We start from the raw sequence: 216,354 nt of genomic DNA, 5'->3' as shown, positions 1-216,354 counted from the left end.
TTGGTGGGCAAAGTGGGGCACACCTGTAGTCCCAGCAACACAGGAGGGCAGCAAATTCGAGGCCAACCTCAGCAACATAGCGAGACCCTGTTTCAAAATAAAAAGTACTCAGTGGCAGAGTACTTGCCAAGCATGGTGAGGCACTGGGTTTGATCCTTAGCACCACATAAAAATAAGCAAAATAAAGGCATGCTGTCCATCTACAGCTACAAAAAAGAATTTAAAATAAAATAAAATAAAAAGGACTGGGGGTATAGTTCAGTGGTAAAGTTCCCCTAAGTTCCATCCCCAGTACCAAAATAATAATAGTAATAAATTTTTAAAAACCCATTTCTTTTCTCTCTCTCTGAAAACCTCTTTCTTTTTTCAGTACTAAGGATTGAACCCAGAGGCACTCTCCCACTGGGTTACTCCCCATTCCTTTTTATTTTTGATTTATTTTATTTTACTTTATTATTATTATTATTAGTAGTAGTAGTAGTAGTAGTATAAAGTACAGGGTATTGAACCCAGGAGCACTCTACCACTGAACTATATGTCCAGCCCTTTTTATATTATTTTGAGACCAGGACTTGCTAAATTGCCCAGGCTGTCCTCAAACTTGCAATCTCCTGTCTCAGCCTCCTGAGTAGCTGGGATTATAGGAGTGTGTCATCACATCAGGCTGTAACTCCCAACACAACACACTGCTCTACCCCTTCTTGTCCTGTCTTTGCTGGCAGTAAATTATAGACCTCATTATACCCTAGAATATGATCAAAGAGGTTGGCATGTCTAAAGAAGCAATATGACCATCAAAAGACAGAAAATCTAGAAACTTAAGGAGAAACACTCTAGGGAGGCCAGGCTGCCAGAGTCCATCCAAGCATTGTTTGGAAAATAGATAACATTGGTCAAAAAGAGAACATCCAGAAATAATGGCCTCATTTACAAGACTATTCCTAGTGTGGGAGTGAGGGTTCTGGTTATACTAACCTAAAGCCTTTGATCAGTAAATTTTTTTTGATTTCATACTTATCAATCTTTGCATTGTCATCAGGCTCCCTGTGTGGATTTGACCATAGAGAGAGAATGTAGAGATGGATGTGTTTATTTTGTGAGACACTTATGTTGCTCATTTGTTTGTTTGTTTGTTCTTGTTGTTTTGGTACTAGGGATTGAACTCAGGGGCACTTAACCACTGAGCCACATCCCCAGCCCTTTTTATTTGTTATTTTGAGACCGGGTTACTAAGTTGTGTAGTACCTCACTAAGTTGCTGAGGCTGGCCTTGAACTTTTGATCCTCCTACCTCAGCCCCCCAAGTCACTGGGATGCTGCGATTACAGGTGTGCACTGGCTACATTGCTGGTTGTTAATAAAGGGACATTTTGACTTTATATTTCAGATCTGAATGCTTGGGTAATGAACACCTGCCTCTGGGAGAAAGTATAACCTGAATTTCTCCCCCAAGAAGCCCCACAGGCCTCTAAAGTACCCTAGGTTATGCATACTGAGCATACTGTACTTCTTGTGCCGGACTAGTCCCACTCTTCAATGCAGTGGCTTGTCTAATTGACTCTATCCCCAGCCATGTGGTAAAGAAAATGAGGGCTGGAACACCAGTGCTTAGTAAAATGCCAGGCACAGAGAAAGCTCTGTGAAAGAGGAAAGATCCTCCAAAGAGATAAAATGCACTGGTAATCTGTTTTCTGAGTCTGCTCAGATGAGGGCCAAGCCCTCAATTCCCCAAGGTGATATCCCTTCCTGTGACCTCTTGAAGAACCTCCTGGAAGTGAAGTGGAGAGCAGGCTGTGCCCTGCCCTGAGTTACTCCATGATGAATAGAACAGTAGTTTTCAGACTGTGCCTAGCTGTGAGTTATTTCATTTTGAGAAGCAGTAGCTTGCCATGAGTTACTCTATTTTGAATACAAGTGCCAAGGTTGAATGACCCTACGCTTTGTTTGTACAAGTAAACAACCACCATCTGTACAGCACAAGCATAAAGCACACATTGATAAATTAATTGTGCTAATAAAAATGACCACCTGTGAACTTATCAAATTAAATCAGAGACACGTGGACGCATGGGTGTGTTAATCCATGTCAGAGAAACCAGGCTGGTGGTGGGTTTAGCAACATCACCAGATGTTACCCCCTCACCTGAAACCCATAGAGCAGAAGCACCCCAAGACTTTACAGAGACACATCAACCTGTCATCAGACCATCCTGTGAAGGAGGTCATCAGACCATCTGGTGAAGGGGGTTGACAGGGGATGAACCTCTGACCTCTCCACTCTCTGCCCGCCCCCCCTATTCTGACAGCTCCCCATCCTGAGCAAGTTCTTTGACTGGCTCTTATTTTCTATGTGTGGTACTGGGGACTGACTACAGGGGCGGGCGCTCTACCTTTCAGCTACAGCCCCAGCCCTTCTTATTTTCAATTTTGAGATAGGGTCTCCCTAAGTTGCCCAGGCTGGCCTGCAACTTTCTGTGCTCCAGCCTCAGCCCCCAGAGGCACTGGGATTACAGACCTGCTCCACTGCACCAGCACTTGGCAGGTTCTTAACCTTATCTGACCACCTGCAGCGACTCTTTTGCATTTCTATCTGCTCTCTGCGGGGGCTCTCCATTCAACCTCCAGAATCCCTCTGGCTGCCTTAACCCTTTCTTAGCCCTTCTGTAAAATATATACATACATGTATACTACAAATAATGAATATATTATTTATAAATAATGTAAATGTATTATTTATAAATATGCAAATATTCCTTTATATATAATAAATATGTAAATATAAATACATATATATTACAGAAAGGCTAAGAAAGAGTTAATATATAATATGTACAGATAGATACGTAAATATAAACTTGTGTAAAGCGGGACATGTGACTTAAGTATTATAGTACTAGAATTAGTAGGTAAGACTGGAATAAAAGAATGTGTGATTGCCCAGTTTATGATCCACCAGTACTCAAATGATTTGCAACTGATGAAAATGATATGGTTTGTGAATTTATTGTTAATTAATAAATTCTGACATTGTAGAAAGACAAGTGTTTGGTCTATGTTAATGACATAGCTTTCTCAGGACAGATGTTCCTCTGCAACACTATGAAGACTTCAGGAAGCCACTGGACCAAGAATCCTCCCGGACAAACTTGGTGGAAACAGAGTTTCCGTTCATCGATTAAACTTTTACTGAGCACTGGGGATGTGGCTCACCAGTCTAGCATGCACAAGGTCCTCAGGACCATAAAAGCAGAACATTTACTGAGCACCTACTATAGTCTGAGCACTTTATTAAAAACTGGGCATATAACCATGTGTGATAACACATGCCTATAATCCCAGCTACATGGGAGACTGAAGCAGGAGGAATGAAAATTCCTCAAAGCCAATCTCAGCAACTTGGCAAGACTCTGTCTCAAAATAAAAAATTGAAAAATGAAAACGGGATGAAGATGTGACTTTCATCCCCAGTACCAAAAAAAAAAGAAAAAGAAAAAAGAAAAAAAAAAAGAAAGAGAGAAAGAGTTGAATTTTATGTTTCTTGTGTTAGTATTATTGGGGTTATAGATAGTGATAGGACTATTTGCCTTTTCATAGAACAAAGAACTTATTGTTTGATTACCCAATATTATCTTTCTGAGCTAATCCTGTTTTTACTCCTTATAGGAATTTGGCCAATTGCTGTAGATGTCCACCTTTCTGGCAGACACTGGAAGATTTAGAAAATGATTATACTTTATGCCCAGATTACTCAGGCATATTGACGGCAGGCTGTGGAATACAATCCTAGATTGACATACACTGGAGTACAGCCCTAACAGGAAGAAGACACCTACAAACTCTTTTTAGGTACAAATACTGGTAGAAAAAAGGTGCACTGTGGTACTGGGGTTGTGTCTTAGTGGTAGAGCCCTTGCCTAGAGTACATGTGAGGCTCTGGGTTTGTTTCTCAGTACAGCATATAAATAAAATAAAAATAAAGTTCATCCACAACTAAATATATATAAAAATAAAATATGCATTGCAAAAATCCAAATATTGCACATATACAGGGCTGGGGATGTACCTCACTGATACTTGCATAGCACACACAAGGCCCTGCGTTTGATTCCCAGCACTGAAAAAAATAAAAAGAGGCCAGGTGTGGTGGTGAATTCCTGTAATCCCAGCCTTTCAGGAGGCTGAGGCAGAAGGATCACAAGTTCAAGGCCAGCCTCAGCAACTTAGTGAGGCAATTTAGTGAGACTCTGTCTCAAAATTTTAAAAAATATATAAAGGGCTGGGTCAGTGGTCACTCAGGGTTAAGCATGCCTGGGTTCAGTCCCTGGTACAAACAACAAAAAAAGCAAAAAGTAAAAATACTGCACATATATTGTGTATTTCAGAGTGTTGCCATTGATTAATTTTGTTCTGATTTATTCCCCCAAGTCTTGGCTGTAATTCCCAACATTCAAGGAAATGGAAACTATATTTGTATATAAAGACGATGGCATGGTGGCACAAATTTCAGTGACTTGGGAGGCTGAAGCAGGAAGATCACAATTTTTTAGAAATTTTTTCTTTGGTTGCAGATGGACAGAATACCTTTATTTTATTTACTTATTTTAATGTCGTGCTAAGGATTGAACCCAGAGCCTCACAGATGCTAGGCAAGCAACTCCACCACTAAATAACAGCCTTAATCCAGGAGGATCACAATTTTGAGTCCAGCCCTGACAATTTAGTGAAGCCTGTCTCAAAAATAAAATATAAAAAGAGCAGGAGGGGCTGGGGATATAGCTCAGTTGGTAGAGTGCTTGCCTTGTAAGCACAAGGCCCTGGGTTCGATCCCAAGCACTGCTAAGAAAAAAAAAAGAGCAGGAGATATAATTCACTGGTGGAGCACCACTGAGTTCAGTCCCCAATACTGTATAATAATAATTTAAAAATAGTAAAGATGTGGGAAAGGAAAAATGCAAAATAATCACATCTTTAGGCTTTATCGAAAATCATGATAAAGAACATCAAGTTTTCCTTGACAAAATATTTCTGACTTGAAATATTATCCTTCTTCAGCTTTTTTCTACAATTATTCTGAGAACACAATTTCAAATTATCCTGAGATAAGAAAATACAGATTCCAGGACCTTCCAGGTACAGTAGAGCACACCTATAACCCCAGCAACTCTGGAGGCTGAGGCAGGAGAAACCCAAGTTCAAGTTTGAGGCCAGCCTCACCAGTTTAGTGAGTCCTTGCCTCAAAATTTAAAAAAGGGCTGGGGATGTAGCTCAGTGATAAAGTGCTTCTGGGTTCAATCCCCTATACCAAAAGACAAAACAAAACAAAAAAGCAGATTCCAGGGCCTTCTCCAAGACCTCATTTGGAAAGAACTGGCATCTTGGGGATATTTTTGTCTTCTCATCAATGAATACAATATAAATCTTACCATTTATTTTGCTCTTTAATGTCCCTTACATTGTGTGTATATCTTTTGTCAGATTTATTCCTAGAAATACATGCATAAATCTAAAGCATTTTTATATATAAGTGATGAAACATCTGAAAGGGAAATGAGGAAAACAACTCCATTCACAATAACCTCAAAAAAATAAAATACTTGGGAATCAATTTAACCAAAGAGGTGAAAGATCTCTACAATGAAAACTACAGAACATTAAAGAAAGAAATTGAAGAAGATCTTAGAAGATGGAAAGATCTACCATGCTCTTGGGTAGACAGAATTAATATTGTCAAAATGGCCATACTTCCAAAGGCACTATACAGATTTAATGCAATTCCAATTAAAATCCCATTGATGTTCCTCATAAAAATAGAGAAAGCAATCATAAAATTCATCTGGAAGAACAAAAGACCCAGAATAGCCAAAGCAATCCTGGGCATGAAGAGTGATGCAGGAGGTATCACTATGCCAGACCTTAGACTCTACTATAGAGCAAGAGTAACAAAAACGGCATGGTATTGGCACCAAAATAGGTAGACCAATGAATGGCACAGAATAGAAGACACAGAGACAAACCCACATAAGTACAGTTATCTCATACTAGACAAAGGTGCCAAAAACATACAATGGAGAAAAGATAAGCCTCTTCAACATAGGGTGCTGGCAAAACTGGAAATTCATATGCAGTAAATGAAATTAAACTCCTATCTCTCACCCTGTACAAAACTCAACTCAAAATGGATCAAGGATCGAGGAATTAGACCTGAGACCCTTCACCATATAGAAGACAAAGTAGGCCCAAATCTCCATCACGTTGGCTTAGGACCAGACTTCCTTAACAAGACCCCCATAGCATAAGAAATAAAAGCAAGAATCAATAAAGGGGATAGACTCAAACTAAAAAGTTTTTTCTCAGCAAAGGAAACAATCAATAATGTGAAAAGTGAGCCTACAGAGTGGGAGGAAATCTTTTTCCACACACACTTCAGACACAGCACTCATCTCCAAAGTTCATAAAGAACTTAACTACACCAAAAACACAAAGAACCCAATCAATAAATGGGATAAGGAACTGGGCAGACACTTCACAGAAGAAGATATACAGGTGATCAACAAATATATGAAAAAGTGCTCCTCATGTCTAGTAATTAGAGAAATGCAAATTAAAACCACCCTAAGATTTCATCTAACTCCAATTAGAATGGCTATTATCAAGAACACAAGCAATAATAATTGTTGGCATGAATGTGGGGGAAAAGGCACACTCATACATTGCTGATGGAGTTGCAAATTGGTGCAGCCACTCTGGAAAGCAGTATGGAGAGTCCTTAGAAAACTTGGAATACACCCACCATTTGACCCAGCTATCCCACTCCTCGGTTTATACCCAAAGGACTTAAGATCAGCGTATTACAGTGATACAGCCACATCCCTGTTCGTAGCAGCTCAATTCACAATAGCTAGATCGTGGAACCAACTGAGATGCCCTTCAATTGATGAATGGATAAGGAAACTGTGTTATATATACACAATGGAATATTACTCAGCCATAAAGAAGAATAAAATTATGACATTTGCTGGTAAATGGATGAAGTTGGAGAATATTGTGTTGAGTGAGATAGGCCAAGCCCAAAAAAACCAAAGGCCGAATGTTTTCTCTGATAAGTGGATGAGGATACATAATGAGGTGGGGTGCCAGGGAAGAGAAGAATGAAGGAACTTTGGATGGTGTAGAGGAAAATGGGGTGGGAGGGTGTGGGGGAAGGAAAGATAGTAAACTGAGACAGACACTATTACCCTGTGTATATATATATGATTACATGAATGGTGTGAATCTACATTGTATCCAACCATAAAAATGAAAAGTTGTACCCCATTTGTGTACAATGAATCAAAATGCAGTCTGTAAAAATAAAAAAAATTATAAAAAAGAAATACATTTTTATTGGTAATTAAAATGATAGAGGCAGAAGTGGTGCTGCATTCCTGTAATCCCAGTGACTCAGGAGGCTGAGGCAGGAGGATTGCAAGTTCAAAGCCAGCCTCAGCAATTTAGCAGTCCCTAAGCAATTTAGCAAGACCTGCTCTCAAAAATAAAAATAAAGGGCTCAGTGGTTAAGCACCCCTGGTTCAATCCCTGGTACCATTAAACAAACAAACAAACAAATAAATAAATAAAATGATAAAGTGAGGGCTAGGGATGTAGCTCAATGTTAGAGCACTTGCCTGGCATGTGAAAGGCCCTGGGTTCAATTCGGAGCACCAAAAAAAAAAAAAAAAAAAAAAAAAAGTGAATATATTAGAATGAAATACTTAAGACATACAAAGGGCATACAAAAATCTCTAAAGCAAATATAATGAACAACTGTCTATAGGGTATGCATCAGTCAAGAACCTGTCAAAAGACAATGAGTTTTTTTTTAACAGATAATATTTAGTACAAAAAATTGCACATGCCTATACTCCCAGGGACTCAGGAGGCTGAGCCAGGGGAATCACAAGTTTGACACCAGTTTCAGCAACTTAGAAAGACTGTAACTTAGTGAGACCCTGACTAAAATAAAAAATAAAAAATAAAAGGACTGGGGATGTAGCTCAGTAGTAAAAGCACCCCTGCGTTCAATCCCTAGTACCAAAGCGAAGAAAGGGCTGGGGATTAAGTTCAGGGTAGAGTGCCCCTGGGTTTAAATCCCCAGTGGTGGAAAAAAAATTAACTCATATATGGAGAAGGCAAAAAGGAACACTAAAATAACAATTGCTAGAAACAATTATCACCTTTAGAACTGGAGGAAAAATGAAGAGAGGTTGAAGTGATTCAGACTGACAGCTTGAAGAGAGACTTGCTGTCTAGGACCCAGACCTGTGAGACCAAGGCACTGTCAACCCTGGGGTCTCTGAGGGCTCTGGGAGCTTGGGGGAAGCTGCACATGAGATCCACTGCATCCACCAACTATGGGTTGCTGGAGACAGTTACTGAGTTTTGCCCTCAAAACCCAGAAACAAGTTCCATGTCCCTTCTCCTGCCTTCCTGTCTCTCTCTGTAGTGTCTCATAATAGCGGAACCTAAATTGGTAACCGTTAACAAAGAAAATAAGGCAGAGTTCCAGTCCTGGAATCACAGAACAGAGCCTGGAGAACAGCCAGCGTTGAGACTGAGACAGAAGCTTCCTGACCAGCACAGGTGGTCGCCTTCTAGCCTTAGGGGGTCCTGGAATCTCTCAGTCCAGGCCAGGCTTCAGCGTCAGTGACTGGATCATGAAGTAATTAGGGGAAAGTCCCAGAGGGGGTTTCTTTCTTTCTTTTTTAAAAAAATGTCTTCTAGTTGTTGGTGAATTTTTATTTTATTTTGTGTCTTAATTTTTATGTGGTGCTGAGGATCAAACCCAGTGACTCACAAATGCTAGGTAAGCGCTCTAGCACTGAGCTATAGCGTCAGCCCTCCAGAGGTGGTTTCTGAATGGTTCAAATGAGACAAATAACATCACCAATGCTATTTTGTGTGTGTGTGTGTGTGTGTGTGTGTGTGTGTGTGTGGTGCTGGGGATTGAACCCAGGGCCTTGTGCATATGTGGCAAGCACTCCACCAACTGAGCTATGTCCCCAGTTTTCCTTTTCCTTTTTTGTGCTGAGGATGGAACCCAGGGTCTTATGTATTTTCTGTCACTGGGCAAACACCACCATTCCACCATTCCAATGTTATTTCTTTTTTTAGAATAAAAAAAATGTTTTTTAGATGTTGATAGACCTTTATTTTATTCATTTATTTATATGTGGTGCTGAGAATTGAACCCAGTGCCTCACACATGCTAGGCAAGTGCTCTACCACTGAGCTACAGCTCAGCACCCCCCACCAATGTTATTTCTAAAAATAATACATAATATTACCCAATATCCAGTGCATTTTAAAATTTACCCAATTATCTCAAGAATATCTAGAGTATACAAATATACATATATATGTATTTATTATTGTAGATGAATACTTATGTATGAAATCATATCCATTTTTAAATTTATTGAGTTGAAATTCACATAGCACAAAATTAACCATTTTACAGTGAACAATTCAGTGGCATTTAGTACATTCAGAATGTGTCACTACCACCTCTGTCTAGTTCCAAAACATTTCCATCATTCCAAAATAAAACTCATTAAGCAGTTTCTTCCTATTCCCCTTCCCCCAGTCCTTGGCAACCACCAATCATCATTCTGTCTCTATGGATTTACCTATTCTGAATATTTCATATAAATGGAATCATGCAATATGTGACCTTTTGTGTCTGGCTTCTTTCACTCAGCATAATGTTATGGAGATATACAGAGATAATATCATTAATATTGGAAAGGCAGTCAGTAGTAACAGTGACATTTATTATTCCCAATATTATTAAACCTTCTTTCTCTTCTTTCTTGATCACTCCCTCCTTGAGTCACTGAGGCTAATTTTGGCTTCTGTTCATTAATTAATTTCTGCCATCATTATTTTTTTCTTTCTACTTGTTTTTATCTGTCATACATGCCTATAATCCCAGGGACACATGGAGTCTGAGGCAGTAGGATCACAAATTCGAGGCCAGCCCTCAGCAATTTGGCCAGGTCCTCAGCAATTTAGTGAAACTCTGCCTCAAAAAATAAAAGGGGTTGGGGATGTGGCTCAGTGGTAATTCACCCCTGCATTCAATCCTCAGTGCCAGAAAAAAAACAAAATCAACCAAACAAAAAAATAACCGCCTTACTGATGTTTCATACTATAAAAACAATCTATTCTGAATGAAAACCTTTCAGATAGATATAAAAAGTCAAAAATGATCACCTAACCCACCAAGCCGGTCATTATTAACACTTCCTGGTATTACCTTGCAGTTTTGTTTTCTATATATACCAATGGATAGCATGTGTGCATAAATATGCATTTTTTATTTTTTCTGGTGGTAAAATTTACCATTTCATTTTATTTAAAAACAACAACAATTTTTTTGGGGGACTGGAAATTGAACCCATAGGGACTTAATGACTGAGCTACATCCCTAGCCCTTTTTAATTTTCAAGACAGGGTCTGGTTAAATTGATTAGTTTCTGATGCTGGCCTCAAATTTGCAATCCTCCTGCCTCAGCTTCTCGAATGACTGGGATTATAGTCATGCACAATCTCTCCCAGAAAATTTATCATTTTAAGCATTTAGAATTAGAATATCACAATGTGACCTTCCCTGTAATTCCAGATATTTGAGAGGTTGAGGCAGGAGTATCACAAGTTCGAAGCCAACCTCAGCATTTATTGAGACCCTCAGCCACTTAGTGAAATCCTGGCTCAAAATAAAAAGCAAAAGGGACTGGAGATGTTGGTCAGTGGTAAAGCACCCTTGGGTTCAATCTTCAGTACCAATAAAAAAAAATAAAAGCAAAAAGGATTGGGGATACAGCTCAGTGCCCCCGGGGTTCAATACCAAAATAAATAACTGGGCAGAGTGGCCAGTCCTGTAATCCCAGTTACTCAGGAGGCTGAGGCAGGAGGATCAAAAGTTCCAGACCAGTCTCAGCAATTTAGTGAGGCCCTAAACAAGACCCTATCTCAAAATAAAAAATAAAAAGGGAGGGGGCTGGGGTTGTAGCTCAGTGGTAGAGCACTTGCCTAGCATATGTGAGGCATCTGGCTTTGATCCTCAGCACCACATAAAAATAAGTAAATAAATAAATAAATAAATAAATAAATAAATAAATAAATAAAATAAAGGTATTGTGTCCATCTACAACTATAAAATAAATAAAAAATAAAAAGGGTTGTGGGTGTAGCTCAGTGTTAAAGTACCCCTGGGTTCAATCCCCAGTACCAAAAAAAAATTTGTTTAAATAAATATAGTAAAAAGGGTTGGTTGTGTAGCTCAGTGGTACAGTGCTTGCCTGGCATGTACAAGACTAGGTTCAATTCCCAGTACTGCCCAAAAATCAGATTATCGCAATCTTCCAACCCTCAAACCCTATGAATGAGTGAATATGGAGCTGAGCAACAAAGGACCCCTGGAATCCAACTGCCATTTTATGTCTACACAAAGACATAAACTATCACTTACCTGTGCTTGTGCAGAAGCAATCAAAACTTAGTTGGGGCGGGCACAGTGGCCCACACCTATAATCCCAGCAGCTCTGGAGGCTGAGGTAGGAGGATTATGAGTTCAAATCCAGCCTCAACAATTTAGTGTGGTACTAAGCAACTTAGCAAGATCCTTTGTCTAAATAAAATAAAGAAAAGTGCTGCAGATGTGGCTCAATAGTCGAACACCACTGGGTTCAATTTCTGGTACTTTCCCCACAAAAAAAAAAAAAGAAAGAGAAAAGGAAAACACAAAGAAGTGAGACTGTATAAATCAGGGTAGCCTTTGTGGGGAGGAAGGGAGCTGTGATTGGGACAGTCAGTGCAAGTGTGGGAGATTCTGGAGCTAACTGACAAAGTTCTGTTTTTCAGTGCTGGGGCTAAAACTCAGTTGGGCTCTACCACTGAACCACATTTCCACATTTTCACTTTATTTTTTTGGCTGTGTTGGAATTGAACCCAGGGCCTTGCACTTGAAAGCATATTTCCAATTTTTATTACTTTGGTACTGGGAAATGAACCCAGGGCGCTTTACCACTGAGCCATATCCCCGGTCCTATTTATTTATTTGAGTCAAGGTGTCTCCTAAATTGCTAAGGGTTCCATTAAATTGTAAATTGTAGAGGTTGGCCTTGAACTTTTGATCCTCTTGCCCCAGCCTGAGTTGCTGAGATACCCAGACTTGGTTTTATTTTGAGACTCGGTTTCACTTTGTTGCCCAGACTGGCTTCGAATCTGCAATCCTCCTGCCTCCTGAGTATCTGGGATTACAAGTGTGCACCACTGCACCTACCCTACTAGGCTTTTTAAAAATCTGTTTTGTGCTAGGTGCGGTGGTGCGCACCTGTAATCCCAGGGACTCAAGGCTAAGGCAGGTGGAATGAGTTCAAAGCCGCCTTAGCAATAAACCTAAAAAGGGCTGGGGATGTTGTTCAGTGGTTAAGTGCCTCTGGGTTCAATCCCCAGTACTCCCTCCCCGCCAAAAAAAGCTTGGCTTATTTCACTTTTAGATCATGGTAGAGACTTCTAGGTTTTTTTTTCGTTTGTTTGAACCCAGGGGCACTCAATCATTGAGCCAGATCCACAGCCCTTTTTTATATTTTATTTTGAGAAATGGTCTGGCTCAGTTACTGAGGCTGGCTTTGAACTTGTGATCTTCCTGCCTCAGCCCCTGAGCTGCTGGGATTACAGGTGTGCACCAACACGCCAGGTAGAGACTTCTAGTTTTCAACTCTGAGATCAGTTCTTCCCTCTTACTTAGCAAAACACTCCCAAAGTATTATTTGGACACATGGATGTCCAGAATAAGACTATATTTCCCATCCTTCCCTGACTGGAACTGTATTAGCTAAGTGGCAAAGTCCTGGGCAAGGGAAGGCAAGTGAAGTATAGTAACTGCTTCCTCCTTATAGGACAGCAGATGGTGCCATTTGCCTCTGGGGCCTTTCCTCCATTTTGCTGCTGGGTAGGCAGATAAATAGCATCCTTAGGGAGCTGAGGACTGGAAGGCACCAGCATCCCTAGCTACTTCTTGGAGCAGCCCAACCAACCCTGCTTCACCTTCCTCTGGATTTTATTGATGTTAGATAGAAATAAGCCTCCACTTTGGACCACTGTAATGTTGGATTTTCTGTCACATACCATCAAACTTATTCTGAAATCATAGAAAATTATTCATATAGCCAGGCACCTTGGCACATGCCTATAATCCCAGCAATGTGGGAGACTGAGGCAGGAGGATTCCAAATTTGAGGCCAGCCTCAGCAATGTACCAGACCCTGACTGAAAATAAAAACAAACTAAAAAGCAAAAACAAAAAGAGAAAGGAAGAAAAGAATGGGGAAAAGCTCTGGTGCTTTTATGCTGACCCTCTCACACCACACCCATGTGTATACACACACACACACACACACACACACTTCACCCAGAACCATCTTGCTCTGATTTTCATTTTTTTAATTCTTTTTATTTGATGCTGGGATTGAACCCAGGGTCATTCACATGCAATCTACCAATGAGTTACACCCCCAGCCCCCATCGTTTTGCTAATTTAAGGTGTCTTACATTATTTCCGTGTGAATATTATGCACAACTTAGTCATATAGTGTCTTATGTATACATTCTTTTTCTTATTTAACTAGTGTATGTATGTGTGGTGCTCTAGATGGAAACTAGGGCCTCATGCATTCTAGGCAACTGCTCTGCCACTGAGCTACATCCCCAGTCAAAGAACATACAGTTTGAAAAAAGGTATATACAGTATAATAAAAAGGTATAACTGGTTGGGCATGGTGGTACATGCCTGTAATCTCAGCAATTTAGGAAACTGATCACAAGTTCCAGGCCAGTCTCAGCAATTTAGTAAGGCCCCAAGCAACTTGGCAAAACCCTGTCTCAAAATAAAAAATCAAAAGGGATGGGGATGTGCATCATGTGGATCAGTGGTTAAGTACCCCTGGGTTCAATCCCCAGTCCCCCCCCCCAATAAAAAGATATAACTGCTATTAACATTTTGGTGTAAGTCTTCCACATCTATTTTTCTATGCATATACATGCCCAGCACATACATACATCTGCATATTTGGAGGAAATAATATAATCAAGTATAATTGTATAATCATATTAAATATATTTTTGTATCTTGCCTTTTATATTTAAATCCACATTGTATTATGAATCTTCTCAAATGAAGAGCATCATCTTTTCTTCTTCTTATTATTTTTTTAGGTTGTAGGTATTGAACCAGTGGTCCTGTGCATGTTAAGCACATGCCCTGCCATTTAACTACATTCCTAGTCCCAGAGCTCCATCATTTTAAGTGCTCAACAAAATCCCTTATTCAAAAGAAATCACAAGCAGTTCTCTACAATGAAACAAATCCTCAGTTTCCCAGACTCAGAACTAGGCCTTTCCCCTTCCTGTAGGCCTCAAGCTTGCTCCGGGAGCTACAGCTCCCCTTAATCTGAAGGGCAATGACTCAGCTTCTCATTTGCATAACCATGGAGCACTGCAGGGAATTGATTTTCAAGTTAAAAGCTGTAGGTTTCTTTTAATGTATGATTTTGAAGAATGAGACCATTTTTTACACATGTACCTGAAAGAACTGCTGCAAGCATTTGAGCTAGGATTCACCCACAGTGTACCATGAGTAGCCATTACCTGGCAATTGTCTTTCCAGACCTATAACACTTTTTTCTGTTTTTTTTTTTTTCTTTTCTTCTGTTACCAGTTACTGCAGGTTTATTGTGGAAATGAATAAATTAGACACTTATCTGGAAATTTGAGAGATTTTTTTTGGGGGAGAGGGTTTATGTGTCCTTGTTAGTTTTTTTTTTTCTTTTCGTTTTCATGGGTTTCTGATATAGTTTCTCCTATTTTTTTCCTAGCTATATGGTATCACAGGTTGATGGTAATTATCTCTCTGTGGGTTAAATTTTTCACATAGCTTAGTTTATCCTGTATTTGAATTTTATGTATGTGGGGCATTCTGTCTTACTTTTTCTGCTCAGCGTTTTATTTGTGAGTCCTAGGTTCATTCACATCACTATGTGTAGTTGGTTTTTTTTTCTTCTTCTTCTTCTTGTTGTTTTGTTTGTTTGTTTTTTGGTACCAGGGATCGAAGCCAGGGGCATTCGACCTCTGAGCCACATCCCCAGCCCTATTTTGTATTTTATTTAGAGACAGAGTCTCACTGAGTTGCTTAGGGCCTTGCTAAATTGCTGAGGCTGGCTTTGAACTCAAAATCTTCCTGCCTCAGCCTCCTGAGCTGCTGGGATTACAGGTATTCACCATTGCACCTTATTTTTTCATGCTCTTGTTTTTTATTCTCTCTGTAGTATCATTATAATTCCAGTCTATTGTTGATGGACATTTGGATTGGGTGCAGTCTGAAGTCATTAGAACACCAGTATTATGGATATTATTGCACAGTTTACCTAATGGCACATGCCTTAGGATACATTTCTCTTCCTCTTTCCTAAGTAATGGTAATTATTTTCAAAAGTGGTTATACTATTTTGTGCTCCCTAGGACAGGTCAGAGAGAGGGACATATTCAACTTTTCATTTAAGTAATGTCAGTTTTGACTTTTCCCAAAGACACTATGTCACTCTACACTTTCTCCAACTTGCCTGCTATTTCACATACTTAACTTTTTGCTAGTTTCAGATTTTAATTATATTTTTGATCATTGGTGGGTGTGAAATCCATTACTTAAAATATTTGTATACAATTTCATTATATGGGTAAGTCATCATTTGTTCAAATCAAGTTTATGGGAACCAGTCGAGGTGGCGCACACCTGTAATCCCAGCGGCTTGGGAGATTGAGGCAGGAGCATCACAAGTTCAAAGTCAGCTTCAGCAACTTATTGAGGCCCTAACCAACTTAGTGAGACCCTGTCTCTAAATTAAAAATTAAAAGGGCTGGGGATGTGATTCAGTGGTTAAGTGCCCCTGGGTTTAATCCCCTGTACCATAAAAAAAAGATTATGGCATAAGACATGTGCTTAGTTCCCAATTTTTTTACTTTACCATCAAAGCAGTGTTTGTTCAATTACTTCCTTTGAATAAATTCCAAAAGTAAAACTGATGGATTAAATGTTCTGTATATTTAACATTTTGATCCAAATTACCCAACTTCCATTTGGAAATATTTAACAATTTTACATCCCCATCTAGAATGTTTTTATGCCATTTCCCCCATACCCCTGTCAAAAGTAGGTATTTCTTCTTATGTGTGGTAGCACACTCCTGTAATCCTAGCAATTCAGGAGGCTGAGACAGGAGAATCAGAAGTTTAGGATAGCTTGGGCAACTGAGTGAGACCCTGTTTCAAAATAAAGAATGAAAATGGTCTGGGGTGTAGCTCAGTGGTAGAGGAGCTCTGGTTTCAATCTTTAGTACTGCCAAAAAAAAAAAAAAGGTGGTGTTTCTTTAAAAAAAATCTGAATGATGCATGTATTTAGAAGTCAAATTACAAAATTGGAGAATTCTAGCTAGACATGGTGGCTCAGACTTGTAATCCCAGCAGCTCAGGAGGCTGAGGCAGGAGGATTGAGAGTTCAAAGCCAACCTCAGCAATTTAGCCGAAGCCCTCAGTAACTTAGTGAGTCTCTAAATAAAGTACAAAAAAGGGCTGGATATGTGGTTCACTGGTTAAGTACCCCTGAGTTCAATACCAGGACCAAAAAAAAAAAAAAAAAAAAAGAAGAAGTCAAATTACAGAAAGCTTTTAAAACAACAGATATCCTATAACCTTCCCTTCCCTGGACTTCCTATACTTCCCTGGAATCACCATTTAAAACTCTTTGTCAGTTTCATCTATTTGCTTCCATATCTTATAATAATATGCTTATACCACTCAATCTTAATTTTCAGTTTTAGACTGTGGCAGAAACTGCAAGTTGCTTACTATGATACCAGTTTTTCCTTAGACTTCAGAAGTAGCTGCCTGTAGAATTCCCAAGCCTTTCCTGGCTTCTGAAGCATGAAAATGTTCTTGTCATCACTTGGCTGCTGTTGCCAGCTTTTCTATTTTTGTCATTTATGAATTTATACCTTTTCCTCTTCCTCTTTCCTCCCTCCCCCTTGTATACTGGGGATTGAATGCAGATGTGCTTTACCAATACTGCAGGAAAAAAAAATGCAGAGTGACTTGGTCATTTTGCTGTATCCAGATTTTTGCATTGTCTAAGTGTAGCAATGGTACAGAGTATTATGTGCTTAATGATTATTATCAGGATTATAGTGTATTACTATAATAGGAGTCAACAAAATCTTCTATTTTGGTGAATTGATCTATTCTCTCTATATAAACATCATAGAAGCTGGTCAACTTCATAGTTTTAGCTCTTGCTAGCAGAAAACACAGTTACCCGTAGCTCATCAAGGTCGTCAGGAAAGACCAAGACAGAGAACTGCGCATTATGGGAGAGAAATCCCACAATAACTTTTCAGTACAAGATCCATGGACTCTCTGGGGTGAAATGATTTTTTTGGTGGGGAGGGGTGATATTGGGTATTGAACCCATGAGAACTTTAGCACTGAGCTACATCCCCAGTCCTTTTTTTTTTCCCCAAAATTATTTTTAGCTGTAGACGGACACAATACCTTTATTTTATTTATTTATTTTTGTGTGGTGCTGAGGATCGAACCCAGTGCCTCACATGTGCTAGGCAAGTGCTCTCTCACTGAGTCACAACCGTAGCCCATCCCCAGTCCTTTTTATTTTTTATTTTGAGATAAGGTCTTGCTAAGTTGCTGAGGGTGTTGTTGAATTGCTGAGGCTGGCCACAAACTTGGGATCCTCCTGCCTCTGCCTCCTGAACCACCGGGATTGCAGGTGTGCGCCAGATGTCTGTGTGTGTTTATGCGCATGACAGCACTGGGGATGTAACCCCAGGGCCTCAAGCATGCTAGGCAGGTGATCTACCACTGAGCTACATCCTCAGCCCAAGGATGCTGTTTTATTATGAAGGACAATTCATTGGACTGGAGTAGAAGGCTACATTGAAAATAAAATGTGTTATTAAAACTCAATATTGGGCTGGGAGTGTAGCTCAGTGGTAGAGCACTTGCCTAGCACATGTGAGGACCTGGGTTCTATCCTCAGTACCACATGAAAAAATTAATAATATATAAAGGTATCGTGTCCATCCAGAACAAAAAAATATTTTGAAAAGACTCAATATTATCTCAAATCTAACATTGGGGCCTACTGTGGAGATCTGGCTGTGGCCCTGCCCTGAGTTACTCCGTGATGAATAGAACAGCAGTTATCAGACTGTGCCTAGCTGAGTTATTTCATTTTCTGAAGCAGTGGTATACCATGAGTTACTCTTGGCCTAGGCTCTTAGTGTGGCCTCCAAATCCTGTGACTGACTTAACCCTTTCTTAGCCTTTCTGTGTAAAACACACACACACACACACACACACACACACGTATATATAAAATTTGTGTAAAGTATGATGTATGACTTGAGTGTTATACATATTAGTAGTTAAGATTGGAATAAAAGAAACTGTGATCACTGCCTTATGATTATCAGGTGACCCATGAATATTTGCTGAGCTGCCACTGCAGATGTAGCCTATGAATTTATTGTTAGTAAATTCTGATAATGTGGAAAGACACTAATGTGTTTGGTCTGTTAATCGAATAGCTCACTCATCACACCTACATACTAGATACCTTTGAAATATTTACAGGTTCTCTCTTCCAAAATAGAATTTTTAGTTATTCAGGAACAACCATTATAACTTATATTTTGCCACTAAAAGCAATGTTTGCTCGAACTGGCAGAGTGCTTGCCTAGCATGTGTGAGGCCCTTTCCATCCTCAGCACCACACTAAAAAAAAAAAATAAAGACACGCTGTCCATCTACAACTACAAAAAAATTTTTTTTTAAAAGCAATGTTTGCTTATTCAGGACAAAGTGGAACATAAGTTTTCATTTTGGAAATAAATCAGGATTGGACAAATGCTGTAAAAAATCATAATTTAATCACTGAAATTATAGATGGCTTAATTCCTTAATGTGAAAACCAGATAAATAATTTGGTGTGAGGCAGACAGTGGCTGAGGATTGGGCTTGGAAAAAAGTTTTGATGATTTGTGAGAACTACATAACAACATGTGATTAAAGTTTCATGTATGTTTGTCATCACTCCTTAGTTTTCTTTTTTCAGTAATGGGGATTGAACCCAGGGATGCTTTATACTGAGCTCTATTCTAAGCCTTATTTTACATGTTTCTGTGGTGCTGGGGTATTGAACTCTGGGTAATTGCTCTACCACTGAGCAATAACGACCAGCCTACCCCCATTATTGTTTTTTTTTTTTTTTTTTGGTGGTGTGGGGTATTGAACCCAGAGTCTTGTGCATGCTAAGTAAGCACTCTACCAACTGAGCTATGCTCCCAGTCCCCTTTGCTTGTGAGAGGTTAAATTGTAAAGGGTTTTGCTAAATTGCTGAGGCTGTCCTCTAATTTGTGATGCTCCTGAGTTGTTGGGATTACAGGTGTGTGCCAAGGCTCCCAGCTACCTCCTGAGTTTTCTCAGCACCATCATTTGGTGGTACTATAACATATATTTTGTAATTTTCTATTTTGTTTTGTGGTTTGGGAATGGAATCTAGGATCTCAACATGCTAGGCTATACCACTAAGCCATGCCTCCAGTCCTTATTTTCTTTTTATAAAGTTTGTGGAAGTAATTATTCACTAAAATGGCCCATCTTTCCCTTAATAAAACTGAGTGTAAACTGTAAGTCATATCAGAATTTCTTTTATATTATACAGTTTTTGGTCCTGGGGATTTAACTTCTGGCTTTGGAACATGCTAGGCGAGTCTTCTACCATTGAGCTATACCCCCACCCTCTTTGTTTTTGAGACAGGATCTTGCTAAATTGAGGACACTGGCCTGGAACTTGTAATCCTTTTGCTTCAGTCTTCAGAGTAGCTGGGATAACAGGCCTGTGCCACCATGTCTGCCAGACTTCAGTTGTATTTTAAAAAGCTTAAAAGTAAATTTGCTAAGATTGAATATGCCTCATTTTCATAACTGAAAAATGTTTCTTTACTTAAGAATGGGTGGGGAATCTCATTAACAGAAAGAACAACCACATCCAATTTAAATTATAGAAACACACTCAGAGCCCTGGTTTAAAATTTTTTTTTCTTGGTACTGGAGATTGAATACAGGGGCACTTGCCCACTGAGCCACATCCCCAACCCTTTATTTTGAGACAGGGTCTCACTAAGTTGCCTAGGCTGGCCTCGAACTTGTGATCTTCCGGTCTCAGCCTCTGAAGTTACTGGGGTTATATTTTAATATCAAAATCAGTCAAAGGAGGCAAATCAAATATTCCTAATTGGATGTGATCTTTTTTTTTTGATAAGTGTCTTAACATTCATCGGTAAGCATTTTAGTGTATATACTAAGAGCTGGGTACTGTCATGATCGGATGTGCTTATTATCTAGGATTTTTTCAGCTGCTTAAAAACATCTGATATGTTTTTTTTTCTTTGCAGTGAATTATTAAAAAACAGAATTAAAAATTTGCCTTCAATAGGGCTACTTCAGAAGTTGCCAGACATTTGTGAACTCAAACTCAAATAAGCAACCATAGCACTATAAGTGGAAATCTTTTGATAATGAGTTTGATGTCTTTATAGCATACATGAGTTTATTGCTGTAACCCAAATGACACTATCTGAAGCATTCTGGCTCATTCACATGTGCCTATCTCAAACTGAACACAAGAGTAATGCTTAAGATCCATTCCCAATTGTCTTATTGATTATACCTTTGCTAGAGGACCAGACTCAATTTGATGGGTCCAAGAACATCAATATGTACATTTTTCTTATAAATGTCTTGATTTTATTCCCTTTTATGAAATAAAAGTTGCCTGAAAAATACAGGTGGTTTGGGACACAAATGCTCAGCAAGTTTTCTAATGTTCAACCACCTTGCTCCTTTAAAAAAATCATATTCTACAAACATGCACCTGCTGGTATAGCAGAATACAAGGTTTAATCAATGAGTTCTAGAGTTGTACTCGAGAACACAATTCCATAAAGACTGACAGTGTAATTAAGACAAAGCTTAGAACATATACATGTAGTGACCATTAGAACAGCAACAGACTTTAAGGTAAATGGGCTTCTGAATGTGATTAATACAAAAGGACAGAAGGCTCCACTGTCTACAAAAACCATGAAGACCATGAAGTGAAATTTGTGGTATATTTTTTTTAAAAAAGAAGAGGCCCAAGGAAAAAACTTTAAACTTTTTTTTTTTTGGTACCAGGGATTGAGCATAGAGCTGCTTCACCAATGAGCCATATTCCTAGCCTTTTTTCTTTTGAGACAGGGTCTCGCTAAGTTGTTGAGGCTGGTTTTGAATTCGTGATCCTCCTGTCTCAGCCTCCCAAGGCACTGGGATTACAGGTGTGTACCACAGTGCCCACTGAAAAAACAAATGTTTGACAAATATATTTGCCCAGTTTTTTGTTTTGGTCCTGGGAATTGAATCCCGGAACTCACACATGCTAGGCAATCTACCACTCCAGTCCTTTTTATTTTGAGAGGTTCTCACTAAGTTGCTCAGGCTGGCCCCAAATTTGCAATCCTACTGTCTCAGTTTCCCAAGTAACTGGAATTACAAGGGCTTCCCACCATGCCGAGATTCTTTTTTTAAAAATTGCTTTGCTGGTGATCAAACCCAGAGCCTAGGCAGTCTATCACTGAGCTACATCTCCAGTCCTTTTTATTTTTTGAGACAGGTCTTGCTACATTGCGCATGCTGGCCTCAAATTTGAGGTTCTTCTGCCTTGGTCTCCTCAGTCACTGGGATTACAGGAGTCCTCTCTGTGCCCCGCTATAGTTTATCTTAATGTCAAATTGTATGATGTATATAATTAAAGTCAAATTCACTATTTTACCTATTGGTTTTCAGATGGAATTTTAAGAAAATACCTAGCAAGGAAATAATCCTGAAAGTGCTTCCTCTTAAGTTCTTTGGTATAATTTGGTCATTTCAATAGTAATCAATCCATTAAGTACTTTAACATCATGTATCAAAAATGCAATGAGGAATATGTTTTGAAAACCATGACTGAAGAATAAATTATATTTCTGACCTCATGGAAAACATAACCCTAAAATTTTACTTGTGTTTCTGTGGCAAAGATATTCCCTACTGCTTATAAGAACATCTCTAATTCAATTTATATTAAAGAAATGCTACATAAAACATCCCTTTTCTTGATTGTTAGAATAACTGTTCTATATACTTTTTTTAAGTAGAAGAGGCAAGTTGCAGCTTGAAAAAAGAATAATTTGGAATTTCATAAAGTTACACTCTTGTGTCTTCTGACTTATTGATCGTTTAAGATTTAGAATTTCATGTCAGTTTGCAGAATGTTAAGGATTATTATTAATTTTTTTTTAATTTCAGGAGGCAGCTAGTTTTCTTCCTGGAGCATCTTCTCTATTTCTTTATCCCAATTTTCATCCCGCTTCTCTGATTCTGTCACCACTTCATATTCTTGAAGCTCCTGTTGTAGTTCCTTCTCCCAGTCAGCAGAATCCTCTATAAAGAACAAAGGAGAAGGAAAAGAAAGATTCTCAATGAACTCAATGCTGGTGGTAACAATTCTGGCAACTTTAATTACCTATGCAAGTCCTAGCCATGGTAATATATTTCTGTGGCTCTGGGGATAGAACCCAAGGGCCTCACAAAAGCTAGGTAAACTCTCTACCACTGGGCTAGCTCCCCAGTCCAGTGTCTCAGACTTTACTCTATGTGCTCAAAAAACAACTTTAACAGTGATCAAAGAACAATATAATTAGAAACATTTATTAATGTGGAAACAAAGATATCAGCTCCTGCCTGCCTCCCTGGAGGCTTCTGCTACTAGTGTCATTACCCATTAAAAGAAGCCATGTGGTTTTCTCTTGCTACTGCCTACAACACATGGGCTCATGCACTCCTTCCTTCTGTGGTGGCTAGCACCCACCCTTCTTTTATCAAAAACCAGACAGGAAGTGGACTGGCTCTGGAGTGCAGGTTTTCACTTGCCCACTTACTTACCTTGGCCATGCCCCCTCTCTCCTCCTTCCTTCTCAATTCTGTCCCCAGAGTTCCTTTGAGAGGGTAAGCAAATAGGGTTCAGGTTCACCGTTCTAGGCCACTTTTCTAGCTGGTGCTCTGAACAACTGTGGGAGCTGCTGGCCTCTTGGATATCTTTTTTTTTTTTGGCGGTGCTGGGGATTGAACCCAGGGTCTTGTGCTTGCAAGGCAAGCACTCTTCCAACTGTCTTGGATATCTTGTAAATCTGAAAAATTTTCAGTAAACTCTTCATTTGCTTTTTTTTTTCTTTTCTCTTTTGGTACTGGAGATTAAACCCAGGGGCACTTTACCACTGACCTACATTCAGTGTCCTTTCAATTTTTTATTTTGAGAAAGTGTCTTGCTAAGTTGCTGAGGCTGCTCTTGAACTTGCCATCCTCCTGTGTCAGCCAGTGACTCAGGATTACAGGTGTATGTCACTGCACCCAGCTAAACTCATTTGATAATGATTAACTCAATCCTTTTTTTTGTTTTTTTGGTGGTACTGGGGATTGACCACAGGAGCACTTTACCACTAAGCTACATCTCCAGCCCTTCTTATTTTTTATTTTGATACAGTCTCTCAAAATAAGTTGGCGAACCTGGCCCTGAACTTGGGGGTTTCACCAGGGGAGCTTTAATATCAAACCAAACTCCCAAATCCTTTGATCTGCTTTTGGGAGTGCTTAAGGGCAGGGGGAAATAAGGTCTGGTCATGTTTGCTAGTATCTGTCTTTTGGTAGGAACAGAGATATATACTTTTTTGCAGTGCTGGGCATTAAACCCAGGGTTTAATTGATGCTAGGCAGGTGCTCTATCACTGAGCTATACCCTGAACCTCTTTTCTGCAGATTTTAATTGGCTTTATTTACAATTCTTGAACTGGAGCAGCAAGTCCTGATGAAAAGGGGTACAGAATGCCACTGAGAATCAAATTTTTCTTTTTCTTTTTTTTTGTGGGGCTGGGAATGGAACCCAGGGCTTTGCACATGCTAGGCAAGTGCTCTACCACTGAGCCACGGCCCCAGTCCTCCAAAAATCAACTTTGATGCCAAATTTACATTATAGTTTTCTCCATTGGCTTTCCCTCTCTCTTTTGGTTTCTGAAGTAGGGTATTTTATTTTATTTTATTTTTTATTTTTGGTACCAAGGATTGAACCCAGAGGCATTTAACCACTGAGCCACATCCCCAAATATATATATATTGAAATCTTTTTTTTTTTTTTTTCGCGGTGCTGGGGATCAAACCCAGAGCCCTGTGCTTGCAGGGCAAGCACTTTACCAACTGAGCTATCTCCCCAGCCCCTATATATATATTGAGATGGGGTATAACTAAATTGCCCAGGCTGGCTTTGAACCAATTCTTCTACCTCAGTTTTCCATGTATCTGGGATTACAAGTGCATGTCGCCATGTCTGGCTGTATAGCAGTTTTAAGATAAGCAGTCAATTTTGGATTTAAGGAAAAGAACAAGGTTTCTTTCTTTTTTATTCATTTATTTTTTTACCTTCCAGTACAGTTGTCTCCTCTTCTTTTTTGTCAAGCACAAGTTGCTCCATTTCTTTCCTTAAATCTTCCTGATTTAAGTTACAGGCATCGAAGGCATCACTGACAAACTCAGAAACGCCTGGACTAGTAGAAATTTCCTCCTCATCCTGAAATGCAACACAAGAGTTCTTGAAATTATTTACTTAGTGACTTTAATGTACTAGAATTCTGGTCTACAGTTGTCTCAGTTGAATACAGCCTGGTTTTTGTTCTCTTCTCTGCTAGCTGGAAGACAGTGATCACTGCTCTCCAACCTTCTAACTTGCACAGTTGCTTGGTAACTAAATGAGTTACCACCCGAGGCTATTATTCCTCCTCACAGTCTGGATCACTCTGACCATTTCCTCTAATCCCTGCTGAGTACATCTAGAATAATTTATGCCAGCAAATCACCTAGTGTTAGCTGTAGGTCCTTGACTATTCTAGTACTGGACTCCTTATCTTAGAAACAGATAAGACCCACACTCCTAAGTAGTTTTAAGTGGTATCAGAGATTGTTAACTTAGTTACTTCATTTTCAGACATCAACTACTAGGTACAACATAAAACTGTATTACCTCTTGAGTTTTAAGCTGAGATTTGATTACGACAGGTGGCGTTTTGGGCCGTACTGCCTCTAAGAAGTGAGAATAAAAGAGACAATAATTGCTTGATTCAGTTCTGAATACATATTACAATAACTGCTAAAATATCCACAAGTATAATGATACTAAAGATTTTTCAGAAATGATATTCTATATTTTCAGCTTTTTGTAAGTTCTTACGAGAAAGAGCCATGAGCAACTATCTCAAAGTCCTGCTTTTGGGGATATTTTAATGTTACCATATTGAATGCCCTTTATATAAAAATTTCCAGTAGGAAATAATTTTGGACTTCAGTGCTAGCAAAATTAATTCTGCTCTTTGAGGATAATGAGAATGAAAGTTGTTTATCAAGTTTCCCTGTTGCCAATATTCAGTCACAGTATTCTCTTTCTCATGGGCCTCATTTCTATCTTAAAACCTTAAAGATAGATAGTCTTTACTGAATACTGTCTTAAGTCCATTTTGTTACACAGGCAGTATTTGGTATTTTCCAGCAAAACTAATATAAAGAAGTGCTGAAAAAATGATAGACCATTGGGATGCATATTAATACATATATGTGAAACAACAAATCACACTGTGTGGAGCAACTTTATTACATTTACCTGACCCTAAATGCGGTTTCAGAGTCTTTCAAATAGTCTGTACAACCCTAACTCTAGGACATGCTGTTTTCCTTAATCATTTAAAATTCCGCAAACTAAATTACCCCACTTCTTGTGGGATGAATGTCCAGGTGCAATTTGTACCTACCATACACAGCAGGTACTCATAAAAAATTTAGAATATTGCAACAAAGTACATTTTTTGCATTACTGGGGATTGAACCCAGGGCCTCATGCATGCTGGGTAAGTGCTCTACCACTGAGCCACATCCTCAGCACCCACATTCCTTTTAATTAGTATAAGAGAACGAACAGTTGCAAATACTTGTTGATATAATAATACCCTTTCTCCCACAACCAGGGCTAACATATCACAAGAAGAAAGCATCGAAAGTTTAATTGACTAGAACCTAGCTTGGAGCAGGACACTTGTAACTTGGGGCACAATGGAGCTTTGCTCCGCTCTACAGATCACACATACTGAGGAAACCAGGTTGAATGACAATCTGAGAAACCAAGAGAAGGAGAGGGACCGAGAGAGTGGAGGTCAGGAAGTAGAACATGGTAAAGGGAAAGAATAGAGATGTGAGGAGGATGATCAGTGTTGGAGAGAGAAATTAAAAAAAAAAGAATGAGGAAGGAGATAGCAAAGTAATGGAAAGCCTGGGGAAGATATGTGTGAGCTGGCTCAGAGAGAGGGCAACAAGAATGAAAATTTCCTCTGGAAAGAAAAAGAATCTTTCTCTACAGTGATGTCAACATTTCTGGTACATAGAAGATGACAAGCTCATTAGCATCTCTAAGAATTTTTTTTTTACAGTAATTCTCTTTTTCTGGAGTGAAGTCTTGTCCCTAGAACATACCTGTCAGAGGCAAATCATTCTCTCGGTTGTTGCTCTTCTCCTCTTTTCCTGAAGCCTGCTGCTGGGCGGCCAAGGCAGTGAGCTGAGCTGACTGCTTAATCAGGGAGACGCGGTAAAAGTAGTTCCTCCAAAACACTTCTTCCTTCACCCTTTTAAAGACAGATAACAATGCAGGTAAGAATGCAGGTGCATGTAGGGGCTATTTGTTGCAGAGAAGACCCAACTAGATGATTCTTTTTTCTTTTCTTTCCGGGGCCTTATGCATGCCAGGCAAGTGCTCTATGGCTGGGTTACACCCCAGACCCTGGAATAGATGAGTTTTGGAGAATTTTTATTTTATTTTAAATTAGTTTTATGTAGTTATACAAAGTAGTTGGGTTCATCCTGCCAAACTCATACACGCATGGAATTCAATGTCAGTTCATGGCCACCCCTTTCCCTCCCCTTACCAGTTCTCCTTCCTCTGCTAGACTTACTTTCACTCATCTATTTATATTTGATTGGTTCTTCCTGCCTATGTGTAGAGGTGAAGTTCCCTGTGCTGTATTTATATATAAACAAAACATGATTTTAAGGCTTCATTCTGCATTGCCTCCCCTTACCCATCCCTCTGCTCTGCCTTGGTCTCCCTCTTCTACATTACTGATCTTCCCTTTATCTTTATGATATCCTAACCTCCCCTCCCCCTCTTTAGGAGCACTTTTAAATCTGAGCATGGTTCAAAGGAAATTCTCATTTGCTTTACAACTCAAAGCTGAACAACAAAATAAACAGAACAGCTATCTCCTCCTTAGTGGCAAAAAACAAGTTATATAACACCAATGAAGCCCAGCATTTTCTTTCTTTTTTTTTTTTTTTAAGGTACTGGGGATGGAGCCTAGGCAGAGTCTAGTGCATGCTAGGTAAGTGCTCTACTACTAAACTACATCATCCATCCATTTCATTTTTAAATTTTATTTTGATACAGGGTCTTACTAAGTTACCAAGGCTGGCCGTAAACTTATGATCCTCCTGCCTCAGCTTCTCAAGCTGCTGGGATTACAGGCGAGCCCTATCATACCTGACTTCTTGGTATTTTAACTCATTCTGTCCCATTGTCCCAGATGTGGAACACCTACAAAAACTTAAATTGAGCAACAAGTATTAACCTATTTTAATGCACCTGTGCTGTTGAAATATTTAGAGTTGAAATCTTGGGACTTAATGGGTTAAGGACACCAGCACTGCCCTTGGTGGAGGGAAACAGAATTGTTGTGAGGCAATGTGACCAAGAACGGGGACTGGAAGCAGAGCCAGGACTCCACCAATCATTAGCTGTTTCCTAGAGGATTAAATGCTTTCAAGCAGTAAGAAAGCATTGTGGGTGTTGTTCCTTATGAAAGAAAGTGGTTGGCAGCTTGCTAATTAACTAGCAACCAGTAAGAGTTAGCAATGTGGTAGGAGAGGATCTCAGAGGTTACTGCAGCCCCCCACCCCAGCTCCAGGTGCTGGGGATCAAACCCATGGCCTCACCCATGTTAGGCAAATGCTCTACTACCGAGCTACACCCCCAGGCCCTATGGGGAGTGGTTGATAAAATGACCTGAGAACTGTCAGTGGCTCTCAAACTTGGCCACATATTAGAACTGCCTGGCATGGGGTGTTGGCTCCCAAGTTGGGTAAGCTAAGTACCTACGGTGAGTGACCTGGAATAGAGTAAGATTCAAGCAGGGAGAGAGAGGTGCCTGAGCAGAGGAGGGGGTGGAGGTGAAAATGGAAGCTTGGTCACATGCAGGATTTAGCTCAGGGACAGAGTGCTTGTTTATCATGTACAAACCCTGGTTCAATCCTGAGCACTGAAAAAAATGCAATGATATTATGGTTATCACAACTGTGAATGGTGGAGCTGGGCCAGGAAACTAGTTTTTTAGTGACAAGGACAAAATGCAGGATAATCTACACAAGGTAGGCCAGGTAACAAGATGGACTCTGCTGCAAGATATGGCCCATCTTTTCTTTTATAAATTCCACCAATAATTATCCAGTGCCACAAGTATCAAGCCTCATATTAGGTGCTGGAAGGATGCAGGGATGCAGGGATGCATAAGACAAGTTGTCTGTCATCAAAGATGGTCACAGGAATAATTCTTGTTAAATTCTTTTTGGTACTGGAGATTGAACCCAGGTGCACTTTACACTGAGTTACAGCCCTAGTCCTTTTCAATTTATTTTAAGACAGGGTCTTGCTAAGTTGCCCAGGCTGGCCTTGAGTTTGCGATCCTCCTGCCTCAGGCTCCTAAGTCACTGGGATTACAAAAGTGAGTGCCACCCTGCCCAGCTTGTGAAGTTCTTACTATGTACCAAGCATTTCCCAAACCCATGTGGCTACACGACTTTTTCTTTCTTTCTTTGCAATTATTTTGCAGTGCTGGTGATTAAACCCAGGGCCTCATGCATGCTAGGCAAGTGCTCCACCACTGAGCTATACCCCTAGTCCTTTCTATTTATTTATTTATCTATTTATTTTTGTTTTGGTTGTAGGTGGACACAATACCTTTATTTTACTTTTATGTGGTGCTGAGGATCAAACCCAGGGCTTCATGCATGCTAGGTGAGTGCTCTACCACTGAGCCATAACCCCAGCCCCTATTTATTTATTTTTAAGAGAGATCAATCTCACCATGTTGCCCAAGCTGACCTCAAACTTCTGAGTTCAAGTCATCATACTGCCTCAGTCTCTTGAGCAGTTAGGATGACAGGCACACACCACAGTGCCTAGCTCACAACTCTCCTTTTCTCATAACATCTTTTGGAAGTAGTTCAGCAAAACAGAGATCTGGTTCAACAGCAGTTTATAATGGGTTATAGCTGACCGAAAGTTTAACTGAGCAAGCAACAGTATGTTGCAGTTGCCATAAGAGCTAATGAAGCCAGGCCCTGTGGTACAGGCAGGCCTATAATCCCAGCAACTCAGGAGACTGAAGCAGGAGGATTCAAGTATGAGGTCAGTCTGGGCAACTGAAAGAGACCCTGTCTGAAAATAAAAAAATAAAAGGGTTGGGTTGTAGCTCAGTGGTAAAGTGTTCCTGGGCTTAATCCTCAGTAACAAAGCAGGAGTAGGGTGGTGGGGAGAGGTAATGAAATCTTGACCTGCATTAAAAAGGGCACAGGGGGCTGGGGAGATAGCTCAGCTGGTAGAGTGCTTGCCTCAAAAGCATAAGGCCCTGAGTTCGATCCCCAGTACCAGAAAAAAAAAAAAAAGGCACAGGATAAGTCTTCTGTAATTAGGTAACATCATATTCTCTCCCAAGGCCTTATTTTAATGTGGACACTGACAATTCAAAGGTATTTAGAGCTGGGTGGGTGTAGTGGTGCACACCTGTAATCTCAGCGACTGGAGAAGCTAAGGCAGGAGGATTGCAAGTTTGAAGCCAGCCTCAGCAACTTAGTGAGGCCCTAAGCAACTTAGCAAGACCCTGTCTCAAAATAAAAACTAAAAAAAAAGTTATTTGGAAGCAAATCACCTGTATGGTGAGGGGGATACAGAGAAATACCCTGGGGAACTAAGCATTGGGTCTGTTTACCCTGACAAGCCCCAGGATCTTAAACCATAGCATCAGAATCATACAAAAGTGAACTGGTCCTTCCCAGGAGGTAGTGGGTTACCTAAATTCCTCTTAATTCTGAGCTCCATGAAATACCCAACATGAACCTTGGGTGTACTATGTCTCCATGGTGACTCATAGGCACTGTTTGCTCTCTAGATTAACAAAAACAACCATTCAGCTGGGCACGTCTTTAATCCCAGCAACTTGGAAGGCTGAGGCATGAGGATCACAAGTTCAAGACAAGCCTGGGCAACTTAGAGACACCCCGTTTCAAAATAAAAACTACAAAGGGGCTGGAGATGTAGCTTAGTGGTAGAGTACTCTTGAGTTCAATCCCTAGTACCACAAAGAAAAAAAAATCTAAAATTACTGTCAGCAGAGAGGATCCAAATAGTCAAGAACCAAAACTGTGGATGCTATATCCCTTCCCGGAGTACCCTGAGCTGTATGTCCCACCAACTCAGTGCTTGATGATACTTGATGAGAATTGAGGCAGGAAGCCCAGCACATGGCCCAGGGTGACTTGAATGGAATGATCTTGAGGTTGATGGACCCTGAAGGTTATGAAGCCCACATGGACTCCACAACCTTGCTACTCTTCCCTCAGAGACAGTTATACAGACTAGGCATGATCTCAGATTATAAGATGAAAAGCTTCAAACAGATATGGGCTCATATACACATGATATATATGAATGGTTTACAAGTCAATGCCTGCTGGGTGCAGTGGCACATGCCTATAATGCCAGCTACTTGGGGGTCTGAGGCAGAACTATTGCAAGTTCAAGGCCAGCCTGGGCAACAAAGCAAGACCTTGTCTCAAAATATAATTAGAGGGGCTGGGGATATAGCTCAGTTGGTAGAGTGCTTGCCTTGAAAGTTCAAGGCCCTGGGTTCAATCCCTAGCACTGCAAAAAAAAAAAATTAGAAAAGGACTGGGCATATGCTTTAGCAATAGAGGCCCTGGATTCAATCCTCAGAACTGCAAAAACAAAAAAGCCCACAAAAAGTGAATTCCTAAGGTTTTGTAAGCATATGCAATAAAACATTAGATGGGGGTGGGGGTTGTGGCTCAGTGGTAGAGCACTTGCCTAGCACATGTGAGGCACTGGGTTCAATTCTCAGCACCACATAAAGATAAATATATGAAATAAAATTACTTCATCCATCTACAACTAAAAATATTTTAAAACACATTATATAGCTCATTTTCTTTATATTAATAACTAAAAGTAGGTATTTTAGACAGATCTATAGATGAGATTTGTAATAAAATTTTAGTCATAAAACATTTTTTTCTTTTGGGAGGGTAGGGTAAAGCTGTAGAAATTCACCGTCAATATGTCAATAATTGTGGAGAGAAGAGTTTCACTATAAAGAAAAAGAAAAAGCAGAAAGAAAGAAAAGATTCTATATAACTGGCTTTTCACGTCTGGAAGAACATTTCCAAAGTGATGTTCTCAGAGACAAAAGACCTGTGCTGCTGTGTGGAGCCAAAGGCTAGGCAATATTTGTCAAAATCCCTATGTGGCCAGCTAAACAGAGCAAGACAAACATGTGCTCGTCTCAACTCCCTTGGAAAATGCCATGGAAATAACAGAAAAGGAATTAAACAGAATAATCCCACAAGGACAACGAGAAGAGGAGAGCGAGGGATGGTGGAAGCTGAAAAGTCAACAGGCAAATAGTAACCTACTTTGTTGACCAGAGAAAGCTGTGCTGTCCTACCCACAGAGGAGGGGGTGCGCAGAAGTGGGCCTGTTTATTGGATGGAAGACACCAGGCCGTTTCTGTTGTCCTGTCTACAGTCAGCCAGGAGGCTGCAGAGGCCTCTAGGGGGAAGCCACTCTTTTACAGCTACTGAGCCACTGTCACCCGTAAGGCCTGTCCAACATGGAGTATGCAAGCACCCTTTCAGGGTGGTGCCATGACTACAGAGGATGGGTAAAAGCAGGGCTGCAACAGAAACAACAGAGCCCAAAACAAGCACAGAGATTCTGAGAATAACTGTGTGGGAGAAAGAGTATATCCAGAAAACCATAATTCATGTCTCAAGGAAGAGGAAGTGCCTGCATCCAAGAACAAGGGTAAGAGTACTACAAGCACCTGTGATCCCACCTACTCAGGAGACTGAGGTATGAAGAATGCAAGTTCAAGGCCAGGCTCAACAACTTAGTAGATCCTGTCTTAAAAAATGAAAAGTACTGGCTAGGGCTGTAGCTCAGTGGTAGAGCATCCCTGGGTTCAATCCCAAGTACTGTCAAATACAAAAAAAAAAAAAAAAAACAAAACAAAACAAGCAAATCTCAGTATTATTAAACACGATAGAAGATGGGTACCACAGTGCACTCCTGAAGTCCCAGTGGCTTGGAAGGCTGAGGTAGGAAGATTGCAAGTTCAAAGTCAGCCTCAATGATTCAGTGAGGCCCTGTCTCAAAATAAAAAATAAAAAAGGGCTGGGCATGTGGTTCAGTGGTTAAGCTGCCCAGGGTTCAATTTCTGATACCAAAAACAAAAACTCAAACAAACAAAACAAAACAAAACAAACAAACCACAACAACAAAAAAAAACCAAATGCAAACGACAGATTCAACACAAGGGAATGAACTAGAAAAGGAAAAGGAAAGGAAAGAAACACAACACAAAAGTGAAAGGAAGCTGCAGAGGAGAAGGGTGCCCCCTGCTGGCAGGGCCTCCAGGGAAGGCCTGAGAACACATGCTGGTTAGTGTTGGAGCTGAAGCAACAGCAGGGATTTTCTGATTAGGGAAAGGCCTTCTGAGGAGGATACACTACAAGAAAGAACAAGAACATAGCTGCTGGAGAACAGAGCCTGAAAAGAAAGCATCCTTGGCTTGAAGGCAGGGGCCTGTACTTCCAAATGGCAAAGGTCCTGATGAGCTTTGTAGACCTGAATTTTATTCGAGGAGACACAGGCATATTTGTAGTTTCTGAAGGAAAATGTGTTCTACCTTCTAATTGGGATAAGAGCACATCCTATCCTCACCACAAACTTCCTGCCAAGTCGGCCCTGGGTTTGGAGTCTATGGCACCCTGCCAGTGGGGAGCTGTGAAGGGCTGCAGGGATCATTTTATGGGCGAATAGTCTTGAGACTGTTCTGGCCCTTTCTTTGATGATTCTTCCCTGTCACTGTGCACATAACTATGGCCATCAGGAAACGGAAGTCAGAGCTGTGTGAGCAGCGCCACTCTAGCTTGAGAACAGTGCTTACAGTTTAGGGACCAGGGCGAATCTCATCTTGCTCAACAGCTCGTCCTCTTGGAGCATGACCAGGGCAACAGGGTACATCTGGTCAAAGTCGAAATTAAACTGCACACCGGCTGGAGGGTCGCGAAGGAAATTCCTCTTGTCCTTTGATGAAAAGGGACAAAAACATGGGGGAAAACCACAAAATGCAATTAATAGGTCACAATGTTCATGGATTAGACAAATATTGAATTCCACCTAGAGCCTTCAGCCACAAAGTCCTCTAAGTTATCACTGACCTGCCCACTTAAGAGAGACTGGAGAACAAGAGATCCTTTCATGGATTTTTTAACACTCACCTGGAGAGAGCCTCTTGGGAGGCCAGGCAATTCGATCATGTGACTGGCTGAAAGCACATATTTTGAAATCATACAGACACACGTTTGTTTTAGTGGGTACCTTTAGATATGTGAAAACGAGTGTAAATCCTCTAACCCAAAGTTGCAGAGTCAGCTAGCCATGTGGTCACGTGAGAAAAGTGAAGTCTACAACCCATCTCATTTTTTTTTTTTAGCTGTGCTGTGGATGAAACCCAGGGCCTCACACATTCCAGATAAGTGTTCTACCACTGAGTTACATGCCAGCCCTTTTTATTTATTTTCTTCTTTAGAAAAGGTTTTTATTTATGTTTTATTCTCAGCCCCCCCCTTTTTTTTTTTGTGGTGCTGGGGATTTGAACCCGGGGCCTTGTGCTTGTGAGGCAAGCACTCTACCAACTGAGCTATCTCCCCAGGCCCTCTCAGCCCTTTTTAACCACTGATAGACACAGTGATTCTTCTTCTCAGAGTACAAATCCTTGCTCAACACTTACACACTTTTTGGGCCTATTTGCTAAGGATTCCAGGAAGCAAGCACCTACGTGAGGAAAAAGGGTTAGGGAAGCAAAAATGGCCTATCCAAAGTCAAGCATATGGTCTACTGAGTGGCACAGCCAGAACTCCAAGTCTGCCACTCCCAGGTAGAGTTCTGCTTCAGCACAGTTTCAAACCCAATGTGCTGTCTACACATGGTGCAGGTTCTGGCCACTTGAATCCAGGAAAATCACTTGACTCTGCAAGATGAACAATGCCATAGGGTGGGACACAACCACACGGATGGTGAGACACCAAGATCCTGCCACCTTAGGATTACTAACTTGAAAGTTTGTGCTTCCAACTTTTCACACAATCCTTTCAACAGATCACACTTGCCTCCTACTAATTTCTTTTATATTTAAAATTTTTTGGTGCTGGGGATCAAACACAGGGTCTTGAGCATGCTAGGTACATGCTCTACCACTTGGCTACACCCCTGGTCCTCCTGCAAGTTTCTGATGCAAAGGCATTGTATTAGGGTGTATGCAGCAGAGAGAGGAGGAAAGGAAAGTAACTGGCTCCCCTCAGCTTTTCCTTGCCCTGCCAGAAACCGATTTTTTTTTTGGTACTGGGGATTGAACCCAGGGGCGCTTAACTAGTGAGCCACATCCCCAGCCCTTGTTATTTTTTTTGTTTTGTTTTGTGGTACTGGGGATTGAACCCAGGGCCTTGTGCTTGCGAGGTAAGCACGCTACCATCTGAGCTATCTCCCCAACCCAGTCCTTGTTATTTTGAGACAGGGTCTCGCTCGCTAAGTTGCTTAGGGCCCTTCTAAATTGCCAAGGCAGGCTTTGAACTTGCGATACTCCTACCTCAGCCTCCCAAGCCGCTAGGATTACAGGCATCCACCATTGCATCTGGTTTAAAAGATTTTTTATTTTGAGATAGGGTCTCATTATGTTCATGAGGCTGGCCTTGAACTTGGGATTCTTCTTCTTCTTCTTTTTTTTGTGGTGCTGGAGATCGAACCCATGGCCTTGTGCATGCAAGGCAAGCACTACTGACTGAGCTATCTCCCCAGCCCCTGAACTTGGAATTCTTCTGCCCCATTCTTCTGGTGAGTCTTCCAAGTCACTGGGATTATAGGCATGTGCCACCACGCTGGGCTAAAAGAATCTTTATAAGACTGAAAGAATTTTCACATAATAGGCCATACTTTTACATTACAGAAAAAAAAAACCTTTAAGGATAAACTAATCAAAAGTTAGTAAAATGGGCTGACGATGTAGTTCAGTGGCAGAGCACTTATCTAGCATGTAGTAGCCCTGGATTCAATCCCAAGCGTGACCCAACAAGTAAAAAGCCAAAATCTAGGAAGTTAATAAAAAGTAATAGCAACAGTTGATGTGTACATTTCTAACATCTCAAAATGTTTAAAAAACTGCAGAAGAAAAAATTCAATTAAGGATAAATCATATCTAAAGAGATGCACCACAACAGAAAGTAAGTACATTATATTCAGGGTATCCCAAGAAACTTACAGCTGACAAGGCCAAGATTTGTTGTTGAATTGTTTCTTCATCATTACTGTCGACCCATGGGGGCACAGCTGCTTCTATATAGTTTTTAATGGCGAAGAAGAAAGGAGAATAAAATAGGTTATAATGGTTCCGCTGTGATCTACAGTTTCAAAGAATGAGTATGTTTCTACGTGACTACTTAAAATAGCAATTTAGCAATAAATTCCAAAACATGAACATTCATTGTAATATCCAGACTTAATTTATGAGTTTTATGCATTTGGTAAAACTTGACAAATTTGGTAAAAAATAATTCTACTTGAATGATACAGTGGAGAAACTGGACAATACCTTAACTTGGTGATCAAAATCAATGTCACCAACAGGGTGGGAGAACAACACTGTAGACCTTCAGATGTGATATCTTGAGAACACACCACCACATATATGATATTCTGGCCAAAAACTCATAATATGAATCTAATGATGAAGACATTATCAGACAAAGCCTGAATGTAAAAGGAGGAGGAGCAGTATTCTTCAAAAACATTAATGTCATAAAGGACAAAGAAAGGCTACTGGAATGTTCCAGTTTAAAAGAAGTTAAGTGACAAGTCAAAGAGGACAATATCTTGTCCTCAATTGGATTCCGGGCTGAGGGGGAAAATGTTATGAAGGCTATTATTGGGTCAACTGACAAAACTAATGGATGAAAAAGCATTGTATGAATGTTAGGAGCTGAAGAAAGGGCTCCTTTGGGAGAGCGCTTGCCTTTCATGCCGAAGGACCCCGGTTCAAATCCCCTGCCGGGAAAATGAGAGGAAAAAAAAACAAAAAAACTATGAATGTTAAATTTCCTAATGCCAATCACTATACTAAAATTACGAAAGAATATCCCTAGTTCTTTGGAAGTGCATACTGAATGGAACAAGAAAAAAAGACACACAAAGCAAGAGCTAGAAGACACTACACAGATGACAAGGCACATAGAATAAAACTTTAAACACTCCTTTTTTTTTGGTGCTGGAGATTGAACCCAGGGTTTTATGCTTAAAACACTCCTGATACTGGCAACTGGGTGTTCTTTGTACTATTTTTATTCTTTCGACTTTTCTGTAAATTGAAATTTTTTTCCAAATACAAAGATTTTTAGAAAGTCACTGTAATTGATTTATGACAAAAGGTGAGGAGGACTGGCTTTAAGTGAGTGCTCAGACTGGGCAGGGTCATGCATGCCTGTTGTCTCAGTTACTTGGGAGACCAAGGCAGGAGGATCCAGGAGTTTGAGGCCAACCTGGGCAACTTAGTAAGACCATGTCTCAAAATCAAAACCAAAAAAAAACAAGATATGTGACTGAGAAGGAGAAAGGGTTTTTGGGAGTGAATATAAATTTAAAAAATGACAAATCAAAGGCAATAAATAATAGGACTGGGATCACATCCTCAATGAGCAGTTAGAAGCTAAATGCCAGGAATACCAAAATGACATACAGGCAGCCCAAGTGTTTCGGGGCCTATGAAATAGAGAGTCCGCTCTGTAAATTCAATGCCAAACAACAAATGGCAACCCCCCTGAAGAGGTGTGTCCTGTCCGGTTTCCTAAGTGTGTTCTGTAAGGTGACCTGGGAGCCCCATCTTAGACTAGGAGGAAGGGGAGGGTCTATAATGGATGGGGGTGAGGGTGTTCAGAGTGGACGCTCATCTGAGGAGCTCTTCCGCCTGAGCAGTGTGCAGCTGGAGAAGGTTGGTATATACCAGAAACAGGTATACACAGGAAGCCAGGAGCAGGCAGAGAGGAAAAGAGGCAATGGTGTTGAATTGGGAGATCAGAATAGAAGGTATACAGGTAGGGGGCCTTTAATGCCCTGCATTCAGCAGCCCCCAATGACAAGATTAGGATGGCAACTGCCCAGGGTACAAACTCCACTTAATCCCCCCTCTGGCCTGGATCAGATTCTAGTACTACCAGTTGCACGACACATGGCAAACCCAGGGAAATCCATTTCAAGGTAGAAAGGCAATCTCGGGCTAGAGCACCTGCCTCTATGCTGCCCTCATTGTGCACTCCAAGGAGGTGACCGTCATGGGGGATTGCTCGAACCCTCACTGAAGGAGCTGGTATAAATGTTGAACCTTTTCAGCCTGGCTTGTTTGCAAAGACTCTGGCCAATGTCAACATCAGGAGCCTCATTTGCATGCAGGATCTGGCAGACCCGCTCCAGCATCTGGTGCCACAATCTCAAGAGACTTCACCCCTCCACCTCTGTTGCCCTACTGGGCAGAAGCAAGCAGAAGTAAAGAAGGAAGAATCTGATCTGACGATCCTCCTTTACTAAAGGAAGGGGCTCTACAAAACACCTACTAAATGGTTCAATACAAAGGTGAACTTTTATTTTAAAAGAGGGGTGTGGGGCCTGGGGATGTAGCTCAGTTGGTAGGGTGCTTGCCTTGCAAGCACAAGGCCCTGGGTTCCATCCCCAGCACTGCAAAAAAAAAAAAAAAAAAAAAAAGGTGGGGGGAGGGCTGGGATGTAGCTCAGTGGTAAAGCATCTGCCTTGCATTTACAAAGCCCTGGGTTCGACCCCTAATTCCCAAAAAAAGACAAAAAGGGTGGGGGAGGGCAAATTTTGCAAAATGCATAGTCAAAAAAGTGACTCTGGAGAAAACTGCCTGTATCACCACAAAGCCACCAACAAGGAGGACCTGGCAGTTAGGGCAGCTACAGCTGAAGGAAACATAAGTTTGGTGACCTAGCAGGTACTTCAAAAAAGGTTCTGAAGACCAAGGGGTGATCAGGACAGGCTCTTGGGAAAATGAATGCTGTCTTGGAATATTTTTGTAGAAATAACATTTTTTACTACAAGAGACAAATGGAAGGCACATCCTATCACGTACCAAGTGGGAGAAAAGTTCTGTGTAAGTGTGGATGGTCACATGGATGGCTGGAGAGATAAACACATGGTTCATTCTTTGGTTGATCCTAAACCAGCAAATGGAGGCAAAAATCACCCACATTCTGTTAATTGTTTTGGTACCAGGGATTGAACCCAGGGGCACTCAACCACTGAGCCACACCCCCAGTCCTTTTCTATTTTTATTTTTATACAGGGTCTTGCTAAGTTGTTTAGGGCCTTGCTAAATTGCTGAGACTGGCTTTGAACTCACAATCCTCCTGCCTCAGTTTCCCGAGCCACTGGGATTACAGGCATGTGCCACCACACATGGCTACATTCTGTTAATTTTAAGATAATATAAACATACTTTCATACTTCAGAGAAAAAAATTAGAGTACAGCACCCAAGACATTTTCCTCACACATTTCTGGAAAATGGTAATGGAAATACTTGGTTGGGTGCCATGACCATGAAAAGAACAAATGCAGGAGAAACATTTCCACAGTTCTTGTTTTTGGTGGTGCTGGGGACAGAACCCAGGGCCTTTCCCAGGCTAGACAAGTGCTCTAACATTGAGCCACACTGCCAGCCCTGCACAGTCCTTCTCTCACGGTCACTGTAACTGGACCTCTCGGCCCATCTCAAACTACTGACTATACTCTCCTGGAAATTCTCCCCCATTATGTGTCTTGCCTAGCGGTCTTTTCTCTTGGGTAAATGGGCACTGGAATTATTATTTTCTGTAGTGCTGGGCAATCAAACCCAGGGCTTTATGCATGCTCAGCATGCATTCTATCACTAAGCTATACCCTTAGCTCCTGGGCTTTTTTCTTGTGAGGCAGGGAATACTAGGGTCTCAAGCAAGCGGTGCTTTGCCACTAAGCTATATCCCTAGCCCTTTTAATTTTGAGATAGGGTATTGCTAAGTTGCTGAGGCTGGCTGTGAACTTGCAATCCTCCTGTCTCAGCCTATTTCAGTTACTGGGATTACAGGTGTACACACCACCGTGTCTGGTTGGGCACTGGTTTTGATGGGAGATTTTAGTTTTGTCATTTACCAGCTGAGTAACCGTCAGCAAATTACTAATTTTGCTGACTGTATCTTTCATTAAATGAGATACTATATACAAAGTGCCTGCTACTTAGCAGGCACTGGATAACTGTCAATTCCTTCCCTTCCTCTCCTCCCTGAATACTGTGGATCTTCTCATCTCCCTTCTTGCTTGACACACTCTTCACTGAGGAGCTCATGTATTTTTAAGTGACTTGACCATTAATCTGCATCGCTAGACTGAATTCTATTCTATACTTCAGACAGCGAATGACTACAGGACCCAGATCATTTAATTTAAAGTTGCACTGATGAGTATGGTTTTCTATAATAATGGAAATGTTCTAAATGTGCAGGGTCCATATAGAAGTCATTAGCTTTCTGCTGGGTCGGGTGGCACATGCTTGTAATCCCAGTGACTTGGGATGCTTGAGGAAGATCTCAAGTTCAAGGCCAGCCTTTGCAACTTAGGGAAGCCCTAAACAACTTAGTGAGACCCTGCCTTCAAATAAAAAAAAGTGCCCCCGGGTAAAACTCTAGCACCAAAAAATAATAATAATAAAGGAAGTCATTAGCCATGTGTGGTTACTGAACACCTGAAACGTGGCTAGTGCAACTAAGGGACCACATTTTCTTCAGATAAACCACTTGCGTTCCCTTCCCTACCTCTGTACTCTATTCTCCCACCAGGATGTCTAATGGGCACCTCAAAACTGAAATCGCCTCCAAACCTTTCAGTCCCATTCCCTCACAGTTCCTACCACAGAGGCACTAGCTCCTACAGCAAGCAGCCTGCCAGAATCAGTTTTTGTTTTTTGTTTTGCGGGGTACTGGGGATTAAACTCAGGGGCACTTGACCACTGAGCCACATCCCCAGACCTATTTTATTTAGAGACAAGGTCTCACTGAGTTGCTTAGTGCCTTACTTTTGCTGAGGCTGGCTTTGAACTCTAAATCCTCCTGCCTCAGCCTCCCGAGCCACTGGGATTACAGGCATGTGCCACCACACTGGCTCAGAATCAGTTTTATTGCTTCCATTTAATCACCAAGTTATGGTAACGTGTAGTTTATTTGTCCAAAAGAGCTGCTTCACACTTTTTTGGGGGGGGTATTGAGGATTGAACCCAAGGGTGCTTAACGACTGAGCCATATCCCCAGTCCTTGTTATGTTTTATTTAGAGACAGAGTCTTTCTAAATTGCTTAGGATCTTGCTAAGTTCCTGAGGGTAGCTTTGAACTTGTGATCCCCCTGCTTCAGCCTCCTAACCCACTGGGATTATAGGCATGTGCCACTATGCCCAGCTGCTTCCCATTTTATTTTTTAACTTTCATAAATATATATTTTTAGTTGTAGATGGACACAATGCCTTTTATTTTATTTATTTATATATGGTGCTGAGAATCGAACCCAGTGCCTCGCATGTGCTAGGCAAGTGCTCTACCACTGAGTTACAGCACCAGCCCCTGCTTCACACTTTTGAATTCACCTAGTGAATACTACCTGGTGGGAACTTATCATAGGTTGAACTGTGGTAAAACTCCAACTGAATTTATGCTACTTTTGCCAGACTCAAATACAGGAGGTTGGTTTGGGGTTTGTACATGGTAAAAGTAGGCACTCTGAGACTTTATAACTGCAAACTGTTCAGCAGGTGTTTGTCAGTAAAGAAACCCCATGACTTCATGGCGTTGTCAGTTGCAGGTGCAGTGGCTCTCCAGAAAGATACTCTTTTTTCTAAAGCCAACATGAATGGCACCAAGACTTGTTAAGTGCCCATTAGGTACACAGCGTTCACTGTGATGGGCAGGTGGTATGCATGAGAAGAGAAAGCTTACTCACCCCTACAGAGCCAACTTCCTAGAGGGGCTGTTACAGGCTGACCTCACATACTGTTCCAGTCACCGGGAACAGTTTACTCCCTTTCTTTAAACCGAAAATGCTTATCAGTTTGTTTCCTTACTAGTCTGTGCATTCCAAAGGATGGAGGCTGTCATATACACCTTTTTTTTTTTTTTTTTTTGAGGCTGGGATGGAACCCAGGGCATTGTGTGCACTGAAAACATATTTTACCCCTGAGCTACATTCCCAGTCTCATACACATTTTTGTAATCTCATAGCCTTGGTGTGGTTCCAGTACATAATAGGTGTTTAATAAAACTTGGCAGGTTAAGTAAGATAAAACTATACCATACCAGATTTCTTTGTATGCTGCTCCTCGACAAATTTTTTCTGTTCCTTCTGAAAATCTCCTATAATTGTCTGTTAAGAAGAATACATAAAGAATCAAATTACTTTTTTTTTGGTACTAGGTATTGAACTCAGAGGAGCTTTACTACTGAACCACAACCCCAGCCATTTTTATTTTAAGAAAGGGTCTCATTAAGTTACTTAGGGCATCTAAGTTGCTGAGGCTGGCCTTCAACTTACTATCCTCCTGCCTCAGCCTCCCAAATTTCTGGGATTACAGGTGTGCACCACTGCATGTGGCTCAAAATACTTTGAAAAGTTTCCTGTTAGATAACAATTTACATTCAAGATTTTGAAGTCTCATGGAGATATTTTGTTCATTTTCTTTGAATAAAAAGGCTAAAAATGTGATACCTTCTCCATTTTCCCAACACGAGTGGATCCTTCAATGTTTTTCAATTTTGAATATAAAACCTCCATTATGACACATTATCTCTTCAAATTCAAAAATGGAACTGAACTTAAAACAACAAAGGACATGTTGAATCTCCTTCTAATAGAGTACATACAACAAAAGTATCTAACAACATACCTAAGTCTTAACTGATGACCTATTTAGTTCAAATCATTACCAACATAAATGAAATTCCCTAGGCTTGCACATTAGCAGTGGAAAAAAATGAACAAACTTGCTCCTTAAGAGTCTTAACAAAGCTGTTCCTAATGGACGTGGACTTTAAAAGAACAACTAAATTATACAAAGGCATAAATAGACCCTGAAGTATTCATAGTTTATAATTAAACTCACGACATGAAAAGTTTACTATAATTCAACAGTATTAATGCATTTTGATTACATTAAAATAAAAACCAAAGCTATTTATAACCAAAGTAATTAATACCTCAGTTACTTACTGTACAAGGAGAAAGAATAAAAACCAAGAATCTCAACAATCAAGATTTTTATTAGAATATGATATCCTGCCTTGGGTTTAAAAAAAAGTTCATAAGAGGGGACCGACTGTCTTAGCTGAAATGAATTTCATACACTTCTACTTCCAAAAGATATTTAAATGTACCTTTTCAATGATGTCATCTATTTTTCCTTCTTCTACAGATCTCTTTATTGTTTGTGCTGTTTCAGCAACTGATTCAGTTATCTTTTTGGTGGCAGCACTTGCAAAATTAAATAGATAGTCTGTAAAGGATAAAAAGAATCTGTTTTATTCAAGTGCAATGGCTACTGTAGAGGTGTCCCTCGGTATCTGGGGGAGGGAGGGATCTGTTTCAGGACCTGCTTGGATATCAATATCTGTGGATACTAAAGTCCCTCTGATCATTATTATTTTTGATACGAAGGATTGAACCCAGGTGCACGAACCACTGAGCAACATCCCCAGCCCTTTTTAACATTTAGAGATAGGGCCTCACTGAGTTGCTTAGGGCCTTGCCAAGTTGCTGAGGTTGGCCTTGAACTCATGATCCTTCTGCCTTAGCCTCCTGAGCTGCTGGGATTATAGATGTACATCACATTGCATTCATATATATCTTATGCACATTCCCATAGAATCCTGTTATATATCTAGATTACTTATAATACCTAATATAATAGAAATGCTTAAATAAAGTTGTTATACTATACTGCTTAGGCAACAATAAGTCTATACATGTTTAGTATAGACACAATTGCAACTATTTTCGATCCATGGTTGGTTTAATCAACAGATGTGGACCCATGGATATTGTATGTTTCTCCCTTAGAGATTTTATAAGAGCCAGGTGCAGTGTGCATGCTTGTAATCCCAGTGGCTCGGGAAGTTAAGGCAGGAAGATCACAAGTTCAAGGTTAGCATTAGCAACTTAGTGAGAATCTAAGCAACTTAGCAATATCCTATCTCAATATAAAAAATAAAAAGGGCTATGGATATAAATTGTAAAGCACCCCAGGTCTCATCCCCAGAAAAGAAAAAAACAGTAGGTGCCCCTGAGATGTGTTCCCTTGGCATCTTTTTTTGGGGGGGACAACAATATCCACAACACTCTATTAATAACTTGGTGAATGTCTTCTTAGTTAAAGGACCATCCTAAACCCTTTCAGGGCAGAGACTGAAGCTGTCTGATTCACCACTGTAATCCCACTGGGTGACCAGTAAGTACTTGTTGAATGGATGGACCTAATAAATGCTGAGCTTTAGGGAGATCATCATTTCTTTGGTTACAACGATCATTTCTTTTTGTTACAAATAGTCTAATACACAAAATGGTATGATAAAATGTGCAGATATAGTCATGCTATTATGTAAAACTATTCTTTGCAGATCAATAAAAGAAAAAAAGTTCTGAAAGAACAGGATTCCTTTTAAGATTTTCTCAGAGCTGGGTGAAGTGGTACGTCCCTGTAATCCCAGCAATTTGGGAGGCTGAAGGAGGAGGATTGCAAGTTCAAGGCCAGCCTCAGAAACTTAGTGAGACCTTGTCTCAGTGTTCAATAAAACTAAGTACAAAGGACTGGGGATGTGGCTCAGTGGAAAAGCACCCTTAAGTTCAATCCCTGGTACCAAAAATTATTTTTCCCTCAGAAATCCATTTTGAATTTAAACTGTCATTTTAATCTAAGGGAGAAATTTCATTTAAAAACTGGTCTTTCAGCATAATAATCTCAATTCTCACATTTTAATGACTACCTGGGCAGTTGACTAATCACACTGAGGCTCACCTTCTAGGAATTTCTCAGCCTAAATAAATAAAGAAAGAAATCAAAGACAACAAGAGGAACAAGATTATTCATTAAACTGCACAGGCCCAAGACCACTGTATTTGGAGAGGCCTTTGTGTGTGTGTGTTTGTGTGTGTGTGTGTACACGCACACGGGTGGTTCTGGGGATCAAACCCAGGGCCATGCACAAGCTCTACCATTGAGTTTTACCTCCATCCCCCAAAAGGCCTGCTTTCAAGGTTGGCTATCAGCTAGTGTTTGGGAACTTGGATTTCGGGAGGGTTTCCACCACTTCCCAAACTTGTAAGAGTAGCTCATTGTACTTTAACTGTTTGTGTGAATATTAGGGTTCACCCATGGTAGACATAGGGTGCCTGTGGGCCAACCCTCCATAAAAACCCTGGGCACTCATTCTCTAACGAGCTTCCCTGGTAGAGAACATTTCACACACAATGTCACAACTCACTGTTGGAGGAATTAAGCTCATCCTGTAACTCCACTGGGCCTGGCTTCCCCTGGACTTTGCCTCATGCACCTTTTCCTTCTGCTGACTTTGCCTTCTTCACTGTGATAAATCAGAGCTATGATCCCTCCTAACTAATCACTGAACTGGGGTGGTTTGGGAGACTTTGAATGGCAGCCAATTATTACTGTTACCCACATGTAATTAGAAAATTCTCATTTCTCATGACATTTTTACCTGTCAGTTTTAGGTCTGACATCTTACAAAATGAAAATCATTTCTAAAGTAATGTCCCTATGATTTTTCTTTTTTGAACTAAAATTCCCAATTCTAAAGGATATTGTGCATAAGCCATGGGATCCAAGCTCATGACGATTTGTACTGTGTATCTAACTCTGTCATCAGAACTGTGGTCACTGGAAATTGATCAGATAGTCTACTTCTACATGAAAACACAAACATACTTTCCAATGTACACACTAACTTGTGGAGCCTTCTTAGTTTGCAAGTCAGGCATTTGGAACTTGAGTGTATTTTCTTTATAGAAAAAAAGAGAGGATACCTTAATCTACAAAGTTTCATTGCAATAGCAATCCTCAAAAGAGCAATCGGAAGAGGTGGCCAGAGACCTCCATTTCTGGGCACAGACTGGTCTTATAGAGACAGTCCTGAAAAAGTCATAGCTTGAAAATATTGGCCACCTTTCCAAGAATATAAAGTGCTTGAATGGGCTGGGATTGTAGCTCAGTGGCAGAGCACTTGATTCGCATGTGTGAGGCACTGAGTTTCATTCTCAGCACTGCATATAAATAAATAAAATATAGGTCCATCAACAACTAAAAAATTTCTCAAAAAAATAAACCATGTAAATGACTCTGATATTTAACACTCCCAGAGATACAGGGTATTTGTTGTTATTTTGCTTTTTAGGAGACCAGATAATCCTCTGATTTGGTTGACTAACGAATATCAACCAACCAATTTGCACTGAAGTTATTTTGGGGCATGGTGCCTTTCAGGGGAAAAAAGGAATTCTTACTATTTTTTTTGGTACCATGGATTGAACCTAGGGGCACTTAACCACTGAACCACATCCCTAGCCCTTTTTTGTATTTTATTTAGAGACAGGTCTCACTGAGTTGCTTAGGGCCTTGCTAAATTGCTCTGAACTTGTGATCCTCCTCGCTCAGCCTCCTGACTCACTGGGATTACAGGCATGAACCACCAGCTGAAAGGAGGAATTCTTAAGTGAGTTGCCCTACTGTTTCCTCTTTTCAAGACAGTGACCATAGGAGGTCATAAACTTATGGGAGGGGGCAAGGATCCAAGGATCAGGTTTGGTTTGGGGTAAGGGAGAGGAGTGTAGCTTGGATGTCTACCACTGGTAACTGGTGAGTAGTCTAAACTTATAAATAGATCACCACAATCAGAAAGCACCAAAGGTCCAGTTTTGGAAGGCAGGCACTAAATAAAATGTGCAGAACAAATGAGGTTCCTAGGAGACGCCGTGTAGATTTCAAAAGACTAAAGAGACTAATCTACTCATGGGGAGTCAGGCTCAGAGATGTTTAATTTCAGTTTTCAAAATACAGATGATCTGCTTAAAGATAATACACCTCTTTAGGATCAATATGTAGAAATAAAAAATATCTGATCATCTATCTTATTTCTTCAACGTTTGTGTATATAGTAGACCCTTTACACCATCCTAGAACCACCTAAATTTTAGAAGCAACAGTTTTCATTTATTCTGAAATTTTCAAATCACAAACAATGTGTGAGTACTTTCATCTAACCTCAGTCTCCTCAAATATCAAGAAAACCTGGTGAGGAAAGAAAGATGGTAACATTAGCTCCAAAGTATTCATCCCTATCAAAAACACATTTCTTCCCCTTTCCTTGTGATGCTGGAGATTGAGCCCATGGCTTCATAAATGCTAGGCAAGGGGCTGGGGAGATACCTCAGTTGGTAGAGTGCTTGCCTTGCAAGCACAAGGCCCTGGGTTTGATCCCCAGCACCTCAAAAAAAAATAAACAAATAAAAATAAATAAATAAATAAATGCTAGGCAAGTGTTCCACCCTGAGCCACACTCCCAGCCCCCCAAAAGACATTTATTAAAAACTGTTCAGAGGTCTTTATTTTAAATAGAAATATGAGGTCTCAAATTGGCAGTAAAGCTGTAAGTTTTAAGAAATCAACTTTGATACTCCCCTTGTGACATGAAAATGGTTCTATTTCCTATAAAATCATTTAATACATATATGCTACAGTTCATAGTTCATAACTTTGTCCCACTCTTATTGATCCCAATCACCTAATAGAACCTCTCTGCTCTAGTCAAGCCTATGCTTCTTGAAGGTTTCTTCAGAATCAGAATCACTACAGCATGCATTTATATTCTTCATGCCTTTTGTTCCCTCCACCCGGCAATTACACTGTAAATGGACCAAAGAGTTCGGGCTTTGAAATTAGGCAGATCTAAAATTCTACCTTTACCACTTACTATCAGCATAACTTCGATCCAGTAGCTCTGGGTTTGTTCCCCCAACTCACCGGCTGTGTTAAAAACATTTTTTTTTTGTGGTGCTGGGATTGAATTAAGGGCCTTGTGCTTGACAGGCAAGCACTCTAGGAACTTAGCTATATCCCCAGCCCCTTTAAAAATATTTGTTCCACCATCCCAGATGTGGAACACCTGTAAAACTTAAACTGAGCAACAAACATATCACTTACAGTAACTTGGAAATAGTATTTGAATATCTGTTTGAAGAATTGAAAAAATGGGGATTAATGGGTTAAGAGATGAAATGAGATATTGTTCATAAAATATCTAGTACTGCAACTTGCATTCAGCAAATAATTGACCTCTCTTTTCTCACCTCAAGAAAAAGGTCCCACTGCACTTAAGATGACTGACCAGGACTGAGGCATTCAGTAACTGTCAATTTACTTGAGATAACACGTCCTACCCTAAGGGCAAAAAAGGATTTTTTTCAACTCCAGTCCGTCAACGTTCCCTGGGGTGGTGGGGTAAAGGTGAAAGGTGACTTGTTGAACAAAACAGATTCTTTGGAAAACCCAAAGACGTAGGACCAGACGGCTTCACTGCCAATGTTTAAAAAACTCTGCAGAGAGCTGGAGTCGCAGCTCAGTGGTAGAGTGCTTGACTAGCTTGCAGAAGGATCGATCTAAGTCCGATGCCAGGTACAACAAAAAAACAAAGTAAAACAAAAGTGTGATTAAAAAAAAAAAAAAAAAAAACAAAACAAACAAAAAAAAAACCTTTGCAGAATGGCATGTCACCAGGAACTTCAGGGACAGGACTTGACTGCTAGATGAATCTGCTTTGCGCAGATTCTCACCAATCTCTCGCATCTCGGAGAGGACAGATCGGCAAATTCACCTTCCTCCAGGCCCCTTTCCCGCCGCCAGCTGGGCCCGCACTCCAGGGACACCTCCCACCCCCTTTTCAGTCCCGGGGTCGCGAGAGACTCACTGCTGAGGCCTCTGGCCTGGTGAAGGAACTCCTGGTCCCCCGCTAACTGCTGCTCTTCCTCCGTGGACTCCGCCACCGTCTCCGAGGGCTGATCGGGCGGAGCGTCTCCCGCGGACTGCCCCTCTGCTTGGGATGGCTCGTCCTCCGCCGCGGGCTGCTGCAAGCCAAACCAACTACTCAGCCCTCGGAACATCCCGCCCGCGGGGCCGCGGCCGCGGTCCCGATCACCCGAGACCCCCGAGGGAACTGCCTGCTAGTGACTGGACCCTGTGAGACACCCTGGGAAATGGCCGGAAGTCGCAGAGACGCTGGTGCCGCCCATCTACTATCATCCCGCTTTGTGACGACGCTACCGGCGGACGCGCATGCCTCATTTCCGTCCAAAGGCTCCGCCCCCTCGCCCCGCGTCGATTGTGACATATTGGTTGCAAGCGTGAAAAAAGGACAAAGGGCTTTCCCCGAGTAGCCCCGCCCCGCTCCGCCCCTTTCCCTCCCTCTCGGCTTTGTAGGTGACCGATCTCTATCTAGTTCATTTGATGATTGCTTCTAAGCAGTTTGGCTGGTGACATGGCTTCGCCTTTTCAGGTCCAGCTGGACCGGGCCCTCGCGGAAATGAATATCTTTAGCCTCCTCTGAACCCAAGTCAAAACTAAGCCAAGGCTGCTGCCGTTTTTATTTTTTTAAAGCTTTTCCAAGATATTTTTATTTTATTTTTATTTGTTCTAATTAGTCATACAAGACAGTAGAATGTATTTTGACATATTATACATATATGGGGTATAACTTCTAATTCTTCTGGTTGTTCAAGACGTAGAATTACATTGGTCGTGTGGGGAATGGGAATAGGAAAGATAGTAAACGACTCAGGCATCACTATCCTAACCCAAGGCTTCTAAATCCAATTTACAGGGAAAGCAGAGGCTACTTGTGCATTTTATTGGGATCCTAATTCAGAAGAAACTTTGAAAAAAGATTATGATAGTCACAATTGCAAATTTGGACACTGGATAATTGATGAAATCAAGGGATTGTGAAATTTTAAAAAGTTTTAGTGGCACACGCCTGTAATCCCAGTGACTACGGAGCCTGGGGGAGGATGGCAAGTTCAAGGCCAGTCCCTCAGCAACTTACACCCTTTCTCAAAGTAAAAAATAAAAGAACTGGGGATGTAGTTCACTGGTAAAATGCCCCGGGTTCAATCCCCAGTACCAAACAAACAAAAGTGGTAATGGTATTATATGTGTATGTTCTTAAAGTTTTCATATTTTAGAGTCATACTGAAAAATTGACCAAAGAAATAATACCATGTATGGAATTTACATCAAACAAATGCAAGATGGGGACAAATGGACAGGACTATAGATTAGACTAGCCTGGCCATGGGTTGGTAATTATTGTCGCTGGATGATTATGTCTACTGTTCTATATGTTAAAAAAAATCTTGCCATAAGAGCATGTAAAACAAAAAACTGGGAGGGCGTTCATGAACACATTTCCCAAGCACAGACTCCAGCAACCTCTTCTGGGTGGATGTGGATGATTCCTTTTCCCTTACCATTTTGACATTAGTAGGACAGTTCTATTGACCCCTGAGATAATCGAGGGGACTAATTGTAATTCTGGTTTTGTTGCTGTTCGGTTTTTCCAAACTGAGCTATATTTACATTTTATTTAGGTCCAGGACTTTAGCTTAACAAGCCCAACCAGGTTTTTCCTCCCTCAAACAGCTTTATTGACATATAATTTATGTGTTTAAAGTGTATCATTCATGGGCTGGGCTGTAGCTCAGTGGTAGAGCACTTGCCTAGCATGTGTGAGGCAGTGGGTTCAATTCTCAGCACCACATATAAATAAATAAAGGAAATAAAGGTCCATCAACAATTAAAAAATATATATGTAAGTGTATCACTCAATGTTATATATTTTTGATATGTTACACTATTAATTGTTAAAATAATGGTAAAATATATATAACATAAAAATTGCCAGGTTTTTGTTTGTTTGGTGGTTTTTGGCCAGGGATTGAACCAGGGCTATTTAACCACTGAGCCATGTCCCCAGCCCAGATGGAGTCTCACTAAATTACTGAGGCTGGCTTTGAACTTACGATCCTCCTGCCTTAGTCTCCCCAACCACTGGGATTATAAGTGTGCACCACTGTGCCCAGCAAAAGGTGCCATTTTAACTTTTTCTTTTTTGGTACCAGGGATTGAAGCAGGGAGCGCATTACCACTGAGCTACATCCCTGTACCTTTTTATTTTTTATTTTGAAACAGGGTCTCTCATTAAATTACTTAGGGCCTCACTAAATTGCTGAGACTAGCCTCAAATTTGCAATCCTCCTGCCTCAGCCTCTGGAATTGCTGGGATTACAGGCGTGTGCCACCACATCCGGCCATTTTAATCATTTTTTTTTCAGTGTTCAGTTCATTCCAACTTGTTTTTAAGGTTTCAGTACCGATTCAGCTTTGAAAGTCAGGAAATGTCTTAGGAACAAGGCCTCTGTAGGCTTTATTAAGGCAATGAAAACCTGAAGTGGTAGACATGTTTCAGAAAAGGATATTTAAGTATGATTGGAAAGTCTGGAATTTGAATTGAAAGCCTAGGATCTCGGGTCTACCTCAGCCATCCAGTGGGTGAATAATGTTGACATTTTACTTGTCTTTTTGACCCCTCAAGATTTCTCCTCTGGGCCTGGCATAGTAGCGCATTCCTGTAATCCCAGTGGTTTGGCGGCCAAGGCAGTAGGATCACAAGTTCAAAGCCAGCTCAGCAATTTAGTGAGGCCCTAAGAAATTTAGGGAGATCTCTCTCAAAATAAAAAATAAAAACGAACTGGGGATGTGGGTCATGTATATATATGACCAGGGGCACTTAACCACTGAGCCATACTCTAGCCTTTTTGTATTTTATTTAGAGACAGGGTCTCTAAATATTTAGGGCCTTTCTGAGATCCTCAATAAATAGCTGAGGCTGGCTTTGAATTCACAATCCTCTTGCCTCAGCCTCCCGAGTCACTGAAATTACAGGTGCACCCACCACGCTGGCTTCTTTTTTTAAAAAATCATCTTGAGAGTCCAGTACAATGTCATGTGGGTAGTAGGCCATGAATAGATACCTATCCAATGAGGAAACACCCTTATCACATACAATTCAGTCAATCTGCCCCCTCCTTCCAGCCTGGGAATTGAACTGAGGGGCACTCTACCATTGAGCTATATCCCCAGCCCTTTTTATTTTTTATTTTGAGACAGAGTTTTGCTAAATTGCCCAGACAGGCCTGGAATTTATGATCCTCCTGCCTCCGCCTCCTGAGTCTTTGGTACTATAGGCATGTGCCACTATATCTGGTCATCTGCGCTCTTTTTTCTGCATCCTAACCAAGGCTTTACCACTGAGCCACATCCCCAGTGCCTCAGTCTGCACCCTTACCAAATGTTTTTCTGTTCATGTTTTTCATGAGAAGAGGCTTGTGCCCCCTTCCCAGTTCATGGTTATAATTTCTAAACTCCAGATGCAATAGTTATCGTAATAGCCCCTTTGTATTTGCAAAGTATCTTTCACCCACTAGCCTCATAGATTAATGTAATAAGATAACTGGATCAGGTCCTGTGTCCTGTGATGAAGACTCTGGCTGTGGGGACAGACATTTGACATTGATGATTTGTCACTTATATTAACTGATATACTTTGGTCAAGACATTTCACATTTCTGAGCCTCAGGTTCCTCATTCCAGAAAGGGTATCATAATATCCATCTTGGTTGTGAACAGGAAGTGAAGTTCTGAAATGTGGAAGGAAACCTCACAAACACCACAGGTATAAGGTATTATTATCCATATCAACCCCTTTCAAAAGCATCCCTTCCACCCTGTGCTCTGTAAGACTTGTTTCATTAACCAGCTCCTCCACGCCTCCAACCTTTTTACAAGGTGATTTCTTTTATTTTACTCACCCCACCCCTGTGGAGACCTGGGGTCTCCCCCAAGGATATCCTGCTAAGTGATGTCTCTGCTTATTTTCCCAGGAGAGGAACTCAGTACCCCAAGGTCCTCCTGTTTCTTCCACAACACTGCTCTTTCATCTGGGGAAGGGGAGAAACACTGTTTAGCTTAGAAATTCATTAGCTTTTGCTATACCACATTCTTTTTTTTTTTTTTTTTTTTTTTTTTTTTACGGTGCTGGGGATTGAACCCAGGGCCTTGTGTATGCAAGGCAAGCACTCTACCAACTGAGCTATCTCCCCAGCCCTATGCCACATTCTTAATTGTAGTCATCTGCCAACTCCAGGGGACCCCCCCACATCCTCCAGAAGTTCCTTGATCTCAATGGAGTAAGCTTGGTTCACCATCCTTTTGCCCCCTTCCCCCTGCTCAGCAAGAGGGCATGGAGGCCCCAGACTTTATTCCTGGCATCCCTGTGTCATCTTCTATTCCATTTCAGCAGCCACCTCTTTATATCTCATCTTCTATATCAGGGATTGAACCCAAGAGCACTTAATCACTGAGCCCTAGCCCATTGGGTATTTTATTTGGAGACAGGGGCTCACTGAGTTGCTTAGGGTCTCTCTATATTGCTGAGGCTGGTTTGGAACTTGCAATCCTCCTGCCTCAGTCTCCTGAATCGCTGGGACTACGGGCATGTGCCACTGCCACTGGCTCCTGGAATTGCTTCCTCTTTGAAGTCTTTGCTTCCAGTACACACTCCTGCCAACTGGCCAGTCCTCCAGTTCTCTCTTTGGGCCTTTCTCCCAGCCCATTAGTTCTCTGCTGGTTTCAGTTGCTGTCCTCTAGGACTAGACCCTTCATCCATTACTACAATTGCATCCTTCCAGTGCTATCTACTTCTGCACCTCCTTCTTGCCCTACTGGACTCTACCAGCGAACTCTGGTCTTATCAGTCATATCTTTATGTTTGGATAGATACAGATATGTTGCAAAATTTTAAGTGGACATCAATACACAATTATTATTATTGTTGTTATTTGTTCCTGTTATGCTTGTCCTGGGGCTTGAACCTAGAGGCTTGTGCACAGGAGGTCAAGCTCTACCACTGAAGTATGTGTCAAGTCCTTTTTAAATTTTATTTCTAGACAGGGTCATGCTGACTTGCTTAGACTGGCCTCGAATTTGATCCTCTTGTCTCAGCCTTCCTAAGGCTTTGACCTCTGAGAGTAGCTGGGATTAGAGAATAGCTGGGATTACTGGCATGTACCCCCACCCCCTGCCCAACTCACAATTATAATGTCTAAACTCCACTAGGTTTTCAATGACAATTGCCTAACTAGTCGCGCTAGTGTCTCATACTGGTTATTAAAAATTTCACGACTTTCCTAAATCTTTGGCTTACTTCAAGCTCTTCCATGTTCAGTTAATCTTTCTCCTTCAGCGGTTTGTTTACGGTTTTTGTGGACACCTCCTTTTCTAGTACCAACCATCCTCTAAATCCTCTAAAAAAAAGTCACTCAGTAAAGTCTTAGTTGTCCCCACCCCGTACCGCCCCCATGCACCGCTTTTCCTTACTACCCAGCAAGTGTTGTTCTATGGAAATTCACTGCTTCCCATAGATAAATGTGTAGACCTCCCACCAGACCGAGAGCTCAACTAGGGCAGAAATCCCCTTTTGTTTTCCTTCTAAATCTTCTTAGGAGGCAAGAAAACTCCCGCGTTCTAGGGATCGTGACGAGTGAAGTTCGCCGGAGGACCCGATCGATGGTCTCGGTTGGCGGAGAAACCGGAGCTCGGCGGGAACCGTGGAGTTCACCCGCACATCTGAAGTGTCCCTGCAAAGTGAGCCGCGGGAGGGAGGGAGGAGCAGGCCCCAGGCTGAGTGAGGCCTGGGGCCAAGGGCGTCCAGAGCAGGGGGTGACGGGAGCTGCCGGTGTCCGGAGGAATCACTTTTTAGGCGCTTGTTTTGGACCATCGCACAAAACACGGCTGCAAACACAAGCTCACTAGCGTGAGTCAGCGGGGCCAGCAGCCAGGCGGAGAGGGGAAGGTGGGCAAGGAGGGCCCCGCGCACCCCGTGGCCCGGTGCGGGCGGCAGGAAGTACCCGGTGGCGACTCCGGACAACCCCAGAGGCGGCCCCCTCCCCAGCTCGACAGGTGAGCGCCAGGCTGGCCGCGGGGCGGAGCCCGCACGAGCCTCCCTGTAAGGCGCCACCACCACTGCGCAGGTAACTTCCCTCCTGGGCCTTTCCCGGACCCCCAGGGCCGGAGCCACCCCGAGCCCCCAGGGCCTCCCTGCCCCCGCCCTACGCCCCCAGTCCCTGCGCACACGAGAACCCGGCGCCTTTGTCCCCTCCCGATGGCGCCCGCGCCTTCCCTGGCGCAGAGTCCGAGTCCGGCTGGCAGCGGAACGCGTCCTGCACTTCGCGCTTGCAGACCTTCGAGGCCGGGCTGGACGCCCACTCGTGCCCCGGGCGATCAGAGACAGTCCTGAGTCCTGGTCCGGGGTCCGGAGCGGCGCGTCCCTGGGCGCACTTTTCCCCACACCCACCCGCATCCCCAGCCCCATTCCTCCCGACCCCCCAGAGCCCCGAGATGGCGTTGGCGGAAGTGAAGCCCCGAGCGGGAATCGGGCGAGGCTGGTGATCAGCTCAAGGAAAAAGGTCTTTCTGTTCCCTCCTGGCCCCACTACCCCGGTTAAACACGACCCTCGAATTCCCGGTGTATTAGCTGGTTACTGCTCACAGTGCCGAACTATGCTAGTGCCACAACATAGCTTTTTTTGTGTGTGGGGGGAAATCGATGCATAGTTTATACACAATAAAATGCCCCGTTTTAAGTCTGCAGATCGATGGGATTGACGAATTGTACATCCATGTAACTACTCCCCAACGTAGACTTAAGACCGTTTATGTCACCCCAGAAAGTTCCCTTGTGCCCCTTTCCAGTAACTCCACCTTCCCACCCCCACACTGTTTTGATTACTGTTCTTGGCTTAGTTTTGCCTGTAAATCCTAAACTTCATAAAATGGGTTCTTTCAGAAAGTACTCTGTTGTGTTTGACTTACATTGATTTGTAAATGGTGGTTATTGAGAAGGTGTACCTTGGTGCCTCTGGGTGCTTTTAGTTAGTTGTTCTGGGCCTTTCTTGTCTAATGTGGGAGCCACTGGCCACATGTGGCTATTGAACACTGGAAAAGTGGCAAATCTAATCGAGATATGCTGTAAGTAAAACGCACCTGATTTCCCAAGGCTTAGTAAAAGGTGGTAACATGCCGGGTGCAGTGGTGTGGGCTTGTACGCCCAGTGACTGGGGAGGCTGAGTCAGGAGATTGCAAGTTCCAGGCCAGACCCGGCAATTTAGTGAAACCCCTCAAAAAATACAAAAGTGCTGGAAATGTAGCTCAGTGATAGAGTACCACTGAGTTGAATCCCCTGTGCCAAAACAAAACAAAAAAGGAACAATCTTATAACTCAATTCTTTTATTGATTATAATTGTGAATATATTGGGTTAAATAAGATATATTGTTAAAATTAACCTCATTTGGCTTTACTTTTTTAAACATGGCTACTGCAAAATTTTAAATTACTGACCCAGCTTACTGTGTAGTATTTTTATTAGACAGTTCTGCTTACTCTATTTCCTATTTTATAAACATTTGATTCTGTTCACCACATTTGAGTAAATGAAAAACTTGATCTTCATACCGGAAATCATCCCGATAAGAGGAAGTGATATAAAACAGCCAACCTTGCAGTTTTCAAACTTTCAAACTTACTTGTTTGTTGAAAAGAAGTAGAATTAGGTCTACCTCTTGGTATTAAGTTACAGTTTTCAAAAAGGACTCTCTAAAGTATTTAATGTGCTTTAAAAAGGAATCTTAAGTTTTTGAAAATACAGAAAACTAGTAATTGCCTAAAACCCAATCATCTAAATATACTAAAATTTAACATGATGTATTTTTTTCTATCACATTAAGATCTTGACAATTAGGACTTTAATCTTAGTTTTATTTATTTATTATTTATTTATTTATACTGGGAATTGTACCCAGGATTATTGTACCACTGAGTTATATCCCCAGTGCTTTTTATTTTTATTTTCTCTTTCTCTTTCTCTCTCTCCTTTTCCTTCCTTTTTGAGGCACTGAGGATTGAACCCAGGCATGCTTTACCACTGAATTACATCCCCAGCCCTTTTCATTTTACTTTGAGATAGGGTCTCACTATGTTTCCTAATCTGACCTGGAACTTGCAATCCTCCTGAGTGGTGGGGCTTACATGCATGTGACATCATTCTTGACTTTTTAATTTGAAAAAGAATATTTGAGATAATAATTTTATTCAATTTTATATTCTGCTTTTTTTCATGTAGCATAAGCATTTTCTTATATGAAAAATTCTCAGACATCCTGTGACTTCACATGAATGTCTTCCAATTTTCTTGACCATTACTTTCATGGCACATTTTGATTTTGCTGACTTTTACAAACAGGAAGTCATTTGAACGGTATGACAGTTTATGTGCCCCTTAATCTCACAAGAGAAATAAACTCCAAGAGGGCAGAACCTTGACTTTTTGTTCATCCCTCATCCCTAGGACCTGGGAACACATCAAGCATGAAATAGGTGTTCAATAAACACTTGTGAGCTCACTGATGGAATCAGTAAATAGGTGGATGTGAAGAATAACCTCTGAACGTAATTTAGTCCTTACATACACTGTAAATTCTTGCACAATTCTCTAAGGTAGCTACTATCATTAGCCCAGAGTATTGCATGAATTGGGGAATGTGAGGTTTTGAAAAGTTAAAGAATTTGTCTAGGATCATAGATGTAAGTGAATCCAGTTTGTCTGACTGTAGATCAATAGTAGGGTAAGTAAGATATGGGGCAACAAGTGGAAAGATATGAATATCAGTTACATTTGGGATCTACAGGAGAATTCCGGCTATAAATATATAGATCAGATTAGTGGGTGGTTAGTTCGATTGCTAGTGGTTTTGAACGTGACCAATTGTGTCATATAGAGTAAGGCAGACCCAGGGTTAGGGAGAACATTTGGGATGGGATATGTATATTTTGGATAGCTTAGTTCACTCACCTGGATCATGGTTCTCTACTACTGAGCTACACTCCCAGTCCCAAATTTTAAGCTTTTACTATATGCCCTCCCCATAACATCAGACATCAGAAAATGTTTTCTATAAAAGACAGGTAATAAATATTTCTGGCTTTGTGGACCAGAATGTCTCTGTTGGCACAAGACTCAACTCTGCCACCTTAGCGTGAAAGCAGCCAGTAACAGTAAGTCAATGGTTCTGAAGTCTGACTCACCAATGAAGAAGAAGACAAAGACTTCAAAGGCACTTACTTAGGGTCCTGGATAAGAGGCTCAGGGGACCAATGATGAATCTGATCCTATCTGAGCCATGGTACCATAACTGTTAAAGAAAAAAATTGTTCAACGACACTTGTTAAAACACTATAAGAAGACTTTATTCAAGGCTGTGGCAATAGGTATAGGAACCACTGCAATGGGGTCTTGCATCTGGGAAGAGAGATTGGGCCCAACTCCAAATATAGAATGGGAAAGGGGGAATTTATACCTGAGGAGCAGGGTGTTGGGGATGGGTGGTCAGTGGATGGAAAAAAGAAAATAACAATAGTAAGAGGAACTCTGGTTAAATCTACCTAATAGCGTTTTTGCTGAAGACAGACCAGGATCAGACATTACATGGGGGATGGTAGGGAATGAGGAATCAGATCAGATATCGAGGATGATCAAATATTGAAGGTGGGGTGTTCTTGCTAAATGGACTTGGCAGGGTCTTTGCTAAAACTGGATTTTACATGAAAGTGTACAGAATATTCAGAAGTTTGGCCAAGCAAAGAATCTTTGTCATGACAAATGTACAGTGACACGTATTCACCATTGGCATATCATACAGATAATAGTGTCGCTGCCTTCAAAAGCCCTCATGTTCTGCCTATTCATCCTTATTTCCCTCTTACTCCCTAGCAACCACTGATCTTTTTTTTTCTCCCTGTAGTCCTGCCTGTTCCAAAATGCCACATAGTTGGAGTCATAGGGTATGTAGCTTTATCTGATTGACTTCTTTCACTTAGTAACATGCATTTAAAATTCCTCCATGTCTTCATGGCTTGATAGCTCGTTTCTTTTTAGCATCAAATAATATTCCAAAAGTTCTGTATTTTTATTTCATTTACCAGATGAAGAAGCAGGCACAGAAAGGATAAATAACTTGCCTATGTACATCTTGTATAGATCTGACTTCAGAGTCTGAACTCGTAAACATTTTACTATGCCTCTGATTCCAGAGAAATTTGGTTTCTCATGATACAGTTGGCCACATGACAGAGTTGGAGGTACAGAACTGGCCACTTTACTTGCAGAAAGTATTTTCAGCTTTCTGTATAGTGACAACAATTAAAAGCCTACTACATTACACAAAAGATTTGGGTATTGGGGCTGAGGCTGTAGCTCAGTGTCGTAGAGCACTTGCCTAGCATGTGTGAGGCCCTGGGTTCAATCCTCAGTACCCTGTAAAAATAAATAGAATAAAGGTATCATGGAAAAAATTCTTTAAAAAAGTTTTGCATATTTAGTTTAAGTAGAAAAATGCTATCTGCTATTGAAATTCTAGTTTAATGCACTCTGTTGCTTTGAGAAACTGTTTCTCTTTCTTGACGATTAATTTTATTGTCTCTCAGATTACATCTGGGTGCTGGCAACCAGCCATTCCTTCGCCAATGAAGTATATCCTGGTTACTGGTGGGGTCATCTCCGGCATTGGTAAAGGAATCATTGCCAGCAGTATTGGGACGATTCTCAAATCATGTGGACTCCGAGTTACGGCCATCAAAATCGACCCCTATATTAACATTGATGCGGGGACTTTTTCACCATACGAACATGGTATGAAAGGATTACTTCCTTCTTTATAAAGCACTGGAATAAATGCATTTCTTTCTTGTATTTTGATCAGTTTCTTTAGGACAGAGTTCCACAAGTAGGCTTGCTGGGTCAGGCCCTATGACTGTGTCAATGCTTACGGTCATTGATACATTCTTTCAGATTGCTGATAACATTCCAAGTTAGTCAACCCTATTGGAAAACATTGTACCTTCTGCTATGGATTATGTTTTGTTTTATTTTATCACAAAGGTCATATATTTCTGTTAACATTTCCTATTGCCTGGGGCAACTATTATTAATGTTGACATTTTGATGTATATATTAATTACTAAAAAAGGTATCAGCCTTTATGTAGTGTTTTTTAATGTTTTCATTAGTGCATTATAGTTATACATAAAAGTGGGGTTTATTTTGACAAAATCATACATGCATGAAACATAAGTAGCTCCATTTCAGTCCCCAGAGGTTCCTCTCTCTCTCCCCTCCTCCCTCCTCTTCCTCTCCTTCCTCTACTCTACTGGTCTTCCTTATATTTATTTACTGGTTTTTAAATTGGTGCTTTATAAATATACATCAGGATGAAATTCACTGTGGTATATTCATCTATATGCATAGCATCATTTGGTCAATTTCATTCTGCAGTTCCTTCCTTTTCCTATCCCTCCTCCTTCACCCTCAATCCCCTTCCTTTACTCCACTGATCTCCCTTATGTTTTTATGGGGTTCCCCCATTTTAGCTCCTTATTTTGCTCTAGTTTCCACATATGAGAGAAATATTTTTTAGAAAAGTTTTTTACATACAGGCAAAAAAGTGCATAATCCTAAATCCTGATTTGATGAATTTTCACTAAATGAACCTGTTGTGTAGCCAGCCCCTGATCAAGGAACAGAAATCTCTTTAGTGTCCTTTGTTCTCTCCTAAACTCCCAAGATAATTGCTATCACATCTTCTGACACTGTGAATTAGTTTTGCTTTTGGGGGGCAGTGGGGACAGGGATAGGCTCTTATTATGTTGCCCACGTTGGCCTTGAACTCCTGGGTTAAAGCAATCCTCCTGCCTCAGCTTCCTAAATAACTGGGACTATAGGTGCATCACCATGCCCAGCTAATTTTACTTGGTTTTGAACTTTCATTTTAATGTTGAATTTAATTGTATTTTACAATTATAATATCTTTTTTGTGTCTTTTTTTTTTTTCTTTTTGCAGTACTGGGGATTGAATCTGGGCCTCATACATGCTAGGCAGTGATCTTCCATTGAGCCACATCCTCAGCCCTTTTTTTTTATTTTGAGACAGGGTCTTGCTAAATTGCCTAGACTGACTTTGAGCTTCTGTTCTTTCTACCTTGGCCTCTCTAGTAGCTGGGATTAAAGGCGGGGGCTGGCCTGGGGATATAGCTCAGTTGGTAGAGTGCTTGCCTTACACGCACATGGCCCTGCGTTCAATTCCCAGCACCACAAAAAAAAAAAAAAAAAAAAGTGTGAGCCACTGTGTCCCACTAGAATACCTTTTAATTTAATTTTAAAAACTTAATGTACTGTGGATATATTCATATATTCTCTACTGCACAGAACCTATATAATAACAGTTAATGATTTCTAATTCATTGACATTATAAACAACACCATGACAGAAATCTTTAATATTTTTAAGCATGCATTTTTCTAGGTGCATAAGTTCTGATTTGAAAAGAAAAGATGTTTTTCAGGCTTTTAATAGATAATGCATATTTTGTTCTTTTTTTCCAGTGCAGGGGATGGAACCCAGGGCCTCGTGCATGCTAGGCAAGTCTCTACCACTGAGTTACAGCCCCAGCCCACAGAATGTATATTGCTAAAAGTTTTTAGGTTCACTGTCCCTTGTCTTCAACTCTGAAGTCTGAAAAGTTCTGAAAATTTAAAATACTTTGTAAATTTATAGCTATTCAGTCTTTTTTATTACTTAAAATTTATTTTTATCTTTATTTTTTGTTACTCAGTATTGAAACCAGGGGCACTTAACCACTGAGCTACATCCCCAGGCCATTTTATTTTTTATTTTGAGACAGGGTCTAAGTTGCTTAGAGCCTCACTAAGTTGTTGAGGCTGACTTTGAACTTGCGATTCTCCTTAGTCTCCCGTGCTGCTGGGATTACAGACGTGCGCCACCATGCCTGGCTTAGTCTTTTTTTTTTTCAAAATTTCTGAAAACTCTGTATGTTTGTGGCTATAACTTTTATTTCACTTTATTCCATTTGGAATGTATTTGATTATGGGGTATTTTTCTTCTTTTTATTTTTTAGTGGTTCTGGGGGTGGAACTCAGGACCTTGTGCATGCTAGGCAAGCACTGGACCTCCGAGCTACACCCTAGTCCATTGGGTATCTTTCTTTCTTTTCTTTTTTTTTTTGGTACTGGGGATTGAATCCAGGGGCACTTGATCACTGAGCCACATCCTCAGCCCTTTTAATTTGTTATTTCGAAACAGGGTCTCACTAAGTTGCTGAAGACCTTGCTAAATTGCTGAGGCTGGCCTTGAACTTGCAATCCTCCTGTCTCAACTTCGCGAGTTGCTGGGATTACAGGCGTGTGCCACCACAGCCAATGACTATGGGGTATTTTCTAATATATGGGATATGTTCTATATTACATTTCTGTAATCCAAAACAGTTCAAATTCCAACTTCCATCTTGTTCCCAAGGATTTTCTGATAAGGACTGTGAATCTGCACCATAGGCAAAACATTATATAGCAGGTCTATTTCTTTATCTCCTTGATGAATATTATTTTTAAACTTTACTAACCTGAAAGTAAAACAAACAAAAATATTTTGTTGTTTTAATTTAGATTTCTTTGATTTTGATCTTGTGAATGACTTATTCAAGTCTAGTAGATTGTATTTTTGTTTGAATAGATTGCCCAACATCCTTCTCTGGAGTATGTTTCCCACCTCTCAACATTGGACTTTGGCCACTTAGGGTGGTTAACTTCTCTTGATTTGTTTGGAACTTTTCAGACTTAAAACTAAAACACCCTTTGTCTGGGCAAATGGAGGAGGTTGGTCATTGTCTTTGATGATGTGATTTATTTTGCCCTATGAGACGTTAGCAAATGTGACATGCCTTGCTGAAGGAGAAATGTTAAATGCAGATGCATGATTTGGTTCAGTCTCTCTTGTGCTTCTGCCATCTGCCATGAGAACAGCTTGCTCTGTGTAGGAATTTCTTATTCATCCTGGGTCCTGGAGCAAGGAGACATAAAGAATAGACTCTCAAGTAACCGACAGCCCTCTATGAGGGAAACATAAATATGTTTTTAAGTCAGGAGACTTTGAGGTTACATGTTTTCTGTTTCTTTATTTTTTAATTAATTAATTAATTAATTAAAAGTTAAGTTAGACCCTTTTTATTTTTTATTTTGAGACAAGGTCTTACTAAATTGCTGAGGGCCTTGCTAAATTACTGAGGCTGGCTTTGAATTTGCGATCCTCTCGCCTCAGCCTCCTGAATTGCTGGGATTACAGGTGTGTGCCACCTTGCCTGATGCTTATTTTTCATTTTGAGACAGGATATCACTAAATGCCCAGGTGGGCCTCAAATGTGCCATCCTCCTGCCTCAGCTTCCTGAGATGCTGGGATTATAGGTGTGTGCCACTTTGCCTGGTCTTACTAGATTCTTTATAGGGCATATTTTTTTTGTTTCGTTTTGGTAATCTCACCTATTTTTCTTCCAAATTAACCTCAGCATCTTTGTCAAGATAAAGTCTATTGGAATTTTTATTATAATGACATATCTAAAACACTGTTTTTGAAGACTTAACATCTATAGTTCATTTTTCTTTTCTAGGAACATAATAGGTGTACACTTTCAACATTTGGTAATTTAGACATTTGAGACTTTTGATGTATACCTGGAGTTTTGCCAACCTGGACTTGACCTGGAATAATTGAAGAAATTTCAGAGATTGTCGCCCCCCCCCCCCCCGCCAATCCCACCCCTCCAAAGAATGTGTTGGAAGTTAAAAACACAGATCACAGGGGATTACTTTTCCATAGATTGGTGATTCTTGATGAATATGAGAAAGTAGAATTTTTTTAAGACTAACTTTTTAAAAATGTTTTTTAGTCATTGATGGACCATTATTTTTTTTTTTTATTTATTTGTATGTGGTGCTGAGAATAGAACCCAGTGCCTCACACATGCTTGGTAAGTGCTCTACCACTGAGCTACAACTCCAGCCCTGAAAATATAATTTGAACTTGAACTGGGATTTGGAAAATATAAATATATTTTAATTTCATCGTGTTCTTTGATCCTTACAGTTCATCTTCCCGATTACACTTAAGTATTTTATGAAGAAGATGTAAATGAGGATATAAAAGGTTTCTGATTAGGTTCATCAACTAGGCAGCCTTCATTTTTTGCTGTGACTATCTAGCAGTAGGAGTAAATGAGTTTCTTGATTAGGGAGAAGTTCAGTTCTTACAAGATGGCTTTAGAACACCTGACTCTCAATTAGTACCCTCAAGTAACAGTGGAGATCCAGAGACTACTCAGTAGTCAAGGTAGTGTGACCAAGTCTACATCTAGATTCTTTGTCACAGTGCTTTTGTGCAGGAGGCTTATTGTACACACCCTGGCCTTTTTTGTAATTTCACCAAGCTTTCCCATGGGCTAGCCATGGACCTGTGGCTTTGTTGTCAACCATCTAATTGTGGCTTTAACCAGATGACAATCAAGTAGAATTTTCTTATGCCAATTCCAGAGTCCAGGATATAGGTGCTTTGAAGTGAATTACTGTTTGTTTTCAAAATTGATATTTTTGGGGGAGGGGCACCAGGGATTGAACTCAGGGGCGCTTGGCCACTGAGCCACATCCCCAGCCCTATTTTGTATTTTTATTTAGAGACAGGGTCTCACTGAGTTGCTTAAAGTCTCACTTTTGCTGAGGCTGGCTTTGAATTTATGATCCTCCTGCCTCAGCCTCCGGAGCTGCTAGGATTATAGGCATGCACCACCAAGCCCAACTCTAATGCATTTTCGTGGATAGAATTGAATTTTTAAATTTCCCCATCAAAATAAGGAGATGATAGTAGAATATGATGTAAATACAGTTTTTATCAGCTTTTAATAAAAATGTGTCCATCTTTGAAAAGTAATCAATTTTTACATTACCTTTTTTCCTAGGTGAAGTATTTGTGTTAAATGATGGTGGAGAAGTTGATTTAGATCTTGGAAATTATGAAAGATTCTTGGATATTAATCTTTATAAAGACAACAACATCACCACTGGGAAGATCTATCAGCATGTGATCAATAAAGAGAGGCGTGGTGATTACTTGGGGAGAACAGTTCAAGGTATTTCACACACGATATGGAACCCTGTGTGCCAAGCACCAGCAGGCTGCTCAAAAATAGAGCAAAAATGTCACCGGCCCCAAGCTCCATAATTCAAATCCTTTTTAAGTTTCTGTGTTTTTTTTCTTTTCCATAAAAATGTAGTTTACTCCTCCTCCCATGTTACTGATTTTATTTTCATCAGCGTTTGTTTCTTTTCTCCTCCTCCTTCTCCTCCTCCTCCTCCTCCTCCTCCTTCTTCTTCTTCTTCTTTTTGGTTCCAGGGAGAACCTAGGGGTGCTTAACCACTGAGTCACATCCCCAGCCCTTTTTATTTTTCATTTTGAGACAGGGTCTCCTAAGTTGCTTAGGGCCTTGCTAAATTCCTGAGATTGACTTTGAACACGCGATCCTCCTGCTTCAGCCTCCCAAGTTGCTGGGATTACAGGCATATGCCACCACACCCATCTCTCTTTAAAAAAAAAATTAATATTGTTCTCCTTAGTCCCTCCCTCCCTCCCTCTCTCTTTCAGCTTTGGTTCAGAAAATCTATGGAGAACCATTTAGTCATTTTTTAATTAGAATGCATATTTTTGTCTTTTATTTAACATATTCATCTTCATTTTTCTTATATGTTTTCATGGATGGTGATCACGCCTGTTTGAAGAAGAGCAGCACTGGGAGGGATGGAAGGATTGAACTGGAGTGCCAGGCAGTAGCATCTGCAGACTCCTGACATTTTTTTCACTAACCCTTTTCCTGGGTGGGATGATTCTATTTTGTCTTAGAAGGAACTCCTTTGGCACCCTGTGGAGTTTTGTATCCTTTGGTTCCTATGAAGGTGAAAACTCCCATCCCCTCTAAATTGTTTTCAAGTTGAAGCCAGTTGAGAAGTAGACAGTTGGAGATCAGATCAGCTTTGATACTGGGCCATGTGCTTAGACCTCAGCTAAATCGTGCTTCTGGGGTGATTTTTTTCCCAAGTGTAGGTCTTGGGAAGACCCATTGGAGGTGGATTTGCTACCTCACACTTGAAATATCCCAAAGATGGGAGAGAGCAAGGCTCCTGACCCGGGTCCTGACCCTGACCTTGGACCCCTGAGCTCTGACTCCTGAGCCAACCAGGTACAGGTGGAGTGCAGCACACCCCATGTGCACATGCGCTGTGGATGGTTCTAAGTTCACCAACAGAGGCCACTTTCTCCCTCCACCGAGGAGCCTAAGGGTTAAGGTGGAGCTCCGTGTTCCTTCATCTCAGCCTCCCAAAGGTCATCGTTTCTACTTCCTGCATCAACTTAGGAGGTTGGGTTGAGTCTCTATGAACCTGTGGACATGTCACCTTTTTGTTCTTTCAAGCTGAGATGAGCAGCTTTCGACCTGTTCACCTCTGGTCGGAACCCTGGGTTTCAAGTGCAGGTGGAGATGTGCCCTTTTGACCTCTTCCACTGACACTAACAGCCATGGGCCTCCTCACCCCTGCAGGGGTTCCTGGTCAGTGGGTAGGCTTAATTCACACCCTTGGAGTGGACCTTGGTGGCCTCCCCCTGGTGCTCCAGTTGGGTCCTTCCCGGTGGTCTAGCATTCGACTTGCTTGGCATAATCCCTCCTTGCACAGTTCTTAGTTGGCATTAGAGGTGTTTTCTAGTTTCATCAAAGATAGCACTTCTACTTCCTGTGTCTTATTCCCTGTGACTTAACATTAGGCCTAACATTTAGGTGACCCAACCTAAATTGCATGAGTACATGCTCATTTCAGTAAAGGAAGATAATAGCATGAGACCTGCAGCTGGTCTAATTTGCCAGGTGACTTTCAGGTCACTTGGGAGATCGAAAGTACTTTCCTTTCTCATGAGTGTGAAATAAGCTATGTTATTACTTCTTTTTGCAGTTGTCCCCCACATTACTGATGCTATCCAGGAATGGGTTATGAATCAAGCCAAGGTGCCTGTGGACGGTAATAAGGAAGAGCCCCAAATATGCGTTATTGAGGCAAGCATGGAAATTTTCTTTATAAACTTATATCCTGCTGGGTCTTTAAGCATCTGATCTTTGTTCATTCAACATATGGGTACAGGTGACCTCCTGGGTCTGGACACTGGGCTATGAGGTGGGGAACAACATAGAGGGTCCCTGCCCTTGTGGTCACAAGTCAGTGCACAAGATTGTCATTAGACAGACAATTGTATGTACTCCTGCGGGGGCTGCACAGTGATCTGCATGTAGAGACAGATCAGTAACTCATCAAGTCAGTGTTACGACCTGGGCCTGGAATGGGCACAGTCTTTTTCTTGAGGAGCTTGCAGACAGCCTGGTTCATGGACCACAGAATGTATCCTAGTACATATTATCTTTTTTTTTTTTTTTCTTGTGGTGCTGGGGATTGAACCCAGGGCCTTGTGCTTGCAAGGCAAGCACTCTACCAACTGAGCTATATCCCCAGCCCTGGAGTGCTTTTGGAGAGACTGAGTTCGGGAAGTCAGATGGTAGAGAAGGGAGTATCAGCTGATGAAAGAAAGGAAGAGAGGTAGAAGAAGGAAAGTAGTATCTGAACTTGGCATTTGTGTATGGCTTTCAACTTCTTCCTTTCCTCTTCACGTGCAGAGTGAGAATTACATTTATGTCCTCTTCATCTGAATGTCATTTAATCTAATTATCAAGCAGGGGAACAGAATGTTGGACAGCTTCATTCCTAGAGTCAGACCGCTCAGGTTCAAATTTCTGCTGTGACCCTGCAAGTGAGGCTTTTTGGTACTGGGGATTAAACCTAGGGGTGCTCTACCTCTGAGCTATATCTCCAGCCCCTTTGTAATTTTATTTTATTTTATTTTATTTATTTTGGTTCTGGGGATTGAACCCAGGGGTGCTTTACCACTGAGCCACATCCCCAACCATTTTTAGTTTTTATTTTGAGACAGGGTCTCACTAAGTTGCTTAGGGCCTCGCTAATTTGCTGAGGCTGGCCTCAAACTTGTGATCCTCTTGTCTCAGCCTCCTGAATAACTGGGATTACAGGTGTGTACCACTACACCAACTGCAAGTGATGTGTTCAGCAGTTTAGAGTCTGGTGCTGGACTGCTTGAGTTAGCCCAAGTGGGTCCTTTGCCAGCTGTATGATGTTGGGCAAGTTTGCTTAACTTCTCTATGCCTCAGTTCACTCATCTGCTAAATGGGCATAATAACATTTAACTCATTGTTTTCAGAATTAAGTCACTATACTTAGTGCTTAGAATAGTATCAGAGATGTAGTAAGTGCTCAAAAATTATTAGCCAGGATTAGGATGCCTATATTAATTTTAGCACATTACTTCTTATCACTCAAAAGTACTCATCAATAATAATATGATAATAATGTAATATTGTAACATCAAGATGATAATGACAGAATCGTTGTGAAGATTAAATGCAATAATATAAAGCACTTGGCCTTGTCTGGCATTTAGGAAGTGCTCAATAAATACACATTAACCAGGCCAGGTGCAATGGCACACACCTGTAATCCCAGCTACTCAGGAGGCTGAGGCAGGAGGATTGCAAGCTTGAGGTCAGCCTGGACAACTTTGCAAGACCCCGTGTCAAAACGAAAAATAAAAAAAGGACTGGGGATGTAACTCAGTGGTATAGCACCCCTTGTTTCAATCCCTAGCAACACACACACACACACACACACACACACACACACACACGCACTATGCTTGCCAGCTGGGTGCATGCCTATAATCCAAGCTGCCTGCAAGATCTGAGGCAGGTTTGTGAGTTCAAGGCCAGCCTTACCAACATAGCGAGACTATTTCAAAAACAAAACATATATGCATACATGAACTGTTATTATCATCATTATAAGCCTTTGCAGATTGATAATATGCTATGTAGAAGATCCATTGTGTTAGTAGTACAACTGATAAACAGTGTAAAGGAATGTAGTATGTCACATGTTACCTATATATTATACTATTGTAATAGTATGACTAATCAACATAATATGAATGCATAATGTAGAGTGTTATACAAAATTTCTTTCATTGCATGTTTCTTTCTTCCTAATTTTCCCTGAGGAAAGATAGAATGCTTCCTTTCTAATTTTATATTATTTATTTTGCAGTCCTGGGGATGGAACCCACAACCTTGTGCATGCTAGGCAAGCATGCTATCACTGAACTATACCCTGAACCCCTGGATATTGTTTTTGAGAATCTTCCTTGAACTAAACTTTTATGTTTCATTCTGGGGCCAATGTACCTCACTTTTTTGGTCTTTTTTTTTTTTTTTTTTGCGGTACTGGGGATCAAACTCAGGGCCTTGTGCTTGCAAGGCAAGCACTCTACCAGCTGAGCTATCTCCCCAGCCCTGTCTTCTTTTTACAAAGAAGTATACTGCAGATTTAGACTTTTAATTGTTGAAATTTCCACTAGCATAATAGAATCAAGGATTGTCAGTGACAGCTGGGTGCAGTGGTGCTCGCCTGTAATCCCAGCGTCTTGGGAGGCTGAGGCAGGAGGATCACAAACTCAAGGCCAGCCTCAGCAATTTATTGAGGCCCTAAGCAACTTAGTGAGATCCTGTCTCTAAATAAAAAATAAAATGACTGGGGATGTGGCTCAGTGGTAGAGTGCCCCTGGGTTTAATCTCTAGTACAAAAATAAAATAAAATAAAAAAAAGAATTCTCAGTGACAAAACTGAGTGTGGTGGCATGTTCCTGTAATCCCAGCTGCTCAGGAGGCTAAGACCAGAGGGTATCTGTGCCCAGTAGTTGGCAACCAGCTTAGGCAATATAGAGAGAACCCCATCCCTGCACCCATGCCAAAAGAATCCTCAGTGACATCTCAAACTGAAGTTTCCATCTCAACAAGCAGCAAATATTTTAGGCCTGTACCTGGCACATTATTCCCTTTTTTGGTCATATCTAGGTTCTTTATTATTTATTTTTTGTTTTATCTTATTTTGCCCTTGAATTTACTTATTCATCTTAACCACCATTCGTTTAGCATATAATATGGACTAGCCTGGTAACAGATGCCAAGGATGCAAGGATAGATGTGACTTCTTCAATAAAGACAAAATCAGCCTTGAAAATCCATATATTTGCTGCTGCTTCATTTTTTTTCTTTTGGTGCCGGGGGTTGAACCCAGGGACTTGTGCTTGTGAGGCAAGCACTCTACCAACTGAGCTATATCCCCAGCCCTGCTGCTTCATTTTTTAATCTCAGAGCAAGGTGTGGTGGCGCATGCCTATAATCCCAGTGACAGGCTGAGGCAGCCTCAGCAATTTAGTAAGGCCCTAAGCAACTTAGTGAGACCCTGTCTCAAAATGAAATATTAAAAGTGCTGGGGATATGGCTCAGGGGTAAAGCACCCCTGGGTTCAATCACAAATACAAAACAAAAACAAAAAAGCCAATTTTTGATCTAGTAATCTCCTCACTTACCTGTGGCAGATATGTCCCAAGACATTACCTTAGATGTATGAAACTCAGATAATATCAAACCCTGTATATACTATGTTTTTTCCTGCACATACATACTTAGAATAAAATTTTAATGTATAAAAGATTAAGAATGACTAATAATAGAAGTATTATAACAATATATTATAATAAAAATTTAAAAAATTATGAATTATTTATTTCTAGAGTTTTCCGTTTAATATTTTTGAACTGTGACTGAATAAAAGTAATAAACTGTGGAAAGTGAAACCCCATAGAAGAGGAACTGGAGGTTTCTGAACAACAGTGGTAACCTTGACCCAGAGGCACAGGAAAGGGAACTTTCCAGTAGATGGAGAAAATGCTGTACCACCAATGGCCACTTGAGGGCAGGCGTGGAGAATGTTTAAAGTTTTAAAGTTTTGGACTCTATTCTCTCCCAGAATACTTGCACCAAAAATCAGAGAAGGGCTGGGAGTGTAGCTTAGTGGTAGAACTCTTGCCTAGCATGTGTGAGGGCCTCAGTGCTTTCCCCAGCACTGTATAAAAAAGAAGAAAGAAGAAAGAAGAAGAAGAATGAAGGAGGAAGAGGAGGAGGAACTTTTTAATTTAAAAAATCTTTTTTTAGTTGTAGATGAACACAATGCCTTTATTTTATTTATTTATTTATTTTATGTGGTGCTGAGGATCGAGCCTAGTGCCTCACATGTGCTAGGCAAGTGCTGTACCACTGAGCTACAACCCCAGCCCAATCCCTAACCCTTTTTAGTTTTTTAATTTTGAGGTAGGGCCTTGCTAAGTTGCTGAGTCTGGCTTCGAACTTGTGATTGATCCTTCTGTCTCAGCCTCCCAAGTTGCTGGGATTAGAGGAGTGTGTCATCTACTCCTGACCATATATTCCTATTCTTTCCATACTTAGGAAGTTTGAACTTTAATTATGTTTTGATATCTGAATTAAAGTTAGTAAGGAATCATCTCTTCCACAGCAGGGTGGTTTTTAGACTTCTTAGTTTGGTTCTGTTGTAGTTTTGGTAACAGTTAACTAGAACACTTACTTAGGACATATGTTGAATCTTGAGACCTTTCTTTCCATTTCAATCACTAATCTAATCCCCAGTGTAGCATGCTGGGTACTGGGCATGTGGCCTTGTGGGGATGCAGGTTGCTTTTGGTGGGTGCTCAAGGTCAACCTTACTGAGGGGACACATCTCCCTTCTGGCTGAAGGGAAAAAGAGAGCGAGCTGTAGATGAAAAAGGACACTGGTTGGGGGGCCTTAAGGGCAGAGAGAGAGTGTGGCTCATTTTGGAGCAGATAGTAGGGCTAGGGAAACAGGTAAGATGAGAGACTCGTGCAAGGGCCAGATCCTGAAAGGTCTTTCCCAGGTGCATAAAGGAGTTGAGATTTTATTTTTAGTGAAGCAACCAGCCACTGAGGTACAATTAAGCTGAGAATGGAACCCAGGACCTTGCACATACTAGGCAAATGCTCGAACTGTGGAGCTACACTCCTAGTCCCAGATTTTAAACATTTAAAAGGCCACTCTCCTGGTGTGAGACAAATGCTTTGGTCGTAGGATGGGAGGTCTGCAAACTTTTTCTGTGAAGCACCTGCTAGTAAATATTTGCAACTTTGCAGGTCAGAGAATCTGTGTCACAACCTCTCAACTCTGACATTTAATGTGAAACAGCCTTAGACAATATGAGAGGGGATGGGCAGGGAGGGGGTGTAGTTGAGTGAAAGAACATTTACCTGGCATTTGTGAGGCCCCAGGCTCAATCTCTAGCACTGCAAAAGCAAAAAGAATGGGCATAGCTGTGTGCAATTAAAACTTTATTTATAAAAGCAGGCACTGAGCCATAGTTTACCATCCCCTGGTTAGATTATTACAATTATCCTGGCAAAAGATGCTGGCTGGGTGTGTCTAGGGTGGTAGCCGTAGAGAGATTCACAGGCGGTTTTGCTGTATGACCCACTAGACTCGATTGGGCGAAGAAAAGACCAAGGGTCAAGGTGACTTCCAGACTTCTACCTTGAACCAGTTAGTGGGGAGAGATGCTGTTAGCTGTATCATGGAAGCACCAAGGGATGCAGGCTTCGAAGTGGTGGTAGGACAAGAGTTTAGTTTGGGAAGCATTCAGCTTGAGTAATTGTTGAGCCACCCAACATATCAAGGACAGGATGGCTCCAAAACTCAGTGCTGGGAAGAGAGGGTAGGGTTAGAAGATTTCAGATCCATCCAGGTAGCTGAAGCCAGAGACAGTAGTGAATTCTGGAACTGGGCTCACTATGATCCCTCCCCCTCCAACATCTGCATCATTCCACTTAGTACTCAAGTTTATTATGATTATTTTTTCTCTTTTGTGGTACTGGGGATTGAACCCAGGGGTGCCCTACCACTGAGCTTCATCCCTAGCCTTTTAAATTTTATTTTGAGACAGGGGCTTGCTCAGCTGCTGAGGCAGGCCTTGAACTTGCCTCAGCCTCCACATCTGGTTTAAGTTTTATTCTCTTTTTATTTTGGTACTAGTGATTGAACTCAGGGGTGCTTAACCACCGAGCCACATCCCCAGCCCATTTTTATATTTTATTTAGAGATAGGGTCTTGCTGAGTTGCTTGGGGCCTCGCTAATCTGCTGAGTCTGGCTTTGAACTTGAGATCCTCCTGCCTCAGCCTCCCAAATTGCTGGGATTACAGGAGTGCACATTGTGCCTGGCTCAAATTTTATTCTTTTTTTTAACCTTTATTTTATTTATTTTTATGTGATGCTGAGGATTGAACCCAGTGCCTCACACATGCTAGGCAAGTGCTCTACCACTGAGTTATAGCCCCAGTCCTCAAGTTTTATTCTTGATAATTGTTCTTGAGCCCTGTCTTGCTTTCCTTGTTAAATTCTGAGCTCCTTAGGAACATGTCTCAAATCCTTCCCAACACCTTGCTTATAGTGTTGAACATGTAGTAGAAGCTCAAATACTAGAGAATAAATTTCAAATCCATGTGATAGTCTTCAAGTATTTAATACAGAGAGGATGAATGAGTTAATGTGAATTTTATCTTAGTCTGAAGTGAAATGCTTTAAGTAACTTTATTGGAACCACATCGTAAATTAAGTTGACATTTATCAAAGGATTACACTGTGAGGAACATTCATAGGGCTTTTGGTACTATTTGTTTCAGAAAGCCAGCATGTTTTAATAAGATGATTTAATTCTAATCGTGGCAACACTGCAAGGAGACTGTTAACATGTGTTTGATGTGTGTGTGTGTGTGTGTGTGTGTGTGTGTGTGTGTGTAGAATGTGGGAGAAAGAGACAGAGGGAATGCTCATTATTTAATTCAGCCAGAGCCAGGTGGTTCTCACTTTTCTCACACTGTCACTGGATTTGAGTTCTCCCTTCTGATTGGGACCACTGGTAGAAAGTAGCTCACCTTGCCCACTCTGTGGTCTATTGCTCTTTCTTTCTTTCAGTACTGGGAATTGAACCTGGGAACTTAACCACCGAGGCACATCCCCAGCCCTTTTTATTTTTATTTTGAGAGACAGGGTCTTGCTAAGTTGCTTAGGGCCTAACTAAGTTGCTGAGGCTGGCCTTGAACTTGTGATCCTCCTGCCTCAGCCTCTTGAGCTGCTGGGATTACAGGCATGCGCCCCCACAGCTGGCATTGTGCTCAGATTATTAGGAATTTTTCGATTAGTTTCTGTACCATGGAGATGTTGGGTCATTTGTGTCTTATTTTTGTTTTCCATTCCCAGCTGGGAGGCACCATTGGAGACATTGAAGGAATGCCCTTTGTGGAAGCGTTCAGACAATTCCAGTTTAAGGCGAAAAGAGAAAATTTCTATAATATCCATGTCAGCCTTGTCCCACAGGTGGGCTTTCCAGATAAGTATGTGGACAGCAACCCTGATCCATATTCCTATGACATTTTATGTGTCCCACGTTTGAAACTGGGGAACCATTAATTGTCCAGAAGAGCTACATGTCCAGTGTACTGACAGACTCTTTCCTTTTTAGCCCAATGCCACTGGAGAACAAAAAACCAAACCCACGCAGAACAGTGTCCGTGCACTGAGGGGATTGGGTCTGTCTCCGGATCTGGTGAGTTAAGCACAGTGGGTAAGCGTATCCCTAAGGTCTCTTGGAGCAGGACCTCCATGTCTTCATGACATTCATCACTGATTTTTTTAAAATTTTTGATGCTGGGGATTGAACCCAGGGCCTTGCTTATGTTCAGCACATGCTCCGTCTCTAAGCTACACTCCTAGCCCTTAATCTATAACATCATTAGTTCTCTGTAGTTCTCAGATGGTTCCTACAACAGTAAGCTTTTTGTATCTGGGAACCAGGAAAGGCTTATCTCCTTATCTTTCTTTATTTCTTCAGGTACCAGGGATTGAACCCAGGGGTACTTAACCACTGAACCACATTCCCCAGCCCTATTTTGTATTTTATTTAGAGACAGGGTCTCACTGAGTTGCTTAGGGTCTTGCTGAGTTATCTTTAAAATGACCATTTATTCTTCTCCAAGCCCTCATTTGATTGGCACTGGGCAAGAGCAGTGGTCTTGCCATTTGTATGGTTCATGGATCCTTTAGAATGAAGGTGGGATCCTGGGATTTCCTGTGACCCTGATACAATGGGCTATCACTGCTGTTATTTTTAATCTGAACAGTGATGTGGCCTTGTAGCATGTAATCTGGTTATCACCAATAATCCAGATCAGGGGTCTGAAAATAACAGTTCTCAATTTAAGCTGCCTATTTTTGTAAATAAAGTTTTTTTTTTTTGTACCAGGGTTTGAACCCAGGTCTACTTAACCACTGAACCACATCCCCAGCCCATTTTATTTTTTATTTTGAGACAGAGTCTAAGTTGCTTAGGGCCTTGCTAAATTGCTGAGGCTGGCTTTGAACTTGCGATCCTCCTGCCTCAGCCTCCCTAGCCACTAGGATTACAGGTGTGTGCTACTGCACCCAGCTTGTAAATAAAGTTTTATTGGCATATACTCATTCGTTTCCATATTGTCTATAGCTGCTTCTGCACTGCAGCAGCACAGCTGAGGCTCAGGACAGTGACTGCCTGACTTGTCAATTTAAAATATTTCTCATCTGGGCCTTTAGAGAAAAGGTTTGTCAACCCTTGATCTAGCTCTTTTTTTGTATTTAATGAAGCAACACTGTGAGCCTTGACTTTGTTCATCAGAGATGTGCTGACATTTTGAGCTCTTACTGGTAGATTTGTGTTGAATTTGATTGTTTCCCTATATTAGTGCTCAACCCAATTTCTCAGTCCAGTGCAATGTCCAAGGTGAGCAATTGCATACCTGGCCAAGTCTCTTATAGTATAAAGAAATGAATACACTGTCATGCTGAAAACCAGTGGCAACATGACCAGCCCAGTCAGTCCCCACTTGCTGACCTGTGCATAATTGGCTTTGACAGATTGTCTGCCGAAGTTCGACACCCATTGAGATGGCCGTGAAGGAGAAGATTTCTATGTTCTGTCACGTAAATCCTGAACAGGTTGGTGTTGCTCTTTAGATTTCTTTGTCTTGCATGTGCTTCTTCTGATGCCAGCACTTTGTACTTGTTCAATATTTTATTGTTTTGGGGGGCATTTGAGGGTCTCTTATTCAACTATGGCTCCCTAGCTCTTAAGTGAACAAACTTGAGTCTCCTGATTCCTTAGATATCACTCCTTAAATTATAGGCACAAAAGTTTTTAATTTGCAAACTTCACATAGTTCTCTCACTAGCTTGAGACAGGGTCTCAGCCTGTAAAGCTGGGAGACTTGCTAAATTACTGAGGCTGACCTCAACTTGCAATCCTCCTGCCTCAGCCTCCTGAGTTGCAAGGGTTGCAGGTGTGCAGCACTGCTCCCAGCTTCTCCTAATTGTCTTTTTTTTAAATCTCTTCTTTCCTTCTGGACACTTACTACTTTCACTTGTTTCTCCTTTGTACCTGTTGCAGCTTCACTCACCCTAAGCCACCCCAGTACACTGAAACTTGTTCTCTCTCTGCTAATCACAACAGTGGCCTCAGTTCATAGCATTGCTACAGAAACTGTACTGTGACTTGGGCTCAGGCCCTCTCTTGTGCAGGACTTTTCACTTGAGTATTGTGACAATTAGTTTTTCTTTCTCCTTCCTTCTTCTATCTCTGTCTCTTGTTCCCAGAAGTCTCTAGCCCAAGGGATGGGAGCTGGCTTCAGTTTATAAAGTGGTATAATGGTGCTCAGGCAAAGGGTGAGGTTTGGTCGAAACCTTTTCTACATGTGTGCCCTGAGTTCTCTGGGGCCTAAAAACCATTTACTGGGGTTTTTATATCTCAGGAGGCAGGCTGATGAGGAGCCCCCTGGTTGACACTTCAGAATTGGAACTGTTTTGAAAAATAAATGATTCTCTGTCTTTGTCTTTTGTCATACCATTTTTATTTTCTTTCAGTTATTTGGAGTACCCATCCTATTGGTAGATAGTACTTTGTGTATATATTTTGAGACAGGGTCTTGCAAAGTTGCTGAGGTTGGCTTCAAACTCGTGATCCTCCTGTCAGCCTCCTGAGGCCACTGAGAATAGAGACATGTGTCACCATGCATAACTAAACTTCCCAGTTCTTAGTTGCAGCCTTTTCATGAGTAGTGATGAATCTGCATTTGAAGTTGTTTTTATCTGGATCTCTGAGGAGGTGATGAAGAGGGCCACAGGTCTCTCTGTGAATGTGGCCCATGACCATATTTGAAAAGTCTCTCTCTCTGGCCTGGAGGAGAAATGAGTAAATAGTTCCACATTCTGTGACTTCCATGGAAGTTGTGGCTGGGCAGAGATTTAATTAGTGATTGGAATGGAGCCCCATATTGGTGATATCTCGTCTCTTGGAATTGCATTGGTGAATGTAGGAGTGAGGCCCCGTAATTTGAGCATCCAGTTGATGCTCTTCAAATAGCTTAAGAACCCTTGACTTTAGAGCCATGGGCTTGGGAAGATGGAACTCAAGAGTTGGCAAAACATTTCTTGGCATTTATTTAGGATGTGGCAGGTCCTTAAATGCCTGCAAGTAGCCCCTTGGATATACTTGAGAGGCTGTTGAAAGCTCATTAGGGTAAATGTGAAAAACAACCACAGCCAGACATCTGCTGCTATTGAAAGGTATTCTTCTCTCCTAACAGGTATAATTAATTTTACTGTGGTCAATGTGCACTAGTAAATTCACCCAAATGAAGGGAGCAGGGGACAAGACTGCAGACAGAAGCAACTACAGTAGCAGTGACAATGAATGAAAGAACAAATAAAGTTTGTATACACACTTAGAAGACAAGGTGCACGTGTTCAATGCTGCTGCTTTAACACGCACTTAGAAGATGGTGGCTTGGACCGTGCATCTTGGATATTGATCTACAAAGCTACTACATTCTAATACCAAGTCTCCGACAGCAGCACAATGTCAATTCTGACACTCATTACCCAGAGTAAGCATCAAACGCCACAGGTTTAAGGACTCAGTCTCTTACAAGACGCCCCCCACTCCATCTGCCACAAGTTTCCATTATTCCCAAGCCACTGAGCTTCTGCCAGCTAACTACAATTTTGGGGCTTCCATGATCCTCTTCTTTTTTTATTTATTTTTTATTTTTACAGACTGCATTTTGATTCATTATACACAAATGGGGTACAAGTTTTTGTTTCTGAGGTTGTGCATGATGTAGATTCATACCATTCATGTAATCATACATGTACATAGGGTAATGATGTCTGTCTCATTCCACCATTGTTCATACCCCCGCCCCCTCCTCCCTCTCATTTCCCTCTACATAATCCAAAGTTCCTCCATTCTTCTCTCACCTCCACCACCATTATATATCATTGTCCACTTATCAGGGAAAGCATTCTGCCTTTGGTTTTTTGGGATTGGCTTATTTCACTTAGCATGATCCCCTTCTTTGATAGTGCTCTAGAATGACTCACAGAACTCAGGAAAGTGCTGTGTTTATAGTTCTTGTTTTATTATATAGGGTGCAAATGAACAGCTAGATGAAAAGATGCAGAGGGCAAGGTCTAGGAAAGTTCTAGGCACAGGAGCTTTGGTCCTTACTGAATCAGGGAGTGTCCCTCTCGGTACCTGTATATTTTCACCCACTGGGAAGTTCCCCCAAGCTTTGCTCTTCCTGAGTTTTTAGTGGGGCATTATTGGGTAAGCATGATTGAATATCTAGCCATGTTTGAACTCTGTCCCCATTCCCTCTTCCCTCCCCAGAGGTTAGGCTGGTGGCTGAAAGTTCCAGTCCTCTAATCACTTGGTTCATTTTTTCTGGTGACCATTCCCATCCTGAAGCTATCTACGGGCACCAGGAGTCAACTCAGTTTCATAATAAAATACTCTATCACTCAGGAAATTCTGAGGGCTTTTCAAGCTCTGTGCCAGGAACTGGGGACAAAGACCAGATAAAGTTGTCTTTCATGATTTGCAGGGGATTGGTTTCAGGACCCCTGTGGATACCAGATTCTGTGGGGCTCAAGTTCTTAATATAAAATGGTGCATATAACTTATACATATCCTCTGGTTTTTTTTTAATTTAATTTAATTTTGTACCAGGGATTGAACCCAGGGGTGCTTAACCACTGAGCTACATCCGCAGCCCTATTTTGTATTTTATTTAGAGATGGGGTCTCACTGAGCTGCTTAGCACCTGACCATTGTTGAAGTTGACTTTGAACTCACGATCCTCCTGCCTCAGCCTCCCTAGATGCTGGGATTACAGGTGTGTGCCACCGCACCCAGCTAAATTTTTGTTTTGAAACAATGTCTTGCTAAGTTGCTGAGACTGCCTTTGAACTTGTGATCCTCCTGCCTCAGCCTCCCAAACTGCTCGGATTATAGGCATGTGCCACCTTTGTGCCTGGCCACATCCTTTTGTATGCTTTATCTCTAAGTTGTTTATAATGTCAAATACAATGCAAATACAATACAGTTTTTACACAATATTGTTTAGGAATACTGACAAGAAAAAAGTCTGTATGTGTTTAATACAGATGCAGTTATTTTTTCTGAATATTTTTGATCCATGGTTGTTTTAATCCATCAGTGTGGAACCCATGGTTATGGCTGTATATTTACCTTTTTTTTTTTTTTTTTTGGTGGTGCTGGGGATTAGAACCCAGGGCCTCGTGCATGCAAAGCAAGCACACTACCAACTGAGTCATATCCCTGGCCCTTTACTTTTAATTTTACCATGATACCAATTGTTGTGGAAGTAGAATAAGGAACTCAAAGAGTTTTGTAATTAAAGCAAACTCACCTTGTGTTAGTTCTGACTCTCATTTAGGTTACTGGATTTTCTTATATCAGTATAAATAAACTGCAGGCTCTTGAGTTTTGTCTCATTCCTGTGGCATATTTGAGACGATCCATCTAAGTGGGGTGTTTTATTATCATTGATCAGGTCATATGTATCCATGATGTTTCTTCTACATACCGAGTGCCCGTGCTTTTGGAGGAACAAGGCATTGTTAAGTACTTCAAAGAGCGATTGGACCTGCCCATTGGTGATTCTTCAAGCAATTTGCTTTTCAAGTGGAAGAATATGGCTGACAGGTATGTGAAAGGAATTACTTCTAGAATCTTTAATAGTTCCTGTACTCTGAAGATTTCTGGAGCCTTTGACATTGCTATACTCAAACCAAAGTGAATTGAAGAAATTTGGATTTTAGAAGGAATATTGTTACTTCTGAAAGGCTTTTATATATTAGTTTCTCTCTCTCTTTCTCTCTTTCCCTCTTTCAGTACTGGGGATTGACCCCAGGAGCACTCTACCACTGAGCTACATCCCCAGCCCTTTTTAAAAATATTGTTCTAATAACAATAGTTCTAATAGTTACACGTGACAGCAGAATGCCTTTTGATTCATTATACATGAGTGGAGCACAACTTTTGAGACAGGATCTTGTTAAATTGCTGAGGCTGGCCTTGAGCTTGTGATCCTTTTGCCTCAGCCTCCCCAGTAGCTGAGATTATAGGCACGCACCACCATGCCTGGCTAGTTCATTCCTTACTTTTTGAAATCTTACACCTTTTAAATATTGCAAGCTCTTTGTTCTGTTTGGTTTGTTTTTAAGATTTGGCTAACATTTCCTAAAGAAAATCCTTTTGCGTGGGAAGTTTCAGCTATTGCCAGTATTGTTCAATCTTGTAGTTATTAACTAGTTAATATCATCATTAAAATTACTGACGTGTTCTAGCTTTAATGTAACTATTTTAATTTAAGCAGGGTTTGCCTAAATTTGAAATCCCATATGGAAGTGAAATCCCATAACCCTGTTTTCTTTTATTCAGGGTAATTGAGGTGTGACAAGTCACAGGCTGCCTGGTTGCTTGTGCAGCTTAGGTCAGAAGCAGTAGGTGCAGCTCCATGTTTTGGTTCTGGATTCAGACTCTGGCTGTCTCTCTCACTAGCTGGGAATTTGCATAGATTACTTAACTTCTCTGGGTGCATCCTACCATCTATACATATCAGAGGCATACCAGTTCCCACCTAATGGAAATTAATGAGAGAAAACACAGGACTTCACATTGAGTCAGGCTCCAAGTATTGGTTGCTGATATTGGCAACCATGATTAAAATGATTTGATGGTGACAAAATCACTGACCTTGGTAGATTGAAGTTCTCTTGCCCTTTTTTTTTTTGTTGTTTTTTTTTTTTTTTTTTTTTTTTCAGGTACTGGGGATCGAACTCAGGGCCTTGTGCTTGCGAGGCAAACACTCTACCAGCTGAGCTATCTCCCCAGCCCTTCTTGCCCTTTCGCTTAATTTTTTTTTTCTTTTTTTGGTTCTGGGGATCGAACCAGGCCTCATTTGTGCTAAGCAGGTGCTCTGCCACTGAGTTATACCCTCACACTCCTTTCACTTAAAATTCAAAAAAAAAACCCAAACTGGTTTGGACTTCTTGGGGGCGAGTAGAATTAAGAAAAATGTGCGTGGCTGGGGATATAGCTCAGTTGGTAGAGTGCTTGCCTTGCAAGCACAAGGCCCTGGGTTCGATCCCCAGCACCACAAAAAAAAAAAAAGAAGAAAAAAAAAGAAAAATGCGCAATTTCTGAATTTCTGAACTTAGGTACTCTAATGAATGATACAATTAAGCCTTTGCCCTCCAGAAAGCTTAAGGAATCAGTCATTTTGTAGGAATTTTCTGAGTAGCTTGGAACTGATCCTCTTTAGCACTAGGATTTTTAGTATTTTACTCTTTGTATTGAAAATAGCTTTATGCTTCATGCTTCTATACTTTCTTTTATTATCATTATTTTTGGTACTGGGGATTGAACTCAGGGGTTCTTTCCCACTGAAGTACATCCCCAGCCCACCACCCCACCCCACTGTCTTAAAATCTTTTATTTTGAGACAGGGTCTAAGTTGCTGAGCCTGGCCTCAAACTTGTGATCCTCTTGCCTCAGCCTCCTGAGTCGCTGGGATTACAGTGTGTACCACCATGCCTGGATGCTTTTATGCTTTCTAAAGCCAAATGTTTGGTCTTTGTATTAGATTCTTGTGGCTGCTGTAATAAAGTACCCTAACTTGTGTGACTTAAAACAACAGAAATATATTCTCTCATAGTCCTGGAGACCAGAAGTCCAAAATCGAGACATCCATAGTGTTGGTTCCTTCTGGAAGCTCTGAAGGAGTATCTGTCCCATGTCCCTCTTCTACTTTCTAGTGGCTTCCTGTAATCCTTGGTGTCCCTTGGCTTATGGCCACACCACTCCAATCTCTGCCTGTGTGCTTACATCGCCTTTCCCTTGTGTCTTCTCCCATTCTCTTCTTTTGTAAGTATGCTTGTCATTGGTTATAGGGCCCACCCTAATCCAAGATGATCTCATCTGGAGATCCCTAACTTAATTGTATCAACAAAGATCCTTTTCCCACGTAAGGTCATATGCATAGGTTCTGAGGGACATTTCTTTAGGTGGGTGCCATTAGCTTTACTGTAGTCTTTACTCAAAGAAGATATTGACAGTTCCACATGGGCTGTGATATTGGTTGATTGATAATGGTGATGTTGAATGAAATTTTTTTGTTGTTCTGGAGATGGAACCCAGGTCCTCACACATGCTAGGCCAGTGCTCTACCACTGAGCTATACCACCATTCCCTATTCTTTCTTTCTTTTTTCTTTTTCTTTTTGGCACCAGGGAATGAACTCAGGGGCACTCAACCACTGAGTCACACACATCCCCAGCCCTATTTTTAATTTTATCTAGAGACAGGGTCTCGTTGAGTTGCTTAGGGCCTCGCTAAGTTGCTGAGGCTGGCTTTGAACTTGCAATCCTCCTGCCTCATCCTCCTGAATTGCTGGGATTACAGGTGTGCCCCAAGGCGCTCGGCATGTTGTTCCTTTTTTTTTGAGAGATGGGTCTTACTATGTTGCCAGGCTGAACTTGAACTCCTGGGCTCAAGTGATCCTCCTGCCTCAGCCTCCCAAGTACCTGGGACTGTAGGCATGAGCCAGTGCACCTGACTAGAGTGTCCATTCTTTAGCTACTGCCCCCTGACTATAGCCTATAGAGGGATACAGGGAGGCAGCAGAGGTGAAAGGAGCAGCTTCAATGATGGAAGCCCAGTGCTGCTTTTAGCCAGGGATCACTGCTTAAACTGGATTGGAAAACTCGCCTGGGGCCCAAGGCCAATGTGGAACAGTCTTCTGGGTCTGGGGACCTGCCTGTGGGGGTAGGCCTGCAAAGTGGATTCCCTCTCCTGTTCCTGCAGAAGCTCACAGTTGTACCAGAAGCTTGCCTATACACTGTGGTGTTGACTCTATGGAGCACATGAAGGTGATGCTTGGCTGTTCTGGAAAGGGCAAGTCGAGGGAAAGAGAGCATGAGGGATTGCCTGCACAGCAGCCCTCTACCTGGGAGGTATGACCCGTGGACTCACCTGTTCCAGCCACTACTAAGTGACTCCTCCTTCTCTGGGAAGCCCAGACGTGAGTGAGTCAAAGGAGGAGTTGGCTGTTGTCTCCAGAGCAGCTTCCTTCCCAGGACAGAGCTGATGTCCCTCCTCCAAAGAGAAGGAGTGAGGCCCAGTCATCCTGCTGTGCAGAGGCTGCTGTGATTGCCAGGACCCAGGTGCCTCTGAAGTCATCAGTATTGCTGATACTTGGCTCCCTGTCACCTTGCTTTCTGTTATCTGAATCCCCTAGGGAGAGGTGGCATGAGGTGTGTGTTGCTGTGGAATCTCCAGAGCAACATAAACTTTAGCAGGGAGGTCAAGGTTTAACAGTTTTCCAGGTACTTCAGTCACCTTCCTAGAAAGTACTTTTCTAAACCAGGCGCCGTGGTGCAGGCCTGTAATTCCAGCAACTTGGGAGGCTGAGGCAGGAGGATCACGAGTTCAAAGCCAACCTCAGCAACTTAGCAAGACCCTAAGCAACATAATGAGACTGGCCACATCACTTTTGCACGCTTTGTGGATGTGTTATGGAAAAGGAATATTTCCCATCATGGAATTTTGCAAGGTATTTGGGGAAGGGCCACATCAAAGCCCCCAAATATCTTCAACCCCAAGATGACATTTCTACCTACTTAATACCAGGTCACATGCTTTTCTTGTTCTTTGGACAGATTTCTTTAAAAAGCCACACGAAGGATTATGTTTTTAATGTTGAACTGTGATTAAGCATCATCTATAGAATGGAATTTTCTCATAAAAATGATCTAAATGGTCTGTAATATTTTAAATAGTTCTCTTAGTACCATTCTTCAGGCATGCCATGAATAGGCAGACTTTTGTGGACCAGCTGGGAATGCAAGAATTTAAAATGGAGACATTTGGAATGTACTTTCTTATACAATGTCACCTTACAAAATTAATATTAGAATGTTCTCTATTGACAAGCAGAATGCTTTTTCTTATACAATGTCACCTTATAAACTAATTTATGAACAGCTCTTATTTATGGGATAGCTTTTTAAATTTTTTGTTTTGAATGTTTTAAAATTTCCTCTGATATGTTTTCTTAGATTTATGTCTGCACCTGCTTATTTATATAAGCCAACATTGGCATTTCTTATGAGTTTGAAATTTGGTGAAGAGATTTTGGTGCTTTGGAGGGGAGATTTGACTCAGGTTCATCGAGAATGAGCCTTATCTGCTCCTAAGATTTTATTAAGTGCCTTTGAATGTTTTCTCTGATAAGTGGATGATGATACATAATGAGGGGGTGTGGCAGGGGGTGGAGAGAAGAATGAAGGAACTTTGGATGGTGTAGAGGAAAATGGGGCACGAGGGGGTGGGGGAAGGAAAGATAGTAGAATGAGACAGACAGTATTACCCTATGTATATGTATGATTACATGAATGGTGTGAATCTACATTGTATCCGACCATAGAAATGAAAAGTTGTACCCCATTTGTGTACAATGAATCAAAATGCAGTCTGTAAAAATAAAAATTTAAATTAAAAAACATGAAGACAAAAGATTTTATTAAGTGTCTTGAAATTGGAGCAGTGTCTGTTTTTTGTGATGTTCCATGACATGCTTTTATATAAACTTTGAGCTTATCTTTCTTCTCAGGTATGAAAGATTACAGAAAACATGCTCCATAGCCCTGGTTGGTAAATATACCAAACTCAGGGACTGCTACGCCTCTGTGTTCAAGGCCCTGGAGCACTCAGCCTTGGCCATCAACCACAAGTTGAATCTGATGGTGAGTCCAGGCCAGGTCTCCCACATATTTCAGACCTTCAGTTCAATATCTTGTGTTCCGAAGGGGGAGGTTGTGTTGAAGGGTCCCTATGACCACCTCAGGCTTGATGCTTCACCAGAACTCACAGGACTGGGTATATAGTCATACTCATGGTTCAGATGGACAGCCAAAGAATACAAAGCAAAATCAACGAAGGGGAGAGGTCTTGGTAAATCAGGTACAAGCCTCCCCAAGTGGAGTCTCACAGAGTGAGCCAGTGATGACTTGGGACAATACGTGTGGAATGTTCTCTACCAGAGATGCTCATCAGAGACTCAGTGCCCAGGTTTTTTCTTTTTCCTGGGGTGCTGGGAGTTGAACCCATGGTCTCTTGTATGCTAGGTAAGTGCTTTACCCCTGAGCTAGCACACCCAGCCTGTGCCCAGGGTTTTCACTGAGGGTTGGTCCTGTAGGCACCCTCTGCCTACTACATACCTGAATTCCAGCCCTGTGGGAGGGAACCATAATACATGTTGTTGTTTGTACAAACATGTTAGGTACAAAGAATCACTCTTATTAGTTCTTGGAATGATGGGAACCCTTCTGAAATCCAGGCTTCCAGATGCCAGCCCAGGGTCAATCTTTTAAGTAGTCTTCTCCAACGACAGTGGTCAGGTCTTCTCTGCTAGCTTTTTTCTGCACATAGGTTTAAGGCACGTTTCTGAAATTAGACTTTGCATAACCAGTTAAATATATACTTTGTGCTCATTTAAGCACATTGTATTTGCCTACCAAGAAAATAATAGAATATTCTAAAATAATAGAATATTCTTTTCCCTTTAGCATTGGAATAGAATCCAGATTTTAAAAAAATTTTTTTAGTTGTACATGGATACAATACCTTTGTTTTATTTATTTATTTATTTATTTTATGTGGTGCTGAGGATTGAACCCAGTGCCTCACATGTGCAAGGCAAGTGCTCTACCACTGAACCACAACGCCAGTCCAAGAATCCAGATTCTTAAAATGCCGTTTCCCTCTTTTTCCTTTTTTGTACTGGGGATTGAACCCAGGGACACTTTGCCACTGAGCTACATCCCCAGCTCTTCTTATTTTATTTTACTTTGAGACAGAGTCTTGCTAAGTTGCTGAAGGGCCTCACTACATTACTGAGGTTGTCCTTAAACTTGCAATCCTCCTGCCTCAGCCTCCTGAGTTGCTGGGATTACAGGTGTGCACCACCGTGCCTGGCCTGTATTGCTCTTTCTACTTAAATCATGAGTATTTGTTTTTAAAAATAAATCAATAAAAATCATCTTTCTACCAATAAATCATGATTATTTGTTTTTAAAAATCATTATTATGGAATTGCAGAAGTGTAGTCATTATATATAACCTGAATATATTCTTTGTCTTTCTTAGATGTAGAAGTAATACATGTTCACTGTAAAACATTTAAACAAAACATAAATATAAATTACAGAAAGCAGAAGATTCCATCTCCCTGGAATTCCACTTCTCTGTTGTTCCTTGATACCAATTTGATGCCTATCTTTCTCTATAGAGAATATGCAATGTGGGAATATCATGATTTAAGCAATTATCATCTTATTTTTTTTAATTTATTGCTGTGCTGGGGAGTGAACCCTGGACTTCATTCATGCCAGGCAAACACTTGAGTGCTGAGCTACATTCCCAGCCCTACCATCTTGCTTAAAATGATAAAACCATTGTATAATGAATAATATATTATATATTTTGAGAAATTTAAGAACTTCTATTAAGGTCCCAGCTTATGACCCAGCTGACTTTTCTCTCTCTCTTTTTTTTTTTTTTGTGGTGCTGAGGATTGAACTCAGGGCCTTGTGCATTTGAGGCAAGCACTCTACCAACTGAGCTATATCCCCAGCCCCTTCTCCCTTCTTTTTAGCCTCAAACTCAGGTCCTTGTGCTTGCTTAGCATGGGCTCTACCATTAAGCTACACCCCTAATGCCTACTCTAATCACTTTTTATTTTTGACTTTCCAAGGAATATTTCACATCCCACTCCTCAAGTCTCCTAGCGCATGAAGAAAAAAGAAAAAATTGCCATGACACAAATTTTATAAAGCCTCTAAATTGGTTTTTTATCTTAAGATGTATTCAGATAGTAACTTTTATAAAGGGAATACAGAGATAATACAGATATATAGCGACTATTATGCACATAGGTGTTGGTACACAGGATTGTCCATTTAATAGAGCCCACGGCCTGACCTGCTGTAGCATCTTCCTCACTGGCTTCTAACCACCAGTCTTCCCTCTATTTTTCATGCTGTACCAGTGAGTTTTCTAAATTCTCTGTTCTCTTTGTTCTGTCATCCTCTGACTTAAGACTGTTCAGTGGTGTCTGAGTCTGTTTGAGCTGCTCTAAAAAATACTGGGAGGCTTATGAAAACCAGAAATATATTTCTGGAGGCTGAGAGTCGACCTCAGGATGCCAGCAGGTCAGGTTCTGGTGAGGGGCCTCTTCTAGGTTGCAGATGGCTGTGTTCTGGTAACATCCTCATTTGGTGGAAGGGGTGAGGAAGCTCTCTAGGGCCTCTCTTATATGGGTGCTAATTAACGAGGGCACCACTCTCCTGACCTAGTTACTTTACAATAGCCCTACCTCCTAACACCATGATATTGGGAGTTAGGATTTCAACATATGAATTTGGCCCTTTTTTGGTACTGGGGATTGAACCCAGGGGCCTTAGCCACTGAGCCACATCCCCAGCCCTATTTATTTTTCATTTTGAGACAGTGTCTTGCTAAGTTGCTTAGGGCCTCACTAAGTTGCTAAGGCTGCCCTGGAATTTGTGATTCTCCTGCCTCAGCCTCCCAAGTTGTTGAGATTACAGGCATGTGCCATCGTACCGGGCTCAACATGAATTTTGGGGACACAAATATTCAGTCCATTGCAAGTGATTTCAAGTGTAAACTCTGTGTCATGGCTTCTCAGCTTCGTCCTTTACTTCCCTCTGACCAATCAGATCTTTCCTCTGCAGAGGTAGAGCCTCTTTTTGAGAGTCTCAGAGTGATCACTACTTTTTCTTTTCTCTGAGATTTCATATCCTTCTCCCTTCCTCCCTTCATCTCCTGCACACCTTGGTCATCTCCCAACACACACATACACAAACATACACACACACACACACACACACACACACACACACGCTCATTCTTGGTGCTTAGATTTTTAGATATCATCTCTCCAGAGATTTTTTTTTTGTACTGGGGACTCAGATTGAACCCAGGGGCCTTAATCACTGAGCCACATCCCCAATCCTTTTTTTTTTTTTTGCGGTGCTGGGGATTGAACCTAGGGCCTTGTGCTTGCAAGGCAAGCACTCTATCAACTGAGCTATCTCCCCAGCCCCGATCCCCAATCCTTTTTATTTTTTATTTTGAGACAGGGTCTGTCTAACTTGCTTAGACCTTTACTAAGTTGCTGAGCCTGGCCTCGAACTCAAGATCCTTCTGCCTCAGTCTCTGGAGTCACTGGGATTGTAGGCATGCACCTCTGGGCCTGGATTCCCCAGAGATCTTCTATGACGTCACTTCTTTACTTTTTTCCTACAGTGTCCCCATCTAGTTTAGGTGTGGCTCCTATTTGAAGCTTTTTCTTCTTCGCCCATCATAGCCATGATCCCACCATAGTGCAGATGTCTGTTTATTGGCTTTGTCATTTTTGCAAAGATTATGAGCCACACAACAGTGAGCTTGTTTTTCTATCCCCAGGGCCCAGTGCAGTGGTCGCATAATTTGTACTCAGTCTCTGACTTGTGATGGTTCCGCTTATAATTTTTCAACTTTTTGACGGGGTGAAAGCACACCCACAGGACTACCCTGTTTTTCATTTTCAGTATAGTTTTCGATAAATTACACAAACTATTCAACACTTTATTATAAAATGGCTTTGTGTTGGATGATTTTGCCTAACTATAGACTAATGTAAATGTTCTGAGCATGTTTAAGGAAGGCTGGGCTGAGCTGTGCTGTTTGTTAGATTAGGTACAGTTGATGCATTTTCTTTTCGGGGGTGGGTACTGGGGATTGAACTCAGGGGCACTGAACCACTGAGCCACATCCCCAGCCCTTTTTTTGTATTTTATTTAGAGACAGGGTGTCGCTAAGTTGCTGAGGCTGGCTTTGAAATTGCCATTCTGCTGCCTCAGCCTCCTGAGCCACTGGGATTACAGGAATGTGCCACTGGACCCAGCAGTTCACGCATTTTCGACTTATGATATTTTCAATTTACGATGGGTTTATCACCATCAAAAGTCGAGCAGCATTTGAAATTATTGAATAATTGTGTCATAACGTTAGATAGTTCTAGTATTTTTGAGTGCTTATTTTTCTTAAAGCTTCCTTTCATCTGTTGGATGTTTTTTTTAGTACATAGACTCCATCGATTTGGAGCAGATCACCAAAATTGAGGACCCTGTGAAGTTCCACGAAGCTTGGCAAAAGCTATGCAAAGCTGAGTGAGTACCCAGGACCTTCTGCACAATGACTTTTCCCTTAATTATTCCATTTACTCCAATTACTAATTTTTGTACATTTTTAAAGATAATTGAAAATACTTGTGGTCTTTGCAAGTGGTTGTGCTGCATCCGGCATTTCTTTGAAACGTGCCAGATTAATGCTGGCTGCATGTGTGGCTGAAATGGTTTTATTGGGGGGATGGGGAGACTGTATTAGAGGGAAAGTATGTTGATTCTACCAAAAGATACAGAGATGAATAGTACATACACAAAGCTAAAGGACAAGAATGACAACCTTTTTTTCCGCATGTTTTGGTTCTAGGTTTTATTTCACAAGTGATGAACAGAACTCTTGGGGGCAGCATTGTATCATGAGGTAGCAGGATCTTCCTGGTTTTTCTCTTGAATGCTTCATCTTTTCATTTAAGGGTTTAACTACAAGGTTTCCATCCAGGACTTTTTCATTATTACTATTTAATTAGCAATTGAAATCTGATTTACCAGTTTAGCTCTTTCTGGCTATGCAAGAGAGCTAAACATTTTTACAACAGGCTTTGAGAAGAACCTGACCTGTTTTTGTTCATATTCTCCCAGTGACATTCTTTTGTCTTTTTTTTTTTTTTTTTTTTTTTTTTTGCAGTACTTAGCACTAAAATCTGGGCTTCCTTTGTGCTAGGGTAGGGCTCAGAGTGCCAACCCTCCTGGCCCTCAGTTGCATTCTTAATTGAATCAAGTTTCCTAGTTACTATGTTCAGATACCACAAAGAGCTATTAGAAAATATATATCAAGGTCAGTGATGTGAAATTGCCATAACTTCTTCATAGCATTGAGAGGATTTCAAGAAGAAAGTTCAGGATATGAAATCATGTAATCGATTCTGAAAATAGATCTTGAGTATATATATTCACTAGTGATTTAAAAAAATTTTTAAGATATTGATAGACCTTTATTTTATTCATTTATGTGTGGTGCTGAGACTCAAACCCAGTGCCTCACACATGCTAGGCAAGCACTTTGCCACTGAGCCACAACCCCAGCCCCACAGTGACTTTTGAATTTGTTATCAGTAAGTATGAATGGCTGAAAACACAAGTTTTAAAAATAAAAATAATGGATGGTCAAATTTACGCTCATCTTATATTGATTTCAGTGGTATTCTTGTGCCTGGAGGCTTTGGAATCAGAGGAACACTGGGAAAACTCCAAGCAATTTCTTGGGCAAGGACAAAGAAGATTCCCTTTCTAGGTAAAACTCATATTTATTGATACCAACTATGACTTTATTACATTTTTGACACCTAGTAGGAGTAACACTTAATAAATTTTGCTATTATGAAGATGCGAACTTAGATTTGAATATTCAGACACCAAATACTCTGCTATAGGGGTTGGCAAACTCTTACCTTGCAGGCCACAGCTGTCTCATGGCCTGTTTTTGTTTGTTTTGTTGTTTTTGGTACTGGGGATTGAACTCAGGGGTGCTTTACCATTGAGCTATATCCCTAGTCCTTTTTATTTTTATTTTGAGACAGGGTCTAAGTTGCTGGAGTCTCCCTAAATTGCTGAGGATGGCCTTGAACTTGCGATCCTCCTCCTTCAGCCTCCTGAATCGCTAGGATTATATGGGAGTGGGCCACCACACTTGGCTCTAATTTTTTTTTTTTTTTTTTTTTGCTGATTGTGAAAGGAAACTTAAAAAAATTATTTATTCGGCTCTATTTTTGTAAATAAAATTATATTGGAACACTGCTGTACCAGTTTGTTTTACATATTGTCCATGGCTGCTTTTGTGGTAGAATGACAGTTTGAGACTCTGTGGCTTGCAAAACCCAGAATCTTTCTGTCTGATACTTTACAGAAAGAGTTTGTCCCCCTAGGAGAACTTGCCACACTGTTCTGGCAAGTTCTGGGTAGTAAGAGACTGGGAGAAGTCTGTCTATACTGCTCTTACCTTCTCTGACTCCCACCTCACCGGTTCTCTTGCCACGTCAAGCAAAAAGCCATTCAACGGAACTCCATAGTAATCTTTCTGTTAAGAAGTGTTTCAGTTGAAATGTGTATGCTCATTTCTAGAAAAGATAATATGGAAAGAACAACCAATGTCATAGGAACAACTCTTAAAAAATTCGATTGTCAGGTTCTTTTTTTTTTTTTTTTTTTTAGTGCTGGGGATTGAACCCAGGGCTTAGCACATGCTAGGCAAGCACTCTACCACCGACCTACACCTCTGGCCTTATATTTATTTATTTGTTTGGTACCGGGGTTTGAACCCAGGGGTGCTTAACCACTGAGCCACATACCCAACCCTTTTTTATTTTTTATTTTGAGACAAATTCCAAGGCTCAAGCAATCTGCCTTGTCCTCCCAAGTAGCTGGGACTAGAGACAGTAGACGCCATGCCCAGCATAGAGTTGGGTGTTTTTAATGCTCTTGTTCAAATTACAAAGCATGGCTCTGTACCAGGAAAGCAGATGAAATGGTATGTGATGTGCTAAAGGCAGCCCTGCAGCTGCGGATCCTGGTGGAGGGTGGGGGTGGGATGGGGGGTGGGGGTTAGGAGCATGAAGAAACCCAGTTTCCCACTGTACTTTGGATGTTCTGACAGGTTTATGAACCGATTGAACAGATTTTGCTGCCTTTACTATCAGCAGACTATTTTTCCCATTGCAATTCTGTGATTAACTTCCTAGACTCTCTCCTCTTGGGATCCCTTTCACAAGAGAAGACAGGATTAGTTATCTTGATACCTGTTTCGTTTTACCTTGGTCTAAGCTGATCTGGGCCATTGTTTTCTTTTGAGGTTTCTATTTAAGCTTGGTTTCCATCTAAACATGATTAATATTTCTAAGATAATTTTCACTGTACAGAATGGTTTATGAGTCTTTAGGTTTCTCTTGAACACAGCAGCTCTTTACGTTCCAGCCATATGGAACTTTCTGGAGTCCCCCAAGCACTCAACTGTTTCCTGCCTATCTACTTTTGTTCCGGAGTCCCCCAGGCACTCAGCTGTTTCCTGCTTATCGACTTTTGTTCTGGCATGCCCCTTGTATTGATTTCTTCCTGCTTTGCATTCCCTGGATACCTTGTATATGTCTATAACAGCATCTGCAATGCTTCTTGGCATTTTATTTATTTTATTTTTATTATTTATTTATTTTTGCTGCTGGGGATGCAACCCAGGCCTCACCCATGCTAGGCGAGAGTATTCTACCACTGAGCCACATCCCAAGCCTTTGGGATGTGTTCATTTTCTCTATATATGTGCTTTTCAAATAGGAGTTTGGTGTTTGTTAATGGAGAGAATTGGTGGGTTATAGTAAATGTGGAGATGGATTTGGGAGCATCCATTGGCAACAGGCCTTGGGTGACACAGGTCTCAGCCTTATGCCATTGAGTCCCCTGTTCAGTTCCATTTTGTGTCTCCTTCCCTGCTGTCTGCCATGCTCACACCCACTGTGCAGGAGCCAGTCCCCACAACTGCGCTGCAGATCAGCAGCCTGAGGCTCCTTAGATCCTAGTCCTCAGGCCACGCCTGTGTTTTGGTTGTGAAATCTTAAGAGGGAGGTGAAGTCCCAGCCCAGGGAGCCTTCCTTTTAAATTGCTGTTGTTAAATATTCTCTGAAGAAATCAGGCCCTCTGAGATGGCCCTGCAGCCCACACATCTACCTCGATTTAGGCAGAGATGTGGAAAGCTTCTAGACCTTTGCCCTCTCCTCTTCTGCCCTCCAGTGCCTTCTTGCTCAACTCTGGGCCTTTGGAAGATCCTTGGTAGTTTAATCCCCCTCCTCACTCTGCTAGGGACTGTTCTGAGCACTGAGGGGACAGCAGGGAACAAAGCAGGCAGTCTTGCTCTCTTGGAGTCTGTGTTCTGGATGGAGGAGACAGGCAGCATACTAGTGAACAGAAAAATGTGAATAAATACAAAATGTGTTCATTTTCTGTATATGTGTTCTTTTTAAAATAGGAGTTTGCCTTGGGATGCAACTAGCAGTGATAGAATTTGCAAGAAACTGCCTTAATTTGAAAGGTAAATCTAATAAACATTTATTAAAAAATACCACTTAAATATTTTTAGCAATATTGGTAAATTACTGAACTCTTTTCTTAATTTTCAGATGCTAATTCCACAGAGTTTGAGCCAAATGCCCTAGTTCCTATGGTAAGTGACTTGTTTATCTTTCTGGAATATTCTCCAGGATATTTTACTTTATTTTATTTTTGCAGTACCAGGACTGGATCCCAGGGCCTCCCACCTGCTGGGCAAGCACTCTACCACTGAGCTACATCCCCAGCCTGTTGATCTTTCTGGGTCCAGTCACTGTCATTTCGTTTCTGGCTCTTGCCAGAAACTCATAAGGGGCAATTATTATTTTTTCCTTACAGTGCCAGAACATTTAAAATTTTATATGAATTTATTGTTATCTATTATTTCTACATCAAATTGCTTTGTTCACAGTTGTGTATCGTGTCAGCTGTGTTTTGAAGAAAAGACACAATCCTGGACTGATTTCTCTTTGCAGCAGCTTTCAAGCTTAATGTTTAGGAAAGGATTAAATTGACTGTGACAACGATTTATAACAGTTAATATAAATAAATGAGCTGTCCTGTCTCTAGACTCGTCCCCAGTCTGTCTATTTTCCACATTGGTGGCCATCTATCTTTCTAAAACAAAAGTGACAACTATTCTGCTGCTGAGCCTCATCTTCCGCCAGTTCCTTTTCCCCTAAAATATTCAGTCCAGGCTTCTTGGCTGGGCCCCAAAGCCTGTCACATGCTGCTTTGTTCATTTGTCCCATGGCATCCCCATTCCTCCCATGCTTTGGGTTTGATGTTTGAACACATGTAGCCGGAGATGTTTCCCATCTTGTGATTCCCCTCCTCCTGGAATCTCAATAAAAATCAATGAAGAATCTAAGTAAAACAACAGTTTGGTTATCAGCAACTTCCTATTCATCCTGAGAAGCCTCTCCTGACCTTGGCTCTTTCCCTGCCTCTGCCTTCTTTGGTCACACTCACTGCTAATAAGGCATGCTCCACACGATTGCCCTTACCTGAGTTTGCCTGGTCACTAGTTAACTATGCATGTACCACTGTGTCCTGGCTGCTTAGCACCCACTGCTAATAGAACATGCAACTTACAAACCAGTTGTGAGTTTGTGTTCTTTAATTTTCAATTTTTCTTATTTGTTCTAATTAGTTATGCATGACAGTAGAATGCATTTTCTTCTTTTTTAATTTTTAGTTGTAGGTGGACACAATACCTTTTTTTATAAAATTTTTTAAAATTTATTTTTATTGTAAACAAATGGGATACATGTTGTTTCTGTTTGTACATGGAGTAACAGCATACCATTTGCATAATTGTACATTTACATAGAGTAATGGTGTTTGATTCATTCTGTTAGTTTTTTCCCTCCCCCCCACCACTCCCACCTCTCTTTTCCCTCTATACAGTCCCTCCTTCCTCCATTCTTGCCCCCCTCCCACCCCTCATTACGTGTTATCATCCGCTTATCAGTGAGATCATTCGTCTTTTGGATTTTTGAGATTGTCTTATCTCACTTGACACAATACCTTAATTTATTTTATTTTATTTTATTTTTATGAGGATCGAACTCAGGGCCTCATGCATGCTAGGCGAGTGCTTTACCACTGAGCCACAGCTCTAGCCCCAGTAGAATGCACTTTGACACATTATATATAAATGGAGTATAACTTCTCATTCTTCTGGTTGCACATGATGTAGAATCATGGGGATTGTGGTTTTTTTAAATAACTTTATTGAGATATCATCACATGCTACAATGATATAAAATGTATCATCCAATGTCTTTAATTTAATTTATTTTTGGTATTGGGAATTGAACCCAGGGGTGCTAAACCATGGAATCACATCCTCAACCCTTTTTATTTTTTATTTTGAGACAAGGACTTGCTCATTTATTTAGGGCCTCATTAAGTTGCTGAGGCTGGCTTTGAACTTGTGATATTCCTGCCTCAACCTCCTGAGTTACTAGGATTATAGGCATGTACTGTCATGCCCCACTGCAGTGTCTTTTAGCATATCCACAGATCTGTGTCCCTATCACAGCATCAATTCTGTACCATTCTCGTTACTCCAAAAAGACCCCCCCCACCGCATAGTTGACATCCCCAAGCCTCCTGTCCTTCACCACTCCCAGCCATGGGCAAACATTAATCTACTTTCTATGTTTATAGATTTGCCTATTCTAGTCCTTTCACATAAGTGGAATAATTCATATGTGACCTTTGTGACTGGCTTCTTTCACTCAGCCTAATGCTTTCAGTGTCTGGCTATGTGGCAGCATGTATCAGCACTTCTTTTCTTTCTATGACTAATGAATATTCCATCATATGGACATATGCATTTATTTTTCTATTCATCTGTTGATGGACATTTGGGTTGCTTCCAGTTTTTGGCTATTGTGGATAATGCTGCTGTGAACATTCATGTACAAGTTGTTATGTGGATATATTTTCATGACACTTATGAGTGGAATTGCTGGGTCATATGGCAACTCTATATTTAATCCTTTGAGGAACTTCCAGACTGTTCCCCAAAGTGGCTACAACATTTTACTTCCCATCAGTAATGAACAAGGGTCTCAATTTCTCCACATTCTTGGGAACACTTGTTACTGTCTGTCTTTTCCATCATAACCATCCCAGTGAATGTGAAGTGGCATTTCTTTGTGCCTTTGATTTGCATTTCCCCAATGGCCAAGGATGAAGAGCATCTTTTCAGGTACTTAGTGGCCGCCTGTATGAATTCTTTGGAGAAATGTCTATTCACATCCTTGGCCCATTTTCAAATTGGGCTATTTTAATTTTTATTATTGAGTTGTAATTTGTTCTTTATGTATTCTAGATACAGGTTCCTTTTCAGATATATGATTTGTACTGTGGACATTTTGGGTCAGATCATTCTTTGTTGTATGTGAGGGACTAGATGCCAGTAGGACCTTGCCCCCAATACTGAAAATACCTCCAGTCCCCTGGAGGCAGGCATAGAATTGTCCACATTGACAATTGCTGACTTAGAGAAATCTAGTTCTGTACCTGTTCCCTCCTTTCCCTAATGACAACCATTAGTTCTTTTGTTTTTCTTGGTTTATCTTTCCATTTTAAAAATATGAGTAAGACCCATATGTCTCTCTATGACTTCTCTGTTCTTAGATAAGTGATAGCAAACTCTCCATGTTTATTTTCCTGCTTTGCTTTGCTTTGCCCACTTAACATTATATGCTGGAGATCACCCCATGGAAGGATACAGACATATTCTTCATGCCTTTTTTTTTTCTTTGTATTGGGGATTGACCACAGGGGCACTTAACCACTGAATCACATCCTGTGCCCTTTTTATTTTTATTTCAAGACATGGTCTTGCTAAGTGACTTAGGGCCACACTAAGTTGCTGAGGCTGGCCTTGAACTTGCAATCCTCCTGCCTTGAACTCTCTAGTCACTGGGATTATAGGCATGCACCACCAGGCCTGGCTTTTCATGCCTTTTTATAGCTTTGAATTCAAATCATAATAAGCCATAATTTCCCAGCCAGATGGTACTTTCAAGTCTTATGCTCAGAAGGCCTAACACCAGGGCTGGGGAGATAGCTAAGTTGGTAGAGTGCTTGCCTCGCAAGTGCAAGGCCCTGGGTTCAATCGCCGGCACTGCAAAAGAAAAAAAAAAAAAAAAGAAGGCCTAACACCAGCAAGAGTTCCTTATGAGGCTTTAATATAAACTCATTTCCTGACTAATAGCTGAAATAACTATAGCAGGAAAACAATGGTTTTCTTAAAGATATACTTTGAGATAAGATGTGATTTTACCAGTAGGTGCCACTGTTAGATAACTTTGGCATAGCTAATTCTTTGATGACTTTTCTTCTTTTTTTTCCTCCTTTTTTTGGTCCTGGGAATTGAACCCAGGGTGCTCTGAGCTACATCTCCAGCACCGCCACCCCCCCCCCCCTTTTTTTAAAAATTTTGAGACAGTGTCTTGCTAAATTGCTGAGGTTGACCTCGACCTTGTGATCCTCCTGCCTCAGCCTCTGGAATAGCCTGAATTACAAATGTGCACTACCACACCTGGCATTGATGACTATTCTTTATTCTGTGTGTGTGTGCATGCACGTGCACACGTGTGTACACTCATTAATAAAATTGTAAACTCAGGGTAAATAAAAAAAAAGTTAAACATTGGTATAAAACTACCTCTCATTTGCTTCCATGTCACCTCAGTTTCCTTCCCCAGAGGCAACTGCCTTCATCCATTTCTTTTGTTAGTGGCCCAGAGGTGTACGTGTATCACTCACCCACATTGTGTATGAATGTATATTCCCTGGCTTTTTGTTTTGTTTTGTTTTGGTTTTGGCTGTGCTGGGGATGGAACACGGGACTTTGTACATGCTGGGCAAGTGCCCTACCATTGAACAAAACTCCTGATCCCTGTCCTCCCTTTTAAAAACTCGCCCATGCTAGTAAGCTTGAGACATTGTTATCACCTTGGTTTTTGTCCTGGTTGCCCCACATCAATGACTCTTTCCCAGCTTGCCCTGCTTTATGGATACATCAGTTTTTTTTTTAAATTCATCTTGTATTCAGGTTTTGCCCCTTGCTTTGTTAACTTTAAATCATGCTGCCAATTAGTTTCCGCATACATGTGTCCCGCACCCGCACGTGAACACATCTGCAGGATGAATTCCTCAAAGGGGAATTGCTAAGTCGGAGGCTATGTGCATTTTACATTTCGATGGCTTCTATACACATAAGTGAGATGAGAACAATAAAACCTAATTGCTATTGAACATCTTTATGGCCTGCAATCAGTTTGCTGGAGAAAAATAGCCTTAAGAGCCAGTGTTCGTACTGATGGTGAGAAGCGTTATTAAAGAAAAAGACTTAGGTGACAGAATCACAAGGCAACCACACCAGGAAGCCTGGGAAGCCACTTTACTTGAGCAAATCACAATAACCTCGTGGTTCATGGTCATTCTGCCCTTCTAGCTAAAAAAGTAAGCAATTTGGAGACTCTTGTAGGGTTTATTTGCTGCTAAAATCTGTTTTTTCGGGCCATTGTAAACCTCCTTTGGCATGAATGATAAATGTTATGGTTGCTTATGAAATCAGAGAGATACTGGCACCCAGAACAGATCTAAGAGGAGGTGACTCTCATACATATAAAAGAAGGAATGTAATGTTCCCTAAGGGTTAAGGTTGACTGCATCTAAGAGTAAGTAAAATCTATCTTATTGTGTCATTTCTCTGCTTGATCCACAAGTTATAATAGCAGGTTCCGGAATATTGCAGTATGTTTAGGTTCTATATCAACTCTGGTCTTTTGAATTGCTTCAGAGTAGTCTGAGCTGCCTTTTAAATGATGATTATGAAGAACATAGCTGACTTACATTATCTATATCAATCTCATATCAGTTGCTGACATGGTTGACCTTGACTTTGACTTCAGATCTCTTCTGTTCATTTATAGGGTAGTGTATGGCATTGTGGACTTGTGGCATTGAGGTAAATAAATGAAAAGTGATCTCAATCTAATGTTTAGACATGTAGATCTGCTTAACTGTAACCATTTATTCTTCATTTGTTGAAAAAGATAGCTCAAAAATAAAAAGAAAAGAACAATCAAGCCAGGTGCAGTTGCATACGTCTGTAATCCCAGTGACTTGGGAGACTGAGGCAGGAGGATCACAAGTTTGAGGCCAGCCTCAGCAACTTAGCAAGTCCCTAAGCAACTTAGTGAGACCCTGTCTCAAAACAAAAAATTAAAATTAAAACAAAACAAAGCAAAAAGGACTAGGGACGTTGCTCAGCAATAGAGTGTTCCTGGACTTAGTCCTTAGTATAGCAACAAACAAATCCCAAAACAGCAACAAAACCCCCCTGAATTTACATAAGATATAACATCCCGAAAACAGGGTGTTCCAACTGCAAAACACAGCAACACACATGTGCATACTGGGATAGGGGTATTGGTAAGAAAAAGCAAGAAATTTGAAGTACTTTAATAAGATGCAGATAGATACTTGAGACTGTGACTTTTGATATTATTTCAGTTTTGGTTATCATAAGTATGACTTCACTTTCAAAGTTAATTTAATTTTATATCTGGTGGTAGATTTGTGAAATAGTCACTTATAATTAAAAGTTAATTCAGGTGAAGGGTAATTGATGTTATACATTAAGCATAATGAATGCATTACATTTTTGCCTTTAAAACCGTGTTTGAAATGTTTTCCTCTTCCTTAATTTTCGACAACTTTATGTGGTATGCAAATTGAGATATTTTTTAAAAACAAGAGCCCATTTAGAGTTACCTTTTAGGCAACTTTTATTACTCTGGGGACTTATTTGCCTTGTGAACATTAAAGTATTTCTCAACTGACAAAAGATCTTATAGAAGTTATTTTGAAGTGAGTTTGGGCTAAACCCCCACCCCATAAAAACAGTTATTAAGAATTCAGCTCTAATGTGGTGAAATAGCCTTTTATGGGTCTGTCCTGGAACCTAACAGTTGTTCGATAATGTTTCTTTGGAGATGTTAGGTTCTGAGTTGATATTAGACTGAGGTAACCACCTTCTACCTGGAGAAAGAAAAATTCTCCTCAAAGGGAAACCTTGCACATTGTTGATGGAAATGTAAATTGGTATAGCCATTATGGAAAAGAGTGTAGAGACTCCTCAAAACATTGAAAATAACTGGGCGCAGTGGTGCATGCCTGTAATCCCAGCTATTTGGGAGGCAGAGGCAGGAGGATCACAAGTTCAAGGCCAGCCTCAGCAATTTACCAAGGTCCTGTCTCAAAAATAAAATAAGAAGGACTGGGGATGTGGCTCAGTAGAAGAGTGCCAGGGGTTCAAGCCCTGGTGCCCCCTGAAGAAAAATCCCCCCCAAACAAAAACAAACAAATAAAAACCCATCAAAACCAAACAGAACTAAAACTAAAAACTACCATATGATCTAGCAATCCTCCTTCTTGATATATATCCAAAGGATACGAGCTTATTATGTCCAAGAGATGTCTGCATTCCCATGTTCATTGCAGCATCAATCACAAGAGCCTAGATGTAGAATCGACCTACATGTCCATCAATGTATAAAGAAAATGTGCTATATATATGCAATGGAATTTTATTCAGTCTTTAAAAAGATTGAAATCCTCCCATTTGCAACAATGTAGATGAATCTGGAGGACTTTATGTTAAGTGAAATAACCCACACAGAGACAAACACTGCATGATCTCACTTATATATGGAATATAAAAATTGAACTCATAAAAACAGAGTAGAAAGGGTGGTTACCAGGACCTGAGGGAGCGGGAAATGGGGAAGATGTTGGTCAAGGGAACAAACTTGCAGTTATAAATGAGTAATTCTGAAGACCCAATGCACAGCCCTGGTGACTATAGTTAATAGATCTCAAGTGTTCTTGCCACACACATGCACGCACACACACACACACACACACACAAAAATGGCCACTATGTGAGATAATGGATATTCGCTTGATTTTAGTAATCATTTCACAATTTATGCATATATGAAAACTCATGTTGTACATCTTGAATGTATATAATTTTTGTCAATCATTTCCTAAAAGGGCTTTAAAAAAAAAGGAACATTCTCCTTTCCAGGGTGATGGCCTCTGCCCTAATGGCTCAGGGCATCTTTTCCTGGCCTTCACCACCCTGCCCCCAGTCTTCTCTTTGAAAGGAGATGGTGCAGCTCGGAGTGAGCACCCATTAATGAATCACAAGGGTAATCCATTATGTGAATAAAAAAATGAGTGACTAAATGAGTACTTCAAATCTAAAGTATTTTAAAGCATTTGTACCTTGAGTTCAATAGGAAATGCCTTAGAAATAGGTATTTCAACCTCTTGAAAGATTTTTTTTTGCAGTAGAAATGATTGAATGTTAGTGGAAAGAGATTATTAAAAAAAATCACTGTGTTTGGAACTTGTTCGCTTTACTGAAGTCCCAAATACAGTGTATTACAAATGAACTGCATTTATGATTCCTCTTGCAGTCTAGCTGAGGATTTAGGACAGACTGGAGAAACAAATAACCAAATGTATGGGCAGTATATGAGTCTGCTCTCTTTAATGCTAGTAGCATTGTCCACTAGAACTCTCTGCCATGATGGAATGTTCTATCTATGTCATCCAATATAGTAACCACTAGCCACATATGGAGCACTTGATAAGTAGCTAGTTTGACTGAGGAACTGAATTTTAAATTTATTTAATTTTCATTAATTTATACATCAATAGCCATATGTGTCTAGTGACCACGGTATTGGGACAGTGCAGGTAGATCATTCTTTCCACTCCATCAGCCAGACAGTGACCAGAGAGTGACCATTTATGTCATTCTCAAGAATTCAGTCAGGAAAAAATACAGTGGGTTGGAATAAGAAGGGAAGATTGTTGAAGGCTTGGGGACTTTATAAAAAGGAGGGGAGACATGTGCTAGGCTGGAATGTGCAAGATCTGGCCATGAAAGAGTGAGAGACTTGGCAGAAGCACACAGCTCCTATAGGGAGTATAAGGAATTCAGGGATATTGGTGCTGATTTGTGGAAGTCCAGGAGTATCAGTGTCAAAATTAACTTGAAGCCAAAAAGGAACTAATAAGATAGTTTCTGTCACCTCCGACATCATCTTATACAAATACCATGCTCATGCCAGAATTTTCCATAGTACAGGTGCTGTAGGAAGGTTCACCTGGCATGGGCACCTGTCGGATGAGGGGGAGAAAAGACTCCAGCACATGGGTAAGGATTCTGGGAGCTTCTATCTTCAAGTTAAGGAGCTGGGCCAGAGTAGGAGTCACAGTAACTGGTGATCTGGCTGGCAGAGTGGAGAGAATCAACAAGATTTAGTGACTAGATAGTCAAGAATCAACCAGAAAATACCTACTGAGCTCCTTCTACTTACCAGGCCCCAATCTAAACTTGGGGATGCGTCAGTGAAAGAGCAGATCAGACCCTTGCCCTGGTGGAGCTTGTAGTCTAGTAAGGAGTGGAGTTAGGTGACTGGTAAAATGCTAGGCTGTTGATTTAAGGGGAAATGTAGGTGAACTCTGGTGATGTGGGAGATCAGATCAATGTTAGGAATTGAGGCCAAGAAGGCTAACAACATGAACACGTATGCACTTACCACTCCACTCATGTCCACATTTTCTTCTTTTTTGGTACTGGGGATTGAACCCAAGACACTTTACCTATAAAGCTATAAAAGCTATAGCTCCAGCCCTTTTTAAAATTTGAGATGAGGTCATGCTAATTTGCTGAGGCTGGCCTTGAATTTGCAATCCTCCTGCCTCAGCCTCCCAAATTGCTGAAATTACAGGCATGTGCCACTGTGCCTGGCTTCATTTTTCACCTTTTATGAAGATTAAACTTCAAACAATAATTTGTTCATGCCAGCAAATCTTAGTCAATCAGAGAAAGTGTCTCTCCTGTCTGTTTCCTATATCTTGCCCCTATTCTTGCCCCACTTGCTGTGAAGGCCCCCTGCATGGTCCTGGCTTCCACACCCTTGCAGACTTTTGATGGCACCCACCTTATCTTTTCTTTTAAATTTTTTTTATTATTATTTTTTGATTCATTGTACACAAATGGAGTACAACTTTCATTTCTTGGGTTGTACATGAAGTAGGGTCACACCGTTTGCATAATCGTACGTAGGGTAATGATGTTTGTCTAATTCCATTATCTTTCCTTCCCCCACCCATCCCCACCCCTCATCCGTCTACACAATCCATCCTTCCTGCATTCTTCTCTTACCCCTCCCACTCCCATTATGTATTATCCACTTATCAGAGAAAACATTTGGCCTTTGGTTTTTGGGGATTGGCTTATCTCAGCATGATATTCTCCAACTCCATCCATTTATCTGTAAATGTCATATTATTATTATTATTTATGGCTGAGTAATATTCCATTGTATATATATGCCACAGTTTCTTTATCCAATTCATCAATTGAAGGACACCTAGGTTGGTTCTATAATCTAGCTATTGTGAATTGAGCAGCTATGAACATTGATGTGGCTGCATCTCTGTAGTATGCTGATTTTAAGTCCTTTGAGTATAGGCCAAGGAGTGGGATAGCTGGGTCAAATGGTGGTTCCATTCCAAGTTTTCTAAGGAGTCTCCACACTGCTTTCCAGAGTGGTTGCACTAATTTGCAGCCCCACCAGCAATGTATGAGTGTACCTTTCTCCCCACATCCTCGCCAACACCTGTTGTTGCTTGTGTTCTTGATAATCGCCATTCGAATTTGTCACCTACCTCATCTTAAAGCACATTCATGCCATTCTGTGACTTTTACACCTTCTGCTCCCTTTCTGGCCTTGGGCTGACTCTTTAGCATGGTAGCCAAGGACTTCGATGTTCTGAAGCCAGTGTGCCCTTCATTCCTCACTCCTGGTTTTCCATGCGAGGCACAGTGTGTGTGTACATGGACACCATGTGCTTACTGGGGGTGTTCTTTTTTCTTTTGAATGGCCACTGCTGCCTCTTCCCTGTATACTCTCCTCCTGGTGCTTCCTACAAATCCCAGTTGAAATGCTACTCTGGGAGGGGCTAAGTGATACATAGGCCCTATGCTAAAATGGGAAGCTAGCATGCCCTAGATACCACAGCTAATGAAGTACACACAGCAAGTAACAAGCACTTGGACTGTGGACTAATGTCAGTTAGGAATGAAGCTGTAAAATCTTAAAATATTCGAGTGTTCAATTTAACAGCATTAGAGAATAATCAATCATACTGGAGACTGTGTTATTCTGGGAATTGGATCAATTAACACATATCGACTGAACAAAAGATAGAGACCCCATAGATGTGCAAAAGACAGTCTACAGTATCCACACCCCAGTGATCACAGTCTCATAATATACTAGGAAGAGACTGGTACTTCTATTTTTTTGGTACTGGGGATTGAACCCAGAGGTGTTTAACCACTGAGCCACATCCCCAGCCTTTTTTTTCTTTTGAGACAGGGTCTTGCTAAGTTGCTTAGGGTCTCGCTAAATTGCTGAGGCTGGCCTTGAACTTGCAGTCCTCCTACCTTAGCCTCCTGAACCGCTGGGATTACAAGTGTGCATCACCATGCCTGATTAGACTGGTGCTCCTTTTTCTTTTCTTCAGGGCTGATGCTGAAGACCAAACTCAGGGCCTTGTGCTCTGCCACTGAGCTGAATCCCCAATCCCTGACACTTTCTAAGCAAGGGAAGGAGTATCCTTGTTTTTTCTTTAAATTTCTGTACAGGGGATTGAACCCAGGGCCTTGCATCTACTCGGCAAGTGCTCTGCCACTGAGCTACATTCCCAACCCTTTTTAAATTTTATTTTGAGACAGAGTCTCATTAAGTTTGCTCAGGCTGGTTTCAAACTTGTGATCCTCCTGCCTCTGCCTCTCGAATAGCTGGGATTACAGGTGTGTGCCACTATGCCTCACTGATAAAGAAAATCTTTTGCAAACAATAGCCAATAGTAAACTTCATGGTGAAGTGGTTGACAGTTTCTATTAGAACCAGCAACAAGGCTGGGGATGTAGCTCAGTGGCAGAACACCTTCCTAGCATGGCCAGGCTCTGGGTTCAATCCCCAGCATCACAAAGAGGACACACACACACACACATATGCACACATATACACAAAACCAGCAACAAATAAAAGATGTGAATTCATAGCACCTATTGGCCAATCAATTGGGTAGTCTGTTTCATACACTATACCCATATCCTCACCCTCTGACAGACATTTGCTTCTCAGAGATCCTCCTAAGGAAATATGAAATGTTGACAGAAATATAAATAAGGACTCTTTATAACATTTAGAAGTGTTACAAATGACAGTGGTGTAATCATTATAACACTAAGAAGAATCAGAAATGATAACAACCTAAAAGCCTCCAAATGGGGAGGTAGTTAGGATTGTTTGGGATCTCCCTACAGTTAGATATAATTAGTTATTAGAAATGCTTAGGGATATGATAATGTAATGCTCCTTTGTTGAGTTAGAATGATACAAATTGTATTTAAATATTTCCTCAACTATTTATAAAATCTCTTCTGCTTCTTGGTGGAAGGGTTAGAAGTCATTTTCCTGAGAATCTCAGAATCTTTTCTGCTTAAGTTCCTGAATGTTTGAAATGGTTTCCAATAAATTCCATTTTATTTTTGGGGGAAACTTCCTTAATTGTATCTTTTCCTTCCAAATCTCTACAGATATATGCTTCTCTCAAAATTTAGATAGTTTTTTTTGTGTGTGTGGTACTGGAAACTTAACTGAGTGGTGCTTTACCACTGAGCTATACCTCCAACCCTTTTTATTTTTTATTTTTTGAGACAGTATCTCAGAAGTTGCTGAGGCTGGCCTCGAACTTGTGATCCTCCTACGTCAGCTTTCAGAGTTGCTGTGGTTGCAGGCATGCATCATTGTATCTGGATCCATGTTTGTATTGTCTGACTATTGCAGATAAGAGAGTACAGAGAAGCTTATAATGAAAATCAACTCGGGATTTTAAAATGTCCTCTTTTAATTGAAAATTTTTATTTATTCCTTTTTTTTTCTTTTGCAGTACTTGGGATTGAACCCAGGGCTTCTTGCATGCTAGGCAACTGTCCTACTACTGAGCTATACTCCTAGCCCTTTTTATTTTTATTTTGAGACAGGAGCTCACCAAGTTGCTGAGGCTGGCCTGAAACTTGAGATCCTCCTACTTCAGCCTCCTGAGTAGCTGGGATTACAGACATGCCCCACCATGCCTGGCTTCATTTATTCTTCTGGATAGGAAACACATCCCTATGGTTCAAAAATCCAAATATACAGGAGGCTGGGGATGTAGATCAGTGGTAGAGTACTTGCTTAACATGCCTGAGGCCCAGGGTTTGATCCCCAGCACTGGAAAATAAATCCAAATATACAGTAAGATATCAAGAGAAAAGTTGCTCTCTTATCCCTGTCCCCATCTGCCTAGCCCTGTGCTAATATGTAACCATTGGTATTAGTTTCTAGTGTGTGATTACAGAGATTTTTTTTCTAGCATATATTTAAGCAGATTTAAATGCATTCCCTCCTTCTCTCTTCTAAGTCACTGTCACCTACTCCTCTTGTGCCTGGCCAAATTGACCTCCCCTGCCCTTCCTTGTTACAGATCCTTACATCAACCTGGACTTTCCTCTTTGTGAGCTTGAGCTTACCAGAGATGAGTTTAGCCCTGTCCAGCCCTTGGACAGGTCCCTTTCCTGCCAGGCAGCCACCTAGCCATTCTCTGGGCAGACAGGGTGTGGGTAGGAACATGAGCATGTGCGCCACTGGCCACCTCTGAGGGTCTTTAAGCTACTGGGGCAGTGTGTGTGTGTGTGTGTGTGTGTATAAATGACAGCAGCCACCTTGACTGACACACCCAGTATATGCTTGAGTTCATTAGGTTAAAAAAAAAACCCTGGAATCTCAGCTTAGGGTAGGATAATACAGCAATCTTCTGAAGGGCTTATACAATTGGAAAACATTCATTATTACTATTTTCTACATTTTGAAGGTTCCATAACTTTCTGATGCTTTCTACAGAAAGTGAAGCTTGGCAATTTTGGCTCCCAGCATGAGTTAAAAATAAAAAGATTGAAAGAACATTGTTCAGAATGTTGTTTTCTAGAACCAAGATGTTAGACTGGTAGACCTGAGGCCACCTCTCAGGAGCAGAGTGACTGCCTCTTGGTCCTGTGTTCTTTCTGTTCCCTTGAGGGTCATTCCTTCAAAAAGCACAGTGAGGGCTGGGAGGTGACTCAGAGACAAGTGTCTGCTTTTGAAGTCCGTTCCTCGCTGGTTATTGAATAACATGAAATAAGAGTTAAAATTGGAAATGACGCCAGCATTGAGTAGTTGGGGGACAAGGAGCAAAGTTATTCCACTGGAAAAGTGGAGTGAGGGCCTTGCTTTGACATTCCACGATTCTTTTCAAGTCCCTGACACCATCTTTGTGGTCTTGGTAAGGTCACAAAATTATTTTGGGTCTCTCTCTTTTTTGGTGTGGTGCTGGGGATCAACTCCAGGACTTTGCATATGCCAAGCAAGTGCTCTACCACTAGCCCCATCTCCAGCCCCATTTTAAAAAATCTTAAAAGTTGAGAGTCAGGCTAAGACTACATTTTAATCTACTTAGTTAAGAGAGTCAGTACTCAACAAAGGGAGACATGTCTAAGAATTTCTTTATTGACAGTAAGTGGACCTCACAACCAGATCATTATAATTGTGAGGAATTCAACCAGAAATATGGGGATTCCATGGCAGATAGAATCCCAGGTGCTCTTCATTCCGGGCTCAGGATGCTGTTTGTTTGCTTCTTCACTGGGATATCTTTTTCACTAAGACTTGAAATTCTTCGAAACTAACTTCTCCATCTCCATTCTTGTCCAGCTCATTAAAGAGGTCGTCTATGGTGCTTGGACCCTGGTTTTAGACAAAAAGGATCAGACTAGGGAGGGGGAAAAGCTGAATCAGATACTACTACACATTTTCTGAAATTAGTGGTACTGGGTCTTCTTTCCAAGAAGACTATCTGACTTTCCAGTCACATGCTACTGATGGTTAGGTGTGGAAAAACCAGCTTTAGGTATAGTATTGGTCTATGTCATAGAACTAGGTACCTTTTTTTTTTTTTAACTCAGCCACCTTATAGGGGAGATCTACTTTTTAGGTGAGGAAACTGAGATTCAGGACAGCTGATGACTTGCTCCAGGATGCATAGTAGTTAGCCGAGGGCTTGGGTTTCAGACCTTGACCCCAGACTCCAACCCTGTAAAGAGCTACCACCTGAAGTTTTCCTAAACCCTGGGCTGCAGCACGCCTCTGGATTATCCAAGATGACTTTGGATCACCGGTTCTCATGCTTTAGCATGCATCAGAGTCACCTGATGGGCTTCCTGACCTTAGTAGGCAGAGATGGCTGGTTTCACGGCGATCAGAGTTTGTCATTCACTAACCCTGTGGAGCGCCTACCATCTGTATTTCCAACAGGTTCCCAGGTGGAACTGATGCTGCTGGTCCAGGACCAGGCTTGAGAACTGCTGCTTGAGATGTCCTATGAGGTCATGTTCAAGCTTTGTGACCACTGATATTCCTGTAGTGTCCCAAGCAGACTTCATTTTTTTGGTCTCTGCCATAAAACTCAAATCTTAAAGCTATTACTGCTTGGAATTTTAGGTAGGAGACTATCTGTGGCCAAATAATACTTAGAAAACCTATTGAAATAATGGTTTATGTCAGCTTCAAATTACACTGGCTGTCTCTCTATATCTATAGGTACATATACATAAAATAGTGGTTAAAAACATTAAATTTACCATTTTAACTATTTTTAAATAGACAGATCAAGTTTATTTACTTTGTTATACAATAGATCGCTACAGGCAAGATGTATTTTAATCCTTTAAAGTCCTACAAAGAAACTTGACCTTTTGGGGGATCGCAAGGCCAAACTCTAAGGTAGTTATTCAACATGTTTTATAAATACAAAGCATTTACTAAATTCTAAACCATATAAGGTGATGATAAAACAGAGTATAGCTGGAAAACCTTAGTAAATATAACCAGGAATATGTAAGGAGACTTTTAACACTTACTATTAATCTTCCTACCTTTTTCCAAATTATGATAGTCTTATGCACTTTTTGTAGGAAATACATAAAATAAAGAAAAATTTATCAGTCTTACCTTTTTTTCCTCTTTGTGCTACTGGGGATTGAACCCAGGGGCGTTCTACCATTGAGCCACATACCCAACCCTTTTAAGTTTTTATTTTGAGACAGGGTCTTGCTAAGTTGCTGAGGCTGTCCTTGAACTTGCAATCCTCCTGCCTCAGCTGCCAGAGTAGTTGGTATTACAGATATGGGCCACTGTGTCTGGTGAGTCTTACCTTTCAAAACGACTCATTTAATTGCCTAGGCTTTCCTGTTAGATTGTTGTTTTTCTTCCTTTTAGAAAAAGTTAAGGTTCTTAAAAATTTTAATACTCTAAAGTTTTTTTCTTTTAATTAAGAATCATCTTTTCTTGCTGGTTATTTTACTGTTTTTGAAGGTTATTTTGGGGTTGAGTATATCGATCGGTAGTAGAGCACATGCTTAGTGTGCATAAGATCCTGGGTTTGATCCCTGTTACCACACACAAAAAAGTTATTTTAGGAGTTGGAGGTGTAGCTCAAGGTTAGAGTCCCTGCTTAGCATGCCCAAGACCCTGGGTTCAATTTCCAGCAACACACATGCACACAAGTTACTTTATATTTCAACTTCAAGAAAATGAGGAAACATCATATAATGTTGAATTCAGCTGTTTTTTTTTTTTTAGCATTACAAACAGAAGTCTTTCCAACTGCCATAGTGGCAGAAGGGGACATTTCCAATTAAAACCTGGAAAGCAAGGATACTTGAAGCAAATGCCTTCTTCTGAAGTTCTAGCTAAATAGTGATTGAATTGGATGTAACTGCTGCACAGTCATGTTTAGTTGCAAAGGGACAAAGACAAAGACTCTATCCCTAACCAAATCTTAGCCAACCTCCCCTGAGTCTTCTGCTTGACTGAGCCTGGTTTTGAGCTTCCCTCTCTGGGAATCTAGTTTTAGCAAGAAACCTTCTAAGTCAGTTTAGGGAAAATTCCCAGCCCTTGGGATCTGATTACCCTGGGTGTCTTGTTAAGTTGGCCTGCCTTCAGCAAAAATTCTGTCAGGTCACTTTACCAGAAAATCTTTATCCTTGGTGTTTCATTAGTATTTTCCATCTACTGACCCCACCCCTCTCCTTAGTTATAAACCCCCATTTGTTCTTGTTGGAGTCCTAAGTTGAACTGGTCTCACTCTTCCACTGAAGACCCCATGGTGATCCCCATACTTTTCCTGACTGTTTCCCTCTCTCACCCCCAGTAATTGCCTTACCATCTTTAGCAAGTGTCATAAGTATTTTTTCTCTAACAAAAGGAAAGAAAGTATATCAGAGCAAAGAGAATCAACCTTTCCCTATCCCCTGTTGCCTCTGGATACATTTTGATTTTGTCAGCTCTGGGATGGTTTTGATGTGAATCTTGATAGCCAAAGAAATTTAGTTTCTTCTGGAAAGTCATTTAGAAGTGCATGGTTGCCTCATTAACACAAATTTAAGTGCATAACACAAATTAGCACAAATTTAAATGCTTTTGAAATATAAGTGGGTGCCAACAGGGCAGTTTGTCAGCCTGAAGCTGGGTTTTCTTAGCACATCCCCAAGGAAGTATTGGTTTTGTTGAGGGAGTCTACATTAAAACAATGATGCACATTCAAGACCAATAAATATTATTTTGCAGTCCTCTTTGTTTTCCTAAAGCCTGGCACAGAGGTGCTGAAACCAGGCCGAAGGTCTTAGCGGATTTGCATGGTGACTTGGCCAAAGTGCTTAATGACTGCTTCCATTTACCATGGAGAGTTCTGTGCTGAGCCTGTGGGAGGGGTATAAGGCTGTGCCCTCCCTTTCAGGGAACTTGCTTGACTTTAGGGGAAGTGCCTGCACAGAGTTTCTTTTCCTCCTTGGCCCCTCCCATCATCTGAAGATCATTCAAAGGCTCTATAGACCTGTACTCACTTTGAGCAGAGTAGGGAGTTCAGTCTGAATCAATAGCTTCAGTTCATCCTTTGACAACTGGTCTGGATCACCTTCTCTGGCTGCATATTTTTCAAAAATGCTCTTCAGTTCTTCGGGAGACTTTTTACAACTCATTTTGATGTCCTGTAAATTTGGAAGGAAACTAACTTACCAAAATTCTGAGTGTTATCAGCAGAATTTTAGTTCTACTGGGCCTTTTCCTTGGTCGAGATGGGAGAATAAGAAAAAGGAGAGGAGGAGAAGAAGAGAGGGTCAGGGTAGGAACTTGGCAATGACACTAGTAATTATCAGTGGGTCTTAAAAACAATCTTAGGGCTAGGAATGAGCTCAGTGGTAAAGCACTTGCAAATTTAAGTGCATAACAGAAATTAGCACAAATTTAAATGCTTTTGAATTATAAATGGGTGCAAGGCCCTGGGTTTGATCCCCAGCACTTCAAAAAACAAACTTCAATAGTATGTTAAATATCCATTCTTAGAATACATCTGTTAGGAGATAATCCCTGGAGATAAACATTTTTCTTAGTAATTAATGACATTCCCTTCTCAGGTCCGCAGTCTGTACTCTGGGCTGCAGTCTCGGAATCCCTGACCTCAGCTTCTAGCCTCTAATATCCTTAGATGGCACGACCCACTTTCTCTCCAGACCACTTTCTTGAACACCATTCTTAAAGGAAGCAAAGTATTCCTGCAAGCAGAAGGAGCTCTAGGTGGAACTAAAATCACACTAACCTTGTCACCTGACAGTGCAGGACAGTGCAGCAGCTAGAAGAATCAGAGACTCGTGAAGAGTTGAGAAGGATCCTGTGACTTTTATAGTCTTTAAAGATACACCACCCTGATTATGAAATTTTCCTTTTGTTTGCCATTTAAGGGTAATTATTAATGGTTTTTGAAACCTAAGCTTAAGCCTGCATGAACCTCTTAATTAAGGGCAAGATCTAATAATAGGGCCACCTCAACAGTTAATTGATTAATGGTTCAGAGTCCCAAGAGCAAGCTTGGATTTTTGTCTCCCTTAGGTGTGTTTTCCTTCCAGTGTAGAATCAAGGTATTTGCTCACAGTTCACATTTCAGATTGAGTTAAATATGGAGGATTGTTTTCAATTTAGTTGCATTTTGAGGCTTGAAAAAATTACTTTCTTCATATCCAGAAAAAAAATGCTATCACAGAAGGATAATGTTACATAGTTTTAAAAATTAGAGTATGGCCCTTCACCATTAAGCTAATAAAAAAAATTATAGTATGGCCCTCAAAGTCCTTACCTATGTCTTGAACAAGACAGTTATTTAAATATTTCAACACATGAATAAATGAATGGAAGTATTGCTTCAGAAACACTTTTAAGAAATGGGAAGGAGATACTCAATAATGTGGGGTTTTATTTGACAAAGCAAGATTACTGAGTAACACAGTAGTTTTTCAACTTTTTCATTATTTCTTGTTCTCATTATCTGCTTTTTATTTTTCATTAGCCTTTTCCTTAACGAGTATATTTTGGGAATCATTCTACAAACTTAGGAATACCCTCAGCCTACTCTAATACAATTGGAAATCCTTCAAACTTTTTTGGAACTGCCAGAATTTAACATTGTAGACAAAATTGATTTCTATTGGAAAGCGTTCCATGAAATAAGTAGGCCATTTCCAGGGGACATTGATCTAATACTGATTATAAGTCACAGGAAGGGGTTCTGGGTCGACTTTAAAAGCACTTAACAGCTTTTAAACACTTGTACACTTCCACACTGGTAGAATTTTCTCTGACCTGCATTATATCACCTACAAATTGAGACTTGAACTATCAGATTGTATTTCTTCCTGATTCTTTTCAGCTCTAAAAGTCTAGAGCCTTCTTTACATCGGAGAACAAACATGAAATCTTGAGTTCCTTAAAAGCTTCCTACCAGTCTTGAGTATTTATCATTCTGTGTGTCTTCTCTGTCTTGCATATATTATTATTTTTATTACAGATTATTAAACTCTGATTTGCACCAGTATAGAATATGTGTTCAGTCACTGGTCGGAGTTAAGACAGGAATTGTGTTTTTAGTTGTAAGATTTTACACAAGAATATTCTGATTTTGACAGTGCTTTTTAAATTGCGATTTTAGAAAAATTTTGATGTTTTTACATGTAGGCTCTGTTCTCTTAGGAGGAAGTAGGCTTTTGTGAATAACCGTATCAAGAACTATCTTTTTTCCCCAACATCTTTTTAAAAATATTTCAAGTCTACAATAAAAGTACCAAGAATAGTACAGTCTTGGTACTCCAATCTACCTTTTGACTAGATTCATTAATTGCTAACATTTCCATGTTTGCTTTCTCTTTCTCTGGACCAACCCCTCCCCACCATGAATCATTCGAGAATCATTTGTGAACATTTATGTACTTACCCCCTAAATGCTTCTGCATATGTCCCCCGCCCCCGCACAAGGACATGCTCCCACATAATTGCAATGCCACTATCACAGGCCATATTCAAATCTCCCCAATTGCTGAAATAGAATCTTAAGATCATTTGTCCTTTCAAATGATCACTTGTGAACTAAAGTTGATAGGGTGGTTATTATATTTCTCTTCTAGTGTCTATATTGAAGAAATGATTTTAATAGCTAGATAATTTTTTTGTGGTGCTGGGGACTGAACCCAGGACCTCATGTATGTTAGGCAAGTGTACTACCACTGAGCCACACTCCTCAGCCCAATAACTATATAATCTTAATAGATTATATGACAAATAACATAATAATATGGCACATGGCATATATGATGATATATATATGTAATATATATATCATATATATTTTATATATATAATATATATGTGTGTGTGTATATACACACACACATTCTAAGAAGCACTTTTATCAGTTAACAGTCTTAGGTTACAAATCTTTCATTTCAAGGAAGACCCCTGATTAAAACGGGCCTAGTGCAACTTGTCAGAACTTATACAGCAGCAAATGCTAACCGAAATTGAAAAACAACCTGTGGGTCTTCTCAGTTTTGCTTGCTCATTTCTTCCAGTGACACCTCTTTACCCATAAACCTAAAACCACGAGGGTAAGCCTACAGTCAGAAACACAAAATCCACTAATAGATAGTCTCATGAAACATTAACTAAAAATATATGGAGACAAGCGATAAATGCAGGGTGTGTTCACTAGAGTGCATTTTGAAATGCGAGAAGGGGAAAGAATGACAGGTACAGGGTTGGTAATGGAAAAATGGAGAGGCAAAGGTTATTTATCACCTTGCTGCTGAATTGCTTGATCTTTGAACAGACTTAACTTTTCCTTAGGAAAACCCAGAGTCATTTATTTTAAAAGCTCAGGGTGTCACAAGCTTCCATGGCCATGTTATTCTGCTCCAAGTCAACAGTATGTGATGCCTGAAAAAGCCGTGTGAGAAGAGGGTACAGTGTTAGTACCCAGTCATTGCAAAACAAAACAGGTGTGGAATGCTATCATGTGATCTTTTTATCTTGAAGTTTAAAATGACCTTGAATACTAAATTTCAGCTATCCCTAAAAGGGACAGTTTACCTGTCCCCATACCTGGTGCCCACCTTCCCTAGACCCTCAGACAGTGTTCACTTTCTTTTCTACTTCTAACCTTTGCCTGGGCTGTGAGTCTGCTGCCTTTGGGCCTGCCTGTGCTCATGCTCAGTGATTGAGTTCCAGAGGCCTTCTGATTATAGCCAATGCTTATTGAGGGTTTATTTTTACCATGGGCACTCTATTGCCCTAGGCATCCGACTCCTGTGACATCATGAAATCCTCACAGCAAAGTTATGAAATGGATGTCTACAGAAACGTCTAAATAACATATTAGCTTCTTGTTGCTGCTGTAACAAATTACCACAAGCATAGTAGTTTGAAACAAATTCTTTCAGTCCTGCCTGGAGGTCAGAAGTATAAAGTGGGTTGTCAGGGCTGTGTTGCTTCTGGAGGCTCTATCCGTTTGCTTGTTTTCTTTCAGCTTCCAGAGGCTACTTACTCATGGCTCTACCCACCTTCTTCAAAGTCAGCAGGGTAGCATCTTCTAGTCTCTGTCTGATCCTGTCATTAAGTCACCTTCCCTGATTTTTACCTTTCTGTCTCCTTCTTTTAAGGGCCCACTTGATTATATTGGATTCACCCTTTTAATCCAGGATAATCTTCTATTTCAGGGGTGGGTTCCTTATAAAGGATGAATTTAGCCTCTCTTTATCTCTTTCTCCCCTGTGATGCCTTCTGCCATGTTATGACACAGCAAGAAGGCCCCCAAGACCCTTAACTTATCTGCAAAGTCTTTTGCCATGTAAGGTTACAGATTCTTAGTTCCAAGGACTGGGATATGGACATCTTTGGAGGGAGGCATTAATCAACCTTCTCCAGGGGCTAAGTGAAAATGAGTTAACAATGTATAGATTATAGATTATTTGGTAGGGTGAGCAGAGCAATAGTACTAATTGTGGAGCAATAAGGTGGACTGGAGGGTACCCCCGAGGCATGGGCTTTAGTGGAATGGGAGGGAGAAGGTGCCTTCAGAAAAGTGTTGAAGAGGTGGTTTTTGAGTCACAGGGTAGTGGGAGGGAGTGGAGGAGCTCTTGGCATTGAACCAGTGTAGCCAAGGTAGACAACATGTTAGAATCCGTAAGAAGAGCACAGCTAGCTGGGCTCATGTATGAGGTGAGACCTGAGTGCCACCCAGCAGTTTAGATTTGATCTGTAGTGATGGAGGCTGCTGGAGCTAGCTGTGCAAAGCAGTATTAGGTAACATACCATTGACATAAGGCTAGCCCATATTTTTGGCACAACTTGAATATGGACTCATAAAGAATCAAAATCAGAGTAAGGCTTGAAAGAAAAGAAGGAACAGGAAAACCTAATGGATGGTAGGAAAGGAACCGAATGGACAATCCTTGTAAAGAAACTTGAGGAACACACTAAAAAGTCGAAAAAAATCACTTTGTGTCTTGCCTGAGAGACTGAAAATGGTCTGCTAGTTGTTAAGCTTTCTCATTGTCCCTCAGTGAAATATCCAAAGGCAAAGAAGGGAGGGAAGGACCACAGCTCTGTCAGATAGGCCCCATACACATTGCCATTAGTAGTTGCATCATTTGTAAGAGAATTTAACTTTCTTACACTTTTTTTTCTTTCTTCCTTACACTTTGCTGTTGAAGATACCTGGGTGCAGTAAGGACTTGAACCCATTACACTTTTATTGTGGTTTGTAGAAAACTTTGGCAAAGGTTAATTAGGATCATATTTATCCTCATTGGTGGTTTTACATCTAAAGCTTTATTACTTATTGATCCTTCTTTATTTTTCTTATGCTCTTTGGCTCAGTTCCAAGAATGAACAGATTTGGAGAACAGATGACAGTCAGTATTTCAGCCAAATTAGAGGGGTCAAGACAATCCTTTTGCAATGGAAAGGAATTTTTTTTTAGATGCAAAGTCTGGGTCATTTTGGAAATGTTGGGAATAATTGTATAGCATATTTGAAGTTCTGTTCTTTGATCATCTCACGAAAATAAAATAGGTGTTTTTTTTTTTTTTGTGGTGCCGGGGATTTGAACCCAGGGCCTTGTGCTTGCAAGGCAAGCACTCTACCAACTGAGCTATATCCCCAGCCCAAAATAGGTGTTTTTGAAACTTCGATGTTCTCTTGTCTCCTAGGCTTTTTTTTTTTTTTTTTGATATTGGGGATTGAACCCAGGGGTGCTCTACCACTGAGCCACATCCCCAGCCCTTTTATTTTTTATTTTGAGACAGGGTCTCACTAAGTTGATTAGGGTCTTACTAAGTTGCTGAGGCTGACTTTGAACTTGTGATCTTTCTGCCTCAGCTGCCTGAGCCACTGGAATTCCAGGCATGTGCCACCACTCCCAGCTGAGGCTTTTTGTGGAAGGAATGCAAGAAATAAAGATGCTTCAGTTCTTTTTTGCTGAATCAGTTTGCTTATAACCCAAGAGGTTGTCAGGCACATCTTTAGAGCTAGTAGTGTTGTTTGATAACCGCGAGGTTCTTTGCCTGTGTAAGACTTGAAAAATCAAAAAGGAACAGAAAAACCTAATGGACAGCAGGAAAGGAATGGGTTGGGGAATCCTTGTAGGGTACTTGAGGAACACATGAGAAATTCTGACCAAATCATGGGCATCCTGGATGAGCCTCCTCGAGAAGCCCAGAGAGACCCCTCCTGTTTCCGCCTTCCCTGTAACTTTCCTGTCAATCCTCACTCTGCTTTTCTCCTTTTGCTGCCATTCAAGGCCTCATTTGGAGAGGGGAACCTGTTTCCCCTTCTCCCCAGTCTCTTCTGCTCATTTCCTTCTCCGCTGGTTCCTGTGTTAGCACACTGCAATCACAGCAGCACTGTAGTTGCAGTTGGTACCCTTTGGGATTTCTTTCTTTGTTCTCATTTTGGGAGAAGGTCATGTTTATTACTTCTGAACACAGTGTGGCTAGTGTGAACTAATATCTTTATGTAAGGCCTTAGTAACCCATTTCATTTTTTGTGCCTTAAACTTTTATTTTCATTTAAATAATATTATGGGCAAAGCCAACAGTTCCAAAAGGACTGTTTCTTTCTATAACAAAAGAGTCAGTAATCTTTCCCTGCCCTCTGATGCTCGCAACTCTTCTAGCTCTTTCTCCTGGTATTTATCTCCAGGTTTCTAAATAACATTGTCACATTTTTCTTTTAGGAATTTCAAGTTTTCCCATGTTGTAGGAGTATTTAATGGCCTTAGTATTTAATGACCTACGTGTCCACTGCTTTTTCCTTCTTTCCTTCCCCACCTCCATACTTCAGTTTTGAAAATGTTTACTGGTCTGGAGATACCTGTTAATTTCATTCCAAATAAGCACAAAAACAGGTTTCCTGATCTTAGTTGGGTAATTTTATCTATTCTCAATGGTTCAGATCAGAGCATTTCTTCAATACCAAACTCCCCAATAACTGAACACACATTGAAAGACTCTACGTTGTTGGACCCAGCTAAGTAAGTAAGGTGGGTGAATTGAATGGAGAATCACTGGACACTTTTTTTTGTACTGGAAATTGAACCCAGGGATGCTTTACCACTGAGTCACATCCCAAGCCCTTTTAAATTTTCTATTTTGAGACAGTGTCTCACTAAGTTGCTTAGGGTCTTACTAAATTGCTGAGTCTGGCCTTGAACTTGTGATCCTCTTGCCTCAGCCTCCTGAGTCGCTGGGATTACAGGTGTGCACCACACAGCACACTTTTAACAGGAAGCCGGGAGAGTTTATTGTCATGGTCTGCCAAGATGGTTTTGGTTGTCTGAATTTAAATGGAACTTAAATGAAATTGAGACTCTGAATACACTTAGGACTTCTTGTGAGTCCATGGCAGATGGTGTGGTCTTATCTGCTCTTTCCTAGAAAATACATAGGCTGGGTGTTCATAGGCAGCTCAGCTTCATAAACTGGAAGCCAATGCCCTCTCTCACCTCACTCCAATAATACTTAATCTAGCCACAATTAGTCAACCAAAGAAGATAGGGAAGAGATGCCAAGGCCAAGAGCAGTTCTGAATGGAGCACTCCATCCAATGCGGGATGCAATCTAGATGCAATCTTCTCCTCAGTGACTCCTGGAGCTTGCTTGGGACACAGAGTTCAAATGGTTCTATCAGGGGCACTGATAAGATGTTATTTTCTTAGAAAATTCTTGCCTCAGGAAATTCCGGTTGTTGGGGATGCCAGTAGAGCAATATGTGACGGTTAGGGTGTGGGGGTGGGGAAAGGAAAAGGAGTTTTTATAAGGGAAACCCAAGCAATTCTGGTAGCACAGGTCAATTGACCCAACTATAATCTGTTCTAACAACTTAAAAAAAAATGAAACAATGAGATCATAGTGAACCCAACAAACAGAGACCAGACTAACGAGAAGAGATGAAAAATTTAAAAGTCACTTTTTTCTGAATTTCTGTGTTATAACCATAAAGATGAATCTGAAATTATTTTTTCTGAGTTCATTCATTCATTCAGTGTATACCATGTTCCAGATCCATATATGTCAGGGACCAGGAATGCAATGGAGATGAAAAACAAAGCCACCCCAGTCTCACACACAAAACACTCACCAGACACAGACTGAGAAGGTCAGGAATGGGAAAGAACTTGGTTCTATGAGGTTGCACAGAGAGGGCCGTGACTAGGCTACAGCTCCTTGATCTCAGGGTTAAGGATGGTTCCATTTAGGACAAGAGAGTCTGGAGGTGGTAAATCAACAGGACTTGATAGATTGTATATAAGGGAGAGGGAGAGATCAAGGGTGCTACTTAGGTTCCTGACCCACAGAATGTGCTAGAATGGATATTACTATATTACTTTTTTTTTAAAGGAATTCTTACAGTGATTTTCTATAAATAAGACACTTCTGGTTTACCTTTCTACAAGGACTAACAGATTTGCTTATGGAAAGTCTTTAGGGAACATAATGGGCAATGGATGGGAAGATGTTTATCCTGGGAGAGACATGAATAACAAAGTAGAAGGCCTCAGAGGCCCAGAACTTGAAAGGTGAACATAGCCTGGAACTGACAGAATTAGTGACAACAGGAAGGAGGTCATAAGGATTCTCCTGATAATTTTTTAAATAAATATGTATTTTTTTAGGTTTTGATTGACCTTTATTTTATTTATTTATTTGAATGTGGTACTGAGGATCAAACCCAGTGCCTCACACATGCTAGACAAGCACTCTACCACTGAGCCACAACCCCAGCCCCCTGATAATTTTTTTACAAGTGATTTGAATGAAAGATGAGAAGCAGAGATGAAATGGAAGCACAGTGTGAGGCATGTGTGAAGGATGACTGCTTTTGAACAGGAACATTGAAGAACTATCAGATATCATATGTTAGGGAACATGCCGACCCAGTGACCATTTCACTACAAGTACTGCTTGAAATTTGGGAAATGATAATTTTACAAAATGGTAAAACTGAATTTGTTTTGTTTTCTAAGGTGATTGACATGCCTGAACACAACCCTGGCAATTTGGGAGGAACGATGAGACTGGGACTAAGAAGAACTGTTTTCAAAACTGAAAATTCAATATTGAGTAAGTTTTCTAGATGGTTTATTTTACAAGACATTGGGCGCTGTTCTCATGGCTGTGCCAGGAACCAGCCCACTTTGGAAGCTCAGCCCTGTCTCTTCCAGCAGTTTCTGGACCTTCTACTCTATCTCTTGCTTGTCCCTTCTGCTCTTGTTGGCCCCTCTGCTTTGGGCATTCTTGTCCCTGGAAAGGTTCTGTTGTGGCCAGGCAGGCCTTGGTAGAACACAACATAAGTGCTCCTTCTCATTTGAACTGCAAGACACTTTGTTCAGTGAGCTGTTTTGTGAGTTACCGATGCACTTGGAGATGAACTTGGACTGGGGAGAGTGCTCTGATTCAAACTCAATTCCTTTGAATCCACAGCTCTCTCTACTACATTGAAACTGGCTCCTTGTTCCAATCTGACTGACCTTGGGTGCCTCATTAATGACCTTCCTAATTAGGAAGGCAGTTAATGTCTCAGAAGTATATTTCTTCTGGGCTGAGGGTATGGCTCAGTGGTAGAGAGAGTGCTTGCCTGTCATGCCAAGGCCCTGGCTTCCATTCCCCCATACCAGACAAAATAAGGAAGTGATGGCTGTAGAAGGCTCTTTTGTGGGGAGGGAGGACATAGCAATTAGGACAGCCATGCAGGGGATTCTGGGGTGACTGGTAAAAAATTCTGTTTTGTTTGTTTTGTAGTATGGGACTTGAACTCAGGAGGAGCTCTACCACTGAGCCACATCCTTAAGCCCCCTTTTTAAAATTTTTAAATATATCTTCTTCTATTCCCTCACTAGTCCCAGCATGGGGGAGGAAAGTTTGCCCAAGGATCTCAGACATCCAGAGTCATTCCTGTGAAGTTATAAGAATACCTTAGGGGCCTGGTGCTTTGTGGTAGAGAGCTTGCCTAGCACGTGAAAGGCCTTGCTTTGGATCCCCAGCCCCACAAAACCAACCAAACAAGAAGAGAATACCTTAGACAAACACCTTCTTAACTAACAGGAGGAGTAAGACCGGAAATATGAGCTTCTGCTTTAAAGATGAATATAATGGTTCTAAGGAACGTAATTCTTCCTGACAAGAATGAAATTTAAAAAGTTTTGAAGTGAATACCTTTCTTTTTTTGGCTAAGAAGCATTGTTCTTTAAGTGACTAGTGTTTTTCTTTATAAACATAAGAATCTTTTCCTCTTTGTGGGTATTAGTGTTTCTTTGGCTTTTAGATATTTTCAAATACTTTGGAACTTTGTTCAAATAGTTGCCTAAGTGACAAAAAAGGGTTAGTGAAAAAAAAAATTAATGTTCTAAAATTATATCCACTATAAAAGATTCAGTGATAATTGTACTAAGCTTTTTAAAAAGAGCATTGTATTTAATATATTTAAAGGTGATGAAAATAAGACTGATTTAATATTTGTTTTTCTTTACAGTAGACATAAAAATAATGTTGATGATTTTTGTGAATCTTAAATACGGCACCAAAGTTTGTTTAAAACATTTTTTAAACAGCTTTATTGAGATATAATTCACATACCATCAGCTCATCTGGTAGTAGTGTACAATTTACTGGATTTTATTATATTCTAATTTTATTTCAACCATCACCACAGTCAATTTTAGAATAGTTTCATGACCTCCAATAGCCTCAACCCCTAGCCATCACCACCCCTACGCCATCAGCCTCTGGCAGCCACTGATCCACTTTCTGTCTATAGATTTGCCCATTCTGGATATTTCATGTAAATGGAACCCTATGGTAGATGGTCTTTTGTGTCTGGCTTCTTTCATCTACAATGTTTTCAGGGTACATCCACAGTGTAGCATGTGTCAGGACTTTATTCATTTTAACGGCTGAATAATATTCCATTCTATGGGTACATAACATTTCATTTATTTATTCATCAGCTTATAGACATTTGGGTTATTGTCAGGCAATAATTTGTTGAATTATATTGCCTTAAGTTTAGACTGTGCTTCTTAGTTTGTAAAAGGTAAGTGATACATGAACCTATGGTCCTCAGAAAGGATAGGATTTTGCCTTTCCACCCGTGGGAGACTGGATTGCATAGGTCTCCAGAAAAGGTTGTGTTGGGGAGTAAGAATATGAACACTGTGCACAGCTCTGTTAAGGATCATAGACATATAAACCCAAATAGCACCATAGTGTTTTGTGGGCTTTCCCTGCCTCCAGTGGGCATATTTGTTCTGTGGCATCTTATTTTTATTTTTTTATAAGATCACACATTTCTTTTGTAGTATCTCCCCTGCTCCCAAGTTGGCACATTTGTGTGGTAGGCCTTTTCTCTAGTCAGCACATTTTTGCAAGGGTGGCATGAACAAAATACATTTGCCTATGTTGCTTGTAGAAATGTTGAAATTTTGATAGAAAGCATTTTGATGTTTTGATGCTGTTTATTTTTTTAATTTAAATTTGATTTATAGAGGGCTGAGGTTGTAGCTCAGTGGTAGAGGCTTGCCTAGCATGTGCCAGGCACTGGGTTCAATCCTCAGCACCACATAAAATAAATAAATAAAATAAAGGTACTAAATTTTTTTGATTTATAGGCCAGTGCTTACAATGTTCTGTATTAAATGAAAAGACAGGAAAGAAAAGAGTTGTTTAGTCAAAGAGACTGCCTTGAAACAGAATCAAGGCCTGAAGATATTACTAGACATAAAGGCTAGATTACCAGAGTGATTCTAATTTATATATTCAGGAATAATTCCTAATTTTTTTCAGTCATCTGTTAGCCACTTAAGGGTTATGAAAGCTATAAATTCACTTTTTCTGAGGTGGAGATGATAGGTATAAATTGATCTGAACAAAAGTACTGGTAGTTATCATTTGCTTTGTTTGTAAGAAATGTGTTCCTGGAAGCTCACTCCTGTTCTGTGTTCCATTTGTGTGTGTTGTCTTTGTTTACAAAGGCTTTTTCTTGTGAAAGGATTAATGACAATGTGTGTGGAATTGTCAAAGCTGGTTTAAGGGCCTTTAGAAATTAGGTATTTTAACTGTATACAGTGATGCACACCTGTAATCCTAGGTACTCAGGAGGCTGAGGCAGGAGGATTGCAAGTTCAAGATCAGTCTGGGTAACTTAGTGAGACCCTGTCTCACAATAACATTTAAAAGAAGGCTGGGGATACAGCTCAGTGGTGAAGCACTTGCTTAGCATGTGCTAGGTTCTGGGTTCTACACCCAGTACTGAAAACAAAACAAAAAAAAAAAACAAAAAGGAATCAGGTAATTTTATAAATGTATATCTATGACCCTTTACCTAAGTTTGTATATCCATGGTCTTTTCTAAACTTTATTTATCATGCTGAACTTTTTCATATGAGGGTGTTCATGTCCATTATTTGAGCATATACTGTTTTCTTCCTTCTTTTCTTTCTTTCTTGTGTTGGGAATTGAACCCAGGGCCTTGCACATGCTAGGCAAGTGCTCTACCACTGAACCAAATCACCAGTTTTTTTTTCATGATGGAATCTTGCTATGTTGCCCAGGCTGGCCTGTAATGGATGGGGCCCAAGTGATCCTCCTGCCTAAGCCTTCCGAGTAGCTGGGATTACAGACATGTGCCTGGTTCTGGGCACATAGTATTTAATTGAGTTAAGTACTCTTAACCTACCGATTCATTTCCTGTTGATAAACATTTCAGATTGGTTCCAGCATTTTATTAGAAAAACGCTGATTCAAACATCTTGACATGGTGTTGATGTTTTTGTTCCTTTGAATGTTTCCTTAGGCTAGATTTCCAGGAGTTGGATTATTAAGTTGAAGGGTATGAACAATTTTATGACTGATAATTCTGCCAGATTGTTTGAAAGAAGGGGTGAGTCAGTTCCTAATGACATTAACTCTGCTAGGGTGCCTGCTTTCCCTAGTCTTTCTTGGGGCATTATTACTTTTCTTCCTGTTCTGTTAGCAAGAACAAAAGGAGCCCTTTATGATTGTACTTTATCTTGCATATCTTTTCATTGCTACAGAGTGAAACTTTATTCCCCCAAATGTTGATTTACTCGTGTGTAGACTGCCCAGGCCTAGGGTTTTCATTAGCACTTAAACATGGGAAGGGAGAGATCTATCTGACCAAAGCCCATTACCTAAATCACCTAAACCTGGGATTTACTACCCTGGGGTAATAAACATTTGTGGCTGAGGTTATTGCAGTGTGAGAGCAGCCATAGATGACTTGTAAATGAATGAGCATGACTATGTGCCAATAAAACTTTATTTATGACCACTGACATTTAATGTTATATAATTTTCTGTGTCGTTTGAAGTTTTTCAACTATTTGAAAATGTAAAAACCATTCTTAGTTCAAGGGTCAAACAAAAACAAGGGGATTGTATTTGGCGGTGGGCTGGGCCACAGGTTGCTGAATCTTGGTCTGAACAAGAACCAGCACATGGCAGAGGCAGCAAGAGAGAGAACTGAGTGACCACATCTCCCAGCTTGTGTATTTGCCAGCATACATATTCCTATTTAGTGACAGAGAATAAGACCAAGAGGTCTTCCAGAAGCCATTTGATCCAACATCTTTATTTTTTGGCAGAGCAAGTGGAAAGTTGAGAGGTGAAGGGGCACCTGGTAGGTTGGAAGAGTTAAGAACAGGACTTGGGATACTGCCCCCATTAGTTTCTAGCCTTCCACTGAGCCAAGCTCCCTGACTCCACAGTCCCACTGTTATAATCACTCTCCGAAATGTAACTCTTAAAACACACATCTTGCAATTGTTAGACTCATTGGATGTTTTCCCCTTTATTGCATAGATATTATACCTCAATTAAAAACTTTTTATCTGGGCTGGGTGCAATGGCACATGCCTATAATCCTGGTGATTTGGGATGCTGAGGCAGGAGGATTATAAATTCAAAGCCAGCCCCAGCAACTTAGGAAGACCCTGTCTGAAAATAAAAAATAAAAGGGCTGTGGATGTAGCTCAGTGGTTAAGTGCCCCTGGATTCAATCTCCAGTACCAGAAAGAAAAAGAAAAAAAAAGAAGCAAAAAATCCCACATTTTATCGGGCAAGTTAGGTGGTAGGACATGATATGTATTCTTATAGTGACACCAGTAATTGATTGATTCATTAGATAACTTTTGAAAAGCAGGGAGAAATGACACAGAGCAGTTAAGTGTGAACTGGGATACTTTGAAGAATACGAGATCAAGATGGAAGGGCTTAGGCTTAGGTGACAGGGGAACCAGAGGTGCACTGAGGAATTTGGTTTTTAAACTTTATAATTTTTGTTTTTGGCTCTCAACTGAGCACAGGAAATGAGAACATAATAAAGCACAAAGAAATTTAGACAAGGTTTAGAGTTCATTCAGAGTGTGTTTGACGATATGTTTAATGTTACCTCCAAAGTGTTACGGACCCTAGCCTTAATTTGTTCTAGAAAGAACATATTTTCTGGACCATTCAGTGAAAAGGTTTGAATACTGCACAATTTGTTTATGTGCATTAATATGGATGCTGGTTACCATCAACCTAACTTAAGCTCCCAAATACTTACGCCTTCCAAACTAGCACCCAAATGGTAGGTGTCCTTAACCTATAGAAATAGGGGACTATCATGGGGTGGAAAGGTGCAGAGAGGTGTAGAGAGGGCCTGAGGACTCTAGGGGAATAGGATGGCCACCCCTTGAGCACATTACTGGGTTATGGGGTCATTAAAAGCAAGGTGGACACCATTTTCCCCTTCATAGGTGTCCAGTGCAGTTTATACAACTGGAGACCAAGACTGATGATTTCCTGTCAGAGTTCTGAGAAGATGGCCCTCATCTTCAGGGCAGACACACAGGACCATTGAGACTTGATGCAGGCAGGTGGCAGCTCGCAGAAGAGGCCGAGGAGTGTTCTTCAGGGTGATACCACCAGAGTGTGACATGAGTGTAGGGTGCAGATCAGCGAAGCCATCTGGACAAGGCAGGTGAAAATCAAATGCTTTAAGAAAAGACTTTGTGCATTTCAGGAACCTTCTCTGCATTTCCTCATTTAAGGGGAAGAACTTGACTAAAATGGTTGGTTCTGCTTTACTATAAGAGAAAAAGGTTTTTGTTCTCAAAGAACAGAAGCACGAGGTCAATTAGGAAGGTATTGAGTGAGGCCCAGTGTTAAGGGTCTGGGGAACATTCATGGCCCTGGAAATGCAAAGTGGTCAAATCTAAAATTTGAAAGAGCTGAAAGAAATGGGGACAAAGTAGAACAAATTTTCAGGGACTAGAAAAGTTGCTTTTGCTTTCTTTCCTCTTATCAAAGCCCTGCTACAGATAAACAGCTTCAAATTTCTGTTGTGATTAGAAAGTTAAAACACACACACACACACACACACAACCTTTGCTAGGTTAATGAGGTGATTTACAAAATGGTTTAGAAGTCCATACCATGGGAATTTGTCACTGTGCTGACACATGAATTAGGAACGAGTGTGGTGGGACCCATGAGAGAGTATGCCACAGACCCCAGGTCCACCCCGGAGAGTGACTCTCTTCTTTGCTTCTTGCCTTTTCCTGGGGAAACCACTTGCTGAAGTGTATTTGTTAATATGGGGGCTCCAAGGTCTGGGACACAGCTCCTTTGATCCTATTGGTAGATGATATTTATATTCCCAGGACTAGACTGGTACTTCCTAATCACTTCACCAATGGCAATGACTGCACTGGTTGTGAGTTCAGCCCCTGCAGCCATACTGCTCACCAGAGGTCCCTTGGGCCCAGTTCTCAGTCACTAGCTGTGTGTAGCTACTTACTCTTACTGCATCTCAGTTTCTACATCTGAAAAATGGGATGACAAGAGTGCCTGCCTTTGGTTTTTTGAGATTGGCTTATCTCACTTAGCATGATATTCTCCAGTTTCATCCATTTGCCTGCAAATGCCATAATTTTATCATTCTTTATGGCAGAGTAATATTCCATTGTATATATATACCACAGTTTCTTTATCCATTCATCAATTGAAGGACATCTAGGTTGGTTCCACAATCTGGCTATTGTGAACTGAGCAGCTATGAACATTGATGTGGCTGTATCTCTGTAATATGCTGATTTTAAGTCCTTTGGGTATAAGCCAATCTCAAAAAACCAAAGGAAGAATGATATCGCTAATAAGTGGATGATGACACATAATGGGGGGTGGGAAGGGTTAGTGTTGGGGTTGGAGTTGGGTTTAGGGAGGGGGGCAGGAATGGAGGAAGGAAGGACTGTATAGATGGAGGGGAGGGGTGGGAGGGGTGGGGGAAGGGAAAAAATAACAGAATGAATCAAACAACATTACCCTATGTAAATTTATGATTACACAAATGGTATGCCTTTACGCCATGTACAGACAGAGAAACAACATGTATCCCATTTGTGTACAATAAAAAAAAAAGAGAGTGCCTGCCTCACTGGGGTTCTTCTGTGTGAGTCCCTAGACCATTGTCTGGCACAGAGAAGGCACTACTCTGTGCGACTGATGGGATGGTAAATGTGAAGGACTTATATTGACCTGTGATCCTCTCAAAGCTTAGGGCAGATTTGTTTGTAACCTGGCACCAAGAATGGGGGCAAGCCACACTGGGGGTGTAGCTCAGTGTTAAGTGCTTGCCTAGCATATGCAAGGCCTTGGGTTTGGTCCCCCAGCACACAGAAGAAAGGGGAGGTTCTCCTAGGGTCGTGGGAGGGGAGAAGAGGCTGGTGTGAGGAGGGGGGAGCAGGGATCCCCTAAATTTTGCAGGTTCTCTCTCTGTCCCTCTGTTCTTGTCTTTTGGCTCCCCCTCCTGCCAATATGCACTATCAGAAGAATTAATGAAGCTAAGAAAAGAGATGCTAAATATGAATTAAGAACACTGAATAGAAAGAAAATGAGATAAAGGCCACAAAAAGAACAAAAAACTATAATGTAGATTCAAAAGCAAAGATTCTATTGTTGTAACTAAGATGTTTTATTCTTGAAAATTGAGATGAAAGCAGATCATAAAAATAAAATTGGGAAAGGAGGAATTTAGATACTGAAAAGAAATGAGTTGTCAGCTGTGGTGACACATGTCTGTAATGTCAGCAACTCAGGAGGCTGAGGCAGGAGGATTGCAAGTTTGAGGCCAGCCTCAGCAACTTAGACCCTGTCTCAGAATAAAAAGTAAATAAAAAAGACTGGGGCTGTAGCTCAGTGGTTAAAGCAACCCTGGGTTCAAAAAAAAAAAAAGGAAAAGAAAACAAAAAAATAAAATGTTTTATAAAAATTGGAGAAATGACATAATAATATCCAAAAGAAGGAAAGAAGAAGAAAGCTAGTGGCTGGCCTAGACTGTGCTTTCTAAGCACCAGGAGTTAAAGTCATTGCAGGCAGCAGTTCAGTTATAAATCTCAGCATCCCTAGAACCCAAACACGAGAGAAAGGAATCTAATCAAGTCCCTTGTCTAGACCACTTGTTAGAAAGTCACTGAGCTGACTCTTGGTCGCCTCAGGATTCCAAATGGCTGGACCTTAATCAAAGAGGAAACAGCCCTGAGAACTGAAAGCCACCTTTTGCCAAGAGCTCCAAGACAAGGTTCACCGGTTTCAGTAGGGAGTGTCTTATGGGAAGAGAGACAGGGTGTGTATAAAGTCAAGTCTCCACCCCTGGGCCCCTTCTAAAACCAGTCTACACCTGTGTGCATGGCTTAAGGAGGGACATAAGCACTGAATCCACACTGGGCTGAGCAGCTGGACTAGTGGGGCCAGGTGGGGAATGCAGGCAGCCAGGCGTGAGATGACACAGCTTAAGCACAGTGGGTGTTAACAGCTACCCTGCGCTCATGGTTAGAGAGGCAATAAGGAATGGTGGGTACTGGGGCAAATTAACAGATACATTCCCTACGAAAGGAGTAACTGCTACACAGATAGTTTCATAAAGAACTGTGGATTCACTGCTGGCAGTCTTCTAACTTCTTAAGAGAATCTAGAAATCTGGAATTTCATTTGAAATGTCTTGATATTTATTTAATTCTGCTAATTTTTTCTTGCTGCATATTAATTATACAGAATGGTGGGTTCTATTGTAGCATATTCATAATGCTTATGACATAGTTTGATCAAATTCTTCCCCATTTTTTAAAATTTAAAAATATTAGCCAGGTGCAGTGGCTCACACCTGTAATCCCAGCAGCTGAGGACTGGTGTAAACTAATGTGGCCAGGACTATGAGTTCAAAACCAGTCTCAGCAACTTAGCCAGGCCCTAAGCAACTTGGTGAGATCCAGTCTCAAAATAAAACATAAAAAGGACTGGGGATGTAGCTCAGTGGTTGAGCACCCCTGGGTTAAATCCCTAGTGCCAAAAGCAAAAAATTATTCATCTGCCAACACTATGCAAATCAAGTGCACCAAATACCTGCACCCAAGGCAACCTCTTAGGATCTCTGAATTAGACAACACAGCAGCAAATTATTGAAGGTGCATAGAGAACTCCTAAAATGCCTAATTGCATAGGGCACTGTTTTGGACAGGACTGAAAGAGAAGCAAATTAAGACACTGGGTGCAGCAGTTACAAGATGTTTGTGCAACTTGGTAATGAAGCCCATCAGGGAGTGATTTTTGTCTTCTGTAGAGGATGTGGATTATTTCCTGCAGCCCCCTGAAAACAGGAAATGTGGAACCAGGTGAAAGATAAGGCTCAGAAGGTGCAGATGGGAATTGCTAACATGTGGGTGACAGCTTCAAGGGTGTGAATGTGGGAGAGGAAGTGGGGAATTCTGTCTTGGGCAGGGGGCCTCTGTTGAAGATGAAGAGCAGGTAATTGGACAAGGGGTCACAGAGGGGGTGGGGATGTTACTCAGATTGCACCTGCAGACCAGACCTGCTGGATTTTAGAGAGCAGTTCTGGAACATAACAGGAAGAAAAACCAGGGCAAGATTGAAGCTATGTAATTTTTATTTTTTAAAATTTTAATTGTAGTAAAATTTACCGTAATAAGTTTTTTTTTGTACTGAGGATTGAATCTAGGCGTGCTTTACACTGAGTTATGTCCCCAACCCTTTTTATATTATTATTATTATTATTATTTTTTATTTTCAGACAGGGTCTCCTTGCTAAGTTGCTGAGACTGGTTTTGAACTTGGCGATCCTCCTGCCTTAGCCTTCACTGGGATTGTAGTCGTGTGCCATCATTCCTGGTGCTATACCACATTTTGCTTATCCATTCCACCACAATGGGCATTTGGATTGTTTCCACCTTTAAATTTGCATAGCTTTTTCATGGGAAAAATTTGGTTCTAAAAAGGAGATAGCATTGGGTGTGATGGTGCACACCTGTCATCCTGGTCACTTGGGAAGCTGAGGCAGGAGGATCACAAGTTCAAAGCCAGCCTCAGCAACTTAGCAGGGTTCTAAGCAACTTAGTGAGATTGCGTCTCAAAATAAAATATATAAAGGGCTGGGGATGTGGCTCCGTGGTTAAGTGCCCTTGGATTCAATCCCTGGTATTGTCCACAAATGAAAAAAAAAATAAAATAAAAAGGAGACAGTAATAAATTGGGTTCAGTTGCTAGATTATAACATGAGAGTGGGGATAGGCAGGGTCATTAATGAGTTAAAAATAGATTATGTATGAGACAGATTCTAACCAGTAGCAAATTAGAGAAAAAGATGGTATAATTTGGTAAAGTGCTTTTGTTTCTAATAACCCTCTTATGTGCATCACTGGTATCTTGCTGCCTGCATTGGGAGCATTTTTATAGGTCCTAGGACTTCTATCAACTATCTTTCTCTAAAGCTCTGCTGAGACTTCTTAAGTGAACCTTAAGCTTATGTACAGTTAATCTCTGTTGTATTTTATTTTGTCTCTAAAAAGACTGGGAGAGAAAGAAAACTATCATTTTGTTGAGATTTACCCCTATGCTTAGGGACATACTATGGCACTTGGGCTCAACAAATCCATCTGTAGGACCACTTATAACAATATGGTGTATCTACTTCTGCTAGATGCTTTTGTGTGTGTGCAGTGCTGGGGATCAAACCCAGGGCCTTGCAAATGGTGGGCATGTTCTCTACCACTGAGCAGCACCCAAGCCCAGAGGTCAAATTTCAGGGTTAAAGGACAAGTGTGTTTTTAAGGTGGGGTGTAAACTAATGTGGCCAGTACTGTGTGAAAACAGAAGTGGCTGGTGTTGTGGAGAAAGCATTGGGTCAGATGTGCAGAAACCTGTGGTCCAGAATGGACTGTGCTGCCCAGCAGGGCAGGGTGGGGTAGGGAGAGGTTTGGGCAAGTCCTTTGCTGTCATATTTTTTGAGCCACACCCCCAGCCCTATTTTGTATTTTATTTAGAGACAGGATCTCACTGAGTTGCTCAGGGTCTCGCTAAGTTGCTGAGGCTGGCTTTGAACTCGAGATCCTCCTGCCTCAGCCTCCCGAGCTGCTGGGATTACAGGCATGTGCCACTGTGCCTGGCTCATTTTGTTCTTTTATTATAAGATGAGCTTTGTGGTGAATGCACACAGAAGCAATGCAATGGAGATTACTCAGTTTTTCAGTCCTTTGGGCAGGAGTATTAAAGGAGGACCCATGGTTGATCCTCTACAATCTGCTGGATTCCATGGTGGGCTTGTATCCTAGTGTCGCAGCAGGATTCCCTAATTGCATTAGGCAATGCAGTGACAATGGCTTACTTAAGAACTGTTTCAGCGTTTTGAAGTAGCTATCACCATCTTCTACTAGAAGAGAAGAAAATCTAGATTGTCACTCAGAGTATGGTCATCCTTAGGCTTCTGAGAGAGACCAGAGAGACTTCCTTCATACATGTGCCAATGAATGTGCTTCTGAAACTTATTACACCAATGTTAATCTCACCATTGTATCTTTACAGGGAAACTTTATGGTGATGTTCCTTTTATAGAAGAAAGACACAGACATCGGTATGAGGTATGCCTTTCACACAGAATTACTGTGCAATATGGATGCTTCGTGTGAGGAATCCCAGTGATTATAAGCAGGCCCTCTGGAGAAATTATCTAGCCCAGAAGCATCCAAAGGGCCGGGGAAGATATGCCAGATTTCCCATAGCCTCCCACTTCCAGAGGAGGTGGGTGGGGTGGGAGACTCTTCTCTCCTTGGCTTTCCAGAGGCAAAAGCTTTCAGAGCCTGCACACAGGCATATCAGGTTCTCTGTTAACTTCAACCACCCTCTTCCAGAGCAAAATAAGTCCTCTAGTCCCCTTCCTTAACCCCCTGCCCTTTATTTTCCAGGTCTGAGTAAAGGGTAATAGATCAAAGAGCGACCAAATGTCTTTCGGGATAGGGATGAGTTCCTATATAGATGGTAGAGTCTAGATTTGGGAACCTCTTTGGCAGCTTACATTGAGCTTGTGGTTTAGAGTCACATGACTAAGAGTAGTTAGTAGTTGAGATTGTCACATGAGAAGCACAGGTGCCCAGAACTGTGGATTGTCTGTACCAGGATTAATTAATATGTTAATTATGATGCTTTTGGCTGTAATGAACAGAAATCTCTGTTAGTCACCCAAACCAGTCTAAACAGTAAGGGAATGTGTTATCTCAGTAACAGGTAGTCCAGAGACTGGGTAGACAGGCATGGTATAGTCAGGGCTCCTGTCGTCTCTGTTGTTCTCTTGGCCCTACCCTTTTCTGTGTGTCTGCTTTGCCCTCTGACTGGTCTCCCTCACAGTTGCAAAATGGCTGCCAACAGCAGCTGAGATGACATGCAATTTTTCTTCAATCTGATTGGGTCAACTTAGCTTACTTTACCAGTCTGTGAATTAATAACCATTTTAACCCACTGGTGGGTTTAAATCTGGGTTTTGTTTGTTTATTTTTTTGGCACTGGGGATTGAAACCAGGGATATGTAATCACTGAGCTACATCCTCAGCCCTTTTTATTTTTTATTTTGAGATAGAGTATTAGCTAATTTGCTTAGGATCTTGCTAAGTTGCTGAGGCTGGCCTTGAACTTGTGATCCTCCTGCCTCAGCCTTCTGATCACTGGGATTACAGGCATGCACCACTGCACCTGGCTTAAACCTGGGTTTTTGCAACATTCATCTGCCAAGAGGGATGGGTTTATCTTATTTGGTTTAGACAGATTGGGATGATTTCTGGAATGGAACACAGAGAGTCCCAAGTCCAAGGGAAAGAGGAGTTTCAATCCTCAAACAAATTTATGCTTTGGAGAAAGATAGTTAAGTACACACCACTCAAGGAAGAAGCAGGTACAGGTTATAACTAGCTAGCCTCGAGGTTCCATATTAGAATATCTGTGTCACAGTCCTACTTTATTGAATCTCATCTTTGGGTGATAGAAAGTGGGCCTCCCACATTGAAGTGATAGGTTTAGACTTAATATCTCAGGTTCATCGTGAGTTTAAAATTAGGCTTTGTAAAAAAAATTAGGCTTTGTGTATTAAGTAGAGATATTAAGTGCTAGAGTACCCATGAAATGGAAAAATCCACTCAAACAATAAAGAATTGCTTCATAAACTGATATATCTGTATTACACTTAACTTTCCTAGCTTGGCGAATGCCTGTAATCCCAGAAGCTCAGGAGGCTGAGGCAGGAGAGTTGAGTTCAAAGTCAGTCTCAGCAACTTTGTGAGGCACTAAGCAACTCAGGGAGACCCTGCCTCTAAAATATAAAAAAGGGCTGGGAATGTGGGTCAGTGGTTAAGGGCTCCTGGGTTCAATCCCTGATATAAAAAAAAAAAAAGAACAACAGAAATACAAAAACAAAACAAAAAACCCCAAAACAAAATCACTTACTTTCCTGTATTTCCAGGTGAACCCGAACCTGATTAACCAATTTGAGCAGAAAGACCTAAGTTTTGTTGGTCAGGATGTCGATGGGCAGAGGATGGAAATCATTGAACTGGCAAGTAAGTGGGGTCTTTGTTTTTGTTTTTAAATTTTTTGTAGTTGTGGATGGACAGCATGCCTTTACTTTTTTGTTTATTTTTATGTAGCGCTGAGAATTGAACCCAGTGCTAGGCAAGCACTGTGCCACTGAACCACAGCCCCAGTCTATGGGCTCTTTGTTTTTGAAAAGCCTTGTGATGAGCTAATAGCCTTTTGTCAACCACAGACTAATTTGAGATCCGGTTTCTTGCTGTTCCTGTTCCTCTTGCCTTTGAAAGAAATGTGCAACTACGGAGTGCAGGAAAAACTGATGGCTTCTAGTCCTAAACATTTGGAGGTCTATTAGTCTGAATCTACCATAAAATGATGTGTTTTCCGAGTCTACCATTATATAAGTAATAGGCTTCTTTTCTGTCCCCCTCTACATGTTCTGGGGTTTCTCCTGTGTGTAAGCAGACAGCTCACTGTTAACTGACACTAAGCTTCTTCGCCTTCTTTGAGGATGAATGGCCACCTTGCCATTGTATAAAGAGCCTGGCTCCTTTTCTGTCCTTTCCCTACTGCTCATGCTCAGTGGTCAAGCTCGGGCCAGCCATTTTACTTCTGAACTTGAATCATTGCACCCAGACTTCTTTGTAAGACCAAAGAAAGCACAAACAAAGGGATTGGATTTCTATTGAGGAAGAGCACTGAAGAAGTTGTTTGTGGCTCGACTGGGCCACCCCTGAGAACACAGGCACAAAGCATATATTTATTATTGATAAGACATTCAGGTCTGCAAGGGCATGGTGAGCCCATGATCACAGCTGGCCTTGGCTCTTTGACATTCTAGTCCATGTGGGCCAAATCCAGCCTGCTATTTTGTGTGGCTAATGAGCTAAGAATTTTTTTTTTACATTTTTAAAGGGCTAAAAGAAAGAATAATATTTGTGACAATGAAAATTATATAATTATGTGGCATTCAAGTTCAGTGTCCATAAATAGTTTTATTGGAACACAGCATAGGGGCAGAAAAGTGATACCTTTTCCTCACCCATTGTGGACACTCCTATAACAAAAGGTTAATGAGAGAAAAGCATAAAAAATGTATTTAATTAAACTTGTACATGGCATGAGAACCTTCAGAAACAAAGACCCAAAGACCCAGGGAAGACTGTCTATTGTTATGCTTAGGTTCAATGATGCATGGATAGTTGCGTGAAAATGTAATTGGACAAAAGATTTTGATCTAAGGTGATAGGCTGAGGGGACAAACCCCAAAAGGCCTGTCTTCAGATTCTTCCTGGCCTCTTTGTATATCATTCTTTCTCCATAGATGTAGGGCAGGATCCCTCTAGAATGAGGGTCTCAGGCAGGGTAACACAGCGAGGCAGAGTTTATGACCAGAAAGGTGGGAGAAAGCCAGAGTGACCTTTTGGCTTCTGGGCCTGCCCCATCTCCTTCCATTCAGAGTGCTTTGTGGTAGGATTATTTTTTTTTTGAGCCTTGACAATAGCCATGCTCCTTCTTTATGTTTTGTCTGTGTTGCTTTTTATTCTCCAGTGGCAGTGATGAGCAGTTGGGAAAGATATCTTATAACCAACACAGCCTCAAATACTTATTATTTACAGATATATTTGTCGACTCCTGGTCTAGACCTGCACATGTGCACTTCACTTGACAAACTTGAATTCAAAATTTTCAGGTGACTCCTTGCCCCGTTTGTCTACCTGGATGTTCTCTTGGCACTTCCATCTTAACTTATTTTAAACTAAATTCACACTCTCTGACTGTTCCTGTGAAGGTGTCTTCTTGTCCAGCGTTTCTTCTCCTGGCCACCAGGACATTTGGAGCAAGATCGGCTTTGTTTTTGGGCTGTCCTCTGCACTTTAGGGGATATAGCAGCATCCCTGGCCTCTAAAACTCAATGACAATAGTAGAGTGGCCCCCTTTCCCCTTAGTCATGACATTCCAAAGCATATGCAGACATCATCAAATGTCCCTGGGAGGCACCTTTACCCTGGTTGGACTATTATCTCCTCTTCCCCTTTACAACCTGGAATCAGTTGTGGGGTCCTGTAGTCTGTTTCTGGAAAAAAAGTGTTTGAGACTACTTTTCCACTTGTGCCACATAGTCCCAGTGCATGTGACTCCAGCTCAGTCTCCTCAAGCCCCTCCCTGTCTCTAATAAGTCCTAATGAGAAGGACAAGGCCCTGACTGGTGCAGTGCATGTGACACTAATTTGTTGGAATGACTTCTCTTATTTATGGAGTGCTAAGTATGTATGCGGTACTCTAAAAAGGGTAGCATGATATCCTAGAGTCCACCTTTCAACCTCTATGTTTTAGGTCTCAAACTGTCTTTGTAACCTTACTACTTCTTTCCCCATCTCAGCCCATGTCACTGTTCTCTACTTCAAGTGCCTTTCTGTTCTTTACCCTTTCTGTCTCTAATCTGTTCGAGTACTTTAGGATTCCCAAGCAGGAGGGGAACTGATGTCAGAGAAGCCTCCTTTGAACATGGTAGCATTTTACCTGGACCCTGGAAGAAGGAAAGCCATGGACATTTAGTGTGCACTCACTAGATGTTTGTCACTGGACCCTTTATCAGGGAGTCCCCATGCCTATGTAGTTTACTAAGCAGTGATGCTCATCTCACTTTATAGAGGAGGCTGGAGTGAAGAGAAGAGTTATATGCCCAGAGTCCTCCAGCTAGGCACTGGCAGGGCTGGAGTAAGACCTGGTCCTGGCCTCCGCCTCCATCTTCATACACTACTCAGTCTAAGATTATCAATCTCTGCCTAGAGTTTTTTTTTTAAATTTTTTTCTTTAACTAGGAATTGAACACAGGGTTGCTTAGCCACTGAGCCACATCCCCAGCCCTTTTTATGTTTTATTTTGTGACAGGGTCTTGCTAAGTTGCTTAGGACTTCACTAAGTTGCTGAGGCTGGCTTTGAACTTGCAATCCTCCTGCCTCAGCCTCCCAGGCTGGTATTATAGGCATGCGCCACCACACCTTGCTCTGCCTAGAGTTTTTTTTTTTTTTTTTTTTGGTACTGGGGTTTGAACCCAGGGCCTTGTGCTTGCAAGGCAAACACTCTACCAACTGAGCTATATCCCCAGCCCCTGCCTAGAGTTTTGAATTAGAATAGGAAGGATATATTCCAGGAGTCTTTCTGATGAAAATGCCATCATTTAGAATTAAAGCGTGAATCACTGGTGTGGAAGCCTCTAAAGTCCTTCTAGCATGTGAGAGGGCAGAGAATTTCTTAAACCAATTACTTTTTGTTTACTTTGTTCAAGTACTCATTTTCTTTAATTCACCTTGTTCCCATTATTGTCTGCAAATACTGAGAGTCCTCTTTCATCATGAAGATTTAGATTCCCATCAATGCTTTCAAATTTCATGCAGGTTGGCAAGAAAATGAGAACCACTGTAAAACCTTATGATTTTTAAAAACTAAGGAAATTTATTTTATGAAGGAAGATTCCCAAGATGAAGCACATTCTGGGATCCCCACTGTTCCTAAAGGGTTCTAAGAAGAACAACAAGCCTTGAGATTCTTATAATGTGAGAAATTGGCTTAAAGCCATTAAGAGCACTATTATTTTTAGTGGTATTGTTTTGCTGTGCTGGGGATGGAACCCAGGGCCTTGCACATGGTGGGCAAGTTCTCTACCACCGAGCCACCCCTCACCTTGCAGCCCCTAAGAACATTATTTTAAAGGTACTTTATCTGGCTGATACAACATCATCAAAACAAAAACTTTTTAGTTTTTCCTCATATTGGTGTAGAGAATTTTTTGGATAGAGTGATTCAACAATGACCCGTTTATTCAAATATTCTGTCCCTGGCTATGACATGATCCATTTCTCAGCTTCTATCTGTAGTGCCACAAAACACAATTACTGTCTGCTTTCTTTCCAAGACATCCCTAGATATTATGCTATAAAATTTATCCTGATTTAAATATAAAGCTACATTGCTTAATTTCTTCTCTAAATATGGACGATTTCTCTTCTTTTCTTAAAGTGATGCATTCCTGGGACAAGGTACTATTCCTGTGACAAAGCTTTCATACCTGAGTGTCCTTCTAATTCAGGGAGGCTTCTTCTTAGATACAGAGTATTTCTGCACTGGAGTTTTCTGGGATCAGAGCTGTCCTGTAGAACTTGCTGCTGTAATAGAACTATTCTTTCCTGTTCAGTATGTTGACTGCCACGTGTGGCTACTGAGCACTTGAAATGTACTCAATTAATTCTAATGAGTGTAAACAGCCATATGTTACTAGAAGCTACCATTTTGTAGGGCCAAACTTTAAATGATAACCTTAGGAAGTAGATATTTCTGTTTTATCATCATTTCCTTATTACTGTACAGTAGCTTTGGGTCTCCTGGGGTGACAGGAATTTGTGATTTTGATTCCATACTAGATTGTTAGACCATTTGATGAAACGTCTCATTGAAAGTTTTGAAGTTATTTTACTCCCCCTACAAAGCATTTTATTTAATTATCTTCAGTTTGATACATACAGCAATTGAAATTATTTTTCAAATTTGGAAATACAGCATAGTAACTATGCTCTAATGGTAATTATAGGATTAGAGAGAGATGTGCAATCTATATGCTCCCTGATGTGGGAGTAAACATAGTATTTTAGAGTTGTGATTGGTGGTGGTGGTTGGGGGGGAGGAATATGGAATTCTGGAAAATTTCTACCCAGATTTGGAAGTGTCACCCTCTTACTTAATTCTTTTTATTTCAAAACAGGATTCCAGATATCTGGGAAAAGCTACTTTTCTGTTCCTATTATCTGAGGGAGAACTTGAATTACTCACATAGGGGGTTCTTACAACCCTTGTAATGAAAATAGCTTGATTTTTGTTCATGATAATGTGACACATGCTCATTGTGAAGGTTCGCCCAATACAGAAACAAATAAAGAAAGAAGAAAAGAGCTTGAACTCTTGCCACCTTGAGGTATAACTACCATGAACATGTTGAAAGGCCATCCTTTCATCACTCAGAGACTTTATCACAAGTGACAAGTTGGCATAGACTGAAATATGAGTACCAGTTCCATTTTATGGTGTTATGATTAATACCCAGCATAAAGCTGTGACTAGAAAAGCAGTTGTCCTTGCTGTTTCCCAGGGGCAGCCCACTGGGTTAGCATTGTGCTTATTTATCCCAGGGGACCCTTCCCTCAGGGAAGGAGCCTTCATAGGAAATGGCCTCAAGTCATCTAAGAGAAAGAATGACCCAGGGTTAGCCTACAGTCTGAGGGGGAACCATGGAAACAGAGCCAACACAAATCTGCAGAGGGCCTTCAGGAAGAAGGCTGACTTTGGGAATGCACAATTCATCATGGTGCTCACAAACTATCACTTAGCTTTGCTAATAACACCTTCCACAGATAAAATCCTGAATTAAGTGAGATGTGCTTTATATTTAGAATTCTACTCCAGAAATGGATCATGAAAGTAACTGTGATGACAAGTTAAAAAATCATCTTAGCATTTAATGAGTTTTCTTATTCAAAGATAAGAAGACCTTTCAAGCAGTTCTTATATTTGTCTGCTTCAATCACATCCTGATTGCTCTCATTTCAGATCATCCATATTTTGTCGGTGTCCAATTCCATCCTGAGTTTTCTTCTAGGCCGATGAAGCCTTCCCCTCCGTACTTGGGGCTCTTACTTGCAGCAACTGGGAACCTGAATACGTACCTGCAACAGGGCTGCAAACTGTCCTCCAGGTAACCAGCTCACTGCTCTAGCAAGGACCCAAGATGCACATTTACTAGCATCTTAGGTTTCTAAAAATGTTGAATGTCATTACATCATTTTTTGTAAAGGATCAGTTTTTTTCTTCCTTAACAAATTTTTCTCTTCACAATATAATTTAATCATGTTTATAGCAATAATATGCCAGCTTTCCAAATCATGCTGACACTGGCTATTATTTCATATATTTTTTGTCTCTCTCTCTCTCTCTTTTTTTTTTTTTTTTTTTTTTTTGGTGCCAAGGATTGAACTCAAGGGCACTTGACCACTGAGCCACATCCCCAGCCTTATTTTGTATTTTATTTAGAGTCAGGTCTCACTGAGTTGCTTAGTGCCTCACTGTTGCTGAGCCTGGCTTTGAACTCGCAATCCTCCTGCCTCAGCCTCCCAAGCCTCTGGGATTATAGGTGTGTGCCACCATGCCTGCCTTAAGCTTTGTCATTTTGATTATTGAAAAGATGAGACTTTCTTTGTTGATCTTTGATTAATAAGTATTTATGAATATCATATGCATTTCTTGGCTCTTTTTTTATGAACAACTTTTCTGTTCCTTTGCCCCTTTTCCCTTTTACTATTGTATTCTTTTTCTTACTGATTGGTAACTTCTTTATACATAAGGAAAATTAGTTCTTTGTTAGATTGCATGCAAATTTTTTTACAAAATGATTTTGTTTTTCTTTTGGCTTGTTAATGGAAGTTTTCATCCCTCCTAAGGAGTTTTGGATAAGGACATTATGTAGTCTCTATTTTTTTGTGGTACTGGGGATTGAACCCAGGAATACTTAACCCTCAGCCCTTTTTCTTTAAATTTCAATTTTTAAGACTGGATCTCATTAAGTTGTTTAGGGTCTTGCTAAGTTGCTGAGACTGCCTTTGAACTTGTGAGCCTCCTGAGGCACTGAGATAATAAGTGTGTACTACTGTACCTGGCTTTGTGTGATTTTGAAAAAAATTATGTAAAAAGTTTTGTTTTTTTGTACTGCATTCAGAGGTGCTCTACCACTGAGCTACATTGCTAACCCTTTTTTGATTTTGAGACAGGGTCTTGCTAAATTGCTGAGGCTGGCCTCCAACTTGGGATCCTCCCACTTCAACCTCCAGAGTCACTGGGATTACAGGAGTGCACTGCCATGCCTAGCTATTTTATAAAAATTTATGTAGTTCTATCTTTTACTTTTCTGGATTCTATCTTTAGTATCATGCCTAAAGTCTTTTCCTATGAAAAGATTATTTAAATAATAACACAGATGTTTTCCTCTTACACTATTATGGTTTGATTTTATGGTTTAAATCTATAATCTATATGGACTTTTTTTTTTTTTTTTTGCGGTACTGGGGATCGAACCCAGAGCCTTGTGCTTGCGAGGCAAGCACTCTACCAGCTGAGCTATCTCCCCAGCCCTATGGACTTTTTTTTTAGCGAAGCATTTGAGGTAGGGATCTGGCTCCCCCTCTGCTCCCTGTGAATTGTAGGTTGGGCAATTTGGTTTCATTTCAGAGAGTTCTCTTTTGTTCAATTGATGATTTTCTTTCTCATACCTGAACCTTTACTGTTCTTTTCACTGTCAGAGCATTATTTTAAAGGAAGACCTCCCCTACTCTACTTCTGTTGTTCAGTTTTTAAAAATAGATTTTGCTATTCTTCCAGGTGAATTGTAAAATGATCGTTAAGATCAGGTTCAAGTAAAAAATTCCTTAGGGATTTTCATGAAAACTTCATTACATTTAAATATGAGTTTGGGGAGAATTTATCTCTTTACTTCTTGTCATCTAAGAATAATGTATGTTGAAAATTTAAAATTGAAGGAACTAACCAGGATATCATAGACTTAGGAAGGGTTATTACCATGATAATCCTATGCGTTGTTTAGAAGATTGCCATTGCCAGCCCTCATCCCAGCCAACAACTTTTGAGGGCTGCCTTGCTGCATGCATGGGTGTATGTGTGAGATCGTGTTACATGAGCCTGCTTATTAATGCCATTGCTTGCTGGGAGAAGCTCACAGCTCTCTAGCATTTCGTTTACCTGTGTATTTGTATGGGAATGTTTTACATATTTTGCATGCTGGGCATGCCTTATGGAATTAATGATCACTACTTGCATTCTTTCAAGCTTTGCCCACAGAGCTGGAGTCTGGGCTGCCATGAGGAGTGGGCTGAAGGCACCCTGGGCTCTTCTCTGCTTCAACCAAGTGGCTCCACACTCTCTGGCTCATGTGCTATGGTTCTGCATGAGAACCCTCCTGGGTTGTCAGGATATACAGCTTATGCAGCAGATTGAAAATTCCAATGTGGTCCGGCATCATATGTGTGCTGTGACCCTTCACAGTCACCTTATTGTCTCTATTATTTCAGGTTGTCACACTTGAAAGGGGCGGGGGTGACAGTGGAGGGAATTAGTGGCTGGGAGAAATTATTCACTCATAACCATCTAGCTGTTTGCAAGCATTAACTAATATATGGATGTTGTCTGGTGTGTGTGGGTTGCCTACCTGTGTGCTGTGGCCTGCCAATTCCTGCATGGACGTTGGCCATCTTCAGTGGACACTTCCTGGCACTTTCTGCTTGCTAGTGACTCCTGAACAGGATGCAGTATGTCTCGTAGAATTGGAATCCCAGCTGATTGCAGGCTTCCTTGGTTGCAAGAGAATTCCTACATATCAGCCACAAACTGGCTCATTCCTTAGAGGCAGCCAGTATCTTATGTATCTTTGTCTCCCTGGCTCCCTAGCACAAGGGGTTGTTTATTACCCGTTAAAGTAGTAAATACAGGTGGCAGGGAAGGATGGATGTAGTCTAGTCTGATCTTGACTCATTGCAGGGGGTTTCCCAACCAAGAATGGTGACTATGAATTAATCCAGAGACAGATACCAGGATGACTTCAGCTCCTCTCTGCCCAGTTCGATTGGATTAGCGCACTTTGAAAAGCAAATGACTGCTTTGGTGGCTAGACTCTAATGTGAGCTGAGTTGGAGCTGAATTTCTTTCAAACAAGATTACTGCTTCTAATTGACCTTAGAACAAATGCTAGAATAATGACTTCCTTTCCCAGAAATTTGCTCTGATGATATTCAACTGTATGGCACACGAACAGTGATATCTTTAAGATACAGAGTGTAAAAGTCCTTGACTTTGAGTAAGAACACCTGGACCATAACCCCTGCTTGCTGCTTAGTGGAGAATATTTATCTTTGAGCACTAGGGAAGTTGTAGTAAGAATATTCTTTTGGGATTTAGAGCTGGTGAGCTAACTTGTCAACCATTCCATTATCTCCAGAAAGAGCAGTTGTGAAAACCAGTTCTGTCTGGTTTTAGATGGGTAGTGGTCTGCTCAAGGACATAATAATTTTAGGGTAGTATTTTTTATGTTTTTGTGAGCTACTCAAAAGTACAGGCAAAATCAAACCAAGTCTGGTTTTGAGGGTCTCCCAAGACTACCTGCACATTGATGATTCTCAAGAAGGAATCAGAATATTGTTGAACTCACAGCTAATATTTATTACAGTGATGCAGTAAATATGCACAGTGGGTTCAGTAAGGGAAAAGATGTAAGTGGAGCTTGGAGAAATCCATTTGCAGGTTTCCTGTGCTTACTCCCTCCCTCCTGTGATAAGTCACACTGAGCTGACCCTCCTTCCAGCACTGAATGCAACATATGCATGGCATTTCTGCCCAGAGAAGTGTGTCTTTAGGGATTTTGTTGAGGTCTGGTCACATAGAGGTTCTCTGCATAGCAACCCCCTAGATTTCAGACTCCTAGAGGGAAAATTGTGTTCACTATAAATCACATCGTTTGTACAAACAACCTAGGTGCAGCAAAAGGATCTTAATCAGTTAGTAGTGGAGCATACGTTCTGAAAGGCACATTTACAGACACCAGCCAATGACCAACCCTGCTGGACTTTCTAAAGATGACAGCCTCAGGCCTTGCTATGCTAAGTCTTTTTTTGCCCAAGTGTAACTTATTAATTACACCATTGAACCTTATTTTTTTTTTGTACCAGGGATTGAATGCAGCAGCACTCAACTACTGAGCTACATCCCCATTTTGTTTTCTTTTAAATTTTTATTTTTTAAGACAGGGTGTCGCTAATTTGCTCAGGGACACACTAAGTTGCAGAGGCTGGCTTTGAACTTTTGATCCTCCTGCCTTAGCCTCCTGAGCTGCTGGGATTACAGGCATGTGCCACTGTACCTGGCTAGATCATTTTTAGAATGAATAAATCCATGGGAAATTGTGGTCCATTAAATAAAGCATTGTAATTGTTTGGTGATGTCTCTCCTCTTGTGTCTAAGTATAATTTGTCCCAAATTTGCATGGTCATACTGGTATTATACCTTGCTGGTATGGTGGAGGGAGACTGTCTCATGTAATTGTAAGAAAACAATTTAGACTAGTCTATGGTGGGAACTTAAATAAGGATGATGATGATGATGATGATGATGATGATGATATTATTATTATTCTTTTACCTTAGTTTCCATCTCCTTTGTCTCCTGTCTACTGTATAGCCTCCTACCTGGTCTCTGTGCTTCCAGCTTTCCTCCCCCTAATCCATCTTCTGCCATCAAAATGATCTTCCCACATTATTTTGGAGCTTAAAACCCTCAATGACTTTCCTGGGCTTATAGGATAAAATGCACATAAATCCATTTGAAACAACTGTAGTCCTCTGCACTCCCCAGAGGGTTTTAATGCCTCTTGGCTCTTGATATATATTCCTAAACTGCTTAGCAAGAGGGGAAGACCCATCTGTATCCTCTCCGTATGCCAGCCCATGGGAATGGTTCAGGTGGGCAGTGGCCCTGTTTTTGGCAGAGTGGCATTTCTCCCTCTAAGGCATGCTTACCCCATTTGGGCTGACTCAGAGTAAGATGCTGTTTTCCCCTGCATGAATCTGATGTTCAATTTCTGCCACCATTTCAAACTTGGAATCCTCTTGCTTTTTGACATTTTTAGGCTGCATGGTTGATGTTGCCTGGGGCTGTAATTGCAATATATGGTGCAAGTATTTTACTTCTGTGGGGACAGTATCAACAAATAGAGCAAGTACTATGCATTTGACTTCCGGCTTTATCACTCACTGGGAAATTTTGTCCAAGTTACCACTCTTCACCCTTAGGGCTGGCTGTGAGGAACAGCTGAGATGGTGCTTTGTGAACTTTAAATGGTTATCGAAATACTACTTTCTCCCCTTTTTGTATTTCAAGCATAAGAGGATTGAAAATTAAAACAAAAAAGAGCTTCTTTTTTGCTGTCTTTTGAGCAGTTGTTCTAAACATCTTTTAAAACTGTTACCTCCCCCCCGACCGACTTCAGTTCCATACCTGGAGATTTTTTTTTTTTTTCGGGTAAATTATTTTTAAGGAAATCACATTTGAGTGCACCTTACCTTGGGGATTATATATCGGCTGATAATTAACTCCAGCGTTGATGATGTGGGGCCAGCCAGAGTGGAGTTCAAAGTAATACAGAGTACTGTGCTTTTAATGCCCTGCCTGGGTTGATTCTACTGTTTACTATGAAATGCAAAACTCATTCAAAGCATACTAAGTTTTTATTCCATTGCTCTTATATTTTATGGCTTCCAGGGGCCCTTTGAGAAGGAAGTAAGTATAGCAGTAACAATGCTTTGGGGAAAACTGTGTGCATGGCAACGTGTTTTTAAGACATGCTTTTTCACATGAAATGGATTTTGATAGAAAGTATTGTAGGAACTCATGCATGCTGGGAATCCTAACTGTGCCATTAAAAAATTTTAAATTCCAACCATCTCCTTCTGTTAATGAAGAAGAAGTGATTTAATGACTGCCTTGGGGTTGCACAAAAGGTGGGTTATATGAGGCATTACTATACCCTTTCTCTAGAGTCTTGGAATATGTTTTCTTATAATGGGAATTTATTAGGAGTCAGGAAAGATACGCTTGACTATGACAGATATGCTTGACTATGACAAGCCTTTTGTCTCTCAACCACGTGCAGACCATTGTGGTGGAGTTTTGTAAGTCAGGCTAGTGACATGAGGATATGGGTTCCTATGAGTCACTACTGCTGATTTTCATTTTGTCTTGGAGAAATGGTCCTGTGAGATACTTATGTAAAAGGAGAGTTTCTACTATTTGGGGAGGGCATGTGCATGTGTGAGAGATATTTGCTATGATTTTCATTAACTATAGGTAACCAGACCTTTACAAACAGTGAGGACCATTGCATGGTGATTGGAGTTTGTTTTTTAAAACTCATTATTCATTTCCTTGTAAATCACTACCATCCATTAAAAGTTTCTGGAACGATGGAAATGCTTAATAATCTGTGTTATTAGGTATGGCAGTCACTAACTATATATGGCTATTGAGCAATTGAATAGTGCAAGTGAGGAATGGAATTTTTAATATTATTTGATCTACATTCAGATAGTCACTGTGGCTTGTAGCTACTGTATTGAACAGTTCGGGTTTAAAACTTTCCCCTCCTCAAATGTAACAAGGCATAGGTGAAGTGTCTGTGTTTTGTGTCACTTCATAGAGTTTAATTCTAATATGTGATAATTCTTCCCAGTGAGAAATTATGTCTGTGTGTGTATGGAGATTACTCAAAAAGATAGGTTAGTTTTAAGATGGAGCCGGTAAGTCTCCAATTAAGTGAAAATATACCCAGATAAATCTAGCTTATTACTTCTTTTAAGTTTGTTCTGTGTGCCTCATGCATGCCATGCAAATGCTCTGCCACTGAGCTACACCCCTAGCTCTAGTAGTTCTGCCCTGAGTGTCATGGCTTATTTTATTGTCCCACCGCCGGTCTCTCAACAAATGTGAAAGGAAATTAGTGAACACAATCATTAGCATTGGAGATGCATAAATTCAAGCTAAGCCTCATTTTGTTATACTCAGTTTGGTCCATTCTGATGTATTAGCAGAGTTCAGGGCAGACAGACTTCAGATAGACTTGAGAACCAGTAGATTAGAAACAGACCCATCCACGTCCATTGACTAATGTGGGTAGGGAATTACACTTGGTACTGGAAGCAATTCTGAAAAACATGCACTTAGCAGTTTTTGCTGATTCTTTATATTTCATGAGTTTTGTGGGAGATATCATTATGAATATGTAACCCTTATCAATAGCAGCAACTTATATTTTTGTGTAACTTTCAGAGCAAGTTTATACATTCTCTTTTGGCCCTCATAACATTTTGGTGAAGTTGTTTTTTCTTGCCACTTTTTCTTGGGTCTCAGGAGTCAAGTTACCTTGTCCAAAGATACATGGTTAGTAAATAGTATTTATTTATGTAAATAAATAAACATTATGTGTAGTGTGAGGGGGAATATGAGAGGAAAAATGTGAACCCACCCTACTCCTCTCAGGGCGTAGAGATAGGGAAGGAAGTGTATGTAAGATGTGACACCCGAGAAAATGGAGTTCCCTTGGTCCTTGGCCTCTTCTCACTTGTAGTGTCAGGTGACATGCCCTGGTGGGCCCTGGTGCCCCACTGCAGCACAGCTTAGACCTGAACTTGCGGCCTGGGTTAGTATGGGAATTCTAGTCCCAACTCAAACAAGCTGTGCTCTAGGTAAGTCACTTGAATACCCTTGGCCTTCATTTCTTTTCCCATAGGGAGTTGTATTCACAGCTTCTAAATTCCCTTCCTTTGCTAATTCTGTGACAACAAAATGAAGCCTAGAACTAGGAAGGATCATGCTTTTGAATAGGGAGAGGTCATATCAAATTTTTGGCTAGGTTTTTAAAAAATATTTTAAACCTTTTTTTCCTTTTAAATGATTATTTCTATGTGACAGAAATGATTTTCCTGAACTGAAATCTAACTAGGCGGTATTTTTCTACTTTAGTGATTTTAAGGATTTTTTTAATGCTTATCTAACATATCTTTTTTTTCTGCCAACACTTTCTTTTCCTTTTTTTTTTTTTTCTTTTGGTACTGGTGATTGAACCCAGGGGCCCTTTACCACTGAGCTCCACACCCTCAGCTGTTTTTACTTTTTATTTTGAGATAAGGTCCCATTCATTAAGTTACTCAGGCTGACCTAGAACTTGAAATTCTTCTGCCTCAGCCTCCAGGATAGCTAGGATTACAGGTGTGCACCACCCAACCCTGGGTTTTTCTATCTGTTCTTAATCTTCTGTCTCCTCTCCCTGCTTTAATGCCTCTGTACCTCTACTTTTCTTCTCCAAAAGTCAGGGAGGACAGTGAGAATGCAAACCAGAAAACATAGATGGTCTTTTATGATTTGCTTTATCTATTTATTGATATTTACTCAATATGTAGAGAGTAAAATCTTTGTTTTCTAGCCTGTCAGTACAGAGTTTCTCCAATTGTTCCCTATAAGAACAAGTGAGGGGGATTTCACCTGTTATGAAATTCACACTTATATCGCTACCACTCAGCAAAAGCTTGGCCAAGGTTAGGGATGGGTCATGCATGGAACACTTTCTGGCAATGCCATCTCCACAGATCAGTAGAACTCTAGTGGAGTTCATTGATGTGCTGATTTATTTTAAACCAAGCAAGAGGAAACCCAAACAGAGCCCATGGCTCAGAGCAAAAGTTCAATTGCAGAGGTAACTGATGGAGAAGATGTATTTCTAAGGGAACCCAGCATGGTGACAGGTGTCAATAATCGGTTCTATTCTGAATGCTATATGTGACTCAAAACCCTTGAACAAATGAGAATGTTTGTTGGAATGGAAAACTTTCATGCTGCTGATACATAAATCATTGTGAAAATATGATTTGAAGTGGATAAGATTTCAAGGTGAGTTTAGAGAGTACATTAGCACTTTGTGTACTGCTGGTGTTCCCTGGGTCTTGTGCTAACACGTATGTCTAGTCCTAATGACCACCAAGTTCAAGCTCCCTGTGGAATGTGCTGACTGTAGATGACACATTCCCATGTAATGAGGAGCTACTGTTATCTCAAGCACACAGGCAAGCACAGCTCTGTATCTAGGGAGGAACCACGTCCTTAAACAGAGGCAAAAGTCATCCTGCAGCTGAAAAAAGAAAAGGATGGCATTTGACTAATGGAATCAGGGACATGCAGCTGTGTTTACTGTTCTCTAGTCTTTTCACATGGCTGGTGGGGAGGAAAAACCATCTTTCCCTCTAACCATCTTGGTTCATGGCTGAGGCCCCTATAACAAAAGATAGATCAACAACAGAAAAGCACACACATTTATCTAATATGAGTTTTATGTGACATGGAGTCTTTATAAGAAAACGAAGACCCAAACAAACAGATAAACCCTAGTATTTTCTTTTTTTTCTGTTTTTTCTTTATTTTATTTAGAGACAGGATCTCACTGAGTTGCTTAGGGCATTGCTAAGTTGCCGAGGTTGGCTTTGAACTCATAATCTTCCTGCCTTAGCCTCCCCAGCCACTGAGATTATAGGCATGTGCCATATCGCCCAGCACCCCTAGTGTTTTCTTTAGCACATAATGAAGAGTGGAGTCATGGAGAAATAGAATAGGGCAAAGAGTATAGTGTCATGGTAATGAACCAGGGGAAACTTAGCAAGGTCAGTTTTTCCAGGTTCTTCTTCTTTGTGTCTCAGTGTTTTCTGAGAGAAGGATGCTCCTTTCCACTGGGGACCTGCTTCAGGGTCAGAGCACAGGAAAGGTCCAAGAGACCTTCCAGTACATGCTGTCTCTCAGCATCCTTCAGCTTAATGTTGCCGCTCTGTCAAGGTGTGGTATTCTGGAGTAGTGTGTCCTGTACTCCCTTCATTGCCTAAAGAAACAAATGTCATTAGAAGGGCAAAAAGTGAAAGAGCTCTAAACATCCATGTAATATTTTGTGCACTTGAGGAAATTGTGGTTAGTCAGAATAGGACTAAATGCGGCTCAACTAAGGGCTTTAACTTTAGCCCTTAGTCGGACAAGAGTACATTCACAGAGAATAAAGAGGGTCCATCAACTCAGGCTTTTATTTCAATCAATTTATTAATAGAACAACTCTAGTAGATAGCAAACATTAGGCAAGGAGACAGGTGGGAAATCAAGACTTTTGTTGAAATTTACTAGTGATCAGTGGTCTTCAGAAGTTTATAGATTTCATCTTAAATTGAAATGCTTTTCTAAATTTTCTGAATAAGTAGCTTCCAGTTTTCTATGAAAGCAAGTAATCAATTTCTCTGACCGAAGAAGGAGGCTGTTATGTGTGGTTGGACAGACCTCTTTCTGTAGTGACTAGAAAGTGATAATAGAATATTTCCTAATATTTTCTCTGAGTAGAGGTTAATTATGGAAATGTTTGGAATTGAAAATTGAATAATTGCCTGGGGTTTTTTTGTTTTTTGTTTTTTACACCTTGTTAAATTAGTTCCTCTTTTGATCTAGTGATAGATACAGCGATGCCAGTGATGACAGCTTTTCAGAACCAAGGATAGCTGAGTTGGAAATCAGCTGAAACTAATACATGATTCAGAATAACGGGAACTGCCTGAAAGGGTAAGACGGAATCTTTGAATATTGTTCATCTTATAAGCTTTCACCTTGATGTGGTTGGGAACATTACAGGACTTGTGTCTCATGATCCTTCTCCCTTAGTATGCTTCTATTTGACTGGTAGAGTTAATATGATAGACTCAACCACTGGCATTCTCAAGAGTTAGTATTTGGGGAAATGAAATGCATCCGAGGTCAAGAATTTACAGGTACACCTATAAGTGGTACCTGGAGAATGGAGGGGGTAGAGTTGTAAATGGTCCAGGTTGGGAGTTGACAGTTTTTTTCTTTTTCCTATAAGGCCAGTCCAGATAGTAAGTCTCTTAGGCTTTGTGGATCTTATAGTCTCTGTCACAACTACTCAATTCTGCCATTATAGTAGAAGCATGGCCAGAGGCAATACAGAAATGAATGGACAGGGCTGTGTGCTAATAAAACTTTATTTACAAAGTCATTTTGCTGACCCCTAGTCAGAGTCACTCCCCAAAAAAGATTTTCTTGGATTTGTATAAAATAAAATAGCATTTTATTTCTTTGTAGGGAGATGCCAGAGATGGGTTTGGTGTCCAAGGGCAGCTTATTTTCCCCATGGCTCAATTATGTGTTATGAGAGAGGATAACTGCCAGGATAGCATTATTAAATTTGTACTCAGAGGTGGATATTGTGTGGGAGTACCCTAGGGGTTATGGCAGGACTTGAATTGGATAAACTGCTCTTTAGTAGTGACAGAAGCTTTTGGAAAACTTGTCCTGAGTTTATTGTTCTAGCGTGAGCTCCCTTCATATTTGTCTGAGGGACAGACAATGAATGTTCATGGGGGGAAGCAAAGCTGTATCCATTTATATTTGCCTCAAACATATTGGCCTCTAGGAGCAAGCCAAAATGGTGTAAAGGCTATCCAGAGTTATTTTAAGGACATGTGTTATTCTATTTTGATGTGGCTCATACTTGTGTTTTTTTTTTAAGCCTCTGAAGTAATTGTAGCCAAGATGAAGGAATTACCTGAAGAAATCACCACACTCATAAAGAATCGCTTTGTTCTCCAAATGTGGGATATAAAGGCTCAAAGGGAATTTGGCAATGCTTACTTCCATGAACCAGAACCAAAGGGATAGTTTTCTTTTCCCTCCATAGGTGGCCTTTGGTATTCACAAATTTCCACAATTAATTAAACTTTTCCTAGCAACAATAATGGGGGAGAAGGTGTGTTTGTGTTTTGTCCAGCACATCATGATGTCAAGACAGTGAGCAAAGATCCAGGTAATTGGGTGTTCCCTGTGTAATATGGCAGGGCACATGCTGTAATTAATTTTGAGTCAAAAATGATTTGTTTTGTTACCTGGAACTCAGCAACAGTTTCATGTATGGACCAAGATTATTTCAATTTCTCACCCTGCTTATTTCCAGTTAAAAGTGAAATTTAGCAGGTTGAAGACTTGGAGTGGCAATAAAGGGCCTCAACTCAGACACAACATCCAAAAAACTCAGGAATCAAGACCAGTAATATATATATATAAAGTTTTAAATTGAGGTGAAATTCACATAGCAGAATTAATCATTTAAAAGTGAATAATGCAGTTGCATGCACCAATGTGCAACCACCACCTTTATCTAGCTCTAAAACATTGTCATTACTCCAGAATAAATCCCTGTATCCATCAGCAGCTGCTCCTCATCCCCCCGCAGCCTCTGGCAATCACCAATCTCTTTTTGATTTGTATAAATTTTCCTATCCTATATTTCCTATCCATATATTTCATACATGTGGAATCATACAGCATGTGTCCTTTCGTGTCTGGTTTCTTTCATTTACTGTAATATTGGCAAGGTTCATCCATGTTGTAGCATGTATCAGAACTTCAATCCTTTTTATGACTGAATAAAATTCCATTGTATATTTCTATCACAATTTATCTATTCATTTGTTGATGGACATTTTGGTTGTTTCCACCTTTGGGCTATTGTGAATAATGCTGCTATGAACATTCACATGCATATATATTTTGGAACACCTGGTTTTTTGTTTTCTGTTTTTGGTATCAGGGATTGAACCCAGGGATACTTAACCACTGAACCACCTCCGCAGCCCTAGTTTGTATTTTATTTAGAGACAGGGTCTCACTGAGTTGCTTAGGGCATCACTGTTGTTGAGGATGGCTTTGAACTTGTAAGCCTCCTGAGCTGCTGGGATTACAGGCCTGTGCCACCTCGCCCGGCTCTGTTTTGAATTCTTTTGGGGTACATACCCAGGAGTGGAATTGTTGTGTTATATAGTATTTCTTTTTAACTTTTGAGGAACAATCAGTAATATTTTCATGCAATATTGAAAAAAAAATCAAAATCAAATAAAAAATTAGGGCTGAGGAAGTAGCTCAGTGATAGAGTGCTTGCTTAGTATGTACAAGACCTTGGATTTGATACCCAGCACTGAAGGAAAAATATCCACAGTGAACAAAATATCAAATTTTAAGATAATTGAAAAATTTAAAAACAACTTTAAACATAAAAACAGTCCTGTGGGCTGGAGATGTAGCTCAGTTGGTAGAGTGCCTGCCTTGTATGCACAAGGCCCTGGGTTCATTCCCTAGCACCACACACACACAGAAAAAACAAAAACAAAAAAACAAAACAAAAAAACCAAAAACAGTCCTATACCTTTTTTGTTTCCCTCAGTCCTGACCCTGATACACAACATTCTCATCTAGTGTACTTCCTGTTTTTACATTTTAACTTTCTGATATTAATTTAAATAGTTCAACTGCTCTTTTATTTTTTGGTGTTTTTTTTTTAATTGTCCTTTCAACTTTTTTTTTAATATAAAGTGTTACAGCATTATTTTGTAAGATGTTACAGGAAATCCATCTACCAAATACATGCGGAAATGAAATGAACAATTCTGGTAAACAAGAAAGAGCTTCAGGGCCCCACTTGTGAAAATTATAGCTCAAAGATCATAAGAGGCTCCGAATGAAAAGCCCAGGTTAAAAGCTAGAATAGGTCTCATAGAGAGAGGGATAGAAGCACAGAGGGGATACTTTTAATATCACAAAGGGGTAGTCTGGCTTAAATGGAAGTTTTCAATTTTAATGATTAGGACTTCTAAAGTCACTTATAACAAAGTGCTTTTGCTTTGAACCAATGATGTATGTAAATAGGTCCAAAACAGAGAGCACTTAAGAAACAATAAACTAGCTTCTCTGTTGTTAGTACATGAGGTTTCTCTCTTTTGGAAACTCTCCTTGAACTTGGAATCTAGCAAAGTGCAGAACAATTGTAGCACGGCTGCTTAGAATACCACAGCAACAGAGGGACAAGAGCTCCTAGGAAGTCACTACAAATCATTCATTCAACAAATTTGTCTTAAGCCCCCAGCGTGAACCAGGCATGGTGTCAGGTGCAGGAAGTAGTGGGGAGCCACCTACCTCTTGCACTTGACTGTCTTTTCGGGACAGGCAGGTTTTAAATCTATAGAGAAATAAGTACCTAATTATAATTGTGATATGTTCAGGGGGCTGAGAGTGTCAAAGAACAAGGACAAAGGGGCTTGTGAGAGAGTGTAAAATGGGATCCTGTGACAAGCTGGAGAGTCAAGGAAGGCTACCTGGGTAAAGTGGGTAAATAGTTTACCCAAATGTGTGCCTGGTCACATAGTATGTCAAGATGGTGGACCCAGAGGTATGAGACCCAGTGGGGATGGATTTTCCCTGACAAGGCAGTTGGTTGGGTGGTGATGCTGTTTCAGTGACTGCGTTGTCATCTGCTTGCTGTCAGCCTCAACCTATACTACACTGAAGTTTGGATTGGACTGAAGCTGAAGAGATTCATTTTGTTTTTTTCTTCACAAGCCATCTAGTGCCAATCTTAATGGCCACTTTTGCTACTTTATTTCTGACTTTGCACTGTTTTTTTGAAATAAGTCCTAGTTCCATGCAGATCTATCCTCTGTTAAGGTCAGTGCTAGACATTGGCACTCACCAGTGTTACCTCCAGCACTGAGATTCTGCAGCTGTGCAAAGTGAGGGAAGATACGCAGAAATGAGGAGGGGAGGAAAACTATTTAGGTTCATGATTGAGGCTTCTATAACAATGACAGATTAACAAAAGAAAAGCCCACTAACTAATGTAAACTGTGTGACATGGGACCCTTCATAAGTTCTGTTCAGGGGGTGAAACCTGTGTAGTAGGGCCATGTATGAGGCCTACTATTTGGTTTGGTTATCTGTCATCTTGCTTCAAGTAGCACCCAAGGTACCCTAGTCCAATCACACTACCTTTGGTTTTTGAGAGAGAGGGATTACTTCTCCTTTCCTTAGAATTCACTGAAAGGCAAAATGGTTTTTTTTTTTTTTTTTGTACTGGGGATTGAACACAGGGGTACTTTTTACCACTGAGTTACATCCCCAGTCCTTTTTAAAATCTTGTAAAACAATTTTAAGACAGGGTCTTGCTAAATTGCCAAGGGTCTCACTAAATTGCTAAGTATTGGCTTTGAACTTGTGATCCTCTTGCCTCAGCCTCCCCAGTTGCTAGTATTACAGGCATACACCACCATGCCCAGCCTCAAATAGTGTTCTCGAAGGAAACAAAGACCCTGCTTGGTTGGGTTTGCTATTCTAACATATCTACCATTCTCGACCTTATGATTGTTGAATGGGAAATTTACTTAGCAGGTTCATTCAGAAACCCCTTAAGAACATTTTCAGGTAATGAGTATTTTCTGCATTTGAAGGAGAATAAACAAAATCTAATCACTAGTGTTTTACTTCTATATCTTGTCCTTGATTCAGGCATACTTCAGAAAACAGCCAGATTCCCTGACAAGAGTCACATAAAAACTACCTTTGATCAGAAAATTTGTCCCTTCTGGTCATTCGGACTAAACAAAATAAAACTTTTAAATTAAGAAGCGTTGAAACATGTGAATAATTCAATTCACTAACTTTGTTGTTATTATCATCATCATTATCATTGTTGATATTCACAGGATCTTGCACATACTAGACACTTTACAGCTGAGCTACACCTGCAGCCCTACCCACAATTTTTTTAATCAACTTTACCAGTATGGGGCTAGACTGTGGAATAAAAAGGTGACTTATAGCCCTGTCTGGTCTGGTATGAGGGACAGGTAGAGATTCACACGTGAGTGAGACCTGAGTCTCAGGAGTGCTTCAGTAGAGGAGTAGAATAATGGCATGGCATCTTACTGAAGAAGTGACCATGTGGATGTCAGGTTTTCTATGTTACTGAGAGAAGCAGTGCACAAGAATGTTTGACAGGCTTCTACCAAGGATATAACTGTATAGATGGTGGAACTGTGACATGTTTCATGACAGGATTCTATAAAAATAATAGCAGGACATTTAGCTGTTGAATGAACAAAAGGAAATGGAGTCCTGATATGAAAATGGGAACTTTTAAAATTTGCAAAGTGCACTACAACCCCCCCCATTTTGTGGGGGTACTTTTTTATACTGGTCCTGATTCCTGACTAGTTCTGGCTTGATAGTCAATAACTATACATTAGTATGATTCTTTTCTAATCTCAAACAGAATAATGGTCACCTAGGAAGCCTGTAGCTGGCTGGGATTCTCTGATGTTAATGACCCAATCAAAGTTGTTTTAAAATGTCAGTTAAGGCAAACCGTAATTGTGGAGCTGAAAATCCTTCAAGTGTCTATGTAAATGATGTGCTTCTTAATTTAGAAGTGATATTTAATGTCTGTCGGAAGTTTGTTTTACATTTGATATATAATCTGGGTTGGTTGATGCAAAAAAGAGCTTACTCACTCTCATTCCATACTCCATATTCTGTGGCTGGTTCCACAGAAGTAGGAAGCTTGGTGTATGCTGTAGACTTGAATATGTGTGCCTCCACCCCCAATTTATATGTTGAATCCTAATTCCCATTGGGATGGTATTTGGAGGTGGGACCTTTGAAAGTAATTAGGTAGTGAATGTGGAACCCTTATGATGGCATTAGTGCCTTTATGAGAGGAGACATGAGAGAGATAATTGCTCTCTCTGCCATGTGGAGGACACAGGGAGAAGGTGGCCATCTGCAAACCTGAAGAGTCCACATCAGACACCAGGTCTGCTAGCATTTCGATTTTGGATTTCAACACCTCCAGAACTGTGAGAAATAAATTTCTGTTGTTTAAGCTACCCAGTCTCTGATATTTTGTTACAATAGCCCAAACTAAGACAGTATCCAATCCAGAATACATTCTTAGTAACGACAGTATGGAGTGTGTGTGTGTGTGTGTGTGTGTGTATAAAATGTAACTTCTCTTTATTGGTTAGAAGTATACAAGGTCAAAAATAACCTTATCTTCTGCTTTGTATGTTACAAACTCAAAACCTGCCGAGAAGCTGGTAGCCAAAGTCCCCCTTGATGGAGGACAGATGCCTTTACATTTGAGAGAGATAGGGTTTCATCCTTAGGTAACAGTGACCCAGACAAGGGCCAACTACCTGGTCAAGATGGCTGCTATTATGGTTTGGATGTGAGGTGTCCCCCAAAAACTCATGTGTGAGGCAATGCAAAAAGGTTTGGAGGAGAAATGATTGGGTTATATTCCTAACCTTATCAGTGGATTGATCCCTGATGGGATTAACTGAGTGGTAACTGGAGGCAGGTGGGGTGTGGCTGGAGGAAGTGGTTCATTGGAGGCGTGGCTATGGGGTATGTATTTGTATTTGGAGAGTAGAGCCTCCCTCTCTGCTTCCTGATCACCATGTGAGCTGTTTCCCTCTGTCATACTCTTCTGCCATGATGTTCTGCCTCACCTGGAGCCCTGAGAAATGGCACCTGCTGTCTGCAATTTGAGACCTCTGAAACTGTGAGCCCCCAAATAAACTTCTCTTCCTCTACAGTTGTTCTGGTCAAGTCCTCAGTCATATCAGTGAAAAAGCTGACTAAAACAGCTGCCCTGGAAAAATACTGAACTGAAGTAGGTAGAAGATAGCCTCCAATATGATAGCTGCTACCCAGTCAGGGCATAGTGGTCTTTTTGAGTTCATTTTCTCTTTGATCCGAAGCCACACAATATGGATTGGCTAATTTTGGAATAGCAATTATTTTGTCTTGGTATCTTTCTGGTCTTGTAGAAACAGCCTAACCTAAAACCCAGTTCTGGCTCTAGGCAGAAATAAGAGTTTAGAAAGAGCATTAAAGGGAAAGTGACATGTAACCTAAATTACCACATAGGTGTACAGTGTAAGTCTGGCAAATTCAACAGTATTTTTGTTTTCTTTGCTTCCTTGATTACACCTTCACTTTTATGCCAGTTGTAGAAACTCAGGAAGGCAGCTATGAGAGCACTTTAAGTGTTAAACTATTTAGAATTTAAGCTCTAGGAAAAAGATTTATTTTGAAGGCAAAACTGCTGTTGGGATTCCACAGCTGCGAGAAAATGCAGAATGCCTACAAATTGGGAACCCATCCAATCAAGTTATTTTATTTATTGCCTGCACCTGAAGTTTTCTTTAACTATATATCATTTGAGGTGCAAATACAATAGTGAAGTAGGTAAATAAGGTGACATAAACTCATTACATAACTGAAAATGCCTTTTTTCTAATAAGGCATCTTTTTCCCCCTCCAAGAGACACACCTGGAAGTGACCTTTCACAAGGGACACAATCTGACTGCTGAAAACTTTTTAAGCCTTCTTGCCATAGCTTATTTAACCTTAATAAATTCTATTTTATGATACTAATCAAAGACAAGGTGATAAAAGTATAAATCATTTACATGTAAAATAGTTATATGAAATAAATTAAAAATAATTTTGCTGAGAAATGTCTAATGGACTTTTCCAACTTATTTTTTCACTGAAAGTCACCACTTTATCTTGCTCTTATGTTTGTGTTTTGGGCTGATTCTAGGCAGAAATAGGTTGGGGTCCCAACCCCAACACATGTTTCCTGTTTCTGTGAGGAATAGCTCTGGTACCTTAAGACTTGAGATCTCTTGGGAACAGGCACAACAAGCCTTTTATTTGTTCTCACTTCCGACTCTGGGAAGGTAGCTGCAGTATCAACTCATGCTACTCATTTATTTATTGGTACTGGGATTGAATCCAGGGGCACTTAACCACTGAGCTATATCCCCAACCCTTTTTATTTTTTATTTAGAAACAGGGTCTCACCAGGTTGCTTAGGGCCTTGCTCAGTTGCTGGAGTTTGCCTTGAACTTGGGATCCTCCTGCCTCAGGCTCCTGAGCCACTGGGATTACAGGCATGTGCCACCACACCTGGCTCGTGCTTATTTTTTGAGTTTTAGTTCATATTCTGTTTGGAGCCCTGGTGTAGATGTTCGGAGATGGGGGTCTGCTGAGGGTGAGGATGTATGATATCTACCCCAGTGCACTCAGATATTGGAGATTGGGCTCTGAAGGCACAGATCTAATTTTATTTAGGATTGTACAGGACATATATAGGCATGTTATCCAATCAGGTTAACACGCTTGTTAAAGCATAACAGAATCAGCCTATAGGTGAACTATACATGGAGGTAATGTAAACAAACCACGTATGCCTAAGTAACTCTGCCCATCAACAGGTCTGAGACAAAGGTCTGGGGAGTTTGGCAAGTGCCAGCACACAGCATGAGGCAAGGCAGCATGGGCGAGTTCACATCACAGCTTTCTGTGATGCACGTCAGAACGAGGCCTCCCCTCAGCTCCTAACTCAGCCTCAGCAACTGCAAAGACCTTCATTCCATGGCAAGTCTTTACCATTACCTCAGTTTCTCTGTCCATATCATTTGGCTTACTTAGACCATCGTGTCAGTGACTGCTGTCAGATAAGATTGAGGAATGTTCCCTACACCCTGGAGTTTTATTTTCTTGGAAGCCAAGAAATGCATTTACAAGGATGTTTGTAATACATTATTCAGCATTTAGTAGTATTTTGTGGATTTTTAGATTTTCTAATCCTGTTGCCAGAAAAGGGACCATCTGCACAATCAAATTATTGTGTTTTGCTTTTTAATTTTTTTGCTGGGCTTGCATAATTGGAATCAAACTATGCAAAAGGAAACGAGATGGATAGTTTATTGAAAAGTATGTAAATACCATCATCACAAACAATTGTCACAAAAAATCACAAACTCAAGCATTGTCTCCCTCCTGTAGAAGATTTCACACACAGTCCCCTAATTTGGTCAAGGCTGAACTGGCTGATCCTTCCTTTGGGCTCTAATTCATTGTATGACCTCATCAAAGCTGTTCATACTGTTTGTGAACCACATCCCCATTGTTGGGAACAATGGCTGACACACAGTATGTGCTCCATAAATATTGCTTGAAATAAAAATGAGTAGCTCCTTTTTCCTCTGAAAAGCATACATTTTTTAAGCCTCTGGGGCATCCTATATCCTTTTTATTTTAAGACAGGATCTCACTAAGTTGCTAAGGTTGGTTTTGAACTTGCAATCCTCCTGCGTCAGCCTCCTGAGTAGCTGGGATTACAGGTGTGTTCCATTGCACCTGACTGAAAAGCATACAATTCTTAAAAGGGCTTTCTGTCCCTAGCACAGTGTACTTCATCCAGAAGTTTCTCAAGTGTTTGGTTAAAGAATGGATGCAAGGATTTTTCTTCTTTGGGTTCCCCTCTTCAGGTACTTGAGTACAGTGTTACTCATAGTAGAGAGGACCAGCAGGGTCACCATCACTTGGAAACTAATTGGAAAATCAAATACTGAGACTTACTGAATTGGGATTCCACAGGCAGGGCTTGGATATCCTTGTTTTAATAAGGTGATTCTTATGTACACTAGAGTTTGAGATTTAACTTCTCAGTGCATAATATGAACTCTGAAACGTACATTGATTCACTTTAAACAGTTACTGAAGCAATCTTGGAAGAGTTAAATGACTGAACTTAAAATTCCTTTCTCTGAAATAACACCAGTAAAGAGGAAGTCACCCAAGGAAATGAAAATTTCTTTGAATTACTCTGCATGTCTGGAATGAAAATGTATAATCAAATAGGTAATTGCAGCAATTTCTTAATCATACATTATTTTGAGAGAACAGAATTGAACTAGGAATTCTAACATTTGTTGAGCGTTTACAATAGCTAATTCCTGAGGTTTTAAGTATGCAAAACAAACGTACTGGCTTTTTAGGTGATCAAACTGGTAAAATTGAAACAAAAGAAAAAGGAAACAATGCATAAATTGTAGACCATATCTACAATATTAGGAAAAAATAAAGAGTAACTTGCAGTATGTATAATAACTTATTTACATAATATATTATATAATATATAATATAGATAATATTAACTTATTTGCATAAACAAAGGACCAATTAAAAGAAAATATTATTGGTGCTACATGTGACTGGTAGATTAGGTATAATTTCCTTATTTTGTGTTTGTACAGGTTCCTACACAAACCTGTATTTTTTGAACAAAGAAAAAAATTTGTACCTAGAAAAGGGCTTTTACAAGCAACAGACAGTAGAATGTGGAGTTGGTTGAGTTGTAGAGTGAATGGTAGAGCCATCCATTTTGCTATAATAAAGCACAATGAAAATGTTAACCACACTAGGGGTTATTTCCTAATATTACCACCTATAAAAATGTCAGGATGTTGCTAGCCACAGTGGTACACATCTGTAATCCTGGTGACTTGGGAGGCAGAGGAAGGAGGATCACAAGTTCAAAGTCAGCCTTAACAACTTAGCGAGACCCTGTTCTAAAATAAAAAATAAAAATGGGCTGGGAATGAGGCTCAATGGTTGAGCTTCTCTGGGTTCAATCCCCAGTATAAAAAATAATGTCAGATGTTTCCTGGACTAGGCTACTTCTTTCTGCTTTTCTCAAGTGCTTCATGAAAGAGAGCTAAGCTTTGGTTTAAGATGGTCCATGTGAATGCAGAGAACCAGACAGATGTATAGTTTCATTAACCAACTACATGTTGGCCAATGATCTCACATACCAAGAGTCTGTCAGTCCTAATCCCTTTGGAAATGGGCTGCTAAGGTGGTATAGTACACAGGCCTTAGAGGACTCTGGGAAAAGGAAATTCAATGGACATAACCTGAGTTGACCCAGGACCTTTCTCCACTGCCAGGGAAGTAAGTCAACATGGTTGAGGTGTTGTTTTTTTCTTTTATTGCACTTTTTCAACCCCCTCTCCTCACTTTGTATATTGAATATTATTCAGTCCACAAATTGCAAAATCTGGTGAAACTATGTCTTGTCCTGTCTGAGTCACGGATATTACCAAAGAGATACTTGAGTTGGGAGCTGGCTGGGAGACTGGCTATGATTTGGGTTGTCTCCAAATGGAGAAAGATCTGTTCATTTTTGGCTGTGAGAACTGTGCTATTAGGTGATAGCATTTTCAAAATGTGTGCAGGGGAGTAATGGTGTATGTGTATGTGTGTGCACTAAACTACTGAGAGATTATTGTATACACTTATTGTTTTGTCTTTCCAAAGCAGGGAAGAAACCTGTGTTATTCAGGTTTTTGCTGTAATAATGGCACACTAATTCCTCAAATCTCAATGGCTTGCAAAAGCAAGCATTTATTTTTTTTTAAATTTAAATAAGCAATTTCTTTTTGTGATGCTGGGGATTGAACCGAGGGCCTTGTATATGTGAGGCAAGCACTCTGCCAACTGAGCTATATCCCCAGCCCTAAGCAATTATTTTGCAGTGCTGGGGATTGAACCCAGGGCCCTACACATACTAGGCAAGCACTGTACCACTGAGCCACATCCCCTGGCCTGTGTTTATTGCTTACTTATGGATCGCAGGTGGTTTTTGCTGTGTAGGACATGGCTTCTGGCTGCATGTTGGTTTCTGGTCTGCTCCCTTTATCACCAGTAGATACCCAGGGCATATCCTTCTTGAGGTCAATGGCATAAGTGCAAAAAGGAGGCCAAGCCAGACCATGTGAACACAATTAAGGCCTCTGCTTTAATTCCATTGACTAAAACAAGTCATAGTGTCCAAGCTCCAAATAAGTGAGGGTTGGGATTTATTCTCTGCCTATACTAAACCCTGGTAAAGGAGGGGAAGGAAGGAAGAATTGAGAACAAATAATCCATTCCCCTCTACTCACCATTTTGAGAAATCAACCATGTGGTTTAAATGTGGTTTCTTTTCTTATATGACTGCATCATTATCCATTCAGCTGCTCATGTTAGAAGTCTAGGACACAAGAAAGGGTCCGGACTGGGAAGGAAAGAGCATTTGTTCAATTTTAGATATATTGAGTTTGAGGGGTCTGGGAGGTAATCAAAGATATAAGGAGACTGTTGGCCATATAGATCCATTTTGGTTATTTTCTCATTCAAGCTCCTACAGGTTTTGTGGGTGAGCCTGATGACAAAAGTTATTAGTTTCTTAGGGTCTTCTCCATTAAAGTGTCCTCATGATATAACCTTATGAAATTACTTTAGATTCAGGCCCATGGCTGATCCTGTTTCCTTTCATGTATAACTGTGCATTTTTAAAAGTCAACATCAAGTTCAACATCCCTAGTAATAAGGGAAATGCAAATCAAAACTACCCTAAGATTTCATCTCACCCCAATTAGAATGGCGATTATCAAGAATACAAGCAACAATAGGTGTTGGCGAGGATGTGGTGAAAAAGGAACACTCATACATTGCTGGTGGGGTTGCAAATTAGTGCAGCCACTCTGGAAAGCAGTGTGGAGATTCCTCAGAAAGCTTGGAATGGAAACACCATTTGACCCAGCTATCCCACTCCTTGGCCTATACCCAAAGGACTTAAAATCAGCATACTACAGAGATACAGCCACATCAATGTTCATTGCTGCTCAATTCACCATAGCCAGATTGTGGAACCAACCTAGATGCCCTTCAGTTGATGAATGGATAAAGAAACTGTGGCATATTTATACAATGGAATATTACTCCGCAATGAAGAATGACAAAATTATGGCATTTGTAGGCAAATGGATGAAATTGGAGAATATCATGCTAAGTGAGATAAGCCAATCTCAAAAAACTAAAGGACGAATGATCTCGCCGATAAGCGGATGAGGACATATAATGGGGGGTGGGACGGGCTAGCATTAGGTTTAGGGTTAGGTTTAGAGTTAGACTAAGGAGAGCGGTAAGAATGAAGGAAAGAAGGACTGTGTAGAGGGAAAAGAGGGGTGGGAGGGGTGGGGGGGAGGGGAAAAATATAATAAACATCATTACCCTATGTAAACGTAAAAAAAAAAAAAAAGTCAACATCAACATTCTCTGTATGAAATTCTCGTACAGGTTCTTATTAGTTTAGAGAAATTATGTGACTAAAGGGCATGGGCATGTTGTATACATCAATCTAGGCCTGTTTTAGCCCACCATTTGTAAAGAGGTTCCTGAGAAAGGAATTTTTGTGTTTGTGTAAATACCCTTGAGTAGTTGTATTTCACACCAACTGTCTGTATTGATTAATGGTCTCTTGTTTGCTTCCTTTTGCCTGTTGTATTTATAGCTCACATTACTTATAATTGTTGGACAACATAATATGGACCAGATGGCTTCATTCTTCTGAGTTTCACATTTTGAATTTTAAATATTGCATTGTCAGTGACCATCTGTGTCCTGAAGGAGACACTGAGGCCAGACTATAGTTCAAAGATCCTGGACTAGATACCATGGCTGTTGTGGTGTTAGCAATTGAAGTTTCCTCTGGTCTCTTGCCCTTGGTTTTACTTGGACGTTCCTCCTGGAGGGCGAGGGAGGGAGAGACTGTATACTGAAGGCTTCCTCTATTATTTGACTGGCCTATGATTGCATTGCTTTTGAAAAAGCTCTTTGCCAATGAACTCATATATTTTATAATGTTAGGAATTTTAACTGTAGCTACTAATAATTAAAAATTAAAAATGAGTATCAATCAGGGGTCCAGAAGGAAACAGGTGTCATCATACTTAAGTGGGACAATGGAATACTGTTACTCATAGGACTATTTATGATGATATAGGTTCAGGAAAACAAGGCACAGTGAAGTAATACATTAATCAGCTTTGCATTACTACAGTGAAATACCTGAGACAATGAACTTGTAGAGGGAAAAGTTTTATTTTGCTCACAGTTTGGAGGTTCAAATCCAAGATCAGGTAGCCCATTGTTTTGACCTCTGATAAAGGCAATAGTATGAGCTCATTTCAGAACCAGGAAGCAGAGATACATGGAGAGATGGGACTCTCCCTATTCCCTTTAAGGGTATGCCACAATGACTTAAGGTCCTTCCACTAGGCCCTGCCTTTTTTTTTTTTAATCAAAGGATGATTCTTTTTTTTTTTTTCAATTGTGGATGAACCTTTGTTTTTATTTATTTTTATGTGGTGCTGAGAATTGAACCCAATGCCTACCACAAGCTAGTCAAGCGCTCTACCACTAAGCCACAACCCCAGCCCTAGGCCCTGCCTCTTAATGGTTCATAGCACCCTTGAATATAGCCCTGTGGACCAATCCTTTAACATGTAAAATATTATCAAGTAATATTTTAGATTTGAATGGGCAAGGGGATGAAATGGTTACCAGAACCCAGAGAGCACCTATATATCAGAAGAGGGTGACTGGACCACATGGTGCCCAGACATTTGACCAAATGCTATCTCTGTGTGTCCATGAGTGTATTTCTAGATCAGATTAACATTTGAATTGATAAACTAGATAAGCAGATTGTCCTAATTTGGGTAGGTCTCATCCAATCAATAGAAGACCTGAATAGAACAAAAAATAAGTAAAAGGGAATTCCTCCTGCCTGAGTGTATGAGCTGGATCTTTTCTGGTTTTTACACTCAGACTGAAATCTTGACTTGTCTTGCATATCAAACCTGCTGGCTTTCAGGCTGAAATTCACAGCATTGATTCTGGTTCTCAGGTCTTCAGATGCAGACTAGAATCATACTATGACTTTCTGGGTCTCCAGTTGACTACTGAACATCTTGGAACTTCTCCATAATCATGGGAGTCAATTCCTTATACTAAATCTCTCTGTGTGTCTGTGTCTGTGTCTGTGTCTGTGTCTGTGTCTCTGTCTCTGTCTCTGTCTCTGTCTCTCTCTCTCTCTCTCTCTCTCTCTATATATATATATATATATATGTGTGTGTGTGTGTGTGTGTGTGTGTGTGTGTGTAATATATATGAAAATGAAATATATACGAAATCTCCTATGCTTCTGTTTTTCTGGAGAATGCTGACTAATATAAAGGGCAAGACAACAGGTGCCATGGTTATCTCTTAGAGGGACATATAGATAATCTTGGGCACCAGACAGAGGAGGAGCTGGGGCAATAAATGCCTCTATGTCACCTTTCTCTCTGGTTCCTCTAATTGGCTGAACTCACTTGAAAATTGTAGGACAAGGGAACAAGTTGATGGAGTCTATGAAAGATCTGGGACAGAACAGGATGGAGAAGGATGACAAGTGGATCTAGAGGGACAAATGGAGACTTTCCAGATAACTAGTTTCTATAACAACTATTCTTTCTTTCTTTCTTCCTTCCTTCCTTCCTTCCTTCCTTTCCTTCCTTTCCTTCCTTTCCTTCCTTTCCTTCCTTCCCTTCCTCCCTCCCCCTCCCTCCCTCCCTCCCTCCCTCCCTTCTTTCTTTCTTTCTTTCTTTCTTTCTTTCTTTTTTTTTTCTTTTCTTTCTTCCTTCCTTCCTTCCTCCCTCCCTCCCTCCCTCCCTCCCTTCCTTCCTTCCTTCCTTTCCTTTATTTCCTTCCTTTCTTTCTTCTTTCTACCAGGGATTGAACTCAGAAGCACTTGACCACTGAGCCACATTCTCAGCCCTACTTTGTATTTTATTTAGAGACAGGGTCTTACTGAGTTGCTTAGTGCCTCACTGTTGCTGAGGCTGCTTTTGAACTCTAGATCCTCCTCAGCCTCCCAAGTTGCTGAGATTATAGGTGTGCCCCACCGTGCCAGGCCTTTCTTTGTTTTTCTTTCTTTTTTTTTTGTTACCACTTTCTTGTATCTCCTTCCAGAGACATGCTATACATATAAAAGCTTATATGGAAATCTTGATAATTTTCATATTTCAAACTCTTCCATCACTGTTATGGTTACATAATATTAAAGAACATTTTATTATGAAATAGTCTTACATAGAATAGATGTAATATTTATCTAATATAAAAATAGCAATGAAATTCCTGAATACTCCTTTATCCTACTTCAGGCTGGGATACTACCAAAGTCTCTCAGAGGTGCTGTGGGCCCTTTCCCAATTATGTACCTTTCTATCAAGATAACTGTTATTTATTTATTTATTTTTATTAGAGCTTTATAGTTATACTTAGTAGTTGGTTTCATCCTGACAAACTCATAAAAAATGCATGAAAATTGATTTCAGTTCAAAAATCTCCCTCCCTAGGTAACTGTTATTTTGAACTTTATTATCACTCCCATGTAATAGTTTCATTATCTTTCTGCAATCATACAAATTCCCGAATAGCACTGTCAAGTTTTGTATGATTTTGATATTTGTAGTTTTAAACTGTGTGTAGATTTCTGAGAATTTTCATGCTATAAGTTGGAGATTCATCCAAATTGATAGATATTATTTTAATTTTTGCTGCTGCATACTGTTCCTTTATGTGAATATACTATAATTTGCCTCTTTTACCATCAGTGAACATTTGCTATGTGTACGTAAGTTTTTCTAGGATACATACCTAGGGAAAAAATGTTTGATAGGGGTTATTTTCAATTGGACAGAGTAATGCCACTGTGTATTCTAAAATTGTTGTTATAGTACCTGTGTATTAGTTTTGTTGCTTCACATCCTCACCAAATGCTTAATTTTTGGCAATCTGGTAAGTGTAAACTGATGTTGTATCTACAGTGCTTGATTAGTGATGGGGTTGAACTTCTTTTCATATGACTATTGCTAACTCATTATTCCTTCCTTAGAAATACCTGTTCATGCTTTTTGCCCATGTTTGAATTGTTTCTTCTTTATTAATTTGTAAAATTTCTTTGTATGTTCTGAACACTTGCCTTTTGCCGGTTGTGTTGCAAACATCACAATCACAATGGAAATGATAAATGGAATTTTTAAAAATTAAAACCTTTGATTATGAAAGCACAACCTTAAAAGAGTGACAAGACGGTGGGGCTGCAAATTAGTGCAGCCACTCTGGAAAGCAGTGTGGAGATTCCTTAGAAAACTTGGAATGGAACCACCATTTGACCCAGCTATCCCACTTCTTGGCCTATACCCAAAGGACTTAAAATCAGCATATTCCAGAGATACAGCCACATCAATGTTCATAGCTGCTCAGTTCACAATAGCCAGATTGTGGAACCAACCTAGATGTCCTTCAATTGATGAATGGATAAAGAAAATGTGGTATATATATACAATGGAATATTATTCAGCCATAAAGAATGATAAAATTATGGCATTTGCAGGCAAATGGATGAAATTGGAGAATATCATGCTAAGTGAGATAAGCCAATCTCAAAAAAAACAAAGGACGAATGATATCGCTAATAAGTGGATGAGGACACATAATGGGGGGTGGGAGAGGTTAGTGTTAGGGTTAGAGTTAGGGTTAGGGAGGGGGGCAAGAATGGAGGAAGGAAGGACTGTATAGAGGGAAAAGAGGAGTGGGAGGGGTTGGGGGGGGGAAGGGAAAAATAACAGAATGAATCAAACAGCATTACCCTATGTAAATTTATGATTACACAAATGGTATGCCTTTACACCATGTACAAACAGAGAAACAACATGTATCCCATTTGTTTACAATAAAAAAAAAACTTGGAAAAAAAAAAGAGTGACAAGACAAGCAAAAAAAAAAAAAAAGATGAAAATAGAAAGGAGACCAGTAGAGTAGAGGAAGGGGATTATAGGGATGGAGGAGAGGATGGCAAGGGGAGATACTGGTGGTTGAAATTGATCAAATTATGTTATGTGCATGTGTGAGCATCACAATGAATCTCACTACTATGTGTATTGTGCACCAATTAAAATTTTTGAAAAACTCAAATCAGTGAGAAAAATAGACATCTCAGATTTTAAAAGTGGACCAAAGACTTCAGTAGACACTTCATAAAAGAGGCTCTCACATAATAAGGTGCCCATAAGTTCATGAGGAAATTTAAGACATCAAGAGAAGCCACTGTACACTCCTTAAATCCTAGCACTAGGAAAACTGACCATGCTAAATCATGGCAATAATGTAAAATACCAAGAACTCTGATTCCCTGCTGGTGGTAAAATGGTTGGAAATTGGTACAATATTGGAAAATTTGTAGCATCTACCAAAAACTGAATTCAGACACAGCTATCATATTCAATTCCATTCCTAGGTACATACCCAGTAGAAGTAACTATTAAATATTAATAACAGCACTGTTCATAACAATCAATCACTGAAACAGCATAAATGTCCATTAAGAGTTGTATATCCATGCCACAAAATAGATGATACTCACAAATGCGGTGGAGTGAAAGGTGCTGGATACAAAAGAGAACACACCATATGATTATGTTTATATAAAATTCAAAAATAGAAAAAACTAGTTGGTGGTTATGAAAATAAGACTGGTTGGTTACCTTTGGGGAAGATGAGAACTTGGAGTGGACATGATGGAGGACTTTGGGACTAATACTTTTTTTTTGGTACCAGGGATTGAATCCATGGATGCTTAACCACTGAGCCACATCCCCAGCCCATTTGTATTTTTATTTGAGACAGGGTCCCGCTAAGTTGCTGAGGCTGACCTTAAATTTGTGATCCTCCTGCCTCAGCCTCCAAGATGCTGAGATTACAAGTGAGCATCATCACTCCTGGTTCTCCTGACTTTAAGAAAAAGTATTTTTGAGATTTTTATGCTTAAAACTATAATCCTCATTTAGAATAAAAAAATAATAGTATGAGATAGAGTTATAACATTTTCAAGTCAAAAACAATTTATTTACTTTATTTAAAAATTAATTGCAATAGCACTCTTAGAAGTTTCTCTATTTACTTGAATCTATGTGTGAAGTCTCCATTCTTTGTTCTACCATTTATCTCTTCCTACACAGATGCTATATAACAGGTTTTACAGTTAAATTTTAATATCTGCAAAGATAAATTACCTATTTATATTTTTCTTTAATTTTTTTCTTTGGTTTCCTTCCTTCCTTCCTTCCTTCCTTCCTTCCTTCCTTCCTTCCTTCCTTCCATCCTTCCTTCCATCCTTCCATCCTTCCACTGGGGATCAAACTCAGGACATCACAAATGCTAGGCAAGTGTTCTACAACTGAGCTACATCCCAGTCCCTTGGCTTTATTTTCTTACGTATGAACTTTAAAACTGTTTCACCCATTAAAAAATTCCCATTTCATGCTGATTATCATGGTATTATATATTTGGTTTAGAAGAATTGACAATTATTTTCCCTTCCAGAAATATATTCTAACTTCATTATTTGGGTTACCTTTTCTTTCCATGATTATAGATAATCAAAACTTGACCGAAATTATTTTCAGTGTTTATATCTTTTATTTAAATATCTGAAAGAAATATTCATTTTACATTATGTGATTTAACAAGCAAATACTGTTCATTTAATCACTTAATATTCTAAACATTTCCAACGTTTTAAGTGTATCATTTTAAATATGGAAATTCTTCTTGCTCTGATTACTGAAAACCTCTGATTCAAGATTAGGTTGGAGAGAAGGAAATGTACTAAAATTAGACTAATCAACTTTATGTAACTGAACAGACACTCATGTGTAACTTTTGAATTGGTTATGCATAGTGTCTGCTATATGGATGCCATTTTCTGGTTTTGATCTCATATAGTCAAGAAACGGGAGCAGGTTTGGGATTTGAATTGGATTATGTTCATATTTTCTGGGTGAATGAGGATTAAAGGTTCATCCAGAATTACTCAACAATCAGTAATGAAACTACTTGGACTTCTAACATTGGCCTCCCATCCCCAATCACCACTTTGAGAGGAAAGAGGCCACTTTTAAATCGAATAGTAAGATTTCTGGTGAATGTGGATGATCAAAATGATCAACATCAGTATTTATTTTCCTTTCATGTTTTAGTGAGATTTTAGTCTGGCAGGTAATATAACATGCATCCCGATTTATTGCTTGAATTTTCCTACAGGAATGATTCTGGAAACAGTCAGGCACAGGATGCTCCATGATGGTTGAGTTTGGGGGTGAATGGGAGGGAAGGAGAGAGTCGATTAGTTCTATCTCCAGTCAAGGCCAAGTGTCACCTGCTCCTTTATCTTGCTCTTTGTTTTAATCTTTCCTCTCTCCTGCCAAGGACAAATCATTTTTTTTACTTTTATTCTTTGGTACTGGGAATGGAACCCAGGACCTTGCATGTGCCAGGCAAACACTCTGCCACTGAACTGCATCCCCAGTCCAAATGTGTGTGTTTTTTTTATTTAGAGAAGATTGTAGCCAAACTAGAAAGCACAAAGCTGGAAAAAGGAACTATTTTAGGAAAACAGTTTTCGTGATACCTTTATCTAAAATGCAGTAGGTATGAGAATGTGAGGAGAAAATCTAAATATGGTATATCTGGGAGAAAGCAATGACATGATTAACTTGTACATTTTGATTTTCATCTGTTCTGGGCACAGAGGTGGATACCTTTGTAGCAGTGCAACACACCCCAGGCTACAAGTTAGAATCATCTGAGGTGATATGGAAAATGTTAGTGCTTCTGTCCAACGTTCAAGATGTTCTCATGTTAAGACCAGTTGATGGTCTGGGATTGGGCCTGGGGAGACCCCTTTTTTGACTTACCTTGTTGGGGAACGGCCAGTGTCCTGCTAGGTAAGTTTGCGGGCCTATTTTTTTCTAATATGACTTTTTCATACTGAATATTTCCATCAATTGAAAAAGAATGTCATTCTTTCACATTTGTTATTATTTGAAGACTTATGTCATAGAGCTATGCCTGCCTGTCACTGCTTTAAGGTGATGTCAACAAACACAATCTCAAAAACACTAAATTTTAAGTCTTTTGTTCTTAAAATATATAAGGCCATATTAATTCCTTTATGAAAAACCCTTCGAGTCTGAAAGTTATAGTTTATATTGGAATACAAGGTCATTAAATCTGGTATTAATCCCACTTGCTTCTAAAAGAGTTCTTTTTAATAATGTGCAGCTAACACCAGGATTAAACTCATGAGTTTGATTACTCTTATTTTTTAATTAACCAGTTATTATGTTGGCTATGTTCTTGTCACTTTGCCCTGATGCTTTAATCAAAGACATCAAAAATCATAATGACATAACAAGAGAGAAGAATGTTAAAAAACCACTTGGATCATATCAGAATATTGACATATGTAACAAAATTAAGTCTTCAATCTGAGAATGTGCCTGCATGATGCATAGGTCATTCTTTCCCACAAGAAGTTGACCCACATGTTCAAATTAAAAATAAGGAGAATGGTGTATCAGTTAGAACTATTTGGGCTGTAATAGAAACTCCCAGAAGTTACACTTTTCACTTTGAAGTCTGAAGGGGGTCTTCCAGGGCTTGTGCTCCAAGAAGCTCTTGAAGGATCAGGTTACTTCTTGCTTTCCTCTCTGCCATCCCTGGGGTCTGACCCTCATCCCAATGGTCCAAATAAAGCTAGAACAATCCCATTAACATGTTAAGTATCAGGATGAAGGAAGAGTGAGTACAAAGAAAGGGAAAAATGTGAACTCTTGTTATTAAGAAAGGTCCTCTGATGAGACCACTAGATGAGATCATATTTATGGCCCATTGGCTTGAACTTAGTCACATGGCCAACCTAGCTGAAGAGGAGACTGGGAAATGTAGTCCTTACCTGTTGACCATATCCCTAGCAGAAAACCAGGGATTACAAGAGGAAGAATAGATGTGAGGGAACAATTAATAGTCTATGACTTAGCATGTGATGAATAGACAGTCTCTGGGGAATTACTTCTCTGAAGCTGAATTCTGTTCCACAAACTTATTTTCTATTGGTAATTCCTCCACACACACAATTACTATTTAATTACTTTTCAGAATTCCTTCTCTGTGTGTTTTTCTCCCCCTGAGACCACCATGGGATAAATAAATAGAATGCTGTAGAAATCAAATTTAATAGGAGGCATCCCATAGAGAAAAGTATTTACATTCTAAACCATCTGTTCTTCACATAGATGATTCATTGTTGTTTCATGACATTTTTATACAGACCCCTCTAGGACAAGATGGAAAAGATAGCCACCCAAACAGAAGGATTTGAAAGATATTATTAAAGGCTTTCCTATAAAAAATATTTCCACAGCTTTTTCTATATATCACCTAAGATTTCACCACTAATAACACATTGCTTTTTAAATGCTGAGTATCTTGGGGGAATTTTACAGCATTAAACTCTTTTTAATATACTTGTGCCATAATATAAATTAGCTTGTTAGATACACACAAGTTAGCTGGAATAGGGACTTGAGAGGTGAGACAAAAAGAAAATATAAATTAGGAATGTGATAGGAAACCTGGGTGGAGCCACAAATGTGCCCCACCCATATCTCCTAGGCACCCCTCATTTCAGTATCAACCAATGCTTTCTATTGAAATATCAGAACATTGGGTGGGAATATTGAAAGGTTTACCAAAAGAATGGGAGATGGGACACAGTGAGAAACATAAACAATAAACCTCAAATATTACCACTTTAGGCTCCAGCTGAAAAAGACACAATTTTAAAAAATTTTACTTGGATGAAATCATCACTTCACTTTATAGCATTCATTATATCATTCAAATAAGAGTAAATTGCTGCCAGGTGTGAAGATGCACGCCTGTAATCCCAGTGACTCCAGAGGCTGAGAGGCAGGAGGATTGTGAGTTCAAAGCCAGCCTCAGTCAAAACAAGGAACTAAGCAACTTGGTAAGATTCTGTCACTAAATAAAATACAAAATAGGTCTGGGGATGTGGCTTGGTGGTTGAGTGCCCCTGAGCTCAATCCCTGGTACCAAAAAAAAAAAAAAAAAAACAAAACTGCTGTTATGGTTTGGATACACAGTGTTCCTCCCAAAGCTCCTGTGTTAATGAAGGAATGTTTGGAGGTGAGAGCTGTAACCTAATCAGCCCCTCCTAGTTTGAATGGACTGACTGGATGGTAACTGTAGGCAGGTGGGGTTACAGGAGGTGAGTCATGTGGGGTGTGCCTTCAGAGGGTTCATCATTTATGCAACCCCTTCCCCTTGCTTGCTCTGCTTTTCCTGGTACCCTGAACAGAGTGGCATTCTTCCACTACACCCTTCTGCCATGATGTTCTGCCTCATCTTGGGCCCAGAGCAATGGATTTGGCTGACCCTGATCTAAACCTCTGAAACCATGAACCAAAACAAACTTTTCCTCTTCTAAGTTGTTCTAGTTAGATATTTTGTTTACAGTGATGAAAAGCTGACTAATACAATCACATTTTGAGATCAAGACTTTATGAGAAAAAATAATCAAAGTCAAGGTTTCTGAATCCAATATCATTTTTATGGACATTTTCTTTCTTACTGATGGATTTTTCCTTTACTTTTACTGATTAATGGGAATTTTCTTATAAGTCCAGATTGACAGTGATAAAGTTTATTGGGATAAGGAAGCTGTTAAAATGATGGGAAGAAGCATTGGAATTAAATGTCATTACCACATCAGCAAACAGTGAGAATACCACTTGAATTTCATTGACTTGCTTATTTTTGCCTTCTCTTCTTATGCTCACTAGGTATAAAGATCCTTCTGAAATGGTTACCTGAGAACAGAAGAGGTCAAGCCAATGTCTTGGGGGACTGGAGTGCAAGTGGGTTGTGTTATGTCAGTTGGATACCACATGGGAAGAACTACAACAGGGATTAATGCAGGAGATCAGTCTGGGCTGAACAGGTGTAGGGTATTCACCATGGTGGAAGAAACTCATGCCCATCTACACCTTAAACCTCTCACCATTCCTGTACCCACCAGTGCCAATGGCTTCTTACTGGATGTACTTGACTGAGGGCTTTTTCTGCTTATAAGTCGGCTTGTGCTTTAGCCCTGTGTAAGTGGTAGGGACTGAAGGTTCCTAGGAGCCACCCTCAACCAATGACAGAAGACTTGGTGGAGAAATGTCTCAGCTTCCTCACCTTTCCAGTGGTCTGTTCAATATCCTCTCCAAAAGAACACTGGCAGGGAACTGGCCATGATGGCATACGCCTGTAATCCTAGCAGCTTGGGAGGCTGAGGCAGGAGGATGGCAAGTTCAAAGCCAGCCTAGGAACTAATGAGGCCCTAAGCAACTCAGCGAGACCCTGTCTCTAAATAAAATATAAAAATGGGCTGGGGATGTGGTTCAGTGGTTAAGTGCCCCTAGGTTCAATCTCCTTGACCAACTCCCGCCCCCCCCCAAAAAAAAAACACACCAGCAGGGTTGAGCCCCATTTGCCTGTAGTGCTGACTTGCTGATGAATGCATTCTCTATTACTTCCTCTTGTCTTCTATTTCATGTTCCCACTCCCTTACCAGAGCTTCCTGGAATCACCTCCCAAATCAGCTACTTGCATCTAAAAATCTATCTCAGTGCCTGCTGCTTGGGTAACCCTACCTGAGGCAATAAAAGTAATAGAAAACACAACAGTGGTAGAAACTGGACTTCAGCATATAGAAAATCAGGTGTGTTTTACATAACTTACTTCTCCAGAACTTTGTGAAGAATTGTAAGAACAGTACTAAGTTCAGAAATGTTGGGGCTGGGGATATAATTCAGTTGGTAGAGTGCTTGCCTCGCATGCACAAGGCCCTGGGTTCAATCCCCAGCACCCCCCCCAAAAAATCCCCAAAACAAACAAACAAAAAACCCAGAAATATTCCTTCTTAGATGCACTGAGATAGAGAATTCCATGCATCAAAAATTTATGCTTGAGGGCTGGGGTTGTGGCTCAGTGTTAGAGCACTTGCCTAGCATGTGTGAGGCACTGGGTTAGATCCTCAGCACCACATATAAGTAAATAAATAAAGTTCCATTGACAACTAAAAATAATTTTAAAAAAATTATGCTTGAAATAGTCACTGGAACATGTTTTACATGAAGGAGGGAGGGAGGGAGAGAGAGACTGAGAATATATGAATAAATGAAAGTTTGGAGTTAGGGACTGGGGACACCATTCATTCAAGATGAAGAGGAGACACTCAGTTGTGAAGGAGAGAAAGAGATGGGTGAGGCACTCACACTCTCACATGTGATCTCTCCCCGAAAGCTCTTAGACCTTAAAAATGTTGAATTGAAACTCAAAAAATAGAGCTGAAGAAATAGCTCCTTTTGGAGAGCGCTTGCCTAGCATGTGCAAGGACCGTGGTTCAAATCCCCGGCCGCTCAAACGGGGGAAAAAAAAAAAAACTCAAAAAATGCTCAGTGTGAGTGAGTTCCTTGTGGGAAGTGGTGAGTGAATTTATTTTTGCATCCGCAGGAACTTGGGACAGATAAGAAATGGAATAGGTGAACATCTCAACCTGAGTACCTGCAGGGCAACTCTGGGAAGAAGCAGAGGGTTCAGAGAGCATTTAGGACTTGTCCAATTCATGGCATTGTCTGGGGTCTGTGTCCCTTTCTCTCTGGTTTCCTAGGTGCCAAGAAGCATGGCCCGCATCTCTGAGACAGGTTGAGCATCAGAAAAGGGAACCTTCAGGCAGGAGTTCCTTCAGAATGCCTTTAAAATTTTCTTTTGACTTAGTCAAATGTTACTCCTTCCTAGAACAGATAATTGTTCTAAATGGTTTTTGGAAGTTCTCTGACTTGATTTGTGGTTGTGAAAGGAAACTGAAATTGTGTAGTAGTTGGGTACTTCAAAATTTTTCTTGGAAAATTCTAAGAAAATAGGCAGAAGATTTTAGATGACTTGGGGTTCTGTCTCATCTAATAATTGCCCGAATTCTATCTTCTGTATTTTGTTTTTTCGTGGTGCTGGGGATTGCACTCAGGGCCTTGTGGATGCTAGGCAAATGCTCTACCACTGAGCTTCATCCCCAATCCCCTGTAGAACTGTTTTTTTGTTGTTGTTGTTGTTTGTTTTGATGGGGTTTTACTGATTCCCAAGCTTTTCTTGAACTTGTGGACTCAAGTGATCCTTCTTCCTCAGCCTCCCAAGTAGCTGGGACTAAAAGTGTGCATCACTCCACCTAGCTTTTTTTTTGTATAATTGTTAAATATTTTCTTCATAGGTCATATTCTTTTCTTCTGCATTTTGCATGGTGAATCCTTCTTCTCAGTCTGAACAGACTTTCTTTTCCTTTCTTATTTTAAAATTTCCATCAGTCTTTTTAGAACCCAAGGACTTACAGGCTGGGGTGTAGCTCAGTAGTAGAGCACTTGCCTAGCATGTACAAAACCCTGGGTTTGATTCCCAGTACCACAACACAAACTCAAGGATTCCATGGTGTTCTTTGCTGGTATTTCTTTTTACTTGATTTGATTCTCTAATCCTAAAAAAAAGCATTTCTGTTCAGAAATTTGGGGATTTTTTTTTTTTGATGTTGCATTATTTCAGGTCCTTACCTGCCATAGGGCAGGAAGTTCCTGGTCCTTCAACCTGATAAAATGACTGGAGAGAGCAAGCCTTTTCTCTATTCTGAGTTGCAGGTTCCCCCAGAGCTTGAGTTGGGAACATATAAAAGACAAAGAAAACAAACCCTAGGAAACTCCCTTCCAGTTTGTCTCTCAAGACCTGAATTCCTTATCCAGTCTGCGTGTTCTGTCCTTTATCTACTATAGTCGACAGAATCACACCCCTCCTCAAAGGTAACTTTGTCCAAATCCTTGGTATTCTGTGAATTTTGTCAACTTATATAGCAGAAAGGACTTTTCAAACCTTATTACGTTAAAAATTTTGAGATGGGGACATTATTCTAAACTATCTGGGTGGGCCCAATGTAATTACGAGGGCCCTTATAAGAGAAAGGCAGACCAGAGAAGATGCGACGTTAGAAACAAGTCAGAATGATGTGAGGAAGGTGTTACAAATTAAGGCTTAGTGAAAGATCACCTGGGTGGAAGTAGCTAGGGTGGGAGGCAGAGCCAAAGCCTATCCCTAGGCTCTCAGCATGTCTCAGACCCAGCACAATGTTTGGCCCACAGAAGGGGCTAAACACACATGGTGTTTCATCAAAATTAATGGTTTACAACCATCTGTTTGAAGATGCACAGATGTTGCAGAGATTGAGGAGGAATACTATTTAAGCAAAAAGGCTTGAAGGAGCAAAGCCAGTCAGGCAATGGTGGTAAACAAATGGCTCTTCCAACATGGCTCCCTGACTTCAGGCCCTGCCCAGCGAGATGTTGTCCACTCTGTGGAGTGAAGACACAAAGATGGAATCTGGCTTGGCAATTGCAGGCAGCCCTTTCCACATTCTGTCGGGTATGTGTGTATGCATGCACTCACAGAATTTATCTTGGGGAGAGATTACTTATGTTTGTAAAAACATTTTGAAGGGCTTTTTGGTTATGCAAATGAAGGAACCAGAGCTGAGTCTGTTGAGAAAAAGGGGAATTAAATTCCTCCTTAGAAGTTGATCTCATTAAGGAAAGGTGCATGTACATATGTCATAAAACCATGTCCATGAAAAACTTTTTTTTTTCTGTGAAAGAATTTTTTGGTATGTGTGAGCCTGGAAGCATGAGTTCTTAGGAGGTTGAAACTAGGGATGGGAGGAGATGGGAAAAGATGCTGTTGAGGTGGCAGAAGCACAAAGGTAGTTCAGAGTGACAACCAGAGCATATACATAATCCCTAGGAATATTCTGGAGATACCTGGACCTCCACCAATGGAGAAGTGATAAATTACCCAACCCAACATGTCTTCTATATAAAGATGAAAGAAAAATGATGAAGGCAGAGTTCTGGCAGTATCCAAGTCAGCACTGCTGAGGAGAAATATACTTGAGCCACTTATGTATTTAAAATTTTTCTATTAGTCACATTGAAACAGTAAAAAGAGAGCTGGGGATGTAACTCGGTGATGGAGTGCTTGCTTAGTGTGTGCGAGGCCCTGGGTTCAATCCCAGGCCTCCCCCCAAAAAAAGTGAACAAAATTATGGGTATTTTTTTTTGAAATTTATTTCATTTAATTCAAGATATCCAAATTATTATTATTCAATATTTAATCAACATAAAATATTACTAATGAGATAATTTACATTTTTCATGTTAACTTTTTGAAATTTGATGTACATTTTACATTTAAAGCACATTTCAGTTCAGACTACCCCACTTAAAGTGCTCAATAGCTCTATGTGACTAGTGGCTACCATGTTGGATAGTATAGGTCTAATTCTATATACTCTGGTTACTAAAGTAATTCCAAAGCTTTTCGTTAAAAAGAAAAAAAACAAGTAGAACTTGCTGAAAGAGCCTGCTTATCTCACCAATTACAGTTACCTTCGCTATAACAAACAAAACAAAAATAAAAATCAATTATAGCACATGAACACATGCTGAAATTCCTGGGTTCAGCTTCCATATCCTGCACGCTATTGAAACTCCTGTCTAATTCTTTCCAGATGGCCTTGGGAGTCCCAAGGAGTATCTCATACAGGCTCCATGAATTAGCTCCTTTGGTCAACCCATGGAACCCACATGTATCTCCTCTCCTGCTCAATAACTCTATGGGAAAATCTCTTCATACTGTTAATGCCCCCAAATGGCAGCCAGTTTACTGTTGGTGGCTTTAAGAAAGCTTCTTTATTTTGGAAGACTGTCTATACAACAGGCTCATGAACTGCTTATGGTCAAGAGTGACTTCTGAGTAGGTGGACAGAATTAAGCCCAGAGGGAGATGAAAAATAGATTAGAGATATCACTGATGAATCAAAAATAAAAATACTACAGCTATGTCAGTATAATGACTACTTAGATGATAAATCTCTGCAGGAGCTAGCTTAAAAAGGCAACTATTGCTTAATTCATTTTCAGGAGTCCTCTGGAAAAAAATTCTATGCGTAAGAAATGAGGTATTTGTTATTTGAAATGAAAGGAAAAGGCTCTTTTTTCATTGTTTAGAATGGCTATATTTGACTCATCAACCTTTTTGTCTCTGCTGCTCATATAAGCCAAAAATGCCAGCCACACCACCCTGGAGTTTGAATAGGTCAACTCACAAATCTTGACTATTTCAAAACCCACACAATTCAGGTGAATATTCTAATAGGAATACCATTTCTGTTTAATAGGAGATAAAGCTGTGCCATGTGACAACTGGATAGACTCAATATGAAATTGACTTGGTCATGCAGCTTGGAAATTATGGGATTCTAGAATTTTCAAACGTATGAATTATCTCACATTTTGCATATAAAGTGAGACTTCATTAATCTTCTCATACAAAATGACAAACAATATAAATTGGCAGACAATGAACACATGCTGAAATTCCTGGGTTCAGCTTCCATATCCTGCACGCTATTGAAACTCCTGTCTAATTCTTTCCAGATGGCCTTGGGAGTCCCAAGGAGTATCTCATACAGGCTCCATGAATTAGCTCCTTTGGTCAACCCATGGAACCCACATGTATCTCCTCTCCTGCTCAATAACTCTATGGGAAAATCTCTTCATACTGTTAATGCCCCAAAATGGCAGCCAGTTTACTGTTGGTGGCTTTAAGAAATGAAGACAGAGCTGACGTTTGTCTTGAAGCTGCCCAGGTCCCATGCTGAGGGACAAGGCTTGCCTGGAAGGTGTGGTCTCCCTTTGCTGTAAGAGCCATGGGCAGTGGGTCCTGTTGCCCATGAATGAAACAGCCACAACTGACACCTGGCATTTCAGCTCTTATGGGTTTTGCTTGCTTCTTTCTTTCAGCCCCTTGGTTCTGAGACTGCATCATAAATCTAGATGAGCTGAAGACCTATCACCTTCTCTGCTCTTATTCACTGTTCTAGTGCTCAAATTTTTCTTTGAGCCTCTTTCCTAAGGCACATTTTAATAAATTCCTGAGGACCCTCTGTTCCACTTCCCAAGCCCTTGAATACACTTGATTTCTGGGGTGAATAAAATTTAGGTTCAAGCCAAATTCCCTGCTCTGCTTAGGGAGAATATTCTAAATTATATTTTTTCTTCCTTTTCATTCTCCTTAGTAGAGTGCTAAGTTATCCAGTGAGTAGCATCTCTTTCAATTTAAATTTAATAATCAGAAGAAAGTCTGGCACACAATAGGTAGTCAATGAATATTTGTTGAGTGAATGAGAGCTTTTATTTGCAAGATTTTGAGAACAAGACTGAGTCTTTTTCCTGGTGTGCTCATCAAGGTCAATTTCAATCTTTATTCAGAGCACCTGTTCCTTTTAGTATTAGTGTCAGGTATCTGTAGAAGCATGGACATGAACTTTTTCTTCTCAGCATTGTAGCCAATGGGGGTTGAGGGAGAAAAATAAGAGAATACAGAAAACCAAATTGCTTATGCATCCTTTTTATTCTTTTTTTGGGATGGTGGTGGTTTTTAGGGGAGTTCCTGCCTGAATTCATTTTGTTTGAAAAAAGGGAAGAACTTTAGGGAGATTAGAAGCAATTTCAGATTCTTCTGTGAAGTCAACCATTTCAGAAAGTTCATGTGAACTTTTCATGTTGGGGTGAGGGAATGAGGATGCACATTTCCTTGAAGAAAACAAAACAGTATTATATATAGTGGAAAAAATACATGTTGGAGAAAATCAAAGAGTGATTGTGCTTTCAATTAGAGTGATATTCAACGTATTTAATACAGTAGCTTCCCCTTACCTGGGGGGAATATGCTCCAGGACCCCTAGTGGTTGCCTGAAACTACAGATTGTACCCTATATGTACTGTTTTTTCCTATATGTACATACCTATGTTAAGGTTTAATTTATAAATTAGGCACAGTAAGAGATTAAAAATGCTAACTAATAAAATTGAACAATTAGTATAATAAAGTTCTGTGCATATGGTGTCTCTCTTAAAATATCTTCCTGTATTGTGCTCACCCTTCTCTTGTGAAGATGTGAGATGTGAGATGATACAATGCCTACGTGATGAGATGAGGTGAGGTGAATGACACAGGCACCATGATGTTGTGTTAGACTGCTTTGACCTTACTTGAACACAAATACCACATTCCTGCGATAGTGGATCTTGTAACCAAGACAGCTACTAAGTGACTAAGGGGCTGGTAGTGCATATAGCTGGAAAAAGGAATGATTAATGTCCTGGGTTGGATGGAAGAGGATGGTGCAAGATTTCATGAAGCTATTCAGAATGGCATACAATTACAACTTATGAATTGTTTATTTCTGTAATTTTCCATTTAATATTTGTGAACCATGATTTACTTAGGTAAATGAAACTTCAGAAATCAAAACTGAATGAATGGGGACTACTGTAATATTTTTGCTATTCTGTGGAAGGTGTATTTCCACAGGTGGCCATGCCACTCCAAGGGAGTATGAGCTTGCAATTATGGGCCACAGCCTTGGAGATCAGGTGGGTACTGGGTATTTGTTCAATGGCTGCCAACATTGCCCACTGGGGTGACATCTCCCCATCTGGGGACTGAGACTTCTCTGTCTTGGAGGATACATAAAGATTGATGCTGGTGCTTGGGAGTTGTGGTGGCTGGAAGGCCAATGGGCACTGTGTACCCAGGAAACAACCACTTGGGAGTCTCCAGAGCTGGGGTAGTCAGGTCAGTATAATAGAGAGCACTCAAAGGGCTTGGGGCAGTAGTTATTTAACAATTGGTATGAGAGCAATTCTAAATTAACAACCTTGTTTTGATATCTTCCCAGTAAAACTGGTTGTATGGTGGGACTCCTGATTTCTGTACAGAGATAACAATTAGAACAAAGAGACATTGATGAATACAAGGTTAAGGGGATTAGAGGTCAGGGGACAATACATAGTTAGGCACAAAGGTAGAGCTCCGAAATATTTCCTACGGTGCTTCTCATAACCCCCACCCATCTCCTGGAATTAGTTTGGTTTTTCTTTTTTTTATTGTGGACATTTTGACATATCTTCTCACTCTCAAATTCCTTTGCTTCTACAGAAGATTTAAATTCCCTTCCAGGGAGCAAAAACATCCACTAACCAAGATAAATTGTAGTTGTAAGCAGAAGTATGACTCATTTAGTGTTAGCCTTCAAGGGAGGTGTCCATGAAAAATTGTCTGCAAAATTAATTTATGTAAAGGGATAAATTTCTTTCAGCTGATTATGTTTTCAGAGCAAATACTTTGGAAAACAAGACCATGATTCTGCAAGTGCTCAGTAGAAGATATTTTGCTCCAAACAAAATGTACTGCTGTAAAAGAGTTCCTAGTTTCAGACAGGCAATGAAAAGTAGTGCTTCTTATCATACATCATGAAAATTGGCTAATGGACATAGTAGAATATACTTGGATTTGAACTCTCTAAGACTTATTCTTTAACATGGAACCGTCTGCCTCTTGAAGTTTCTACCAAATGGGCAATTATTTATGTTGGCAAGACATCACAGTTCAACTAAGCTCCAAGATTCATGCCACAGGGTGAGATGCACAAAAAGAACATTAGGCTGAGAGCCACAACCCCTTGACCCAGCTTGGTCATCAGGTAACTGTGGATGTTGTGGTCTTTGTGTTTCAGGAACAATCAAAGTGACCTTGTACCCCTACTCCACTTACTTTCTTGACTTATCTGGGTTTTTCTGACTTGTTTGGCACAGGATTCCCAAGTCAAATTCTGCAAAATGCTTGAGATAGAAAATAACTTCTTACCTGGGCTTCAGTGTTGATGGTGGAGATTCGTATGTCTTAAACATGTTAGCTTTTTCAAATGACATTCTCCTTTCAGTATCTGCAGAGACATCAGGATGGTGGTAGGGAATCATAAATCAATGGATATACATCTCAATGTCCATTGATTGCAGTGTTATGGTTCCCAAACTCCATGGCTGCAAGATGTTTCACTGCCCACTACAGAGTTAGCCAGACAACCTTCTCTGAATGAATTTGATGTTGAAGCTAAATAGTAATTATGAAACTCAAAATCGAGAACAATAGCAATAGAAAGTCTCACCAATTTCAAGATACTTTATTTTTGAATGCACCAAAACAAAGAATCCTTCCTAAAAATTGGGGGAATGTCATGGGCACATAGAAACATGTAGAGGAATTTGCTCTGTTCTTAGGGCTGGGGACAAGACCCATATAGGAGGTTTCAGGTTCCCATTAGACTCAGGTAAAGGATGAATTTTAGGGTATGAACACCAGATTTTCGTAACCTAATTAAGGTAATCAGTAAACAAATAGCTTTTATTCAAATGAAGAAATGAAGGTTTTGAAGTTACTCTTTTTTCTATAAACTGAAGAAATGGTTGCATTTTTTTAATTTTAATTTTTGAAATGGTTGCATCTTTATAGCAGAACTTTCCTCATTCCTAAGAGTAGCAGCAGACTTTTTCTAAGTGTTTCTTTTTTTTTTGGTACCAAGGATTGAATCCAGAGGCACTTAAACACTGAGCCCCATCCCCAGCCCTTTTTATTTTTTATTTTGAGAAAGGGTCTTGCTAAATTGATTAAAGCCTTGCTAAGTTGCTGAGCCTGGCCTCAAACTTGTGATCCTCCTGCCTCAGCCTTCTGAGCCACTGGAACTATAGGCGTGTGCCACCGTGCTCGACTTCAGAGTGTTTCTTATGTGCTAGATTCAGGAAAGACCCCTCCACATGTACTACTTCATTTGCTCCTCATAACTACCCTGTCAGGTACACAACACTAGTATTTCCATTTTAGATATGAGGAAACTGAGAGTCAGCAGTGTTCAACAACTTGTCCCATGAAACCATATCAGGGAGGGCAGCCACATTACACAGCCTGTCTCCTGAGCTCATGTTCTTAACTTTTGTGTAGTACTGCTTTCAGGGGCTCCTAGACCAGATTTTGGTAAACACTGGTTTAAATAAAATTTTCAGGGTGACTGTGAAGATTGTAAGTGGGTTACTCAAGACTGGAAGGCAAGGTGGTAGATGGAAGAATCTGAAGCATTACTTTTCAGGATCAAATTCCAGCAGGTTTTGCCTACTTTCTGTATTAATAATCCATTTCTGTGGTCACAAGGCCTCCTGGAAATGATCCTCATAAGGCATGTGCTCCATTGTCTGTCCTCTGAGCATAATCTCCTGCTTTTCCTGTTCTTACACTTTCATTTGTAGAACATCTACTCTACTACCTTATTGGCTCAATTCCTTTGCCCTTTCCTTTCTCCCAGCTTTAAGCCCACTTCTGGGCTCACTTCCTTTCCTTACCAGTGGAGATTTCTTGATACACAGCTTCAACCTCCTTCTGCCACTATTCTCCAGTCCTCTTCCCTTTTCCTTTTGATCTTGCCTGTCCTACAAAGCCCAGAATAGGATAAATACAACCCTTGTTCTTGCCATCTTTCCATCTGAGTTGTTGAAGACTTCTGAAGACAATCATCCATCTCCGAAGATTTGCACCATAGGGAACCAGCAACAAGGCAGAGTGAGCCAACATGGCTCCAACATCTGCCCCACTTCAGTGTTGATTTAAATGGAAACAAGAAAGAGAAGTCATCAGGTGCCTGCAAGAAAGAGGAGACTCATTGCACCCAAGTTGATTTTCTGGTGGCCCAAAGAACCGGATGTAAATATCGGGTATGGGGACTAAGGTTTAACATTTACAGCTGTAACATGGAGCATGGATGGGTGGATTCTTTGTTTTGTGAATTTGAAGAATAAAATCCACAGACACAAGGGTGAGAGCAAAGTAAAAGGATTTATTAGAGTAATAGAAAGCAGAGCTCCCAAAGAGGGAAAGGTCCCAAAAGAGGGATGCCAATGGGTGTCTGTTGTCTAGACTTTATCCATTCCTATAGGTGATTGGTGGGCTGACATATACATATAGGATACAGAAAGGGGTCAATCAGTTCTATTTTGTCTTCTTCAGCAAATCTGGAGAAAAGTTATTTCTAAGAATTTGTTAGCACAAGGGTGGGGTGAAGGTCTGTCGGCATAAGAGGAAGTATTTTGTGGTTGGTCATGTCTAGAAGCTGTTAAGAGACTGTCCTTGAGAGACATGGTGGTACACACCTGTAATCCCAGTGGCTTAGGAAACTGAGGCAGGAGAATTGGGAGTTCAAAACCAGCCTCAACAGCTTAGGTCCTAAGCAACTTAGCGAGACCCTTTCTCAAAATAAAAAATAATAAAAATAAAGAGGCTGGAGTTGTGGCTCAGTGCTTAAGCACCTTTGGGTTCAATCCCTGGTGCCGAGAGAGAGAGAGAGAGAGAGAGAGAGAGAGAGAGAGAGAGAAAGAGAGAGAAAAACAAAGAAACTGTCCTTGTAACTGTCCTTGTCCATCTGGGGTCAGAAACTTGATTTCCCAATCCTCTTTTCCTCCTTTTCTTCTCCAAGACCTTTTTCTTTCTGTCTCACAACCTAGAAAAATACTCAGGTTACTACGTCCTTTTTGCCATGACAAAGAATATAGACACCCCCAGGCTAGGACCACAGGAGGACCACAAGAGGCTAGGACCATCCACTTAGGAGAGGTGTCCTTGGTTCTGTGTGATGTGTGGAGCTGGAGTTGAGATCCTAGATTAAGGCTGCTACCTAGGAAAGGTTGGCTCTTGTGTAAGGGTAACTGGAAAACTGTCATGGGTCTAGGAAAGAAGTAATCTGGTCCCACATGTGGTTTTGGTTAAAGAAAAATTAGTCTCCTATGAGAAACTGAGACCCTAAATCTGTATCATACAAGGTGTAGAGCCTGAATTTATAGTTTCTGTGTGAACTAATGCAGTTGATGCCATAAGACGAGTGAAAGAGATAAGAGGCACAACTTTTATAAAGGAAGAAATAAAACTGTCATCACTTCTATAAATAAAACTGTTATCACTTTCTAGATAATCTATCTAGAAAATCCAAAAGAATCCTCTCACTATTAGAATTAACGAGTGGATTTACAAGGTACTGTGCATTTACATGCAAAACCAAAAACAGTTCAATACATTAAAATCTTTGCCTCAAATCTACCATCTGTGTCATCACTTGGCAGAGAGGAAGGAGGTCCTGAGGCTTGAGCTCCCACAACTTCCTGCCCTCGTGACCTCAAACTTACCAAAGTTGGCCCCCCTCGCCATCTTTCCCGTATTCATAGGGGGGACAACACTGATGTTTCTCTTTCTTATGTGTTCAACCTGGCTCCTTCCTTACAGACTTTTTTTTTGTACCAGAGATTGAATTCAGTAGCACTTGGCCACTGAGCCACCTCCCCAGCCCTATTTTGGATTTTATTTAGAGACAGGGACTCACTGAGTTGCTTAGTGCCTCGCTTTTGCTGAGACTGGCTTTGAACTCATGATCCTCCTTCCTCAGCCTCCCAAGTTGCTGGGATTATAGGTGTGTGCCACCATGCCTGACTCCTTATAGCCTTTAACGATAACTCAAGTTGCTGTTATCTCAGGGGAAACCCCCTCCCCAAATCCCCAAACTATAACAAGTCTTGGCAGACCCCTAAATCATTTCTAGTAATCACATTTTCCTCAAAAAAAAACAGGCTAAGCTCACTGTATCCATTTCTTACTTCTTAAAGACTCTTTAGCCCATTTCAATCCTTTTTTTTTCTGTGATGCTGGGAAATTGAACCCAGGGCCTTGTGCATGCAAGGCAAGTACTCTACCAACTGAGCTGTATCCCCAGCCCAGATTTCCTTTTCTATTGCTTCTCTAAAATGATTTTTATCAAAGTGACTGATGACCTACTCAACTGCTCAGTCCAATGGACTCTTTCCAGTCCTCTGGCACCACCCATTCCTGGATTGCTCATCCAGTTCAAGACCCCTCTGCATACCTTGACTATGAAATTCTGAACCCTTAAAAGGGCCTGATGGGTCTTTACACTCCATGCTTTATATTCAGTCTTGCTTCAGCTCTTATAGTTCTAGTATAGGGTTGTCTATATTCCTCATGATGGCACCAAGAGTTTAGGAAACTGGGTATTTTTCTAGGTGAAAATGTGGAGTCAAGATAGGCAGAAATCTGAGATGTAGCCAGGTGTGGTGGCAGACATCTGTAATTTCAGTGACTCATGGGGCTGAGGCAGGAAGATTGCAAGTTCAAGGCCAGTCTTAGCAACTTATGGAGGACTTAAGCAACTTAGTGAGACCCTGTCTCAAAATAAAAAAATAAAAAAGGCCTGGAAATGTGGCTCAGTGGTTAAGCACCTTGGGTTCAATCCCTGGTACAAAAAACCAAAACAAAACATATAAACAAAAAAGGTCTGAGATGCAACACATGGGTTAGAACAGGACCATGATAATGTCATTGAGACAGTTCCTGAGGCTAAGGCAGTTTTCTGCTGGCTTCTTTGTTTTACTTCTTGATAAATATATTTCACAGGAAGCAGGAATTTTGTAATGCATGGGTTGCTAGACTTTTTTGGCTATAAATATGATGGACTAATGGTTAGTGACTAGTTTGGTGGCTGGGGCACTTTTCAACCAGGGGAAGGGAGGGGAGTTGGGCTTAGAGGACTGGGGTTCGGTGTTTGTTTTGGGTTGACTTAAAGACAATAAAGAAATGTGGCCTTTCTTGCTGCAGTTGTTTGTTAGCTGAGCTTCACACCTGTTTCTTATTTAAAATGTCCAACAAATGGTCCCCTTTTATATGGGGAATCATTATCTAGCTACCTGAATCTGGCACAGACAGCTGTTGAAGCAGACAGGCCTTGATGCACCAGATTCCCAAGGTGGGCCTGCCTACTTCTGACCACAGGACCAGCAGAGAAACAAAGATTGTTGTCCAGAGAAGGTAAACTTGTAGGATTATTTTACCTAAAGAGGGGCACCTGAGAGACTTGAGATTTTGTAATGGGTAGATGCCGAAAAAAAGACATTTAGCTATTAGAAGCACTGAAATAAATTTATTCTAAGCAATGTTTTTGTTCAAATGCATCAACTAATGCAAGAACAAAATTTGAAACTTCAGCTCATTATTGTTCTGGTTGTGGCAGCACGATTTTCCCTGAGGCCTTTTAATTCTTTCTTTGGAGGCCTTTATATTAACTCCGAATCTTTGATGTGTTTTCAAATATTGGCTTAAAGCATCACAGGTTGTTATTTTATTTAAGTGAATAAATTGGCTGTCTAGATGTATCCTATTTCATATACCAATGCATATTTTCATACAAATAAGACAAAATTCCATAGGAAGGTGTTCATGACATAAGGTGTCATAGGAAGGTCATGCATATTTATTTATTCTCTGAGTTCTGGCTTCCTGATTACATTATCATTAAATAGTTTTGTTTATATCATTACTTTGTTAGTAGTGGGACTAAATGGCCCAAAGCATTACTTTTATTATTTTCATCATTCCCTATATCACACACAAAGAAACGTTAAAAGAAAACCCTGCTGTTGTGAATATATAGCAAGATTTTTTGCAGCTTTAATTATCCCAATGATAAAGGATCCTCTGGCATTCTTTCGTTTTATCCATCTCTCTGTCTTGTGCCCTCCAAATCCCCATCTGCTGCACTTCCTGAGTCTTTATCATATTGTAAATGACCTTCCCTTATCTTCAGGAAATCCCAGAATTGACATCCAGATGATGCTTTAGAGTGTTAATACTCAAAGTGTGGACCATTTTGCCCCATCTATGCTGATGACTGAATCTTGTACTCTATTTCTTTTTCAGTGCTGGGCACTAACCCAGGGATGTTCTAACACTGAACCTACCCCCTGTCCTTTTTCTTTCTTTTTTAAATTTTGAGACAAGATCTTGCTAAGATACCGAGGCTGGCCTCCAACTTGCGATCCTCCTGCCTCAGCTGCCAAAGTAGCTGGGATTACAGGCATGCCCAATAACCATTGTCAAATGATATGAAGATAGCACTTCTCCATTTTAGGCAAAACAAACACTTTGAGTTGTTAGTGCCCATGGGGTACAGCAACCTGAGGATAGTATTTTATTTGTTGCATTAAGTCTCTTTCAAAGATAGTATCAAAATTACTGTGTGGGGGACATCCTTACAGAACTGGTGGTAAAATTTCCAAATTTTATCAATGTCTTTGAAGTCTCAGCTTTCTGTTGTCATGAGGAGGGTCAAGAAAAATTCATTTACTAACATGTTGATATACCACATGTATTCCACAAAGTGAGAATAATGGTACTGTACAATTAGACTGTCTTCAGTTGTGCAGTAGTGGGACATCTGGTTTAATTCTTTAGCTCTTTTCTCCCTCCCCCAATCCTTCTCCCTTTCCCCATTCTTCTGCCTCCATTTCTCTCTTCCCTTTTCTCTTCCACTTACTAGTTTTCTTTCCTGTGTTTCTTTCCATACTTCCCTGTATTACCTTTGCATTTCTGTAACAAAATACCTGAGGCAATCAAGTGAAAAAGATTTACTTTGGCTCACAATTTTGGAGGTTTAAGTCCATGATTAGTTCGTCCCATTGCTTTTGAGTCTGCAGTGAAGCAACACATCATGATAGGGAGTACATGGCAGAACAAGCTGCTTACCTCATGGCAGCCAGGGAAACAGAGGGGGAGGGGAGGTAGTGTCACAATATCCCTTTCCAGAGCATGCCTCCAGCTGACCAGAAGACTTCCAAATAGCTCCTACCTTCTAAAGGTTCTGTATGGTTATTCTGATGAGATAACTGTCCATTAAATTAGTCAAATGGAAGTTCTGTCTTTGTTACAAGCTTTTTTGAGGTACAATTTGCACACTACAACATTCATTCATTTTAAGCATGCAATTCAATGATTTTAGTAAATTTACAGAGCTGGGAAACCTACACCACAATCCTGTTTTAGAACATTTCCATGACTCTCAAACACCTGCACTGGTTGAATATTTGAAATATATTTTTACCTATTTTTCTCTTGTTATAAAAACAATACAAAGTTACTTTAGATAATTTAGAAAACACATAAGAACAGAAAGAAGAATACAAAAAGTATATTCATTCCACAATCTATAGATAACCACTGCTATTTTGGCATATATTTAATCCCTCTATCTCTTATTCCTCAAAACCTACTATTTAAGGGATGCTGAGAAGTTGATTAGATCTGGGACCTAGGAGTTACATATTAATATCTTAAAAATAGCAGGGAGGACCTCTTTCTGTATTACTGATATTAAAGAATTTGAATGGATTTTTGACTTTTGAAATATCACATTAGATATTTATTTATGTGCAAAGGTAAGAAGTCAATTAAGGCAATGTATAGACCATTATATATTGGGATTGAAATGTGGTTTTACTGGGATTGGAAGTGTGGGTTTAAAATGTGCTTAAGGTGCAGGTGGTGAAGAGTGGGGAGGGGATTCAGTGATAGCTGCCCTGAGGACTCATGGAGAACCCTAAATGCAGAAGTCAGCTCCTGGGCGATGAGAGGGAGGTGACTTCAAGGGCCTGTGTTGCTTTGAAATGGGAGAATGAGAGGAAAGCTGAATAAAATGGAAACTGTTTGTGATGAGACCGAAGGGAATTAGCATGTCAAAAAGTGTCAACACCTGTACCAGTAAATGGGTGGCAGAGCCAAGAAGTGGAATTGGATGATGGAGATGGATGTTGGGCTGTGGAGTTCCCCACCCTAGGCTGGGAATTGGCAGTTGCTGTAAGAAGCTGGTTAAACTGTCACCCATGGCATCTTGGGATTCAGACCTTCTGTCCACTGAATCTGAAGCTTTGGGGGAATTGGCAGGCAAACAAGCAAAGGTACTGGAATACACTGGTGCCTTTCTGTGGTCTCTGGTAGCTTTTACAATAAAGAAAAGCATCCCAACTCGAGGGTATTTGAAACTTTATTGTTAGAGGTCCTTCAGCTTGTAGCCAGTAGTCCAAGTTGTCTGACTGAAAGTCAGGAAATCATGACCCATGTAGGACTGGAAAAGGTGAATTTTCTTTCCAAGGTTAAAATGAAAACAAAGTAGGTAATGAGTTTGGGGCCCACATTCTTGTTTCTGCCTCTCTTGAAACCTTCTGTATGTTCCCTGCCTAACAAAGGTCTAGAACATATACCCTGAGGATCCATACAGAGTAGCTGTGCCTCCAGAGTCCTGCTATTATTTTGCATTTCTCTGAATCAAATGTCAACATGGCGGTCATTAAGGTGAAGGTTGGAGGCTAGGCAGAGCACTGAGATTTGTTACTGAAAGATGGTAATTCTTAAATTCATACACTATGACTTGACAAAATCTCTGACTTTAGTTCTTAGCTTAGAGAATTGATTGAATGAATATAAGCAAACTCTTCAAGCTTTTAAGTAAGTCACATGGCAGGAGAAACCCTAAATCCAATGGGCAAAGGTCTATGACCTCCTGTTTAACCAAAAGTAGTTATTTTTAGGCCCCCAAACCTGCAACAGAAGGGATTAAGCTGCTAATAGGACATTCCCCATCTCAGATGTAGAGATGGTGAATAATGACCAAAGGAACTTCTCCCAAAGAGCAAAACCAGATGCGGTGGGTTTTCTGAGGCAAATTTTTGTTTGTCATTGAAATTCCTCTCAAGGAGGATGTATCCTTGCTCTTGATCATCATGTTCCGCACTTTTCTTTCTTAAAATTGGAGTTGTTTTTTTAACGGTGATCCTGTTTTCCACCCTCCCCAAGTTTTGCACACTGGGTCTACTGTTAGTAGTAAACTAGATCATCCATAGACTTCCAGAAGACAAGGAGCCTCAGTTAGACTTCTGGGAGTTGTTGGCCAGGTATCTTAAGTATAATAACTTAAATGACATTATCATTGGGGTAGGAGGTAGCATTTGGGAAGGGGGTAAGTACAATTTTGGCAGTTCATGAAACAGTTCCATAATGGTTCAAAGGTTACATTTGAAAAATCTTCAGTGTGGAAAGAAAGGTGTATATATATGTTAGGAAGTCAAGGGGTAGATTGTAGTGAGGCCTGATGGCATTGTTTGATATAAATGTGACTGAAATTATAATTCCTCCACTGTACTTTCATTAATTAAGCCGTGAATTCCTTTGTTGCTCTGAGTTTGAGTTGATTTTATTATTACATGTACCAAAAATGTACTGAATCATACATCATATATCCATCTAATCAATATTATATCATAGACTTACATGCAGTTAATACATAGGGGCAAATGCTGTTAGCAAGTAAGAAAGTATACATATTCATAAATAAATCAATTTATTTTCTAGAATATGGCTACTTTCTACAAAGTTGTTCTTTAAAGAGAGGGAATATTTCCTGCTTTGTATCCAAGCTTCTGTTAAGCTGATTCATGGATACTGTAGCTTTCAGATTTTAGTCAATGGCCATGACTACAGGTGGGCTTTGAACACAGATAGTTCACAGACAGATCAGATAGTTAAGGTATTTTAAAAATTATATTTTCATTATTTATAGATATATTTGGAGGTTAGAATCCAGTCTTTGTGGTTATTTGCTTGCTGGAAATAATGAATTAGCAGATTAAATTCTTGGATCAAGAAATTTTATAAATGATTTCCTAAACTATAAACCATGCCCATACAATTCACAAATGTCTAAAGATAATTGAAAGATGTGTTAATACCAAGAAAAAGATAATTATTTTCACTCATAATTAAACTAATGTTTCCTTGTAAGTCATTAAATATACTTCTCTGTCCAATCATTAAAGACTTTGTTCCACACTGCCATGGTCTGGATGTTCATGTGTTGGAAACTTGGCTTTCAGTGTGGTAATATTGAGAAGTGGTAGATCCTTTAAGAGGTGAGGTCTAGTGAAAAGTGGTTAGGTTCATTATAGGTACTGCCTTTTGCCACAGCCCTCTCACCTCTCAGCTGGGCCATTAATTCAGAAATCTGATGAGGGGTGATGGGGGATAAAGAAAAGACAAAGAGATGCACATAGAGAGTAAAATGTAGGGCCAGGTGGTTCAGCCAACAACTGATGGGGAAGACTGACCCAGAGCTATCTCATAACATTTGTTATATAGGTTTCATTAAAAGATTATTTGTGGGAAAGTTTCAGCAAAGTGAGCAATCTGAAGGATGTAGGACTGGCAAGACACAAGAGTCATCTTGTTTTGCTCAGAATTGTCTTCCTGGGAGTTGGTGACTGAACTTAAGGCCTCGACTGATAACTGCTGTAATACCTTAGCAGATAGCTTTCCCTGGCCAGTGTCACCATAGCAACTGGGCCATCTCAACTGCACTTTTGCACAGGCAGTTCCCAGCACAACACAGCCACGAGGGACTCAGAAAGACCATAATTCAAACCACCACTCTCCACAGCCTTTGGAAGGGATTAATGTAGTTTTCAAAGGATCCCAGTTAGTTCCCACAGGAGAAGGTTGTTATAAAAAGAGCAAGCCTGGCTCTGGAATCTCTCTGGATTTCTGTCTTGCCATGTGATCTCTCTTTTTGCATGCATTCCTGCTACCATGTTCTGACATAGTCAGAAGGATCCAGTAGATGTTGGTGCCATGCTTTTGGACTAACAAAAGTGTGAGCTAAATAAACCTCTTTTTAAAATAAAGTACTTAGCTTTAGGTATTTTGTTATAGTGATAGAAAATGGCTAAAACACACTGCAGATCATTTCAATGCAAGTGAAATCTGAAATAAAAAAAAAATAGGTTATCTAGATTGTTTGCTAAAATTCATTATTAATACCCTTGTTTTCAAAGAGTTTCTATAGTACTTTGTATGGTATTCCCTCAGCTTCCAAATTTTGATACTGTTTTCTCTTCTTGGTAGTTTTAGTGTGATTGGGGAAATAAACAAAAGTAGATATATTTTAAATTTGCTGTTTTAACTTGGATGATACTATTATATATTTAAAGTGCCTGAACCACATTAAGTAGACAAAAAAATGGAAAGAGTTATTATTGTGGGGAGGAAGATGGTGGGGCATTGAGAATAAACCAATTCTATGTATTTCATCCATTTTTTATTTTTATTTTTTGTGCTGGGGATTGAATCCAGGGCATTGTACATGGTAAGACGCTGGGTTCCACTGAACTATACTACCAGCCCAAGATTGGACTTTTGATAAATTTAGATGAAAATATTTTACTTAGCACATATGAAATACATACAATTCTTATGTTTTAATGAATGTTTGTTTTCCTTGTTTCCTGTTAGTTTTATGGTGAATATTTAATTTGTAAATTATGAGCTTATTTTGACAGAAATACAAGGAAGCAGGATTTCCTCAAACATTGTTGTGGTTGTTAGGGTGATCTTTGTGGTACTGTACCTGATCACTACCATTACTTATGACTTCATATCAGTAAAGTACTTACCTTAGTTGCACATTTGTATGTTATTTCAAATTCCTTTTCTGATGATTTTTGTTTTAGTGAATTAATTTCATTATTGTTCCTTCATGCCATGATAAAAATATTCTCGGTGGTGCTAGAGGAACCCTCAGTTTTACTGGACAAAACATCTTATCAAATTCTCTAGCCATTTATTGTCAGTCATCTTGCAAATGCAAGCTCCTGCAGGAGAAATATCACTATGAAGATGGAAACCACATCCTCTGTGTGTAAAATTTAGTAGAAAGGCTAAGACAAAATGCACAGGTGACTAAAGTGAGGCAGAAAATAGCAAAATACTTACCATTATATAAAGTGCTTACTGTGTGCTAATTGATCTTTTAAGCACTTTAAAAATAGTTAATTAAAACCTTAAACTATGATTATTTTCTCTATTTTCCTATGGAAAAGTGAGGCAAATACTAATTTTTCCAAGTTGCAAGTGGCAGATCTGTTTTTGTGTTTGTGTGCAGTACTGGAAATGAAATGCATAGCCTTGTGCATGCAAATACATCTGTGAGCTATATCCCTCACTGTTTTTTGGCACAGGCTGGCCTTGAATTTAGGATCCTCCTGCCTTAGCCAACCAAGTATTTGGAATTACAGGCATGCACCACCAAGTCTTGGCAAATGTGGGACTTGATTCACTTGTTCTAGAAATTCCAATTCCAGAATAGGCATGCTATACTTTTTATGTTAAACTGAGTTCTATGTGCCTACTCAAATGAGTGAGTGAATCTGTGTGCTCATGTACGTGTGTGCATGGAATAGGATGAGACTTAAAAAAACGTGGCATTTGAGCTACTTTTCTGGTTTCATGAACTTCTATGTTCAACTCGTTATGTCTTGATCTTTTCTTAACATCCCAATTATACTCTGCATGAAACACTTCAAAACTTGTGGACTTCTGATTTCTCCCATTAGCTATCTAAGTCTAATCAGGTCAGAACTTCATGAGTGTGGACCAAAAATCCTTTGCAAAATTCCCAGGGAGAAGTGAAGGTACATTATGCTCTTTAGAAAAGGTTATAGGGTTTCAGACAGAACAGAACAAAAGTCACTGAGTCTATGTCCACACATTACAGAGTTGATTTTATGATGGGAATGATTAGGACAATTCATCACTGTGTTCAATTGACTTCAGTGTCCAAATCACTTTGGTTCTGATTTTTGAGGTCAGCTGAATAAAGATGATGTAGAAGATGTGAATGTGTCTGTGTTGAGTATGTGAAGTGAGCATGCCTGCTTGGGCCTAAGCTGTGCCAGTCCTTTACTTCACTTATACATGGGAAGGAATGCCTAATGTAGTGCCAAAGGTCTGTATGCATGAGGGTTTAGGGAGGGATAGCAAGGATGATCATTGGAAAGGACTCTGGAGAGGACAGCCTGGTGTCCATTTTGAAGTTGCTCTCCAAAATGGCCCTGTGGGCTCATGGTTGAGCTCTGTGGTTGGAGACAGCAGGCAGCAAGTGCAAGAAAGGCTCTTCTACAGAGAGTTTATGTAACTCAGAGGCACAAACAAAACCATGTGGGTGCCCATGTGAGGAAGCATGACCAAAGAGGTAAGGGGTATTTTCCCTTCTTGTGGAGCTCAGAGTAACCTCAGTGTGGTAAGAATCCCAGAAAAGAGATGGTGACCCTCATTGGAGGCTGTGAATGGGGGACAAAGACAACTCAACTGGCAGTGATCTGACTGACTTATTTACAGCTTATGTGAGACATATTTGGGGATTCCTGAAAATAACTTAGAGGAACCTTGAATGTAGAGATAGGAGAGAATGAGATGGACCTTGTGTTTGGTAGAGTACCTCCTAGCCAGTGCAGCTCAGGAACCAGGTTATGTGGTAATTGTTCTTTTGAAAATTAGCTTTTTTTTCTTTTTTTTATTGTAAACAAATGGGATACATGTTGTTTCTCTGTTTGTACATGGCGTAAAGGCACACCATTTGTGTAATCATAAATTTACATAGGGTAATGTTGTTGATTCATTCTGTTATTTTTCCCTTCCCCCACCCCTCCCACCCCTCTTTTCCCTCTATACAGTCCTTCCTTCCTCCATTCTAGCCACCCTCCCTAACCCTAACTCTAACCCTAACACTAACCCCTCCCACCCCCCATTATGTGTCATCATCCACTTATCAGCGAGATCATTCGTCCTTTAGTTTTTTGAGATTGGCTTATCTCACTTAGCATGATATTCTCCAATTTCATCCATTTGCCTGCAAATGCCATAATTTTATCATTCTTTATGGCTGAGTAATATTCCATTGTGTGTGTGTGTGTGTGTGTATATATATATATATATATATATATATATATATATATACACCACAGTTTCTTTATCCATTCATCAGTTGAAGGACATCTAGGTTGTTTCCACAATCTGGCTATTGTGAACTGAGCAGCTGTGAACATTGATGTGGCTGTATCTCTGTAATATGCTGATTTTAAGTCCTTTGGGTATAGGCCAAGGAGTGGGATAGCTGGGTCAAATGGTGGTTCCATTCCAAGTTTTCTAAGGAGTCTCCACACTGCTTTCCAGAATGGCTGCACTAATTTGCAGCCCCACCAGCAATGTATGAGTGTACCTTTCTCCCCACATCCTCGCCAACACCTGTTGTTGCTTGTATTCGTGATAATCGCCATTCTAATTGGGGTGAGATGGAATCTTAGGGTGGTTTTGATTTGCATTTCTCTTATTACTAGAGATGTTGAACATTTTTCCATATGTTTGTTGATTGCTTGTACATCTTCTTCTGTGAAGTGTCTATTCATTTCCTTAGCCCATTTGTCGATTGGATTATTTACATTCTTGGTGTACAGTTTTTTGAGTTCTTTATAGATTCTGGAGATTAGTGCTCTATCTGAAGTATGATTGGCAAAGATTTTCTCCCACTCTGTAGGCTCTTTCTTCGCATTGCTGATAGTTTCCTTTGCTGAGAGAAAGCTTTTTAGTTTGAATCTATCCCAGTTATTGATTCTTACTTTTATTTCTTGTGCTATGGGAGTCCTGTTGAGGAAGTCTGGTCCTAAGCTGACATGTTGAAGCTCTGGACCTACTTTTTCTTCTGTAAGATGCAAGGTCTCTGGTCTGATTCCGAGGTCCTTAATCCATTTTGAGTTTAGTTTCATGCAAGGTGAGAGATGTGGGTTTAGTTTCATTCTGTTGTATATGGATTTCCAGTTTTCCCAGCACCATTTGTTGAAAAGGCTATCTTTTCTCCATTGCATATTTTTGGCCCCTTTGTCTAGTATGAGAAAATTGTATTTATTTGGGTTTGTGTCCGTGTCCTCTATTCTGTACCATTGATCCACCTTTCTATATTGGTACCAATACCATGCCGTTTTTGTTACTATTGCTTTGTAGTAGACTTGAAGATGTGGTATTGCGATACCCCCTGCTTCACTCTTTCTGCCAAGGATTGCTTTAGCTATTCTGGGTTTTTTATTCTTCCAGATGAATTTCATAATTGCTTGCTCTATTTCTGTAAGGTACATCATTGGGATTTTAATTGGAATTGCATTGAATCTGTATAGCACTTTTGGTAGTATGGCCATTTTGAGAATATTAATTCTTCCTATCCAAGAACATGGGAGATCTTTCCATCTTCTAAGGTTTTCTTTAATTTCTTTCTTTAGTGTTCTGTAGTTCTCATTGTACAGGTCTTTCACCTCTTTTGTGAGATTGATTCCCAAGTATTTTATTTTTTTCGATGCTATTGTGAATGGGGTAGTTTTCCTAATTTCTCTTTCTGAAGATTCATCACTTATGTATAAAAATGCATTAGATTTATGTGCATTGATCTTATATCCTGCTACTTTACTGAATTCACTTATGAGATATAAAAGTTTTCTGGTGGAATTTCCTGGTTCCTCTAAGTATACAATCATATCATCAGCAAATAGGGATAGTTTGAGTTCTTCTTTTCCAATTCGTATCCCTTTAATTTCTTTGGTCTGTCTAATTGCTCTGGCTAGAGTTTCAAGGACAATATTGAATAGAAGTGGTAAAAGAGGGCATCTCTGCCTTGTTCCAGTTTTTAGGGGGAATGCTTTCAGTTTTTCACCATTTAGAATGATATTAGCCATGGGCTTAGTGTAGATGGCCTTTACAATGTTAAGGAATGTTCCCACTATCCCTATTTTTTCTAGTGTTTTGAGCATGAAGGGGTGCTGTATTTTATCAAATGCTTTTTCTGCATCTATCGAAATAATCATGTGATTCTTGACTTTAAGTCTATTGATATGGTGAATGACATTTATTGATTTCCTGATGTTGAACCAACCTTGCATCCCTGGGATGAAACCCACTTGATCATGGTGCACTATCTTTTTAATATGTTTTTGAATGCGATTTGCTAAAATTTTGTTGAGAATTTTTGCGTCGATGTTCATTAAGGATATTGGTCTGAAATTTTCTTTCCTCGATGTGTCTCTGTCTGGTTTAGGTATCAGGGTGATATTGGCTTCATAGAATGAGTTTGGGAGAGTTCCCTCCTCTTCTATTTTCTGGAATACTTTGAGAAGTATTGGAATGAGCTCTTCTTTAAAGGTTTTGTAGAACTCGGCTGAGAACCCATCTGGTCCTGGACTTTTCTTTGTTGGTAGGCTTTTGATGACTTCTTCTATTTCATTACTTGAAATTGGTCTATTCAAATTGTGTATGTCCTCCTTGTTCAGTTTAGGCAATTCATATGTCTCTAGAAACCTGTTGATGTCTTCGAAATTTTCTATTTTGTTGGAGTATAGATTTTCAAAATAGCTTCTAATTATGTTTTGTATTTCAATCATGTCTGTTGTGATATTTCCTTGTTCATTCTGAATTTTAGTGATTTGGGTTTTCTCTCATCTTCTCTTTGTTAGTGTAGCTAAAGGTTTATCAATTTTGTTTATTTTTTCGAAGAACCAACTATTTATTTTGTCAATTCTTTGTATTGTTTCTTTTGTTTCAATTTCATTGATTTCAGCTCTGAGTTTAACTATTTCCTGTCTTCTACTACTTTTGGTGTTGGTCTGTTCTTCTTTTTCTAGGGCTTTGAGCTGTAGTGTTAGGTTATTTATTTGTTGAGTTTTACTTCTTTTATTAAATGCGCTCCATGAAATAAATTTTCCTCTAAGTATTGCTTTCATAGTGTCCCAGAGATTTTGATATGATGTTTCTCGGTTCTCATTTACCTCTAAGAATTTTTAAATTTCCTTCCTAATATCTTCTGTTATCCATTCATCATATACTAGCATATTGTTTAATCTCCAGGTGTTGGAGTAGTTTCTGTTTTTTACTCTTTAATTTATTTCTAACTTCAATCCATTATGATCTGATAGAATACAAGGTAGTGTCTCTATCTTCTTGTATTTGCTGACATTAGCTTTGTGGCCTAATATATGGTCTATTTTAGAGAAGGATCCATGCGCTGCTGAGAAGAAATTGTATTCGTTCTTGGTTGAATGGTATATTCTATAAATGTCTGTTAAGTCTAAATTATTGATTGTGTTATTGAGATCTATGGTTTCTTTGTTCAATTTTTGTTTGGAAGATCTGTCCAGTGGTGAGAGAGGCGTGTTAAAATCACCTAGTATTATTGTGTTATGGTCTATTTGGTTTCTAAAATTGAGAAGGATTTGTTTGACATACATGGATGAACCACTGTTTGGGGCATAGATGTTTATGATTGTTATATCTTGCTGATCTATGCTTCCCTTAAGCAGTATGAAATGTCCTTCTTTATCCCTTCTGACTAACATTGGCTTGAAGTCCACATTATCTGAAATGAGCATGGATACTCCAGCTTTCTTGCTGAGTCCATGTGCATGGTATGTTTTTCCCCATCCTTTCACCTTTAGTCTATGGGTATCTCTTTCTAGGAGGTGAGTCTCTTGCAGGCAACATATTGTTGGATCTTTCTTTTTAATCCAATCTGCCAGTATATGTCTTTCGATTGATGAATTCAGGCCATTAACATTCCGAGTTATTATTGAGATATGATTTGTATTCCCGGTCATTTGGTTCATATTTAAAATTTTATTAATTAATTTATTTTTTTGACACAACTTGGTTCATCCTTTATTTGACAGTTCCTTTAGGATAATTCCTCCCTTTGCTGATTTGCTGCTTTGTTTTTTATCTCTTCCTCATGGAGTATTTTGCTGAGAATGTTCTGTAATGCTGGCTTTCTTTTTGTAAATTCTTTTAGCTTTTGTTTATCATGGAATGATTTTATTTCATCATCAAATTTGAAGGTAAGTTTTACCGGGTATAAGATTCTTGGTTGGCATCCATTTTCTTTCAGAGCTTGAAAAATGTTGTTCCAGGCCCTTCTAGCTTTTAGGGTCTGAATTGAAAAATCTGCTGATATCCGTATTGGTTTCTCCCTGAATGTAATTTGGTTCTTTTCTCTCACAGTCTTTAAAATTCTGTCTTTATTTTGTATGTTAGGTATTTTCATTATAATGTGCCTTGGTGTGGGTCTGTTGTAATTTTGTGTATTTGGAGTCCTATAAGCGTCTTGGACTTGATTTTCCATTTCATTCTTCAGATTTGGGAAATTTTCTGATATTATTTCATTGAATAGATTATTCATTCCTTTGGTTCGTTTCTCTAAGCCTTCCTCAATCCCAATAATTCTCAAATTTGGCCTTTTCATGATATCCCATAGTTCTTGGAGATTCTGTTCATGATTTCTTACCATCCTCTCTGTTTGTTCAACTTTGTTTTCAAGGTTAAATATTTTGTCTTCAATATCTGAGGTTCTGTCTTCCTGGTGTTCTATACTATTGGTTATGCTTTCTATGGAGTTCTTAATTTGGTTTATTATTTCCTTCATTTCAAGGATTTCTGTTTGTTTTTTTTCAATATCCCTAACTCTTTATTGAAATGATTTTTTGATTCCTGTTTTGCTCTTTTAACTGTCGATTGGTGCAATCATTCAATGCCTGCATTTGCTCTTTCATCTCATCGTTTGCTTCTCTGATCATTTTAATTATGTACATTCTGAACTCCCTTTCTGTCATTTCTTCTGCCATGCTGTCATTGGATTTTATTGATGTAACATCTAGATTTGTTTGGGGCATTTTCTTCCCTTGTTTTCTCATATTGTTCAGGAATCAGTGGATCATTAAGATATTGCACATTTCCTCTATTGACTTATAATGTCCCTGAAGATTTCTAGTTTATCCCCTCTTATCCTTCAGTAGCCTGAAGTCTTGGAGGAAGTTGATAATGTGGTGCTCTACAAGGAAGCTGCCTCTCTAGGGTGGTGACCCTCAGGTGGGGTATATTCACTGATAGTGGGCAGAGGTGCCTCCACTTGTTGACCAATGGTCATCCAAAGGGGACTAGGCTGTGGGCTGAGGCAAGTCCTGTTTGTGCCTGTGTCTGTTGTTTTACCGTTCTTGTGGGAAAACCTCACCTGGCGGGGAAGACTCACCCGGTGGGGAAGTCTCACTGGTCAGTTCCCCTTCTAAAGGTTCCCCTCAATCTACAACTACCGCCTGGGCTGGGCTGACTTCCTCTGCAACTTTCCCAGGGGCCTGGACCTACCTCCTGGGCCTGGGAGCCTCACCCTTTCCAGATGAGTCTCCTTAGGCTGCCTCTCCTCAGAGAATCTGCCCGCAGTCCTGGAAACTTCACTTCGCCCTAAGCGTGTCTGTCTGCGGCTCTTCCACCAAGAAGCCGCCTAGGTCCTGGGACCCTGCTCTGCACCTAATCACCTGGCTATGTGGCCCCTCCTCTGAGCCGCCACCTGGAGCCCTGTACAATAGCTCCGAGTCCCAGAGACCCGCCGCACACCTCTTCCTCCGGACAGCCACCTGGTGTTCCGACGCAGTCACTAGGAGTCCAAGCAACTCACTTCGTGTCTCCTCCTCCCACCAACTGCCCGTAGCCCTAGGCAGTCACTCCAAGTCCAAGTGACCCTCCCTGTTCCTCCTCCTCCTCGGGGTAGCCCCCCGGGGGGTTCAGGAGCGGTCGCTCCGAGACCAAGCAACACACTGTGCTCCTCCTCCGGGCAGGCCACCGGTGTTCAGGAGCAGTCGTTTTGAGTCCAAACAACTCGCCACTTGCCTCCTCCTCTGAGCAGCCACCTGGAGCTCTGATGCAGTCACTCCTAGACCAAGTGACCCGCCACATTCCTCCTCTTCCTCCGGGCAGCCCCCTGGTGTTCAGAAGCGGTCGCTCTGAGTCCAAACAGCTCGCCACGCAGCTCCTCCTCTGGCAACCGCCTGTGACTCTGATGCAGTCACTCCTAGACCAAGTGACCCGCCATGTTCCTCCTCTTCCTCCGGGCAACCCCCCCCCCCGGCATTCAGAAGCGATCGCTCTGAGTCTAAACAGCTTGCCACGCAGCTCCTTCTCTGGCAACTGCCTGTGGCTCTGATGCAGTCACTCCTAGACCAAGCGACCCGCCACGTTCCTCCTCTTCCTCCGGGCAGCCCCCCGGTGTTCAGAAGCGATCGCTCTGAGTCCAAACAGCTCACCACGCAGCTCCTCCTCAGGCAGCCACCCAGAGCCCCAGTGGTTGCTCCAAGTCCAAGCGCTGTGCTGAGCAGCCACCTCTACGATGTTCCCAGTGGTCCTTGTTTACCGCTTCAGTTGGGGGAGGGGCGTCTCGCTGTACAACTCTACTTCACAAAGTTCCCTGCGTTCCGGGGCTACCGCCCCATCCAGGACACCTCCCCAACAGGAGAGACTCACCTGGCGGCTTTGAGTTGGTCCCAAGTCTCTCACTATCTCCTCTTTTGAATCCTGCGTCCTGGAGCAATGTGAAATGCAGCTGCCCTCTAGCTCGCCATCTTGAAACCACAAATTAGCTTTTGAACAGATTCTATTTCATGAATTTGTTGGAGTTAAATGATTCCAACACAAGTTTGTCACTGTTCTAAATTTGCAAGATAGGTTATTTTCTTAGTGAAGGTCCCCTCAAGAAGAAGACTTTGAGATGAGAGTCTATGGAAATAGTTTACTGGTGACTTAGTCCCAAGAAACACTGTTAAGGAAGTGGGGACATGAAAAAAGGATAAGAATTCAGTTGATAAGGGTAAATAATTAGATCAGTTGCTACTGTGGGCAACTGCGATGCAATCTCAGGAGAAAATATGCAGAACGCACACCTCAGAGTCATAGTACTTGAGATGCAGTGAAGCTTTGGTGCACTAGTTCGTTGCTGTGACCAAATTGCCTGACAAGAACAAGTTAGAGGAGAAAAGTTTATTTTGGCTCATGATTTCAGAGGTTTCAGTCCACAGTTGGTCAACTCCATTGCTCTGGGCCTGAGGTGAGGCAGGACATCATGGCCGAAGGGAATGGCAGAACAATGCTTCTCAGCTCTTGGCAACCAAGAAACAGAGGGAGAGAGGGAGAAAGAGGGGGAGGGAGGGAGGGAGGGAATGAATGAAAATATTTGAGAAGCCATGGACAAGATATATAATCCCCAAGGTCATACCCCTAGTCATCTACCTCTTAGAGCCACATCCCACCAGACTACTGTTACCATCCAGTAATCCATTCAAATAATTAATCCAGCAAATGAATTGATTCACTGATTATTTATGGCTGTCATAATCTAATCATTTTACCTCTGAACATTTCTGCATTGTTCATGAGCTTTTCTGGGGGACATCTTATATCCAAACTGTAACATGGATTATATATTCACCCATCCTTATTAGTTATTGACTGAGGGCTATTCCTGGGGTGGCAGGGTGGGGAATTGTTAATCCACCAACATTTCCAGCACACAGAACTACTCTGACAGCTAGAGAAGCTCAAGAGAAGGTAATTGCAGGTGCTGGTATTTAGAATTCAGGTTGGTATCCATGGAAAAGATGAGTGGGGAGCTTATGAATAGGGTGCAGACAATGTCTGCTACTACTATGATCTGGAAGGTCTTCCACCTTGTTAGTGCTACTGTTTGATCTTGTCTTGGTCATGTAATGGATTTCCCTATTGACTAACCCTTGAAAACTTCTGATGCCACCTCTGTTCCTGGTTCCATTCTGTTGTTACCCTTGCTCTTTGTCTTTCTAGTTCACTCTGTTCAGCACTATTTTGCCTTGGCTTTGGTGTCAAAGACCTGGGGGAAGCTCCTTCCTTTGAATTTTAATTTTTCTAATATCAAACATAGTAATAATAATAGTATCATTTTAGGCTGTGTATTGAGGACTGAATTAACGTATGAAAAATCATGAATTCTGTGTTTGAGAAGGGCTAGTTCTCTTTCTATTGTCATATAGTTTTTCCTTGACAAAGCCAAAAAATCTTGAGGGTCTTATCTTTCTGAGATCCCCCTGCAAAAGCTGAGATGTGTAGATAAAGGCTGTTTGCCTTTTAAAAGAAAATGATGTTTTATTATTTTTCTAGTATTTTATCTGAGTTAAATTGATTACATGATAAAATTTGATATTTAGTGGAACAATGTAAAACACACCTCATGGAGATCTAAGCATATTATACTATTTTGCTGTCTTAATCACTTGATTTATCCCTTGGATAATTAGGGTAGTAAATAAGGATTCAGCTTCATGAAGCCATGGACATGGCTCTGCCCTGAAGTTGGACCAATGTCAGTGCCATGCATGAACTTCAGGAGACTGTGGTCTTTTGTATTCCTGGCCTTTTGTGTCTTGTGGAGTCTATGTTGACTGTTGATTCCATGGATTGCTGATTTTTGCTCTGAATTATTTAGGATGGGAGAGGGAGAGGAAAAAAGGAGAAATGGGGGAGGGGAGTGAGCAGGGAGGAGAGCTACTATTATTGGCTTCTGAATAACCTGTAATTATTATAATGACACTTTCCTAGATATGCTCGTGTTGTACATGATTACAAAGTCTTTTTACATACATTTTAAAATTTAATCCTCCTAACTATCCCATAAAATGAGCAGGAAGAAAAGGATCTAACAAGAATAGGTTTGCATTCATCCTTCTGAGGAGATAACTGTGAAGAAAAGGGGACTCAGAAAAGTAAGATGCCAGGCACCAATCCAGTGGAGCTGTGCCTTTTATTTGCTTACAGAAGAAAAATATGTCCCTGGGGTTTATATGAAGGCCTTCATTGGCCTTTGTGCCAGCCCTGTGTACAAGGAAGTATCGAGGCTTGAACCATTCTCAGCCCTGGCAATTCTGAGATGAGTCATTTTGAGAAAGGCCTCCAATGGATGTGAGTCCTAGTTTACTCATTTGTAAAATGGACATAAAAATACTTGCATGAGAGCGGGGCATCGTTGTGCACACCTGTAATCCCAGCAACTGTGGAGGCTGAGGCAGGAGAATCGCAAGTTCAAAGCCAGCCTCAGCAACTTAGTGAGACCCTGTCTCAAAATAAAAGATATAAAAAAAGACTGGGGATTTGGCTCAGTGCTTAAGTGCCCCTGAGTTCAATCCTCAGTACCACAAAACAAAACAGAACAAAAAACCAAACAAACAATAAAACTCCCCCACAACCCCTTGCATGATGGATCATAAGATGGGGCTGAGGGTAGAAACTTAAAGTGTGCATAAAAGTACTATGTAAGCTGTAAAGTATTCTAAAGGATACTGCACACACTTCACTGACAGTGAAGAGATGATCCTGTAGAAGTGGGAAAGTATAACTGGCTGTGGTGGCACACACCTGTAAACCCAGGGATTCCACAGGCTGAGGCAGGAGGATCGCAAGTTCAAGGCCAGTCTCAGCAATTTAGCAAGGCCCTAAGCAACTCAGTGAGACTCTGTCTCAAAAAAATAAAAAGGGCTGGGGATGTGGCTCAGTGGTCAATTACCTCTGGGTTCAATCCCCAGTACAAAAACAAAACAAAACCAAAAAACAAAAATAATTAGGAGAGTATAAAATGCCAAATTAAGAGTTGACTGCTTCATGGCATTGTTGGGACTCAAAAGTTTTATTTTGTTGTTGTTGTTGTTGTTGTTGTTTTGAAGTTGAAAACATGTCTAGTAGAAGATTGTGTAATTAGTTGTGTGCATGTTTTGATTTTTTTTTAAACCAGGGATTGAATCCAGGACTTATTAACCACTGGGTCACATCCCCAGCCCCTTTTTATTTTTTACTTTGAGACAGGGTCTTACTAGATTGCTGAGGGTGCCACTAAGTTGCTGAGACTGGCCTCGAACTTGTGATCCTCCTGCCTCAGCCTTCTGAGCTGCTGGGATTACAGGCATGAGCCACAGTGCCTGACTATTTGTGAGTTTTTAAAAGTAGGATGTGAATGCTGATTTATTTGTTCAGTACTTGCATTGACAGTGGAGGAATAATATCAGAATATTTCGGAGGCACTTTTATCCATATATTTAAAAATAATGCTTATACAATGTAGAATTGCCATGGATTTGCCAGATAATGGCATGAACCTTTACTTTGTTGGGTTGATGGGTTTTGAAAAATCCAGGTTCAAGTTCATGTTCAGCTATATAGTAGCTGCATGATTTTCTCCTTTGTTAAAAAGGGCTAAAAGTTTTCTTGGGGGTCTTTTTGAGAATAAAGTGAAATATTGGGTGAGAAAAATTTCTGGAAACTCCAAAAAATAAGGTAACATAATTAGTATCATTATTCATGTTTAAAGAAATGAAACAACAAGCAAATATTCAATGACACAATTTAGAGAAAATCAAGTCAGAAATTAATGAGGTGTAGTCAATAAGGAGATGCAGATTGCTTTTTGATAATGATTTCTTTCCATATGGCTTTGATATGGGATGCTTATGGGTGATAAATGGGAACTATGTAAATGTGATGCATATGCACACATTTATTTCAAGATTCATAGCTAGCCTTGCTGGCAAGCTACAAACTTCTAGGAGCTTCATTTAAGCTTGCTCATTCCACTGCCTGTTTAGATGTAAGTCAGATTCAGCCTCCAAAATGTCTATAAAGAAGGCATAGGGCTCGCCAACTCCAGGTGTCAGAGGGCAGTGTAGGAGTTCTAACTATGCAGAAGGGCTCACTTGGGCAGAGACAAGTGACTATACAAATGGGGTCTCCATGGGATACCCTTCCTGTGGTGAGTTTGCTACAGCTTGTGCTCTGGGTGTTAGCATGGTAGCATATGAAATCCAATTTTTTCAACATATAGAGAATAGATCTTTCTTGAGTGGACTTGCATTATTCCTACTCATCACCAAAAGTTTAAGACCTTTGTGCCAATTAACTAATTTTCAATAAGAAACAGTTACCAGGGGCTCAGATTCTCTAGTTAACATATGAGAAGACAAGTTATGATTGGAAAATTACTCTGTGAGCTTGGGATCTGGGAAGGCATATCAGTCATCTAATGGGAGAGTTAAAGACCCAGGAAGGAGCATCTGGTTGCTGAGTTTGGGTTGTATGCATCTATGCAGCAATCAGAATGCTAGGAGAGGCAATACATCCCCCTAGACTGTGCTTCTTGAAGTGGAGTCTGCAGACTAATGCCAGGCCTTAGAATGATAATTTTTATTTTGTAATGAATCAAGGAACTTGTGCTAGCATATAAATCAATTTAGTGCTTTCTCTATTGGGACTGCTTTACTGTGTGAGCTATGTGACTCTGAATGTACCTTCACCTGGGTGGTGCTTGTTTGGGCATGATGATTTTGACTCTTTCACTACTTTCTTTCCCACAGGGCAGGTCTGTGCACCCTTTTGATTAGGTAAAGGTGGGGGAGACAGTTTTATGCCCATTATAAGTGACTACTTGAGTACTAGGTGGTCACTAGGGTGGGAACAACTGACCCTCAGATTACCTTAGAGCAGTGTCAATCATCTGTCCATTCTGAGTCCTGACCTTTGTGTCTTCCTAAGCTGAATACAGAGTACCTTGATGGAGATGTGAGTCATTCTTTACCCAGGGAATTTGATTTGGCTCCTTTAGTCATTTGTATTATAGAGACAAAATCCTCACTGTCTAAGTCATTGGCTTAGGCCTTCTATGGATGTCCCCTAGTGTCTAATTCTTCCACTTCTTCATTCTTCTGAGAACTTCCCCATTGAGTGCCCCATCCCAGCACCGCTCCACACAGGATTCACTAACCCTTACTGTAGAATAATAAAGTCCCCATCTCTTCTTGAGACTTGAATTTACACTCCCCAGTAGTCTGTGGAATACAAAGAGTTTTTTTCCTCTGTACTAAATATAAATAGGGTAGAGAAAAGATGTTGGTTACAAAGGATTTCCTTCTTTGGTTCCTAAAAATGGAATCACTGTGCACTATCTAGTGGATTCATAGCCTTCCCAAGACTACTTGAAAATTGCATAGTAGTATTGGCTTTGGAGTTATTCTGTATTGTGCTAATGCTGCATTCATTGCTAATATATCTTAAAGGTCTGTTTACAACTTCCTTAAGATAGTGGATGGTGAAGTTGCTCTTCTCCAAAATTCAGTGTTCTTCTAGCCTCGAATTCTAATTGTGGAGGAAGGCAATGTGGGGGAAGTTTTAGTTCAACCTACTTTATCCTAATTCTGCTATAGCTGACAAAACTCCAGTTCTCATAGACAGACTAACCTTCAATTGAATATAGACATATTTTGTGACCCGAGAGCAATTCTGCCCCTTTAAGGAAACCTAGAATGTCCTGATGTTCTAGATTCATCTGAGCTGCTTACCATTTACCATGTTACCCATCTAGAAAAGCTGTGCAAAATTCATTTAGTCCTGTGGACTTGAAAACACACACACACACACACACACACACGCACACACAGAAGAAAGCAATGGAAAAAGAAAAATATGAAAAAGAAGGTAGGACGGAAAAATAAAGAAGAAATAACTTATATTTAGGGAATATAAGGTTATTTTCAGGTTGGTCCTGCTGAAATGCTTCAAACCATTATTAAGAATGAAGGAACTTTGGATGGTGTAGAGGAAAATGGGGTGGGAGGGGATGAGGGACAGAAAGAGAGTAGAATGAAACAGACATCATTACCCTATGTACATGTATGATTACATGAATGGTGTGAATCTACATCATGTACAACCATAGAAATGAAAAGTTGTACTCCATCTGTGTACAATGAATCAAAATGCAGTCTGTAAAAATTTAAAAAAAGATTTTAATAAAAAAAATCCTGAGACCAAATGTTTTCCCTTATAAGTAGATGATGATACATAATGGGGTGGGGGGGTGTGAGGGGTAAGAGAAGAATGGAGAACTTTAGATTATGTAGAGGGAAATGAGAGGTGGGGAGGGGTGGGAATATGAAAGATGATGAACTGAGACAGACATCATTTCCCTATGTACATGTATGATTACATGAATGGTGTGAATCTACATCGTGCACAATCATAGAAACAAAAAGTTGTACCCCATTTGTGTACAGTGAATCAAAATGCAGTCTGTAAAAGGAAAAAAAAGAAGAAAAGAAATCTTGGATCCTCATGAAGCCCTACTATACCCAGATTTATTGGGAGAGTTAGATGGGAATGAGGTTGATGAACTTCATTGTTTATAAAATCAGGAGTGCTGATAAAAGAAGTAAAGCTTTGAAAGGTTTGTGTCCTGTGCTTGCTCGTGCATGGTCTTGAGTACAGAAAAGTCAGGCTTCCTATAAATTGAAGCCAGTCATCTGAGATGGGAAAACAGAATATCACCATACCTGATATAAGTACCACTCACTACGTGGCATAAATAAATATATCTGTGAGATGTACCACTAAAAAAAGATTTTCATATCTTTCAAATGTTAAGCAGTTGATAGGGTAAAGTAATTGGAATTTTCTGGTGTAATTACTTGAAGTAGAATGGTAAATATCCTGTACCTGTCAGGGAACTCATGTTAAAATTATTAATTTTTCTGATGAAGAAAAGAATGTGTCTCTTTTTCATGACACCTTGTGGGCAATCAGCTGCCCCCAAATGAAGCTGAATATCTCCTTCCCAGCCACTGGTTGCCAGAAACTCATTGAAGTGGACAATGAACACAAACTTCGTACTTTTTATGAGAAGTGTATGGCCACCAAAGTTGCTGCTGATGCTCTGGGTGAAGAATGGAAGGGTTATGTGGTCCACATCAGTGGCGGGAATGACAAACAAGGTTTCCCCATGAAGCAGGTGTCTTGACCCATGGCCGTGTTCGTCTGCTACTGAGGAAGGGACATTCCTGTTACAGACCAAGGCGAAGAGAGAGAAAGCGCAAATCTGTTTGAGGTTACATTGTGGATGCCAATCTGAGTGTTCTTAACTTGGTTATTGTAAAAAAAGGAGAGAAGGATATTCCTGGACTTACAGATACTACTGTACCTTGTAACTGGGACCCAAAAGAGCTAGTAGAATCTGCAAACTTTTCAATCTATCTAAAGAAGATGATATCTGCCAATATGTTGTCAGAAAACCCTTAAACAAGGAAGGTGAAAAACCCAGGACCAAAGCACCAAAGATTCAGCATCTTGTTACTCCACGTGTCCTGCAACACAAATGCTGGTGTAGTTCTCTGAAGAAACAGCATACTAAGAAAAATAATGAACAAGCTGCAGAATATGCCACACTTTTGGCCAAGAGGATGAAAGAAGCCAAAGAGAAACGCTGGGAACAGATTGCTAAGAGACGCAGGCTGTCCTCTCTGAGAGCTTCTACTTCTAAGTCTGAGTCCAGTCAAAAATAAGAATTTTTAAGAGTAACAAATAAATAAGATCTGGCCTTCAAAAAAAAAAAAAAAAAAGAAATGAATGAGAAATCTGTTAACTTTAGTATGTTAGTGCAGCCTCATTCCAAAAAGGATTTGCAATGGTGAGAAAGGAAGAATTTTTTTAACCCTAGATGATCTGAAGACAAATGTGCTTTGGGCTTTTCAATATTTCATTAAAAATGATCTTCTTTAGCTTTCTTCATCCTATACCTCCAAGGTATAGGATTTGATTTTACTGAGATATCTAGTTTAGTGTTATGAAGGTGAAAATATCATAAAAGACAATAGCAGACAGGAGAATTAAGGGAGAGTGGGAATGGAGAAGGAAGACAGTGTATGAGAAGAGGAAGGAGGCGCATATACTATTGTCACAGTTGAAGGTGGGAAGGAGTAGGTAGGACCGTCTTCACCTGGTTTCAATGTTCTCTGAAGTTTCACATGTATGGGACAAAATTTAATGAGTCTATTAGCAAACGTTTTAATGAGTATTATGTATGGAGCAGTGGGAGAATTGAAGATGTTAAAAATGTGGAAACATACAAAATTATAACAAAATATTTTGTATGGCAAATGCTAAGGTCTGAGTAGAACAAGAAGTGTTGAGATCTCTGAGAGGTTAGTAAAGGTGCCTTGGAGTTGTTAGACCTTGATTAGGCATCAGAGGACGGGATGATGATGTCAAGAATTGTGGAAAGTCTCTGATTTGACGCTTATAAGCTGACAAGTTAGCCTGTCACACTTTCATAGATACTGGCAGAAGATATAAGAAACCCGGATCAGAGATAAGGACTTTTATTGCTCATAGTACAGCAAGCAGAATGAGCCAGGATTTTTTCCCCCTTCTTTTGAAAGAGAAATTTTATAGAAAGAATAATAAGGGAAAATAAAGAGATCAGGAAGTGCAACTTGTTCTTGACACAGTAGAAAGTAAGAATCCAAATTGAGTTTTGACATAGCAGATATGGCTGAGACAGTAGGGCTGGCTACACATGCAATCATCTCTAAGAAGAGGACTGGCTTCCAGCTCATTCCTTATGTCTCTCTCATGGCTCACTCCTGCTGACCTTGGTCTCTGATTTCTGTGGAAAGCTTAGCAGAGAGTTCAACTACTAACTGAAATATAGTGAACAAATTGTTATTATTCAAGGTCTGTTTTCTTTCAGGGTCACCTTCCCTTTTTCCTGTGCCATCCAATACTGTCCCCATAAGCTCCATGCAGCTCTTGAGCACTTGCAGTGTGGCTAGTCCAAATTGAAGCATGCTGTGAGTGGGACATACATATTTAATTTTAAAAAGAAAATGCCTCAATGATACTTTATGTGTTTAAAAGGACCATATTTTGGATAAATTATTTAAATAAACTATATCATTCAATTAATCTCACCTGTTTCATTTTGCCTTTTTAATATGTAGCTACAAGAAATTTAAAATTACATATGTGGTTCATATTTGTGGCTCATGTTATGTTTCTTTTGGATGGCATGACTCAGGTTTATTTGAGTAAGAGAAGAGTCTGTCTCTCCTCATTATCCTTCAAAGACTGTTACTGATTTCCTGTGTTATCATGGACCACAGGTGGGCACATCCTGGACCACTGACCTGCTATCTCTAACCAGTGTCCTCAAAAGAGAAGAAGGGACGTGGTTAGGACTCACCTCCTTCAGGATCTCATCCCTCACTTCCCTTCATAGCACCCCTCACAAAGTTTTGTAGGTGATTCAGGATTTACTGAAGGGTTGAACAATACTAAAAGGAACTATAACCTATGCGGTAAGTAATTTTAAATTGTGTATTGATTTTACTTTATTTCCATGGTCCACGGAAAATGTATTCAGGGATTTAAGCTTTTTGCAGGGACTTCTTTGGGGATGCAACGTAGTTGAATTTTTTAAACTTTGCTCTTCTGGCCTTGAGTCTCTACTCACTGGGGAGACTACCTCCTCCTAATATGTGCCATGACAGTCATGACATTCTACTACTCCCCTTTTATGAAATTCTGCCATCTATTCACAAGGAATGGTCCTATCCAAGGATATCTCCATCCTGTTCCCTGATCCCTTTAAATCTGGCTTCTTGAGAATGCCACCAAAACAACTTGTTGAGAGGACAAAAGTTGAGTTTATTCTTACTATAGTAAAGGTGAGCACTGCAGAAGCCTCTGGGAAGTGTAGTCTTTGAGAGGGAATGACTTTGCCAGGGTCTGGCCCCCATTTCAGGAACATGGATTTTAAGAAGTTAAATACCAGCACCATGGGGGCCACTGTCAAGCTAAGGAGAACCTGCAACTCAGAAGAGAATTGCCCGGAAACCTCTGGGCTTCAGGCTGCAAACCACCTGGGCACCCTGGTGATTCTGGGTATAGTCCATTCTACCAGCACAGCACCCACTGTGGAGGCCTCTGGGAACTGAGGCCTTAAGCTTGTCTGGGCTCCTCCAAGGATTATGGTAGTAGTATTTCAGCATTCTGCCTGCGCAGTCCTCACTGCAGAAACTCCTGGAAGCTGAGGCCCCCCAAGGATTCTGGATAATGGAATTCAAAATTGAACTTGAACTTGACCTTGAACTTGAAACTTGACCTGAATTTCCAAAATAATTTGAACTTGACTTTAGATCTGAGCCTGAACCTGAACTCTGAGACTCCTTGTAGGGTGTTGACAGCCCTGAGTTGGCTGCGAATTGGCTCTTTGAGCACCCTGTTTAGGACTGGAACAGAGCACAGCAAACAGGGAAAGGCTCTGGGACCAGTAACCTCCTTCTCAGCAGGTTCAGTCTTTTTCCTCTTTTCAGATGATATTTTTTACTACCATATCTAAAAGCTAAGAAATACCTGTGCCTAAAACATTCTGTCTTCCCGCTTTGTGCCAGCTTGATTTCAGTATGGGACCCTGTGCCTCTTTAGGCCCCTCACTGCTTCCCCATCCCAGGACTCATGCTCACAGCAGCCTGAACCAAGGTACAGGTGTAAAGAACAAAATGACCCCTTGATACCATGCAGGATCTTCCAGCAACTACAGAGACTTGTTGCCTCCACTCTGAACAGGAAGCTGTTCCCTTGGTGGGACCGGGAGCCTCCATCAAAGTCACATACTCCTGCCATGTGCTCTTCCCTGAAGAGCCAACCCCTAGCACCTGATCACAACCCTTCCCAAGATGCCTGCAACTGGGACAACATGATCCAGGGGTCAATTACAACCCTTGTCTTGTTTAGCTTTAGTCCTCAACTACCTGGGCTTTTGGGAGTCACACTCGCTACCTGGGGGGAATGGGTAGACTTTGTCAAAAACCAAGTGCCAGTTTTGAGCTTCAAATAATGTTTTTGGACAACAATCTTTAAAGCTAGGCTTCGTGTTGAGAGAAAAGATATTTTTCTGCATCATAAGCTGCGGACATATACAAAAGGGATGTGCCTGCCCTCAGGTGGAGGGAAACCCTGAGATGCCAGGAGGTGAGACCCTGGGAAAGAGCAGGAATAGCTCAGCTCAGACTCTGGGGAGGAATCCAGCACTGAGTGGTGTGGGTGGTGGGGAACCAGAGATCACCCAGGAGAGCTTTCCCCGTCCAGGAAGCATGAACTGCTAGCTCAACAGAGAGGGTGCCTACACAGATGGTCTAATATTATCCTCTATTCTGGTCTCACCTACCTGGGCTGTGGGAGTCCAGCAAACTCTGAAAAGGGGGCCCATTAGCAGTCATTCCCCATTCCCTACCCAACTCCATCCCCGGTCCTAAGAAATCACTAATTTATACTGTCCCCATTGTTTTGTCTATTTTACACATTTCATATAATTGGAATCATACACTATGTGGTGTTTTGTGACTATATTCTTTCACTTATCTGTTATCATGATGTTTTCAAGGTTCACCCATGGATACTTCATTTCCTTTTCTTTTTTTGGTACTGGGAATTGAACCCAGAGCCTCATGCTGCAAGGCAAGCACTCTACCTCTGAGCCGCCTCTCCAGTTACTTCATTCCTTTTCAATGTTGAATAATATTCCATTGTATGGATATACTGCTTCTTATTTAACCAGTCAGTTGATGGACATTTATGTTTTTCCCCATTGTTTATTATCAATCATGTTGCTATGAATATTTGTTTTTGTAAAGACGCATGTTTTCATTTCTCTAGGTTACATGCCTAGGACTGGGTTTTCTGGGTCTTATGGTAATACTATGCTTAACATTTTGAAGAACTACTAAGCTGTTTTTTCAAAGCAATTGTGCCATTGTATATTCCCACCAGCAGTGTATGAGGATTCTAATTTCTTCACTTCCTTGCCAACACTTCTTCTTGTCTATTATGCTATATCCTTCCTAGGGGGTACCAAGCAGTATCTCATTTTGGTTTTGATTTGCACTTCCCTGATGATTGGTGATGGTGAACCTATTTTCATGTGCGTGTTAGTTATTCATACATCTTCCATGGAGAAATATGTATTCAAATCTTTTGTTCATTTGTATTTGAGTTTTAGTTCTTTTTTTTAATTGAATGGTAAGAGTTTTTCTATATGTTCTGGATACCAGTCAGCTGTGATTTACACATGTTTTCTCCTATCTTGTGAGTTGTCTTTTTACTTTCTCAATGATGTCCTTTGAAACGTGAATGTTTCTAATCTTGACGATGTTCATTTTATTTATTTTTCTTGGTCACTTGTGCTTTTGGTGTTTTGAGAAATCGGTGCCTAACCCAAAGCCGTGAAAATGTACTCCAGTGATTTCTTCCAAGTGATCTGTAGTTTTAGTTCTTACCTTTATGTCTATCATCCTTATTAAACTAATTTTTATTAAGCTAATTTTGCTGTGTAGTGTGAGGTAGAAGTCTGACTTCTTTCCCTTGAATTGTCTTGGCATTCTTGTCAAAAATCAACTAAGCATAAATGTAAGAATTTTTTTAATTAGAGAATTACGGTTAGACATAGTAGCTTGGTTCATCCCCACAAAATCATACATGCTTGGAATTTGATTTCAGTTCACATTTTTCTCCCTTTGCCTTCCCCTCTTCCCTTCCCCTATTTTCCTTCTATTTGATTGGTCTTTCTTTTGCTTGCTTGCTTATTTATTTATTTATTTATTTATTATACTGGAGTTTGAACCCAGAGTCACTCTACCACTGAACCACATCCCAGCCCTTTTTATTTCTTTTTTTGAGACAGTGGCGTGCTAAGTTGCTGAGGCTGGTCTAGAACTCGCAATTCTCCTG

The 216,354-nt window shown here is 40.4% G+C and overlaps 3 protein-coding genes, 1 non-coding gene and 1 pseudogene across 8 annotated transcripts; 2 read left to right on the top strand and 3 right to left on the bottom strand.

Moving 5' to 3' along the window:
• Positions 1-21,571: 21,571 nt before the first annotated feature.
• On the bottom strand, positions 21,572-49,045 carry Syap1 (synapse associated protein 1). The gene is made up of 9 exons (XM_047536963.1): positions 48,725-49,045; positions 43,127-43,245; positions 42,053-42,119; positions 35,936-36,009; positions 33,566-33,705; positions 26,748-26,896; positions 25,252-25,310; positions 24,654-24,801; positions 21,572-22,625 (listed from the first exon to the last, which is right to left on the bottom strand). Exons 1-9 carry the CDS (start codon positions 48,915-48,917, stop codon positions 22,498-22,500), a joined length of 1,077 nt encoding a protein of 358 aa, XP_047392919.1. The 5' UTR covers positions 48,918-49,045; the 3' UTR covers positions 21,572-22,497.
• A 5,224-nt stretch (positions 49,046-54,269) lies between these two features.
• Ctps2 (CTP synthase 2) lies at positions 54,270-152,221 on the top strand. 5 transcript variants are annotated; one of them, XM_047537047.1, is made up of 21 exons: positions 54,270-54,513; positions 59,408-59,612; positions 61,362-61,397; positions 64,779-64,949; positions 66,817-66,917; positions 74,102-74,218; positions 74,364-74,447; positions 75,791-75,871; positions 79,786-79,937; positions 84,907-85,039; positions 89,439-89,527; positions 90,679-90,773; positions 93,492-93,554; positions 93,643-93,686; positions 120,179-120,275; positions 132,084-132,139; positions 134,008-134,104; positions 139,680-139,824; positions 145,446-145,463; positions 150,210-150,320; positions 151,285-152,221. In XM_047537047.1, exons 1-20 carry the CDS (start codon positions 54,295-54,297, stop codon positions 150,277-150,279), a joined length of 2,073 nt encoding a protein of 690 aa, XP_047393003.1. In that variant the 5' UTR covers positions 54,270-54,294; the 3' UTR covers positions 150,280-150,320; positions 151,285-152,221. The 5 variants fall into 5 exon arrangements, with proteins under 5 accessions (XP_047393003.1, XP_047393006.1, XP_047393004.1 ...); XM_047537052.1 differs by lacking the exon at positions 54,270-54,513 and adding an exon at positions 54,524-54,899; XM_047537050.1 differs by lacking the exon at positions 61,362-61,397 and having other exon boundaries at positions 54,271-54,513.
• On the bottom strand, positions 107,917-111,311 carry S100g (S100 calcium binding protein G). Its single transcript, XM_047537053.1, has 2 exons — positions 111,177-111,311; positions 107,917-108,021 (listed from the first exon to the last, which is right to left on the bottom strand). Exons 1-2 carry the CDS (start codon positions 111,309-111,311, stop codon positions 107,917-107,919), a joined length of 240 nt encoding a protein of 79 aa, XP_047393009.1.
• Positions 137,113-137,186, bottom strand: Trnaa-ugc (transfer RNA alanine (anticodon UGC)). Its single transcript has one exon. It is a non-coding gene; the product is annotated as a tRNA-Ala (tRNA).
• Positions 152,222-210,385: 58,164 nt separating the features above from the next.
• Positions 210,386-211,130, top strand: LOC124972228 (40S ribosomal protein S6-like; annotated as a pseudogene).
• The last annotated feature ends 5,224 nt before the right edge of the window (positions 211,131-216,354 follow it).

The sequence above is a fragment of the Sciurus carolinensis genome, chromosome X, assembly GCF_902686445.1.
Source record: "Sciurus carolinensis chromosome X, mSciCar1.2, whole genome shotgun sequence".
In the NCBI taxonomy this organism is placed as follows: Eukaryota; Metazoa; Chordata; class Mammalia; order Rodentia; family Sciuridae; genus Sciurus; species Sciurus carolinensis.
The sequence above is the reverse complement of the archived record's forward strand: the minus strand, read 5'-3'. Positions and strand labels throughout refer to the sequence as shown.

Bases quoted from the DNA above. Each gene is read 5' to 3' on its own strand.
- S100g (XM_047537053.1), bottom strand. From the start codon at position 111,311: ATGAGTTGTAAAAAGTCTCCCGAAGAACTGAAGAGCATTTTTGAAAAA. The intron at 108,022-111,176 runs GTGAGTACAGGT...GTCTAAAACCAG, and splicing joins AACTCCCTACTCTGCTCAAA to GGTCCAAGCACCATAGACGA.
- Ctps2 (XM_047537047.1), top strand. From the start codon at position 54,295: ATGTGTAGACCTCCCACCAGACCGAGAGCTCAACTAGGGCAGAAATCC. The intron at 75,872-79,785 runs GTTGGTGTTGCT...ATCATTGATCAG, and splicing joins GTCACGTAAATCCTGAACAG to GTCATATGTATCCATGATGT. The intron at 93,687-120,178 runs GTAAGTGACTTG...TTGTTTTCTAAG, and splicing joins CAAATGCCCTAGTTCCTATG to GTGATTGACATGCCTGAACA.
- Syap1 (XM_047536963.1), bottom strand. From the start codon at position 48,917: ATGTTCCGAGGGCTGAGTAGTTGGTTTGGCTTGCAGCAGCCCGCGGCG. The intron at 33,706-35,935 runs GTAAGTTTCTTG...TTTTCATCAAAG, and splicing joins AAATCTTGGCCTTGTCAGCT to GACAAGAGGAATTTCCTTCG. The intron at 24,802-25,251 runs GTAATACAGTTT...GTTGCATTTCAG, and splicing joins CTCAGCTTAAAACTCAAGAG to GATGAGGAGGAAATTTCTAC.